The sequence below is a fragment of the Equus caballus genome, chromosome 29 (assembly GCF_041296265.1).
Source record: "Equus caballus isolate H_3958 breed thoroughbred chromosome 29, TB-T2T, whole genome shotgun sequence".
Lineage (NCBI taxonomy): Eukaryota > Metazoa > Chordata > Mammalia > Perissodactyla > Equidae > Equus > Equus caballus.
This window is the reverse complement of record NC_091712.1, coordinates 31138771-31394988: the sequence shown is the minus strand read 5'-3', so window position 1 is coordinate 31394988 and position 256218 is coordinate 31138771. Positions and strand designations below refer to the sequence as shown.

At 44.2% G+C, this 256218-nt stretch overlaps 3 protein-coding genes and 2 long non-coding RNA genes across 22 annotated transcripts; 2 read left to right on the top strand and 3 right to left on the bottom strand.

Moving 5' to 3' along the window:
• The first annotated feature begins 3755 nt into the window (after nt 1-3755).
• On the top strand, nt 3756-18767 carry RPP38 (ribonuclease P/MRP subunit p38). 14 transcript variants are annotated; one of them, XM_001498333.5, is made up of 3 exons: nt 3756-4226; nt 15845-15901; nt 17824-18767. In XM_001498333.5, the coding sequence occupies exon 3, from the start codon at nt 17834-17836 to the stop codon at nt 18677-18679; it is 846 nt and encodes a 281-aa protein (XP_001498383.3). In that variant the 5' UTR covers nt 3756-4226; nt 15845-15901; nt 17824-17833; the 3' UTR covers nt 18680-18767. The 14 variants fall into 14 exon arrangements, with proteins under 14 accessions (XP_001498383.3, XP_070111351.1, XP_070111354.1 ...); XM_070255250.1 differs by having other exon boundaries at nt 15842-15901; XM_070255253.1 differs by having other exon boundaries at nt 3761-4166.
• A 1696-nt stretch (nt 18768-20463) lies between these two features.
• NMT2 (N-myristoyltransferase 2) lies at nt 20464-79494 on the bottom strand. Of its 4 annotated transcripts, XM_023632251.2 has the most exons (14): nt 79249-79461; nt 49903-50038; nt 49480-49522; nt 45728-45889; nt 45299-45443; nt 40949-41067; nt 40762-40853; nt 40537-40653; nt 39220-39390; nt 37931-38039; nt 30717-30887; nt 23384-23551; nt 22106-22243; nt 20464-21930 (listed from the first exon to the last, which is right to left on the bottom strand). In XM_023632251.2, exons 1-14 carry the CDS (start codon nt 79274-79276, stop codon nt 21910-21912), a joined length of 1620 nt encoding a protein of 539 aa, XP_023488019.2. In that variant the 5' UTR covers nt 79277-79461; the 3' UTR covers nt 20464-21909. The 4 variants fall into 4 exon arrangements, with proteins under 4 accessions (XP_023488019.2, XP_023488020.2, XP_023488022.1 ...); XM_023632252.2 differs by lacking the exon at nt 45728-45889 and having other exon boundaries at nt 79249-79494; XM_023632254.2 differs by lacking the exons at nt 45728-45889; nt 49480-49522 and adding an exon at nt 65240-65488 and having other exon boundaries at nt 79249-79442.
• A 38503-nt stretch (nt 79495-117997) lies between these two features.
• Nucleotides 117998-119940, bottom strand: LOC138921443 (uncharacterized). Its single transcript, XR_011434014.1, has 2 exons — nt 118828-119940; nt 117998-118343 (listed from the first exon to the last, which is right to left on the bottom strand). It is a non-coding gene; the product is annotated as an uncharacterized lncRNA (long non-coding RNA).
• Nucleotides 119941-121018: 1078 nt separating this feature from the next.
• On the bottom strand, nt 121019-250665 carry FAM171A1 (family with sequence similarity 171 member A1). Its single transcript, XM_023632231.2, has 8 exons — nt 250356-250665; nt 179028-179255; nt 170892-170984; nt 154716-154874; nt 149918-150094; nt 127733-127849; nt 124721-124835; nt 121019-123980 (listed from the first exon to the last, which is right to left on the bottom strand). Exons 1-8 carry the CDS (start codon nt 250450-250452, stop codon nt 122276-122278), a joined length of 2691 nt encoding a protein of 896 aa, XP_023487999.2. The 5' UTR covers nt 250453-250665; the 3' UTR covers nt 121019-122275.
• LOC138921442 (uncharacterized) lies at nt 140711-148825 on the top strand. 2 transcript variants are annotated; one of them, XR_011434013.1, is made up of 5 exons: nt 140743-141017; nt 141137-141211; nt 142182-142409; nt 143014-143179; nt 147947-148825. It is a non-coding gene; the product is annotated as an uncharacterized lncRNA (long non-coding RNA). The 2 variants fall into 2 exon arrangements; XR_011434012.1 differs by lacking the exon at nt 147947-148825 and having other exon boundaries at nt 140711-141017; nt 143014-143271.
• Nucleotides 250666-256218: the final 5553 nt, after the last annotated feature.

The following is a 256218-nucleotide window of genomic DNA, read 5'->3' as shown; positions in this document are numbered from 1 at the left end:
CACATTGGCTGGTCATATGAGGGGTTAATTTCCGATTCTTCATTTAAATAGAAGCATTCCTGGGGCAAGGTGACTGGAGGAAACCACAAACTCAGTATTAAGAAAGTTACTCATTTGAAAGGTCTAAGAAGGCGACAAGGTACTAACAATGCAAGAGACAGGTGAAGAAAGGCCTGAAAACATTTTAGCTTGTTTTTGCATAAAACTACATTTAAAAGGTAGTTGCTACTTTGTCATGTAAATCTCTTCGTTTTTGTTTTTTTCCTCCTCGAATATCTTTTCATGGTAAAATCAATGAATTTCCAAGTAACAGACAAAAAGCAAACGTTAGGAAAAAAAAGGTTTTGTTTTTTATTTTTTAAATTCCTGGATGATGGGACGTGCACCGTGAGGTACAGAGGCAAAAGGCAGCTCAGAGCGGAGTGTTTTCTCTGCTGGGTCTTATCAGTGTCTCAGCAGGGAACACTGCAGTGAGCTCCAAGATCCGTGTGTATCTGCAGTGGAGACATTTTGGCATTATAGTCATTGTAAGAAATCAGGAGAAGGGAAGGGAAAAGGTATACTGTGCTCTGTTTTATTCTAGAAGTCTAGAATGTTCTTTTAAGGAGTCTTTTCAAAGCATGTTCTTGTCTTGGGTTGTCTTCCCCTGACTGGATGCCAGACACATGGGTGTCTTGTCTCCGGAGCAAAAAGAAAGAAGAGACAATGGAAACAATGATATCCTCTGTCCAGTGATGATAACATCCTAGGTACAGTGGAAACACAGCTTTCTGGAACCGTTCGGGAGTAAGTCAATTTGGATACACAATCAAATTCTTTTTTTTACCATTTTATTAAATATTAATCATAAGCCAATATACATACATACATATAGGTATCTGTAAAATTTAAAAAATAAAGGGCACCTTTATGAACCTATCACTAGTTTAAGAAATTCAACATTACCTTTCCATCTGTGACACTCCTGATTCCATTCCACCCTATCCTCTACCTTCCTGCGTGCTTTTTTTCATTCAAATAATTGCTGAGTGCCTAATATGAGCCAGGCACTGTTCTTTGTTCTTAAGAAACATCAGTCAACAAAACAAACAAACATCCCTATTCTTGTGTTACATCTGGTAGGGGATGACAGATAATAAATATGCATAATAAGCAAATAATATAGTCTATTAAAAGATGTTAGGTGCTAAGTGCTATTTTTTCAACAGAGCAGAGTAAAAGGGGTGGAGAGTCTTGGGTATGTGGGGTGGAGGAGGGGACGTGCCATTGTAAATAGGATGGGGAGGGTAGGTCTCTTTAGAAGATGCCATCAGAGTAAAAACTTGGAGGAGGTGAGGGAGCAGGCCAGGAAGGTCCCTGGGGAAAAGTGTCCCCTACAAAGGCAGCATCCAGGACAAAGGCCCTAAGGAATGAGCTTCCCTGGCAGCCGTGAGGAACAGCCAGCAGCCCGTGTGGCTGGAGCAGGGTAGTAAGAAAAGAGGTCAGAGAACAGGAGGTGGAGACCAGATCAGACAAGGCCTTGCACAAAGGCATTTGGCTTTCAGGGGGAAGGAAACAGAACCCTTGAAGGGTTTTGAGCGAGGACTGACATGATCTGACTTACTTTTTAAAGGGATCACTCTTGTTGCTGTGTTGAAAATAGACTATAGGGGAACAAGGTTGGAAGCAAGATCCTTATTGTAATAATAATCCAGAGAAGAACGGATGGGGGTCTCAAACTCGGGTGGCAGTAGTGGAGGTAGTGAGAAACAGTTCACATTCTGGGTCTATTTTGAAAGTGGAGTCCACAGGAGTCCCGGATAGATTCTACACGGGGTGTGAAAGAAAGCCAGGAGTCAGGATCACCGCAAGACATTTGGTCTGAGTGACTGGAAGGACCCTGGGTGGAACAGGTTTGGTGGGGTGGCAAAGATCAGAAGTTCAGTTTGGACATGGTACTTTCGAGATATTGGACATCCAAGTGAAGATGTCAAATGGGCAGTTGGACGTCCAAGTCTAGTCTGGTGGGGTGTTTAACATTTGGGACTCAAGAATGTAGAGATAGTATTTAGCGCCTTGAGACCAGAGGACCCTAGAAACTGAATGTGTATAGAGAAGAAGATTGAAGATGGGGCCATGGGAAATCCCAACACTAATAAAAGTTTGGGGAGAAGAGGAAGAACGAGCAAAGGAGATGGAGAAGAGGTGATCACTGAGGTAAGAGAAAAACCAAGAGAGTGTGGGATTGGGAAAGCACATGATTTGAGAAAGTATGTCAGGTCAGTTGAGGACTGCGAATTAACGATTGAATCTAGGTCACTGTCAAGATCACTGATGACGTTAAGAGAAGCTTTGATGCAGTGGGGAGGGGCAAAGCCTCATTAGAGCGGGTTTAAGAGAAAAATGGGAGGTGCAACTGCAGAATAGTTTTAGGGGCTCTCCATTTGTTTATCCCTCCATGTGGGTCACCATGTCTTAATCGATAAATCCTCCCTATTTGGTTCTTCTTCGGGAAGTGCTGTTTGGTGCACTTGGCTCTTCTATATACATTTTAACACCCATGAGTCAAGTTCCATAAAAGAAACTCCTTGAATTGATCTGGACTTGCTTTGAAACTCTACACCAATTGGGTGGGGGCGGAGAGGCTGATATCTTTATGACACAGTTTTACTATTCATGACGCCCAAACATCTTTTCAAATAGTTGTCTTATATTTAGTGTTTTCAAAGAAAGTTCTTAAATTTTTCCCATAGGACTTGCACATCTCTTGTAGATTTATTTCAAGGTAACTTCATAACTTTTGATGATGTAGATGGCATCTTTTAAAAAATTTAATTGTTTATGTTTATAACTGATACAGGGAAAGGAAATTGATTTTTGTAGATTGGCTATCTAGCAGCCTTGATAAAACTTTTCAATTTTAAATATTTTTCAGTAAATGATTTTGGGTTTTCTGCATAGCGAACTACAGTCTATGGATAATGACAGCTTCATGTCTTCCTTTCCAGCCCTCACACGTTTCTTTCTTTTCCTTCCATTTCTGCACTCGCTGGGACCTGCAGTATGGAAACTACGTAGAATTTCTACAAAAGCTTTGTTTGATGTCTCTATTGGGATGATTATATGATGTTTCTCCTTTAATCTTTTAAAGAGATGGCTTACATTAATTGATTTTCAAGTGATAAACCAACCTTGAGTTCCTTATTAATCTCAGTTTGGTCTTGATATAGTGTCCCTACACACACACACTGCTGGATTGTTTGCTATGCTTTGAGGGGTGTTTGGTTTTTGTTGTGGTTGTGATGCATCCATGTGTTAACTTCCCTTTCTCAGAATGTCCTGTTTTGATTTTTAGTGTCACCATTGTGTCAGTACATAGAACAAGTGGGGAAAGCATCCTCCTGTTTCTGTGTCCTGGAATAAATTGTGGGGAAAATGACAAGCCAGAGAAGGTCACACAGCAGCCAAGGACACTTGAGCTGATTCTCCTCTTGCTGCCTCCCTCCTTCCAATCCCTGGGTTAAAGCCACTTTGAAGGACAAGGGAAGCTCAGCTGTTGATCCCATTCATTTTCCAACCTGCAGTCGCAGTGAGTGTCTTGGAATACCGGCGGCACCCAACTCTCTTAGGATAAACTCTAAACCCGTTTTCACATTGGTGGGCGATCAATGCTAGTGAGGCCCCTCAGTGAAAGTCCCTTATGAGGCTTTTCCCGGAAGAATCCGTTAAGGTTCTGAGACGTTAGCAAACTGCCATTTGAAAACCCCAACTGCCGTGGCCCGCGAGCGTGGAGGCACAGCGGGCACAAGGCTGCGAGGCCCGGGCGGCCCCAGCACAAACACAGATAGCCACACCCCCGAGGTGTCCACAGGCTGCCCAGGTGGGGACGCAGTGGTCCCTCTCCTCCTGTCTCCCTGGAAGCTCCTGGCAGCCTTTGAACGTTAGGCTGCAGGGATCTTAGAGGGCCGCGGGGGCGCGTTCTCCACTGCCTGAAACTCCGTGGAGAGAGGGCGCCACTCTTGGGCTGCTCCATCCTCAAGGCACTGCGGCCAGGCCTCTGCGGACACAGCAGCGAGGCTTTCCCGCTCCCCTCGCGCTGGCCGCCGTTTGCGTCGGCTCCTGGCCCACCTCCTGCGCCTTCTCCTTGGGCTCCCGGAAGTTCATGATCTTCATACTCCATGTCGAGTGTAAGGAGCGCTACTGGGCGTCCCCACAGTTTTTCGCTGCCTCTGCTCCCAAGACATGAGGTTTGAGCTTCTCCCATTGGTCTCTGCTTTCATGCCCTTTTGGCAAACCTGAAACACAGGTGTCTTAAGTCACAGATGAAGCTGCTCAAGAAATTCCCACTGGCTCCCTGCCGGCCCTGGCTGTTGTCACAAGGAGGGGCTGAGGCTGCCCATCTGTCTGAGGTTGCCCATGTGGATGGAGTTGCCTTTGGACACACCCCCTGGGGAATTGGTTCCTTCTGTGGCTCTGCCACTGCCTCTGATGTGTGAGTGGAGGAAGGGGCCAAGGGGACACACTGGGAGACTGTGCTGGGCTGGGGCAGCTCCCAGGTCCCCTCTGTGGGGTCCAGCCCCAAGCATTGGTTGGGCTGCATGGAGGCGCACTTGGACCCCTGGTGCAGGTGGGGCCTTGCCAGGGAGCTGGGTGGGGGAGGAGCCGAGGCTGTGGAGGCCCTGGACCCTGGCACCATGAAGCTGTCTTTGCCCTTCTGTGTGGAGTTCTGGCCAAGATGGCCCACTGAAAAAGGGGGATTCCTGCATGAATTCGTGCTGGTGGAGACATGGCTGTTCCTGGAGGTGAGGTGGGCTCTTCCTCTCCAGGCAGGGAAGGGGCTGGCAGCCCTGTTCACTTTGCTGCTGCCCTTCCATCCTGACACCTGGCCCTCCTCAGGCAACTTACGTCCTGCATTGCTCTTTTGAATGTTCTTTGAATAGGAATTCAAGGTGGGATTAGCCAGCTTGCTGAATCTCCACAGCTGTGTGTTGGCAGAGACTTCACGCTGTACCTTGTGAGATGAGGAAAGTGTGCTGCTGCTGCTGGTTAGATCAGCTGAAGCCTGGGGTTCGGGGCAATGACAGGGCCCTCCAGCTTGGCTGGCTTGTATCTCAGGGGTAAATACATGGCCATCACTTTGTTGTGCTTCTGGCCCATCAGCGAGTCTTGGATCTCTTCCCTTGTGTGACAAAAGGACATCATCAAGTCGGTTGGCCAAGATTCCTTGGCGTCAGGGAGTGGCTCCACATAAGGACTTAGTTCATCTTCATGACCTTTACTCATCTGTGGATCTTTCTTGATGGGCTCTAAAGTTATTTTCTTGCTGGGATTGAGAAGGAGAAATTTCTTGAGCAGTTTTCCACATTTCCTGCACACGGAAATGGGAATATAGTATACTGCTTTGAGTACCTGCAGCTCCTGGAAGCCCGGGGTCCATCAAAAGGCAGGGATCCACTGACCATCATACAGAGCATCACATCCAGATTCCACACATTTACCACGGGTCCATCATATTTGGTCCTTGAAGAGTCCCTGGGCAGCATAAAGGAGGACTGCCCAAGGAGGTATTCAGCTTGTACATTGCTTATGCCAAAGTCTTCAAAGTTGATTTTCATGTCAGCCTCCAAGAGCAGAGGATTCTGCCTTTAACTCTATGAACAAAGCACTTGTAGTGTCGCGGTGCCACAGACACTAACTGTTGGAGTTCGTCTAGGGTGTCTTTATCTGTAGACTGCCGTGAGCCACTAGGAACTCAAACAGCTCTCTTCCATTAGATTTCTCCATGACAAGGGAGAGTGTTTCCTCAGTCGGGATCACTTCAAATCATTATTTTGGGACAGTTCAACGCCTTCATGATTCTTGTTTGGGGGACAGTCTCTGGAGTTTGGAGGAGTTCTGCTAATCTTGTTAATGACCTTCACAGCTACCTCTTTCTCAAGCCGGGATGTTCTGAGCCAACTTCAACTTGGTCAAGTTACCCTTGGTGATGGTCTTCAGAGTTGGTCTTTGCCAGTTTGGCTCTCCTCCTCAGCAGAGCTGGCTGAGAGGCCCTGAAACGTGTTGGACTTACTGCTGACCTTGGAGTCAAGATGTCCCAAGGTCAACTTAAAATTGGGAAAAGCTGATGAAAAGCTTTGCATAAATCACCACAAAAGGAAATGACTTCCAGAGTCGACCTGATGAACTGATTTTTATAATGGCATCAAAACCCAACGCCAGGCAAACATGCCGCTAAACAAGAACAGATAGTAACAAAGCGAATACAAGAAAAAATGAGGAAGAAAAAAAAGAATTTGAAAAAAGGGAATGATGAAAAGAAGGCACAGTAAAGAGTAAACAAAAAATGAAAACGAGAGAGAAAAAAAGAATCATAAAGAAAAAGGGGGAAAAGAAGAAAGAAAAAATGGGGGGGAATGGTAAAACTTAATAACAAACAGAATAGACGAAACTCCACGATGTCAAGGAGGAGACTTGGTCAGGGTTCTTCAGGTCACTGAAAATGAGCTTCCTGAGCTAGAAGAATGAAACACAGCCCCCAGCCTGGGACTAAACAGAAGCTTGAAATTGCATAACAATGGCTCTTTGTGAGGCCAAAGCAAGAAATGGACCCAACAAAGCTGGGGATAATCAACAGTGGTTTGCTGATTTTTGGGACTCTAGAACACTTCACTCTTGTAAGCAAGCTCTTGAGGACACCAAATAGCTTATTGCTTAGATGGGTGATAGCTATCAACCTTTACCTTATTAGAAATGAAAACGTCTAGGAAGCTTCCAGGGCCTTTTCATTTCTAGTTTGAAAAGCTGTAGTAAGTTTTGGCTTTGAAGTACTCATAATGTCTACACTTAAAGTTAAACCTGACACAAACTGCATTTTCCAAGATACTTTTTAAGGACATAGATAAAAATTTTCTGCCCATGTTATATTCTTTCCTGCTTTGTGACATCTTCTGGGATGAGGCTAACCTTACTATTGTATGAGTCACTAATCAGAGATTTAGCTTTTTCATAAATCTAAGTGTTTTAAAATGCTATATTTAGTATTATATGTTATGCATTTCTGATATATGGTTTTGTGTGATTGGTTGGATTTGTTTGTGGTGATTGGTCTAAACATGTGTCAGTGATGAATATTCACAAGTGTGCAAGGATGGTAGTGTGAGAGAAAAGACTCCTATTCTGTTGTTACATGAAACGAGTCTATAAGTGCTACCAGATTGAGTATAAACAGGTCTATAGGGAGAAAATCAAAACAGGGTTCTTCATACTTTCTGACTAAGCAATGACCTCAAGTCACTTCATTACTAGTAAAGTTATAAACCAAACTCAGTGATGTCCTAAAATTGAGTTAGTGATTACAGTGCTGGTGATTATATTACAACATTAGATGAATAAATAATTTTGTACAACAAACATTGTAATATAATTTTCTGAAACAACAATTAATATAATTTCCCAAAAGAGACCAGGTTACATTTCACATCATTTTAGTGTGAGGATGTCTCCAGAGGACTCTTTGCAGCAAAACTAGCCAGGACCATTTCCTTGTAACAAGCTTCAGAGAAAGAATAAATCTGACAGGAGGCACTGTTACCTTAATTTGGTTTAATATTTATATTTTTTGAGTCTTCAAAGTAAAGGTTCATAAATATCTTTCACCTTTTACCCAAACTAACGAGATATAATGGCTACCTCAGGGCTTTATCTTCTCAAAACATCACTGGCAACAATCTCCCATTTGTCTAATGTTCCTCATTAAACTCGTGAAGTTCGTAGCCTTTGGTTTGAGTGATAATACGTAGCCAGGGCTGATTGAAAGTACACGGGCCTTATAATTTTGTTTCTATTCTGCTTTTGTGGTTATAATATTGCATGTGTATTAATGTGTATATTAATGTCCAGTTAACATATTCTGCAAGTGAACTCCATCAAACAAAATGTCTCCTTACTGGGGATACCACTTACTCCCCACTTAGCACCCTTTTCCCCCGTTTTTGTCAACAATCTTGCTTTTGTTTAGTTATGGAGCCATAATATGCTCAGGGAAGGTGCGCCCATCTCCGGGAGAAGAATCATCATTGGGCTAAGCCAGTCTTGTTTGACTCATTCCCCTCTGCTGGTGATTGGTTCAAGTGTGGGCATGTGAGCAATTCTGGCCAATGAGCCACGAAGGGAAGTCTGTTGGGACTTCTTAGAAAGATTCTTCTTTCTGATAAAATAAAAGAAATGCACGAGGGAAAACTTACTGCCTTATACCACGAGATTTTGTAGGATGTGATGATCAGAGCTGTGACAGCTAAATTGTGACCTTGAGAGGATAAGCCTAAGGGCAAATGCCAACATTCTGAGGATGGCCAAAGGGAAATATGGAAAGCCCTTGGGACTTTGATGGAATGTTGTGGAGCCCAGTGAGGCAATCCTGGGAAACCTCCAGACTCAATGACAGACAATAACCCCTACTGAACAACCATTGTCAGTAAGATTCAGTGACCTGCAGACTGAAAGGGTCAGCATCCCTGAAACTGGAGGAAAATACATGCGCCTTTAGACCATAGTGAATGCAAATGGCATCTGTGGGTGCAAAGACGAAGCATATCCTTGTGCAACGGTGTCCCCGCCTTCCTTTTAGGCCAGTTTGCTCTTTGCGGCGCTCTAGCCCAAGGCTTCTTGTCGAGTGAGGGACCACAGACAAGTACTTTTTTGTGTGTATAGTAAAATATACATAGCATGAAGTTTACTATTTTAACCGTTTTCAAGTGTACAATTCAGTGGCATGAAGTACATTCACAATGCTGTGTAACCACCCCTACTGTCTCCAAAATGTTTTCATTCTCCCAAACAAAGCCTCCATACCCATTGAACAATAACTTCCCATCCCCTCCTCCTCCAGCCCTGCTAAGCTCTACTCTACTTTCTGTCTCTATGAATTTGCCTATTCAAGGTACCTCAGGTAAATGTAATAATCACACAGTATTTCTCCTTTGGTGACTGGCTCATTTCACTTAGCATAATGTTTTTCAAAGTTCATCCATGTTGTAGCATCTATCAGCACTTCATTCCTTTAATGGCTGAGTAACATTCCATTGCATGTATAGATCACATTTTATCCATTCATCTGTTGATGGGCATTTGGATTGTTTCCACCTTTTGGCTATTATGGAAAATGCTGCTATGAACATTGGCGTAAAAGTATCTGTCAAGTCCCTGTTTTCAGCTCTTTTGAGTATATTCCTGGGAGTGGAATTGCTGGGTCATATTGTCCTTCTGTGTTTCATTTATTTTGAGGAACTGCCAAACTGTTTTCCACAGCAGCACTACCATTTTACATTCCTACCTATAATGTCAGAGGGTTCCAGTTTCTCAATATAGTCACGAACACTTGTTCTTTTCCGGTTTTTTAAATAATAGCCATCCTCGTGGGTGTAAAGTAATATTGCAAATCGGGTATGTGTCTTGCAAATATATTTCCTCCTTTCTGTGGGTTGTCTTTTTACTCTCTTGATAGTGTCCTTTGATTCACAGAAGGTTTAATTTTGATGAAGATCCACTTACCGATTTTTGGTTTTGTTGCTTATGCTTTTGCTATCATATCCAAGGAAGCATTGCCAAATTCAGTGCCATGAAAATCTTCCCCTATGTTTTCTTTCAAGAGTTTGATGCTTTTAGCTCTTAAGGTTAGATCTTTGATCCATTTTGAGTTCATTTTTGTAGAAGGGTCCAACTTCATTCTTTCCCATGTGGATACCCAGTTTTCCCAGCACCATTTGATGAAAAGATAGTCCTTTCACCACTGAATGGTCTTGGCCCCTTTCTCAGAACTTAATTGACCACATATGTGAGGGTTTGTTTCAGGGCTCTCTATTCGATCCCATTGGCCTCTGTGTCTGTCTTGATGTCAGTACCGTACTCTTTTGATTACTGTAGCTTTGTAGTACGTTTTTAAAATCAGGAAGTTGGGTCTTCTGATGCTGTTCTTTTCAAGATTATTTTGGCTGCATGAGGCCCCTTGAGATTCTATATGAATTTTAGTATGGGTTTTCTCTATTTCAGCAAAAAAAAGTCCCTTAGGATTTTGATAGGAATGGTACTGAATCTTTAGATTGCTTTGGCTAGTCGTGTCAAGATGAGCACTTCTTAACTCTGCCTGCCCATCCAATCATCTGGAAGGAAAAACACAAACGCAAACCAGATTCCCAGCTCCAGAGATTCTGAGTGCAAGGTTGTGGGCTAGGGAGCAAACATCAGGAATGATGCAGCCAGGGCTGAGATCTAGTATCTGATATGACAGCTTAGCTCTCTTTCTCAGAAGAGTCCCTGCATAACATAAGTGGTGGTCCACAGTCTCATGGCTCTCCTTCCCGCACGCATACACACTCTGCCCCAGGAATACTCAGCTACTTAACTTCCCTGTTTTCCAGGCTTATAGATGGCCGCTGCAGCTCCACTGTCCAGAATGCCCTTCTCCTGCCTTCTTCACCCGCCGAGTCCTCTTTCAAGACTCAGCCTAGATGGCACCTCCTCCAGGAGGCCTTCAAGACAAAAAGTATCTTTAGCCCGGTCTACAAGCTCGTACCCCTCCCTCCCCCCCTCCTCCTATCCTCCCCTTTCTTCAAAGGCTCTGGCTCCATGGGCCTCCCTGGTGTTCCAACAGGCTCAGCGCACTCCTGCCTGAGGGCCCTCACCCCTGAACACCCTTCCCGGGTGTCTGCTCAGCTCACTCCCTCACCTCTTCCAGGTCTTTGTTCCGATGTCACCTCTCAGGTTTTTGTCACCCACCCCATCACCCCTTTCCTCTCTGCTTGGCTTTGTTTTTGTCCACAGCAGTTTTCATCATCTGACATAATATCTTTTACTTTTTCTGTTTGTCTGTCTCCTCCATTAGAACTTTTTTTGGTTGACTGCTTTATCCACAACACTTAGAATTCAATAAATACTGTCATCTGTTGAAAAAATGAAGGAAAAAAGGAAGGAAGAAAGGAAAGAAGGGAAGAAGGAAGGATGGAAGGGATGGAGGGAGAGAGGGAGGGAAGAAAGAAAAACAGTTGCCTCCTCCTTATGTATGGAGCATCTAGCACATAAAAGATGCTCACTAACTATTCAACCAGGGCCAGCCTGGTGGGGTAGTGGTTAAGGTCTTGTGCTCTGCTTCAGTGGCCCAGGGGTCACAGGTTTGGATCCTGGGCACGGACCTACACACTGCTCATCAAGTGATGCTGTGCCAGTGTCCCATATACAAAGTAGAGGGAGATGGCACAGATGTTAGCTCAGGGACCATCTTCCTCAAGCAAAAAGGAGAAGACATTAGCTCAGGGCCAATTTCCCTCAGCAAAACATAAACAAGTAAATAAATAGATACTGAACAAAGTAAAATGTTATTTGTATTTTTTACTTAATACATATACACAGACATATGTACACATTTCTATCTTAAAAGTACTTCTCAATCACTTATTCTCATACTGCTTTAGAAAGTATTCTGTGATAATTTAATTCATAAAAATATCTGTACTTTAATTTTAAAACTATAGGGGTTGTTCAAGTACATCTCTGGCATATTTTGAACAGTTGCTTGCAGTCTATATTTTATATCACATGGATACTTTACTCCCAAAATTGGTGCTGGCTCTTTCGGATCTATGGAAAATCAAAAGGCTAGCATCACATCACGTTAGGCCTTTCCCTTAAGAAAAAAACAACTCTAAAAGTTAGTCTATTAAAAACCTGTTACCATCTGATTTAAGGTCTTTCAAATTCCTCCTTGAAAAGACAGCTCTGCCAAGGCCCCGGCACCCTTTTATGTCCCCCTGTAGCCATGTAGGCAAGGCTTGACTGAATCTGCCCTAGCCTTGGTGGCACGCCCTGCAATTCCTCCTGGAATGAGGCCTCCCTATCGTGTGGGATGTGTTTCTCCTCCCATTTCTCAGTTTCTGCTGAGCACAGGAGGGCTGAGAGGTGGTGGCGGAGATGATGGTGTGTTACGCTGAGTTTCTACAATAAAATAACTAACAGCTGTCATTAAAAAGTGAAACTGATCATTCAGTAAAGGATATGCAGTATACGTGTTAAAGTGATAATTTGAAAACCATGCTTGGAAAACATGGGAAAATGTTATATTGAATGAAAACCAGAACCCCAAATTTAATTTATGTTATTTTAACAATGTCAGTGGACACATAAATGTGAAACAAATTAGAAGCGAACACAGAGAGGAAACGTGTTTTGAGGTAATTGAGTCATGGCAAACGTTTTTTCTTCTCACTTTTTTGTTGGCATGTTTGTGTGATACAAATGGGAGAGAAATGACCTTTGAAGTGCAGTTTTTCATTTTAGCAACATTCTTGTGGAAATTTTATTGCTAGTCTTAAAACAGAACACAAGTGCTAAAATTATAGAGGCTACAGTTAATTTTGATTAACTGAATTCTGTTTTTAATTACTAATTTTTTTTTTTTTGAGGAAGATTGGCTCTGAGCTAACATCTGTGCCCATCTTTGTCTATTTTACATGTGGGACGCCTGCTACAGCATGGCTTGATAAGTGGGATGTAGGTCCATTCCTGGATCCAAACCGGCAAACCCAGGCTGCCAAAGTGGAACGCACAAACTTAACTGCTGCGCCACTGGGTCCTGCCCCTGTTAACTGAATTCTTAATTCAGCGTCTCACTGCATTCAACACAGTTACCGTTATCAAGCACTTTCTGCGGGCCAGGAACTGTGCCAAGCACCTTACACAGATGATCTCTTCTAATCCTCACAACAGGGACCATTATTATCCCTTCCTAGAGAGGGTTAAGTAGCTTGGTTTAGGTCACAAGCCTGGTTAGTGATGAAGTTAGGCTTTCAACCTCAGCAGCCTGGCTCCAGAGCCAGGCAATGTAATGGCAGGCAATCTTCAGAGAACAAATGCAAATTGAGATGATGCTATAAATCTAACTATACAGACTGGAACCATAAATCTGAAACCTTAGGGGACCAAAACCTTATACACATTTCCTTCTCATTATTGTAGTATTTCCATTATACATGTGTGTCTCTCTTCGTCTTACAGCTTAAAAGCTAGCTCTAAGACTAATTTAGAATTATGTGTTTCCAGTTCATCACAATGAAACAACAGGATTCATTTTATGAAATAAAGTCTGTAGTTACACTCAAACTCATTGTAAATTTCTTTCTTTCTTTTTTTAAGTCAGGAAGATTGGCCCTGAGGGAACATCTGTGCCAATCTTCCTCTGTTTTGTATGTGGGATGCCTCCACAGCATGGCTGAGAGTGGAGTAGGTCTGTACCTGGGATCCCAAGCCAAGAACACCAGGCTGAGGAAGTGGAGCAGGGAACTCTTTAACCACTCAGTCACAGGCGGGACCCCTCTAACTTTATTTTTAATCTTTCTAATTGTGATTTTAAAAATCACACTGAACTTTACCCTGTGTAACCTGCAATAATCTTGGACAAAAAGCAACATGGTTTTTTGCTTTATGGTTTTTTACCTTATGGCCAGTTAGCTACTATGTAGTTGATGAAAATTGAAAAGATAGAAACTAGACCAAAAAATGGGAAACAAAACGAGCAGCGAAGTCACTCAGAAAGGGAAGAAGATGATTAGAAGAGGAAAAGGAAGAGCAGCTCAGTCAGACTGGAAAAGAACCGGAAAGGAGGCATGGAGCGAGGCGGCTCCTGAGGTCAGAAGCAATCCACTGTCGTCTAAGTTCTTGCCAAGGGCAAAGCAACAGACTCAGCTGCCTGACCTTGAAAATGGTCTTCAGCTGTCGTGCAATTGTGCGCGAGTTCGCAGCGACTCCGCTGTCACCGCTCGTGTCCACCGGTTGGGGCGGACATGCGGAGTTTCTGAACTGCAGTCGCAGCGCTCAGAGCAGCCTTTACTCTCCTCCTCTTTAGGGGGCTCAAGATCGCCCACACTGTCGCCTGTCAGCTCGTTGTTTCCCCTCAATCCACCCTTCGTCTCCCGTTTGTCTTGCTTTTCCTGCTGCTGGGGATTCGGCGGGGATTCGATGGAGACGGCGGCGCTGGGACAGGGATCTGCGTCCCTGGGGCAAGTCCGACACAGAAGGGGGAGGAGCGAGAGGGCTGAGGCTGCCAGGCGCGGAAAGGGAGAAACTGGGTTGGAAAGGAGAGGATGCCAGGTGACAGGAACGGCCTGCAGGACGTTACGGGCAGTACACAGGCCCCCAGAGCAGGTAGGGGAGACGCGAGCAGACGGTTACCAGGGCAACCGTGCGGTCTCGCGAGACAGACACTGCGCCTGCGCACTGCAGCCCGAAGACACTTTCCCGAGCCTCTGCCTCCACCCCCGCTCCCGAGCTTCAGGGTTTCCAGACGTCCGGCGTCGCTCTGGGGCTCCCGGGCTTGGCGACGCCGTGCGCCGACCTTTTCCATCCGGAGCGACCGTTATAATGCAGAAGGAGGAAATGTGAGGTTCTCTGAGCGCGTGGAGGGCGGAGTCGGGAGGGCGAGGGCTCTGCGCACGCGCGTTGCACGTGGAGCCGGCGCCGCCGCGCTCGGGAGCGGGAGCCCGGCCGGGGCCGCCGGGCTGGAGGGTCGCACGGGTGGGTCCGGTGGGTACTCGCAGAGCCGGCGCGCGGGTCTCCAGGGCCTCCACCCACCCCGCCTGGCCGCCCCCGCCCCGACTCCTGTATTTTCCTGCCTCCGGGCCTTGGCTGGCGCTCCGCACCCCGCCTGTGTTGAATGTGTGTTGGGTCCCAGAATTACTAGGATAAAGCCCCGTCCTGGCCCTTCGGGACTCTAGAACTTTCGGGCGACAACCGAAGAGAACCGCGAACGCTAAAGAGTAAATCGAAGGCTGGAGATACAGCGGCGGCGTCCCGGGGAGGGGTTAACTCAGGGTCAGGACTGCAGCCCCTGGGACCTGGGGCTCCCCTCCCCCCGCAACCGGATCCACAGCCCAGGAGGATTCCCTCAGTCCTCTCTCTGCTTTACCCCTCGTTGATCACTAAGTCCAGGATTTTCTCTCCACTATTTAAACTAGCATGTACTTCTGTCCGTACATTCTGCGGCGACTCTAGTGCGGGCCACCGTCCTGTCTTCCCAGGACGACTCCAGGAGCCGTTTGCTGCTTCCCGTCTCGGCAAAGGACCCTTCCAGGCCCGACTTCGGGAAGATCTTTCCTCGGTGCCTTTCTAATCGTGCCCCTGTGCTTTCAGCGTTACAGTCGCTTGCCACTAAAAGCTTGCAAGGACCTTCCCCGTCTCGTCTTTACCTACCTTGCCTGATGTCTCACCTCTCTCTAGCATCTGTCCTGGCGACGTTCAGCTCTTTTCCTTTTCCTTAATGCTGTTCCCTGGGATACTCTCTTTCTCCTTCGTTCTCCCTTTAGTAGGCATTATTCAGATAAAGGTTCAGAGTCACTTCCTACAGGAGACGCTTCCTGACCCCTCAACTGCTGTACGTTTCCCTAGTGTCCTGTTGTTTCTTGACCTTAATGTGCACCACATCGTATTGTATTATTAATTCCTGATACGTCTTCCTCATAGATTCTAAGCTCGGGGAGTCCACTGACTGTTTTTACTTTAATACTTTATGGCTTGGTGCATTGTGGCTAATCCAGAAATACTTGCTGAAGTAAGAAAGATGGTGTTGGGGCAGAGGGAGTTGTTTGTATGAAGACATGGAGGTGAGAAACCGGTGGCCTCCTTCAGTAGTCTGTGGTTCAGTGGAGGGGTGTAACAGGCATGGTGTGGCAGGTAAGGAGAAGGCTGGTGGGAAGATGGGGGCCAGGGTGTGGAGGGCCTTAGAGAGTTCACTCTTCTTTCTCCTTATCAGTCAGTACTTAGTTTTTGGATTCAGTGACATAAGGTTCTGCTTGTCCAAACTGGCTCTCCTCTCCCCCAGCAGGTTCTGAAGACAGGAGGCGTTAAGGTTGGCCTTGCTCTCCCTCCAGGGCACTTAACTGTAAGTATTTATCTAAGGATTCTGTGTTGTTTGAATGCTCAGACTCATTAACTGACTGGCATTTTGGCAAGAGCTCTGTCGGCTCCTATTTGCCTTGCTCATCTTCCTGGCCACCGTAAACGTGGTGCCAGCCTCTGCCAGTCATCACTGGATTGTGAGCTCCTTCCTGATTCCCTGAGCTTAAGGGGGGCGTGGAGTGGATGGGGGCTGGGAGCGCTGCTCGGTGGGGCTGGTGTGAAGAAAGAGGCTTAGGCCGCAGACCCTGAGTGTCTAGCAGTGGGTGACACTGACATGAACAAGGCCTGACTTCTTTACCCTGAGGGGCTCAATTTTGGTCTTCTGTTAGAAGGTGACTGAGGAGGAACACTGGAGGCCAGTAGAGGTCACGAGACCATTCCCAGTGCTGCCAGTGTGGAAAGGCTGCCTGTCCTCTGCCAGCCGTTCCTAATTCTGCTTCTGCATCAGAGTCACCTGGGCAGCTTTTTACACATACAGATGCTTTGGGCCTATTCCCAGGGATCCCAATTCAGTATTTCTGGGGTAAGGACCAGCCACCTGTATGTTTTAAAAGGCCATGTGTTAGTTTTGAGCTGCAGCCATGATGGAAAGAGCATATAATTTGGATGTGGGAAACCGATTGTGACTTTGGGCCAGGTATTTAACCTGAGTCTGTGCCCTCGTCCACGTGTTGGACAATTATACAGGAATTTTGTGAGTCAATTAATACATGGAGAAGGTGCCTCATAAATTCCAGCACACCCCACAAAGTCGCTTGCTCCTCTCCATCAGCAGCCAGCCTAGTCAGTGGAAGTTTAAAGGGAGAGGACTTGATTCTTAATCCTCGTTGGGGCAGTTCAGGAGAGGCTGGCCTCGGCGGGATAAATGACCTGGAAGGAGAAAGTCTGGTTACCTGGTAGTAGCGACACTTCCAAACTCCAGACTGCTCCAGGGCTGGCTTGTTTCACTTCCTTTAGTTTTGCCACGTGGGTCCCTGTGTTCTTAGTTGAGCCTCAGGAAGAAGGTGAGGAAGAAAAGGGAGGAAAGAGAAATGCAGTTGCCTCTGGGAAGGAGAAACAGCACATGCTCCATAGACCAGTGCTTTATAATATTTCCCAGTAAGGATCCTTCTTACTATTTTTCCTCAATGGATTACTATCTTTAAATTTCAGTACAAAATTTCCCTAGTTTTCATCAAATTGCCAACTGGAGGAGAAGTTTGCTTGGAATAGCCATAGGAAGGGGCATACACTCCTGCCTGTGTATCAGATGTTTTAGGAGAGAGATGCAAAAGGCTAGGGTCTGGGGGGGACGGAGACTTACGGAAGGGCATGGAATGAAAGGATGCTTTGAATTTTAATGATGTGCGTATATTACAGTTCCCATTCAGAGAGTCACACCTGTTTAACCATGAATGGCCCCCGCTCCCCAGCTCCGTGCAGGCGGATACGGGGACTTGGGTGGGTGGACGTGGGGACCGCTCCCTGCTGAACTCCCGGGCCGAGACCACGGCCTGCACATTGGAGGTGTCAGCGAGTATGTATTTATGGATGACTGGAAGCCTAACTGGAAAGCAGTTTCGAAAATGGTGCCAAACCTCTAAGGTTAATACCATCCAGTCATTCAATGGATAAATAATTAATGAACCAGTAGAAACGTGGAACATTTTAAATAAATGAAATAAAGAAATAGAATTTCACTGTGAATGCAGTAAGGCAAAACATTCATATATTGCCTGTATATGAGTAAAGACAGTGTCATGAAAAAATGGAGAAAATAAATTACTTAAAGAAAGGTTATGTGTCTGCTCCGATAATTGGTCCTATATGATCAGGCTTTCGAGAATCAGAGATACCACCCAGGTCGTCTGAAGTGACACGCTGAGAGCTCACAGGGATTCCCTTTGTTGTTCCCTCTCTGTGAAGGGTGTTCAGAATGGCCGCAGCTCCGCGGGCACCAGCGAGGGGCTCTGTTCGGAAGACGAGACCTTTAACGGTAAAGACATCGTTGAACAACCCGTATACTCTCTGCTGGAGCCCTCTGGAGAGAGAGGATATGCTCTTCATATTACAGACACTCGAAGACAGATTTCGGTCTGTTGGACTGCAGAAGATCGAGGATAAGAAGAGAAAGAAAAAGCAGCCTTTTTTAAAAAAACAAAGCAGAGACAAATGTAGCATAGATGTTGATATCAATGAGGAGACGGAGAAGCAGCCAGAAGGCGAGCGCCAAGTGTCAGGGTGGACCCCTGTCCACGTCAGGAAGCAGCTGGCCATCGGTGTTAATGAGGTCACCAGAGCTCTGGAGAGGAGCGAGCTGCTCTTAGTCCTGGTGTGCAAGTCAGTGCAGCCTGCCATCATCACCTCCCACCTGATTCAGTTAAGCGTGAGCAGAACCGTTCCTGCCTGCCAGGTTCCCCGGCTCAGTGAGAGGGTTGCCCCTGTCATCGGCTTAAAATGTGTCCTGGCTTTGGGTTTCAAAAAGAACACCACTGCCTTTGTGGATGAGGTAGAAGCTATAATTCCCAGAGTGCCCAGATTAAATGTAGCGTGGCTTCAAGACAGCCTCAAAGCCTCCAGGGACAACTTAGAGCCTGAATCTTTGGAAAGCCAAGACAAAGAGCTTTTGGAAACTTCCTTTGAAGACGTCTCTAAATGTAAGAGAAAGCCCGTTGAAGGACAGCAGGCTGTGGTGTTACAACCGCTTAAGATAAAGAAACTGATTCCAAACCCCAATAAGATAAGGAAACCCCCCAAGAGTAAAAAAACGACTTCAAAGTAATCCCATTTAAACTTGACATTTCTTACAGTTGTAAAATGAGACCTTGTGAAAGAACCTCGAAACTATTAAAATGAGTTACTTTTACACATATTGTTGGGATATTGTTTGGTAATGTTCTTTTCAGTTGTGTAAGACTTTTTGTACAGCACAGCTATGCTGTAGTTTAAAAACACTAAGTACAAAAATTACTCGGAAGTATGAATATCAAACAGAAGTTGATTGAAACATGTCCATGCTTGCATTAATTCACTTTTTAAAAGGCTGGTACGATGCTTGTAAGCAAGAACATCTGTATCCTACAGCCCTTAACATCTTTCTATCAAACTTGGAAAATGTGCCACACTACACATGGTTCTGGTTAGTGGAGTGGATGAAACCAGATTGTGGATGTATTATCAGTTTTAAAGGAAAGATACTAAACGCCAAGCAATATATTGTCTTCAGAAACAATTCATCCTTTTTACTTCCTGTCAATGTTAGTTTCTCTGTAGGTAGGCATAAGTATGGGCTTGGGAGAACGGCTTGATACTTAGAGAAAAAGCCGTAGATAAATAGATAAGGTATTTTGACTAGTTAGAATTCATCCCTTTACATGGTTAATTTATTTCCTTGGAAATTTAACGTGTATAAGATGGTAATTAGGTGAAATGTGGCAGGAAGAGAAGAAAAAACTGAGGAGCTTGGATGCGCAGAGGTGAGTCTGCAATGACTGGGGTGCTCCATGTTAGGAAATGGAGCATAATCAATGCTCTGTGTTGCTGTGAAAGTGTCTGCTCTTGACAGTGTGTGTTTGGAAAAGTTACTTTCTGTAATTTAGGGGGAAGGTTTTGGATTGCCAGAGTTTATTTTCAGCCTATTTTCTGGTTGACTCATAAATTATACCACTTCCCTTTCATTTAAATCTTAGTGAGTGCTTTCTTGGCAAAAAAAGAAGGGGTGAGAGGCTGCCTCATGGAATAGAGCATTTCCATTATTGACAAAGGATGCAGGACATTCTAGTTTTTTTGAATCTATAAAACACTATTGCGTTGAAATTTAGTTCTAATAGCTACTTTGTAAACAGTTTTACCAATGGTCTATTTTAAAATTTCCATTGGTAATCTTAAATTATAAAGAGGCAAATGTGCTAGTTATTAATAACTATTTTAAAATGACAGTAAAAGAATATGAATTCCATAACAATCAGAATTATGTAAATGGGTAAAGGAACAATGTCACATTTTCATAATGAGGTAATCTTGTGGCAAAGTTTATGACTGGCAATTATTTGAAAACCTACTTCATATAAGACTTTGTGCCATAAAAATGAGTGGAACATAATTCCCAACTACAACCTTGACTCCAGATTATGTTAAAATCTCGTTTACTTACTGCTGGTGTCTCAAAAAATGTTCCGGTGAATTGGTACAGGTTTGCTTCTGAAGCCATTCTCCTTCTGTGAAGAGAGAAGGGTCATGCAACTGGACTTGACCCTCCCCTGTGAGAAGTCTTCCTTTGTGTCTTCAGCAAAGTAAACAGCCCTGTCCCAATTACGCACCACTGTGGGGCCCACGCACACCCTCTAGTGGTGGTCTCAGGGATGCCACAGCTGGGGGTTGGTTTCTGTGACAACGGCAAGCTGCAGAGTGGCTTACAGCTCCTTGGTGTAAACTGGTCAGATTTTTTCTGTAAAGGGCAAGATAGTAAGTAGGTCTTCAGGCCCTACAATCTCCATCGGGACAACTCAACTCTGCCTTTTATAGCATGAAGCAACCACAGGCAATACACAAACAAATGAGTGCAGCTGTGTTCGAATACAACTTTATTTATGGAAGCTGAGATTTGAATTTTGTTTAATTTTCACACATCACAAAATGTTCATCTTTTGTTTTTTCTCCCCCCACCCATTCAAAAATGTAAAAACCATCCTTAGCTGGTGGGCTGTACAAAAACAGGCAATGGGCTGGATTTGGCTTGTGGGCCATAGTTTGCTAGCTCCTGCCTGGGATAAGATATGGTTGATTTCATTTGACACTTGTAACATGAAGGAAAGGCCATCATGTCGTCTGAAATACTTCAGTTTTTCTGGACTGAACAGCTGAGGCCCTGGTACAGTAAAGGCAGGAAGAAGTATCTACTCTGTGGAATTTGAGTCAAGGCCAGCTGATGTGGCCACATCCAGCATCTTTTTCCCCTTGGACTATTGGCAATATATACATCTCTATGTACACTGAGAAACTTAGTTTTTCAAATTCTAGATAAAAACAATCAGTAACAAAATTATGAATACTTATTTACAAATAAGACATCTTCCATTAGCATGACAAGTTTCATGATAAATTAAAGTCAGCATAAAGGAATATGTGCAATTTCGCATAAGTAATAAAAAACATTCGAACTATCAATGTCCTGATAGAACTAATAAATTCCACCGGGCATTTCTTTTGACTTTAGAACTTTTTATTTTCTTTTCCTCACATATCCTTGCTGTTGCCGAGAAGAAATGAGTCTGTGCAGCAGCAGCAAAGTCTGTCACAGGCGTGTACTCTTTGAGAGAGCACACTTGATGTTTGCACAAAAGTTTGCTCTTGAACCAATCCACTGACCTGTTGAAGATCAAAGTACAAATCTGTGTGTTTATTCATTTGGCAACTTTTCTTCGGGAGAAATGAATGTACTAGTCACCAGTACATTTCTACCTTGCTCTGCACTTAAACATCCACCACTCATCACTGAGTGACAGAAGTGCTGATTCCATAAACGTTCTCAATGACATCATGTAAGGTGATTCAAGAAAAGTTTCCAAATGGATGCTTCATTCTGTTACACAGACAAAAGGACCACCACTTAATAAATAAAAATGCAGCAGTTTATCTCCACGCAAGAGTCACGATTCTGTGACGTCTGTTCAGTCCCAAGAAAAACAGTCCCTTTTCTAGAGAGTGGAAAAATACCTTCTCTTCATCAAGGGACAGCGAAAAGTTGAAAATTAGAGGAATGTGCTCCTTGTACCCTTTCGTCCCTCCTACAAATAAGTAAACAGTGAAAAAAAGGATGAATCTTAATGTTCTAGCTAGAAATGTGGACTACTGGTCACATAGCGATGTTTTTTCATCTTTTCTGATTGTTACCAACTACATCGATTTCACTTAAGTTGTGCTTTTTTCTTCTTTGGAATGGCAGTTCCAGGAATCATTAAATGGAATATTAACACATGATGGTTTCAGAGTTCTAGAAATAGAAATATCCATCTATTGTAATACAAGTCCAACCTACAGGGAGGGAAGAAATGGAATAGTAAGAACAGGTAAGCAAGAAAATTAAATTATAGTAGAATAGATCTGTATTTTTAAAAAGCTACTAAAACTTACTAATCCGAAGGGAAGCAAGCATGAGGTTTCTTGGTAAATTTATTCAGTTTACAGAGGGCATATCAACTTCTCTTACCTTTTCAGAGTCTGTTCCTGGACACCGCCAGTTGTACAAGTAATATTGTAAATTGCCATCTCCTATACCAAACTTGAGTTTTTCCAAGAATGTCTTATTTTCCATCAAATCTAGTGCATTGAATACATCAAATCCTTTCTGCCAATGTAAAAAGGATTTAAAATTTAAAATTTCAAAGGACTAGCACATTTTCTCTATCATGTATTTCAGTATAACGTTTAATTCCTCTACTAGTAGTTTGAATATGCATGTATAATAAGGTTTAATGTCTGCCATATATAGCATAGGTTAAGAATTCAGTTCAAAACTGTCTTAGAAAACTAGCAGGGATCTGCTGGAGTCAGCAAGATTAGCCAGAAATGCTGAATCAAAAAATGTAGTATGCTGGCTACCACTGACATAAAATAATCCATAAAGATTTCAGAAAATACTTTGTCCCTGTTTTAGAAGGAGCAGTTGGCTCCATCTCCAGAATTGTTAGTTCTTGGCCTTTCTAAGTTCTGACTTAGCGGAAGCTACAGCTAAAAAGCCAAAGTTTTAAAGACTTTAAGTTGTATATTTCTTTTGGACTGATAACTGTGAAATAAATTAGTAAAATTTTAAAAGTAAAAATTGAATTTCTTTAAAATGTTAGATAATAATATACAAAATGTGATATAGATGAAGCAGCTAAATTTCTATTTCTCAGGGTTTTTACCTTAAATAACTTCTTACTGGCCTTTTTGGGAAGAGTTGAAAATGTTTATTTGTAGCAAGAATTTAACAATTAACTACTACACTGAGGAAATAAATAATGCAGATATAGTAAGGCACAATTTGAATTTAATTCCTTTCATTTTAAACTCCTTTAATAACAATCCCTTTAATTTTAAAAATAAAATTTCTTAGCTTTAGAATTCAGAAACTGTTTTTAGTTGTCAAAAAACTTATTGTTGCTAATTATTCCCTGTTACACACACACTGATGTATTTTCCTTATATCGTGGGATTGTGTATTTTTCTTATATGTATTCTTATATAAGGTTTAAAAACAAGTTTCTAATTTGTGTAAAATGTCTTTTTGGTTACATTGCAATAGAATTAATGATGAAAACAGCCATTAATGTTTTAAAAGAAACTCTTATCAAAATTCTTCCTTTGATTGATGGTTAACAGTCAATCAAAAAAAATATCTCAAATGAATCCCACCTGTGTGGAAGAAAATACAATAAGATGTTTTATATACGTTGACATTCATCTTTGGAGAAACATGTAGGACAAAAAGGAGCGAGTCTCTCACCAGTTTGGCTATAATGAGCGCATCACTCATGAGGTCCAGCAGCGGCGTCTCCGTGTGAATGTTGTAGAAGGAGTAAGCAGCCTTCAGGCTCTTGTGAGCAGGGTGGTGCATGACTGTGGAGGGGAGTGTGTAGAAGCTCAGGAAGTCAGTTAGTTTACCACTGGAGTTCTAAAGAACAAAGGTAATGTCAGGTAAATACTTCCTTAAACAAATTTCATCCATGCGTTTAAGCTAACTCTCTGATCTTCGACTCACACTGTAACTTTCTGTTAGAAGGAAAATCAACAACTCATACTTCTCTCTCGGCAGTCTGATTCGGAGCCCCTCAGAGTACGCAGTGTAGAGCCTGAGGGGAGCATGGAGTTGCACCTTAGCCCAGGTGCAGGTCGGCAGTTCGAGTAAAGTTCTTAAGTAGAATGTTCTAAAAGGAAAGCATCCCTCAGATTGACTAATGAGTCTCTCGAGACTTCGGGAACAGTGATAATAGCAGGTGGTTGTTTCTGTGGAAATAAGCACGCTACAGATTGAAGGCTGCCTTCTCCAACTAAAAGATACTGTGTAATATCTAACATCTCGGCACAAGGCAAGAATTTTATCAAGTTGAAGTGAAGCTGGGTAAAGTTTGGAAGCTGTTTTTGAGAAACTTGTGAAAAGCATTGGTACTGCACTAAAATATACATGTGTGAATGAGAAAATCTGAAGCTTTCAAAAATCAAAAGGGACACAAAAGATGGTATTCATGTCATCGTCACTGGTATACCCTTCAATACAAGAAACTCAGGACTGTTTGGAGTGTTTTAATTAGCTGTGGTGGCCTATGCAGTCTGCATATAATCCAAACTATGACACCTTTGAATTATATAGCTGAGGAGGCTAGACCACATGCATGCCAGTGATAGTATTTCTTTCAGCAGAAAGGAGAATTCCAGAGGGATGGATTATCTGGTTTTTGAGTGTTTCTGATTCATTAAACCTTTTTTCAGACATCAAGGAAGACATTAAGCTGAAGTGATTCTCTATTGCTCTGTATTAGCAGCTCAGTATCAGAAATGAAGTAAAGACCTAAACTTTCAGCTTTAATAAGGATTTTCAACTTGAAAAATACCATAAGAGAAATTACAAACAAAAACGGAAGCCAGCGGATGGGCTCAGTAGTAGAGTGGAGATGACAGAGGGCAGAATCACTGAACTTGAAGAATTCAGTAGAATTTACCCATATAAACAACAGAGAGAAAACTGATTGAAAAAAATAATTAAGTCTCAGGGATCTGTGAGACAGTAACAAAAGATCCAATATTCACATCACTGGAGTCCCAGAAAGAAAGGAGAAAACATGGGGCTGAAAGAACTTGAAGAAACAATGGCTGAAAACTCCCCAAATCTGGCAAAACACATGCAATAGATTCAAGATGCTGAGTGAACCCTAACAGGATAAACCCAAGGAAATCCACACCAAGACATGTCATAATTAAATTTCTGAAAACTAAAGACAAAGAAAAATCTTGACAGTAGCCATAGAGAAACAATGCATTACCTATGGGGTAACAGCAGTGAGAATGACAGCAGACTCCTCATCTGAAAGCACAAGGCCAGAGGGAAGTGGCATAACATTTCTTAAGTGCTGAGAGAAAAGAACATTCAACTGTGAATTCTATATCTGGTGCAACTGTCCTTCAGAAATGAACGGGAAATAAGGACATTCTTAGACCAATGAAAACTACAAGAATTTGTTGTTAGTGGACATACCTTTCAAATTGGCCAAAAGAATTCTCCAAACACAAAGGAAATTTAAAAAAACAGAAGTCTTGGAGCATCAGGAACAAAGAACAGTTAAAAAAGCAGAAATTTTGGCACATACTATAAACTATGCTTCTCATAAGTTTTATAAATCTACTTGGTGATTGAAATAAAAATTATAACACCATCTGATACTTAAGACAAGGATATTTAAAAGTCGAGAAGGAAAAGGGACCTAAATATAAGTGAGGGCACTTGTAGTGGTAAAATGTGGGTACCAGTGGACTGTGATGAATCCCATGTGGATATTGTAGGACCCAGAGCAACCCTTATGAAAACCACACAGCTACACTCAAATGCACTATAAATAAGTCAAGACATAATCCTAAAAAATGGTCAAGTAACCCACATGAAGAGAAGGAAAAAAAAATTGAGGAACAAGAACCAGAGGAAACAAACAGAAAACCAATAATAAAATGGCAGACTTAAGCTCTAACATATCAATAATTATCAGATGTAAATGGTCTAAATACACCAATCAAAAGAAATACTGGCAGAATGGATAAAGAAATGTGGCCCAACTCTATGCTGTTTACAAGAAACTCACTTCAAATTCATTGACACAGATAGGTTGAAAGTAAAAGGATTGAAAAAGATGTATGATGCAAACATTAATTTTAGGAGGGGCTGTATTATAGCTGATAAAGTAGACTTCAGAGCAAAGAAAATTACTAGAGACAAAGATGGGTCTTACATGATGGTAAAGATCAATCCACTAGGAAGACATTAAGGTTAAATGTGGAAGTACTAAAGAAGATCCTCAAAATACACGAAAAACTGATATAGCTAGAAGGAGAAACAGACAAACCCACAATTACAGTTGGGAACTTCCACACCCCTCTCATCAGCTGAGAACTACTAGAAAGAAAACCAGCAAGGATGTAGGAAATCTGAATAATGTAATCAATAGGATCTAATTAGCATAAATAGAACACTCCACACCAAAACAGCAGGATACACATTTCACAAGCACATTGGACATTCACCAAGATAGACCATATAGACCTAAAACAAACCTCAAGAACTAAATTGAAATCATTCAGAGTGTGTTCTCCAAACATAATGAAGTCAAACTACAAATCAATAGGAAATCAGTAAGCACACCAAAATTGAACAACAGAATTCTAAATACTCCCTGGGTCAAAGAAGTCTCAAAGGAAATTAAAAATTGTATAGAACTGAATGAAAATGAAAATACGACTTACCAAATTATGTAGGATGCAGCTAAAGCAGTGTGGAGAAGGACATTTACAGAACTAAATGCTTACACTGTAAAAGGAAAGGTCTTAAATTAATAATCTAAGTTCCTCCCTCAAGGAATGAGAAAAAGAAGAGCAAAATAAGCCCAAAGCAAGCAGAAGGAAGGAATTAATAAAAGTAAGTGCAGAAATCAATGACACTGAAAATAGGAAAACAGAGAAAAATCAATGAAACAAACGCTTTGTTCTTTGGGGAAAAAATCAATAAAATCGATACAATGCTGGCAAAACTGATGAAATACAAGGAGAGAAGATACAAATCATCAACATGAGGAATGAAATAAGAGATAGATCCTGCTGCCATTAAAAGGCAATACTATGAACAGCTTTACTCTTATAAATTTGACAATTAAGAAGTGGACCAATTCCTCAAAACCCACAAACTATTAAAAGTCAATCAAGATGAGACAGATCATCTGAATAGTCCTATAACCATTTAAGAAACTGAATTCATTATTTTAATAATAAAGAATTCTCTAAGGTTAGATGGTTTCAAATGGAGAATTCTAGCAACATTTAAAGAATTAACACCAGTGCTGTATAATTTCTTCTAGAAAATATGAGAGGAAGTAACACTTCCCAAGTCATTTTAAGAGGCCAAAAACCAGATAAAGACAGTACAAAAAAAAAAGAAAGAAACTCTCAAGAACTCAACAAACACTCAACAAACTATTAGCACTCCAAATCCAACAATGTATGAAAAGAATTACACACCCAAGTGGATTTTTTCTATGTATGCAAGATGCAAGGGTGGTCAAACATTCAAAGATCAATGAATAAACCATATCAACAGACTAAAGAAGAAAAATCATATGGTCATATCAATTGAAGCAGAAAAAGCACTAGACAAAATCCAATGCCCATTTATGATAACTCTCAGCAAGTTAGGAATTATCTAAAATTGATAAGACGTATCTACAAGAAACTCACAACTGATATTATGGTGTAAGACTGACCGTGGAAGACTGACTGCTTTCCCCCTAACATCAAGAACAAGGTGAGGATGTTGACCACTCTCATTCAACAGAGTATTGGAAGATCTAGATGTAGCCCCTGCAGTAAGGCAAGACAACGAAATAAAAGGCCTATGGATGGGAAGGAAAGAAACCAAACTGTCCCTGTTTGCACATGACATGATCGTCTATTTAGAAATCCCAAGAAATCTAAAAATAAACTCCTGGAACTGGTAGTGATTTCAGCAAGGTTGCAGGATGTAAGATAAACACGGAAAAAGCAATTGCATTCCTATATACTTAACAGTGAACATGCAGAAACCAAAATTAAACACCATTTCTAATCACTCCAAGGAAAATGCAGTATTTAGGTATACACTTAAGAAGACATGTACAGGATGTGGATGCTGACAATTACAGAATGCTGATAATAGAAATTTTAAAACATCTAAATAATGGAGGCATACCGTGGTCATAGATTGGAAGACTTATCAGTTCTCCCCAAATTAATCTATACATTTAACATAATTCTTATCAAAATCCCAGCAAGGTGTTTTGTAGACAAAGACAAGCTTATTCCAAAATTTCTATGGAGAGGAGAAGGAAATAGATCAGCTAAAACAATCTTGAGAAAGAAAAATGAAGTGGGAGGAATCACTCTACCTGATATCAAGGCATAACATAGAGCTATAATAATCGAGATAGCGTGGTAGTGGTGGAGGAACAGACACAGACATCAGTGGAACAGAATAAAGAACCCAGAAACAGACCACAAGAAAAGGTGTTCATATTCAGCAAACAGAAAACCGTTCACAAATCGAGAAGATTGTCTGTTGTTTTTTTTTACTGTAAAGTACAGGAACAGCAAATTCATCCAAAAGAAATAAAAACGGCTGACAGATCTATGACGTGTTCACATTCACTAATAATAAGAACAAATAAAAAGAAGATACCATTTGATACCATCAGACTGGCCTAAAGTTAAAGTCTGGTAATACCCCAGTGCTAGTGAGGCTGGGAGGAACCAGCCCTCTTAGGCACTGCGAAGAGATACTCTGGCAAGCTAACTGGCAACCTTCAGCAATGTTAAAGATGTGTCTGACCCTCACATTCAGCAGTTCGACTTCTAAAGTCTACACCCTAGGGCAGCAGTTCTCAAAATGTGGTCTGTGAACCCCTGTGGGTCCCTGAGACCCCTTCAGAAGTCTGTGAAGTCAAAAGCATTTCCATAAGAGCACTGAGAAGGTGCCTGCCTCGGCCACCACATGGACATCGCACTGAGAGCGCAGACGCAACGGTGAGTACCACGGCTGGTGCCACAGCACAAAATGCGGCAGTGGCACCCAACTGTACAGTGGCTGTTTTATTCATCACCACACCACCATGGTTCAAACGGGTTTCACTTAGGCACGTCCTTGCTTAAGAATGATTAATTTTAACAACTCTCCACCCTTAAGAACACATCTTTTTAATATTCTGTGTGATGAAACAGGAAGTACACACAATGCACTCCTGCTGCAGCCTGAGACATGAGGGCTGTCTCAAGGAGAAGCTCTCAGGCGACTGAGCTGTGAGCTGAACCAGCCGCTTTCTTCGTGGAACACCACGCTAAAGCAGGAGCGGCACATGACAGTTGCTCAGATTGGGGTATCTGGTGCATTTTCTAGAAAATGAATGATGTGAGCCTGTTGCTACAGAAAAAACTGGCAGGATTTGTTGCCAGTGATGAAATGTGAGCTTTCATGTGCAAGTTAAAGTTTGGAAAAACCTGTGTCCTCCACTCAGAGTTATACTTCTCTGAGGACAGTGCTGGTGATATCGATGAATGTGATTTTTTTGATATTATATAATCGAATATCAATATTTGGAAGATCTTGTAACTCACTGAACCAGTATTTTCTAAATGATCAATGTATGATGTCGCAAACTCATACACTGGTAAAAGATTCATTCCAAGGACCAGAGAGACCAGTGGGTTTTAATCTAACAGAGTATGAAAAGTTCATTAATAAGATTTCAGATAAAGAATATCCACAATTATCCACAACGGCTATTAAAATACTCATTCTTTTCCATATCTTCAATACTTCACGGGATTTTTTTTTCACATACTTCAACCAAAACAACATATCACAGAATGCAGAGGCAGATGTGGGAACCAGTTGTCTCAAGTCAGACATTACAGAGATTCACCAAAATATCAAATAATACTATTCACTAATTTTATTTTGGAAAATAGTTACTTTTCATACAAAATATGTTATTTGGGTAAGATGTAATGGGTTTATTATTGCTATATTATTAAATGAAATAATATTTAAAATTTTTTGTTTTAATTTTGAATACAGTAAATATCTGTAGATATGCTCCAAAAAACTAAAAGCTCTTTGGGGTCCTCAGCAATTCTTAAGAGAGTAAGAGTCCTAAAATCAAAACTTTGAGAACTGCTGCCCTGGAGAAACTTACACACGTGCATAAAAATTTGTGCACAAAGATGTCCCCTCGAGCACTGTGTTAGAAATAAAAGTTTAAAAACAAAGACTGTTCAGTTGTTCTCCAGAAATGTCCTTTCAATCTACCTTGTCCACTCCCACCAGTACTGCCCTAACTCGGCCGTAATCCTACATCCAGACAAGGCCTGACAATGCTGAAAATACACTTCCGGCCCAGTGCTTACAAATGAATGGCGGAAGGACCACTACAGTAGCTTCTAACTGGCCTCCCCACTCTTTTCTCTCCTCCAGGTACTTAGCAGATTAAATCCCAACTTCTCAACCCAATTCCACTCCAACCTAAAATTAAGCCTCTACGTGAGATGTCATTTGAGCAGCAGATTCTAAGCTTTAAAAAAACGTTTACAAAGCACTCTCTCAAATTCATCTAACCAATAATCAGAAGATCCAGACACTTTTCCTTCCTTCCCTTGAACAAGGGTTGAGTGAAGCGGTTGAATTATGCCGTCTCAACCAAAGGCAGTTCAGCTCCAAACAGTTTTGCAAAACTAAAGGAACGTTAAACTTTGATCTATCTCAGATGAGGTCATCAAAATTGGCTTTTTCAAAACTGAGAAAAGCAGTCATCACACAGGTAACAACAGAAAAGTATCCTTATTTCCCATTAATAAGTAGTAAAAGTGTGCTCTTTCCCAGAATGGAAACCATAAGATGCAACTCTGGTTCTATCAAGGTGAGCAGAAATCTGGTATAGAAGCAGTAAGTCACAGAGGAAGGAAAGAAATGGGCACTCTATGAGCTTTCTGGAAAACAGACTCGACTGTACAGTATTTCCATACTTCTCTGTACTGGCTTATCACCTCATCTTTACCTCCACTACAAACGTGTCAATAATGTGCTCCTGGGGGAGGAACCAGTGGGCGACTTCCTCTTCATCCATCACCGGGGCTAGATGAAACTGCTTCAGGTAAGTGTTGGTTAATTCTCGAACTGCTTTGATATCTCGTGGTTCCATCGGTCTCAAGCCTGAAGTCTTTGTAACCTTGTTAGAGTGAAAACAAAACACATTGGAAAGTTTAAATCTAAGAGAAGTAAAAGTACTTTGCACTAGAGTGTGGTCTGCGGACCAGCTGGACCAGCACCACCCGGGAGCTTGTCGGAACTGCAGAAACCTGGCCCCACCCCCGACCTACCATGTCAGAATCTGCAATTTAACAAGAACCCCTGGTGATGTGCATACACGTTAAAGTTTGAGAAGCACTGAGTTAGAATATATGCTGGACAGTGTATCTTCTCATCTCTGTGCCAGGTCTGTGGTTGACATCGCTTGTGACCCAAACAAAATCAAACGGAACAGTCCAAGTTCATCTCTAGACCAATGCCAAGAACTTTAGCAGCCTGCATGACAGGACAGAAGAATCTTAGCATGGTTTCTGGAGTACTGTGCTTTAAAACTGCCCTGCCTGACGTGTTGAAAACACAGTTGAAAACAGTTGAGAAACTTATTTTATTCAATAGCCCGTGAAAAGGATGCAGCTATTTTATTCTTGTCAACAATGAAATAAAAGTGAATCATATTGGTGAGAACGGGAAGGCAGGCATTTTAACAGCTAGAGTATTTTCTAAAGGCCAATGGCTGGCTGCAAAGGACTGGCCCTGGCCTCTCATACTATCTTTCGATTAAAAGGGATCAGAATAGGTATTTGAATCCATCATTCCAGAACATCACAATTTTTACGTTAGGCCCCAGGAATACAAGAACCTTAAGTTCAGGACAGGTCCCCATTTGGACTTGTTCCAGTGCCTGTCTTCAAACGAGCTCCAGACCTCACTCAGCTCTCTAGGAACCGACCAGACACCAGGGCCCTGGAGACCAGAAGTGAGAAAGCCCAGTACATTCACCTGTTTTACAAACAGAAAATGAAAAACTTTGAAATACAACTTCATTTCTCCAGTTAACTGTACCTTTTTTCTTGAAGAAATAAAATAATGTATATAAATATTGCTACTCTACCTTTTCTATCCTCAATTATTTCCAAATGTTCTAAAATAAAAAAACTGCCTCTAAAATTAGCTCATTACAGTTTCCTGCATCCTCAGACCAGCAGTATGGCAGGAGCCCAAGGCAGAAAAGAGGATTTTATCTAAGTGCCGGCTCTGATCGATGTTAGTGGTTGTGCAGAGGTTTCTAAGGTTCTGTGACAAAGCGTGTGACTGATTGTTGATTAGCAGGGGAGAGGGAGATGGGAGGGGCGTTCTTTGTATTTAGAGACCTGACAGCTGAGTATTTACTATGTGCCACTCAGTTATGACTTGTGTAATCTATAAAGACATAGTGATGCAGCTAAAATATAGCTTAAGAGTCTACATTGAGAGAACTTAAGTCTTCAACATCTAATAGAGTCCTACATCTAGTCTTTCTGTGGATCTCAAAGGCAAAGGACCAGAAATCCCCAGGTTGCAGCTTCCATCCAAGGCTTCACTCTTCAGACCAGCATGGCAACAGCAGCCTGGATACTGAATGACTGTGGAATGACTGAATGAGTTCCTATGTTTGGTACCACAGTCATTTACCCAATAAGGCAAGGTGAAGGCTGCAGGCATGGAAACAGTCACTGTCAGCTCTGGAGAGATGACACTTCTACGGCCTGGCATTTATGTGCCAGCCAGGCATGAAACTGTATTTTCCTTCTGTCTCCCCTGAGCCAATTTTAGTATCTGGTAGCATTTCTATGCTGCAATTGATGGGAAAAGGGAACCTATGTGATTTCCAAATACTGGTAAATATAACAAATATGCATTTCTAAATACTAGTAGGAAGACCAGAACCATATAGAATGTATACGAAGTCATTAAAAAAAGATTATTTTCTGCTATGAGGATGATCTTTATAAATTTTAAATAGCCTTTCACAATATTAGACTGTTTTTTCTTTTGTTACTGGTTCAGTAATAATCAATAATACCAAGCAATTAATTGATGAAAGCAACAGAATACATATGTTAATAGAGAATATTCAGAAATGAAGAAAAAGCTTGCCAACTTCTTTCTAGAGCAAGGCATTCCTCTGCAGCACAATTCTCATTCACTGAGTTTCATACTGTGAAATCACCCAAATCAACATCTTTTGCCCAGAAGACAGCCTTAAAGCAGCAGTTCTCAAATATTTTGGTCTGGGATCCCCCATTATGCTCTTAAGAATTATTTCATACTTCCAAAGAGCTTTGCTTATGTGGGTTTTATCTATCCATATTTATCATGATAGAAATTAAGTTAGAAATTTTAAAACAAAAAATATATATGTACACATTCCATAGCCTCTGGAAGACTTCACAGTAGACTCATAAGACAGTGAAAGTAAAAAAATGCAAATTCTGTTTTAGTGTTATTATGAAAATAGCGTTGACTTCACGGATCCCCTGAAAGGGTCTTGGGGACTTCCAGGGGTCCCTGCATCACACTTTGAGAACTGCTTTCTCAAGTCTCTGAAGGTCAGAAAAACGGGTAGTAGAACTCAGATAAGGAAGACCCAGTGAAACAGGCTGTTTGGACAAAGAGGAAGGGAGAAAGTATATAAACCCGGCCATTTATAAGCACTTCAAATAAGTTTTTACAGAAGCATTAAAGCAAAAGAGAGCATCAGACTATATAAGCTATAAAAAATATAAGGTTCCAGAAAACAGGAGGAGAATATTTACTTTTGGTGACTAAAACAGTATCTCAGAGCCTAAACCTGCTTCTTTCTAACATTGTGAAGTCACATACTCTCCCAAAAACCTAGGGAAGCATGACATAAATGTTAAAATGTAAAATAAACACTCAAGTTATAGCTGTTGTCTTCAGGAAGAGGTGGGAAGAATGTGAAGCCAAGATAAAAATGATAAGCTGTGGCAAAGTCCAGAAGGGCAAAGTCTTCTGAGAGTTCAATAAAAAGCTAAAAAGCATTTCCAGTAACTGAGAAAAATCTTAAATTTCCTAAGCAAACTCTGTATCTCATTCAGATACACGTTCCCACGATGCAACTAAAATGCATCACTCGTTGGACTGTGTCTACACTGCAATCTTTGTAAAACCTGCTTATCAGGGCCTACAGAAGTCAAGCTCAGAGCTCTACTGGAAAACAGAGGCAGCGCTGTTCTCTGTCAGACTATGTGGTGTGAACTGTTTTAGAGCCAAGATTCCAGAGTAGAGAGGTAGGCAATGATTATGGCTGTTTATTCAAAAGGAGCAGTAGGGCACTAAACACTAAAAAAATTGGCCACTGCTGCTAAATCTAGAATGTCTCACACGTGTTCGCCTGTCTTGACAAGCATGTTTTTCTTGCAACACAAGAGAAAGATGCTGGGAGATTAACCTGACTGCTGCTTTTCATCTACTTCACATTCTTTCATCTTTAAGAGTATTGACCAAAAAAGAAAATTTCCAACTTGTTTGGAAATGCTCAACACCAAATTAAAAACAAACCAATGTTTGTTTATTTATTTTTTTAGATGGCACCTGAACAACCGTTGCCAATCTTTTTTTTCTTTTTTTCAGCTTTTTCTCCACAAATTCCCCCAGTACATAGTTTTATATTCTAGTTGTGAATACCTCTGGTTGTACTATGTGGGACGCCGCCTCTGCGTGGCCTGATGAGCAGTGCCATGTCAGCGCCCAGGACCCAAACTGGTGAAACCCTGGGCCACCCAAGCAGAGCGCGTGAACTTAACCACTCAGCCACAGGGCTGGCCCCAAACCAATGTTTAAAGGGAGGGAAACGTTATTCTTGGAGAAACCTTAGTATTTGAGATACTAGTGGCTAATGACATGGGCTCTGGGATGGTTCTGTCCGACTAGAAGACTCTGGGCAAATCAATCTCGTCTTTCAATGTCCTCTTCTACAAAATGGGGTCAAAGACCCACCCTCCTATGACTGTTATAAATGATAAACGAGAACACGGATGTTCCAAGGCCAGCATAATTCTGGCCCCAGTATATGTTAACTCTCATCTTCAGAAGTCCGTGAAGAGGAGAGAAAGCAGGCACTGGAAGCAGCAACAGTAATGATGAATCAGGAAATGAGACTGATCCATGGAGCAGAAGTCGTATTCAGTACGGTTCTTCATTTTATGCTGAATGGTATAAACGGTCCTTCAGTGATGTGATGGCCAGTGGTGGCATCATCCATCTGGGCCCTTGTGGGAGGAGGTGCTCTGGTACAGGCTGCCTTGTCCAGCTTCCAACTCAGGAGACAGACACCCAGGAGAGTGCTGTCGGCACCTTCCAATTTCCTGATCTTGGTACTTTCGTCTCCTCTACCCACTCTCTTTTTCATTAATTTGCTCTTCATTTTTCTTTCCCTCCTTATGACTTAAAAGGGGGAAGACGACTGGAACATGCCAACGAGAGCCGTTTGGACCTTGACAATTGTCCTTCCCTGTCTGAACCTACACTCTAATGACTACATAGCGAGACGTCTGTTGGGACTGGCCCACGGTGCCCCCACCAAGGGTGTGTGAGAGGTGATGGCAGAAGCCGAGAGATCTAATGGGGGAACATGGAAGACTGGGGCCTGCATCCCAAGTCCTCCACTTATTAGTGACAGGCCCTTGTCTAAATGGCAGCCTCGGTCTTTTCATCTGTAAAATGGAGATAAGAGTACCAACTTCTTATCTTATCTTAGGTTGTCGTAAGAATATATTGAATATTTTGTGTGAGAGCACTTTATAAATGTCAGTTTATTGGGGAAGAAAAAGGCAGTCACCATAACACCATGGCTGGATAGGACTGCCGTACGCAAGGGACCTAAGTCCACTGTAACTAAGATACCAAAGTGTGGCTTCACAGCCAATGCCTCCCAGTGAATTACTACCAACTCACTGCAACTTCGTTATCTGTGACTTGATTGACTCTTGTACAAAAATAGAAAGGCTGATGGACAAAGTCAAGTTAAAAGTACTTTTAGCCCCTTAAGTTCTAAGCATCCTGAATAAACCAATGATAGGTACTAAAAACGCCTATTCTTCATTTCATTTTAGGCAACCTACATGTAAGTGGGCGCTCTCCTCACACGCGAGCTGTTTTAGGTTCAATAAACTGAAATCTGGCCAGACCAAAGTAGAACAGAATTAGCCCCTAGTGAAAAAAGCAGGCACTCTTGAAGTTTTTATTTCAACGCGCATATAGCAGAGTATTTAACTACTGGCAAGGAGGACACTGAGAACAAAAGGTGCCTGCAGAGGGGGCGTTTCATCTTTGCTGTGTACTGTCCCCTTTTTTCTCACTGCCGTTTGTGCTCTGTGTGACTCTGTCCCTCTCAGTCGCTCTGGGTCTTAGCCATTAGCAGAAATCGTCTCTAGCTTCAAAAGAATACTGATCAGTAACTATTAATTGTCACAATGAGGGTGTGACTTCTCTGAACATCTTCCTGTTTCTCCATTTCAGGGCACACACTGCCATGCTCTTACCTTCATTTCTGTCACCCCAGCTTGGGAGGCCAGCTCCCACTTCCCCAGGTCACCCTCCGTCATGGGGCCTGCGGTTCTTACTTCCTTCTGTTCTGATCTATGTTCCCCCTCCCTCCTTGGCCTCGTGGAGAGGTGGTGAGCTCATCAGTTTGAGCCCCCACTGTCTGCAAGAACATTTAAGACAGACAGAAGAACATGCCTTCCAATCCTTGTGCCAGGCTGTGAAGCCCAAGAAGGATGAGCGTGACGTTTCCCACATTGGTTTCCTCCACCTCCACGTCCCTCGTTATTACATTCTGCCTCAGGTCATAAATTAGTTGAGTCTCGTCTATCATCAGGAAAAAGACATCAGTTATGCAGCCACTGACGACAGGTGTTTAGTAAACACACAACTGGCCAAAAGACAAAAGGAACTGGAGTCGGCTGCCCCTAGAAAGGCCACTACAGTCCTCACCGCTTTTAGAGGAACATGGCTCCATTCCATGTGAATCCTTCAGTCAAGTTACAATATCTAACTAAACCACTCTGTAAGAATCCAAAAGAAAGAACAGCTCTGACAAAATCAAAACTTCAAACCAAAGAGCCCATCTGTGGCTGACAGATTCTAAGATGGCCCCCAACGATGCCTGCCTCCTGGTGTTCATGCTCTTGTGATCCACTCCTCTTGAGGGTAGGTTGGACTTGTGACTTTCTTCTAACCAATGACGTATGGCAATGGTGACTGGATGTCACTTTTGTGATTGATTACATACGGTTCTAACTTCCACCTTGCTAGCCGATTCTCTGTCTTCACTGGCTCTGATGAAGCAAGCCGCCATGTTGTAAGCCACCCTGTGGAGAATCCCATGTGGCAAAGAACTGAGGCAGCCTCTAGCTGACAGCCAGTGAGGAACTGAGGCCCTCGATCCAACTGCCTGCAAGGAACTCATGCCTGCCAACAGTCAGGTGAGCTTGGAAGCAGCTCTATCCCCAGTCCAGTCTTCAGATGAGACCTCAGCCCTGGCTGACACCTTGATGGCAGCTTCATGAGAGGCCCTGAAGCAGAGGCCTCAGCTAAGCTGTGCCTTGATTCCTGACCCACAGAACCTGAGAGATAGTAGATGTGTTGTTTTAAGCCAGTATGTTTGCAGTAACTTGTTACATAGCAATAGATAACTAATATACCAGCCAAGCCCCAAATAAAGCCAAGACTGGTGAGCACGTTAAAATTTTCCCCTATTAAGAGACAACTTTTCGAATTGGGAATTTGCTGGTTTAAAAAGAGGATAATTTAATGAGATATTATTTACTCTCCCAAGATCTCTCCTCTAAACCTCCTTCCTTAGTTCCATTGTGTTAAGATATCATCAGAAACCTGAACTTTTCTTCCCTCTTATTAACAGACTATAAATACTCAAAATTTCAACACTCATATGTCTTGAGTTCAATCCATCCAACCACAAAATGAAGAACTTAAAAACACCTGATATTTCCAAAGGACCCTCCCTATTTCCTAGCCCCTGAGTTCCACGCAGTCTTTAGCTACAGTCATATCTTCAGACACATGGGCCAGTTTTTAGACTCCTGCAAATAATTCTTCTCTACATTAAAAGCTTCAGTTGTTCCAGCTTCAAAAAACTGCAAATCATTTCTTACTTACATCTGGAAGCCTGTATAGCTTCATTGTTCTCTGTAAAGTCATATTTCTACTCAAGTGAGAAAATTTCACTTCGACCAATTTTCTGGGGTTTAGCGATCGATGCCAGTATCTGGAACACAACAAAGGTTTTAAAATCGGATTGATTTCTGACTCTCCACATTTTTACTCTCTGTTTCAGCTCAGCTGTTCGGCGAACGCTTCAGCAGCATTCAGTGAACGCTTATGTTGTGGCTGGCACAGTGCTGGATGCTGGTCTTCCTCGTATGCAATTATTTTATCACTCATTTTTCATCTCTAAAATATGTTCTGTATTCCTAGTTATTACATGCCTCTTTTCATCTCTTTCAGTAAAAAGAAACCTTAAAATTGCAAAAGAAATATTAATAATGCCCAGTTTGCAAGTATTTAATGACCACTGTTGATTCTACAGAAAGCAAAGGAGAAAGTTTAAAAACATGAAAATATTCCCCCTAAATTAGCAGCCTACATGTTTATATAATGCACACCAAAGAAAATGACTTTTTGAGAAACTAGCTTGAATTTCTTATGTGATTCCAGTTTAGGTACTGGGGTGAATGATTTGCACGAAAATATACCTGTGAAGTTTTATTTATTCTGTTTATTTATGAATAATTTAACAGGAGATAGTAATTTTATAGTTTACTCTTTTATACTATGTTTATCTGAAGATTCATCTTATTTGAGTCAATAGAAATAGTGGAGTGAGACCAACTCTTTCTGATGCTTTACAAACAGGCTAGTCAAGTGACAGTCTGATAAACGATTTTCTCGCTGGATTAACCTTTGAAAGCTTGATAAGATCAGATGAGGTCATAAAAACAGAGCTGAAGCCGTCTTACTCTTAGCAAACAAGTACCTCTGGGTTTTTTAACTGATATTTATCAAGCTTTTGGAATAGTTCCTGATAGCGCTGTAGAGCACATATAAAACTGAGCATCAGAGGAGGAAGGAAGATGGTACACACACGACAGTTCACGATCATGATGCCCTGGGCTCCTCCAAGGTAGAGACAGCACTCGTCTTTCCAATGGAAGAGACACAGAAATGGAGATCCCGTGTCAGTAGCATACACGTGGCTGTCTGGTACACTGGAAGGAATCCCGGGCTCCGTGGCTCTAGGTGCTAGTCTCCATCTCTGCTACCGACCAACTGCATAATCACGGGTAAGCCAGAATCCCTGTGAGTTACATGCGAGGAGACTAACACCTCTAGCAACGCGGCAGGGGGGCTCGATGCACGAAGGACAGGTAAGGGTGTGGTGCTATTACCTGCACGTGGCCACTGGCTTGGGAAGAACCACTCCAGCGGTGTAGACGGCCTGGAAAATCCCTTCCAGGTTCACTCTTCTAGTTATTTCTCGAATTAACACTGGAGCTACCCGTTTTGATCTCAACTTCTTATGAACACAAAGAAAGTTGATTTCAACCATCTTCTTCACACTAAGAAAGATGTCAAAAATCAGGACAAACGTTAAGATGAAAACATTTAAAACAATAAGACAACACCCATCAAATTTCAAAGACTAAGAAACTGGAAGACCTCTTTTGACACAATATTTAAGAAAAACATCCCATCATTTAGACATTTCATAAACTCAGCTTGCCACACTCCTCCCCATACTCTTCTGCCAGAATGGTTAAAACTCTAGGCCACGGAGATGCACACCCCCACGTTCTAAATAAATTTTAGGACTTTGGTCTTTTCTAAGTTTTCAGTTTAGAAATGGGATCAGATGTGCTTCTTAAACTTTCTATATCTGTTTTCCTGTCCTGCATATAATGATGGCAATAACTGGGCCACCCAGATGCAGAATCTGGTAAGATGTTGCTTTGTAGTATAATGCAGTTGCCTGGATCCCTGAGAGGTGCCTGGACCAGACCAGCAGGTGCTGTTCTGAGCTAAAATAAACCTTCTAGAGCTTCAAAGCCCACCCCCTGCTCTGGTTCCAGATATGCAGGCTTTTTGTTTGGTGCACAAAACCCATTGGGATCAAATGCTTTTAGCAGTAAATAAGCTAACCTAATACACCAAAAAGTAAACAGACCTATTATGCATTAAATCTTTGACTTTCATAGCTGCATCTTTGACTTTCTGGGCTGGAGACCAGGAGCAAAAATGCTACATACTTATCTTATGGATAGAAAGTTTTTATCCTTCCTAAAATCTTTTCAAGTACTTTTTCTCCCAGAAAGAAACCTGAAATACCTGTTTATGCTTTGTTTATTCTGCTACATATATACGTACATGTATGTGTGTATGTACACAATACATATCTGTGTGCATGCATGTATGAGATTGAAGGAGACTGAGAAAAAGAGAGAGAGAAAAAGAGAGTGGTCCTTTTGTTGTTGTTGTTCACAGTCCAAGACCTTTTTTTTATTAATTAATAAACTGTTTTTTAAAGCAGTTTTAAGTTCACAGCAAAACTAAGCAGAAAATACAGAGAGCTCCCGTATACTCCCGCCCCCACACATATACAAGCTCCTCCACCACCAACAGCCTGCACGAAGCCATTTTAACAGCTCATTATAGCTGCAATTCTTGGAAAAGCAACAAAACTGACCCGGGCAAGCTTGAAGATGTACCTGTCATAAATCCGAATGTTTGCTGGGATGGCACTTATGAACCCGACTAGTTTTTTGTTCGAAGACACTCTGACCCCACAGTGCCACTGAAGGAGCCAGCCTGGAGGACGCAGGGCCCTGAAGTCAACGTGGGCAAGGAAAACAGGCGCCAGTTAGCGTCCAAGAGCACAGGGATACACCACCCCAACCGCGCCACCCACGGCTCACGTGAGCAGCCGGACTCACCATAGCAGGAACTCGGGCGAATAGTCAAAGCGGAACATGTTGTCGTCATCCTCCACGTAGTTCTCATTCAACAACGTGTACAACTCCTTGAGCTGCAAGACCAAACAAGTGCCCCGTCTGTGGTGCTCAGATCAACTCAGAAGCAACGCGTGTGAACGCAGGTGCTGAATGTAAGAGACCTACTCACCACTTCGGCATTACCCAAATCTAACGTGTCCCACATAAAACCCTGCGGCAGGGAATACGGCTCTTGACGCACGTTGTCTTTGTCTGCTTCAATTGCACCGTGAGACGTTATGACCTCATCTGGAGAGGGCCAGAAAGAGAAAGATAAAAAGAGAGAGTATCCAATTACAAGGTATTCTGACCATCCAAAATGGTCCGTTACATAAAACAAAATCATGTTTGGGTGTAACAATCTTTAAAAACGTGCCATCGTTTCAGCCAGCTCGGGAGTGAAATACTGGTGGAGAAGAGCTGCTATTTTGCCAATTAAATAAAAGGAGAAATCCTGTGTCAGCCGACGACAAAGGGTATATAATGAAACGATAGTGATTTCTCCGTCTCAGTCCCTAGGTTAAAGGTTTATGGTGCAGTGCCATTGCAGACAACGTGGCTTTGATGACAGCCTTGGACACGTTCTCTTTGACTCTGCATTTCAACAAACAGGGGAAGGGGCTGCACTGACCTCTGACCTGGCCCAGCAAAATCTAACATGAACTTCAGGACCGTTTACTCCTCCTCCCCAGACTGCTGGCTGTGCGGTTCCAGTCACCAACGTCTCTGGCCATTTCCACAAAGCTGCCCTTTTCCGATTCCTTCTCCACAGCTTCCCAATAGAGTTGGGACAGAACTCAGGCTCCTGACCGAGGTGGCTGCCTGCCTGGCCACCCTCGGCACACCCACCAGCCCTGCTCCCAGGTTTCAGCCACACGACCTGCCTCCGGCTAGCTCCAGCTCAGGCCTATCAGGGCTCTCCTCTGCCCCCAAGGCCCTTCCTGCTCTTTGCATGGCCGGCCACTTGAGTTTTCTCAGATAGAAGCTTACACATCACTTTCTCATAGCATCTTTCCCTGATGAAAGTTTTTTCCTACCTGGAGTATGTCCTCCTGAAAACCCCCATCTGGCCACCATTTATCCTACTTTCCCACCACTGTTTCCCCGGGATGTACCCCAGTGCCTGGCATTTAATAGCAGACACTCAGCAAATATCTGCTAAATATTATTCAGCCATAAGAAAGCAGGAAGTCTTGCTATTTGCAACATGGAGAGTCCTTGAGGGCATTATGCTAAATGAAATAAGTCAGATAGAGAAAACCAAATACCATGTGCTCTCACTTATATGTGGAATCTAAAACAAACTAAACAACAAAAAGAAAGAACTCATGGATACAGAAACAGATCGGTGGGAGTCAGAGGCAGGGGATGGGGAAAATGGGAAGGGGTCAGAAGTTACAGACTTCCAGTTATAAATACGTCCCAGGGATGTAACGTACAGCATGGTGATTACAGTTAAAAATACTGTATTATCGGGGCTGGCCCCGTGGCTGAGTGGTTAAGTTCGCGCGCTCCGCTGCAGGCGGCCCAGTGTTTCGTTGGTTCGAATCCTGGGTGCGGACATGGCACTGCTCATCAAACCACGCTGAGGCAGCGTCCCACATGCCACAACTAGAAGGACCCACAATGAAGAATATACAACTATGTACGGGGGGCTTTGGGGAGAAAAAGGAAAAAATAAAATCTTTAAAAAAAAAAAAAAATACTGTATTATCGGGGCTGGCCCGGTGGTGCACTGGTTAAGTTCACGTGTTCTGCTTTGGTGGCCCGGGATTCCCTGGTTCAGATCCCAGGAGCGGACCTACACACTGCTTATCAAGCCATGTATAAAATAGAGGAAGATGGGCATGGATGTTAGCTCAGGGTCAATCTTCCTGAGCAAAAAGATGAGGATTGGCAGCAAATGTTAGCTCAGGGCTAATCTTCCTCAAAAAAAAAACACACACACACAAAAAGAGAAAAAATACTGTATCACCTATTTGAAAGTTGCTAATAGAGTGGATCTTAAAAGTTCTCATCACGAGAAAAAAAATTCTGTAACTGTGTGGTGACGGATGTTAATCAGACTTATTGTGGTGATCACTTTGCAATGTATGTAATTATCGAATCATTATGTTGTATACTTGAAACCAATATAATGTTATATGTCAATTATGCCATAAAGAAATAAAATAAATAGACAGATAGAACCAGAAGACAGACAGACAAACAAACGAACATCCGTTGAATACGTGACCCTCAGGGACAGGTTTTTACCATCACAGACCTTTTACAGGTGGAGTCACAGGGTCTGTACCAGCGCCAAGGGTTTCATTTTCTCTCCTTTCTACTCCCTGGCTTTGGTACTTTGTCCCATCTCCCCTCCACCAGCTCATCTCCATGTGAACACCGTAGGCTTTCTCAAGTCAGCCCAAGGGGCCAGATTCCCAGCTGCCCCTTTAGAGTCCCTTCAGACCTTTGCTTGGGGCTTGGCTGTCCCACAACATCAGGGGACCCTCCCATTCAAGCAGCTTTCAAAGGCTGGGTGTGTTCAGGCACCAACCACTCCAGAGAGAAATGGAGGAGCAGAGTCCCCCTGACTCTCCAACATTCCCCTCACTTCAGTCTCCCTCTTCCCCGACTAACCTGGACGCTGCCTTAGCGGAGGTGCATACCAGGCGTCCTACGAGCTGGGGAATCCTGCAAGGATTTAGGGGAGGGGCCGAAATGTGCTGAGCACCTGGGCTGTCTTCCAAAAACGTGCACTGGGGTTAGTGCCGGCTGGAGGCGCCTCTCTTCTCCCCGGGGCAGGGACCTGAAAGCCCCGGCAGCTTGGCAAGCAGCATTCAGCTAAACCCGACATACCCAGATCAATAACTCTACATCCCTTCAGCTAAGCATCACTCAATTCACTGTCATTTAAAATCCTGAAGTTCATTCTAGAGAGTCTTCCTTCACCACCAAATATATTTCTAGAGGCTGAAAGAAAACCCAAGTAAGGATAAAGTCTTTCTTCTTTCCCACTCTGAAGCTCATGCTTTTTAAGCTGCTTGGGTCGCGCGTGGGTGGGAGATGAGCAGTAACTTCAAAAAAGTTTGAAAAGCATTATTTGAAGGCAGAGAGAAAGCTTGTTCCCTGACTTCTATGTGATAAAACTGATTACTTGTACACAAGTGGGCTATTAAAGAGTTTTGGAGGGCAATTAATCCTTCATATTATACAGATTCTGGAACTTGGACAATCAAGAAAGAAAAACATAAAAATAACTATATGATCATCTATCTTCATGCAAACATAATACAACCACCAAGTTTAGCCTGTAATACATTTAAAACATTTTATGTTTTTTATATCAGCATCTTTTTTTTGCATAACATGAAAGTGGAACAATTAAATGATGTTTATGGAAAACTTAAGGGGTAAAATTGTTATTGAAATGTGATGGAGCAGGCCAAGCGCTGAGGGAAGAGGCCTATTAGAAAGATTCTAACATGACCCAAAGCCCTTACAAAGTGACCCAATTCCCTTACATACTGGAATGTTATTGCATGGGTAATAATTGACACCATTGGTGAGCGTTCAGAATCCTATTGTTAAACAGTGCAAAATTTTCCATTTCAGTGAGATTTAATAGGGCAAATTTTCTGTGTCTTTTGGAACAACTGAGATGTGAGACAGCTAAACACTTGTGTATAGAAAACAGAACTCTATGAAGCTTGGAACCAAAAAATAGGGGCTAAGGGAGAGTCCCTCTGTTTTTTTTTTGGTGAGGAAGATTGCTGCTGAGCTAACATCTGTGCCAATCTCCGTCTACTTTGCATGCGGAATCCCGCCCCAGCATGGCTTGATGCGCAGTGGGTGGGTCCATGCCTGGGATCTGATCCAGCGAACCCTGGGCCGAGAAAGTGGAGCACAGGAACTTACCCACTACACGACCAGGTGAGCCCCGAGAGTCCCTCTTTTATATATATTTTTAATAGGCTAATGTTTTGAGAGTGGGCAATTGGATTTTTATTTTATTTTTTTAAAGATTGGCACCTAAGCTAACATCTGTTGCCTATCTTCTTTTTTTCTTTTTTCTTCTTCTTCACCCCTTCACCCCCAAGTTATATATTCTAGTTGTAGGTCCTTCTGATTGTGGCATGTGGGACACCGCCTCAGCATGGCTTGATGAGCGGTGCCATGTCCGTGCCCAGGATTCAAACTGGCGAAACCCTGGACCACTGAAGTAGAGTGTGAGACCTTAACCACTCGGCCACGGGGCCAGCCTGAAAAGTGGAATTTTTAATAAGGATAGGAATTAGACTAACATTGTTGTTACCAAAAGCCAAAGTCACTACCCCATATTTATATTTTAAGAAAAAAAATGTTACTTTTGTGTAAATTTCTAATCTGTGGTATGAAACAACTTATACAAGTGAGGAAGAGTGTCCTTTGTGTTTTTCGTTTGTCGTCAATCCAGTTTTGTTTTGGGGGAAAAAAAAAAGGCAGAAAAGCTTACTTAGTTTGGGTACCGGCTGTGTATCCCAAAACTGGTATCTGTGTTTGGCGGCCTCATCGATATTCCTGGCGGGGCCCTGGCATGCGGATAACAGCTCCATTGCTCTCTGGATATCCTGCAACTTCTGCATTGGAAGGCTGGGGTTCTACAACAGCAAAGACACACAGACACAAAATATGAGGAAGCTGCCGCTCCTCCAAAACCTGGGGCAGGTACAGGTGCGTCTGCGTTGGAGACTACAACATCGCAAAACGGGCAATCCTCGTCTAAGCCTGGTCAGGGCCTTGGGCACCAGTATGCTAACAGATGAAAATATTAGCAAACACATGATGTTAAAGATCACAGTAGCTCTGTAGTTGTAATGGGGCTCTGATAGTTGGGGAAATCTAAAGTAAATCGAACCACCCTTTGCTTCAGTCTCCCACCCACCTGCCAATGGTCGTCACCGTTACTCATCCTGCAGACCAGCAAAGAGGAGTGACACAGAATGCATGTATGACTATCACACAGCAGCCAGCCAGCCATTAGCCTTGGTTTCACTGTTATGGTTAATGCTCTGCGGCAGCAATGTGGGGACAAAGGAAATAACTTCTAGAATGGAAACCAGGCAGACAAGGGGAATTTTAGTTCATTAAAAAAAAAGAAAAAAGAAAGAAAAATCTGAATGTAGTGCTGAGCTGGGAAGGAAGTTAATCAAGAAAGGAAACCTCCAAGGATGCCCTCCTCCTGGACCACACGCTGCCCTCTCCTAACGTGGATGCTGATCCAGACACAAACCTTCCAACAACAAGAATGAGCAGCTTCCACTCTGAGTTCAGATCCTTGGCAATCACAGCCTCCCCAACCCAAGTGTTGGAAACTGACCCTCTTTTTAAGTAAAACCTATTCTCAGTTTATAAAATTGACAATACCTTTAAATTCTAAAGTTCCATCCTCAAAGCCAATATTCCTGTCATCTCTGAAGATTCCCCAGCTCTTTTATTTTTTTTTTTGAAAATCTCTCAAATAATGTAATGCTACATGGAAAATGAGACTATACTTGAAATGAGAGAGTGGTACAGTATGTAGGACTGGATGTGGAAACCAGTGAGTTTTTTCAATATGTGAGATAACTGATTCATTTTAGAATTGTGATGCCATATCAAGAATGCTCTTCTCTGTCGTTCAGAAGTGGTTAGAAGGAATTTCAGAGCCCTTGGGTTTCCTGTGTGTCAACACACCATGGGCACCAAGGAAAGGTACCATCGACCCTCGGTGGGTTATACACAGCAGCTCTGAACTTCTGCTCAACTTTGAATCTCAAGTCAGTGGTCTGCGGCAAATCCTTTACCCTGGGAAGCTTACTCATTTCACAGTACAAAACGGGATCTAATTAATACAGCCCAACCTGTGGTTGCATTACTCACCGGCTTTCCTTAAGAATCTTGCCACTAAAATGATTGAAGGAAACCAAGTACCTAACCAGAGGCAGGTGAAAGTCTTACTGTCTCCACCTATAAGTCTAACAGCATTGCCCAGGACTGCCACAATTCCACAATTTTTGTAAGCTGTTGATCTTATATTTTGATTGAGGTCTAAATCATAAGGTCATACCTCAGTCACACATACTAATTTAACAAAATACTTTCGCTGTTCTAATTCATTGCATTTTTAGATTTTTCTTCTTCGGGTCTCTTTTAGACATCCAACATAAAAGTAATTGATTTCCAGCAAAATGAAATTTACATCCATTTGAACCCCCAATGACAGAATCTATGAGGAGACCAACAACTTAAATAGGAACTGAGAGCACAGCATATTTGAACTAATAATGCCTGCAAATGCATCCTTTTATCTTTAAAAAGTCAAAGTAGAACCCAGGCTCATAAAAATATACCTACAGTATCTGCACTGAATTTGTCATGGTAATTCTTCTTTCCTGATATTGGAGTTAAATCCTCTAACACTGAAATATCAAACTCAAATGATTTTGTAACACGCATGAATCAGCATCTTTGTTCCAAAGGAGCTAATGACACCCAGCTCCACTGGAAGCCCTGGTGTGGTTTCCACTTGACCAAATTGGCCTCATCAGGTTGACCAGTAGTCTTCACACGAAATCACCATTGTGAAACAGTTTATCCCAATGCTCCCTATTCCAGTGCTCTCTTACAGTAGATTCAACGAAGCACAATTTTCAAATCCATGGTGACAAAGCAGTAAGGAAAACTCAGCTATGATAAACTCTTAAACCTATCCATTCACCTTCCATAGTAGCACTACCTGGGGAGAAATGAATTAGTGTTAGGAAAGGCGAGCATGTCTATCAACGCCAATTTAGGATCCCACTATTATATGCCAATGGAAGAGTCATGCACACTTCTTTTCCTCCACATCCGCTGCTTGTGAAATACTAAACATCACCTGTACTCTATACCCATTATTTTCCTAATTTAACACCTTGGAAAAACGTCCAAGTCCCCTACCACTAAGAAGTCTACAAGAATCCAAAGAAATATTTTATTTTGTTGAGTATAAAGCGGAATAGTCTCTAAACACAGTCCACTATAATTTACGGTGTCATCTAGACCTGGCATCAGCTTAAGGGAAAGACGCCTCAGTTGTAAAAAACGCAATGCAGAAAAGTCCACATTAAAACAATTTGGACTTATTCTTAATTAAAAAAGAAAAGCATTTTTCTACCGTATAACGCTAACAGTTCCTCCTGCCTGGGCTGGCTCTAGTTTCTTCTAAGTGACCAGAGGTGGGAGAAGGGCTCAAAATGACGAGGGGTACAGAGATGGGTGGAAGCTGATGGAGATGACAGAAGCAATAAGGAGATGTCACAAGTGCACGTAGGTAAGGCCGCATTTACCTGACGGAGCAGCGTTCAGAAATGGAGGAAATATCTGGCAAGCTTATGGTGTACCTTGTCTGAGTCACCTTGGAAAGGCTGTCTGGTGGATACAATATTTAGTACCTGAGAACCAAGCTGAAAAGCTAGGGAAGAAGATTCCACTTTCTTCTCACCCCACAGAGGCAGGCAGGGAAAAATGGGGGCAGGCAATGTTCCTTCTCAGTGACTGCTGGTCCTTACGTATAAACAGGGAACACCAACAAAAACTACTGCAAGACTCACTTCGTGTGATACAAGTAAACTTTGTACAAGAAGAAAACTTAAAACTCTGCAAAACCTGCATCATGCGAATAACCGCCTTGCAGACACTGCCTTGTAATATAAAAACCATTTAATAAAAATGACCTAATTGTAACCTCGTAACAGCCCTGTGAGTTGGGGAGAAGGCATCCTCCCCATTTTGCAGATGAGGAGATGGGCTTCCGAGGGCACAGAACCTTGTGCAAAGGCACACAGCTCCAAAGCCATGGGGCCAGGCCGAGCCCAGGTCCCCACTCCACTTCCTGAGCCCCTTCCACTACATCACCCGCTATCCAGGACCCCAGGACAACTTATTTGGAGCTTTGCTGTTAGTGCTCAGCACTCAGATTCCAACTCAGCTCCCTGTGGACAGCAGAGCAGAACCCTGCCCGGTCTTTCTGCGCCATCCTCTCACCTTTGGGCGCTGTATCAGACAATGCTCCATGGCTATTCACAGGGTTTTCATGGCCAATTTTCTTGGAAGTGGGCAGCCAGGTCCTTCTTCCTACTCTGTCTTAGTCTGAAAGCTCCGCTGAAACCTGTCCCCCCTGGGTGCTGATATGTGAAATCCCAGTGGCAGAGCTTCCAGCATCACGGCAACATGCAGCCGCCACAGTGTGACACCTGACAGATGGAGGGTGGATCTCCTGACCGGGAAACAGACCCAGGACAAGGTGGTGGTGGCTGGCTTATTTAGAGCTACAACCGTCAAAATATGACGTTGTTATACTTCTAATTCTCCCCCTTTCGCTGTGAGTTTCTTGCATCCAGAGGGCTCTATGCTTCCCTGGGCCCAGCACACAAGGCCGTGTTCACAGCCAGGGCGACTGGGGTTGGTCCACAGACAGGGACACCTGCCATCCGCACCACCAGACGCACACGAGACCAGCAACCTGCCAACACAGGGCCCAGCCGGAAAACTCTGGTTTGGTCTAAAATGGGTGTTTCTTCAGAGGGATCCTTGAGAGCTATTTCCCACCCTTGACAATGGAATTAAGATCGGCCCCTGAAGACTGGTCCGATTGAAAGTCAACGAAAGACTTACCTGGGGCTGCTCCAGCCGACATCTGCTGCCAGATGATGTTGTGCTATTCAGGTAATTAGACAGACACCCAGAAAAATTAAAACGTGAATATCTTCTGAACTAAAAGTAATCAAAGATTAAGTGTAACTTCAAAAAAAAAAAAACCTGACAAGCTCACATTGAGACTTTCTTCTAACACTACAATCGACATAGTAATTCACCAAGAAAGGGCAAAAAGGCAGGCGGAATCCACACACACACAGAAGCACAGTGTGTGCCTCTTGGTTACTTGGGTGCCAGTGTCAGTTTTAGGAAGGCCGTAAATACCTCCAGTTAGAGTGGCATCGAGTACACAAACACGACCCTAAGGACATCTCTGAGCCAACAAACCCGCTCTCACACACACGAGAAACCGCAGAGGTAAAAATAAACCGGGCCTCTCACTTTTGAAGGCTGCTGAATTTTAATCTCCTGGGAATCAGATGCTGAGTCTGACTTGGCGCCTCCGGAATTTGGTTTCTCCTTTTTTCTCTTCTGTTTCTTCTTTTTCTTTTTGGCACCCAAATCCCCTCCGGGACTTCTGTTAGGAAATTCACAGAGGGTAAAACAACAACAAAAAAATCAGCATATAAAACTGATGGTTTAGAACAATACACGTTATACACAGGAGAAAAGGCAATGTTAGGATGTGCGATGCTGCGACTTATAAGAAATATATATATATATATATATATTTGATCACTCGGATGACCAAATAGGTATTTCTCATACATATTTCTCATATATTTGCTCTTCATCCATGGTTCCTGGCTTACAGCTCCCCAAACTCTCGGAATTTCCTAAGTGATGAGAGCTTAAAGCTGTCTCATGTTATGGTAATGAGGTGACTTTTGGGAAGATGGGGGCTATTGCCCAGGGAGCCAACCGTGTGATCAGAAGGTTGGAACTTTCAGTCCCAGCCCCCAACCTCCAGGAAAGAGAGAGGGGCAGGAGAATGGCCAATGAGTTAATCAGTCACACCTATGTAATGAAGCCTCCATGGAAACCCAAAAGGACAGGGGTTCGGAGAGCTTCTGTGTTGGTGACCATGAGGAGGTGCTGGGAGAGAGGTGCATCTGCAGGGAAAATGGAAGCCCCGTGCCCTTGCCCCATGCCTTGCCCTCTGCATCTCTTCCACCCGGCTGGTCCTGAGTTATGTCCTTTTATAATAAACTGGTGCTCTAGTAAGTAAAATGTTTCTCTGAGTTCTGTGAGCTGCTTTAGCAAATTAACCGATCCCGAGGCTGGGGTCGTGGGAACCTCTGATCTAAGACAGTCGGTCAGAAGCACAGGTAACAATCTGAGCTTGTGACTGGTGCCTGAAGTGGCGGGGCTGGAAGGGGTGTAGGACTGAGTCCTTAACCTGTGGAATCTGATGCTACCTTCTGGGTAGATAGCGTCAGAAATGAGTTGAATTCCTGGACACCCTGCTGGTGTCTGAGGATTGCTTGGTGTTTTGTGGAAATCCCCCCTCCAAACACACATACGTTGGAATTGGGCCCAGGAACCCAAAACAGGATGTGAAGGGGGAATGAAATTCAGTCAGATTAGGAATTTGGCAGGACAAGTAACTCAGAAGGATATGACTACACTCAGTCACACCACACGGTGCTTAGATGGTATCTAAGCAGAAAAACTGCAGATATAAACCATATCTTATAACGGACATCAGACAGCCTTCAGTTGTCATTGCTCCACGAATCTACTTCTCGGTCAGCCTTCTAAGGGAGAGATACATGTTGCAAAAATTCTATTTTACAGGCCAGCCGGTGGTATAGTGGTTAAGTTCACGTGCTCCGTATCAGCAGCCCAGGGTTTGCAGGTTCAGTTCCCAGAGCAGACCTACACACGGGTGACTCATCAAGCCATGGTGTGGTGGCACCCCACATAGAAAGTAGCGGAAGATTGGCAAGGATGTTAGCTCAGGGACTATCTTCCTCAAGCAAAATGAGGAAGATTTGGCAACAGATGTTAGCTCAGGGCCAATCTTCCTCACCAAAAAAAAATAAAAACTAACCAACCTCCATTATAATCATCTCTTGGGTACAACAAATTACTAATCTTGACACCACAGAAACAAAGAAAATGCCTCTCTGCAGAGGGGGAATTCTTCCCAACAAAGATTTTTACTAGAAGGATTGACAACAAGAACAAAAAACTCTACGTGAAAAAAACATTTACTGGTAAAACATTTCTGTTTGGAACCCTTGTTGTCTTATGACTATCATCTTCTGAAAGAGTGAAAGGCAAAAAAAAAGACATGAGGAGACCTAAATTTTCCATTTATTTGGGCCTACTCTACCACAATATTCCCAGAAGGTCAATTAAAATTTAGAGTTAGAGATTATTATTACGTTATTGCCTGAAGTGGGGGAAAGTGATGGAAACGATCAGTTCCGTTCTATTGTTCTCAATCAGCGCTATCTGTCCTACTTTCTTTCTTGAATTTTTACGTAATTATCAAATACATATTGGTCACACAAGACACAGATGTCATTAATTTATATTAAAAGCCTTACAACATTGTCCCTCAAAGGCAGCCAACAGTTTTCCTTGTTTATATTCTTCCAAAATTGTCTTTTTCTCTAAGCATGCCCTTGTTTTTACTATGAATCAGTTTTAAACAAAAACTGAATCTTAAGCACACCATTTTAAAACTTGCTTCTTTTCTCCTTCCACTTAACAACGTGTCTTGGACTTCTTTCCATGTCAGGATATATTGAGCGATCTCATTTCTTTTTAGCAACCGGATAGCATTCCATTGTGTAAATATATCATATTTTATTGAACCCTTTCTATATTAAAAATGCTGCTGCTGCAAAAAAAAATATTCTGATACATCTTTGTGCACTCATGCTAATAGGTCCAAAGGTGGAAATGTAGGTCAAAAGGCATGCACATTTTTAGTTTTACTAGATAATTAAGACTACTAAATATTGTACCAATTTCCACTCTACCAACAGTAAATCGGTTTCCAGTTCCACGTGGTAAGGAGCTTGGAAGTCGCCACTCCATGCCAACAACAAGTAAAAAGCGGAACAGACTGAAAAGTCAAAAACTCTTCTTGGATCTGTAGAGAGAGGAGGACACGGGGCAACCGCTGCCTCCAGGACTAGAGAGAAAGAGGAGCGAATGCAGAGAGTCCCAGCTTCCCGGAGCAGAGACTCACGAGTGGAAACCTCCACGAGATCCAGTGCCGGGGTAGAAACACCTGGACTGTAACTGATGAATTGCTGCAAGTTGAGGGTGGGCAAGTCTGAGAGGTAAAAACTCCAGGGGCACCTGGTCACAGGGTCTCCCACACTTTTGTGAGTTTTACCTCTGGGAGCTCAACCATGTCCTCAGAGTAAATATTGGAGAAATATCCCTTTGCGCTTCCGGCAGTGGGAGGGGAGGAGGAATGATTTTGAAATACGCCAGAGTATTCAGTTCTTCCTAACAAGGTCTGCTCTCAGGAGAAACTAGTTAACCAGAGCCTAACCTGCTGGGGTATTATCAGAGCCTAACTGACCTGGGGAAGGGAAATACCCAACTCTAGCCAGCTCTAACCATCCTGTCCCATGTATGGGGGAGAAGAAAATTGAGACACTCTTGTGAAGTTCATGGTCCAGAGGCACAGGCTCATTAAAGGCTGGGACCTTATCACAAACTATGGAACACTTCCCCTCCCTCCAACAGCTCCAACACATGACTAAAGGCCTGTTTGCAGAAGTTCCTTTCACCTGGGACATCATGCCTGACTATCAAGAAGAAATTATAAGTCATACAAAAGGCAAAAAACACAGTTGGAAAAGATAGAGCAAGCATCAGAGCCAGACATGGAAGGGACGCTGGAATGATCACACCAGGAATTTAAAAGAACTATGATTATCATGCTAAGGGCTTAAATGGATAAAGTAGACAGCATACAAGAACAGATGGGGAATGTAAGCAGAGAGATGGAAATCCTAAGAAAGAACCAAAAATAAATGCTAGACATAAAAAACATTCTAACAGAGATGAAGACTGCATTTGATGGGCTTATTGGTAGACTGGACATGGCTGAGCAAAGAATTTCTGAGCTTGAGGATACAGCAATGGAAACCTGAATAGAAACCTCCAAAACTGAAAAGCAAAGAGAACAAAGACTGAAGAAACAGAAGAGAATATCCAAGGACTGTGGGATGATGACGAAAGATGTAACATGTGCATAAAAGGAAAACCAGAAGGAGAAAGAACATAAGAAATATTTGAAACAATAATGACTCAGATTTTCCCCCAAATTAATGTCAGACAGCAAACCACAGATCCAAGAAGCTCAGAGAAGACCAAGCAGGATCAATGCCAAAAACACTACACCTAGGCATATCATTCTCAAACTACACAAAATCAAAAATAAAGAAAAGATCCTGAAAGAAGCTGGGGGGGTGGGGAACACCATATCTAAAGAGGAACACAGAACAGTAAACGAGAACATCAATTTCCCTACATCTTTGCCGGCACTGAAATACTACCATTTTTTTCATCTCTGACAGTCTTACAGGTAGAAAAAGTCTCATTGTACGTTTAATTTTTCTTTATTTAATCTGGAGTGGGGCTACACATCTTTTCTTATGTTTATTGACTATTTATATTTTCCCATGAATTGCTCATTCATATCCTTTTTCTATTAGCTGTCTTTAAAAAAATCGATTTGTCAGTGCTCTTTATAAAACCATGGATAGAACTTGTCATTTATTAAGTATTTACTTTGGGCACTTCAATTTCATTTAATCCTCACAACAGCCCTATGACAGAGATTCTACTTTGTGCTTATATTACACTGTCTCATTTGTTGTCTGTTATTTACATTGCAAATACTTTACCCAGTTTATTTTTTAGCTCTCAGCTTTATTTATGGTCTCTTTTCCTGTACAGACATTTAAAATTTTTATGGACTCTAATATTTTAAATTTTTCCCTTGTGGCTTCTTGGCTTTTAAATCTTGCCTAGAAAGGCCTTCCCTATTCCAAAATTACATAAATATCTTTCTATGCTTTTTTTCCTCTACTCATTTTATGGCTTTTGGGAATAAAATATTTAGTCTTCTAATTCATTTAGAATAAAATGTGTACCATGTGAAGTACCATGTCCTAACTTTTCAAAAATACATTATAAATACAAGAAAGCCCCATTATAACATGATGATCACAGGGGTCACACTATTGTCCAAAGACTGACAAGATGATATAAGCAGAGAGGCAGACACACCTGCTTATTAGATGCAATTACATAGTGAGGTCCTCTTTTTGCCAGACACTGCTCCAAAAGCAAGCAGTCCAAAAACTTGTTGATACTTCTCCCATCGAGAAGTGGGGTCTCTTCCCCTCCCCTTGAATCTGAGCAGCTTGTCCCTTGCTTTTAATGCAGCAGAGGTGACACTATGTGACTTCTGAGTCTAGGTCACAAAAGGCCATGTGGTTTCTACCTGGCTCCCTTGGGATTCTCACTTTGGGGGCAGCCAGGAGCCACGGAGGAGGTCTGATTGCCCTGAGACCATGGCTTGCAGGCACTGCAAGAGACAGTGCAGCTGAACCCGAGGCAGCCTCTGGCTGCACTGCATGAGAGACCATGACCCCAAAGCTCCTAATTGCAAGTTTGTGCACCCAATGCACAATCACCAAGACATCAGTGCTTGGAGATGGAGAAAGGTTTATTGGAACTGGCCAAAATGAGAAGGTGGAGGATAGGGTCTCTCAAATCCACCTTAACCAAAGAAGAAAGCAGGGGGTTTTCATACAGCTAAGCGGCTTGCAAAGAGGAGTTTTGAAGAAAGAGGGGAAATCCGTGTTTCTTTCACTGCAGATACGCCCTTGGGCAATCAGACTTCTGGCGTGAAACGCAGCAGCTGGGGGCCATTATCTCGTAGTTGTAACTTGTTAAAGGCATTCTTTTTCTTCTGCAAGACAAGCTCATAAATCCTTGTGACCCTTGAGTTAGCCCTCAGGTTAAACAAGAAAACAGCAAATTAACAACATGAACTTCGTTTCATCTGTGTCTGTATTAGGAACAAGGTCAAAGGTTAATCATGTTCTTATTGAATATTTACAGTAACCCTCAGGTACCCGTCTTCAACCCCAAAGTGAGAAACTGCCTTTTCCAACTTCCCGACCCACAGAATCTGCAAACACAATAGAGTGACTGCTGTTTCATGTCACCAAGTTTGTGATGATTTGTATGCAGGAATAAAGACTGCAACCGAAATTTAGTATCTGAAAATGGAAGGCGGCTGTGACAAACACCTAAAACAGGTGGCTTCAAGACCAGGTGGAAAGACCCTGAGGAGACTTAGCAGAAGGCTGATGGCCCAGAGGAGGCTCTTGGCAAGGGACTCGAAGGAAAATGAATCAAATGATATTGGAAGATCAGAGGAAAGAGACTCTCGTTATGCAACAGAGGAACGGTTTATAGAATGTAGCCAGAGACACTGTGGAAAGGAGAAAATGTACCTAATGAGCTTGATGATCTAATTAAAAAGATTTCTGGGCACAGGGTTGAAAGTGTTGGCTTCTCCCAGCTGTCTGAAATAAAATGAAAGAGAAGAGATTAAGGAATGAGCTATTCAGTTTTTGAGTGGAATTTAGAGAAAATATAAACCCAGGCAGGACTTGCTGGATTCCAAAATAAAAGTGTTCCTCATCCCCAACATCTCCAGAAGGCAAAGGATTTGCATATTAAGAAATGGACTCAAGACAAAAAGTCAAATCTGGGGTGGAGCTGTAAGACCCTTTGTTAGGACCTCAGAAAGATCCAAGGCGGGGCCTCACTGAACATTCCAAACAGACAAAGGCCTTCTAAGTTTCTGAAGGACGTGCCTTCTACATCCGCTCTCTAAACATGGCTTCTAAGGATCCCCAGGGCATTCAGGCTCACAGAGAACCCAAGCTAGAGAAAAGCTTATCTCGAAGACATTTGTGGCTGGGCCTTTTGCCTAATGGAGTGGATTATAAATTGACAAAGTAAACCCATGACATTTTTTTTTAAGAATTAGCTTAAAAGAGACAGCAGAACAAAACAAAAAGAAGCCTGTGGACCCTCAGCCTTTCAGAGGCAGGAAGCAGATGGAGGTGACTCAGGGGCTTAAAAGGTGGAACCAAGAGCCCAAAGGCCAGAGGCAAGAGCCACGGAGAACAGCTCCCAAAGAGAGTGATGAACTCAAGTCAGGGAACTGGCGACACGTTACCGGTTGGATTTCAGAAGTGCCGTGGACCACTGACTGCCGTGCACTGTCTCTTTCCTTCTTTTTGGAAATATCTATAGTGGCTCTGCTACATCTGTCCATCACTCCACAAATGTGTGTGGGGAGCAGATAACATATCTGCTCAGTCCACACATATTCAGGTCAACCTTGAGGGGCGTCATCCATACCTAGACTTGGTTTAGATGATGAGATTCTGGACTTCAAGCCTAAGCCTAAGACATAAGCCAAAACACGAAATGATTTCGGGGAGGGTCTTAGGGCGGGTAAATGTATTCTGCATGTGGGACAATGTAAGTAATTTTTGGCCAGAAGATGGACTGTAGTAGTTTTCAATATGACCTCATTTTCTAAGCCCCCTCCCAATGAAAGACAGAATCTCGCTCTCCTCCTCTTGAATGTGGCCAGGCTTGTGACTCTCTTACAACCAATCATTCACAACAAATGTGTCAATGTGTGACTTCTAAGTCTAGGTGAGAAAAGGCCACACAGCTGCCACCCACTTCTCATAGAATGTTCTCTCTGTCAGATGATCTTGAGACCTGCCATGCTGGTGAGGCCACATGCTGGGTAAGAACCAAGCTGAGCTCCGGCCAATGGCCAGCCCTGTGAGTGAGCCACCTTGGGCATCCACTCCAGCGGAGCCATTGTCTGACTGCAGCCCCAGCCAAAATCTGACCATGACCTCATAAGAGACTCCCAGCGAGAACCCCCTCCAACGGTGCCCTTTCCAAATTCCTAAGCCACAGGATTTGTGAGCAATAAAGTGGTTGGTGGTTTGTTATACAGCATTAATTACTGGAACATACAGATACAACACTGAACAAAGCAAAGTCCCGTCCTGTGGAGCATATGCTCTTAAGGCAACAGATTATAGAAAGATGGGAGGCCGACGGGAAATTAAATGAGACACGGCCTGTAAGTGCATGGCCTAGTGGCTGGCATGGAGCAAGCCACTCAATAAACAACACGTACTGTTATTATTACCCATTTCAGCATGTTGCTTCCTCTGCCAGGACACCTGTCTTCTTCACTCCCTGGTGAATTGCTTGTCATTCAAGATTCAGGCCAAGAATCACCTCCCCTGAGAAACCTTCTTGCTCCTCCTCTAATCTGAATAAGGTGCCCCTAACTCAATGATCCCCCTGCCATCTAAGCATCCTTCCATCTAGCACATTCTAAACTTGGTATTCTTATCTGCTTTTCCCACTGGAGCGTAAGCTTCTTAAGAACAGAATGTGTCTCATTTCTCTATAAAATGTGTGAAATAATATAAAAAATATATATTGGTCTCTGCCCCCCAGTTCCTGGCACAGAGCTCCTAAAACCCTTGGGATTTCCTGGGTGATAGGACTGTCTTTTGTTCTAAAGAGGTGACTCTTTGTGACTTTGAGGTGGCTCCTGGATGGCAGTGAGTCACCAGAAAGACCAAGCCATGATTAGAAGCTTGGAATTTTCAGCCCCAGCCCCCATCCTCCAGAAAGGGGAGAGGGGCTGGAAATGGAGTCAATCATTGATCCTGCCTACGTGAGGAAGCCTCCGTAACAATCCCAAAAGTACAGGGTTCAGAGAGCTTCTGGGCTAGTGAACACATGGAGGTGCTGGGAGGGGGGCACGCCTGGAAAGAGCAGGAAAGCTCTGCGCCTCTTCCCACATAACTTGCCCCATGCATCTCTCCCATCTGGTTGTTTATCTGTATCCTTTATCATACCCTTTTATAATAAACTGGTAAACCGTAAGTAAACTGTTTTCCTGAGTTCTGTGAATTCAGATTAATCGACCTGAGGAGCGGGGCACGGGAACCTCCAATTTATAGCCAGTCGATCAGAAGCACAGGGGACAACCTGGACTTGTGATTGGCATCTGAAGGCGGGGGGGAGGGGGTAGTGTTTTAGGACTGAACACAATCTGTGGATCTGACACTGTCTCCAAGTAGACAGTGTCAGAATCGAGTTAAACTGCAGGACACACAGCTGGTGTCGCAGAATTGCCTGGTGTGACGAAAACCCCCACATCTGGGGTCAGAAGTGCTGGGAATGTGGTAGCCGTGTGAGCGCAGAGGAGAAACACAGGAGGAGACCCGCGTTTTTACTTCTCAGATGTGTGGGAAGCAGTCATGCTCACCAGTATTTCTGAATTTCCTCTCCTTCGGACACTTGAGAGTGGAAGGCATACCCTTCTCTGCCCCCCTGAAGTCAGGCCCGGGCAGGCAGAGTGATGCCCAGCAAGGGGAGACGCATGGAAGGCACAGGTGTTCCTCTCAGGGGAAAGCATTGGCGAGCCCTTACGCTCTCCTCCCTGCTGACCTCCCCTTCCAGCCAAGCCCTGCAGCCTTGCAAGAGGATGGCATTGGGAGGTGAGGGAGCCCCCTTCCGCATGGGCCCAAGTGCCTCTCCACACATGCAGCGTAGGTGGGAGATGAACCTTCGCTGACTTACGCAACACAAGTGTGGGGGTGTTTTCTACCATGTCATAACGTGGAGTATCCTACCACACAAGTGCTGGCCTTAGCATCCCATATCTAGGTCATCAAGTGACTCCTCTTTCTGTCCCTTATTCATATATTGAAATCACAAACTTTCAAATCCAATACGGATCATTCATTTCTCTGGAAAGTCAAAATAGGAAAGGTACGTTCAATAGTGAGAAAAACTGTCTAAGAGGCGCTTGAGGTACAGATTCATAGTTCTCTGTTCCTCATCTGAAAATAGAAAGTCGTGCTCATCTTTAGAGACACGTTAAGACCCCGCCAAATGGTACCCCTGAGGTCTACAAATAGTAAGGCCTTCCCACCCCCCAAAATGAGCAGTTTATATTCACCAAATCTCAGTAGAATCCAGTTTATACTACCGTGGAGCTCATATTTAAAATCATCTGGTGGCCCATAAATATCTGACTGGCAATTGGGCTTCAACAAACATATCACAGCCAGATACTAGAGCTCGAAATATGCCCTGGATAGTATGGTTTGTACACTCTCTGCTTTGGGAGTCTGACTATTTCAGGCTTTCCTCCCTCCATGTTCCCATGGCTGGCACCTTGTAAAGTGGGGCACTTGCTGTACTGTGATCACATGATTTACATAGGCATTTGTGGCGGGGTGTGGGAGGTACGGAAGAAAGCCATTCATACTTGTATCCCTAAGGTCTCTCACTCTTCCATGCCTGCCACCGGTAGATTTCTATAACAAGGCTTGTTGAATGAATGAGTCAATGATTCTGGCTTTTGAGATGGCTCCAATCACGTATTGCCAGGAGGTGAAGTACCTTGGAGAGCTACAATTCTCCCTACCTGAGTGGGAAAGCCTACTGCGGCCTATTATGCATTCAGTGAACATCTGCTAGTGCTCAGCAGAGTGCTGGGAGCAGGGAGGTGGCAGTAACTGACGTCACTCAGGACATGCCTTTGGGTTCGCCACCCAAGGATTTAACCCCCTCCTGCCTCAATCCTTTCACTGCTGCTGGTTGTGGCTTTTCCAGGAACCACTTGACCTCATGGCTTTTGGGTCCCATACATTCAGTTCAAAATATCTCCAAATTCCCAAGAAGCTTCCATCCAGAGGGATACAGACTGAGAGGTCATGACTGGCATGGATGTCTCTCCAGCTGAATGGAAATATCTCCACCAATGAAGAGCCCAGGAATTTTTGTCCTGAGTGTGAATCCATTTTCTCCTAAAACAGACAAACTAAACTCATGGAAACGGGAGTGAATATAGAGGCATAAAAAATAAAAACACCAGACTATCTCACCAAAATTCCTTAAATACGTTTATATCATCTATTCGATAACTTAGAGGACACTCGTGCAATGAAGCTTCTGTTAAGTTACATTTGGGGAGTTAATTGATACTGTGCCCCAATCTCTCCCCCAAACTGTGTTGTTAAAATTACACCATCTTATTTTGGTAAAATGGAGAAACTGCAATCATTTTTGTTAACTCTAATTTGCCAAGGTTTTCACTCTCTCTCTCTCTCTCATCTGAACTTTAAAAATAAACTGACAGAGACCTACAGAAATTGGCACTAAATTACCCATCTCTTCCTTCCAACTCCCAGCGACAGGTGATCATTACATAGTGATGAGAAGCAGAACTCCCCAACCCTTGAACGAGGAAGAGCTACTGGTCCATTTCCCAGAAGCCTAGGAGACTAGAATTTGGGAATGGGAGCTGATAGGGGTCCCACTTCACACTCATGAGGGTAACGACAATCAAGAAAGGTAATGGCAAGGTTGGCCAGGATGTGGGGAAATCAGCACCCTCATCTCATGCTGACGGGAAGGGAAAATGGTTCAGCTGCTTTGAAAACAGTCGGGCAATTCCTCAAAATGCTAGACGTAGAGTTACCACGGGACCCAGCAATTCCACTCCTAGGTATCTACCCACGAGAAAGGAACACAGATATCTACAAAGAAACTTGGACGTGACTGCTGACAGCAGCATTATTCATAATAGGCCCAAAAGTGGGAAAAACCCAGATGTCCATCAACTGATGAATGAATCAAGACAATGTGGTATATCTATACAATGGAATATTATTCAGCAAAGAAAAAGATGAAGTACTGACACACGCTACCACACGGATGAACCAGGAAAACATTATGCTCAATGAAAGCAGCCATCACAAAGGACCACACAGTGTATGATTCCATTTATATAAAATGTCCAGAACAGGCAAAAACCATAGAGACAGAAAATAGATTCGTGGTTGTCAGGGACCGGGAAGGTGAGAAAGGTTGGGAGGGACATGTAAGAAATGCGGGGTTTCTTTTTGGGGTGATGAAAATGTTCTAAAATTGATTGTGGTGATGGCTGTGTAACTCTGTGAATGACTACCTGTACACTTCAAACGGGTGGATGGTAGGGTCTGTGCGTTACATCTCAACGAAGCTGGTAAGAGAACGGACAGGTGAAAATCCTGTCCCTGGGGCTGGTAGGATGACGTTAGCCTGAGTAGATGGAGAGTTGGCTATGGCTGCCTCGTGCAAGTCCCTCTCGAGGACTCTTCTTGGAAATCCAATGAAGAAAAACTGACTCAGACCCTCAGTTGCTGAGGTTGTTTAGTGAATCACAGAACTCTGGCCATGGAAACCACACAGCCCTTTCACAGAGATCTCTCGGATCTCTAACAACAGACGTCCACTTCCTGCTTCCCCAAGAATTCGTACGAAGAGCCTCCCAATTTTGCTACCCCAGGAAGGACAGACACTTCCGTCTGTGTCTAGAGAGAATCTCTGGTGTATTCAAAGGCCAAGTATAAACCAATGAACTCCTTCTCAGCCGTGGAAATGCCAGATATTTAACAAGCACATCCAGCAAATCTCTTTGAAGAAGTACTCAAGGATTTCACAGACAGCACTTGACGGAATGAACGAAGGCCCCCAGCCACGTAAACATTCTACCGGTGCTCCAGGAGAAACAGGCACGGCAGACTCTGCCAGCTCTCAACATCCACCCCCGCTGCCTCCCTAGGCTCGCAGCTGGACTCTATTTCCCAGCTCCTTGCAGTCAGGTATGACCATGTGACTCAGTTCTAGGCAGTGGGACGGGAGCGGAGGTGATGTCTGCCACTTCTGCTGACCCAGAGACCCTCTCGGGGGTCATCCTCCATGCTCTTCCTTCCTCTGTGCCGACTGGACGCAGGTGTAGGGTGAGACACTAGAGGGATGGCAGAGCCATGTGACGGGAGAAGCCTATATGTCTCTGATCGACAGTCCCCTTGCCATCCATCTGAACACCCGCCCAGGACTGTCAAAGGGATAAGAAGGGAACTTCCACTGAATTGAGCAATTACACATTCGAGTCTATTTGTTATAGCAGCTTAGCCTATTATAACTAATACATTAATTTTAAGAGCAACATCAAAAGAGCTCAATTTATGGCATGTGAATCCCAAGATGAGAAACAATTTTAGATTTCATGGGATTCCACCAGAGACATCACTTAGCTCCTCCCCGTAAGAACCATTAGCAGTTTGATATTACAATTATTTTACGATTTTTCCCCTTGAGTTCCAATTTCCTGCACTGAAAATGGTGGGATTATAGGTGATTGTAACTCTCATCGTATTTTCATGCATTTTCTAAATTGTCTACAATAATCACAACACCTTTGCAACTAAAACATTATTAAAATACAACAGACGGGCCAGCCCAGTGGTGCAGTGGTTAAGTATGCACGTTCAGCTGCTCGGCGGCCCCGGGGTTCGCCGGTTTGGATCCCGGCTGCGGACACGGCACTGCTTGGCACGCCATGCTGTGGTAGGCATCCCACATATAAAGTAGAGGAAGATGGGCACAGATGTTAGCTCAGGGCCAGTCTTCCTCAGAAAAAAGAGGAGGATTGCTAGTAGTTAGCTAGGGCTAATCTTCCTCAAAAAAACAACAACAACAATAACAAAAAAACCAGAGCTCAAGAACGGACAAATAGATCAATGAAACAGAACAGACAGACCAGGAACAGCCCATAGTATCCAGGAGCGTGAGACATGATAACAGTGACATCACGAACAGCGGTGAAAAACTGAACTTATTTTAATAAATACAATCAGAAAAACTGACTCCCTGTATGGAGAAAAACAAAATTAGTTTGCTGCTTCCCATAAATGACAAAAACAAAATCCGAATGACTTAAAACCCAAACTTAGAAAATAAAACCTTAAAACAGAAGGCAGTAATTTTTGTCGGTTTCGTTAACGTCTATCCAGAGCCTAGAACAGCATCTGGCATAAGGCAGATGCCGAGTACAATTCTGTTGAATGAATAACTGAAAGAATAAGACAAGGACTCCATAAAGGAAAGAATTCCTTAAACAAGGACCCAAAGGCACAAACCACAAATAAGATGCAATAACTTGAGTACATCAAAATTAACTATTTGTGGCAAAGTGATTATAGACAAAATTTGAAAACTACAGAAACAGACAAGATATTTATAAAACACATGATAAAGTATCATTAATAGCCAGAATATACAAAAAGTTCTTTTTCCCTTCACATTTTATCTCCAGTTTAGTAGAGAAAGAAAACATAATATCCTGGCCAGGAACACAGGCATTAGCTACGGTCTGACCACCTGGCTTTGAATTTCTGGCTCCACTACTTTCTCGCTGTGTGACTTGGAGTATATTACTTAACCTCTCTGTGCTTCAGTTTCCATAGCTGTAAAGGATGACGTTTTCAATAAATAGTATTAGAAAAATTGTGAGGATAAAATGAGTTAATATATATAGGAACTTAGTATAGTACTTGGCACACAGAAATCACTCCGTCAATGTTAGCTATTATGATGACTGTCCTGCTTTACTTTTTTTCATCTAACTTATTGTTAGCTAAAATTGTATTATTTATTTGTTTGTCTTCCTCTAACTAGAACGTAAGATCCATAAAACAGTGTTTTCCTTTGTATTCTTAGCACCTAAAACAGTGTCTGACATATAAAAGGTCCTCAATAAATATTTGCTGGATGAATGAGAAATCAATAAAAAAAAAAATCAATAAGAAAAAGACAAAGGACTGACAGAACAAGGGGCTGAGGATATGAAAAAGGCTTCACAACAGAGGAAACCCTAACGGCCGAAAAAGGAAAAGATGCTCCTCCTCACCGGAAGCAAGGAAAATGGAAATAAAACCACCTCAGATTCAACTTCCATCCATTGATTTGCTGAACATTTTAAAGTCTGATAATACTGGAAGAATGTGAATAAAAGGAATGCTCGTATGCTGCTGGTGAAATGTAAACTGATATGACCACTTTGGAGAACAATCTGGCATTGCCACCACCGCCACCACCACCACCACCACCAGCATCATGGTCATCGCCATCATCACCATCATCATCATAGCAGGTAACACTGCAGCGTACTTCCTACACGTCAGGCACTTCTAGGCACCTTACAGATTTCAACCTTGTGCACTGTCACAACAGCTTTGGGAGGTAAGTCCTACTATTCTTGTTCCCCTTGTACAGAAGAGGACACTGAAATATAGAAAGCTTAAGTAACTTGCTGGAAGTCACATGGCTGATAACGGCAGAGCCAGGTATAGAATCCAGCCAGTCTGGCTCCAGCATCTACGTAACTACTACAGTATATGGCCTCTTGCTGATGCATTTCCCCTGGCTGAACATCTTTTTAGATATTTATTGGCAATATTTAGGTCTTCACTCTAGTCATGATCTTTGAACATTTTTTATTAGCCTATTTTTTAATGAAGTGTAACATATCTTTGGTACTCTGTGTGTGTGTGTGCTGTTTGGGATACAAAACCACTTTCCTAGATGGAATGGCACCTCAAGGGAGAAAATGAGGAGGTTTTGGTGCAGTTTATGAAAAAAAGGAAGGGTAACCCACGGTGCATCACAGTGCCCTGCTGACGGAAGAGAATTCACCCCACAGCTGTGGGAAGTCGGGGAAGGCAGAGTCAGATTCTCCGGGGGTACTGGCCACAAGCCCGTTCTCATGGTGGATCCGGGGCACCCATCGTACATGGCCCATCACGTGGCCACCCAGTTCCATAGTGGATTTTACCTGCAGTTCAGACTCTTGAAGAAGTCACGTGAGTGAGCCTGGTTTCGTCAGTGGCTCAACCATGCAGTTCCAGTAATGACTTCTTCATCCTTTTTCTCCCCAAGTGTGATGCACCATCCAGAGCAAGAAGCCAACCTTCCAGCTGTCATCATCTGGCTTCCTTATGGTCTGATCGAAACGAAGATTCCAGTCGCTTCATCGGTTCAGTAGCTCCATCCCTTTCTCAGCACGTTCCTTCTCCCTTTGGGACTGACGCAGAAAATATCAGAGGTTCTTCAAAGCCACATCATCCTTGGTCAAAGCAGCAAGTCACAGAGAAGCCCTTGAATGGCTCAGAGGTCAAAGCCACTCCTGAAGTTTACGGCCAGCAAGGAGCAGAGATCATTATAAAGGTCAGCCAAGGGGGCAAGTGGCTGCAGCTACTAAGACCCAAGCGCTGGACAGAGGTCACGGTGGGACCAGCCAACAATTTCAATATTTACATGAGTGTCTGCAGCAAATGGTGGCTGGCTCTGGGCAGTGGGTTCGATGAGCCCTGGATTCAGGCCAGGCCAGCTGGAGTGGAAGAACCCGGATGACTCCCTTGGCCAGCTTCTGGTCTCTAGTTTGCTAACCAGCCACCCTTTTTTAGATATTGGGTTGTTTCCAAGCTTTTACTTCTTTCAACTCTTACCATAATCTAAACGTGGGAAAATGTGTCCTATCTAGTTAGGCTTCTCTTTCCACAATTATTTCATTATTATCAAACAATTTTGGTGCCTACTTCCCATAACAACCTAATTCTGATAAGAGTTAATATTAAGTTATGATAAAATTTTATCAATACTCGTTGGCCAGAAACAAGCCTAGTGTGAATTTTAGTTTGTCAAGTAAGACCTGTCATAGCAAATAGCCCAAGATCAGAATCAAGGAGGACATATTTAAAATGCAAAATGAAACTTTTTTTATATATCTTTAAGATCATTACATATAATTGAAAGACTAAATGTAAATTGTTCAGCTATTCAGCAAACAAATTTCTTAAAGACTTATTTCTTTGCATCTTAGGTAAAAACTGTTCCTAAAGATGAAATGATGAACAAAACAAGAAGAAAAATCAAATTTTTAAAAAAGGCTTGAGGGAGCTGGCAAAGTATATCCTTTAAGACTGTGCAAATTAGTGAAAAATTATCCTATTTCCTACAGCCTTTGCTCACCCATGCTCACAAATGATTTTCTGATAAAACAACAGATATACACTAACTCCTACTTATATGATTTTTCTCATTTCTATGTCTTTCAGAGTTTACTAAAGGTAGATAGTTAAGAGGTCAAAAAATCTGTTTTCTGGCTGATTCATTTCAATATTAGCAACTCAGTACTCTACTTAGCATTATTATATTTAAGAATATTAATGTCAGTAAAGTTAATTTGAAGTTTTTATATATATATATTCCTATTTCAAATTACATTCCTATTTCTGAATTCCCTTGCATATCATATTTTCAGGGTTTTTTTTGTTTTTTGTTTTTGCTGGGAAAGTTTCACCCTGAGCTGACATCTCTTGCCAATCTTCCTCTTTTTGCTGAGGAAGAGTCGCCCTGAGCTGACATCTCTTGCCAATCTTCTTCTATTTTGTATGTGAGCCGCTGCCACAGCATGGCTGTTGATAGACAAGTGGTGTAGGTCCGTGCCTGGGAACCAAACCCGGGCCACTGAAGCAGAGTGCACTGAACTTAACCTCTAGGCCACTGAGGCTGGCCCTCAAATTTTCAGGTTTGACTTTCTCTTTTCTATATCCCAATGCTGATCACCGACCTAGTCAAGTCTGTCATCAAAGGAATGTTCCATATTTAGATGAAATCCTTGTAGTTATAGCATGTGGCAAAATATGATGCTTTTTTCTCCCAGAAAAATCTTGTGAAGAAGGGTTGAGATCTCAAGGTGTGGAAGGAAAACTGCCGTCTCAGGTAGTTACATCTGGGAGGAGGGGCAATGAAGCTGCACCAGCAATAAGGGGATCAATCGTCAATTCCTAACCAGGAAAGACCCATGGCGGATGCGGGTTACGGGACTCCAGGAGACGGATGGCTCAGAAGGAGTAGAAAAAGCCTGGACTAGAGAAGACACAACAGCTCAATCCAGAGGAGAAGGGCTGAGAGATGAGTCTGTGACATGCGACCAAGAGCAAAGGCTGGAAGCAAAAGAGAGAGAAAACAGGACTGCAAGGGACAGAGTCAAGGCCAGCACGGGCCAAGGTGAGGCTGTGCTGGGGCACTTGTCACCGGAAACCACCAAGGTGAACCTAGAATTCTCAAACACAAAAGGGTAGGACCTCCTAAATCCAGAAGGGAGCTAAAGGACACGGTCCACTTTGGGATGGTAGAGGAAAGAGAAAGGGACATTTTTAAAAGCACAGAAACACCCCCGAGCTCAGAGAAACTGTCTGAAAGAAAAGGAACACCTGGTGGAACCTAGAAGGAACAGCTTACAGTTGGGATAAGCCAGGAGAGGAGCCAGGACTGGGGTTACTCTTTTGCCAAAATTTCTCCTATCCCCTTCCCCTTGGGCTGGGGACAGCAAAAAATTAATCCAAGGAATGCACTGGGGCCTGCCGGGCGCCTGAGGCACAAGGTCTATGCTCCATTATCCCTGAGGGTAGGGACAGGGCCCAGGACAAAGTGCATCCTTGCTAAATCATAAGACTTCGAGAGCCAAACTCTTCAATTTCCTGATGAAGACACACATCCCGAGAGGTTAACCGACTATTCCAAAATCAAACTGAGGGTTAGTGATGGAAGTTTCTTGATCCCTGGTTTAATACCCATTTTCACACACCACACTGATTCTCTAAAACTTGTTAGCTAAGAAGGATTTTTAAATATTCATTAAGAAATATTCTGGAGAAGTAATATGTATACAAGGATATTAATTTCAGCACTGTTTATTAGCACAAAAGATTGGAAACAACCTCATGATCTACTAACAGAGGACAGATTAAGTGAATAATGGTACATCCATTCAACAATGTGACATACAGCCTTTAACAAATGAGGCTGGTCTTTGTGTTTTGATATATATAATGATTCCCAAGATACACCTGGACAGTAAGCCAAACACTGAGACATCTGCTTGGAGATAGAGAAAGGTTTATTCAAAGTGGCCAAGACGGGAAGGTGGGAGCATGGGTTCTCCCAAATCCACCTTAACAAGAGAAGCAAGCAGGGGGTTTATAGAGCTAAGGGGCTTGGCAGGAGGAATTTTGGAGACACAAAGGGGTCATTCCCCATAAGCCCGGGGCAATCTGACTTCTGGGCAGCAACAGCAGCTGGGGGCTGGTTATCTGGTGATCCTTGAAGGCATTCTCTTTCTTCTGTAAAACAAGCTCACAAATCTGTGAGACCCTTGAGTTACCCCTCAGGTTAAACAAGAAAACAGCAAAGTGACGAGATTAACTTCTTTTCCTAACAAGGTAATCTTATTGAATATTTACAGTAACCCTCAGGTACCCAGCTTCACTACCATTTGTGCTGAATGCATGTACCCAGCACAAGCATGCCCGTGCACACACACGCATCTGTATATGTGTCTGGAACACCACTGGAAGACAACGCCAAGGACGGGCAACAGTAGCTGTTTCTGGGGAGCGAAACTCAGTGTTGGGAGAATGAGACTTACTTTTCACTGGATACCCTTGGGTGCCTTTTGAATTTTGTACCATATGCTCACACCACCTATTCAAAAAATAATAATTAAAAAACAGCAATGTCTACACAGCCAAAGCTACCACACAGGTGTTCTATTAGTTAGCGTACAGGTTGAGCTTGCGGGATAGAGGCCCAAAGTAACGGCAGCGTCAACACAGGAGCTCACCTCTCTCTCATGGCCATCTCAGCTGCCTGCATGCGAGTTCTGCTGGAAGAAGATGGGCCAGCCTCCCTCTGCCTTGTTCTCGGCCATCCCCAGGGTGTCTGCTGGGTTGCTGTGGTCCCAGGTGACTTCCCATCACATGGTCACCCCGGCAGTGGGAGGGAGGAGGAAGACACTTGAGTGTCAAGGAAAAACAGTGTGGCTTTGGCAGAAGGAGCCCACTAGCAGCCTCGACCCAGGGCCCAACAAGAGGGGACTAGATCATGGTGCCAGACACGGAGCCGTGCACTGGACTGGCCAGCCATCTCACAGGACTCAGGGGAGGGCTGTGCAATGCCCTGGAAAGATGCTCCTGGCATATCGAATGACAAACAGGAATTTCCAGGACAACAGGAAAAGTATACTTGCATTCTGATAAATATATACGAATAGGAAAATGTATTTGTGAATATAGCACAGCATTGTCTTTTTGCTTGATGATACATTCTAATGTTCTACATTAAAAATGAAGTGCTTTTGCAAAAAGAATTTTTTAGTTTTTAAACTTTTAATTTATTTTTCTTTTTTGGGGGGGAGGAGAACAGGAGGAAAGACAGAGAAGAAAAAAGAATTTTTTTTTTTATTGAGTTATTGATAGGTTACAATCTTGTGAAATTTCAATTGTACATTAATGTTTGTCAGTCATGTTGTAGGTGCACCACTTCACCCTTTGTGCCCACCCCCCACCCCACCTTTCCCCTGGTATCCACTAAACTGTTCTTAGTCCATAATTTTAAATTCCTCATTATGAGTGGAGTCATACACAGATTATCTTTCTCTCGCTGGTTTATTTCACTTAACATAATTCTCTCAAGGTCCATCCATGTTATTGCAAATGGAATGATTTTGTTCTGTTTTGCAGCTGAGTAGTATTCCATTGTATATATGTACCACATCTTCTTTATCCATCCGTCTGTTGCTGGACACTTAGGTTGCTTCCACGTCTTGGCTATTGTAAACAGTGCTGCAATAAACATTGGGGTGCATAGGACTTTTGGGATTGTTGACTTCAAGTTCTTTAGATAAATACCCAGTAGTGGGATGGCTGGATCGTATGGTAGTTCTATTTTTAATTTTTTGAGGAATCTCCATACTGTTTTCCATAGTGGCTGCACTAGTTTGCAGAAAAAAGAATTTTTTTAAAGACTTCACTTGGAAAAACAAAAAAGAACTCTGCTTCCACTAGTTTTCTGTTCCGTTTCTTTAAAATGTTAATAAGGGGCTGGCCCCGAGGCCGAGTGGTTAAGTTCACGCGTTCTGCTGCAGGCGGCCCAGTGTTTCGTTGGTTCGAATCCCGGGCCCGGACATGGCACTGCTCATCAAACCACGCTGAGGCAGCGTCCCACATGCCACAACTAGAAGGACCCACAATGAAGAATATACAACTATGTACCGGGGGGGCTTTGGGGAGAAAAAGGAAAAAAATAAAATCTTTAAAATGTTAATAAATACCCAAAAGGTAGTGAAGAACAAGTACCCCTTCACTCCAAAAAAAAGAGAAGAAACTTCGGGAAATTATCATATTAACTGAGTCGCCATCTTTCTCCAGGAAAGTACTATATGAACTTGAAACACTCAGTGAACACGGCCGTGGGAATAAAGGAGCCCGTGTTTCCTAGGTGTGTGTGTGCGTGTTTAAGGCAGTAATAGAAGCACAATGTGCTAACAAAACAGAAGCTGTTTAGTTGAAATCCCAGCTCAGTTTTCGACCCCCACCTGGTGACTGAGGCAGAGAGAAAGCACTACTGGCCTCAAGTGCTAAGTAGCAGGGCTGTGGAGCCGAAGTACCAGCACGCTGCAGTGGATTCCTCCAGCAGCCTTCTCATCCAGAGATGCTCAGTACCAGGTTCCTGCGCCCCTTCTGCTTCTTACAGGAAAGTGACTCTGGAGGCCTGAACCACGGCAGTGCTTGGGGGGAGGGCAGGGCAGGGGCACAGGGAAAGGATGCTGATATGATTGAGGCTACAGTGGGGCAGCTATAGAACTTGAACCAGAAAGGAGATGAGACGGCTAAGAAAGAAACATAAAAGAAAAGACTCTTATTGCAAATTATATTGATGCTACAATTAAAAGAAGTCCTTTAAGGGGCCGCCCTGTGGCTGAGCGGTTAAAGTTCTGCGTGCTCCACTTCAGTGGCCCAGGTTCACCAGCTCAGACCCATACTGAGTTCAGAGACATATGCCACTCATCAGCCAAGCTGTGGTGGCGTCCCACATACAAAATAGAGGAAGACTGGCACAGATGTCAGCTCAGGGCTAATCTTCCTCGAGCAAAACTCGAAAGGGTTCTCTATAATCAAATTGCATTATTTTTTTAAACAAGGCAATGTATGGATTTATTTACTTTCTTTAACATGTATCAAAGAATATGATGATTAAGCAAGGAAGAGTCAGAGACTGGGAAAAACATATTTTTTAAAAAATATGGCTATTCAATTATTTCAGGGCTGCTGAGCCTAACAGAACACAAATCCTCTTCCAGATTTCATAGTACATAGCAAGTCAATTTTGGGTCGTCCCATCCATTCTCAATGTATGAAAGAACAATAGAAGACGCACAAGGAAGGCAGAAGGAAAAATATTTTGGAAATATAAACTTTTACTAATAGCAGCAACATCAAACTGAAAATTTCTTAAATACTTAAATGCCAATTCCCACTGTATTTCTTTTTCTCAATTGAGATATAATTGACATATAACATTGTATTAGTTTCAGGTATACAACATCATTATTTGATACATGTATATACTGTGAAATGATCACCACAGTAAGGCTTGGTATCGTCCATCACCACCCATAGTTACAAATTTCTTTTCTTGTGATGAGAATATCTAAGATCTACTCTCTTAGCAACTTTCAAATATACAATATACTATTATTAACTAGAGTCCCCATGCTGTACGTTACATGCCCAGGACACTGGTGAATTTTGGCCCCAGAGGCACTGAAGTTGGTGATCTATGACTTACACGGAGATAAGCTTGAAACATTATCAAACAAATTACTCTTTTTAATTTATCTATGGTCAATGAGATCATACAATTTAATCCAAAGGCAAGAGTTTAGAGTCGGACAGCGAGAGGCCCAAGACCTAAGTCCGAATCTGAGATGTGGCCTGGGCAAGTTACTTAAACTTGGATAAGTCTCAGTGGCCTTCAGAAAATTAACTATTATTCTACCATGTTGGGTCCTAGACGGCAGAGAACGCAACTAAAGATTCTATAATCCAAACTCTTTCAATTACAATTAAAAAAAGAAAATCTTTCACCTATTCCTAATGTACACCGGAAAATTTTTTAAATTAGAAGTTAATTTGTCAATGGAGATTAAGAACCACTGGAATCCACTCAACAAATCTTTATTAAACCACCAACGTGTGCAATGTACCAGATGTTGCAAGGGTCGGAGACCGCAAGTGCTGTCTCTGTGCTCAGTCCACCTGTGGGTAGACAGGCAGACACATGTCCATGTTCTGTAGACATGTCTGGAGGTACCAACCTTGTTCACCATCTCCTCTGAAAACTGCTTCAACCACAGACCGCACTAAAGGTGGGGCCCTGGGTGGCCACGTTGTACACCATGACAATCTTCCCGTTCTACCTTCCCACCCTCTGCCCCAGCTGACTGGACCAGGCTCGCTGGCCAGAAGCCAGTGAGATCCTCTCTGGAGAATCTGAACTAAGAAACAGATTCTCCAGGCAGTTAGTAGTTGACTGACAGAGAGAGAAGAGAGGAAGGAATAGAGAGACAGACTTTGCGCTCCTGGCCTTCTGGTCCCCAAGGCTAATAAAGCTCAGCCATACTTTATTTTGAGAGAATCTACTGTATGTTTAAAATAAAACCTTCTTTTATTTGAGCCAGTCTGTAGAAGACGTTACAAAGACACGTTGAACAACAGACACAAAGAACTCCGTTCCCCACTTGCCAGTCACGTGACTCTAGACAAGCCACTTATCTCTCTGAGCCACAGCTTCCTTCACGGTCAACAAAGGTCTGCCTGAGAAGATGAGAGGGGAGATGGGGAGTGGGGGCGACTGCTGGAAAGGCGCCACATGAAGGATACGTTCAGTAAGGGCCACAGGTCTTTGACAGGGGTTATCACTCTCGGTTATAATGACCACAGGAGGCCTCATGAAAGAAAAGGACATTGGAGCTGGACCTTGAATTTGGAGAAGAGGCAGGGGTGGGACAATGACGTGACCACTCTCAGAGGGAGAGGGGACTCCCAAGAACGATGTGGGCAGCTGAGGCTTATGGAGGGCGTGTACTGTGGTAAATCCCTTTGAACAGTGACGTGTGACGTTGAATTTGAAGTTGTTTTCGGCCCTACGCAATGATCAGAGAGAGGAAAGACAGCTAACTGTATTCCACCCAGTGTCAGACATCTAAGGAGAGACGCTAAAGGACCCAATGCGTTAGGAGCTAGTGATGGGGGAGCTGGCGGCAGCATGGACACACTGGAGCACCATGAAAACCTCAGTCTCCAAGAAACCCCATCAGTGTGTATGAGCTTGGGCTGTTGTGTTTAGATATTAAAGAAAACAGTGATTTTAGAAGGTAAAGGATGTGGAAACCCTTGGATTATAAAAAGACAGGGAGAAAAATCCTATAGGCTTCTAGACTGGAAACAAGTCAAAATAAAGAAAAAGAATCTGGTTACCTATAAAAGAAAGAGAAGCAGACTGGCAGTGAAACAACATCTGACCACTAAATTGCTGGAAGAAATAAAACATTGTTTATAGAGTTTGAAGGAAAATAATTATCATAGAATTACATGCACATCCAGACTATGGTTTGTGCGTGAGGGCAAAAGGAAGACAGCTTCAGACATACAAGAATTAAGAAAATATATCATCCACATGCTCAACTGAAAAAAATTAGGGGGCCAGCCCAAGGTTGTAGTAAAGTTTGCATGCTCCACTTCGGCAGCCCAGGGTTCGCAGGTTTGTAACCCTGGCGCAGACCTAGCACCTCTCGTCAAGCCACACTGGCAGCATCCCACATAAAATAGAGGAAGACTGGCACAGATGTTAGCTCAGTGACAATCTTCCTTAAGCAAAAAGAGGAAGATTGGCAACAGATGTTAGCTCAGGGCCAATCTTCCTCACCAAAAAAGAAAAAAAAATTAAAAGAGAAAGTACTCAAAGAAGAAAGGAGAGCGTGGAGTTTATAAGGAACAGTGGTAAGTAATAAAAACAGTAAAGTGTGAGAAAAGCAAAGTCTAAGAAGTTTGTGATACTATGGATTTGAATATAATGTAATAGTTAAGAAAAAAAGTTTTAACAAGGGCAAAAATAAAAGAAGCCACATGGAATTAAAATTCCAGATTATTTCAACGAAACCTAGGAAATGTAAAGGAAGAAGTCAAAACATCCGACACATTTTATCTTGTTTGGCAGTAGACTATTTTGGACAATGGTTAAGTTTTGACATTGATAGAGAAATACAGAGAAAACCATGTTTATTCAAAACTTAAAGATAATTCCCAGAAGAATAAAAAAGGATATAGAGCTTCTAAACTACTAGGAAAAAAAAAAAAAAGGAAGAATGAAAACTTGACATATTCTGCAAAAAACAAGGAAAGAATAAGGAAATATTCTGAGTACCACGAAAGCTTATAAAATTCAAAGGCAGGATATGACGTGTGCCATCCAATACAACAGCCACGACCGACACCGGGCTATTTAAATTTAAATTAATTAAAAGTAAATAAAATTTACAATTCAATTCTTTAGTCACGCCAGCCACACTTCCAGTGGCTAATGACCTCCGTATTGGACCTTTCCCTCATGGCAGAAAGTTGTACCAGATGACACTAATAGTGAAAAATACAAGGTAATAAATGAGTCTATGTAACAGATGACCCTATTTATGTCAGATACACACACACACACATACACACACACACACACAACTCGACTGAACTGTCAGTGGTGGTATCTCTAAGAAATAAGATGACCAAGGATCTTTCACTCTCTATACACTTTATTGTTTGAATTTTTAATAAGCATATTTTACTCTTATAACGAGTAAAAAGCATTAACATATTTTCAAATGGGATAACAAACCAATCAACCAACGTCCTTCTTGAACTTGGTACGGAACTTGGTTCCAATCCCTGAGGTAACCAACTGACTTTAACTCGTATCTATTTACTATGTACTTCTTGTGTTAATCAACAATTTCAAGATGGCACCGTCAGTGTCCTGTACTTACAACTTTTCTATAGTTTAGCTAAGGTCTGGAAAAAGTTTGTTCTGGGCCCAAGGGTGATATCACCATCTCAGAAGCAAGTCTGAGCAGACATTTGATAATTTCAAACTGTATTTCTCGAATTGAGAAGCTTCCTTGGGCACAAGCTGTTGACACACCATTACGCGGAGATTTATATAGTTGATAAGAGATCAAGTTTCAGAAAGGGCAGCTTTGAATTATCCCTTAAATTTTCCATGACAAGAAAAATCTATTGAGAGTTATGGCGATTTTTTGCATCTTCCCACTGATTCCACACAGTTGACTAAGAAGTTCCCAGAGCCAATCTCAACAATACTCAAAGTCAAAAATAATAACATACTGCACAGAAAATAACTTCAGTTTTTTTCCTAAATTGGGGGTGGGAGAAGAGAGGTTCTGTTCCTTGTTAAAAGAATTCCAAAGTTTTAATTTTTGCCAAATACCAGATCTTTAATTTTTCTAAGAAAAAAATTTATTAAAAATGTCTGGGAATAACCCTCAAATATTAAAACTACTTCATGTCTACCCCAGGGAATAATTCAGTCATTTATCTGCCAACAAAAGCATATTCATATATGCTTATTTTATTCCCTATATAAATATTCTTGGTAGCTGCCTCCTATTCCACCACAGTGAATACTGAGGATAAAGTTTTCTTAGCGGAAAGGAGACGAATAACGTCAATTTGTCTAGGAAATACACATTCTGAAAGTCAGAGCTGGTAAAGCAAGGAGAGAAACTGATTTTGTTGCCAATTTGAAGGGTAATTTTATTCGGGGCCAGCTGTGTGACCCTGTTTCCAACACTGGACAGTAACTATGCTTAAGGTGGGGTGGTAGACTGAATAAGAGCTATGACCACTCTCCCAGGTATTTCACAAACGGAGAAGATGCACCTCAATGGGGCAAGGATAAGAAGATAGTTGAAGTTAATTTTTATCTAGGTAGAAAGTCTTTGCCAAGAATATAACAGTATCAACAAGACTGTCTTAGAACTTTTAGTTTGCTTGAAGTTTTCCAGATGGTTCAAGCTTTTTACAAATATCGACTTACTTCCCCCAATTGTAAATCAGGTGTTAAAACAAGTTATTTAAAGAATATTTCTGGGTAATCCTCTATTAGTCTAGTTCTAATTGCTCCATATTGTTTGAAGATAATAAAACTACACTTCTTTAAATACAGTTTCACTGATTAAAACGGACAATCCCTCCCCTCCTTGATGTTTTTTTGGAATTTATGAAATTTTTACAGTGGTATTCCACTTTCATACTTCGGTGGACCAAAAAGCTAAATAAAGAGCACATCTGCTATGAAAAATAAGATATAAAGATAGTGAGCTGCAAGTATTTTATAATACTTAAGCCACTGCTTTTAATTGAACATAAATATTTCATTCACGGTCTTTTGGTATTATCCACAAAATGAAATACCAAGTCCATAAAGGAAATTCTATGAAAATGAAAGAAAAGCATATAGAGTAATACTTACATTGTGGGGGGAAATAAGCTAATTTGGTATTTTCTTTCTATCCAAGGCTCTGGTTTTAATTTAACAGGTCTAAAACAACTAGTAAATACATTAGACTCAACTGTAGGGGTAAATTAATTCTTTCAGCCCACAAGGGTATATTTAGTAAATTATTGCTGTGTGCACTGATCGATACCTAGTGGCCTCAAAGTGATAATTCACCTTCAAAAGGTAAAGCATTTACCTTCTCATTCTCCAAAGGCTCATTATTCGTCATTCAATTTAAATTAGTGGAGAATGAAGAAGCCGGGCATAGAAAAGAAGAGTCTTTCAAATTTTAACATTTATAAACTTGAGCCACTTATGAGAAGAAATCTAGGTTTCTACTGAGCCACCCCATCAGTACACAAGCCAAAGGAAACACACTCCCCCCATTTGGCACACATCATCTCAATTCGAATCCAAAAAAACGCCATCCAACAATGGCAGCAACTTGCATTTTTACTGATCTCCTTACATTTTGATAGACTACAGGAAATCCATTATATCAGGCTCTTCCCACCAGAAGCTGTTATCATGTTTCTGCTCTTGGTTAAAACATTTCAGTCCACTGGGCTTCTCTAAATGTTGAGTAACCGTGCTAACATATAATTAACGTGCAGAGGCATGAAACCGAAGACCTCTGAAGAGGGGAAGAAGATGCCTTTGCCAATCTTGGAACTTCACACAGCCTACAGCGAGACTCCTGGGGACAGGCCCCGATCAACCGGCCCAGAGATGACTAATTCTTTGTACCATGGACATTCTTGACTGTGTAAGCAAAGAAGTACTAACCAGATCTTCAAAAGAACGAAGAACAATCAACAGAAATTACAGTGAAGAGAGAAGTGCAGGGTCTCGCCAGAAAGATAATGGACAGATGTTGAAGTTATCTGGGTAATCCATCACATTTGCATCTGGGCTCATTTCTGGCACTGGTGCTATTGTTTCAAAAACATATCTATATTTAGCTACCTATCATAGGCAAGTTTTTATCACTGCATAAACAGAACTCAGGCTCCGATTTCTGTAGAATTTCCTTTCCTCTCTTTTAAAAAAATATTCCAGACTTGAATTATAACATTCAGTGCTTGCAGCTGCCACCGAAGTACATATTCACTGCAAAAATAAAAGAAGCAACTCGCAAATGGGAGATACATCTAGTCAGCTTTTTTCTTGATCTCTTTTAATATTTTATAACACGTTAAAGTGCAATAAAAGTTCCTTTCTTAAAGCTTCAAACAGACGTTAAATAGAATGCAAACGCTTTACACTTTAAATCATCAATCATTTAAAGAATCCTCTCCATGAACTGAATAAATAAGCCCTCTGTGACTAAGGCCTCCCTATCATGTTTTTAAGCTGACCCACTTCATCCATCACCATGGTTTGCAAAATCTCACTTCTAAGGGGCAGCATTAAGTGCACAGCGCCAGCGCATAGCTGGAATCCGACCGGGTGAAAACATAATGTAAACACCCGTCTTTATTTAAAATGACCCCCTCGCCTCTAAAAACAGAACTTCAATACCACCCTTAACCGGAAGCAATCTTTTCTCCAACGGGAGAGCAAATCAAGTGTGCGGGGGAGACAGGGAGCCAGTGAAAGGAGTCAGAAACCGGATCAGATGTTAAAACGCATGGTGCATTCGGCTTTGGAGACGAAACACCAGCTTTGCAAGCAGGATCTGGACAGGTCTGCTGGAGCTGCCCCCCACGACTGAGCCTAAATTCAGGGGATCGAATCTGCCCTAGAGAGCTCTGCAGTCACAGTCGGCGGTGGCAACACTGCGCGTCCTCGGGAACGGCCGGCCGGGGAGCCCCTGGGCGCCCCCTGCCCAGCTGGCGCGGGGCGGGGTGGGGGCCGCGGCCCGGGAAGCACAACTTTCCGCAGGTCCGGGCCAGCAGCACCGAAACCAGGACGGACAGATCTCAAACCACCCCCCACCATCAGCTCTTCTTTTTTTCTGGTGGCGGCGGAGGTTGGGGGAGGGGTGGGAGTCTGGAAGGACTTAAGGAGAGGATGACAAGGAGCGGCGAGGAGGACGACTTCCCACCACCGCAGCCGCCACAAAGGGAAGGGCGCCGCGCCCCCGCTCGGCCCCCTGAGTCACACGCGGGCCGGGGCCGGGCGGGCGGCCCCGCGGCAGGTGACAGCGGCGTCGCCAGTCCCCGCGCCTCCCCGCCCACCCCAGGGCCTCGCTGCACCGCACCACGCCGCTCCGTCCGCGAGCCGCGCGACCTGGACCTCCCCACGGTCTCGGGGCCGAGCGAACCCCACGCGGGGGCCACCAGCCCGCGCCCCCTGACCCGGGTCCGAGTGGAGCCCGAGATGCGCGCGGTCCCCGCACCCTGTCGCGCCCTGTGGCGCCCGCGCGCCTACCCTTTGGCGTGCTCCGTCTCCTCCTCATTGTCCCCGTCTATCCCGCACGTGTCCTGGTCGTCCAGCTCCAGGCTCTGCTGGCTGGCCGCAGACTCGCTGTCCTCCGCCATCGCGGCGGCGCGGACCCGGGAGGCGGCGCTCGGGGCCGGGCGTGGGGCCGGGAGGCGGCGGCGGCGGCGCGAGCAGCTCCCTCTAGTGCCGCCCGCCGTCTCCTCCGAGCCCGGAGCCCCGGGCGCCGCGCCGCCCGCCCACCCGGCCCGGCCTGGGCCCGCCCACCGCGATCGGGGCGGGGACGGGGACTGGGACCGGGAGGCGGCCGCGCGTTCGCGATCGCCGGGGGCTGGGGGTGCGGGTGGCAATGGGGGGTGGTCTCGAGCCGCAGCAGAGCGCGGGGGCCGAGCCCTGGACCCCGCAGCCTGCCCTGCGCCTCGGCCGTGGGCTCTGCTCTGAATGCCACAACGTGCGGGCTCCGAATCCCGAGTCTTCAGTTTGGGAACACAGACCACGCGATTTTACATCCTTACATGTTAGGAAGCGCTTTCAACCAGTGCAGAGATTTCTTTTCCAGAAGCCTCCCACACACACAAACACACATATGTACACTTTTGAAAAATTCCATTTCACGTATCTCTATCTTTCCAGTACACGATGAAATCAAAGTCAAAGTCAAAACAGAGTATTTCCAGCCTTCCCATCTCCCCCTGCCAACCGGACTCGCGGCCCCAAAACTCTTGACAGAAAGACGCTGGAGCTGCCCCAGTTTTCGATGGACACCACAGACAGTCGGCTCAGACTAGAACAACCATCTTGAGGGAGATGGGGGCGTTGTCCACGATGCTGGGGGGTTTCACAGGGTCTGGTAGGCCACTCCAGCTTCCGCAAGTGAAAGTCGTGACCTGGACCTCCAGCAGCCGGGTGGCCTTGCAGGCTGGAATCCCGTGTCTTCCGGTGAATGGAGGAGGGGAAGGAGGCACTCTATGGATTGCCAAATAAAAGGCAGGCAGGTTCAGGCTCTTATCGGCTGCCGCAGCCTGTGCACAACAGCACTTCCTTTGCTGTCCTGTAACGGGTGGTGTTCAAAGGTCCCGCCAGGTCCTGGGAAAGTTTTACAAAGGTAGCAGAAGGATAGCTATCAGAAACTGCTCAATGAGGAACATGAGACTTGAAAAATCCACCTAAAATTGTTGGTGTGGGTCCTATTTTTGCAGAACGTTTTGGGAGCATTTTGTGGGGTTTTGTGCCCTTAAAATGCAATGAGATCGAAGTATCTGAAGACAAAAATTGCGGAACGATTTCAAAGTTCACCAGCCTTTATCACTGACTGATGTTGAGCCAGCTAAGTTCCTGTAAGAAGTGCAAAGTGGGGCCAAAACACGAAGGAATTACAATACTTTCAAACTCGCAATGACTTTCCGAGGCAGAAAGTCATGTGTGGCTTCTGGCTTCAGACTTTAGGATAAAGGCAGATAGAGATGAGTGAGTTTCTTGAAATTCATCCCTACGAACATGAAGAGTTGGGTAAATAACCTGGTTGGATGACCAGAAGCAAGTCTATCCGACCAGTCACCATAACCTATTGAAAGAGTTCTCTGAAAGATTTTTAAAACACAAAGCAAAGGAAACTCAGCAGGCATATGTTTATTTGAATTTTCAAGAAGCTTTGACTAAGGTCCTCTCAAAAAAGAATAAGAAAACAAATAATCCTGGAGAAATAAAATGAGGGCTTCAAAAGCCAGTTAAACACAAGAAAATGATGACAAACAGGGAACATCTGTTCCCCAGAATGGAACGAAGTTGCCCAGACGTCTGTTCAAGACTGCAGTGGGGTATTACATAACACAAATGTTTGTCATCATTAATTGTTGGAAGGGGGATCAAGTTCGCAGATGACCCCGGAGACTCCTAAAGCCTTTTGTCATGTATAGAGACTCACTATGTTTCTAAAAATGTTTGCTTTTTTCCCTGGTTTGATCCCAGCATTTGGGGAGTTGGAACCAAGTGGTGTCTTCTCGAATCTCAGATCCAAGATTTATTTGGGGGCAGAAAGTACTGTAGAGTGGCTACCAGTATGTTCAAAGAGGCCTCTGGGAATTTCCTATCTCTGACTCATCTCCTATTACAGACGTAAGACCTTAGTTGTATTATTGGTCTTGTTTGATTTAAATTATTATAACTTTTTTGCTTTCTGAGAAATTATGGTGGGGCCGGCCCCGTGGCCAAGTGGTTACGTTTGCACGCTCTGCTTCGGCAGCCTGGCGTTTCACCCGTTTGGATCCTGGGCACGGGCATACCACTGCTGGTGGGGTGGTGGTCAGGCGGCATTCCACATGCCACAACTAGAAGGACCCACAACTAGAATACACAACTATGTACTGGGGGACTTTGGAGAGTAGAAGGAAAAATTTTTTAAAAATTATGGTAAAATACACATAAGACAAAATTTACCATCTGAACCATTTCTAAGTACAGTTCACAAGTGTTAAGTACATTCACATTGTTGTGCAAGCAATCTCCAGAGCTTTTTTTATCTGGCAAAACTGAAACTGTACCCATTAAACACTAACTCCCGACTTCCCCCTCTCTCCAGCCCCCCAGCAACCACCATCCTATTTTCTGAACCTATGAATGTCACTCCTCTAGGAACTTCATAGAATCATACAGGCTTCTTGTGACTGGCTTATTTCACTTAGCAATTGCTTTTTTTCTCTTTCTGCACTTTAAATTCCCATTCTTGTGTTTTAAGTTAACCAATAAAGAGTGAGCCCCAAACCCTTGGCCCCCCAGTCGTGACTCCAATAAAAGCAGAGCCGCAGGCCTGTGCTAAACCCCTACCTCTGCCGCCCTCGCCCCTGCAACCTTGCTGTGTGGCCCCAGGTGTGCCGTGTAATTTCCAGGTCCTGTAAGTAACCAATCTTTATTTTTTTATTTTTTTGGTTTTTTTTTTTTTTTATTAATGTTATGATAGATTACAACCTTGTGAGATTTCAGTTGTACATTTTTGTTAGTCATGTTGTGGGTACACCACTTCCCCCTCTGTGCCCTCCCCCCACCCCCCCTTTTCCCTGGTAACCACCGATCAGATCTCCATATCAATATAGTAAATTCCACCTATGAGTGGAGTCATATAGAGTTCATCTTTGTCTGACTGGCTTATTTCGCTTAACATAATACCCTCGAGGTCCATCCACGTTGTTGTGAATGGGCCAATTTTGTCTTTTTTTATGGCTGAGTAGTATTCCATTGTGTGTATATACCACATCTTCTTTATCCAATCATCAGTTTCTGGGCATGTAGGGTGGTTCCACATCTTGGCTATTGTAAATAATGCTGCGATGAACATAGGGGTGCAACGGACTCTTGAGATTTCTGATATCAGGTTCTTAGGATAGATACCCAGTAATGGGATGGCTGGGTCATAGGGTATTTCTATTTTTAACTTTTTGAGAAATCTCCATACTGTTTTCCATAGTGGTTGTACCAGTTTGCATTCCCACCAACAGTGTATGAGGGTTCCTCTTTCTCCACAACCTCTCCAACATTTGTCACTCTTGGTTTTGGATGTTTTTGCCAATCTAACGGGTGTAAGGTGATATCTTAGTGTAGTTTTGATTTGCAGTTCCCTGATGATTAGCGATGATGAACATCTTTTCATGTGTCTATTGGCCATATTCATATCTTCTTTTGAGAAATGTCTGTTCATGTCCTCTGCCCATTTTTTGATCGGGTTGTTTGTTTTTTTGCTGTTAAGCCGTGTGAGTTCTTTGTATATTATGGAGATTAACCCTTTGTCGGATAAGTGGCTTGTGAATATTTTTTCCCAATTAGTGAGCTGTTTTTTTGTTTCAATCCTGTTTTCCCTTGCCTTGAAGAAGCTCTTTAGTCTGATGAAGTCCCATTTGTTTATTCTTTCTATTGTTTCCCTCAACTGAGGAGTTACAGTGTCTGAAAAGATTCTTTTGAAACTGATGTCAAAGAGTGTACTGCCTATATTCTCTTCCAAAAGACTTATTGTCTCAGGCCTAATCTTTAGGTCTTTGATCCATTTTGAGTTTATTTTGGTGTGTGGTGAAAAAGACTGGTCAATTTTCAATCTTTTGCATGTGGCTGTCCAGTTTTCCCAACACCATTTGTTGAAGAGACTTTCTTTTCTCCATTGTAGGCCCTCTGCTCCTTTGTCGAAGATTAGCTGTCCATAGATGTGTGGTTTTATCTCTGGGCTTTCAGTTCTGTTCCATTGATCTGTGGACCTGTTTTTGTACCAGTACCATGCTGTTTTGATCACTGTAGCTTTGTAGTATGTTTTGAAATCTGGGATTGTGATTCCGCCGGCTTTGTTTTTCTTGCTCAGGATTGCTTTAGCAATTCGCGGTCTTTTGTTGCCCCATATGAATTTTAGGATTGTTTGTTCAATATCTGTGAAGAATGTTCTTGGGATTCTGATTGGGATAGCATTGAATCTGTATATTGCTTTAGGTAGTATGGACATTTTAATTATGTTTATTCTTCCAATCCATGTGCAAGGAATGTCTTTCCATCTCTTTATGTCATCGTCAATTTCTTTCAAGAAAGTCTTGTAGTTTTCATTGTATAGATCCTTCACTTCCTTGGTTAAGTTTATCCCAAGGTATTTTATTCTTTTCGTTGTGATTGTGAATGGGATTGAGTTCTTGAGTTCTTTTTCTGTTAGTTCATTGTTAGTGTATAGAAATGCTACTGATTTATGCACGTTAATTTTATACCCTGCTACTTTGCTGTAGTTGTTGATTATTTCTAATAGTTTTTCTGTGGATTCTTTGGGGTTTTCTATATATAAGATCATGTCGTCTGCAAACAACGAGAGTTTTACTTCTTCGTTACCTATTTGGATTCCTTTTATTTCTTTTTCCTGCCGAATTGCTCTGGCCAGCACCTCCAGTACTATGTTGAATAGGAGTGGTGAAAGTGGGCACCCTTGTCTTGTTCCTGTCCTCAGAGGGATGGCTTTCAGTTTTTGTCCATTGAGTATGATGTTGGCTGTGGGTCTATCATATATGGCTTTTATTACGTTGAGGTACTTTCCTTCTATACCCATTTTACTGAGGGTTTTTATCATAAATGGGTGTTGGATCTTGTCGAATGCTTTCTCTGCATCTATTGAGATGATCATGTGGTTTTTGTTTTTCATTTTGTTGATGTAGTGTATCACATTGATTGACTTGCGGATGTTGAACCATCCCTGTGTCCCTGGTATAAATCCCACTTGATCATGGTGTATAATCTTTTTGCTGTATTGCTGTAATCAGTTTGCCAAAATTTTGTTGAGGATTTTTGCATCTATGTTCATCAGTGATATCGGCCTGTAGTTCTGCTTCTTTGTGTTGTCCTTGTCAGGTTTGGGGATCAGGGTGATGTTGGCTTCATAGAATGTGTTAGGGAGTTCTCCATCTTTCTCAATTTTCTGGAACAGTTTGAGGAGAATAGGTATTAAGTCTTCTTTGAATGTTTGGTAGAATTCTCCAGAGAAGCCGTCTGGTCCTGGACTCTTATTTTTGGGGAGGTTTTTGATTACTGTTTCTATTTCCTTACTTGTGATCGGCCTATTCAGATTCTCCATTTCTTCCTGATTCAGTTTGGGGAGATTGTAGGAGTCTAGGAATTTGTCCATTTCTTCCAGGTTGTTCAATTTGTTGGCATATAGTTTTTCATAGTATTCTCTTATGATCTCTTGTATTTCATTGGTATCTGTTGTGATTTCTCCTCTGTCATTCCTAATTTTATTAATTTGCGATTTCTCTCTTCTTTTCTTGGTGAGTCTGGCTAGGGGTTTGTCAATTTTGTTAATTCTTTCGAAGAACCAACTCTTTGTTTCATTGATCCTTTCTATTGTCTTTTTTGTTTCAATATCGTTTATTTCTGCTCTTATTTTTATTATTTCCCTCCTTCTACTGACTCTGGGCTTTGTTTGTTCTTCTTTTTCTAGTTCTGTTAGGTGTCGTTTGAGGTTGCTTATGTGAGCTTTTTCTTGTTTAGTGAGGTGGGCCTGTATTGCGATGAATTTCCCTCTTAGGACTGCTTTTGCTGCATCCCAAATGTTTTGGTATGTCGTGTTCTCATTTTCATTAGTCTCCAGATAAAATTTGATTTCTTCTTTAATTTCTTCAATGATCCATTGTTTGTTGAGAAGTGTGTTGTTTAGTCTCCACATTTTTGCACCTTTCTCTGCTTTTTTCTTGTAGTTGATTTCTAGTTTAATAGCATTATGATCAGAAAAGATGCTTGATATTATTTCAACTCTCTTGTATTTATTGATGTTTGCTTTGGTTCCCAAAATATGGTCAATCCTTGAGAATGTTCCATGTGCACTTGAGAAGAATGTGTAACCTGCTGTTTTTGGATGAAGTGTTCTATATATATCTATTAAGTCCATCTGGTCTAATTTTTCATTTAATTCTATTATTTCCTTGTTGATTTTCTGTCTGGATGTTCTGTCCATTGGTGTTAATGGTGTGTTGAGGTCCCCTACTATTATTGTATTGTTGTTGATGTCTTCTTTTAGTTCTATTAAGAGTTGCTTTACAAATTTTGGTGCTCCTGTGTTGGGTGCGTATATATTTATAAGTGTTATGTCTTCTTGGTGGAGAGTCCCTTTTATCATTATATACTGTCCCTCTTTATCTTTCTTTATCTGTTTTGCTTTGAAATCTACCTTGTCTGATATTAGTATAGCGACACCTGCTTTCTTTTGTTCATTATTAGCTTGGAGTATTGTTCTCCATCCCTTCACTCTGAGTCTGTGTTTGTCTTTGGGGCTGAGGTGTGTTTCCTGGAGGCAGCATATTGTTGGATCTTGTTCTTTGATCCATCCTGCCACTCTGTGTCTTTTGATTGGGGAGTTCAATCCGTTTACATTTAGAGTGATTATTGAGATGTGGGGGCCTACCACTACCATTTTGTGTCTTGTTTTCCGCTTTTCTTCAGTTTCCTTTGTTTCTCGTCCCATGGTTTAATCTGTTCTGATGTAGAGCTGCTACTCTCTGTTGTTGTCCTTCTACTTATCTCCTCTGCTCTTGGTTTTGTAGCCCCTTTCCTTTTTTGGATTTTTCAGGAATGAGGGTTTTCCTGAGGATTTCCTGAAGAGGAGGTTTTGTGGCAATGAACTCCCTTAATTTTTGTCTATCTGCGAAAGTTTTTATTTCTCCATCGTATTTGAAGGATATTTTCGCTGGGTAGAGAATTCTCGGCTGTAGATTTTTGTCCTTCAGATTTTTGAATATATCATTCCACTCTCTTCTAGCCTGTAAAGTTTCTGCTGAGAAATCTGCTGATAGCCTGATGGGGGTTCCTTTGTAGGTTAGTTTCTTTTGCCTGGCTGTCCTTAGTATTTTCTCCTTGTAGTTGACTTTTGCTAGCTTCACTACTATATGCCGTGGAGTTGGTCTTCTTGCATTGATAAAGTTTGGAGATCTATTGGCTTCTGTCACCTGAAGATCCATCTCCCTCACCAGATTTGGGAAGTTCTCAGCCATTATTTCTTTGAATAGGCTTTCTGCCCCTTTCTCCTTCTCTTCTCCCTCTGGTATACCTATAATCCTTACGTTGCATCTCCTAATTGTGTCTGATAATTCTCGGAGAGTTTCTTCATTTCTTTTTAGTCTTGCTTCTCTCTCCTCCTCTGCCTGCAGCAATTCTATATTGCCATCTTCCAAATTGCTAATTCTTTCCTCCATGTTATTGGCCCTACTGTTCAGAGCATCTATATTTTTCTTAATCTCCTCTATTGTGTTCTTCATTTCCAATATTTCTGTTTGGTTCTTCTTTATCGTATCAAACTCTTTTGTGACATAGCTCCTGAACTCGTTGAGTTGACGGTCAGAACTCTCTCTTAACTCATTGAGAATTTTAATGATGGCTGTTTTGAAGTCATCATCATTTAGGTTATATATCTCATTTTCTTTGGGATTGTTTTCTGTGTATTTGTTACTTTCTTTCTGTTCTGGAGATTTAATGTATTTTTTCATATTGCTTGATGTTGTTGATTTGTGCCTCCGCATGGAGATAGAGTTTAGTTGCTCCTTTCACTTGTTTCAGCTGCTGCGGTGGGGGAGCAGCTGTTTATACTGCACCAACCAGGAACCCTGTCCGCAGTTGCTAACTGGGCCTGGGCCCCTCCTCGTAGCCACAGTGGCCCTTTGGATTCCCTCCTCTGCTGTGGGGGCCGTCACAGGGGGGCTTCAGGCTGCTGGTGCCTACTGTTGCAGCCCACCTAGATGTGCTCTCTCCTTGGGGTCTGCAACGGTGTTATGGGCTTTTCCAGCGGCCAGGGGTGGGATCACTTATATTTGTCGCTCCGTTGCTGTCGGCACCCACAAAATCTCACTTGTCCTCTATGGGTCGTAGGAGAGCTATTGGCATCTTCTACAGTCTGTGGTTAGTTCCCCTAGCTATGCTGCTTTTGCCCTGGGGTCTTCCAGCCTTGTGGCTGGTGGCTGGGTGCCTTCTACTGGTGCTGTGCAGAGGCTTTCCCTAAGGCTGCTGTGAGCCTGTAGGGTTTCCCCCTAGGCTACGAAGCTGGGTCTCTGGAACTCCCCCCAGCCCCAGTCCTCTCCGAGATCTCCGGCTATCCCTAGACCCACGGGGCGGGCAACGGCAGCTGGGGATCGCCCCGCCCTCTGGGATTCTCTCCGGGCCTCTCCCAGAGCCGTGAATGCTGAGTGTGGCCCCTCTGCTAATGGCAGACAGAGAGTTTTGTCTGCTGCCTGGGCGGAACTCAATCTTTATTTTTTTGAAGTTTCCTGATGGTTATTGCTGAAGGACATCTTGCAATTATAATAAAAACCTCAAAGGGCCTGTCCAACCACAACATTGGTTATTGATAGGCTGAGATGGGCACAAAACAATATTGTATAACAATACAATAATAGCAATAATTATATTTATAATTATTCTATCAATAATTAAATTGTGTATATGCTAATATACAATAATTATATTATTATTGTGCACTTTTTTCAAAACACTTTCCCTCCTTTTGCTTTATTCTTATAGCTCCTCTCTTATGTCACTATATTAAGTTATTAAGGTTTCCCCTAATAGGTGACAATGCAAGGCTTGGGGAAAGTTACATCCCTCACCTAAGATAAACACAGACACATCATTGGTGAGACCCGATCCAGACTCTGGCATCCTGACTCCCAGCGCAGCACTCTCTCCACCAGCCCAGTGTGCTATTTGGAGCCCTCACGTTTATGAACTGGGGTCCACCTATCTGTGTGGGTGGTCTTCCGTGTCCTCATCATCTCTCCTGCCAGCATTTGCTAACAAAGGCAGTGACAGAGAAAATGTGTCCCAAGTTCTATGATTCTCAATCTTGAATACACAACGAATATCATAGTGCTTAGTCTGACTAGCTAGAAGTTCAAATATATTCTAATGATCCTTTCCAGGGACTTGAATAAAAAAGAAAAAAGAAACCCCCCCAGGGAATAAAAATGCACTTGGAACGGAGAAACACGGGTCCCCTTGCAGGTACTGCTGGTGCTGGTTGGAGGTGGGGGGCCCTGGGGACTTGGCACATTGTCAGTTGATGAAGACACAGGACAAGTTTCCATGAATGAGCAGTTATGGAGGCAGGAAGGTGCCCAGGGGCTTAGAGGATGTCACAGATCCATGTCAACCGATTCTGCACACATACTCTGATCAAAGGGTATCTCTCCCTGGGCGGAGAAGAACAGCAGTGCGGAGACAACATTCTGCTCTCTTGTGAATTATATTTGTCAATTATTCCTCAATAAAGTTTTTTTTAAAGGTTGAGAAATACGTAACCGGTGCTGGTGAGGATGTAAGGAAGCAGATGCGCTCCTGCACTACAGGTGGAAGTACCAGTTGGTGCAAAATTTCTGGGGAAAAAGTTGGAAATAGCTATTAAAATACAAAATCTCCTGCTGGAAATTTACTCTATGGACATACTCTCAAAAGCTCACAAAGACATATGTGCAAGGATATGACCCGCAATACTTTTTGAGTGACAGGAGGTTAAAGGGACATCTCATCTTGTCTGAGAAGTGAGGCTACAGCCCCAAAACTGAGAATAAGAGATGATAATCCCTGTATCTAAGAGACCAGCTAAGAGGTGGCAGGGCACATTCAGTGGCCAATGCTGTCCCACCCCCTCCTTCTTATACGAACCGAAGTGCGGGAGTTAGAAGACCACTGGAGTGCAGTGTTCAAGGTGTGAGCTACCCCTTTCCCTCCCCTGAAGCCAAATGAGTGAGGCTCCGGAGAACCTCCAGTGAGATTCCTTGCAAGAAGGGAAGGCTGCCCTCTTGCCCTGGGCTTACTAAGATGCAGAAATGCATGGGCGCGCCCGGGCATTCCCATTGGTGCAGAGCTTGGTGAGAGAGTTCTTGTGAAAGCCAGCGATATTTCCTGGGAGGTTTGGGAACAGACATGAAGATAGAGACCAGTCCTTCTTGCCTGGCTAATTTTGAAATGAAAAACTTGCGGGAGCAATCAGAGTTGTGTGCACGTCCCAAGCGTTCAAGCAGAAACCTGGAACAATAGCTGGGTTTGAGCTGACTTGCTGGCACCCTGCCCCAAAGGACAGCTGTCTAGCTAGAGGGACCTCAGCAATAAGAAGGGCAGGGTGTATGACCAGGTGCAGGGGCTGGGGGAAGAGATTAGAAATCGGCTAGGTAGGAAACTTTCGGGCTGTCCAAAAGGCTTGTGCAAAAGCACCTGGAGAGAACCGACATCTGGACACCTGCCACACGGCGAGCATCGACAACCAAGAGAAGATTATATGGGCAGCAATTAAATAAAACAGGTGACACCATTTTATCCTAATCTCTCTTCCCTACCATCCGGACTCCGGAGGAGCCCCAGGGTGTGGGGAGATCCTGCGAACCTCGGGAAACGGTGGGGGGCGAGGGAGAGCGCTTGGCATTGAACAGGAAATTGAAGATTTAAACAGAACGTGACCAGAGGGTGAGTTTTTTAATACCTAAAGTGCTGAAAGCTCTGGAATCTGCCCAAGATATCACCAAGGGTGGGGGAAGGGAGATTTGAAAGAGCATGATTGAAAGCAGTGATGAAAGAACAAATAACACCATCTTATTTTATAAAAACAAAAACGAAGCCAAAAGACTCTATGTATCATTTTATTTATTTGGAAGTAGTAACTCCAGGCAAAAACAGTATCATTCTTTTGAGAAGAAACTGTAGATTGACTCAGCATCTTGAACGTTCTTATTTGCATTAATAGCCAAGGAAGATTCATGTGTGCTGCATGAAGTAAACCTTAGTATGAAAATTGGTGGCGAGTTATAGGCTGGCTGAATTTGTAAATACTCTGACACGGAGAATGTTTTCACAGAAATTTGTGGAAAGGGATTTGTTTCATATTATTTCATTAGAGACATCCATTCTCCCACAGAGATTTCTGAATGTGATCCTTCTTGCCCACCCAGAAGGACAGGCGCTTCCCTGTTTGCTCGGCACGTGAGGAGTTGCTGCTGAGCCAACCACATCCTCTCAAACTCATTTGCCTCAATCTTCTCCCCTTCCCGTAACAGGAATTGTGCCTATTGGAGGTGTAGCTTATAGCCATCAACAGAGTGAACTGACTTGACCCTTGAAAGAAGCCACTCCGTAATGTTGGAGCTGTTCTGCCTCCATAGCCTGGCTTTTAGAAAAAGAAACAGGGGCTGGTCCAGTGGCATAGTGGTTAAGTTCACATGCTCTGCGTCAGTGGCCCAGAGTTCACAGGCTGGGTCCCAGGCGTGGACCTACACGCCGCCTATCAAGCCATGCTGTGGCGGCATCCCACATACAAAATAGAGGAAGATTGGCACAGATGTCAGCCCAGTGACAATCTTCTTCCAGCAAAAAGAGGAGGATTGGCAACAGATGTTAGCTCAGGGCCAATGTTCCTCATCAAAAAAAAGAGAAAGAAACAAAGAAAGAAGAAAGAAAGAAAGAAGCGAATGAGGAAAAACCTTAAAAGCTTGTTTCCAAAATAAAGTAATACATACTTTCCTCTTCTTGGCTCTTCCTCATCTGCAATATATTTTTTTTCTTGGCAATCCTTTATTGAACAGACAAAGCTTAACATGAGTGGTGTTGGGTCACATTATCATAAATTCCCTATTAGTGGATATATTTTGTAAATGCTGTGTTGTGCACAGGAGAGAGTATGTTTCTCTCTTCTGCAAGGCCCCGTCCAAGGCTCTGGGGCTCGGCACACACGGTTTTACTTCCACTTGATGAGTGAAATGCAATAGTACATGTCGAGGACAGGGAGGGGTCTGAGATGTTACCCGACTCTCAAGCTAACAAGTTAGCTTGTCACAGTTTTACAGCTTCTAGAAGACGAGATTCCCAAGTCAGAGGGAAAAGCCTTTGTGTCACCATACAACAAGCAGCAAGAGCATCAGAGTGTTTGCGTCTATCCCCCTTGTCCCCAAGTCCCACAGAGGTGATGTGGGTACACGGCTGCTCTCTCAGGAGCGCACTGCTCAGGGGAAGAACCCTGAGCTTAGGGAACCAATTCTTTTTTCTGATTTTCTTTTGTTAAAAAATGTTTTAATTATGGTAAAATATACATAACAAAATTTGCCATTTTAGCCACGTTTAAGTGTACAGTTCAATGATGTTAAGCACATTCAAGTCATTGTGCAGCCATCACCACCATCCGTCTCCAGAACTCCTTCCATCTTGCAAAACTGGAACCCTGTCCCCATTAAACATGAACTCTCCATTCTCCCTCCCTTCATCCCCTGGCAACCTCTACTCCACTTTCTGTCTGTGTGATTTTGACCACTCCTGATACCTCACAGAAGAGGGATCATACAGTATTTGTCCTTTTGTGTCTGGCTGATTTCACTCAACATAATGTCTTCCACGTTCCTCTATGCTGTAGCATGTGTCAGAAGTTCATTTCTTTTTAAGGCTGAATAATATTCTGTTTTATGGCTATACCATGTTTTGTTTATCCATTCATCCCTTGATGGACACTTGAGTTTCTTCCACTTTTTGGCTCTTGTGAATAATGCTGCTGTGAAGATGGGTGTACAAAATCTCTCGTATTTCGGATTTCCATTCTTTTGGGCATATACCCAGAAGTGGAATGGCTGGGTCACATGGTAATTCCATTTTCAATTCTTTGAGGAACCTCCGTACCATTTTCCATAGTAGCTGCACTATTTTACAATCTCACCAACAGTGCACGAGGAGGGGACCAAATCTTTTGTGGTGGGAAATAAGCACGTCTGCCCATTGTCCTAACGCGCAGAACCTGTAAATGTGCCCTTATTTGGACAAAGGGTCTTTGCAGATCTAGTTAACTTACTTAAGGATCTCAAGATGAGATCATCCTTGATTACCCAGGTAGGCCCTAAATCCAATGGCAGGTGGTCCTTCTAAGAGTGAAGGAGAGGAGAATAGACAGACAGAAGAGGAGGACACACAGGCACACAGAAAAGGCCGTGCAAGGACGAGGGTGCAGACTGGAGTTACACAGTCGCAAGCCAGGGGTCGCCAAGCCGAGGGAATGGCAGAAGCCGGAAGAGGCTAGGAAGTGTTCTCCCCTAGAAGTTTCAGAAGGAGTGTGGCCCTGATGACACCTTGATTTTGGATTTCTGCCCTCCAGAACTGTGAGAGAATGAATTTCTGTTGTTTTAAGCTACGCAGTTTGAGTAATTTGTCATGGCAGCCCTAGGAAATGAATACAGCATCACACTTCGCAGGGTGCTGTTCAGTAAGTATGTGGGAGGGCAAATCATTATAACGGGCCCTAGAAAAGAAGAGTTAAAGAATGCAAGTGTTGGGGCTGGCCCCATGGCCGAGTGGTTAAGTTCGCACGCTCCGCTGCAGGCGGCCCAGTGTTTCGTCGGTTCGAATCCTGGGCGCGGACATAGCACTGCTCGTCAGACCACGCTGAGGCAGCGTCCCACATGCCACAACTAGAGGAACCCACAACGAAGAATACACAACTATGTACCGGGGGGCTTTGGGGAGAAAAAGGAAAAAATAAAATCTTTAAAAAAAAAAAAAAAAAGAATGCAAGTGTTGCTTCTCATCCCTCCCATGGTTGATAAGCCATTCTCAGGAAAGTAAATAATAAACCCAATGGGATACAATGACTTGGCAGATACTTCCATGGGCCATGTATATACCACAGTGGGCAGCTGGGCTGGATAGAAAGAGTGCTGGACTGCGTGGTGGGAGGTCAAGGGGCATTCAAGGATCAGCCCCTACTAGGTGTGGGACCTTTGCAAGCTTCTTAACCCCAAAGAGTGCCAGTTATTTTAGGTATAAACTGGGGCAATATGATCCACCCTATCTGTACCACATGGTTGTTGTAACATTGTCCAGCTCATACAAGAAGTGGTGCAAGAGTGAGTTCTTTGAGGATTTATCAAGCACAACATAGACGTATAGAATTACTACAGGCAAGGCATCATATTGAGCGTGGCAGAGCTTACATTACAGGCAAAAAGACTGTTGGTTTATTAGAGTCTATTGGTTTTTCCACCTTGTTGAAGACCAAAGATTCAAATGGTCTTGTTCAGGGGGACAGATATGACTTCACAGCATTGCTGGTACCAGTTTCCTGAGAAGTTGGGTTTTGAGATAAATTGCGAATAAAAGGAGGAATGCCTGGATCTTGGATAGAGAACAGGAGCCTCTGATGACACGTCGGAGGAGAAGGAAGGAAACGAAACATCTTTTGCATATTTGGCAGGGAAAGGATCCGTGAGTGAAACTGCAAGGTGATATAATTAGGATAATTTGATAAAGAGTCTCGAAATCAAATGTGAATAAATCGAATGCACTGCAGAAGCATCCACTGATTATGCTGTCAAAGATGCAGGTGGGAGAAATAGATTTAACTCCAGTGTCTTGAATCTCCTGTAAGAAGCAGGATCTGGAGGCAAAATTGCCAGTTAGTGGGATTTATTTCAGATGAGAAATGACCCCAGACTTTCCCAGAGACTCCGCAGTGGAGGAAAAAATCCAAATGTACAACAAATTAAAAAAACAACCAAAATCCCCAGCACTTTAGCAATGAGCCAGTTTCAGGAAGGAATGGAAGATTATTCAGCCTTTCCATGCCTGAGGGAGGGTGACAATGACAATCAGATGATCTAGGGGAAATGTGTTAGGAGCTTACACGTAGTTACTGAGCTTTCTTGTAAATACAATGAGGCATGATTGCATTTGAAATTAATTCATCCCCTGCCAGCCTTTGAATTTTTTATATTTACTTTGACCTTGCATGTCAAATTGATGTTTTTTACAACAAATATCCAACAAAATTCAAGAGGATAATGTTCTAGGTAAGTGATGTTTTATTTGTATTTATTGTATATTGTATTTATAAGCATTTATTGTATATTTCCCCTGTAGGTGATAGAGGATAAAACAAATATGTATTTGCTGTATGTCAGGTATCAAAGCAGAGACTTTCTTATATATTATTTCCTTAATCTCTACAACAGCCGTGTGATGTAGGTATTATTCTTATTTTCCATTTAGGAATCTAAGCCTCAAAGAGGTTATGTAGGGGCCAGCCCGGTGGGGCAGTGGTTAAGTTTGCACGTTCGCCGGTTCAGATCCCAGGTATGGACACGGTAGCACTTGGCAAACCCTGCTGTGGTAGGCGTCCCACATATAAAGTAGAGGAAGATGGGCACGGATGTTAGCTCAGGGCCAGTCTTCCTCAGCAAAAAGAGGAGGATTGGTGGCAGATGTTAGCTCAGGACTAATCTTCCTAAAAAAAAAAAAAAAAAATGAGGTTATATAACTTCTCCACGATAGTGTCTCAGCAAATTCTTACAACTCTTACAGCAATACTTCGCAGTTGCCTGTTTTCTTGTTAGAGCAGAAACTTACCTACACAATGTGCTACCCTCTACCTGTCATCAGCATCCACTTGCCCCTGTTGACATTGTAAATGCCAGCTACTCACTCTTGCTGCCCCTCTCAGAGAGGTGGCACTATGACCCATTTTGTCAATGAGACTGAAAGACACCTCCTGCAGGCTGTTGGGGGAATCTTAACGTGTGATGCATGCATTGAACTGCTGCAACTCTGTCCAGCCACTTGGCAGAGGGGAAAGATGTGAAGAGCCTGGTTCTCAGCAGAGTCACAACTCAAGGACCATCACCTGCAGGCTTCTTGTTAGGGGAGAAAAATATCTCCTAGTGTTCCCTGCATTTGGATATTCTGTTGCTTGCAGCCTAGAGCATTCCACCAAAAGAAGCAGGGCAGGCTTGCCTCAGTATGTGTGAATTCTCACCATCTGCGTGGAGGGAGAGGGCGCTGTCCAAAGGTCACCACCAGGGAGACCAGGGCAGCCTGCGGGGGGCTGGCCGGACTATTACACCGCCCTGCATTAAAGCCCTGAGATCCATTGATGCTGAGGCCAGTGCAACCCAGGCCAGGGACTCAGGAGCGCAGAGCAGGCTACGCCTTCCTCTACAACGTCAGGACCACACTGTCTCCTCGCTGCACCTTTATGACCTCGTTTAACCTTAGTTACTTCCTTACAGCCCCCACCTCCACGTACAGCCAGATTGTACATGAGGGCTTCAATGTATGAATTTGGGGAAAAGGGGGCACAACTCAGGCCAAAGTGCTCTGAAAGTGGGAGCCAAGCCTGATTCAGCTTTTAATCACCTCTCAGAGCACTGGCTTGACATACCATCGTGTCAATAAACGCCAGTTCAGGGAAGTCACAAGTGAAATGACAGAGCTGGCATTTTAACTCAGGTCTGCTAAGCACCAAGTCACATGCTGGGCTTCGTACCTGGACGCCCACGGGGAGTTAAAGGAGGAGTGACACGTGGCTTGCTCTCCAGGAGCTTAGTCTTGTTATGGTAGCAAGCCAGGCAACTGAAATACATGTTACTGTGAAGCGTCACGCCACAGTGAGTGGGCCCGTTGGGAAGTGTGGAAGAGGTTCTAGAAGGCGTGGGACATGAGCTGGCCCTAAGAGGCTGGTTTGCTCTGGGACTTTGGGGAGTACGTGGGAGGGGAAGGAAGGACACTCCAGCCGGAAGACCTTGGGATGTCAGATCTGAGATCAAGGTCTGAGATTCCAGGATGCAGCGAAGAGACCAGCTGGGCTGGAACAGAAGAGCAATGTGGGGTGACAGTTCAAGTACAATTGGGGCAGGAGGGACCCGACAGCAGGACAAAGATCTGGCGAGTTTTGGAGGATTCTGACCAAAAGGATGACATTGAAAGTCTAAAGTTAACCTCTCCCCTCAGAACTATACTTCTGACATTTTGACCAAACATTTAAAAGTTTCTAGAAAATATAATCCTTTCCTCCATAAAAGGAACTATTTCACGGCCATGATAATTAACAGTGAACACCTTGGGAAAGATTTTGTCGGTCATGTGGGTAATTGATGTGGTTGTGCAGAAGGTGCCACCATTTTAAAGTTAGAAGGGCATCCAATATTCACGATGAAATTTAAAGTGAATTCTTTATGCAATGAAGTATATCATTTCATATATTTTTTCAACCAGTGTATCGCACTGTATAACACCTGCAATCATGCTTCGTGCTTTAACTTGCATAACTTTGTTTTTCTAAAATTATTTATTGTTTGGGACAAGCAAACTCATGGAAAGCTTTCAGAGATCAAGTCCAACTCCAGAATGTTCATATATATGTTATTCAGAGTTTCCAAGAGAAAACTCTGATCATACTATATTTTTCAAAACACTATCATGCAAGGTTGCACGTTCAACTACATGCAGCTCCTTATAAAACTATTGGAAACCACACCTACTCTTGGGAAAATATTCAGGCAGTGTGATAAAATGAACTGCTCTCTAAATATTAAGAAATTCCAAGCTTGAAGGCCACTGCGCTCTCCATCTCCACTATTTACAATATACCATCATCTCTGTCCCCCATGGGGCGGCCCGTGGAGACAGTGATGTTTGAAAATTATTGTTGAGACATTTAGAGTCTTTAATAAAGATTTAAATAAGCCAGAAGGTTTTAGGAAGTGTGGGCATTTGAGAAAGCTCCTTCCAAGGTGGGTGTGTGTACATCTGTGACTCTTAACGTTCTAACATGAAGAGAAGTCAGCTTTCTAACTTTTATGTTGCTTTAGGATTATCCTTTTCGCTGCTGTTCATATTTAGTTAATTGATTGGTACATTTATTCTTCTATTTAATCTTTCAACATTCGAATGCATACCATCCCCCTGACTTTGGGCATATTTGGGGTTTAGGAGCATAACTATCGGGACTTTAAGAGTCTCGCTAAATCCCCCGAAGCGTTAAGTTTAGCAGTCAATTGTGGATCGAATGTTCCACATCCCACTATTTTACATCAAGCCCTTTCTGGCTTTCATTCCTCTTCAGATCAGCATATAGTTGCCCTGCCAGTCTCTGCCCTTAGCCTCTTGCTTCTTTCTGTCTCTTCCTTCAGGTAAAGTGAAAAGAAATGACGGCATGTGTCACTCTACTTCTTGGAGATTCTTCAGGAACCAGACCTCCCTGGAGGGCAAACGCAGTCTGAAAGAAAGTAAAGGCCAAGTTGACTGACTGTGAAGCTCAGGCCTTTGTTCAGCTGTCCTATGGGCTTTAGAGCGCCTGAGCCCTGTGGGTTCTACCATGGCCTGAGCCTTTGAATGACACAGTGGTTTTTTTTCTTTTTTTTTTTGGTGAGGAAGAGTGGCCATGAGATAACATCTGTTGACACTCTTCCTCTTTTTGCTTGAGGAAGATTGTTGCTGAGCTAACATCTGTGGCAGTCTTCCTCTAGTTTGTATGTGGGACACCGCCACAGCATGGCTTAATAAGCGCAGCATAGGTCCACAGCCCGGATTCCTGCACACAAACCCTGGGGAAGTGGAGCATGCACACTTAACCCCTACACAGTGGGTGGGCCCCTGACTGCCACAATTTTAGCAGAGGAGGAACAGCCTGGTCCTCACAAGCCTGCTTTGCTTTCAACACAGACTAGCCTGATGGAAGGACAAAGAAGAGCATGTTTCGGTTTCAGAGAAGCTGAATTTCCAGTTGCCTTTCAAACTTCTGCTGAGCCACCCTTTATTCTTAGATGAGTTGAGTATGGATACTGAGAGGCTGAGGGTGGACAGAGATGCCAGCTCCCATTTCCCTCCTGCCTCCTGCCTGAGCGCTCCCTTTCCTGACCAGGCCCTGGCTCTGACCTGACGCCTTGAACCTGGCCTGGTAAGTCGGGTCCGCTTGATTCCCAGCTGTGAACTGCCTGCTTCTGTTTACCCTTGTGTGGCGTCTTGCGTCTGGCTTTGATCCTGGATTTCGGAACTGATGCTACGTCCTCCCTTCTGATCCTCCAGCCTAGGTTTATTCCCCCTTGGTTTCTGACAACACAGCGCTGAGAAACATCACTGGGTCCTCAGGGACGGAGTGGGTCCTTGGCTCTTTGTGCAATCAGCTATTGGGTATAGACAAGCAGATGCTATCTGGCTCTGAGGCTCCAGTCTCCTCAGGTCCTCCAGGTAAGTCGCCCCACAAGTGGCTGTACTTGGTCACAGGCTGTATAAGGTCTCAAATGAGCCCCTGGATGGGAATTTGAAAGTCCAGCATTTCTCTCTGGGAAGAGAGAAAGTGTGAAGCAGGCAGTAGAAAGCCTGAGGCTTGCCTGATGGCATCAGCTACGAAGGCCTTCTTTCTGATTGGGGGTGAGTTGTAAACAGTGGCTCTCCTTGCTTGTGGCCCCCCCTGGCCTTAGGCTTATGGAAAGAAGGGACAGCTTGAACCTGCATTGGCCCCTTCCCACTCCTGGCATCCCAGATTTCCATCTTTGGACTCCATCAGAGACGTCCACCATCCCACCCCGACGTCTCCAGAGTCCCGAAAGGCTTTCATTCAACTCAGCTTTATAAAATCAGACCTCCAGCCCCAGGGCATCCTCATGCTCCGTCTCCACCTCCACGTGACATGATAAGCAGGAGCGGGTCTAACGCTCTATGACCCACTGTAGCGCGGAGTCTCAGGGCCCAGACGTGGCTGCCCCTCCCCATCACACCGAAGAGGTGTTCAGTCATGGAGCTGGAGAAAGTTTCAACATCTCCTGGAAGTTGGTTACTTCAGAACAGGCCTCTCTGCTCCCACACGTGGCCTGAGGGAACTCTGCTGTCCACTCCGCTGTTGACAGGAAGGGTCTCCACTAGGCGTTCTCTCAGACAAGTCCTTCCCTGGGGTGTCAGCCTGCCCCCAGAGGTTCTGCCACTTCATGGACGGAGCTATTCCTGCCTTGATTGCTCCTCCTACTCACTGGTCTCATTTCTTTCAGTCCTCACGCTCATCTTATTTCAGGGAACTTATAGATTTTTATTTATTTTTTTCATAGTTAACGGGTCCCTCCACAGGTTTCCCTGACTTTGAGTCCTGCGGAGAGGGGATTGAGACGTGACTCCCTCCCAAATGGCCCTAAGCACCTGAGGTAAGTGGGCCCACTCCTCAGGAAGAGAATTTTGCCAAACCAAAGATAAAAGGTCCTTCTAGACCTTTCTCTCAGGTCAGGGGAGGCTGCTTGCCTCGCATTTATGCAGCTTAAATGATTCTTCCAAGAATTCAAAAGGTCCAGCTGGGGTTCCACCTCTCATCATTACCAGTAAGCAGGAAACTGAAACAGCAGCTTCCGCCTTTATAAAAATTTGGGTATAGGGGCTGGCCCCATGGCCGAGTGGTTAAGTTCGCGCGCTCTGCTGCAGGTGGCCCAGTGTTTCGTTGGTTTGAATCCTGGGCGCGGACATGGCACTGCTCATCAAACCACGCTGAGGCAGCGTCCCACATGCCACAACTAGAAGGACCCACAACGAAGAATATACAACTATGTACTGAGGGGCTTTGGGGAGAAAAAGGAAAAAATAAAATCTTAAAAAAAAAATTGGGGTATAAAATTTTTATACCCCAAATTTTCTGCTCATTACCAGGGGAGGAATATCAGAGGCTCGCCTCCAGTGTCCGTGAGCTCTCTATGCCTACGTCTTATTTTCAATTCCTCTCTCTTTTACCAGGTAGAGAGTGTTCCTCATGTCTGCCTGTGAGCAGAATAAATCCTTTGTGCTGTGGGTCATTAGAGGTGAGGAAAGAAGGTTTACTTCCAACAAAATTTTCTAAATTCCCCGCTGTCCTGAGACCTCACATCCAACCTCACTTTCTTTTTTAATAACTGTGACGGTGTGAGCTGTCACACAGCACACTCTGCACCCCTCTGCTGCGGCATTTCTCCAAGTTGTCATGCATTACGGGTGACTTCTGCGAGCTCACATGAAGAAGCTACAGACATTCCATTTCCGTTCTCTCTCATAATCCAAGCGACTGAATCTAACGCAGCGTTCTTTAACACTGGGCTTTAGAAAACTAAAAATCCTATTCATGAATAAGCGAACAAAAGGAAAAGATAAAAATTGCCAACGAAGCCTTGGCCCAATTCTAATTTCATAACCCTGGTCCCGTGGTGGAATGTTCTCAAAGGTTAGACATTTCTCCTCAGGAAAGATTTGGTGGGAGAAGGGCGCAATGATGTCAATGACTTCCTCAAGCCAGGACTTGGCTGGCCCTGGGACTCCCCTGTCAGTTACTTTCTTGGTTCTTGTGGAAGGTTGGAAAGGGCCAAGTTGGCTCTCAAGATGTCATCTGAATATGCAAGATGTCTTTGCAGCGGCCCTGCATGGCTCAGCCGTCTTATTGAGCTCTTCCCCAGCCCAAGTGCTTCAAAGCCTCCCACTGTTCTGCCCTGCTAAGGCTGGCACAGCAGACAGAAATGGCTTATCTTGCATTGCCCCATTTATTTTTACATAGGTATGCACTATTTATCGATACCAGACCTCCATGTGTTTCTCTGCACATCTTGTGCTGACCTGGACCTTCTGTGGAACGTCTTAAAACATTCCTATCTGAACCCTGAACATCAGCATGGCCATAACAATTTACAACAGGGAAAGCCCCAACACACAGGAAAACTGCTTTACTTGTCCTGTTTCTAACAAGGTGAGATAATCGCAAACAGAACTTGAAAACGATCCGTTACACTTGACCCAAGGACCGCTTTTCTGAGTGAGCTTTGCGGACAGAATGCTGTCGTATTTATCTCTGGATCCCCAGCACTTCGTTTGGTGCTTGTTGGATGGTTAGTACTGGAGAAATAACTGCTGAATATCGAATGATATCGCATGAACGAAACACACGCTATTATTAGAGAACTCGTCCTCTATTGCTTCAGCCTTCCAGGATGGAGACACGTGCAAGGGGAGTCAACAGAAAAATGGGAAAGATAAAGACGGACTAAATCTCTCATTCAACAGGAATTATTGCTTAACAGAATTGAGCCAGCTTCTCCAATAAAGAAGGGAACAGGGAATAGTTAATGCAATTTCACTTTAAAAATAGCAACGTGTAATTTATGCATAGATATTTTTCAGACATTACTCCCCCAGATATTTCTGGTGTGGAATGCTTTGGATACACTATGCCAGGGAATCCATATGTAGGGCAAATAGCACGGGAAATAACGCGCCAGTTATACCATGTTCCTGATGTGTCGTCTTTGAAGGTCCTCATCTAATTCCGTCTTTAGAGTAGAGGATCCATTTTTAAAGGGCTCACTGTGGGCTCGGTGGCTATGATTGCCTTTCACAGCTGCAGGTCACCTGTACGTGGGCAGGGAAACCAGCCTCGGTCTACCTTTCATTAGATCTGCAAGTGAAGAGACTGGACCAGGTGACCTCTGAGGGCCTTCTGGCTTCTCGTTCTGTGAGGACGCCAAACCATCAGCAAGACCTGGGAGTAGCGACCCTCTCTCTCTGCCTTTCTCGTTATTCCTCTGAGCTACAGCTTTGAGGGCAGCTGCTGAGGTGAGTTTTTTAAAATCCCTTAAATGGCTCCATTTGAGTAACTCCTGCTCGCCCTAATCCTTCCCTTGAGAGCCACTGCAGAAATCTTGCGGCTACCCCAGAGGACGCTGAGTGGACAGGCTCCCCCAACTTCCCTCTTCTTCCTGGGAGCCCCCGCTCCACGTGCGGGGACATACCCTCCATTATGGAGTGCTGCTGTCACCTGCGCTGCCACCTGCTTCTATCCAGCTCTCTCCTTCTCATACTTTTTTTAAAAGCATAACAGCACAATTACTAGCTAAGAACAAATCCTTGTTGCCACTGCCTAGGGCAATGGTTTCTAAAGGTTATTGTTTTTTAAAAATGGAATCCTTTTAGAAAATGTAATTGTACAAGACCTCTACTACATAAATTAATAACGATCAGAAGATCTTGTCTGGCTTGTTTGGCTCCTCCCTCATAGAACCCAGGTACACTTCAGCCTAATTGAGAAACTAATTACTGAGTACTGAAGAAACAGAAATTATGAAAGAAATAAGCATCAGTAACAACTCTTCCTGCTCTCTTAGCTGATACACATGTACAACAAAAGGAAGCAAGACCAACTCAGGCCTACTTTTAAGAGAGCGTTCTTTGGGTTCTTTCATTTTCCCGTTCATATTTATGGAGGCCTGATGACCTGGGTCAACCAAATAAAGAAAAAAAAAAAAAACTGGAGGAGGAAGCCAACGACGGTGAGTCATCCAGAATGATCTCTTTACCAGAACTCGATCCAATTAAAAGAAGGATGGACAGGAAATGTCCAATATCGTAGCATGAGGTTGAAGTTAAGGAAACAAACTCTACTTAAGTATAGGAAGAATATAATCAACTTCATGGGCTTGTAACCAAGCCAGAGAGCAAGCTTAGCACGGCCTTTCCGTCTGGAGCTAGCTTTCTGTTAGCTGTCTCGAGCCATTCCTAGCCCTTGGTTAACAGCCGTGCTTTCTAGGTTTCTGCCCCAGGGAATTCAAAGTAATGACTTAGGATGGGGAAGCACAGTTATTCTGTCCTCTGCTTCCACACGGCAGCCCACCGTCCACGCAACCAGAGGCACCGTCTCTATGTTTAGCAAGGGAGTCATGCCTCCCTCGAACCCTGCTCATCTCTCCTGCAAGATGTTCTTCTGCTGATGTGAAGGAAAGAGTTTGGCTTTTTTAACCATATCAGCCTTCAGATTTTGATACTTTCAGGTATCGTGAATTACAGGCTCTGTTAAGACATTTGCTAACATCATATTTGAGCAGAATAATCTTTTCTGATCTTCGGGAGAGCTGCCATAAGTGGTCAACACACCCCAACGTCTTGAATGTTTCTACCAAATCTGGTGTTAGATCTTGGCAGGCATATCTACTGAGTTCCAATTTATTGCTGCTACATAAAAAGACTGCCCAGCCAGCCCTGACGGCCTAGTGGTTAAAGTTTGGTGCACTCAGCTTTGGTGGCCCAGGTTGGGTTCCTGAGTGTGGAACCACACCACTTGTCTGTCAGTAGCCATGCTGTGGTGGCAGCTCACCTAGAAAAACTAGGAGGACCTACAACTAGAATATCCAACTGTGTTCTGGGGCTTTGGGGAGGGGAGAAAAAAGAGAGAGGAAGATTGGCAACAAATGTTAGCTCAGGGCCAATCTTTAAAAAAAAACAAAGGACTGCCAACTTCCTAGCCCAGTATAGATAGAGTTGTTCTCACTATTTTCCACCCTACTTATTTCACATTTTAGGGTCTGTTACATGTGATTTCCCTCTTCATGGAACAAAATTTTGCATGTTGGATGGAGCAAAAAAACACAATTCAAACAGACAAATAATAAAAGGAATTTATTAGATCACATTCCAAAAGTCCAATGGCATTGGAAGGCTTCAGGTTTGGTTTGATCAGGGCTCCAATTCAGGTTCTCTGTAATTCTTTTGGCTTGCCCTCCTGCTTCAGTTGCATCCTCTGACTTCATAACTGCTAGCAATATGACTCTACGAGTTTCAGTTTTTACTGTACAGAAAGAGAGAGTTTCTTTCGCCTCCAGTGGTTGAACAAAAGTGTCTTTACTTTCATTTTAACTAGACCAACTTAGACCGTGTGCTCATTCCTCAACCAATCACTGGGCGAGGAGGATGTGTTTATATTTATTATCTTTGGCCAAATCAGGGCCCAGCTCTACAGTCAGTCCTGCTTAAGCTGCACAGCTGCTATGTGATATGGTCAAGAAGGAATGGAAGCTGGAAGACCACCAACCATGCACACTTGGAGAATCCATGGCCTGATCAATAGCAGGGAATGGTGTCGTGTTCTACACAAGTGGCTGCCAGCAGCCCACTCCTCTGGCCTAGGGATGAGGTGGGATGGGAGAGCAGTTTCCAGAGAGGGGGGCCTGGTAGGCAATCCCAGGGGTATCTACTACACTAGGAGAAACCCACATTCTCCTGCTTCTTCTCAAGGACACCTTAAAATACCATGTCTGCCAACCCAGTAGGTACTTGTTATTACCGTGGAAACAAACTTGGGAAGAAAAAATGTTTTTAATGGCACAAAAAACTAAATCTTGGAAGTTGGAAATCATAAATTGGTGAAAATCTCAGTCTGTTGCCTGCCTGCAGATCATTTCTTTGATTGACCACCCCATCTTAAGGCCAAAGTTTTTTTTTGCTATTGTGATGGGTATGGCTCTCAATCCACAAACTTAAAGAAGGAATATCTATTTATTTGTTTTTAAGGGCTCCTAGATGTGAATCTGAGACCCAGGCCCCTGGATTAGTGGGAAATTCCATCTTAGTCATTATGGGACCACCCCCCCCCAGGATTGTAGAGACATGCCCAGGGGTCTTAAGTGGCACCAGTGCATTGGGGTGGCAACTGGGGACTCCTGTGGAGTAGTCTTTCCTCATGGGTTTCCGCTGGACCTTTGTGGTCCAGGTCTATACAGCTCCTCTTGGTCCAGCAGCTCTGCTGCCTCTGAGCCATGCTAGGACAGGGGCATCTTGAGAAAGACTGGCCACTCAGAGCCCAGGGCCCAGCATCTCTCCACATACCTCCAGCCATCCTCGTCCTGCCACACGTTTTCAGCCTCTTCCACCTCTTCTCTCTACTGTCAATCTTTTAATCCCTAAAAATAGGATTCCTCTTTCTTATGATTGTCAAAGGCTTTCTTAACACGCTATCCTTAAATTAGCCGATGCTTTTACACAAGATGTGAACCTAGATGCTCCAAAGAAATGGAATAGACCCTGCTACATTCTTGGAGGAGAGTGGAGGAGAAAATATAGGTCACACCAGCATAACCAGGATATCAGAGAAGTCTGACTTATCACAATCAAACACGACTTAAACTTTGTTTTTCTCCTGCTGTCTTTCGATGGAGGTGGGGGAAGTTTCTTCCGTCCATCTATTAACTGTCAGGTCGGTGACATTTCTGGTCACTCACAAGGAATAGCAGTCTTACAGACCATTAGGTGACAAAATGAGTTCCATTAACCAGAATGCTCAGTCCCATGACTAATCTTTTGCTTGTTTTGGTGTTAAATCTTTGCTCTTCTTCCCAGGTGGGGCCGGCAATAATGGAGAACATGTGGTCAGAGACGAGGGTTGTGGTTATGTCTCTCTTCCTGTGACTCCAGCCTCTTTACCCACAGGGCTCTCTGCCCACTCCCCAGGGTCTGGCCCTGGGCCCGGGGGCAGGTGGCTGGAGATCACGGTACTGTTTTGTCTGAAGAAATCCTCCGAAATGCTCCCACCCTCCCTCATGACCCTTTAATAAGTGAGCTAAGAGTTGTGGGACTAGTTGCCAGACATTTCCTCTGTCAGTTCTGCGCACCAATGCTCTGCTATACCAGTATCAACTTCTGGCCAAGTCCTTTCTCTTTCTGATTCATTCAAAGCATTCTTTGCAAGACAAATTCATTCTTAAGGGAATAAAGGCTGAAGTTTATAGATTAATCTGCGCCTGACCTAGCTGACGTCTCTGAACTCTGTGCCACGCGTGCCTGTAAAAGTTATTTAACAAGAGGCAACCCTCCTCTGTGCTTCCACATAGAGGCAGCTGAGGCTCCACTTTAAATAATTCCATGGCATCATTTTCTCTAACGGTCAGAACTTGTCTTTCAGGGATGCTCACTCTGATCACAATTTTAAGATCTCGACCAGTTCTAAGGGAGAAGCGTGTTGACTGTAGCTGTTAATTAACTATTCCCACAATCTTCTGGGGTTTCAGGCTTCAGTCCTGCGTGAAACCTACACTGCTCTTTCCCTTTAGTTTTTCTGGGTGAATTAGCCTAAACTCAGTCATCCTTTGGGTTGTGACAGTTTCCTATACAGACGTCAAAGTCTTACATCCTGTCTACTTGCATTGTTAATTTCTGAAATATGAGTATTTGTTTCCCCAGCAAAACTGTAAGTTTCTTAGGAGAACCAAGGGTGAGGGCCCTGCATCCCATGGGAAGGAGCCCACGCCTCTTGGATCACAGCGGTTTATTGGGGAAAGGGGTTGGAGCACATTCCACAGAAGCAAATGCTGTGGCCACAGGATGTGGGGGACCTTCGACTGGTCAGGAGTTCCACAATTGCAGCAAGAATGTGAATGTCCTATTCCTATCCATTTTAAACAACTTGAAAACTTCTTATACAGGGGCTGACGACCCTTGGAAGGAGGAGCCAGATGGAATCATCTCCCTGCTATTGTCTCAGCTGTCAGCACACTAGCACAGGAACAGATGACAGAAGCACAAGGATAGGATTTTATCGGAAAATTCACATACCGAAAGCATCGGGAGTGACTTTATCAAAGGAAACAGATAAAGGATAATCATCCTTGTGAGTGATCCTACCGAGAATGTGGTGACTTAATCCATCAAGGGTTTCTGGAATCCTGAATTCCTAGGGCAGGTCAATGTTACGGGCCTCAGAGGACAGAGGAAGAAAAAATATTGAGTCATGCTAAGGCATTTTTCTAATTATTCCAAAGGTTATTCTCAAATAAAAAAAATCATGGTTACTATGGTATCCCTAAAAACCAAGAGATTCTGACTCACCACAGATGCCATCATCTGACAGTTAACGTCCCCAAGGATAAAGTTAAATTCTTGTGTGTGTGAAAGGATTCCTACCATTTAATTAGCACATCCGTCATCTCACATATTTACCCTTTTTTGGGTGAGAGCATTTAAATTCTACACTCTTAGCAAATTTCCATTATACAATACAGTGTTAACTAAAGTCACTATATTTTATTAAATCCTCAGACCTTATTCATCTTATACCTGAAAGTTTGTACCCATTTACCAACCTCCCCCATTTCCCCCACCCCCGGCCCCTGGCAACGACTTTTCTGCTCTCTATTTCTATGAATTTGACATTTTAAAAAAATTCCACATATAAGTGATACCATGCAGTATTTGTCTGTCTCTATCTGGCTTATTTCCCTTAGCACAATGCCCTCAAGCTCCATCCATGTTGTCACAAATAGCAGGATTAAAAATTTTTAATTCAATTAAAATAAATAATTAAGGTACAGTTGAGAAGTTGAAGATGTTGCCTGGTGGCAAGTTCAGCCCTACACCTTCTAGGCACATCGATCTAGAGTCTTAGACACAAAGAATAAACGTTCAGAGAAACACAACTGGGGAATCAGATAGCTGAGTCCTGGCAAATCAGACTGGAAGTTGACCTCATCCTACTCTTGGCTCCCATGGCCTCCTCTTCCCCCCTTTCTCTGAAAACGTTCTCACTTGACTTTCTAAACTGAGTGTGAGTCTCACCTCCTCCTCGGATCTTCCCCTCTTATCCTTATCATCTTAGTCCTTACCGATTTTACCTTTGGACTTTGGTTAAGTCTACCAGGCTTTGTCTTGGCAGAAAAGGCACCTATTCCTAAAATGACAGCTGTGATGGACATTGACATAGAAGCCTCGGTCGGGGAGTGGCTCATATGTTTATTTTCTGTCCCATGAGCTTATAATACGGTTAAGGCAACGTGCAATCATAAAGTCAGTCACAAATAGATTTGACCCTAAGCAAGTTCGTAGATGGCCCTGCCAAGGTGGATGGAAACTTTGATGGAGGGCTAAAAGGAACAGAGACGCCGAGTTAGTTAAGAAGAAAAGGAGGAAGAGAAGACTTTTAAAATTAATTATAAACAATTAAGTCAACCCAAACACAGGATTTAAAAGACAAGTAAATTAATTTAAAAACTCACCCACTGTTAATCAGACAATTTCTGCATCCTAGCTCTGATGACGATCTTTGTTCTCACTCCCTCCTTAATGTCAAGGGTGGAGGCTGTGTTTTTGTGAACCGAATTAGAGAATGATTTTGATTACCATTCACAAAACTCATGATTTTTATGTACCTTTGTATCTATCATGGGAAAATACTATAATTCAAAGGCAGGGGAAGTCAAGAATGCTCCTGAGTTCTCATTTATAGAATGGAGAGCATCTGAAATGTAGCAAAATGAGAATCTGTTTTTTTGTCATGGTGATTTATGGATGCAATAATTGGGTGGTATGAGTTATCTAGGATTTTATGATTTTATGATGAAAATTCTGTTTTCTTTTTTTTTTTTTTTGGTGAGGAAGATTGTCAGTGAGCTAACATCTATGTCAATCTTCCTCTATTTTATGTGGGATGCCACCACAGGGGGGCTTGTTGAGGGGTGCTAGGTCAGTGCAAGGGATCCAAGCCCAGGAACCCAACCACTAGGCCACCAGGCCACCCCATGAAAATTTGCATATACTTCCATGGAAGTCAGGTTAAAAACTTCTAGAAGTATATATTCCAGTTTATTTACCTTTTTAAACACAGCATGCCTTCAAACGTGTAAGTTGTAACGTGTTTGCATAACTTAAGGCAAATAGACATCCTATCCTCACTGTTTCAAGAGCTGAGCTGCCAGCTGTGGAGGTGCTCAATTAAGACCACACGCCAAACTGGAAGTAACAGTCAAGGCTTTAATCACTTATCGCTTAGTATGAGCCAGAGGTTACACGGGAAACAGTGCCAGCTCCCCCAACGCTCCGTTTTCCCGGAGCCAGGAATGGCGCCAGGCGAGGATGAGCGCAGACGCCAGGATCAAGCCTGACTGCAGAGCAGGCCTCAACAGGCTCCTGCCATTTCATGGCCCCGGGGCAGGGGACGCCTGCGTCCTGGGCTGCGAGTCCCCTCAGAGACTGCGTCCACAGCCAGGGCACCAAGTCTGGGGCGGGGAGGGCGACTTCCCCCGAGAGGCGTGCCAGGTGAAGCTTTGCAATTGCCTGTGGTTGGACCTGAAAAATCACGCACAGGTTTTTAACCAGGAGCGCGACTCCTCAGTTTATTGGGCTACATCTGGGCTCTAGCATGTTTTATTTTGGGGTTCGGTTAGCTACTAGTGACAAACTTGAACTAGCTGAAAACAAAGGGGAATTTATTGGAAGGTTATTGGAACATTTTAAATAATGGAAGGAAGGGGATGAATAATAAAATGATGGGAATGGCAGTGACACAGCCGAGTTTTGGAAGCAACTAGAACCAGAGTCTCGAACACTGCCAGGATGCTCCTCTCTGCTCTTCTCTGTGTGTAAGTTCAGTCTCTCTTATTGTGGCCTGGCTGTCTTAGGCAAAATGGGAACTTGACTGGAAAGTTAGTGGAGTGGCTCAGATAATTAAAGGGATGTGACTGTTAACGTCAGAGTCTCACATATGCAGCTCAAGCTCCAGCCCTCCCTTTTCCAGCTCTGGGGGGGGGGGGGGGGAAAGAAGACCCAAGAAGAACTCTGATTGGCCCCTATCTGGATCAATCACTGGGGATGTGGACCAATCACTTTACTCCCATAGTAAAGGGGCCACTGGGCTCCACCCTGTCTATTGGCGTCATTCCCAGAGAAAGAGTTATTAGCCAAAAAGAGGCACAGAAAATTCATCTTTGAACACGTGTAAAGAATTGTCATTTTGGTATTATTTCTAGGAATTTAGAGGAAGAAGGATTATTGAGAAAATTTAGCAAATGGCTTTTCGTCTGCCAAATAACTTACGTGTTTTATAAATAGAGGAAAGACCAAAGTTACTACATGATTCAGTAACTTTGTTTTTATCATTTTTTAGTAAATTCATTGATCAGCCAGTGTTTCTTTTTTTTTTTTTAATTGAGGAAGATTAGCTCTGAGCTAAGATCTGCTGCCAATCCTCCTGTTTTTGCTGAGGAAGACTGGCCCTGAGCTAACATCCATGCCCATCTTCCTCTACTTTATATGTGGGACACCTACCACAGCATGGCTTGCTAAGCGTGCCATGTCCGTACCCGGGATCCGAACTAGCGAACCCCAGGCTACTGATGCAGAACGTGCGCACTTAACCACTGTGCCACAGGGCCGGCCCCCTATCAGCCAGTGTTTCTTTTGAGCTCTTACACAGTCTTTCTTCTCTTTTACACACACACACACACACTCACACACCCCCCATTGTGCAAGTCTCAAGATATAAAATGAATGAAAGATGAGATTTCTGTTCTTAGAGGCGATTGCATTTCCTCTTTCCCTCTTGATTTGCACCTTCACTGCGTTAAAATTTTAGTTGAATAAATAGCCCATATCATTAATTCAGTAAATGTGTTTCTGGATGTATACGTGCCTTTTCCAACCATAAGATTTTCCCGAAGGTCCAAATTTTGTTCTGTTAGCTCAATGAAAAAGTTAAGTCTAAAACAGTGTGTTGTATTCTTAATAGACCAGAAGGAACGACTATAGTGCTAGTTCATACTGAGAGACAGCTGATGCTCACGTAACTTCATACTTCATTGCAGTTCACGATGACATCTTTGGCTCTTTACTTTTTGATCCTCTGTCTCATTTCAATACTGATTGGAGAGGAGCTAGCTTCAGTATTGCAGAATAATAATCTCTTATAAAACAGCTGTCTTTCATATGAGCTCTCCAAAGGCTCTCTGGCCAAGGATCATCTCTGCTCTCTGATGCTCCTTCTCTGAAGATGCCTCTCTCCAGCTTTCTTTCACCCTCCAATCCAGGAAAAGGCAAACCTCCTCCCTGAGAAACAGCTGACCTTCCTCTGCTCTCACCCAAGAAAATGAAAATATGTCTTTCCCGCCTCTTTGAAAGGAAAATGGAATTGATCTCCAATGCAGTTTGAGTTCTGTTCTATTTCCAAGTAGTTCTTTTATTTTTATTTATTTACTTTTGGTGAGGAAGATTAGCCCTGAGCCAACATCTGTGCCAGTCTTCCTCTATTTAGTATGTGGGACACTGCCACAGCATGGCTTGATGAGCGGTGTGTAGGTCTGCACCCAGGATCTGAACCCATGAACACTGGGCCACCAAAGCAGAGCACGCAAACTTAACCACTACACCACCAGGCCAGCCCCCAAGTAGTTTTTTTTATATTCATCATCAACACACCCCTTTTGTGTGTCTCCTGATCTGGAACATGACACTTCCCACCATTGGCATTCGATCGTACTTGAACCGACTTTCCTACCTTCTCTGGCCTTGAAGGAGAGACTGATGTCAAAGCACTCCAGAACTTCCCACACTGGGGAGTCAGTACCAAGTTATCTTTCTAAGGCTCACAGGATCAGTCATCACCACCATGTTTCCTGAAGGAATTTATAATTATGTTATACTATTTGTCAAATTGTTAGCATTCTGGGAAACAAAATTTTTAGCGTTCTGTAAGAAAACAACACTGTTTCACAAGCACTGCAGAGAGCATCGGTCCATAAGGTAAGTGACTCTACTTCTCCACTTTCCTTGTCTGTGAAATGACAGAAGCATTGACCTCACAGGCTATGGTAAGATCAAATGATTGAATGAGTTGATCCATGGGAAGTGCTTAGAACCCTGCTTGAGACGTGGGAAATAGTCAGTGTTAGGCTGTTACCAGCTCTGGAATTAATCTCTGTGAGGCAGGTGGGTGCGGTGGGGAGAATATCACACTTCTGGGCAAAGCATCTGAGTTTCTGTTCAAATCCTGGGTCTGTACCACTGCCTGGGCAATACACTTAATTTCACTATCTTTGGATGCAAAAGTGGGTTAACATCACCTTCTTTCGCTATAAGACAGGGAAGTTGTGAGAATCAAAACGAGATAACACGTTATGAAAGCAGTCTATAAACACGAAATGCTTCATGGGGTTATTATTACACCTCTGTCTCTTGTGGTTTGGTTCCCTTGTACTATTCTGACGCCACAGCGGGTGTATGGGGGTTTTCCAACACCACCAAGCAATTCTCCAACACCAGCTGGGTGTCCTACAGTTTAACGCAATTCCACACTGTCTACCTGGACATCACAGGTTAAGGGCTCAGTTCCACAAGACTGTCCCCACTTCAGAAGCCAATCATAAGTCCAGGTTGTCACCTGTGCTTCTGACCAAATGGCTATAAATTGAAGGAACCCTTTCTTTGGGTTCCATTAATTCGCTAGAGTGGCTCACAGAACTCTGAGACACAGTTTACTCACTAGATTCCTGGTTTATTATAAAAGGATATAACTCAGGAACAGCCAGATGGAAGAGATGCATAGGGCAAGCGGCACAGAGCTTCCCTGCCCTCTCCAGGGGCCCCACTCTCCCCAGAGCTTCACATGTTGATCAGCCCGGAAGCTCTCCAAACCCTGCCCTTTTGGGTTTTTTATGGAGGCTTCACTACATAGGCATGATTCATTAAATCATTGGCCATTGGAGATCAATGCAACCTCCAGCCCCCTCCGCTCCCCCCGGAGGTCAGGGGGTGGAACTGAAAGTTCCAATTGTCTAATCACATGGTTGGCTCCCCTGGCAACCAGCCCCCATCCTGGGGTGCTTTCCAAAAGTCACCTCATTAACATCAACTCTGGTGTGGTTCGAAGGGGTTTGTTATGAATATCAAGACCCTTTATCACTCTCATCACTTGGGAAATTTGAAGGCTTTTAGGAGTTCTCTGCCAGGAATGGGGATGAAGACCAATTATATATTTCTTATTATAAATCACAGTATCACACCTTGTTTCACCCACCTGCTGAATCTCCCTTCCCAATGAAGTCCTTCATTTAATTTATGCCACTTGGAGTTTGGTTTCTGCCATTTGCAACCGCAAGAACACTGTCAAACATAAGCAGTGACGTGATCGGATTGTCCATCCCCCTTGCGGCACCATGGGCTTCAATGGTGAGACTGAGGGGGGACAGAGGGGCCCTTACAGCAGGTGTTGCTTAGAAATGGGGGGGGGACAGGATGGACACATCTGGGAGATACTCAGCATATGATAAGTCTTTATACAAGTATTTATTTTATCCTGACAGCAAAAACGAGGTTTCTGGATCAGAGGCAGACTGATTATTTACTTAAAAAATATCTTTACTCTCTGCGCCACTTTACCCCTTGGGGCGATGTGACAAGGGCAGACGTCACACTGCACATTTAAGGGGGTCTGTACTGTAGGAGAGGAACCCCCAAATGAGGAGTTTTGGAGCTTGCAAAGGAACTACTTCACAGCTGCCCCATCTCCTCCAGAGGTAGAGAAGACAACTTTCTAACGGGAGCAAATCCTCTGTGGGAAAAGAAGGGGGTCGCCATGTGTTACAGCGAACGTGAGTGAAGATCCACGAACGGCTCCAGGGGAGATGAGCCTGTACATCTCGGGAGTAATTGCCTCCCTCTGTCTTCCAAGGGCTGGTTACCTTCACTCATCCCTAAACCTGGGATCCAGTGAAGTTTGCTCAGAGAGCCCTGGCCAGCCAGAAACATGAAATATTCACAGTTTCCTGACAGCAGGTGGAACCGAGAGGATGTGGTGCCTGAATCCGGGTGGTGAGGTTGACAGAGGCTGACCCTAGGTTTCTGGCTCGGGAAACTGTGGATGGTGAGGCTATTTACTGGGGTAGGAGGTGTGGGAGGACGCTAGGAGGATTGTTTGTTTTTTAAGAAAAAATTTTATTTGGATAAGAGGAGTATCAAGAGACAAATTTTTATGAAAGCTCTTTATCATTGAAGGAGAGTAAAGGAAATAAATGCATACTAAAATACAGCCAAATCTGTATACCATGTTGAAAGAGAGAATACAGAATTGTGGGGTTTTTAAAAAATTATTTGAGGTCATATTGGCTTATGACATTGTGTAATTTCAGGTGTGCATTATTATATATGTTTCTGTATAGACTGCATCGTGTTCACCAACAATAGTCTAGTTTTTATGCATCACCATACAGATGCGCCCCTTTACCCTTTCCTCCTCCCCCCACCCCCTCCGGTAGCCACTAATCTGTTCTATTTATCCATGGTTTTGTTTATCTTACACATATGAGTGAAATCATACAGTTTTGTCTTTGTCTGGCTTATTTCGCTCAACATAATACCTTCAAGGTCCATCCATGTTGTCTTTTTTATGGCTGGGTAGTATTCCATTGTATATATACACACATCTTAATTCATTCATCCATTGGTGGGCACTTGGGTTGCTTCCACGTCCTGGCTATTGTGAGTAATGCTATAATGGACATAGGGGTGCATAAATCTCTTTGAATTATTGATTTCACGTTCTTTGGATACATACCCAGAAGTGGGATAGCTGGATTGTATGGTACTTGTATTTTTAATTTTTTGAGAAGTCTCCATACTGTTTTCCACAGTAGCTGCACCAGTTTGCACTCCCACCAGCAGTATTAGAGGATTCCCTTTTCTCCACATCCTCTCCAACCTTTGTTATTTCTTGTTTTGTTAATTATAGCCATTCTGACGGGAATTGGGCTTTGTTGAGGGGGGAGCAGGCAGGCTCACAGGATGATGTAGGACGAGGCCATCTTGGGATAAGTTGACACTGAGGTGCTTGGGGGTGATCTGGATGGAGATGCCCAGGCAGCAGTTAGAACTGGAGTCTGAATTCCGATAGCAGGTGTGGGCTGCAGATACAGCCATGGAGTCCTTCACAGGCAGTGCTGGGAAATGGCTGTGGGTGTGATAACCATGAACGGCACAGAGGACAGAAGCCAGGGTTTGCCAGCACACAGGTTTTCAACAGGCAACGTGAACGACGCAGTGCAGAGCCCTGCTCACATCTGTTAGGCACATCCTCTTGGCTTGGGGGATTGCTGTTGGACATGTCTGCCCTCCCAAATGCAAATGTAGGGCAGCCCGGCTAACCTACCCTAGAAATATTCCCTGAGGTACCCAATGGAAGGTGCGAGCACACTGTAAAGTATCTTCAGAATCTCTAAAGCAGTGGTCTGCAAACCTGACTATCATCAGAATCGGCTGGGGAGTGTTTTTTTTTTAATCCCAGTGCCCGTGTTCTGATTCTGATTGGTCTGTGGTGGGGACCAAATATTTCAGTATTTTTTCCAGCTCCCAGGTGATGCTAATGTGCATCCGGGTTTGGGCACCACTGTTCTGAAGTTACAAGCACGTGATCTTCCTCCAAGAGCAACTAAATTGAAGCATGAATAGGCTGCTGTCGTGTATTATCTGTGTGGCCAGCAGCAAATCAATTGTGGTTCTTGGGCAGCTAGCTCAACGTTATTGCTTTGTAAGCAGTGTCTCATACACGTTTCTAGATCAACGTGGAAAGAGGTTGCACCTTCACTGAGTCCCCTGGTCAATGTCAAACACTTGGCAAAGCATTCTAGTGCTGTGTAAAGGGAGAGATCACGCAGCTGAAGCTTCTAGAAAGCAGTGAGCATGGGAAAGAAGAGATCCTGTTGTTTTGCCTACCATTTTCCTAAAAAAGCAGGTGAAAAGCAGCTGGTGTAACAAGAAATGATCATTGCTACACTGTAACAACAAGATTAGGGAACTACAAGATTCAAAGAAGAGTAACAACTTATATTTGTACCATAATTAACAGTTTACAAGGAACTTTAATATTCATTGTCTCGTTTGAACTCAACCCGGTCAGAGAGGTGAGCAGAGCAGATACCACCTGTCTGATCCCGGAGTCAGGTCTGGCACCCAGGTATTCTGAGTCCCAGTTCAGAATTCTTCCCACAGTCCTAGGATTTCACTGATTAGGGTGGCTTACAATGCCTTTACTCAGATTATTGACTATCTACTGTCTCCAGAATGTGAACGGACGGCAGAGGGTGCAGAAGAGCTGGCCAGAAAGCACAGGGGATGGAGAAGTGGCCTGAGGAGGTGGACGCACACAGGGCCAGGTGGCAGGAGATGGGGCCCTGTCCCATGCCATAGCATGACATCCCCCCAAATTCAGATGTTGCAATCCTGATGCTCAAAGTGATGCTCTCAGGAGCTGAAGCTTTTGGGAGGCGGTTAGGTCACGGGGGCTCTGCCCTCAGGAATGGGATTCTTGCCATTATAAGAGAGACCCACAGAGATCCCTCACCTCTTTCACCATTTGAGCACACAGAGAGAAGATGCCAGCTAAGAACCAGAAAAAGGGCCCTCACTGAGTCATGCTGGTGCCCCGATCTCAAACTTCTGGCCTCCATAACTGTGAGAAATAAACACTTGTTGTTTATAAGCCACTGAGTCTACGGTATTTTTGTTACACAGCCCGAACAGACTTAAGATACACTATGTGGTCACTCACTGCCTGCAGTATGGAGGTCTTCACATTTTTGGCTTCAATTTCCTCCCCTTGTGACATTTAAGGCTCTTTCATGTTCCACATTCTCAGGTGCTCTAATTCCTGTTCATCCTGATGGGGTGTAAATGGTCTCCTAGGAATGATTATCAGCATTAAAAAAGTCACCATCACTGTAAAGAACGACAAAAACATTTACCAGGGATTCTGGTGTGTGTTTATACCCACAGCTTTGAAAATACGGTTTTCAGGAAAAAAAAAAAGCTTGCAATTTCTACTTCACCTAAAGAGCTCACTGGATCTCTCCCCCATCTCTTACGTCAACCGCTCCCTCTCCCTCCACTGCCCACCTTCTCCTATTCCGCGGATCTTGACAACCATCACGCCCACTTCAGCAGCTTCTCCATGACATCAAGGGGTGTCATCAAAGTCCCAGAACATATCTGCAACTTGCCTTAATTATAATGTCAAGATAGCAAACGAAAAGTCATGGAAAAGGTATAAACTTCCAGTTGTAAAATAAATAAGTCGTGGGGATGTAACGTACAGCATGGTGACCGTAGTGAATAATATCGTACCGCATGTTTGAAAGTGGCTAAGAGAGCCAATCTTAAAAGTTCTTATCACAAGAAAAAGAATTCTGTAACTATGTATGGTGATGGATGTTGACTAGACTGACTGTGGAGATCATTTTACAATATATACAAATATGGAATCATTATGTTGTACACCTGAAACTAATATAATGTTGTATGTCAATGATACCTCAATTAAAAAAAAATCTAAAGACGAAAAAGAAAAGAAATCATGGAATTTCAAAATAGCTAAAAAATCACCACACATTTCTATCTATAACTGCACTCATTTTTGTCCCCCTGTCCTCCAAATATAGGTCTGCAAAAGTAAAATTTAAGAGAGGATGAACACAAGACATCATAGAGTTTATCATACTTGTGGCCTGATTATTTTTAGGTTTTATGGGGTTTTTTTGGTACTGGTCTCATTCTCTTGGACACTTTGCCTCACTGTTTTAGCATTTATCTCATTAGTTTATACTCAGTAAAGTTCCAAAAGCACAGGGTCTCTGTCATTTAAATGACGTTGCTTATCTCCTGACATGGTTTAGGGAACTCTCCCAACTTCCGCAGCCAGACCTGAACCACGGGAAAGTACACGGTTCTTGCACCCCAAGTGACACTAAAGCCTGGCAAGCTGTTGCACTTAGATTTTTCTATCCTAATTAAGGGTTTCCACGTGAGGCTTCAAAAAGCAAGAGGCCAGGTTTGGAGTCGGGCAGACCTTGTTCCTACGCTGCCTCCTTCTAGCTCGTGGCACCCCAGAGTGGACTTACGAGAGATGACGCAGAATGTCAGGAATTTTGCAAGTCAGTTGCTAGGCAAAACCATTATTAAAAATTATATTTTACAAGTTTACAATTAAATAATTTAGTTTAAAAACATAGTAAATAAATAAATTAGTAACAGTTTAATCTTAAAAAGTACTGTAAAAAACAAAGGTAAGAATTACTGCAAGCTCATCGCTTCCTAATTTTTTATCACGGTCCGTTCTTGTTATTTGCTGGAGTTATGTTCTATAAGGTGGCTTTGAGCAGTGAATTGGCGAATATGATGCTAGAACCGCTGCTTCTAGGAGAAATACAGCCTTGGGTTCCTGCAAGCCTCTGGTCATGGCATTTTCATCAAGCGATCAATGTATCACCTTGTTTTGTGTGTTTCTGTTCAAAGACATTTAATACATATTGTCAATACATTAACAGTGCACTCACACCAACAGCGGAACTCATGACTGCACAAAGCTGATCTAACACACACAGTCCCTCCATTAGGCATGTACAGCTTTCCTGCGCTTCGGAACACTACACAGCACTGCAGCATCACTCTTGGGGGCCATTTTAAACAACAAAAAGCACAAAAATGCAGAAAATGTGCCACTCAAAAGGCAGCAAAAAAGGGACATGTGTGCAGTTTGAGAGCTGAAACAAGAAGGCAGAGCATTGCTGGTTCAGCCCCAGCTGGGAACACGCCTGTTGGGCAACTCAAATTTCACATTGCTCTGCAGGCGTCTGTGAATGACCGCAAAGGCACAGTGATGATTGATTTGGGGTTACAAATTTTAGCAAGTAGGCGGATACACAAATATGGAATCCATAAATAATGAGGATCAACTGTAAGTCTGACAATGCTCTTGAGGTTCCTTACCTTTATTGTATCTGGTGGAAATAGAACTGTGTGCCACTGTGCCTCTCTTCACAACTCTTGTGTGCAATGATGTCACACTGGTTGCTTGAAATTGGCCACGCCAGGAATATTTATACCATGGAAATGGGCACATGCTACAAATTGAGGCTTGATTTGTTGAATGTCTAGATTTAAGAAAGTGACAGAAAATGTTAATCATGTAGATTAAACTTAAAACTATATCATGTCTGGAGCCATTGCATTGCAAATAACACAAAAAATTGAGAAAATATTCTTCCTGTATTCCAAAACTATCGTCTGATTCAGCAAAGAAGTCACTCCGTGATTGACGAACGCCTCCAAGTTCTGACATGTATCTTCGTTGTTTCACCTTAATCATTAATATAAAAAAGATCAATCAATGTTCATGTCAGAACTACACCCTTCTGTCAATTGCAATAACAGGTTGGCTATGACAAAAGCCAACGAAAGAATTCTGTGGGAACCAATTGTCAAATGGAACTTACAGTGGAGTATCATGTATTTTATTATGATTTCTAAGTTGTGTCCTACACATCCCTTATCAGGAACGTTTATAACTTAAATGCACTCATCGCCAGGGAGCTGGTTGTTTAAGCAGAAGAGCACCGCTTCTGAGTGACCTCAATTACTTAACCGCTCAGCCTCAGTTTAGTCAGGTGCAAAACAAAGGAGAATGAATTTTGAGGATTGAATGCACTACTGTTCCTAATAGATCGTTTCCACGGTAGAGACTCAACAAACGTCAGTCCCCGTCTCCTCACTCACCCCACCTGGAGGGCAGAACCAGTTCCGAGTCATCCCTGGGCACCCACCCCCTCTCCCCTGCGCTGGCCCTGAACAGCTTTGGTCCAGATCAGTCTCCTTACTAGGCAGATGGGAGCTCACCACTAGGTGGCATAAGCAAGATGCCTTTGGATTCGGACCACTGTGACATATCTTACCCTCATTAGGCTAGAGAGAAGAGAAATGAAATGTTTAAAATCCGCAGTCACGGTGCTCTCTCCAGACAGTTCTAGCCTGGTGATCAGCGTCGGCACCCTGAGAAAAAATGTTAACCTCTGAACCTCATTTTGGATGAGTGTAAAACGAGTTAAGCTTCGTCTCTGGCAGAACCAATTTCCCTTTGGCAAACCCTTGTCTTCCTAGGCACACAGTGTCTTATGACCACTGCTGGCTACTCGGTCCTTTCCAGGTATGTCCCACTTGATGAGGAGGAGTCAGACTGCCCCCTCCCAATCTTCCTGCCAAATCTCCCATGATCGGTATTGACAGTTAAGTTGTTACCTACTTTTCACCGCTAACGAGCACTGTAACGCAAGCTCTTTTGGACACCGATGCTTTAAGGAGGTGATTGAATTGGCAGCAACCTTAGGCAGGGCTGTAAGGGCTGGGATCTCCCAGCATCCCCCAGTCACCTATGTCTGGCTCTGGATATTCTTGGAGAGGCCACTTACTTTTTCTTTGGAGGGTAACTGACCAATGGCCCTCACCTGGACTCTAGTGAAGTCTGCAAGGGCTCGCCTGCCACCTGTTGGTGATAATGTTCACTCCCAAATGGTCCCGCACTTGTTAAACCAGACTGCCATCCACTGAGATGCCCCAGCACTGTTGGGGTGTCTCGCAACTGTTTTCCTGCTTAAAAGCAGAATACATCAACATTCGAGAAATTAGAATACGAAAAAATCAGCTTGATAGGTTTTCTGCCTGCATGGAATTCACAAATAAAGATTTTGTAAGGAAGCTGTAAACACACCAGCTTAATTTATTTCCACCAATCTGTTCTATGTCCTGACATCTCCATTAAGGACGTCGATGCCCAGTTTTACACCTCTGGGATGATTCTGGTCATTTTAATGAAATTTTTTTGAAGCTGGTCCAAGGTGGATCAATACTGAACATAAAAGAAACATCAGTTTCTTGTAAATGCAGACATTTCTCCCTCTCTGAAACACCACAAAATGCTACCTCGTGTTCTTGAATGAAATTAAACACGAAGGTGGATTTTAACAATTTTAACCCTACTGGAAATTCCTAGGTGTCTAGGTGGCAGTCTTTAAATCTAAGCCCAACAACCAGCATTTCAGACTGCTAAGGAATGAATAAGAACTTCTTACTAACAACTTTGAAACAAAAAATGGCTCAGAATGAATGACAAGGACCACAAAACAGGTTTTTTTCTTCTTCAGAGTTTATTTTGAATTTTCCTTTTTGGATAACCAAGCAGCTCTTTAAGGAGAATGCACAGAAGAGTCATTCTGGCACTTTCGGATAGTACATAGGATTTATTTAATAGTCACATTCGGTGCACTTGCTCACTCCATACTCCATATTTGGTGAGCAAAGGTCAGCCCATAGGATTCCAGAGTTAATAGGTAACCGTATATACAAACAGCCAATGAAACCATAATGGTGGCCAGTGGCCAAAGGGATGGAGTGGGGACGGGCATCTCTAAGTGTCCTCTAGTCTACTCAGCTAAACAGAATCCACGTCACACAGGAGAACTAGAGAGTACACCGCGTCAAAATGAGAATTCTGAGCACAAATGGGCACTTTGCAGCATGCAATATAAAGAAAAAGGGGTATCATCTCATAACTTTATAAAATCCAGGCAGTTCAATTAAAGGAGTTAAGAAAAACAAACAGAGCAAAACAAAGTGAGGGACTGTCTGTTGTCACTGTAAAAAAGGCACTTGGAGTTAATGGGACCAGAATTGAAGGACTCTTAGCTGAGAAAAACTTCAGTACGATTTCATTACAAGGCTTGGATGTGAAGAGATGACACTTAGGAATTCCTGAAAGGAGACACTGAAATAAACCACCGAGAAGCAGGACAGATGAAAAGAAAGGAAGAAAATCTTTACAACCAAACTGTTTTTAAAAAAGCAAACCCCAAACGCAACCTAACCAAAGCGAAAATCGAAGCAAAGACAGACCACGAAGCAGCAATGCATAGCTTTCCGTTGAGATAACGCATACCTCGAGACACTAGGTGCCAAGCTAATTTCTCAATAATAACTTCACAGGAGCATCATCGTGATAAAATCGATTCAAGCAATGCAAAAAGAGTTTCGTCTGTTCCCAGGATCTGAGGGAGAATTGAGGTTATCATCAGAACCTAGCAACATCACTTGTGGTTTTTCAGTGTCCTGGGGGGGTGGGCATGTCAAGTACGTGGAATGACATTCAGACACTAGGTTCACCTACGTTCACCACCTCCCTGGAGGTGAGGCCTCCATGAACACATCCTTTATCTGAGTAATAACTTGAACTCCTTTCTAACATTTACACAGCAAATGGTAATGCAGGAAAAGTCCACTTCCCACGGTCGCCGTTGCTGGACTTCCTCTGCAAACAGGTAAGCGCTTCCTTAAGAAAGAATTTTTGGCAATTTTGTTATATTCCACTGTTGGGTGGCTGTGCGATAGCTCATTTAATGTTAAATGCCATCAGGGGTCTCTCCTCCCGCTTCTGCCAGGGGCTCTTCTTGTCTTCTCCTTGGTCGTCGTCATCGTCTTCGTCCTCCTCGTCCTCGTGAGCAGATCGGCTCTGTTCGGGACTGGCTAATGGTTCCGGGGGGACATCCGCAGTTCGTTTGGTCGTCTCCTCCTGCAGGCTGGGCAGCTGGCCGCCGCTCCTCCGGCTGGAGCTGTCCAACAAGCATCGCAGGGCACTGTCGTCGGGGGTACAGACGGTGGTACCACACTCACTTCCGCTTTGGTCCATGTCGTCCAGGTACACGAGCTGCGTGTAGGCGGTGCCGTCAGTGGCCCTCGGCTCTTTCTGCGGATGCTCCTGGACGGGTGGGTGGTTCTGCGGGAGAGACAAGGGGTCTCCTCTTCCCTTCCGGGCAGATTTTGGTTCATTCATATCCACGCCAGAATCCAAACTGGCATCGTTACTTCCGTTCCTTCCAGCTCTTTGGAGGTCAATGTAGGAATGTCTAACGTGCGCGTTGGACCTGCCGTCCAGGGAGACGAACCAGGCCCGGGGGTGTGGGAGCGGCTTCCCACCCCCAAGTTCCATCAGAGCCTTTTCGGTCAGGAGCTGGACCTCACTGTTCATCTGAGCCAAGGCCGCATCGTTCAGGGATGCTGGGATGGAGAGAGACTCTGACATGGATGCGTTCTGCGGGCTCCACTCCCGTGCCCCTGCATCCTGCAAGTGCTGCTGAGAGATTGCCTGGCAAGATAAGGGCTGGGCTTGGATCTGCGAGGAGGGGTGTGGGAAGATCCCGGCGTGAGGACTGGAGAGCTCAGCCTGCAGTCTCTCTATTTCGAGCTGCTGGTCAGCTGGAACGACCAGGGGCTGGCCCACATAGGAATGGTCCCCTGGGAGTTTCATATAGTGAGCGGGGATGACCAAGGCAGGTAATACTTTCCTGTAAACGCTGTCGTTGACCTGGTCCACGGAACTACAGCAGATCAACTGGCCGGGCCGAGGGAAAGATGTCGGTCTTTCCAGGTGGTCTACTGACCGAGACATCATACATTCGGTAGGTCTGCGGTCCAGCAGCTGTTCTTTTTCAGGAGATGAAGGCGCGGGGTACATATGTTCCTGAATGGTGAGCTTGCTTCCTGTGGAAATGTGGTTGATGGAGGCCTGACCGTCTCTGTCTTGCTTTTCAAACAAAGGCTGTGAGAGCATGGCATTGTAACTCCTCCTGTAGTCACTGTTGCCAGGGGACTCATAGCCTTCTCTTTCCATGGATTTCCTGGACTTTAAGGGAAAGATCTCCACGGACTTACGGTAGTCTTTTCCCAACGTCCCACTCGGTGTCAGGTTATCAAAGGAGATTTGGCTTTTGTCCTCTTCCTTATGAGAGAGAAGTTCCTCCCGAGAGCTGAATTCCTGTGAGGTACTGTAGGAAAGCTTCAGCATCGGGGTGTGCATGTCCACCTCGCCGTTGGAAGACATCATTTCTAAATGGACCCCGCTCATCAGCTCCTTCTTGCCCGGGGCGTCCGGGCGGCCGTGACTGGTGACAGAGAGCGGGCCAGGGAATTCCGACTCCCGACGTGAAAACAGCAAGTTGATGTGCGACATGGAAGTTGACTGATCTCTTTTGGAACTCTCGAGGGCTGTGGGAAGCTGCAGTTTTCTATGGTGTTGACGAGGTTTCAAGCACTTCCGCCTGCGATCAAAGACACAAATCAAACCCAAATGTTAAAGATTCTCATAACAGTAAATTTTCCAGTAAAATCCTAATTTTCAATTTCCATCTGAAGAAACAAGATAAAACAACTCATCGGCAGCCACAAGCCTTCTCACTCCACACCCTCCTCCTCATTTTAATTCCGAGCAGCACCATCGGCAGATTTCACCCCCAGGCTTTCCTAAGTACATCCAAGTTACTCATTCAAAAGCGGTTACCCAAGAGTCTACAATAGAGACGAGGCATCACAAGAAGAATAGTTCTGCTTTGTCCTTGAGAATATCATCTCTCTCTCTCTCTTTTTGTGCTGAGGAAGATTGGCCCTGAGCTAACATCTGTGACAATCTTCCTCTACTTTGTATGTGGGACACTGCCACTGTATGGCTGGACAAGTGGTGTGTAGGTCCAAGCCCGGGACCCGAACCCGAGAACTTAACCACTATGCCACCGGGCCAGCCTTAAAGATATCATTTCTTAATCAGCACTTAGGAATAGTCTGAATGAATCATATAACAACTGTCAAACTGTTTTTTATAACTTCCCTTCTAAGAAAGGTCATACACAGCAGACTTCGACATCCTGCTTGTTTGTTTGCAACCTAGATGACCAATGTTCAGTTCTTAGATACAGTTGCATGAGAAAAAAAGGACCTCCACAGCTGTGCTTGCACAAGAAATTCCTAACTAAAAAAAGATACTGCCAAAACAGTAAAACTTTACCTGCAATAATACAAAAGGAGACACAGCAGAACCAAAAGAATGAAAGCCATTCCTCCTAAAATGGCCAAAAGGAACACCGTGTGGTACGTGGTGATGTCCTGCGTGACAACGGGACCTAGAAGGTCAGAAAAGGACATTTTAGATTCGTGAAAACCTTTAAATCAGAAGAGGGATAATTAACTGAGAACATAACATCTTTTTCTTACTCTTAATGGCCAGGGCGTGGAGCAGGGGCCAGATGAAAACAGCCTTTAGAGATATGCTAGCAGCATCACCATAATTTCACTCAATGAAAAGGGATCACCACGCCCGTTACTGAAGCAGCTGTGGCCAGGAGCACTCTGAAAACTCAAACCCTAAATGCAGGGGGTCAAGGGTCCCTCCTCAGCCAGGACGAGAGCTGCATTCGGTGGCATGTTTAGCATTCTCAATGCGATCTTTTAAAAAGAAAATGGATGCATGATCATATAATGAGTGGGACTCTTAGCAGAGAGATGGACTGAATATCTGGGAATTTCCTATGGCAGGAGGAAAAACAATCGTGACATTTTATTCTCGCTTTCCCTGGGCAGTCAATTACTGCGTGGAGAGGACTCTGTCGAAATCAATCAGCTGAGCTATAGGACAGAAATGTACTATGACTTAACCAAAGTCCACAGCTTACTACAGAAGTGTCAAGTGTTTCTAAAATCCGTTCCGTTTTTATAAATAAAATCTTTCTCTACAATAGCTTTTCAAAATGGCTTATCTTATGTGGCCACAGACCTCTCCAGAACTTACAGACAAGGTGGTCAGAGATAAATTAAAAAAATTTCTTTTTAATTCACATTGTAAAGAATTCCAAGAGGTGGGGTAACAGACTCTTTATGTTGAACAGTAGTGAGCATCTATCTTAATGTCACTGACAACAGGTCTACAGCAACAAAGAAAACCTCACCAAATTATAATTTTGGGGCACTTATTGGTGTCTAGGACAGTGCACTGATAGCTGTGAAGGAAGAAATGTGGTTTTACATTATGTGAGAGTAGCATGGATATGATTATTAAACACTATATATACCCACATACTTATTGATTTTTGATATTCTAAGGGTCTTCAAAAATCTTCTGAAGGAAGATCTCTTAAGAGCTAGATAAATTCGAGGAAGTTTACTAGTTTTTTAAAACAGTGACATTACTTAAGTTCAAAAGATAACACCATTCTTTCCCAAATATAATTCACTTCAAGGAGGTAGGAGGGTGGAAATAATATTTACAAAAGTTGAAAAAATAACAGCCAACTCTATCCTGCCTTAATCGTTCAGAGAAACCATTTTTTATACAAAGAGAACCCTGTCAGACACAGGCAAGGCTTTGGCAGAAGTCACTGAGTCACATAAAAATCATTTCCAAATAACTGAAGTTTGGTCCTTTAAGTACTTAAAATGTTATTATTTCCAACTTCTGCCAACGGAAATCTTTATAAAATTCACAGCCATACTTCATTTCCTTCTTAAACAGGGAATTAAAGAGAAAAACTCTAATTACTTTCTTGTTGTTTTTGGGCCATGAAAGCACAGCATCGCTGTAATTCGTTTGACAAAAGTGACGGCTGTGAGGTTACCAGCAGATCTGTTTCTACGTTAAATGCCATCAGAGCTGGCTATGTATGCTTTTGATAGTTTTTCTCTCTCTTCCCTCACTGCCAGGAAGCTACGGTGAACCTACACCCAGCAATTCTTTCTCTTCTCTTTACAAAAGTATCTATTAATCTGTCACACGATGGGAAAACTGATAGCCATTGTTGTTTGAAACATACCTAAAATCAAAGTTAACTTTAATGTATGGGCTTTGTGGCCTTGACTTTGGAACGTCAGGAATTTCTTTTCCCTCCTTCCTTACTCTTAATCATATTCTAGATATTTCAGATTTGGAGACTGAGGCATTTCTGTACCCGGCTCAGGCCTATGTGGCTTCAGGAACAATATCATAAAGGGCAATAGATGCTCTTAAAACACAGACGTGAAGTGTAAATTTCCTCAGTATGGGAGTATAAAGTAAATGTGACAGATTTTTCAATGCCCCTCTAGGAATGGCCTCCATCAAATTAGTGACTTTGGGAGTCTCAGTGTTCCTTCCAGTGACAATTCTGTTGGTAAAACATTCTGGACTCCCATTTTGGAACTGCCTTCATGGTTGACAAGAGATACCTTTTAATCAGCACATTTTTTGACCTCGCTCAGTCACCTACTTTACTCACCAGACTCAGATGTGCATGACTTTTAGCTGTGTCTATGAAAAATCAAAGATTTTTCTCTGATTATAAAGCTTTGCCACCAACAAAGAGCTCCACTCATGAAGGCAGGCCAGGTGATGCAGATTCTAAGGCATTTTGAGCAACCGAAGCCATCACTAGAAATAAGTCTCCTACGATGACTATTTTGAAAAACAATTCTAGAATAGTCGCTGGGATAAATTAAGGCACATAGGTTAAAAAAAATAAACTTTGAGTTGCCCTTAGGAGAATATGAGCTAATTCACAGATCTTAAATGGAGATGAATACTCTTTTAGACGCAAAGCAACTGGTTTGCTTTTAAGCCTTTCAGAGATGCCAAATCAAGGTTTTTGCCCCAAGAAGCCTCCCACGGTGACTTTCCGCTGGACCCTCTGTGGAGTGCCTTTCCCTACACGTTCTCCTACGCCAGGCCACAGCTGTTTCAGGAATTAGGGAGGAGGTCCGAACCGCCTCTGAGCGCTTTAGATTAAGCATTTCCTAGGGCAGCTGTCTGAGCAAAAGAGAGACATAAGATAAGACTATTTTCTATGCATTATTCTTGTCCTAGATGGGAGAGTTCCAACCAGAACTCCCCCACCCCCAGGAAATACCTTAGTTTCATCATTTGGGTTTTTTAGCCTTTCCACCTTTTTGGAGTAAGATGTGATGGTTTTGAGGAAGTTTTTCTCAAAAGCATCCTTAGCCTGAAGCCTCAAAGACATCAACCCCATCATCACAGGTGCTGGCTTTGTGTTACCTGGGTTGGGAGGAGACATGGCTGCCACCCAGTACCCCAACTGAGGGGCGATGTATGTCCACGTCAGCTGGCTACCTTCCTGGTGCACCAGACCAAGCCCACTCTTCAGCCACGTTCCTGTGGGATGCAAAAAACAACTTCAGCTATGTGCATGCTAAACCCCTATTTAAGGCTTACATGTATTGTACAAGTCACTCTAAATGTCATGTTTATGACCCATTAGATAGGCTAGATGGTCCACCTGTCATCTGAGCCTGCATACAGCTCTCTGTAGGTTCTTTTCAACGCCCTTCAGGAAAGAGCCGAACAACTTTAGTTTTCCTTTGCCTTGGTGATTAAATTACTTCCAACCACTTTTATCAAATGTCCCTGCTTCCAAACACATATAATTTTAGCAGAAGCCTTTGGACTTTAGATGTGGAATACAGATAGCATGATAAGGGCTGGTGGAAGTGGAAAAAAGGGGGGAAATTCAGTGCTGTTTATATTCTTTATCCTTAAGCAAATATATGAATTTCCTATCTGGAATCGGAACCTGGTTACATCAGAATTACTTAGGGAAGTTTTTAAAAAACATATAGATTCTCTGGTCCCACCTTTGCAAATTCTGACCCAATAAGCCTGGCCTAGGTGACTACTTTAAAGAGCTTCCAGTTGGTTCCGATGCTAGGAAACACCGAATAAGTCCAGGTCTGCGCTCTCCTTCAGTTTTACTTTCAACTAGTTTTTAACATCAATGAGAACCTACCCCTGGCTAGCCATAGTAGATGTGTTTATATACATTATCTTTAATTCTCACAACAACGCTAGAAGTCGGACTTATTTTGCCTTTTTGGATGAGGACACTGAAGACTGGGGAGCTACGTAACTCTCCCAAGGCCTCCCAGTGGTAGAGAGCAGAGCAGGAGCAGACCTAGGTCTGTCTGTCTGTCTGTCTGTCCTCAAGGCCCATGCTACTTCTTCCGTTCCACCCTGCCACATTTCCTATCAATCTTCCCAGAGTTTGATCCTTTTACTCTTTGTGACGTTTCCAGGAGCAGAGCCATTGCCCAAGGTTGCTTGGCTGTCACGTGTCTCACCTGCACAGAATCTGCTTTGCGGCCCATGACGGCAGCAGAAGGCCGGGGAGAGCGCCGGCCAGGCCTTCTGGGGCACGGGCACACCTGCCGCGGTCCCCCAGCACAGAGACATTGATCACTTACGCAGGGCTCCGGCTCTGCCCACAGGGCTGCACTGCTCGGCTCCCTGCCTAATCATCCATCCCCTAAGTGGCCACGTGTGTACCCCTGCCCACTGGAGGCCGAAACCCAGCAACAGTGCACCAAATAGTCTACACTCGCCTTTCCCGTACACACACATTGCTGAGGTGGCAACAGTGGATTTCTTTTTTCCCCTAAAGCAAGAAACAATACTTCGTGCTGCTTCTAGGGCCTATGGGTTGCCATAGCAACATTCAAATATAGTGGGTGGAAAGGTGCCCGCGGCAATGCCTCCCATCGCCCACCTCCTCCTCTCCTCAGACAGCCGTGGAACAAAGGAGGAAGCCGGGAGAGGCTGGGCGTCAGCAGGCGCCTTGCATGGTCTGAGCTTCCCATGCAACGGGCTCCAGAGGATCTCACTGTAAGTTAGCCGAGAAGCTGGAAGGCTTCTAGAATGAGTTTGAGAACAAGGATGCCCAACTCAGACTCATCTGCGGAAGAACAACAACCCCGAGAGGATGTAGGCATTCAGAGCATCACTTACTTCTCCCGGGCTACCAAGGAAGCAGGAACAGAGGCCATCTGACACAGGCGGCCGAAGGGTTTCTATGTTTGACAAGAAAGTTTCCCTGAAGGTGGAGAACGGATTGTTTGCGACCGCCTTCCAGTTTTCCCCCGGGGATCCCATCCTGTTGAGCTCACGATTTACGCCACACCCCACGCCCACACACGCTCTCCCAAATAGCAACCCCTATCAGCCAGGAAATGGCCACGCATTCCTTGGTTCACGGTTTTCCCCAGATTAGATTCTTGAGTCACTGCTCTTCAAATGGAGCGGATACTAGGTTAGGCTGACGGGGACCCAGAGAGGAAAAAAAGCCGGTAGGAGTCCTGATTCCTGCTCACTCAAGGGTAAAGCACACTACTCCGATGCCTGAGTTGCCTCTGCCTTCCACAACACAGCACATCAAGTGGAAACAGACTTTGAAAATACCTCCCAGTTACATCTGGGGCAAGCCTAGTGGGGGGTGAACACACACACCACCCAGCTAACAAGTCGCCAGGTCCAGCCTGGAGGGCCCACGGTCAGTCAGTCATGGCGGTGATGCTGGTGGAAGCCACAAAGGCCGGCGGCTCAAGAACACACAGCTGCTTTGGGAGCTGGTGAGGAAGGACTGCCACCTGGGGTGGGCGGAGAAGGCTTCGGGGTGAGTTGAGCTTTGATGAGCAAGCAGGACTGTCAGCCCGGGGTGGGGTGGGGGGGGAGGGTGGGAGGGCAGTGGAGAGCAGAGAGAAAGAGAAGGAGGGCATACGGGAATAGTGTGCACAAAAGCATGCAAAGTGTATCGGGCATGGAAGATGTCTGGGGAAGGGATGGAGGCACAGGGAGGCAGGAGGGAGGGAGCAGCTGGGCAGGGGCTGGAGTGGAGTTTAGCATCTGCCTGGGAAGGGCTCCCAATGCCATTACAATGGGGGCCACTGAAGCCTGCAAATGGAAGCATGGCCTGGTTAGAGCTTTTCAGCACCTACCCCCACCCCCACCCCTCACCCCCATTGGTCCTTCCCAGGTTGGTCCTCATAATGCACACTTTGACCCAACTCTGTGACTCTGCCTGCAACTGATGCTCCAACCTCACATGGTTTTTCTCTCTTCCCAAAATCTACCCATCTTTCAAAATTCAAGTCACATCACGTGTTCATCCCGAGTTCCGCCAGCACTCGGGGATCTTCCTGTCTTGGCGCTCCCAGGGCACGTGTTACTGCATCATCAGAGTTCCAGAAACATACCTTGCTAAGTTGCCACCCTGCTGTCCTATGTCCTACTTCCTCCGTGAGTGTGGGCCCGGGTGTCTTCTCTTTCTTTTGTCTGCTTCTCAGCACCCAGAAATATCCCTGGCGTAGGAACTTAACAGTACTTGAGAAGGAGTGAAAGCCAGACATGCAACCCAAAAAATAATATCAGATGGCCTTGTGTGAAAAACCGGGTGTGGCTGGCAGGAAAGATCTCCTTCCGGAAGCACGGTTAACAGCGGGACGCTACCCTTTCACACTCAAGGGAACAGAGCCAGCTGGGGAAGAGGCATTTATTTTGGCCCAAGTTTTCCGTAAAATGTACACATTTTCAGTGAATAAAGGGTGACACAGTCTTGGGCTTCAACAATCATGCTGTTATTGGCAAAAGTCATTTCCAGGCTTTCTGTGTTTTGTGGGAGGAAATAAGCCACAAGGAATACAAGAATTAATGAATTGTGTACTAGAAACATATGCTTCTCATTACTGACATCCTGATACTGTGGGATGAGGATGTTTCCCCCACCTGAGGAGCTGGCGCGTGTAAGAGATCCTTGGACTCGTGGGTGGGGAACTAGTGCCGAGAATCTTCCCTGGTCATCCAGACAGCACAACAAACAGACCCCTGCAGAGTCTCTTCTGTTGACTAAGGTTCTGTGACCACCAGGCCTGTGACCAGGGTGCCAAGAGGGGGGACCCTCGCAGCCCAGTGGGGGCCTCAGGCACTGCTCAGGCAGAACAGGGGAGGGACCAGCTTGCTCCTGCAGTGTGGACCAAGGAAAGCTCCAACTGCAAGGCCTCTGGCCTCCTCCTGGGTTAGTACAGCTGCCTGGAGGGCTGTCCTGGTAAGCCTGTCTCCTCTGCGCGCAGACACACAGCAGCCCCTAAGGGCAGAGCAGCTGGCACAGCTGCCTCCTCAGACCCACTTCTCTCCTGTGCTTCCCTCCCTCCTTGCTCCACACTACTCCCTCTCGGCCTCTTCCTATCACTTCCTTTGGAGGGCGAGATACTGACTCTCTTGGGGTCCTTTTGACAAGTAGGCAGTCGAGGCAGCTGCTGGGACATGCAGAGTCTCAAGGCGGGTCCCCTGGTGAAGGTGTGCAGGCAGGACCCTGTGCTTCCTCGTGCCCCACCCCACTGGCCCAGCCAGGCTGCCACCTTCTTCACGCACAGCTGCTGCTGCGGCAGGGGGCGGCACCAGCTGTTAAGCTCCATCAGAGGTAGACTGGAGGCTGACCAAGGCCGGTGGTGTGTCTATGCCTGGGACTCTGTGTGTGACGGTTACACAGTGGTTCCTCTGGCATCACGGGGAATGAAATTCCACATTACTGAAATTTTTAGATCATCCATTTTCAAATAGTTTTTAAAGCCTTTGAACCCCAAGGACATTTCCCTAACATCGTTCGGAAGCTCCTCTTCGTCTATATAACTTGGGTCTTATTCGCCAAAGGTTGAAAAGGCAGTATTATAATTCTAAAAAGTATCCTTTACTCCTGCCTTATAAGATTGAGTATAATTTTGATTTTTCATGATGACTCAAGGGCATGATTACGATCAACTACAATGTCAGGTTCTAAAATATTGATGCCCTTAGGTCCTTGCTGGGGAACACAGAGCTGTTTGCTCTTAAACCAAATACTCCCACCGACACCCATGTTTGTTTCTCCCTGCCCCCTTCCTCTGTCTCTTCTCCCTCCCTTCCTTCCTTTCTCTCTTCTTTCTTCTCTCCCTCCCCTGTGCTGTTAGCAGTGTTTCTGTTATCAGCTCTGCTCCCTCAGCGCCACCAACCCCCAGCTCCCCCCCTGGGGCAGTCTGCTGTTGGGAACTAGACAACCTACCTTATTAGAACTGTGTCTGGAATAACGTCCACAGGCAGTGTGAGGGACTGGGGAACAAAAGCAGATATCGAACCGTGGTATTCTGAACCCAAGTTCAGTATGTTTTTTCTGCAACCCTACACCCTCAGATCAGTTTTTCTCTGAATTCTCATTCTCTGGAGTTAAACCTAACACAATGGAAAGATCCAGAGATATTTTCAAGAATAAATACTTTGTTGAAAAATCATCCTCATCTTTTGAAAAGTTATGTATTCAGCTGGCGAGGCTCATTGTGTATGAAGTACCCCGAGTTCTTAACTGGGAAGCCACATTTAACTACCAGGATTGTTACACACAATAACTGACGGGCCGAACGAACAAGCTACGCCTTCTGCTCGCCTATGAGATCTGATGGGGTCTCTTAGCAATCACCAAGGGTGCCATTTTCTTGCTGGTTACCAAGCAGTAAGGAAATCAGCTTTTTATTTGCAAAATATAAAGAAAAGTGAGTTCAAAAATGTAACAAATGAAAGAACTCTAAAATATGGAAACAGGCCCAAAACACATATCTAATTCGCATACGACCTATAGGTTCAGATTCACCTTGCTGTTCCTGCCTGGCACACTTACTCTGCCCGGAATCCCCTATTTCAGCAGCCACGCTAGCTCATCCTGGCATTTGGCACCAAGCAGAAAAACCTGATATCAGGAGCACTACTGATTTTGAAAAGGAAACTGTATGTGAAAACTCACACTTTAACAGATTACAAATTGAAGCTGGCACCTTGCACATTGGCCAGTATACAGGGACATGAGTCATTGCTCTTACATTGAGATCTCTTACCACGTGAGACCTGAGAACAGTGGGCAGATTAAAGCCCCGCATTATAGAGGGCCAACGGACCGCATGAACAACTTCCCCAGCATAAGGCAGCCCTGAACGTGAATTCCAGCTTTGCCATGTTCTAGCTGTGTGAACTGAGGACACGGCCCAGCAGAGGAACTGAAGGTCCTTGGTGATCTCATGGAGCCATGGGAGCAATCCTAGAGCTGGCTGTTTGACATTTCTTATGTCATGTAAACAGTAAACGGCCTCATCGGTTAAGCACTTAAGTTGGGTGTTCTACTTCACTCAGCTAACATCTTCTAACATATATTTTTCCTGAAAGAGGCTGGAGTGAGTTCTCCTGGGTCTGTAAGCTGGGACTCATGAAGAAATTCCATAGCCACTCAGAAAACCCATCTCCAAAAAGTTCTACCGATCAAAAGGTGAATATTGAATATTCACACTGTGAAATACAGCCATTTCTACTCCTGCACCTAAATTTTCACTGTGAAACGTTTGGGAACATTTACAGGGAGAGGTAAGACACATATTTGCATGACGTGGGCATGAATGTGGATGGCAGGAACCGATGACTGTCTTGCTTCTCAGCTGTTGACTATGGAAAACCACCACCTCCTGCCTGGGGCTGGGGTGACCTTGCTGAATAACCACCATGGCGTGGCATTGGCTCGTTTGAGGAACAGTCTTCCTAAGAGGTCTGCACCTCTCAGATCCATAGCAAGTGCTGCTGCTGCTTCTCGCTAGTTTTAATCAGAGGGTCTCTCCCGATCCCTGAATATGCTGGATTTCTCTAGAAACCAGATGACTCACTTTTCAGGGCTTTTGTCTGCATTGTCTTAAGCTGTCACCTCCACCATACTTTTCTACCAGCTGTACATACAGAAGCATCAAGATCCTGGGATGGGGTCACTCCCTAAAATCTGAGTATAAGACCCCATCAGCCCTAAGTCACATTCATCAGTATAGCAGCACCAGTGACAAATTCTACTTTTATGATATTGTGGAGTAGCCTTCTTTTTTCCATGAAATCCATGAGGAGGAAACATTCTTTGTTAATTACATAGCCAAGTATTTACCTGATGGTCAATGATCTAACCATGCTTGTTGAAAGCAATCAAACTGAAGAGCAAGAGTTAGGTGCAGATGGTGGAATTCTTATTGCTTCGGGCAAGTACATTTCAGGGCCGGTTTAAAGAAGAATAAAATGAAGGCAGCTCACTATAACTGACCTCCTGCTGTTCAAAGCATAAAATCACAGATATGTTGAATTATTAGAAATTAAAACAAGAAATGAATCTGTATTCAGCTCCAACATGTTCCCTGGGTATTTTTAGGGTAATTTTGGGGAAATAGATTCTTAAAAATAAATTTATTCTAAGCAACTGATTTTTTTTCTTTCCTTTAAGCTTTAGCTGAGCTATGAAATGCTTACTGAAACAAGTGTCAGGAAAGAGCAATAATGGGAAACCATAAAGATTCCGACAGCGTTTTAAGCTTATGCCTTAAATAAGTAGGCAGAAGTATTAGGATGCATAATAGCATTAATAAAATTTAATGAGAGAATTTTGAATTTCTAAGAGGTATATATAAATTTCCAGAAAGTAGTATCAGAGTTCAGGCTAATTAGGCCCATACGGAGAGAAGTTTTGTTCATTACCCGCTAAATCCAATATCCATCTTGTAATTACATGTCAGAAGGGACTGGGTGGGGGAAGCAGGCCAGGATTGGGGGTGACACAGCCAGTAATCCCCCGCATTAGAAAACTCACTCCAAGTGAAGGATAGCGTAACAGAGAAGTTTATAAACATCTGGACAGATGTGGTAGGATGCTTTAATCCAGGGCTTGTTAGCGAGCCTGTTCCAATGGAGGTATTGTTGAAATGCGGATTCTGATGCATGCAGTTCTGCAGTGCCCACGAACTCCCCAGCTTCGGACCACGCTTCGAGTAGCAAAGCTCTCAATGATTTGCACTGTTGTGGGTGTGGCGATTCTTTCAGAAAACCCTGATGTCATTTCCCACAATGTTGCTGTGGTGTATCCACTGGGCAGCCAGTGCCTGAAACAACTTTGGAAATATTTCTACTATATTTAAGAAATAACCTTGTCACTGGTCAGACTACAGGCCAAGAGTTGGCAAACTCATATGCTTACAGATGCTGTGCGTCCTTGCTTGAAGGGGCAGTGCTGGTTAGTGAACTGGCTGCTGCGGTGTGGCCAAACTGGTTCCAAACCTAAGACTTTTGCCTTGACTGTTATTCTGCCCCCGAAACATTCTCATGTTAGGCTCCTAGGTGACTTTAGGATCTCAGCTCAAATGTCACTTCTCCAAAGGCTCTGACCAGCCAAACATTCTCTCTGACATCACTCTGCTCAATCGCCTTATAGGACTATGCCATTTGAAGTAAACTGACTCGCTGTCTGTCTCCTTCATTTAGAGAAAAGCTTCATAATTACAGTGACCTTCTCTGACTTGTTTTCTCATTGCTTTATCCCAAGAGCCTAGAACAGAGTAAAGTCTGGCACAAAGAAGATGTCCAATAAATATTTGCTGAAACGAATAAACTGTTCAATTTTTAAAAGAGAAGCCAAGACAGAATTCCGTGGGAAATCTTTCAATTTTTAAGTGTTGGCAGTAAATTAAAACACGACAAACAAACAAATGCCCCCAAATCGACTGTATGGGCCAAACCAGTCACATCTGAGAATGAGTTGTTTTGGATTCCCAGATTTAGTCCATTATTCTATTAAGCCACATTAAGTCTTGGCACAGAAGCAGGAATTCACAAAAATCTGAGATCCTCGGACAAGAAGGGGATTTGCGGTCTGAAGGAAATGGTGTTTCGCATCCCCCTTCTACACTCCCTATGATGCCATGTGTGTGCCCCAAGCACTTACCTGTGCTGAGTTTGGGCTTCTTTCTCATTAAGAAAGATGGTAGCCCCCCACCTCCGGGGTTGCTTTGAGAAGAGTGATGAAAAATGCTGGTTTCTAGTAATACCTGCTTTGCTAATGAATAAGCTCAGCTGAGAAGGAGTAGGCAAAAAAATCTTTTCCCAAGTGATCCTATGTTTCTTCACCTGAAATTTAGGTACACTTCAGACTGCGCATCAGAAATGGCTGGGCTGCCAGGTACAGCTACCTCTCTGTGTTGTATTGCAGAGCGAGCAAGGCTGCCTCTGTGGGAACCTCTAACGAACTGCGTTGTGTGTACTGGCTTTGTTGTGTGTGTGTGTTCTGGGTATTTACAAGCACGTGTCTGCATAGAAATAATTTTAAAGGCATGATTCAAGAGAAAGGGCAAAAAGAACAAGACGTGAAGAACTTCATACACGCCTGGCAATGTGCTGGGGCTTTATGTGCATTCTCTCTCTTTAGTCTTACACGGCCTGGAAAGGCAGGTCTCCTGTATCTCATTTTTGAGGCAAGAAACATTAGGTTCAGAGGTCAGTGATTTGCCCAAGGACAGGGCGACCCCTAACATTCTCAGAACCCAAGACCAGAATATAAATGGAGATCCAGATACAATACATCTAAATGTTTAAAAGTTATAAGGCAAGCGATCGCATTGTTAAATAAATGTGCCTATTCTCCCGTCATAGCTTTATAATAACCTAAAGACCAAGGTCGAATATAGAGTTCTTAGATTCCTCAGAGCACTTGCTGGAACACGGAGGCACAAGGATTGTTGGTTTGCGACCCACCCCCTTCTCAACTCATCCTCAGCCTTGTGCACATGGACGTGGACTGCTAACTCACATATCCAAGCTCAGGCCCCAGCCAGCAGCCTCTCCTTGGCCATTTCTATGGCCTGGGGGTGTGCAGGTGGCCTGTGTTATGGGCAGAGAGGTCTGCCCCCAGGACATGGACCTGCAGGAAAGGGCCTGGAAGCCAGCTTAGGCCCATTTGGGCAGGGAATTCCAGGACGGTATTCTAGAGAGGGGAGCTTAGCTTTCAGGGAGCCACATCCCTTTGGGTCAGTGAGGCCTGATCCCATGGGGAAAGTGTACAGCTGGGTGAGCGTCAGAGCGAGGCCCTCTACCTGTGGGGCTTAGGGCAGAGGCCCCTCTTGCTCAGTCTCAGGGTGATACTGGCCAAGAGGCAGAGCTACTAAGAGGCAGAATTTTATTCCAAAAGATAAAATGACCTATCTGAAAGGTTTTCCCAGTGATGGATATTTTTCCAGAAATAAATCTCGAGTATTGATGAGGCTTTGCCTAAAGTAGATACCAGGCCAGGATTATCTTCCATACCAATGATTTCCAGGCCTGATTAATGTATAAAACCACTTTAAAAAGAAAAACAGAGGCCGGCCCCATGGCTGAGTGGTTAAGTTCTTGCGCTCTGCTTCGGCGGCCCAGGGTTTCACCGGTTCAGATCCTGGGCGCGGACACGGCACCGCTCATCAGGCCACATTGAGGCAGCATCCCACATGCCACAACTAGAAGGACCCACAACTGAAATATACAACTATACACTGGGGGGATCTGGGGAGTAAAAAAAAAGCAGAAAAAAAAAAAGATTGGCAACAGTTGTTAGCTCAGGTGCCAATCTTTAAAAAAAAAAAAAAGAAAGAAAGAAAGAAAAAGAAATTCCCACACAATGTGTTAACTTTATAAAACAAAACGAATTTATAAAAGAAACAGGCTGTAAAATTTCAAAATAATATTCAAATTAAAAACATCAATTTAATGCCATACCTGATGACATATTACTGAAGGGAACTTGTCCCTTGCAACATAAACATGACATTGATGGCCAGGCTGAGGTTTCTTTTGAGCTGAGCATGGCTGTGAGTCGGATCTCCTATGACCTTTCTCGAGCTGAACTTATGAAATGTTCCTCTTTCAACATCCTTCAATTTCACTTTTCCTCAATGTGATGAAGTTGTGTCCTTTATGTGCGACCTCTACTGCTGTTCAGTTCCCTTTAGTCCTATTCTATCAAATAGTCTATAAATGCAAATTCAGGCAATAAAAGGATCTGATGGTTTTAAATTCTGTATTGAGAGGGTGGGGGAGGGGAAACTGGAGGAAGGTGATCAAAAGGTACAAACTTCCAGTTATAAGATAACTAAGTCCTGGGATGTGCCGTACAACATGGGGACTATAGTTAACACGGCTGAATGGTATATACGAAAGTTGTTAAGAGAGTAGATGCTAAGAGTTCTCATCACAACGGAAAAAAAATTTTTTCTTCTTTTTCTTTTTTTCTGTATTTATGTGAGATGATGGATATCAACTAAAATCACACTCTAACTAAATCATTTAACTAAATCATTTAACTGATCATTTAACTAAAGTGGCAATCATTTCACAATATATGTAAGTCAAACCATTATGTTGTACACCTTAAACTTGGTATGTCAATTATATTTCAGTAAAACTGGAAAATAATTCTGTATTGAATCCAGACGATGCAGAATATTTTTCATGTTAAGTTTTAGAAGATTATCATCAAAAGCAAAACCCCAGGTTTTAAAATCCTTGCAGACAATTCCCAGAGCCCGAAGAGGCCCTCTGGGTCTACAGACCCTGGTTTGAGAAACATGGGATCTTGCTCAGGAAAGCCTGGACATCTGGGATCTTCGTCCATCCCGAGTTCCAGTGCTTGGTTTATTTGCCTGTGAAGTGAGGACAATATCACAGGTCGCCGTAAAGACCAAGGGCACTGAGTTGCAAGGAAGGAGAAGAGCAGAGCGACACTCAAGTTCAGATGCCAGGCAGCCAGCTGAGCTCACCCCCTGGTCAGCCCTCACTCTGCAGACCAGGGGACTCAGATTCCTACTCTACTCCAGTTAAAAGGCATTACCTATTCTGAACTGTGAGGGTCATCTGGAAATAAGAGAACAGCAATAACATTCAAAATAGGGACAAACCGGTAGGGCACGGAACTGAGCAATCAGATTGGGGACCCGGCACACAGCAGCAATGTGGCAGCCTTGGCTGAGGCTGGGATATTAAATTTAAAGACCCGAGGACTTCACTATACCTGTCCTTCTCTCTTATATCATGCTCCACCAAAAATGCACAAACTAAACATGGGCGGTGATGATTATAATAACGATGGCTAACATTTACAGAGCCCCTTGCACTGCTGCAAGTGCTCTCCATTTACAACAATTCTCTGACGTAGGGACGATGACTATTATTATTCCCATTTTATAGATGAGAAAACTGAGGCCCTGAGAGGCTAAAGGACTTGCTCAAGATCACACAACTAGTAACTTGAGGAGGAGCCAGGATACAAGTCCAAGCTGTCTCAGTTGCTGGGCAACATGCCACCTATATTCCACACACTCCTATTATTGGCTGTATAGCATCCAGTGCAATATTCAAATCTATCAAAAATATTTTTACCTTTTAATTACCTATTTCAGTGGAGGTAACTGAAAACAAGACATTTAAAAAATATAGTTGGCTGTCTGTATCCATGGGTTTGCATCCATGGATTCAAGCAACTGGGGATCAAAAGGCCTGTGATGGTTGGGTCTGTACTGAACATGCACAGATTTTATTTTCTTGTCTTTATTCCCTAAACAGTACAGTGTAACAACTACTTACATAGCATTTACATTGTATTAGGTATTATAAGTCATCTAGAGATGATTTAAAGTATAGGGGAGGATGTGTATAGGTTAGATGCAAATATTACACCATTTTATAGAAAGGGACGTGAGCATCCAAGGATTCTGGTACCCCAGCGGGTCCTGGAACCAACCCCCCGCAGATACAGAGAGACGACTGTATTTGGTTTTGAAATAAATTATGGCAGCTTTATCTTTCTAATTATTTTTCACCCAGGCTGATATTAGAAGGAGCATGTTAGATGCGGTGCTTAAAATCCAGGCCAAGTGGCAGCAAAGCAAGAGGGTACAGAGGCTTCTAGGTGATGGGAGAAGCCAGCAGGAGGATACAAACTTGCCACAGATAATCCGCAAAGTGAATCCTCCAGAAGTGCTTAAGAGTTCACTGTAACATAAGACACATTCTCTTTCGGGAGGAACATATTGATCTATATACTCAAGACCACAAAGTGGGCAGCAGTCATTTGTAAAGCCTGCCAAAAATTGTTTCAGTTAAACTCCAGCATGGGAAGTTCTAGCTCTATATAAAATGACACTTCAGCAAAATTAAGTCTCCAAGAATAGCGTTTCAAAACAAAAGTGGCCCTGAACCACAACTACGATAGAGCGAACGAGATGGTTTTATTCACTGAAAATGCTCATTTTTGGAGGGGGCTACAACACAAAGGGTTTACCAATTCTTAGGAATGGACTGATATTACAAGATTGTTTTTTGAGTTGCTAGGCGACATCGAAAAACAAATGTCCATGTTCTGAGATCACTCTGCCTTCATTCTCCCCATGGGCAACGCGTGTGTTCCGGGCCCTCCTCCACTCCACTCAGACAACAGGAGCGGAACATCGCAACTGTGATGCTAAATGGTCCATAGTGGCAGAAAGACACAGATCTGTGTCGCAAAAACAAATCACAGTCTGTTGGCCACCTGGCAGCCAAGATCTCTGGCAAGATAAAGTTTTCAAGGACTGTCATCATTTACCCAAATTAAGTCTATGCCTTTGGTGTTCTTTTCTTTCTGTTACATCACTTCCATCAGCTTTCTTTGCAGGTAAATTACCTTCTTTTCCTCCTACATAGCTAATAGAAGCCCCATTCACTTTTCTAGGCAATTTTGACATCTGAGAAAGTAGAGACTCTTTTCCTGAGAGTTATTTCTTTGTTTCTCAGAAACAGCTTTCACTGCGAGAAGACCAATTTCAGATAACATCTTTCTTAAGGATATACTGACAGGACACTAGATAGGTAAGTCTGCTTCCTTCCTTGTTGAAGACCCTTAACCACTGAGTCTGTTCTTTTTGAAAAAATTAAAGATGATGCATGTGGTTCTAAAATTAATATCACATATATAAATACATACTTAATTGTTAGAGAAATGAATTCCCTTCTTTTCTTCTAACTTTTCCCCACAGAATGTAATATAGTTCATTCAATCACTCCACCTCAGTATTCCAATATGTCACCTTCCATCTGGACATGTGGCTGATAACGTATAGAGAAAAAGATAGGCTAATAATATTATTATTTTCATTTTCTTAAAGTTACAAACATAATTTAGTGCTTTAAGAACTCCCACCGCTTCCTCCCCACAAAAAACAATGAAATGGAACAAAATCTTAGATCTCTATTTTAAATCAAGCTCCACGTTCAAGGGCAGGCTGGCCATGACTTACCCAAAAAGGACCAGATCAATGAGCACAGCATCAGCAGCAATGTTCAACCTCGGAAGCGGAGACAAATCTACTACGGGCCATTATGAGTGGGTATACATATGCACCATACATGACAAGAAGCTGGTTCAGTAACCACCATTTCTATAGCAACCCACACACACTCTGCAGGCTGTGTTTTAGGAAGGCAGTTAAAACTGGATTCTACAATGTAGCTTCACTCAGAATACGCTTTTATTTCAGTCATCTCATTAGAATGAGAGTATTCAAGTCAAGGAACGATATAAGTTATTGTTCAACAGCAGAAACTTACCAAATACAGAATCTCAAGTCTTGATTTCTTTGCCACTCAATGTCAGTCAGTCACTTTAAATTCAAACCACTGACCTGGTTTCCTTGTTTGCAAGTGACCATTCCCCAGGGCAACAAGTCAGATCGCAGGCTGACAACCCGGAATATCGGCCAGCCATCTGCTGTCCCAGTTACAGGCTAAAGGGAGTAAATGCCTGTAAAAGTGAGCTGACATGATCGTCTCTTATTTCTAGAAAGCCTCAGCTAAGATGCATTCACCAGGACCAACGGAACTTCATTTGCCAGACTAGGGATGGAGAATCGCTTCTTTCAAAGGTCAGCCAGGCCCCCTGCACATGATTGATAGGAAGGTGTGTACATCTACTTAATCTCATCCTCTCAGACACACCTTGACACCTGGGACACAGGCACTGGCACCGTACTACTTTTCAGAAGAGACAGCATCATTAGAAGACCGTAAGGTAAAAAGAAATCTGCTAATTCCTCAAAGGAAAAGGCTTACACTCCCTAAACAGAGTCCTCCCTGGCACCATAAATCAAGTGGGATTTTAACACGATAGTTTCAGCACGACATGTAAACGCAGCACAAGTTTCTATTCTAGTATATGCAAGTTGCGCTTTTAAAAAAAAATCATCTTTACTGAAAGCATACATAACAAGTAGCCAATTCATACTGTTCTAACATACTAAACAAACCCTGCTTTACTCATGTTCTAAGAATGTTACCCTTGTAGGTCATCCTTCTGTGACCATGTGGGTTGAAATACAGAGATGCTAATTTTTATAATGGGAAATTCCTCACCTGTTCCTAAAGAAAAAATGAAGAGACACTTGCAGCCATTAAAAAGAGAGAGAGAGAGAGACAACCGTGGTAAACAGCAGCATCAAATGCTGAGCCCCTTCTAATGGTGTCTGAAACGGAGCACCTCGAAGGCTCTCTCCTGAGAGGAACCTTTCAGTTTCCAGCAGTCATGGATGAAAAGTATTCAAAGTATCATTAAAATGTGGTTTTATCTTTCAAATAGAAGTCCTGGAACTAAAAGAGAGTTTCACCTTTCTTTACAGAGTTTGCAATCCTGCCCTTAACAAGTGCTATCACCTGAGCATCAATTGTGACTCCCGGCCAAGTGCCCGAGGGCTCCCCGGATGACAGCAAGACGGACTGTGACTGATTCGGCCCCTGGCTGGCCCTGCAGAGTGCAGAATACACTTGCCTTCTCACACTAGAATGGTAAGAGCTTCCCCTTTGAAGCCATTTTAGATCAGGATCACAAAATCTTCCTGTAATAGGCCAGATAGTAAATATTTTCAGTTTGGGGCATACAGTCTCTGTTGTAATTTCTCAACTCCGCCGGTGTAGCACAGAAACACTCATCGATGATACAAAACAAATGGGCGTGGGTGTGTTCCAATGTCGTAGTCCGTTCTGGCTGTGATAACAAAATAACCTAGACTGGGTGGCTTATAAACAGCAGAAATTTATTTCTCACAGTTCTGGAGGCTGGAAAATCCAAGATCAAGGTGCGAAGAAATCCAGTGTCCGGTGAGGGCTCACTTCTTGGTTCACGGATGTGGAAGGGGCAAGGGAGCTCTCTGGGGCCCCTTTCATAAGGGCATTAACCCCAGAGCCCTTATGGCCCCGTCACCTCCAAAGGCCACACCTCCTAATACCATGACACTGGCGGGTAGGATTTCCACACGGGAATTTTGGCGGGGGGGGAGGGATACAAACATTCAGTTCATAGCATCCAACAAAACTTTATTTAGGGACACTCCACCTTTGAATTTCGTATAATTTTCATGTGTCGTGAGATACTTTTCTTCTTTTGATTCTTTCTTCAACCATTTAAAAACGTAAAAACCATTCTCAGCGTTCAGGCCGTAGTTTGCCAACCCTGATTTAGGTGAAAAATTCTTAATGGAGTCACAAATTGCTCTTTCCGGCAGTTCAACACTTTGGAATTGCAAGTACTTTGATTTAACCCAAAAGTAGATAATTTAAAGTGTTAAACTGCTTTGAAGTGATTATCATATTCGAATCAATCGTAAATAGCAGCTAATTAGTAAACAGTGTTATATGTTTAACATGTGTTCCTACTTTTGTTTCCCTGCTCTGATGATACTGTCTTAGAGCTTTTCACTTAACTGAAATAATTTAATTTTCTACTTAAATAATAATATTATTGATTAAATATAATAATAGTAAAAAAAAAAGAAACCCTTATGAAGTACGTAGGTTTCCAGTGAGTTTAAGAAATTAAAGAACATACGGTTTCTTTAAAATGTCCATCCAATCTTAAAGATAAAGCTTTCACAAAACATATTTTAAGTCATTTGATTATTTTTGAATGTCTATCCAAATGCTGGCTTTTCTCTGTACACATACAATCTGTTATAACCAGGAATCTGGCAGTTACTTTTTCTTTTTATTTTGAGGAAGATTAGCCCTGAGCTAACATCTGCTGCAATCCTCCTCTTTTTGCTGAGGAAGACTGGCCCTGAGCTAACATCCGTGTCCATCTTCCTCTACTTTATATGTGGGACTCCTACCACAGCATGGTGTGCCAAGCGGTGCCATGTCCCCACCCAGGATCCGAATTGGCCACCAAAGCCAAACGTGCGAAGAAATGTGTGAAGGAACGTGTGAACTTAACGTGTGAACTTAACCGCTGCACCACTGGGCCGGCCCCTGACAGTTACATTTTTGACAGTAGATGCTAAATTAAAAAGACCATTGAAATGGAAGTAGATCCATTCCACAGTGAAGATTCCCAATGGAAAAGGCTCAATGCCCTATGGATTCTTTTCAGAGAGGAAACAGAGAACTGGATAACTTCTGTTGGAGAGGTTTTCTATATTGTATTCATTTCCTATTACTGTAATAAATTGCCACAAACTTCGGGGCTTAAAACAACACAGATTTATTCTCTTACTGTTCTGGAGGTCCAAAGTCCAAAATTAGCGTCAGTGGGCGAAAGTCAAGGTGTCGGCAGGGCCGGTTCCTTCTGGAGGCTCTGGAGGGAGAATCTGTTCTCTTGCCCTTTTCAGCTTTGAGTGGCTGCCTGCAGTCCTTGGCTTGCGGCCTTCCTCCATTTTCTAAGTGCATCACTCCAGTCTCTGCTTCTGACATCACATGGGCATCTCCTCTGCTTCTGACTCCTCCCGCGTCCCTCTTGTAAGGACCACTGTGAATGCAGTGGGCCCATCTGGATAATCCAGGAGAATTTCCTCATCTCTAGATTCTTAACTTCATCACATCTGCAGAGTCCCTTTACCACGTAAGGTAATATTCCCAGGGTCCAGGGCATTAGGATGTGGCGATATTTAGGGGGCCATTACTCAGCCTGCCACATACATCAAAAATTTTTTTTAAATAAATTTTGTTGTTGGTGAGCTGTAGACAAAATAAACGAAGGAGAGCAAGGATGCTGCTTCTGTAGCCCTGCGCCATATTGTGATGACATACATGTGCACGAATCCTGGAGAAAGCTTCATCGTATTAGAAATATAACCTTTCATACTCCCAGCCCTATCCATCCATATTCCAACACACTCCTTCAAAAAAGAGGAGGCGGGAAGAAGGGGAGGAGTGACAGCAGTAGGGACGGAAGCTCCAGGATGGAGAAAATCCAGTATAATTGTTCTCTCCAAACAAGAGCTCAAAGCCTCATCCTCTTATTAAACGTACATATACGCAGATATGTAAAGGGACATTCTATGTATATAGTCACCTTAAGTACAAACGTTATATTATAATATCTTAAACGACCCTGACTGTTAAAACATCTAAATGATCCTTATCTGATTCAGTCATTCAACAAGCATTTCAGCTCGGCATCTAGCCTGTGCCAGGAATTGTTCTTGAGTATTAACTGTTCTTGTTCAATATGCAAAGATATGCACGGCCAAGTCCTCACATCCTTTTAGTACCCCTGCAATATGTACGATGGGCCCAGGAGGGGCTAAATGACTGTTCGGGGGACGGAGAGAGGATTTGAAAGGAGAGGTCCTGCTACACAGTGTGAGAAGCTACGAGGGAGACGTCCAGGGAAGGGTAAACGATGTGGTGTGGCAGCAACAGAGGGTGTGCAGGAGACAGTGGCTGCAAACGAGGCGGAGAGAGAGGCAGGGGCCAGCTCTGAGGAGACCTGTGTGCCGTGCAGAGTGTAGACTGCCTCACGACGCGTGGCCCTGAGGCATTCTCACGTGGGAAAGCGGTCTGTGGTTTTGAAAGACAGTCCAGGCAGCAACACCGAAGACCTAGTGGAGGGAAGGAGAGGCGGCAGGCAGTCAGCTGCTGGAATTGTCCACAAAAGAGGGAAGAGTCTGAACTGAGCCAGAGGGAACACAGGAAAGGAGTGGAGAGGGTGAGTTTGAGAAATGCTGACCTGCCATCAACACAGCTTTGCAGGGGAGCAGAAACGGCTGCGGTGGGGAGGTGAAGCAAAAGAAGAAACTGGGGATAACTGAGTTTCCTGCTTCAGCGGCCCGGTAGACGATACCCTCAGCCACGAGAGGAAACACAGAACTGAACAGGTTGAGAGGTTGGGGTGAGGGCTGTCGAGGAGTCTCGGTTTTAGGCCCGTTGGACTGGAGTTTCCGGGAGAACATCCGGAAGCAGATGTCTAACAGACAGTCAGACATACATCAGAGAATGAGACTCGGGTGCACAGGCAGCTGTGGGAGCGTGGGAGGGGGACAGATGCCCCCGACACTGCACGTAAAGTAAGTCAGGAGCTGGCAGAGGGCAGAGCCAAGGACGGGCAGACAGGAGGACCCAGGGGGACACTGAGTCAGAGAGCCACGGAAGGAGGGCACTCTACAGAGGAAGGAAAACCATCAAAGGCTGCAAAGACACGGAAGAGGATGAGGAGGTCGCCCGTTTCACCATCACGCAGCCGCTGGTGAACTTAGCGACGTTTGTTTCGGGAGAGTGGGAGGCAGAAACAGCACTGCAGTGGGTCGAGAAATAGAAGCAGCACATGGAGAATAACCCTTCAAGAAGTCCAGGCTAAGGGGAAGCTGGGAAAGTGGTTTGGATGGCACAGTCTGGGAAAACCTACAGAAACGGGGAGACCTTTGTTGAATTAATAGACTCTTAGGGTGTACTGGTTTGTGCCAGGCACTGCACTTAGCTTCTGACAAATATTAATTTGTTTACTCCTTGGGGTGGTTAATTTTATGCGTCAACCTGGCTAGGCCGTGGTCCTCAGATATTTGGTCAAACACGTCTGCATGTTGCTGTGAAGATATTTTTAAGATGAGATTAACATTTAAATCAGTAGCCTGAGTAAAGCAGATGACCCTGCCTAATGTGGGTGGGCCTCATCTAATCAGTTGATGGCCTTAAGAAAAAGGCTGACCTCCCCCAAGGAAGAGGAAATTCTGCCAGCAGACTGCCGTTGGACTCAAACTGCAACATCAGCTCTTCTCTGGGTCTCCAGCCTGCTGGCCTGCCCTGTAGACTTTGGACTTGCCAGCCTCCACAACTGCATAAGCCAATTCCTTAAATCTCTCTCTCTCTCTCTTTCTCTACACACACACACACACACACACACACACTATTGGTTCTGTTTCTCCAGAGAAATACACTGTTCAGAACAACAATATCCTCCATTTCACAGCTGAAAAAACTATGGCACAGAGAGGTTATGTAACTTGGCCAAGGCTACACAGCCTCTGGATAGCAGAGCTGGAATTTCAATCCAGTGTGGCCCCAGAGTCCCTGCTCTTAACCACATGCTATGCTGCCATTTCCGGAGCACTGATCCGGGTGTGTTTGGGGCCAGTCAGGAGGGCCAACAGAGAGAGGAAGAATAATGAAAAGAACAGGAGACTCAGCAAGTGCATGTCTTGTACACAAGAGAAAACAGGTACGAGCGATTTGCCCAAGGTGGGACTTACAGTTGTACAAGTTGCAGACCCAGGTTTAAGCTTCTCCCTTCTCCTTTCTACTTTGTCTCCATGCTTCTTTATCCACGTCCTCTCCTCCCTTCAGAATTCCCGCGTTCTTCAGAGACACTCTCAGTCACATGCTCTCAAGCTGCTTTCTCCTGGGAGACCAGGGCTCCCTCTGTCCTGACCAGGACCACAACGTCTCAGGAAACCACCGAGTCGTAGAGAACACACCCAGCAATCAAGTGCCCATCTACTCAGCGTGGGGTATGTTAATGCCACAGCACGAGCCAGCTCGCATCGCCAAGCGCAGTACATCTGATCACATCAGTGAATTCCACACAAATAATTCTGGAGTCTCTTAGAAATTATTTGGAAAATCAAACAAAACAAAAACCTCACAAACCCCGGAAATCCCTACAGGTATTTATTTCCAAATATAAATTCCTAGAACTGTAATTTGACTACTCAAAGAATTAGGTCTCTTTGAAAACACATTTGATATCAAAAATCTCTGAATAATCTTTATGCATGGCCTAACAGTTTAAAATTCTGAATTGGGTCCTTTGAAAACCGGTATTTTCAGACTGGACTTTCACGGAACTCGGAACCAAAGGGATGCAGGACCCAATGTGCCTTCAGAATCCTAAGCACGGGCGTGTGCTCCCATGTTATTATTATGAGTGTCAACTCTAAAATGTCCCAGGGGATGATTTGGAAATACGTGTTAAAAGCTTTAGACTTTTGAACATTTTTAGCTCAGCAATTCCACTTCTAAAATTTTATCCTCAGGAAATAATCATGGCCGTGTATAAAGATTTAGCTACAAAGATATTTATCATAGCATTGGTGAGCACAGTACTGTTTTCCTAATTGTAGGGGACTGACTGAGCAACTGAATCATGACCTATCCAAAGAATGGAATCCTTTGCACTCATTAATATTGACATTGTGGTTAATAAGAGTTAATGCTATGGAAAGACGTTCATGATATATGAATGATTTTTAAAAGCAAGTTATAGAACAGTGCATAGCATATAATCCCATTTCTGTTAAATATATATTTTGTGGAAGGCCCTGATGATTGCCTGGTATTCACACACCTGTGCGATTCCTCCCCACACTGTACCAGTGCTGGGCTCTGTGACCACAGCAAATGGAAAGAAGTGATGGTGTGCCACTTGGACGTTAGGTTATAAAAGACCGTGACTTTCATTTTGCCCACTTGGGCTTTTGTATTTTCAGTTTATTTTTTATTTTCTCTTGGATCACTTGCTCCAGGGGAAACAAGCTGCCAGGTTGTGAGCAGCCCCGTGGAGAGGCCCATGTGGCAAGGAGCTGAGGCCTCTGGCCAACAGCCAGCAGGGAGCTGTGGCCTCCTAGAGCCGTGTGAGTAGGACCGAGGCGTGCTCACCAGCCCCGGCTGAACCTGGAGACGAGCAGAGCCCTGGCCAACAGCCCGACTGCACCCTTGCTGGAGACCCTGAGCCAGACCACCCAGTGAGGCTGTGCCTGGATTCCTGACCCTCCCAAACAGAGAGACAACAGACGTTCCTCGTTGCCTAAAGCTGCTCAGTTTTAGGGCAATTTGTTACACAGCACTAGATAGCTAATACATACTTGCAGAGTAAAATGACCAGAAGGATATAATCCAAAATATTATTAGTGATTTTCTCTAGGTGGTGGGACTATGGGTAATTTTTATTTTCTTTTTTTGTACAATGTTGGCCATGTTGTTCCTTTCTCAGAAAACAGCAAAAGAAAACCACACGCCTAAGAGAGATCATATATTCATTCTAAAGAATAAAAGGATTAAGATTAGGAGAGTCCATTTTAGCTCTAATAACCTTTTAAGATTCTTTTCAAGTAAATTAGCTTAAACGTGCAAGGAAAAAAAAAAGTAACTCCAAAGAGCGTGCCTGAATGGCACAGCGGAGTAAGCTTTACCCACCAGAAACCTCGGCAGCATTTAGTAATTTCACAGAAGACAGACCTGCACAGGCTTCTTGAAAGGAAAATTCAACAGTAAAGAAGTCATCTGTTAGTCGATCGCCAGCACATTAGTCTTGCTTACCCAGCTTCTGGTCAAACCGCCACGCTGCGACATAGGCATTGTGCCTCAGACTGCTCTGTGTGGCCAGGGGCACGGTGACATAAATGGGACCATCCACCAGCACCGGGGTTCCATCACTGCTGAGCAAGTGGACGCTGACAGCTGTGACCGGGGTCAGGTCATACCTGGTGCCGTTTCCTGCAAGCAAGAAGCATTCTCCATCACTTGCACACAAGGGACTTAGGTGGGGCTGGGGAAACCGTTTGCAAGAAAATGGTAACAGTTACCATTGACTGAGTACTGTACCTCTTATATGCCAGGGGCTGGATAAAGCACTTTAAACACACAGTCCTCACCACGACCTTCTAAGCTAGTAAAATCCCCATTTCACACACAAAGAAACTGATGCTCAGAAAGGGCAGTAATGGGAGCTGCCTAAGGGCATACTCCAGTGTGAGGCGGGGTTGGGATCCAAGCTCAGGTTTGCCAATTCTAACTACTGTGCTTTCACAAAGGGCCTCCAAACGGCATGCGGAAATCCTCGAAATGGACTCCTATACAGAGTGAGCCCCGTGCATGTGTTAATTTCTTGGCCCATCACCATAATGAAACAAATGCTTTAAATTAGAGACTGCTTAAAAAAAAAGAAAGGTGAATTTCTTCAAGGAGGGCTTCAAAATATTAACGTACTTCTACTAGAGGTACACGATTGAAAAGTTGGACTTGAAATATTTATGAATTATTTTAGTTGCCACTGTTACTTTGATCTGTTTAAAAGGAATTTAATATACCAATTATTCTACATTAGAGGCCTTTTATCTAAGCCAATGCTTTAATGACTGTCTACTTTACAGATAAATTAGGGAATGCTTAGGAGAGCGATATTATATTTATATGCTTAAGCAATCCATTTTAGAAAGATTTTTCTCCAGTGAAATATAATACCACAAAATGTATTCCATCATAATTTTAAATCCTTGCTTGAACACAACGACGAAAACACAGTGATAAAAAAATTTAAGCTACATTAGAACACAATCTATAGGATTTCTTGTTAAGCTACTTACTTACTCACCCATCAACTACCTGAGCTAATGGAAATCTCCATCTAGGACTAAATTTAAACATTTAAGCAAATCTAGGGAATAAGTTTCAACAAGTTAGAGCTAAACCCTTCAGAGCAAATGCAGCTAATGATAGCACTGCCTTTTATCATTTGTACCCATCTCTGTTTTTCAATGAAAGGAAAGGCATGAAGATTGGAATTTCATCAAAAGGTCCATGTTGAAATCACAGATTCGAGTCCTGAAATCTTTTAGTCCGACTATTTCGTTTTAGGGTAAAGAAAACCAAAACTCAGAATGTAGCATATTTCTGGCCAAAATATCTTGCGGATGGACACCTAAATGTGCCAGTTGCCCAAAGGTGACACGGGAGCAAAGCCAGGTCCACAATGTACCTCTCTAGGTTCTGTTAGACTCTCTTGATGAGATACAACTTAAAACTACAGAGAAATTATTAGACTTGGTATAAACAACTTAGAGGTCATGTTTTCAGTTAGGTAACACTGCTTCTTTCATCAAACCTGAAGCAGGATGTCTGAACAGGGAGGCAGCGGGTGGAACAGAGAAGCACTCCAGACTCATCATCCATCCTTTCCTCCCACTTAACTCTGCCTCTTGATTCCTAGAAACGGCATCTCCATTGTCCCCACTCATCATCTTTCTATTCTCCCTTCCTATTATCTTGCACATCCTGGCCCAGGAAGACGAGATCTGCCACTAACTGCTTACACATACTCGGGCAAGTGACTTCACTCCTCTGGGGTCTGTTTTTCTTGTCTGCAACCTTATCTAGGTTGGACTAGATGCTTTCCTGTAAGTCTCCAGAAAGAAACAGACTCAGATATAAACATCCAGAAGTAAGCACAGCATTGCAGAAAAAAGTATATTAATTTAAAGCAATATGCCTTAGCTTAGAACATGAGATGTAACGTTCTTTTAAAAGTTCTGTCTGAAGACACTGCAGGCAATTATATCTGCTTTCTTGAGGCCTCTTTCCCTTCTCAGTGTTCCACTGAGTGCCTGCTCCTCCTCCATGCTTCCAAATGACTCTCCCTCTACCCTCCCACTTTCTTTATTCTGGAATGAGTCATGCTTGGAAGGGCTAAATCGTTTTCCTTCCAGTCCTTGTTATGAGACTGTACCTCCACACAAAATGCTGAGTTCTAGACAGAAGGAGGCCTCTCCTGCCTGTTCCCTCTTGATGTTACCTGGCTCCCAGGATGTCTGAATAAAGACAGGTGTCAAGCAAAAGCAGCAGGATGAGGGGGCAGCCCCGCTGGACCACGCTAGGAGGCCTCTGACTCGTCCCTCGTAATGGGAGGGTTTTGCTCAGATCGCATCCAGGATTCTGTTCGGCTTTGTATTCTACTACCGACTCTTCTGGACTGCAGGGAAATTTCTCACTTTAGTCATTTTACAGATTCCTCTGTCTTCCTGGAGTTTCTAGGAGAAGTAATTCCTTGAAAACTCCTAGAAAATATCATAGAACCGTTCTCTGCTTCCTTAGCAACCAGAGGGAGAGTGTGACGCTGTGAAGGCACCGCGTCCCTGGCCTGTGTATGTGAGAAGGCTGTCCCACGTGAGGCCAGGAAACCATGGGGTGGACAGGAACGAGCAAGTGAGGAAGCAGCCAATGCTCCACGTGGCCCTCTATTTACAACTCTGGAGGCTCCCTCTAAACCGGACACTACTCCTCTTAGGACACTCCAAGGAAACCAGCCTTCGGAGCACTTTCCAATCACATCTGAGGCCTCTGTTCAGCATCCTTGAACTCCAATTACGACCTGTCATCTCACACAGGTCCATGTGGTCCAGGCTCTCAGCTTAGGGTGCACCTTATAAAACAAGAGGCAAACATCTGTGGGGGGCAGGAGAGAAGCTGTGCACAAAGCGGAACTCGGGACAGATACCTAGCCGATGAGAACTTGGGGTGTGGAACGGAAGCCACGCCCCCACGGCCTCGTGGGTTCCAGCGAACGCACCTCTGGGTGGCCACCTTGCCTGGCAGCACTCAAAGAAGGTCTGATTCTCCCTAGGTCAACTTATCCGTTACTTCAGTGGAAAAGAAGTTGAATGTAACTTTCCAAAGACCTTACCTCTTCCATCTGAAATAAGAGAGTGATTTGAAAATAAAACAAAGTCCTCTAAAATCAATAGTCCTATGTCTTTGTGTTCTCTTCTCCATCGTCTCGGGTTTCATAATTTATTCAAGAGCTCTTGGAAGTGGGGCACAGAAAGATTAACGAGCTCTGAGGAACGAGGTTGTTCCTCCAAGTTAGACTTCCATGGTGGTGCACCATTTTGTTGGGGAGACTAGATGGAGATTTCCTGATGGTCTCAGATTGTCATTTACCATGTTTCCCCACCACAGTGCTTTTCTCCCAGGCTAGTACATATCAACTAAAAGCCAATATTTTTTCCCCAATAATGTTTAATTACGATGTCTCCCATGCATCTGTCCGATGGTCAACGAGTGGCATATTAATCGCATCATCATCACACAAAAACTAAAGGAAGAAGAAACACTTCTGAAAACAGGTACCACAGAGAGAAGAAAAGCAAATGACAGGTCACCAGGTCACCCTGATCCATAACCAGACATGGATCAACATTCTGCAAAACAGATCAGGTGTTTCAGGTTTCAAAGCTTTTTCGGAATGATCAGTTTACGTAAAATACTGGACAATTAGGTGAAATTCAATCAAAGTGTCCCTGGGACATGCAATAACTTACCCACCTAGCAGAAGTGAACCCAGAACAGCCTCTGGATTTCACGTGTATGTTGTGACTAGTCTACAGTGTCAGGGAAAAGAGGAGGGGAGACATGTAAGTGCTTCAGAACTTCAGAATCCCACTGTCCATTCACCAGAGGGACCAGGGGCCACGTTAGCGTGGAGCACCCGGATGAAGTGCGCTGTTGGACGTGAACAGAGGCAGAAGGCGCATGTCTCCAGTCTTTCCTGATAAGGAATTATTATATATCTTCTGGCTGGTGGCTTTTAGTTTCTCTGACCTTTGAGCAATGTGTGTCATGCCAGAATAGGGTGATAATGACCGAGCTGACCCAGAGGTCTGCCAGGAGAGGATTCAAACTCAACTTCAAAGGCTGACCACTCTTTGCTGAGTGGAAGGCAGAGAGAGAGATCAGAGCAAGGAAAAACGTGAGAAAATGCAGGATGGACACAGACGTAGAGAGCAGAAGCCCCCATCCTGCATGCTCCGTGTGCCGGTGGGGTGGGCGGCCCCAGTTTGCTATCTTGGAATCAGACCCAGTGCCACCCCTGCCCTCCCAGCCGTGACACGTGGGTGGGTGGGGCAGCGCATCTCGGCGAGGGCAGCTGGGAAGGCTGCTCCACCAAACACACGTTCTGGGGCAAGTGGGACCAGGCTGAGGACAGAGGCACAGAAACGCTTGAACTCCGATCTTACACTCTTAATACAATTTCACTTATAAGAACTTTTCTGAATTGAATATATGTAGCTCCCCTAAGGAGAGCTCAGAGCAGGTGCTTAAGGCAGTTGGCACTAGCAGAAAGGCTCAAAGAGACAAATTCACTAAAATTCAGCTCAGCAGCGGTGCAGACTGAATTCCTTAAAAAAAAACCCTTTCGAGGCACCTGAACTTGGAGGAAAGAACCCCCTTCTGCAACTTCAGTCCAGCTCTCTCATTTGGTACCAACACATCCAGCCACATGGAAAGATTCAAACACAGAAGCCTCTGCTTCTCTGGGGCACAGGGCAGAGACTCACATTACCTGTTCCATTTCCATCTGAGCCTCGCAGATAAGGAAAGCTGTCCACCTCCGCGGGGGAGCTGGCGGCGGTGAGAAAAGCCGTCAGGTCACTGTAACTCGTGTTCTCGGGCAGCCTCAGGGCTCTCCTCTGGAAATGAACGCGGGGCTGCGGCCGGGCACCTGCAGAAACCAACCTCGGAGTTACCTCCAGCAGGAGCAGTTTCTGTTTTTAGAAAATGCAAAACCAGGAAGTGCTTCTCCAAGGTTTCGGCGTGCCTCCCCCACCCCCACTCCTGCCCCCATCTCCTCCCAGCCCCCATTCCAGCAGGACACAGAGATGTGACAACATGCTATTATGAGGATAGAAATAATAGCCCATTGTCGCCTTTGTTTTGACACAGGATGTTATTTAGGTTTTTAACAAAAAGCTTTCCAAGTTCTATTTGTGAGTGGTCTTTTCACTGCACGGCATTTGCCTATGAAAAAGGGGCAACATTTTGGGAAAGAAAGTCCACGTGAGGGAAACAAGTAGACGACAATTAATGTTTTACACAAACAAGGCAAGAGATACCCTTTGATACTGTAACAAACGCGTCCGTAAGCCCTGGTTTAAGTCCACAGACCACATGGAAGCAGAGCAAGGAGAATAAGGCGCAGGCTGGACAAGAATTACAAACGAGAGCCCGACAGTAATGAACTCTCTTCTTTCTGTGGAAGCTGCCACTGGCACCCAGTCTCTTCTGGCGGGTGCATCCTATTCGTGACATACTATGTCGCCAATTTTCTGTTGAGACCCTGAGGCTGATGTGAAGTGATGCTCTCTTGCCCACCTCAACTCCTCCGTGCAGAGGGACTTCTGAGCTGATGGGCCCCATGGCACAGTTACCGGGTGGCGTCATCCACAGTTTCACTTTGCTCCAGATGTTGCTTTGATTGTAAAACCTGAGCCTGTTTTTACCTAAGGCTGTGGCGACAGTCACAAGACGTGAAGGTGCTAAGTCCTTTTTGCACAAACCCAGCAAAAACAGACAAAAATGAACAGAAATGGGACCAACGAAAGTACACTTTTCTCCCTATTAAACTAAAGTGTTTCCTCTAAAGTGATGGTCTGCCCTGATGTTCTGGTCACGGCATCTCCTAAGCCAGGCTTGAGGCAGACCACGTTTTCCCTGTGGTCCGCTGGGGGCTCCTTCTCCCCATCCATGGCTGTCTGGGCACAACAGCCCTGTGCAGAGTTGATAGTCTTTATACCTACTCCAGGGTTTTTGTTTTGCTTTGTTTTGTTTTTTCAGGAAGATTGGCCCTGAGCTAACATCTGCCACCAATCCTCTTCTTTTTTGCAGAGGAAGACTGGCCCTGAGCTAACATCTGTGCCTGTGTTCCTCTACTTTATATGTGGGACACCTGCCACAGCATGGCCTGACAAGCAGTGCGTAGGTCTGCACCCGGGATCCGAACCAGCAAACCCTGGGCCACTGAAGCGGAACCGTGTGATCTTAACTGCTATACCACCGGGCTGGCTCCAGGGTTTCTTTTAACCCGGGATCAGAAACTTTTAAGGGGGAATACGCCTATCTAGAATTGTTCTGGAATAAGACAGTTTTAGAGCTCAAAGGATCAAGTAGCCCACATCTCTCTTCCTATAGGTGAGGCCATGGAAGCCCAGTGGACTGACCGCCAACACAGAGTTGAGTCTGGGGGAGGCTGGCTTGACCTCATCCAACCGAGGTGGTAGAGAGTCACGATGCCCTACCTCCTAAAAATCACTATTAGAGATCTCAAATGACTGGTTCTCTACTCCACGAAACACAGGCCCAGCTTCAGGGCCCATGGGAGTCAGGTGCCCAAAGTCATGGCCGTCCTCTCTAACTCTGCTCACCTCCACTGAAACTACCTGGCCACTCCCATCCTTCCAGACCATCAGTGTCCTGTGTTTATCCCTAAAACAAGTGGACTAGCATCCACAGATCTGTATCTTTTAACTCCCAGCTCTCCTTAGTCTGGCCTTCTCTTCTTGTGACTGCACAGAATGCTGATGTCTTCCTCCTGCCACCCCCTCAGCCTGCAGAGTTCACACACCCCGTGCTCCCAGGAGCTCCGTGCCTGGCTAGGGGCAGCGTGCTCCCCTAGCCTGATTCCTCCCGCCTCTCCCCACACATGCTGTTTGCTTCTTTTGGTCTCCTTTTCCATTCTACCCTCAAAGATAGAAAGTCAAAGTCAACCTTTTCTTTGTCGTCTCCTCACCCCAACTCCATAACAACATTCATTGCTCCTATTTTTTTCCAACAACAGTGAACTTTCTTTTTTTTTATTTTTATTTTTTTGTGAGGAAGATTGGCCCTGAGCTAACATCTGTGCCAATCGACCTCTATTTTTTATGTGGGATGCCACCACAGTATGGCTGATGAGTGGTGTGTAGGTCCCGACCCAGGATATGAATCCACAAACCCTGGGCCGTAGAAGCAGGACGCGTGAACTTAACCACGACACCACTGGGCCGGCCCAACAGTGAACTTTCTGAGATTTTATTTCCATTTTTCCCGTTCTTCAGTCTAAACAATGCCACTGAAGTTCTTCAGTTACAGGCTCCCGCGTGGGGCCTGGTTTCACATGGTGCGGAAACAACGAACGTGCTAATACGAAGGAAAAGATGGCGTGTCTGAAGGGTGACAGTTGTCCTTGCACATTGAAGGCAGAAAGCAGAGCCCAGGCTGGTTACTCCTGAACAGGGCAGGATACGTGTGCCCTTCCAGGCCTTCGGAGCAGCGCCCTGTGGGATGGGAAAGTTGGGATCTCTGTGATCTTTGGCTCTAAGGAACAGAGACCTACTCAGACTTGACCAAGGGAGAAGGGAGGCTGTGAAAGGTGAAGGGGAACTTGTAGTGAACCCAAGGATAGCAGCCCGGCCAGGCCTCCTGGGGACCGGTCTTGGACCTGGGGATGACAGACCAAGATGGCGCCCCAGCTCTCAGGGGCCACAAGGCATCTCATCCTGCCTCTGTGTCTGCAAATTTGTCTGTCTCTCTCACCTTCTCTTATTTCTAGCACATAGTGCATTTCAGTGGGAGATGCATCTCTTCCCTCCCCGCCCCTGCCCTCTCTCTCCCCCTGCTGCTTCTCTTCCCTTTTTGTGCAGGAGAACTTGGTCCCTGGCCAGACAACTGGGGTCTACCTGCGATGGCTGGTGGGTGGGGGGTGGGGGGCAGCGGGCAATGCCATGGCAGGTTTACTAGAAGGGGATGAGGCCTACCCAACTGATGTGACACACGCTGTGACAGCATGACGAGGATACCTGTCTGCTGAGGGACCAAACATGCACTGAGCACAGGTAACACCTCTGCCTGCTGAGATGACCAAAGAAACATCAGAGGAGTGTAAGGGTCGAAGCTATTCTAAGCCACAGTGTAAATAATATCTAACGTGGGTGTATGTGAGAGTGGGGGAGCGGTCATGTTCTGGGTACATGAAGCCTATCTTCATGTACTAAAGATGCTGAATTGCCACACATTTCAGAAAGGGACGTGATTGGTGGGGATGGGAGGATGGCGTGGACACGTCTGTTGGTCCCCTCTAGATGCCTCTCTCCCACATTCCGCAAAGCAGCTGCTTCAAATTTCTCTGTTCTTTTCAAACTCAGGGCTCCAGCGCCATCCCCAAAATGCTCAGACCCTACTCGACTGAAAACACTGGGGCCACCACTTCCTCTCCCTACACTTTAAACTCTTTCTTCCCTCTTCCGTCTCTTCTATCTCTGCTCTCCTCCAAGGTCAACCCAAGCACCCTAACGTTTGCTTATCTTATTGCAAGACTCGGCTCAAGCAACTCTTCTTGCCTTCGCCAATAATCTTTCTCTACAGGCTTTTCCTCCCCAACCAACAAATAGACTCGTTTTCTTCCTCATCTAGAAAAATAACAAGAAAACATCACTTTAACTCTGTCATTCCCATAAGCGAATGCCTTTCTCTCCTTCCACCCAACCCCCCGAGACGTGGCTTTTTACCCACAACACACGCTGCCCTCGGAAATGTTAACTGGCAAGTGCAGAATCTGCAAATCCCGTGACCACGTCTCAGCCTTCATCCTCGCAGATCTCATCACAATGGTCCACAGTGTTCACCGCCCCCGCCCAGGATGCCCTCCTGCTTGGCATTTGTGGTCTTGCATTCTGCTCTCTCCAGGGTCAGCCCCCTTTCTCCTCTGCAAGTACTCTTTTTTCCTTCCTACCTCTGGATGCGACAGCTCCTGAATGGCTGCCTTCAGGTGCCTCTGCTGTTTCCGGACTCTCCTTATTGACTCCCCTCCACTCAGCTGTGACCTCCCTGTCCAGCCCAGGACTCTCTGCCAAGCTCCATGTCTGCATTTCCTCTGCCTTCTAGACACCTCGACTTGGATGCCCATCAGGCACTCTGACTTTAGACATTATCTCCCTTCTCTCCCACTTAACAAAACCCCATTCTCCCCAACATCCACGTTTGATTCCAGGGTGTCATCATCAGTTTCCCTTCCTCCTATTTTGCACATTCGCTCAGGTGCCAGGACTGGCCAGTCTTCCCTCATCAGCATTTCTAGCAGCATCTTTTCCTCCCTTTCTGCCTCCACCTTGCATTACCTACATCACTCCTTCTCTCAACTATTGCAAAGTCTCCTAACCGGCCGCTGGGCTGCACTTTACTCTTTTTCATCTATCAACACATTGTTCTAAAATTCCACTTTCCCTGCCCAGAAGCCTTCACTGGAGCTCCACCACTTACCAAATTAACAACGGCGGCAACAATTATAGGCCAATATAGCCTCAAACTACTACCCCATCTGTCCTGTGAGAGGTGCAGCTCAGAGCTTTAGAATTGACAAAGTTCTTACATACATATTATTTCACTTAATATTTACAACAATCCTGTGAAGGAAGACCTCTCTCCTCTCTTTATGGGGGAGAAAACTGAGGCCCAGAGAGGTTAAGTGATTTTCCCAAAGTCATTCTGCTTGTAAGAGGCAGAAATGAATTCTTTTAGTTCTAACCTCTGTATCCCTTCTTCGTACACCAAGCCCACCTCAGAAGAGAGGCTGTACTTATTGCCAGTCGGCTCTGAATGTCTGCATGACTCTCTGCTTCTGCGTATGCTCTCCTGCTCTTTTCCACGTCTGAGCATCTCCCCATCATCTCTATTTGCATATCCTACACACCATGCAAGATGCAGCTCAAATGCCCCCTCTTCTAGGTAGCCTTTCTTGATCCCACCTCAAGCTCTCTCTGTATCTCTCTTACAGCACTGATCTTCTGTGCCTGTTACGTTTATCTGTATATCTGCACAACTCCCTAATCAGAGACGCCTTGAGAAGAGAACATGGGTGGTGGAGCCACTTAGCTCGATGTTTAAAGCTTTCCTCTGCTACCTTCTAGTTGACCGACTTTGGGCTTCAGGTTCTTTATCTTTAAAATGGGTACAGATCATGCTTGTCTCATCATGCGGTGATTGTGATGCTAGATCAGAACACACACGCATGATGCCTAACAGTGCCTCCTGTACACAACAGGTGCAGCACAAGCAATAATTTTCCACCTCTTCTCCCTTTTATACGGAAGCTCCTTGAAAGCAGGTATTCTGTGAAACACATCACACCATGTCCTGTAGACAGTTGGTGCTCAACAATATTTATAGAATTAAATGTAAAGATGAGCCATACTGGGCAACTCACTATGTCCCAATAATGGTCTGTCTTAATTCTGACCAGGGTTCCTCAAATCTCAGGAATGTTCCTCTTAACATTTTGGGCCAGGTAATTCTTTGCTGGGGGAGGAGAGCTGTCCTGGGCATGGCATGGCCATGTCTAACAGCATCCCTGGCCTCCACCCACTCGATGCCAGTGGCAGGCCTCAAGTTGTGACAACCAAAAACATCACCAGACATTACCCAATGTCCCTGGGGGGCAGAACTGCCCCTGGCTGAGAACCATTGCCCAAGATACTGTGAGCATCCTCACAATGATCCCAGCGACATGTACCAGAAGTCTCCTTTGTAACAGGTGCAGAGCACGTGGAGAGGAAAAGGACAAAGGCTCTGCATCCTGGAACTCAAGAGTAGAGAAAGTAGTCATGGAAATGGCTTAATTATCACAGTGTTTTAAGTGCCAAAATAAGACAGCTATGCTAAAAAGTACGGGAGGAACTTCAAGAGAGAGCCACCACCTGCCCAGGAGAAAAGTAACTCCAGAGGGGATATCTGTGAACTGTGTCTTGAGGCCATGTGGAGGGAGATGGGAAGAGACAGCACATCTGAAAGCAGGTCAAGCATGTGCGAGAAGCTTGAGGACTTCCCTGTGCATCAGTGCAGCCTGCATGGGCCCTGGGGCCAGAGGAGGAGGCTTGTGAAGGGGATGGTGTGTCCCACTCAGGAGTCTGGACTTGAGGAAGCCGGCAGAGGGGCGTCGACGGGGATTACTGGCATGGAAATGAAATCATCACGTTTGTTTTTACCCAGTTCTGATAGCGGGTGGGTGGGGTGATAGCTGTCGGTGCAGAGAGGCACAGTGATCAGCCCGGAGGCTGTTACGAAAGGTTCAAGCGAGAAATGATAAGCTTCCAAATAGTGACAGTGGCCCAGGGGATCAAAACAAAAGAGGTGGCTGGAGTTGAAAGCCATTTTTGGAATTCAAGAAAGGCAGGGAAGTAAGAACCTGGGAAGGAGACTGAGAAGCAATGAATAAGGGAAGGGAGGCAAGAGTGATGGGGAAGAGAGAGATGTGAGAAGGAGGAAGGGCTAGGTTTGCACGGCTGGGGAGAAGCCAGAGAGGACAAGGATCGGAGACTGGCCGCAGGAGGTGGCGACTTGGTCTCTGTCGAACTCAGCAGGAGAACTGAAGGACACGTGAGGCAATGGAAAAAGGAGTTGAAGGCATGCAAGCTGCGTGCAACATCTCCAGTGTTTGGGAGGGAAAGGAAATGAGAAGACTGGAACTTGAAGGAGAAATAGGGATTAAGAAGGGTTTCTCTTGGAATGGCAAAGATGTCATAATTTTGCGAGCTGAGAAAGAACTAGAAGAGAATGATGGAAGACTTGGCACAAATGGAGGGAGCCAGGAGAGGAAGAGATGAAGAATGGCATGGAGTGTGACTGGAAGGGGCACATGGCCGGGGGGGAGGAACCAGAGGGAGGGACATCACAACATCATCTTAGAAAAGGGGCAGGAAGAAGGCCACTGGAGGCATCCTTCCCTGCTGGCAAGGTCATTACTAAGAGGAGGGCATGAAGGTTGGGTGGGGTGTGAAGGGTGCAGTGGAGAACTTACAGCAGGCGCCCTGGGGAACAGAAAAAGGACCATCTAGGGGACAGGGAAGAAAACAGCAGAGGGGCCCAGCAGAAGATGGAGACTACCGACTTGGCTGGTGCTCGTTAGTCTGACGACAGTGCGGCCATGAGCGGCCTGGAGCATCTTTATGGTACCTTCCTATTTACTGTCACGTTGTTCTTAGTCAATAAAATGCCCCGTTTCTCCAGAGACAGCAAGAAGGTCTGGTAGGTGCTTTGGGAGCCAGGGCCGCAGGCTGGCTGCCACAGTCTAGTCCCCAACATTCCAAGAACTCCAGCATTACCATCCATACCTTATAATTCCTCATCTTGAGATGTAAACTTTGGAATCACCACCAAATTCCTTCCGACAAGGTTTTGGTGTGAATGTAATCTTCAGCAAAGTACAAAACACTCTCAAAGGAATGATTCTTATAAAATAATTGACAAGCGTTCTGTCTTACCATCTTATTGAAAAGTTTAAGAGCAATTTGCGAGCATTCTGGGACAACGAGCACATTTTCAGATACAGCCGATGTCGGGAAGAATCTCAGTAGTTAACCAATGACTAAGCTGGCCCTTCCCCTTTGCCATGCTGTTACCATATGGCTGTTCCAGACTTTCTTTATACAACAATGTCAACAACAGCAACATGATTGCTTTCCTTATTTTAAATGGAAAGGATCGTTGACTGCTAAGGCTGGTTCCATTGGAAACTTGCATTTACTGTACACCTCGTGTGTCTGATGGCACTCTAAATAATCCCACTATCTGATGAGAGAATAGTTTTATGCTGTATGTGGTCAGAATTGAAAATACACACCCTACCCACAGGGAAGAAAACAAGTGGGCAGGATTTGCATTTTTCAAGGAAAATTCTCATTAACCATGAGTCGATTCTATTTTATTTAGTTATAAATATTTCAAAACAAAAACTTCAACTGAGGCCTTAAGCGTCTAACTAACGAGAACAATGGCCTCCTTCCCCTCCTCTCCTGGTCTCCGTCTCCCACCCGTGGCCTTCATTCTTTCAAATCTTTCACTTTAGTGTCACATGAAACCAGTGGCATCACCCAAAACTATGACAACACACATGTTAAGCTTCATCACTGAACTGTCATCATAGGATCTACCTTTTCTCGGGAGAGTTTCATATATTACAACATCTGAACAACACACCAACATTCAAATGGCTTACAGTACTTACATTTCCGATCAGACAAGAATTTATTTATTTTTCTCTTCTGAATCCACTTGAAAAAAATTAATGCACATACACTTGACTGGTTTGAGAATAAAAATTTAATGTATCATTTATAAATGCAGTGTTATATTGGTTTTATTGAACAGAACTGCAAAGACCAAAAATTATCTCCAGATGGCTTTCCTTCCAACTGGTGAGAAAACTCTGAAACAAGATCACCCAGCATTATCAGTGCCATGCCTCAACTCTCCTGAGACAAGGAAGAGTACCACTAACAGTTATTAAACTCATGAAGTAGGAGAAGTTACAAAATTAGCAAGATTTCTGTAATTTTTAAAAGCTGGAATGCAAGTGATTTTTTAGAAAGGGAGAAATGGATCTCAGCTAGTTTCTGGTTATATACAGAAGGGAGTGATATAATAGATTGGATACACTAGCTGTAATAAAAACTACCTGGATGATTTACATCCTTGGGCTTATAATATGACCATGCTTCTTGCTCCTTAGAGGAAGAAAGAGCTATTCAGTTACTCTCTCTGCGTGTATGCATGTGCATTGTGTGTGTGAACTGTTCTCTTCTTAGCAGCCACAACAAAGAAAATAATTGACCATGGCGTGAGTAATCTATATGGGAAGTGCAAAAAGTGGTGGGATTTGGACTGTCTTTTTGTATTAGTTTAGTCAATCATTCAATGAATTGCTCATTGGGTATCTACCATAAGGCAGGTGTGGGACCAGGCCTTGGGTGTGCTAAGGTGAAAATGACATAGTCCTTGCCCTTCAGGTTTTGAAATTTTAGTTGGAGAGAGAAGGTACACTAGCAAATTTCGTAGAAAGGGAGGTATCATAAAAAGATACAGACCCCAGCTGGAGAGCTGTTTTAATGCACCTCTTCTGGTTACTAATAAGGACCCGAGGGGCCATAAGAGAGACAGGGATGTGCTGGAATCCAAAGACAGGAGCCAGGGCGCATGGAAGGCACAGGAGCGCCTGGTTCTGGGTTCAGGGCAGCTCTGGGACGACACGGCAGGAGTTTGTGGATTTCACTTGCATCCTATGCCATCGACATGACTCCACTATTCCCCAGTCTGCTTCTCTCTGACCTGCCATCACTGGCTCCCTTTTCTTACTCATACTTTCTGTTCCCTTCTAACTTGGGCTCCTAGGTGGCCTGGCACAGTCACAGACCCAGCTGTACTTCATGACCATTCAGCTGAGATTCTCACCTCTTTTTCTTAGTTGGATCCTAGTAAAAGGAAGAAAAAGAAGAGCTGACGGGTTCAGCTTTGCTCTTCCAGGTGGGTCCCAGCCCCTGGCCACACTATGGACTGGTCACCCCTGAGTTGAGAGTCACATGATCTAAGCCCCTTGGCAGCTGAGGTTGAAGGGCAAGGCACCAGCATGACTCACATCTCCAGGGAAGACACAGAAAAGACTCCTGGAGGATGTGGCCTTGAAGCTGGTCTTGACGTCCAAGTAGGCCTTGAAGACAGATTGGAAGATGGGGCGGATATCCCAGACGGAAAACAGAAAAAGAAATTCGGTTAGGCTGGAACACAATACCTGAAGGGGAAGAACACTGACAAGGGAAGATGACGCCAGATCACCAGGCCAGTGCGCACTGCATCGTAAGGAGACTGGGTTTTAGTCTACGGGCAAAGGAGAGCCACTGAAGGGAGTGAAGGAACCACAGTTCTGCTCCAGGAAGGCCGCTCGGGCAGTTTAGTGCAACATGTTTTGGAGAGGAGCTACAAGAGGCGGGAAGTCTGATTAATTTCTCAAGTCCAGCTCCAATCCTAACTCCAAGACTGGAGACAAGCGCACCAGTTGGGGGCCACTGCAGTGGTCTGAGTCGAGACTCACCAGGGCTGAGTAAGTGCAGGGGCCATGGCAACACAAATGGGCAGTACGTGGGCAGCAGAAAAGAACGCACGTGTGCACGGTGCATCACTGCCAGATGACCTGGCTAGGAGGGCCAGGCCCACTGTGGCTCGATTGGACCCATGGAGTCTAAGAAGGGGAGATGAAGGTCACACACAATGGCTCCACGGGGAGAAGGTGACCACTTACAGAAGGTGTTTAACACAGATCCTGAGATCCTTCACGAACCCCCTCAGAGCCACCAGAGGAGATAATTAAGGGTCAGCGCTTGTGGGGGGACAGTGAGGAGCAGAGCAGACAGCGAGAAAGAGGTCTGGCAGCTACCATGGGGTAAAGTGTGGCCATAGCAATGGACGCTGTGGGCTGTAGTTTGAGCTCTTGTCACAAACACCTCGTTAAGGTCAGCATCACTCCAAGGGTGAGAGTGACTGGGAAGGGATCCACATGTGGGTGCAACGGATGTCAAAGGCACTGTGAAGGAGAAGGAGGAAGTCGACAATGAGAACTGTGGGGCCTAAAAGTCACGTATGGTAGGGGGTGCAGGGAATCTGCTCTGTGGGAAACTGTGCCTAAAAATACTGCCACCTCCGTCCCTTCTTACCAACAGCTACTTTCCAGATGACTGCGGCTGCCACCAGAGGCTCAGGGCCAGGGGACTGTCCAGCCCTGAGTGTAAGGAGCTGGGCTTTTATTCCAAGGACAATGGGGAAACCACTGAAGAACAGAAACAAGGCAACTCGAAAGCTTTTACTTTGTGAAGTCTCGATGAGGGGTTGGCAAGAGCAGGAATCGGACAACAAGTTAAAACCTCCTGCAGGTCTCTTGGGGGAAATGGCGGCATCCTGGATTCATGAGGAGGCCACATGGATGGACAGAAGAGGCTCTGCCAGAGAACTAGACGCGAGCAGAGAAGAATCAAGGATAACCCCCAGGGTGTTGGCGGGAGCACTCAGGTCTATGTTTTTATATCATTTATTGAGATGGAAGGGCAAAAACATCAAGAGTTCGGTACATATACCGTAAGTCTGAGATGCCCATCAGACATCCAAGTGGAGACATCAAATCAGCAGCCAGCTCTGAGCCTCCATCACAGGTGTAGAGTCTGGGCTGGAGGTAAGAAATTGGGAGTAATCGGCGTCTAGGGAGCATTAAAGCCCTGGGTCCATGAGGTCTTCTAGCGAAAGTACCCGAAAGAAGAACGTAGACTCAGGACAGTCACTGGAGTGTTCAGAGAAGTGACTATGAGACAGGGAGAAAATCAGGACATGCTGCCACAGAAGTGAAAGGAGGGACCAGTGGTCTCATGAAAGCAGTGGTGTCTGCTGAATGCTGTGGAGAGGTCCAGGGAGATGAAGAGAGAAATGTCCTTGGGTTTGGCCACACAGGGTGGTAAGAGCCTCTGACGAGGCAGTCCGGACACAGCGATGAGGAAGGAAACGGGGCTGGAGTTTGTGGGGCAGGGAATGAGAGGCGAGCAAGCAGAGACAGGAGTGCAGACAAGCCCCGACAAGGACAGCAGAGGACAGGGCAGTGGCTGGAGCAAAGTACGGTCACGGAAGCATTTTCTAGAGATGCACGAACTTTTACATTTGCCCCCAGCAGAGTGGGAGGAAATGGTGGTGCAGGAGAGAGGGGGAAAATCATGGAAATGGAGAGATGGGATGCGGAGCACAAATAGAAGGACGGGCATGTAATGAACAGGACCTTCTTGCAATGCAGCAAGGAGTGGAGGGCAGGCTGGGGGCTTGGTGACAAGAAGGTGAAGGTTGTCAGTTTCTCAGTGAAACAGGCAGAAATGTATTAGCTGAGAGAGAGAGAGAATGTGAGTGTGTGCGTGTGCGTGTGCACACAGGAAGTCAGAAGATGGGAGAGTGGGTATGAAGAGTCAGAAAACAAATGACCAGGAAGTATCCTCTCTCCTGCAGGGCTGATGCCCCCTTGAGGTCTGTGGTCATGACCAGATGTACAACCAGTCACTGCAACTGTGAGGTTTCCTCCAGCCACATGCAGCTGTTCTGGTGTGGCCATGAGTGGCTGAGGTCAACCAGGGTCAGAAGTTCTTTAGTCAGGCAAAAATGGCAGAGGGAGAGGGAAGGAGGATTGTTCAGGGTATCTGTGGTGCTCAGGCACGGGAGGGGGGCAATCCTGAAGGCAAGGATGTGGTGGGACAGGGCACTGGAGCCCTCAGAAGTGTGTGTACCGTGGCAGCTGGTGGAATGAGGGAACGTGGTGGCTGCATTTGGAGGGTGCATTTGCTGGGATGATGAGGTCTACGGAGTGACTTGGAAGTGGGTGACTGAGGTGGGGTACAGGGAAAGCACCCCTGGAGTGGAACAGCAGCCAGGGTACCAGCAGGGCATCACCCAGGTAGATGCTATCATTCTCAATAAACAATTACAGGAGCAGCGTGAACCAGGGAAGCAGAAGCTAAAGTCTGAGTCCAGGAGGAAAGTTGACCAAGAGACGGGTGTCAAGTGGTCCGACCACCTTCTAAGGAGCTACAGTGATGGAGGGAGGAAGGAGGCAGAGTAATTTAAATGTTACTGCAGAGCAATGAGAGACCACTGCGTGGAAACCCAGCTCCCTACTTGAGAAGGCTGCAGGGAAGGCCGTGTCCTCAGGGACATTTCAGACCAGGAAGGCGGGCAATGTTCAGGGAAGAGGTGGAAGGGAGTTCGCTGAAGGTGTATCTGAGGCCCAGAGGACACAAGGTCAGGGTCTAGGAAGGTGGGGGTTGGGTTCTACTGGACAATGTCCCTTTCTGGTCTGTACCCTATGGCCTCACTCTTCTCTGTTTTTCAAGGCCCAGCGGCAGGTCCACACCACAGAAGCCCAGCTGCCCAGCTACTTGAGAACTTTCTAACAAAAGGTATGCTGGTGGCCCAACATCTGGAGGAAAGGATGGGCAATTCGGAGAAAGGAGAAGAAAACTAAGACAAAGGATGAGGACGACTAGTAAGACGGCAGATGACGACTAACTCTGAGGAAAAGGCAGGCAGAGGGCAAGGACCAGTTAAAAGAAAGAGAGAAATTTCTAATTCCTGAGCAGGTGATGAAAATTACGGCGGCTGCAGCCCTGACAACAACACGTAACATAGTAGGTGGTCAGTTTTTTAACTAAAAAATCAAAACCCTCAAGGCTGTGAAAAAAAATGGTTCTTAAGGCTTACTGAAAAAGAATACACAATATACAGTGGCTGGAACATGTTTGTGAAACTCCCTGTTTTATATCCACCAGCCCCCTGCCACGTGGGCATGGGCACAGCAACAACAGACGTGAGCAGAACAAGCAGAGTTCCAAGCCGGCCAGGTCTGAGCAGCTGGCAGGCTCCACGTGCTCAGGCCTCAGGAAATGCAAAGCAGGTATCAAACCCAACAAGAAGTCAGCCAGGTGAGTCGTAGTTTCCATCCGATATTTGAAGAGCTGCTGTCAGCTCTAAATTATACTCTGACCATCCTAATCTACACCCTGACACAAACGGGCCAGCATAGTCTGTCGGTATCAGGGACATTCATTACAACTGTTAGTTCCTTGCTATCTATCATTTCAACCAAAGGTCTTTATGAGAATTTAGCCCAGTGGAAACAACAGCAAGAGACTAAAGATTCCTGGCTTAGTGAAGAACATGAGAAGGAAGCATAATCATTCCTTCATTTCAAGAAAATCATCATTGCACCCCCGTGTTGACTGCAGCATTATTTATAACAGCAAAGACATGGAAACAACCTAAGTGTCCATCAATGGATGAATGGATAAAGAAAATGTGGTGTGTATATATATATATATACACACACAATGGAACGTATACATATATACATGTGTGTATATATATATACAATGGAATATTATTCAGCCATAAAAAAGAAGGAGATCCAGCCATTTGTGACAACATGGATGTTGAGGGCATGACATTAAGTGAAATAAGTCAGATAGAGAAAGACAAATACTGTATGATCTCTCTTATATGTGGAATCCAAAAAGAAACTGAACTCAGAAACTGAACAGATTGATGGTTGCCAGAGGCAGGTGGTGAGGGCTGGAGGACATGGGTGGAGGTGATCAAAGATATACACTTCCAGTTAGAAGTCCTGGGGATGTAATGTAGAGAGTATAGTTAACAATACTGTATTGCATATTTGAAAATTGCTAAGAGGTAGATCTTAAAAGTTCTTATCACAAGAAAAAAAATTCATAACTATGTGTGGTGACGGACGTTACCTAGACTTACTGAGATGATCATTTTGCAATAGATACAGATATCAAATCATTATGTTGTACACCTGAAACTAATATTTTGCATGTCAATTATACCTCAATAAAACTGGGGGGGAAATGATTATCATTTAGTCATGAAACAATAATAGCAAAGCTAATCAAAGAAAAATTGGAAAGTACCAAGGCCAACGGGCTTGGGCTGGGGTGTGATTCTAGTATGAAAGGATGCAGAGGACTCACGGCTAGCTCTGCTCTCTCTCGGGGGAGAAAAAAGATGATAGCTTATGGCTTTCACTGTGCGGATGACAGAAAAATCTGGATTTCTATTCCTGCTTTCTGTCCACAACTTGAGTCACACATGTTGCTAGACACTTCTACTTATTTTCTCTTCAAACACATCTTCTAAGAGCAGTGGCCGCATGTACACCTCTGCATGTTCCCGCAGCTACTCAATAAAAAAGGAATGAAGGAGTTCACCTCTTTTGCAGACGGCACATGCAGAGAACAATTAGTGTAAAAAGGCATTAAAATAAAGGAATAGGGGCCAGCCCAGTGGTGTAGCAGTTAAGTGCACTCACTCTACTTTGGCAGCTGGGGGGTTTGCAGGTTTGGATCCCAGGTGCAGACCTAGCACAGCTCATCAAGCCACACTGTGGTGGCATCCCACATAAAATAGGGGAGGTCCCTGAAGCCTTCTGTACTAGTATCTCTGCAAGAGAGGTTAGCGGGTGAAGTCACATTTATACACCTCACTGCACGTGAGATGCGTTGGGATGAGAGAAGAAAAAGCCACATTTGATTGCCATGAACCTTTTTTTTTTAGGGTGGTTTTTTTTTTATTGTAGTAAAAAGCACAAAATATTAAATTTACCATCTTAACCATTTTTTTTTTTTGAGGAAGATTAGCCCTGAGCTAACTACTGCCAATCTTCCTCTTTTTGCTGAGGAAGATTGGCCCTGAGCTAACATCCGTGCCCATGTTCCTCTACTTTATACGTGGGACGCCTACCACAGCATGCCATTGCCAAGCAATGCCATGTCTGCACCTGGGATCCGAACCGGCAAACCCCAGGCTGCTGAGAAGTGGAACGTGAGCAGTTGAACCACTGCGCTACTGGGCCAGCCCCCGATCTTAACCATTTTTAAGTGTACCGTTTGGTCGTGTTAAGTATATTTACGTTATTGTGCAACAGATCTCTGGAATCTTTTTATGTCGCAAAACTGAAATTGTATACCCTCAAATGCTTATGAACCTTGAAGAGCGACCCTGTCCACCGGTCAGTGAGGCCCAGGCAAGGTCCTGGCCCTGAGGCCATGAGGTGAATATTCTCTCCTTTGGAGAGGAGAGAGAAGTGGTACAGACAGAGCAGTGAAGCATCTTCTTCTTTGTCACACACTTAAAGGCTAAGTGGGCCTGTAAGAAACAAGATCACGGCCAATGGAGAGTTTAACCAAAATTCAAATGTGTTGCACATTCACAGGGACAAAAGATGTTATGTTCAGCTCTGGGTAAATTCATTGCCAACACCATCTGACAATAAGTCATCCCTCATAGGATTTTAGTAGCCGGCCCAAAAGTCACTGTTGCTTCTCTTTTTAAATATTCAACATACCTTGGAATCCTGATACTATTTGGACCACATCTTCATACACCATTAGGGTCGCAGATCGTTCTGGAAGCAGACCAAGGCTCAGTGAAGAAAACACTGCAGAAACAAAAATGGATATAAGGGAATTCTGTTAGGTAAATTCAAATACCCACTCTAATTTTGGGAGTACTCTGCCTTCTTTGTTTTCTCTGATTTCAACGCAATCAACAATATCGACTTTTGGTACTGTGACATAAGAAGAAATGTATATTTGGTCTCTGCCCCTGGTTCCTGACACAGAGCTCCTAAATGCCTTGTAATTTCCTGAGTGATGGGGGATCAGAGCATCTTTTGCTCTAATGAGGTGACTCTTGGTAGATTCCTGGATGGCTTCAGGTTGGGGCTTGGTCACCAGAAAGACCAAGCCATGATTAGAAGCTTGGAACTTTCAGCTCCGCCTCCCATCCTCTGGGAAGGAGAGAGGGGCTGGAGATTGAGTTAATGATCGATTGTGCCAACATGATGGAGCCTCCCAAAAGTATGGGGTTCGGGGAGCTTCTGGGTTGGTGAACACATCGACATGCCGGGAGGGTGCACACCCCAACTCCATGGGCACAGAAGCTCCTCCACTCAGGACTCTTCCAGATCTCAACCTGTGTACCTCTTCATCTGGTTGTTCATCTGTGTCATTTACAATATCCTTTATAATAAACTGGAAAATGTAAGTGTTTCCCTGAGTTCTGTGAGCTCTTACAGCAAATTATCAAACCCAAGGAGGGAGTCGTGGGAACACCTGATTTATAGCCAGTCGGTCAGAAGTACAGGTGACAACCTGGGACCTGCGTCTGATGTGGGGGACAGTCTCGTGGGACTGAGCCCTTAACCTGTGGATTCTACACTAACTCTGGGTAGTTAGTATCAGAACTGACTTGAATTGTAGGATGTTCAGCTGGTGTCCAGGGAGTTGGAGAATTGGTTGGTTTGAGGAAAAATCTCCACTTATTTGGTGTCAGAAGCGCTGTGAGTAGAGAAAAGGGAAACAGTTTCTCCTTTTAGTAGGATTAGCAAAAGACTTTCAAAATGCCACCACAGTACTACAGTCTCTCATAACAACGGCTAACCCTACAATGGGCAACCATTTTTCATTTGTTAGAAATTTTTACAAGTATCTGAATCTCTTCATACTAGGAATATATCAAGGTACACACTATATGAGTGTAATACATAAAGTTAGATATTAACATTAAAAAATACTTTAAAAATACGTGCTTAGGTTAACGTGTTCCTCATTATAAAAGAATATTCTGCCCTATTCTGGAAACCAATAAGATGACAGAACTGGTGCTATTTTAAAATTCTCACTTAAGGACCTGAGGATTTTCGACTAAAAAACTCACAAAACCTACAAGTTTCTGGGTAGAACATGGATTTAAGACAAAACAAATAAAAGTAGTATGGAATAATAATCTCTAACATTACTGAACCCTTCCTAACATGTCAGACATTATTCTAAGTGCCTTAATTTGGCAATTTATTTAAATCTCAAAACAACTCTATGAAATAGGTATTATTAACATGCCCACTTGACAGGTAAGGAAACAGGTCTATATATAAGGAATTAACCTGTCTAAGGTCCCACAGCTGGTGAATAAGGAGCCAGGATTTGAACTCTGGGGTCTGCCCTCCACTGCTATGCCCCACAGACTCAAATTCTAAGGCTCCTTAGACTTTATCCAACTCAAGCCTCTAACTTTAAACAGGAGGAAAGTGAGGGCTAGAGAGGTGAAGTGGCGTTCTGGGAAGATATCAGGAACCAGAAATATCAGGTGCTAAGAATATCAATTGCTTAGCGCTGCTGGCTCTTCATAGTGCCAGAGAAGACCAGAGAGCTGGCCTTGGACATGACCCCTCTTTTCACAGACTCCTTACATGGTCAATTTATTGAGCTGCCACTCTATGCACGCTCACTGCTGGATCCTGTGGAAAAGATCAGCGTTGGAGGCAGTCTGTGCCTTCAAGGGTTCCACATTAGAAGGGGACTCGGACACACAACAAATAGTCATATGAGAAGTAGAATGTGGCCAGCACCATGAGGAAGATCACCTTGGTGCTATGGAAAACCATCTGGTGGTTCCTCAAAATATTAAAAATAGTTACCAGATGACCCAGCAATTCCACTCCAAGAGAACTGAAAATCATATTCACACAAAAGCTTGTACACAAATGTCCATAGCAGCAGCAGTCAGAATAGCCAAAAAGTGCAAACAAGTCAATAGACATCAACTGATAACAGATAAATAAAATGTGGTCTATCCATACAGCAGTATATGGTTTACTCATAAAAAGGAATCAAGCATTGATTCATGCTGCCACATGGAGGCACCTTGAAAACATTATGCTAACTGAAAGACACCAGACACAAAGGCCACATTTCGTAGGATTCTCCTTATCTGCAGGGTCCAAAATACGCAAATCCATAAAGAAAGAGAGGAAATGAGTGGATGCCAGGGACTAAGGGGAGTGGGATATAGCGAGTCAAAGCTCATGGGTATGGGGTTTTTTGGGGTGAAGAAAATATTCTGGGATTAGATAGTGGTGATGGTTGTACAACCTTATGAATTACACACTTTAAAATGGTGAATTTTATGGTATACGAATTATATCTCAAATACAAAAAAAAAGGAAAAGAATAAAAAAAGAATTCATCTTGGGGGTTCAAAGTTAGGAGAGAAATCCACAGCAGGTTGGGGAGGGAGCATCAGGTAAGCAGCGTGAGCCAGGATTACAGGGAGGAACTGGAACTCCTGCATGACCATTTCAAAGGTAACCATAACCTTCTTTAACAATGATCCCTTCACCCAACGGCCCTGGGTGCCTCATGGTCAGGAAGAAAGGACCGATTGTTGTAACAATGTTGCCTGCAGGAAACACCTCACCTCCAATCTCAGGCTAGTGTTTCACCCTCTGCCTCTCCGAGTGCAGATGCCTGGACCACCCTGGTCCATTAGAGAGCTCACACAGATCCTGAATGGCATTTCCTGGGCCCTGAAAACTTGCGCTGACTGGTCTGGGGACTCTGAGCTCTGACGTCACCTGTGATCAGTCTCTCGAGATGTGTCTGACCATCGTAGGGTGATTTGTAAACATTTCTCACCTACAACATTTGGGACTTCCATACATAAGGCATCGGCGCTAGCAAACTGTTTCTCAAACCTTATTTTATATAGGAGAAAAAAGGATTTCTTGTAAGAGTATGCTGTGTGGCAGCAGAGGCACCAGGGGGGGCTTCCTGGAGTGAGAGGCACCACAGACCTCAAACCGAGCAGGTCTCCTCACACCAAACAGGTGTTTATTTTTTTTGATAAGTAGAGAGAAAGGAACATCTAACTCCATCTGAGAGAGGCAGGAAGACTTCAGGGAGCAGTAAACAGCCACGCTGGGCATTAAAGGAGAGAGGACAAGCTTGCGAAGAGAACAACGGTAAAGGAAAAATAGTGCGGACACACACAGAGTGGGAGAAATGTCAGATTGCTCCAGAGAATGACCAATTGCCCAGGATGACTAGATCATGAGATACGTAAGGGAGAAGCAGCTAGGGGAGGAGAGTGGTTGTTGTGTTTTGTGTGTGTGTGTGTGTGTGTGTGCGTGTATGTATTTAAGACACTGTGTGTCTTTAAGACACATGGAGGCTGTTCTGAAGGGGCAGACTGATCTGGCCAGGGGCTGCTCCAATAGTCCTGGACCATTGCAAAAGGCCTGGGCTAGGGCAATGGCTAGGAGATGGAAATAATTAAGGTGTGGAACTATAGTCTTCACTGGATGGATTATATTTTCTATAGCTAAATTTGTTCTATCTGTTTGCCAAAGGTAAGGGCGCTCTCCTTATGTGGGGTTCTCCCCTCCCCAATCTATACCTTCTTCCTTGAAAGGGAAAAAGGATGCACATCTTCCAGGAACTATTGTTAGGGATGAAAAAAAGAGATCCATTCCAAAATCTTGTAAGAATGCTTATGCAAACAAAACCATGTATGCATGTGTAGTAAAGAAAAGATTTTTTAGTTTCAAATTTTTAACATATTTTAGAAGAGGCTCTCCACTCTTCTCTCTTCCTTGCCCAATTATCGCCAAAAGACCAAGTGTTCGTCTTGACCGCCAAAAATACGCATAAAAATAATAGTTTACTCTGCTTTTCACAACAGACCAGTCTAAATTTTGGTCACATTTTCTGTTAGAGTCTACTTAAGAGTACCTTTGTTGTGTTGAAAAGGCGAGCAGACAAAAATACTCAAAGACATGGGAGGGTCCCTGAAAATTATTCAGTCTAATTAATTTAGCTTTAGAATTGAGAAAAATGGGCCCAGAAGGGCTTGATGGGCCGACATGTGTCTTCACACCTCATCCAAAACTCTTTCAATTAAACCACATTATTTCCATTTTTCGACTCCTTTAAGAAAACGAACATTATGGAAACGGTTGCTTTTTATCAAATGATCATGTTAACACAGTGAAGTGAATGTAATTAAAGTAAAGTCGATCTTCATTATTTGTGGATTCAGTATTTGCGAATGTGCCTACTCACTAAAATTTATTTGTAACCCCCAAATCAATACTCGTGATGCTTTAAATGCATATGTAAAGAGTGGTCAAAAATTTGAGTTTTCTGATGTACAGGTTCCCAGCTGAGGTTGACCAAGGCGATGCTCTGCCTTCTTGTTTCAGCTCTCATCTTATAAGCGTGCTTTGTGCGATCTATTTAGCTCCAAGTTTCTTGCATTCTTGTGCTTTATGTTGCTGATTTCACTGTGTAAAATGGCCCCCAAGTGGAGAGCTGTCTGGTGTTCCTGAGAGCAGGAAGGCTGGGATGGGCCTTCTGGAGAAAATACATATGCTAGGTCAGCTTCACTCAGGCAGGAGTTACAGTGCTGGTGGCTGTGAGTTCAATGTCAGTGAACCAAAAATACATATTAAATAAAGTGTCTTTAAACAGAAGCACACAGAAAACAAGGTGATCTATTGATCAGTTGACAAAATGTGACCAGAGGCTCACAGGAACACAACCCTACATGTCCCCTAGAAGCATCGACTCAGTATTCACTAATTCAATGTCGCAGTGACTTTATAGAACACAACTACTGTGAATAGTGAGAATCGACTACACTTTGCGCTGCCACTCTCCTAGCAAAGGTGGAGTTATGGTCTCCAGATACCATTTAAACATCTCTGGGTTGTTTCCAGTGATTTCTCAAGGTGAAAAATAGGGGAGGTCAAATATTTTCTTTAGATATAACCTAATAAAGATCACCTTTCCTACTTTGTTGGCCTTCTCAGGGTTCTGTGTCAGGCCCACTTCCCTCCACTCTTTGGATGAGGGCATGGTTTTGATTCTCACCTCAACACTGCTAATGACCCCTGAACTACACCTCTCGAAACCCCCTGAACCCCCAAATCATTTCAAACTAAAGGCCAAATGCACATGGTGTCCCAGAGGCAGTTCAAATCCAGTCTACCCTACCCTAAGCTCGTTATCAACTATGACCCAACACTCATGCCTTTCCTCCCATCTTCTCTACCTCCTCAGCATCTGCATCCATCTCGCCTGAGCCCCAAGCTTGGGAAGAGGGGTGCGCACAGGGAGGAGGAAGGGGGTTTCTTTTAACCTACTGTATCCGTTGGGTCAACTTTAGGGAACCATAGTGTGGCAGGTCTCCCAATTCCATCACCTCTCTGTTCTATTCACTCTATCACCAGCCAGAAACCCAAGATTCAGTTCACATTTCTTCTAACTCATCTTTTCCCTTACCTTGCTCCCATCCACTCCTCAAGACTTTCTGGATTTTGCCTGCTAAACACCTCCCAGGTTTATCCCCCTTTCTCTAAAATTTCTGTAAATGATCTCCTTAGTTGTATCTATATCAACTCCACTTTCCATAGCTCATAAAGCAGTGGTCTCAAACTTTGGTGAACACTTTTGTCCATGAGAAGGTGGAAGTGCTCGTTAATATGCAGATTCCTGAGTCCCCCTAGCCGGATTGAATGGTTGAGTTCTAGAATCTGTATGTTTTTACAAGCACCTCCTGATGCTAACATCTATTCATCCTCAAGACCCAGCTCCCCCCGTCCCCTCCAAGAAGCCTCCATTCACTCACCTAGACTGGTTAACGTTCCTCTCCAGCCTCCCCTGCGTACACAGACACTGAAATCCATCAGAGCATTTATCCCGTTAGATGGAAAAGGCTTCTGTGGCTGACTTCATAACTAAACTGTAAACTCCCTAGGGGCAAGTTCTGTGTCTCTAGAGCTGTATTCTCAGTGCCCAGGGCAGTGACGGCTCATAGTAGATACTTAATAACTATACATTGAAGTAAAGAGAGTTTTGTGAATGAGGGTAGATGCTGGGGCTTCATAAGACACCAGGGACCCTGATGGGGTGTGTCTAGCATGCAGTGGCACAGAGATGAGCACTAACTTTGGGATTTTGACAAATACTGTGCCAGGTGCTACATATCTCTTGAGCACCTACTGTGTTTTAGGCTTCATAAGGCCGTTTACATATGTTAACTACTTTTTAATCAGAACAACTCTACGAGGTGGTATCAGCTCCCTTTTAGAGATTGGCATTGAAGCTAGAGGGACTCAAGAACAGACTGGGAGGCAGAACCTATGTCAGTCGGTTTCTAAAACCCACACTGCCCCCACTCCCCAGGCAGCATCTCCTCCAGCTCTAAGCCTATCCTTGCCACTCACCCAACCTTGGTGCCGACAGATGATGTGGTCCAGGCACCAGATGGTGCGTGAGGTGAGAGGACCATCTGCTGCCCACTTACCTACCCCGTCCCAAGCTGAATCTACGTCAGGCACCATCCTTGCCCCTTGTTGTGGACAGACTGCTTTGTAGCTGTGAATGGTCACGATCATGTGATGTCATTTATAATAAGATATATCTATTTGGTCTTGGTCCCATTCCTGGCTCAGAGTTCCTAAAACCCTTGGAATTTCCTCAGTGATGAGAGGGATAAAGGTGTCTTTTGTTATTCATACCAAGCCCCTTTCAACCACACCAGAGGTTATGTTAATGTAGCGATTTTCAGACAGCATGGAAGGATGGGGGCTGGTCGCCAGGGGAGTCAACCATGTGATCAGAGGGTTAGAACCTTTGGTCCCATCTCCTGACCACTGAGGAGGGAAGAGGGGCTGGAGGTTGAATCAAATGCCGATGGCCAAGGATTTAATCAATCATGCCTATGTAATTAAGCCTCTATAAAAAATCAAAAGGGAGGGGTTCAGAGAGCTTCCAGGTTGGTGAACCCATGGAGGTGCTGGGAGGGTGGCGCACCTGGAGAGGACACAGAAGCTGTGTGTGCCCTTTCCCACATACCACACATCTCTTCCTTTGAATAGCCTTTGTAATAAAGTGGTAATCTAATAAGTAAACTGTTTCTCTGAGTTCTGTGAGCCACTCTAGCAACTTAATCGACCCCAAGGAGGAAGTCATGGACACTTCTGCTCCATAGGTGGTCAGTCAGAAGCACAGGTGCCAACCTGGACTTGTGATTGGCATCTGAATTGGGGTGAGGGAGGCAGTCTTGTGGAATTGAGCCCCTAACCTGTGTGAGCTGACGCTACCTCCAGGTAGATAGGCTCAGAACTGAATTAAACTGTAGGATGCCCAGCTAGTGTTGGACAATCTGAGAATTGCTTGGTGTTTGGAAAAAACCCCATACCTCAGGTGATCAGAGGTGCAGGAAGTGAAGAATTGAGAGGAGGTAAGAAGGGGAAAAGAGGAAGATAGTCTCGCCATCACCTGCCACCTCTTCGGACAGCCCTGATCTCAGGCCCGTGAAGCAGAAGGAGGAAGCTCCATTCCAGAGCACTGCCTGATGCCATGCTGCTACTTACAATCAACAAGATACAAAACGGAACACTGGGGAAGTGAGCAGACACTCTAAGCCTTTGATTCCATTGTGTGTGTAGAATAACGTGCAGCCCCGACCAGCTTCATGCCAGATCCCACCATTCCTTTACATAAGAGGCCCCAAAAGCAGAGACTAAACCTGTATTTTCCTGATTGTCTGACTTCCACTTTCAAAATTGTTTCTGTGTCTGACTCCACCACTAGCCCGACCACGAGCTCTGTTTTGAGAAAGGTTAAGACCACCTTACCAGGTAATCGGATTGGCTTCCATGGGGCAGAGTTTGGCACGTAGGCATGCTTCGTGGCAGTGACGATCAACTGACTGCCCAGCTTATACTGGAACTTGATGAAGGCGACGCCATCTGTCCCTGAGGTACCAGAGGCAATGGAGACCTGATTGGTGAAAATTTCAATGAGCGCATCTGGGACGGGCTGATGGGTGCTGGCGTCACTGATGTGGACCTTCAGCGTGACGTCTGCAAGAAGGAGAAAGCAACACAGAACAACTACTGTTAATTAATTGGGCCACTTCAAGAGCGATTCCGTGTTAACTGTGATAGGAGGTGGAAAGCGGGATGGGCTAAGAAAATCTAATCTACATCCAAAATGGGAATCATTTTAACCAGGGAAAACTTTACACAATTTCCTCTTTTCTTCAGAACCACTGCTGGTCCCAAACTGCTTTCCTCTGGCTCTTCCTTGCTCACACCGACACATAATTGAGAGAAGAATTCTATCCCTTTAAGACATTATGCAACACACACAATACTTTTTTTATTCCTCTGAGCATTACTGGCAAACACAGCCCAAACAAGGCTGGGCTGCCCCAGAAGAGCCTGCAGGCTCTAAGATTTGCAGCCATATTCTTCAACAGTCCTGGCGAACATGGATATGGGCAACCCAGGCTCGCTGTGCTGGTAATTATGAAGACTAGACCGAAAAGTGTCCAAAATACCTTTAAAAGGGAGGACCCAAAGAGTGGGAGATGAGAAGGTGAGAGGAAGAAAAAAATAAAAAGTAGACATTTGAAAAGATTGATGAAGTTGAGTTAGTAATATTGGCAAAAACAGATAATGAATGTAGGAAAGCGACAGATCCAAATTAAAGGTAAAAAATTAAAATGGAATGGATAATTTTCATTTATTCATGAAAGAGATGTTGACTGAGCTGTAACTCTGTGCCTAGAATTGTGAGTAACTGTGTAAACTACAGTGGTGAAGAAAAGTGCGTGGACAGGCAGGTGCCATGCCTGGGGTACATTTGGTGCAGGCAGGAGGGGAGCACTTACGGAACAGCATGTGCAAAGGCTCAGGGGCAAGAAAAAGCCTTGCTTCCTGGAGAAACGGAAACAGGTTCTGAAAGCTGGATGGAGAGTGTGAGGGATATGAGGCTCAGTGAGAGACAAGGCTAGAGGGGCAAGTAGGGGCCAGATCATTCACGGCTTTAGAAGTGACCTAAAGGATCACTCTTTATTCCAAGGGCAATGGGAAGTCAGAGAGGAACAGAAACCCAATTTGCTATAGGAACATTTGGTTCTGGGTGAAGGACCAACCCAGGAGAGGCAAGACTGGAGACTGCACATCCAGTTAAGAGGTCTCTGTAATAACCCAAGAAGAGATGGTGGTGGACCTGGCTCCAGCATCACGGTGGATGTCAATTAAAGGACGCCAACTCCAGAACGATGTTCCAGAACAATCAGAAGTGTATCATGCTCCAATAAACCCCTTTTGCTTAGGTGTGAAGGGAGTGAATGATGCCCAGTGACATAAGTCCACTTGGCCACTCATAGGCTCTCCTTGTCATACATTTTGAGCTGCCTCAGATCTGAAAGCCCTATTGGTGACTTGAGAGAAGGATTTGGGGCAAGGAATAGCAAAGCACTACCAGGTGACAAGGGGGGCTCATGTCTACAGAACCTACAGAGGCTCATGTACAGAAGCTACAGTGGTCTGGCTCAGAGGACAGACCACCAATGAGGCTGGCCAAGGCTGGCTGGGGGAGTGCCCGACAGTGAGGGGAGGAGGTGGCAGAGCTGGCCGTGTGGGAACTGCCCACTAGCTCCTCCTCTAGAGTCCTAAGTTTCAACCTCAGCTCCATCAAGTTCTAGCCATGTGGCCTTGGGCAAGTTACCGGTCCTCTCCAGGTCTCAGTTTCCTCATCTACAAACTGGGGATGACCTCAACAGGTCTCAACATCCAAGTAGAGATTTCTGGTGTAATGCTTGACAGAGGAAACCAAACACAGGCTATGACCATTACACTATTCCAATGACTGTGCTTGAAAGCATTTGGTCATAGGGTCCGAGGTGCCAGGAGGGGCACAGGAAGGGAGCTGGAGGGGAGAAAGGAATAAAACACAGTGGAGGGATGGGACGCCCCTCTCAGCGGGTAATAACTTTATGTCGAAAGCTCTTCCTTCATTGGGGCAACCACATCGAGAAGAACTTCTTCTGGTTCAAGAACCTCCGCCTTGGTAACTTGCCAGCTATCTTATGATACTAAAGCAAAGTTCAGTCGGTCAATCATTTTCTCCCCCATTTTTTCACATACTGACTTAATACATTTCTGGACTAGATGACCATAAAGAACAGCTAAAGAATCTTACAAGTAGGTACTATAGATCTGTACCAAACAAATCTCTCAAAACCCCGTACAGAGAAGAAAGAGAAATGCTACAAAAATGGAACCTGGCTACTCATACTATAGAAGCAAAAACTAACGCCAAAAGAGGGAGAAAATCAACATCCTGAAAACCAAGGATATGACATTACAAAATATATTTAGTCTATTCCCCCAATCTTAGTGTTATCTTAGTGCACATTTGCAGGACGCACGCCACACAGGTGTTTTCTTATTTAACCCGGTCTTCCTCGTCCCCAGGTGGTGTGCAAAGCTCTAACATAAACGAACTCATCTTTCATTATATTCACACAGCTGAAATCCGCTGGGATAGGGCAAGTGGGAAAGCAGCTTTGGAGGGCTGCGTCGATGATTTGTGTCATTTTAAGGTAATGCAACATTTATTAACAGTTGGGATTACAAGGTTTCTGCTCTCACTTCACTGTGTTCTGAGGAGCCAAAAGCAGTTGAGACTGTGAGAAAGCTAAAGAATTTTGGAATAAAAAGAGAAAGAGAGAGTTTTACCATAATCAACATCCTAGATTCTACCGCTTGAATTTCCTCTAATACGGGAAGCCTAGTTTATGGTCTGCAATTGTATACTTTGAAAGAGATAATCAGCTGCTTCTTTGGATAGGATAGGATGGGAGAAGACGACAGTATGGTTAGGTAATTATCACAGACCACTGCGGTATCATCTTTATAGACTAACATCTAGAATTAGGTTATCCATTCAACCAGCAAATTATTCCTACCAGGGGAGTAATCTTATGACTAGGTAAGGCACTCCTTACTAACGCTGCTCTCATTTTGCAGGTAAAAGGAAGACCCTATAAATGGCCCCAGACCTAAACAGGCATGAAGATGCGCCACGTACCTTTGGCCAGCGAGAGCTTAGAGATCCTGCCAGGCTGGGGCATCTGATCACTAAATCGAAACTGGGACCTTGTTCTTTTACTCCTCACCCTGCACATCCATCACCAACTTCTGCTCATTTTGATTCCAGAATATGTATCTCAGAGCAGGCCTTTCTTTCCCGTCCCTGTTAACGCTGCCCTATTTCAGGCCCTTGCCATCTTCCACCCAGACCCCTACTCAGCCTCTTCACAGAAACTGCCAGTCTTCAGGCCTGCCCCGAAATCCCACTGAAGCCAGAGGGAGCCATCTGAAATACCCATCTGACCACCTCCTGTCCCCCTTCGAATCCTTTAGGGTCCCCCACCAAACATGGCCAAGCACACAACATGGCTGACTGCCTGTTATTGGATGGTCCAGGAGCTAAGAATGCTTTTTACACTTTTAAATGATTGAAAAAGAAATGCAAAGAGCAACAGTTCATGTCACAGGAGCATTATCTGGAACTCAAACTTCTGTGTCCATAAATAAAGTTTGATCGGCACACAGCCACACACATTCACATATTGTCTAAGGCAGTTTTTGCGTTACAATGGTGGAATCCAGAAGTTTTGACAGAGAGCATATGGCCTGCAAAGCCTAAACTACTCATTTTTGGCTCTTTAAAGAAAATATCTGCCCACCTCTGACCTGCAGCACACACTTCAAGGCGTCCACGGTCCTCCACCATCAGGCCCCATCTGATCCCCACACACTACCCGCAGGCCCCCAGACACCGTCCCTTTGTTTTCCCATTTCCTTCTTCCTTCCTGCTGCTGCTTCTCATCTTTGTAGGAAATTTCTTTCTCCAACTTGACTGTCACGTTGCTAATTCCTATTCATCTTTTGAAAACCCGAGTTAAGGTTTATTCAAGAAATTATTCCCGACTCACCAACCTCTTGCGACAATGGGTTGGAGGGGCCCTCATCTCCCCAACACGGAAAACTGTATATACTGACACTGCTCCTTCTCCATTTCCATTTCAGTCAGTACTCCTTGTAGGCTGACTATGTGGTAGACAACAGACAACGGTGAGCAGACCCCCGACCTTGAGGAGCTTTCAAGATTCGGTAAGTACCAAGTTTAATTAGGAACTGGGAGAATGCCTCCAAGGAAAACTGGGTACCACAGGACAGCCCAGTGCAGTGGAGACCTACTTTCAACTGGGTGGTCAGGGAAGGCCTTTTGAGGTGGTGTCATTAAGCTCAAGCCTGAGGACACACAGGAACCAGCCAGGCACAGAGGCGCAGGCAGAGGGTCAAATGCCCTGAGGTGGCAACGCCCTGGTTGCTTGACCTGAATGAAACCCAGCGTGGAGGGAGATGTCAGAGCACAGCCAACCATCCCCCAACACTGTGCTGTCCAGTACAGGAGCCGCTAGCCACAGGTGGGAACATACATTTGTGTTTAAATTAACTAAAATTAAATTAAATTAGAAATTGAGCTCCTTGGTTACACTGGGCTCATTTCAAGTACTCAGCAGCCACATGTGGCTAGCAGCTCCTGTACTGGACAGCACAGAGAGAACATTGCCATCATCTCAGAAAGTGCTATTGGACAGTGTGGATAATGTATCACAAACTCTCGTCTCAGAATCTGAGTAAAGAACTCCAGGGTATCCAAATGGTTCCAGGAACCCCTAAGGGAGATACATCCGAGTGCAATGCTAAAGCAGTGTCTCAGCAGCCCTCACGGATGGATCTGACCTTCACGTGAGGTCCTCATAGTGACTTCAAAGGCTCTCTGTGTTCTCCTCCCCTCAACCAAATGACGTCCCTGCCCTCCTTTCCTGCATCTTCCCCCACTCAGGGGCGGCGAGGCCAGCATGCTCTGAACATGCTTTGCACCGACTGTTTCCTTGCTGGGCTCACTCTCCCCTCATACCCATCCCCACAGTTCACTCCCTCACCTCCTTCAGGCTCTGCTTAGACGTCATCGCCTGAATGCGGCCTTACTGAACACGGGCTATTTTAAAAAAATTTTTCTTATGGAAATTTTAGAAAACATAGAAAAGTAGAAAGAACAGTATGAGGAACTCCCTGCACTAATAAACAAGTTTCAAATATCAACTTTCTACCATTCTTTTCTCAATTATTGGCCTACTACCTGATTCCTCCTTCCTTCCTTCCTCCTTCCTTCCTGCTTTCATCCCTTCCTCCCTTCCTTCCTTCCTCCCTCCCTCCCCTTTTTTTGCTGGAACATTCTGAAACAAACCCTAGACATCATATTAGGTCACATTATTTCCCTACAAATATTTCAGCTTACAACAGATAAGGAATTTTAAAAAACATATCCAAAATGCCATCATCATACCCAATTCCTATCACAATCTCTTTATATCATCTCATACCCAGAAAGTATTCAATTTTCTCTGATTATCTAAAAACAATTTTTTTACAATTCTGACCATCCTACCTAAAATGTCCATCGAGACCTCACTCTGCACTTCTGATGTTATCTTGCTCTGCTTTTTCTTTCGCGCATTACACTTATCCATTCTAATATGTTACAATTTACATGTTTATTAACTGTCTGACTCTTCCAGAATGGAAGCTTTGAACGAGCTGTTTTGTCTGTTTCTTTCATCTTCCTTATTCCTGCGTCCCAAGGACAGAGAACAGTGTCTGCCACAGGGCCGCCACTCAATGTATGTTGAATGAATCCCTGAGACTACCAGGCATTTCTGGACATCCTCTGGTACATGGCCTAAACATTCCTGGTTTTTATTGTTGTTCCATTTACTTCTTATTCATTATTGTTTTAAATAGATACCATCCAAATTCATCTGAGAAGCACTCATCAATTCAGATAACTAATCAGTTGTACTTGATCAGGAAATATTTATTGATCAGCTACTGTATAGTGTGACAGTAGGTACTGTGGGAGATTCAAAAAAGAAGAAGAAAAAAAGATATGACTCCAGTTTTTAAGGAGTTTACCGGTTTTTGGGGGAGGGACAGAGTGGGGGAAGGTGAGACCCACCCATATGCCAGAGAACAAAAAGGATGAAACTGGGTAAGACAGAGTAAAAAATATAGCTAAGAAGAGACTTATGAGTTCTGGAGTTTACAAATGAAAACAAAAACAAGCAAAGAAAAAAGATCTGGAAGTATCTATAGACATAGAGGTGATGCAGAGGTGACAGTAAAAGATTTAAAAAGGGGTACCCATACTGTTGAACTGGAATGGGTTGGCTATGTGGGTACGTGCTGCAGGAATACTGGCCTTGATTCCGGTTTATCAAGTTGGAGGAGGCTTCTTGGAAGAGATGAAAATTGAAGCTGAGACTGGAGGGTTGGGTAGCTTGGGAAGACGGGTCTTGTGGCCAACGCAGCATCTTCTGAACAGCCTTCCTCCATGTGAGTATGTTCTCACATCACGTTTGGCCTAAAGCAGTAGCCAGAAACTTGTTTTCTCAGCCTCCCTGGTAGCTAAGATGCAGAAGGGGCCTTGGCTCTGCTAACCTGATGCCTTCATGCTGGATTCTCAATTGGAATACAGCCACAGAAAGCAGCCGGGGCTTTTTCTGACCACTGGGGCCACGGAGGAGGCATCTGGTTTGGGAGGCGGCAGGGCAAGCTGCCCTGTCTCAGGGCGGGGGAGGGGGACGGTGTTCTGGGCTCAGTCTCATCCTGTGGCCCAGTGTTGTTCTGGCTGCCAGCCTCGTCCTCCCAGGAGTGCTGTGAGCTACCTAAAAGCTTGAATAAATGTCTTTTCTGGGTAAACTACCTAGAGTGGGTAGTGGCGTCTGCACTCCTCAGTTTCTCTGCTTCCTGGCATGACACTACATGGCTGAGGACCATCTCCTTAAAATTACACCCACCTGCCTCTCCTCCCACCCCCTGGCCTTCCTTTTCAGTATCTGTGATGGCTAATTTTATGTGTCAACCTCACTGGGCCACGAGATGCCCGGGTATTTGGTCAAACACTATTCTGGGCATTTCTGTGAGAGTGTTTTTGGATAAGATTAACATTTAAATCAGTAGACTTTGGGTAAAGATCACCCTTGCCAATGTGGGTGGGCCTCATCCAATCAGTTGAAGGTGTGAACAGAACAAAAAAGCTATCCTTTCTCTCGGTAAGAGAATTCCTCCTGCCTGACAGCCTTTGAACATCAGCTTTTTCCTGCTTTCACACTTGCACTGAAGCACTGGCCCTTCCTGGGTCTCAAGCTTGCCAGCCTTTGGACTGGAACTACACCATCGGCTCCCCTGGGTCTCCAGCTTGCTGACTCAACCGGCAGATCTTGAGACTTGTCAGCTTCCATAATCGATGAGTCAATTCCTCACAATAACTCTTTCTATATATACATTTGCAGTCATTCACTGCTTAACGATACGGATGCATTCTGAGAAACGTGCCTTTAGGCAATTCCATTATTGTGTGAACATCATAGTATAGTCCACTACACACCTAGGTTATATAGTACTAATCTTATGGGACTATCGTTGTTTATGTGGTTCATTGTTGACTGAAACATTGTTAGGCTGTGCATGACTGTATATCCTCTTGGTTTTGTTTCTCTGGGAAATCCTGATGAACACAGTACCTACCATGGGTTCCAATTCTGCCTGCTCATGGTGAGTAGACCCCGGGAGTGTGCTACACACTCTTACTCAGTGAATTATTTCATGATCAGGAATTCAGCCACGGCCTCTAAAGCATTCTCCTCAAATTTTCATCAGCCAGCGGTAGAGTCAAGAAGGAAGAAACGAGTGCTCAGGCATTCTTCCTCTGCTAGGATTCAGAGCTCCTTTGCTCTTGGCAAACACGAAGAGTTGGTTCTGTGGGCATGAGCTAGCCCATTTTAAGTAGTACAAAGAGAGCTTCTGCTTTGTGGGTAGCAAACTAAACATTATCTTTCAGCCCAGCATTATCTTTTAGTCATTTCCTTTTTATCTGGCACAGATTTAGAACTAAATGCAACAAGGCTGTTTCAAATTGTTGGCTTGAGAAAAGGCACCACTAAGTAGCAAGTTTAGAGCAAGCAAATGGCAGGGACAAGAGGAAGAAGTCACGGTACATCCTTCATGGGGACACCGAGAACCCCAATGAGGATTTAACAAAACTGCCTGTCAACACTGAGAGGCCACGTGGAAAGCATGTCTTGTTCTTTCTTCTCCCCCTTCATCTTCCAGCAATAATTTATACCTTTAGTTATATTTCTACAAATGACAGAACGCATTTATTTTATAACTTCTCATCAAAATTCCAAAACCAACATTCTCCATTTCCCTCTTACACTCACGAGCTGACGTGGATCTCTAGATCGTGGAGTCCTTTGTGGTTTTCACTGGGAACAGAGCTAGAACAGCTCCCACCTGCTCCTGGAACAGCCTCCACCTCTCCGTTTTCACAGCTATTGTGACAAATTCTGGCTTCATCTTGGAAGGGAAAGCAAAGTTTGTGGTCGCCATCTTTTTTTATTTTTCGGTTTGTTCCGGTGAAGTTTTTGGCGTCCTCTGACCGTTTTTCATTCCCTTTTATAATCTCTCAAATTGGCCTTTGTTCTGGGATTTTAATTTTTTTCTTTCCTTTTGGCTTTTAGAGCCGTTGGTTTCCACAGCAACCCACCCAGTTGGGAAACCAGTATTGGCCGAGTTGCCCATAGAGGCCCTGCAGAAAGAAAGTCCATTTCCACCAGCAGATCAAGCAAAGGAACTTATCCCGCGTTGCCAGGAACCCCTGTGGCTGCCCACTGCCAGCGAACACAGCGGACAAGGGACTCAATCTACTCAGCCTCCAGCACTATGATTACCTATATTTACCCCAAATTCAGGAGCATCACAATGGCTTTCCATCTCTTAAATAAAATGCTAAAAAATTACTTGATCATTTAAAAACATTTCCAGATGGGAGGTTATTTTAAAAATGTTACTAGACCCTTGCTCCAAGAGATTTTGCCCCATGGTACTTGGTGCTGACATTTTACAATATCAGTACATTCAGAGAATTCCCACGTCTTTATACAGCAACTGCAGGCACATTCTAGGATGCCCAACGTGCTACAGGGCAGCTTTCTATCCATTTACTTTATTTCTTTTATAAACATGAAAGGTTTATTTTACTTTGCAATATGATGAAATTAGAATGACTTTGTTACACTAGAGTTTTCTTGTAATTTATTTTCTCGAGTCTCACATGGTACATACATATCTTATATTATTCAATTTTATTTTCTCTCAAAATTTAGTGAATCATGTCCTTCAAGCAGATTATACATATATATTTTAAAAGATCTCTCTATATGATACATTGCATAATAGCAGATATCTTATATAATATTATACATTATATAATCTATTAATATGCACTATATTTGTTGGTGGTGCCGTGGAGTGGATTCTGTCTCCTAATAGTTCTGCGTACAGGAAAGCGGAACCCTGCCTGGTCTTTCTGCGCCATCCCCTCATCTTCTGGCACTGTATCAGACAATGCTCCACTGCTATTCCTAGGGGTTTCATAGCCAATTTTTTTGGACGTGGGTGGTCAGGTCCTTCTTCCTAGTCTGTCTTAGTCTGTCCACCATGGGTGACCCTGTTGGTATTGGAAATACCAGTGGCAAAGCTTTCAGCATCACAGCAACACGCAGCCACTGTGGTATGACAGCCGACAGACGGGTGGTGTGGTTCCCTGAGAAACCCGTGAAAACAGTAAAAGTGCAGGATCTTAACCTCTAGACCACCAGGGCTGGTTATATACTATGTTAATTATATATAATTATATTATGTATTAATTAATATAGTATATATAAATATGCAATGTTATACATTAAAATTATATTACATATCATATAACTTTGTTATATACTATAATTATATTACATATAATATATAATATAGCTCAATAAAATCTGCTACAAATTGTACTTTCCAGATCTCCCTTCCATCCAGTTTCTAGCTGCACTAAAGCATTTGGCAATCCTCGTGTGTATTTAATTCTACAAGTAATATTCAGTTTGGTGTTCTTCCACAATGACCAAGATTTCTGTCCTGTCACCAAGAGAAGGGACAATGTAGGCACACTTCAGAGGGACAAGCTGCTGGCCTAGTCCCTCCTGGTTCCACCGATGGTCCCCTTGGCAGCCAGTCTCTACTTAGACCCCTTTTGCTCTCGATTGTACCAAAAGCTGGACTAAAACCTCCCTCTTCCTCTGAGGTCACAATATCTGATAGGGAATTCCCACTCATGCAGGGTTCGGCTTGTAAATGTGTCCCTTCATTTTCAGTGGAGGATTACGATCTCTGTATTTCCACTTGAAATTCTACTCACTTGAAAAGGTACATGAGGTAAGTCTGCTGCTGTAGCTCCTGAGGACTTAGAATCCCATTTTGTGCCTTTTTGTCTTCTACAGTCTCTGGCCACTGACTCACACTCTGAACCTCATGAATAGACAGCTGTGTGGCACGCTCAACAGTTACAGCTTCAGTTTGGAACGAGGAGGAGAAGAGACCTTTGCAGGCAGCCAACGAGCGCTGTTTCCTGGAGCTGCTCCTGCTGACTGTCCACCTTCTGTAGGGATGTGCGATGAGCTTCTTCCCCATCATACCGTCTCGACAGGCTCAGCACACAGAACATTCTCTCACCTCAACTCCCTCATCGATCTGTCCCTCCCATACACAAACTTCTGTCTTGGAAGGGCCACTAGGATATCTCTGGGCCATAAATCACTGGATTCCTCCCTCCTCCATAAGAAATTTGTACGAGGATCACACTCATAATCCTCTATTAACAATACTTTCTAACCAACATCACCAAGTTGCCAAGAATGTTGAAATAGACAATAAACATTCACAGAAGTACCGCAATTAAAGAAGCTATGAGATATACATATATACGTGTATATACATATAGAATACATGATATAGACATGTATCACACTGACTTCCTACTTTTTTTCCAGTAACCACATGCCTTTCCCCGCTACTTGAAACACTCTATAATGGAAACAGAAGATGTTAATAGCCAAATACCAAAACCCCCTACCACTTTTGGATACGGATCCTGTTAAGTCCATCCATTCACCCGTAAGTTAACCGGCAGAAGTCACTCTCTGTTATTGCACTGGGTACAAAATGAGACTTTTGGGGGCTGGTTCCACAGGCTTTAAAAGAAACTATAAAGTGGCTACGTTCCTGTGACTAATCAGGGTCTATTTAGGTAAACATCCCAGGACAATCTGAAAACTATTGCTGGATTTACCTGATGCAACCGTACAATTTGCATACATAATCAAGTGTTCTCAAGCAAAATGAATGGCAGAATGTTCCTATGATCTCATCTAAAAAAGTTACCTGACAGCAAACTAAACTGACCCAATGCCAACCCTCATTATGTGGCAGCACAAGTCGCTTAGATGCAGCTTTAAAGTAATATATGAAAATATGATTACTTATCTTGCGGGTAACTTCCCCCCAAAATTCAACCCAATTTAAAATAAAAGAATGCTTTAACGTTCAAAAGAAATAAGTATTGAAGGAGTTATTGAACACCAAAATGATGCTAAATACAGCTTTAAGGAAACGAAAGCTGTGGTTCCAACTCTTAAGAACTTTTCCATAGAAATCAATGCATATATGTAAATCTAACAATATCATCCTGTTATTCAGATAAAGTATATAATGACTATAACACGGAAATGTAAACACGGTAAATGTGTTTATAAGCTTCACACAGTATCCTTCACAATTAAACAAGAGAATTATGATGATGCAACACTAGCGACGAGAGGACCCACAAGTATTTCTAAGGAAATCACTATAAGAAATCGCTTTAAAAGGCTGATGTAGTTTTTTTTTTTTTTTTTTTGAGGAAGATTAGCCCTGAGCTAACATCTGCCAACCCTCCTCTTTTTGCTGAGGAAGACTGGCCCTGAGCTAACATCTGTGCCCATCTTCCTCTACTTTATATGTGGGACGCCTGCCACAGCGTGGCTTGACAAGCAGTGTGTAGGTCCACACCTTGGATCCGAACCAGAGAACCCCAGCCTGCTGAAGTGGAATGTGCAAACTTAACCGTTGTGCCACTGGGCTGGCCCCATTTTGTTGGTGTTTTAAAATTTTTACAAAGGCGCAAAGTCCCCTTGAGAGAATCTGGAAGAATCTGGGAACTGTGAAGTTAATGAGCAATATTAAGCACGTCTATAAAATTAACATACACACCTTAGCCAAGCTTTAAAGATCTGTTGGAAGATGCTAATGGAATGGTTGCCAAGGGAACCTGATGGAGGAAAAATTCTGTGTGTGTGTGTGTGTTTCTGGATCTCCTCATATCTGCGGATATGCATTTTTAATAGTTTTTTGTCTAGGGCCAGGTCAAGAGCAAAAATACACAACACTTATTTTGAATAAAGAAGCCTTAGATGTTTATTATTTAAAAAAATTTTTTTTAGCAAGTCATTCCTCTCCCTAGGAAGAGACCAGTTGGAAAGTGCTAAGCAGGAGAGGAAGCTGACTCAATGACTTTTAGAATTCAAGAAAGGAGCAGAAAAGGAGAGCTGAAGTGGCTTGCTGGAAGTCTGTGAATGGCCCAAGTGTCTGAGGATCGCTGGCACTTCAAGTTTTATGAAAGAAAGATAAAGCTCCTTGAAGCAGCTGAAGTTTAATGAATGCAGTGATTAAATTACACATATCTGCTTATCTTTTCAGAGAGACAGAGATCTTTAACAAGCTACACGGAATCTATTACTAAATTTTTCTTTTCAGGGCCGGCCCTATGGCCCAGTGGTTAAGTTCGCGTGCTCCGCTTGGGTGGCCCAGGGTTTCGCCGGTTCGGATCCTGGGTGCAGACATGGCACCGCTCATCAAGCCACACTGAGGTGGCGTCCCACATGCCACAACTAGAAGGACCCGCAACTAGAAATACACAACTATGTACTGGGGGGCTTCGGGGAGAAAAAGGAAAAATAAAATCTTTAAAAAAAAACTTTTTTTTTCTTTTCTATTTCAGAAGAAGCTTAAATACCTTAGGGCATTTTAGGGTCTTTGATACGACACCCATGACCACTGGGGAGTGTGTACAGAATGCACTTTTATGGCCAAATAGTCTGGGGTTGGCTTCCAGGCTCCTCACTTATTTGTTGTGTGGTCTCAGTCAAGTCCATCAGTCTCCTTGAGCCTCCATTTCTTCATCCGTCAAAGAGGGACACCAACTGCTTTGAAAACACTGTAAGATTTGCTGGAGGACTGGCAATGACATAAGGGGTCTGCTGGCACAAGGTCTTTCTCGATCTTGCCTCCTTGCCAGCATTCCTCTAAATTTACCTGGTGAAACAAAATCTCAAAACACTCCCCCCTCCAAAAGCCTCTCAATGGAAAGAGAAATTAAAAAGGAAAGACAATATGCTTTTCAGAGCACAAGGCTTTGAGTCTCATTTCTCCACTAACTGCTTAATGCTCTTCACTAGAGTTTCTCGTCGGTAAAAAATGGAGGTGATGACCCCCATAATCATCTCAGACAGCTATCGTGAGATGACCAGTGTAAGTGCTTAGCATAAAGCACAGCACACAGTGAGGTTTAATAACTGTTGCCATTTTTATAATTAGCCTATAGTTTCCCAACATTTGACTCTTAAATGAAGATCACCAAGGGTCTTCAGAAAGTTTACAAAAGACCTCCTGAAAAGGTCCAGCGGAGGAGCTGGCCACACCTGACCACAGGTCATGGAAGAGTCTCGTTTCTCTTTCACATCCACCACTGACAATTCCCAAGGACGTCGGGAACTGGACGAACAGGAGCAGTCACCGTTAGGAGAGAACTGTCCACGAGTCTCCTGTATTTCTGCGCACCTTGTGAGCGAGGCACTGACTACCCTTTGTAGGCGACTATCTCTTCAAGGATGTTTGTTTAGTGAACAGCCATGCAAGACAGATAGTGTCTCCCTCTGAAGCAAAGGGCAGTAAAAGTCTGATCACAATTCCAATGAGTGTGTGCGGGGTGGGGGCGTGGGGGGGTTTCCCATACCACCCAGAAATTCTCAGATATCAGCTGGGTGTCCTACAATTCAACTCAATTGTGACACTCTCTACCTGGAGAGAGTATCAGATGCCACGGGCTAAGGGCTCAGTCTTACAAGACTCCCCCCCTCCCACTGCAAATGCCAGTTGCAAGTCCAGGTTGTCACCTGTGCTTCTGACCAACTCGCTATAGAGAGGAGGTTCCTAGGATCCCCTCTTTGGATTTAATTTGCTAGAGTGGCTCACAGAACTCAGAGAAACATTCTACTTACCAGATTACTGGTTTATTATAAAGGAATGTAACTCAGGAACAGCTAGACGGAAGAGACGCACAGGGCAAGGCATGGGGAAAGGGCACGGAGCTTCCATGCCCTTCCCAGGTGCACCATTCTTTCAGCACCTCCATGTGTTCACCAACCTGGAAGCTCTCCAAACCAGGCCTTTTGGGTTTTTTATGGAAGGGTCATTTCACAGTCATGACTGAGCAAATCATTGGCCATTGGTGATGGATTCAACCTCCAGCCCTTCTCCCTCCCCTCCCTGGAGGTCAGAGGGTAGGACTGAAAGTTTCAACCCTCTCATGAGGCAGCTGGTTCCTCTGGTGACCAGCCCCCACCCAAAAGTCCCCTCATTAACATAACAAGAAAAACTTTTATCACTCTCATTGTTTGGGATCTTCCAAGGGTTTTAGGAGCTCTATGCAAGAAACAGGACAGGACCAAACCATATTATTTCTCCTTATAAATTGCAACATCACAGGCAGGCATGCGTATTGCCCATTATAAAAGATTTGGGCTCCCTAAGTTTAGGGTTTCTCTCCTGTAACTTCCCATTGCATGTGCGGGTATCATCTGGCCCTCTCTGAGTTGCCCTGTGGCAAATGGGGCGCAGGGAACTGGGGCAAGAATGCTGATACTCTGGCTACTGCTACTGCTGTGAGTAATAAACAGTCCTTCATCTCTGACCCAGAAGTATCGTGTCTTCTACTAGCATCTATAAAACCTAGCAGGCTTTTACTAGCTTACAAGTAGGGCAGAATATAAGACCCTTCACAGTTCTTGACAGCCACCAACAAACCCAAGGAAGTCCAGGATTTATGAAGGTACTGAGTCAGGAAAGGAGTGGGCTAGGGTCCTGGGAGAAGGGCCAGGAGAGTCAGAGAAAAAAGCAACAGAGACAAGACAATCTCAAGTTTTGCGTAATGCCTTTTGGTTTATGAAGGTTCTTTTTTACCCCAGATTTTCAAATTCTTAAAGAACCCTTGATCAGAGATGACCAAAGTTGCCCTTTTCCTTTGGCAAATTCTTATCACTCCCATTCTTTACATCCCACCTACCAGCCACTCTGCTTCACTAGTGTCACATGGCCATTCCAGTATGTTCCACATGGGCCTGGCCCTCCCCACAGGACAACAGGGAGAAGCAGAACCCGAGGGTTTTCCACTCCAAGCATTAGTAGGCGTTTTGTTTGTTTTTACAGCACTGATCATTTTAGTTCCCTTTTAAATTAAGAGTTGAAAAGCCATATTTAGTTCATCACATGCAATAACTGATGAGTAGAATTAAAATTATATGCTAATTAGGTTGCTAGTTGCTATTCATTTAACATTTGAAAATGTACATTTGTTTAGTGAAATACCATTTCTGCTTTTTACATCTGTTTGAATTAATTCTGTATTCATGAAACAGCACTATAAACTACGCTCACTCCTACATGTAACAAAGCCTTACATTGTTCTGATTAACACCAATATTTACGAAATCCAATTTATAGGGGTTTTCTAAGAAATTTAAAACTTTTCACAACACAATGTAAATTTCCTGCTTCATCCAAGGGGAAAAAAAATATGACTATTCTGAACAAAAAAGTACTAGTCCTTGTGATTCGCCTCTATAGTGAACACTAACATACAGTATTTTCCACACCGTTTAAGTCTATAGAATGGTTCTTAATTTGTGCCAAATAGATTAACATTTCGCCTTTCAACCTTATAAATAAGCTCATGTACTGGGATCGATGTCAACAAAGGGATTTTATTTTCCTCTCTTGCCTTGAAAAATAACAGTTCCATACTCCTCTTTACTGCCAACTGGATTAATAATTCTGCAACATAAAATGGAAATTTATTTTTCCAAGTTGCAGTACAGAAGGTCTGCCATATTTTGTCTTATACGTAGAAGTCAATCCTATTTTTAGCTCTCCTTCACAAAGGCGTTAGTAAATGTCACCTGTCAAATGGGTCACAGACATATATGCTATACCGAGCGATCATCTGGCTCAGACCAAGAACTCAAGTTACTACAGTGGCAGGGCCAACAATGACATCCCAAAGAGAGTCCACCGGCCAAAGGAGTTGGGAATACAAGTGTGGGCAGAAAAGCCCACATGTGAAAGAGATTAAAGTAAAGTTCCAGGGTGGCCCTCGGCTCACCAGCCTTCCTTGCACACCAGCCAGGAAGAGAGTGCTGGCTTACTCCACACGGACCCGGGCAGCTCCTGGGGCTGAGAGTGCACCTTCCCACTGGGACTATGAACCAAGAGGACCTGGGAATGGGGGGAAAGTAGCAGAATGTGTCAGAGGCTTCATCCCCACAAAGAAGAAACAGTGGGCTCCTGGCTGTGCTGTAATCTCTAATCTTTCTTTACAGTTAAGGAACCTGAGGTTCTCAATCAAGGTTACATAGCTAGTTTGTAACAGAGATGGGACTGGAAGGGTGAGTAGGTGTATGAATCACGGCTTTTTATTCTGTATTTCTGATGCTTTGATATCTTGGGCATTTGCTGACCCTGTAGGCACTGTCGGTCCTAGAGCTAGTTAATTTCTAGAGACAGCAAACTACTATGTGTGAGGGCTCACCTGTGAGCACATCTTCACATGCAAACGAGTTGATCCAGAGCTCACAGCCCCAAACACCTCCTTTCTGGGGCCCTCACATTCCAAGCCACTGTCCACCTGCCCTAATCACCCCAGGACCAGATATCAGACAACCAGGGACAGCCCCTATGCCCCAGAGACCACTGAAATTATTCAAACCAGCCAATCCTAACGTTGCCTAGCTTGCTTACTCTTCCCCACCCATTCCTTCCCAAGAACCGCAACAAAGGCTCTTGCCGACATTTTCCCCTTGCTCCCTCTGCCTCCTAACCGACCCTGGTGCCTCCCCATGTGGCCCCCCATGGCATGCCATGCCCCTTCCTCTTGCGAACTGTGAGTATAACAAATTATCTTTTCAACAGCAATCACCTCTTGACCTGTTGGCCTCACCACACCTGAATAATAATAAAATCTATGTCTTAAAACTGCAGACAACTCAAGGCTTTTCCTGGCTGAGGATAAGCCGTGAGCAGAGTACTGGTACAGAACTAGTTATAGTTATACCTGCTATGAGGAAGAATTCTAAATGTCTCGGCTGCATGAACAAACAGTAGGTTCCACATCACAGAATATACTAAGCAGTGCGAGGGGAAAATGACACATTGGGGAGGCATAACAGAGGACCTCAGTATCGGACCTGATGAACCTGAGTTACCTTCCAGACTCTGTGACAGCTGTAAAAGGACCAAACGGATCAGGGCAGCGAATGAGAAATTGCAGACTTTCAACAATTGAGGATCACTGAAGATTTCTGCGCAGAAGAGTGAATCCTAAAACAATATACAAAATGGACTGCAACAGAGGGAGACCATAGGCAGAAGGAATAATGAAGAGACTCCTTGTGAAGTCCAGTCCCAAGATCACAGAGACAGGCTGGCTGGTGCACGTATGCGTGTGCATGAGGGTGGGGAGAGAAAGAGGAAGAAAGGTAAACCTGAACTTGAACTGACCCCCTCTCAACACAGGTAAAGACAGCGGCCTGGGCAGAGGCTTAGTGGAACGGATACTAAAACATCACAAGGGAAGGGTCTGACAGCATGGACATTACCCTGCAAAGGACCCACCCAAGCAGAGCACAGTCCACGGATAAAATGATGAATACATCATGGGTATCACCTGAGTGTGAAACTTGACTGTACATCTCTTGCTGGGGCTGGCTCCTCTCTTCCTACTCAGAAGCACATTTACCCAAATCATTTGATGCAAAAAGATTTCAATTTAAGGATTTAAGTTTAGGGGTTTCACTGAGGCTACGACAGGTAAAGTATTTTTACTTCTCCTTTGAAAAAGTCGCATTAAAATATTAAAACCATGCAGAGGAAAAAGGTTTAAATCATCCTGTCAGCAAGATGAGTAAATTTAGAGTAACTCATGTAGCTTTTTTAGGATGATATGTTCTTTCCAAGTTGACTGTCAAGACCATCCGATTTGGGGTGAAGACTTTCAAGGATGACCCAGAAAACAGAAATGAGGGCAGCGGCAGCAACCTGCATCCTTAACATAATAAACTGCACATACAGAACCAGCCATTACTTCTGATCCCCACTCTTCTGCTCAATTAGGTCATATCTACTTCTCATGGGAACTAAATTCAGCAAACGTCCATCACGGCTAACACTCTGCCAGGTCAAGCTTCGCAGAACAAGACCTTCCATCAGGTCACAGAAATCCTGGAGTGAGCCTCAGGATCCTTTCAAGGCCTGGGGTGTGACATTCTCTGGGTGCAGACACAAACTCCAATCCAGGGACTGTTGGGGTGGTCTCAGTTGGGGAATCTTGTTTCCTGCTTCCATGTGCGGATCCAGGAGTGTAAGGATGACACCACCCACACATTCTCAACAGGCAAATACTTTGGCCTGTTTTTCAGGAAGTTGTGAATCAGCACAAATTCTTCAACTTCCCACTCGCCTGCCTGGTTTGGTGGGATGCCATAGACACGGGCCATATGGGGGTTGAACCCACGACCTTGGTGGGACACACGTGGGGCTCGAAAAAGCTTTGAGCTAATGGCCCATACACAGGATTAAATAGCTAAGATTTCACCCTAAAAGAGGAAAGGACTTGAGGAAGACCCCAAAACAGTATCATCCACCACCACAAAAATATGAATATATTCCTCCAACACTGTGATGTTTCCTTCCCAATCAGCCAGAGAAGATTTAGTGCTTACTTAGGAGCATGGAGGCAACGTGGGCAAATGAAAACTTGGAATTATTGGAAAGCATTAGACATTTTTGTCTTTCTCACGCTGTCCATACTCACGCATTTATCTTTCAGAATCATTGGTTGTTACCTACACAATCCAAATGCAACACACTGTACTCCACGTTCAAGTACACAATCAGAGTACACAGGATTTACTTAGAAGGGGCATGTACCGTAATTAGCAGAAAGCAAAATGGTCACCTCATTGTGAAAGTTAATAAATGTTAGGGAGACGCTCTAAAGAGAAAGTCTTGTAAATAGCCAAACATCTGCTCAAATTTAGGTTTTTTGTTTGTTTTTTTGGGGGGGGTCTTTTTTTTTTTTTTAAGATTTTATTTTTTCCTTTTTCTCCCCAAAGCCCCCCAGTACATAGTTGTATATTCTTCATTGTGGGTCCTTCTAGCTGTAGCATGTGGGACGCCGTCTCAGCGTGGTTTGACGAGCAGTGCCATGTCCGTGCCCAGGATTCGAACCAACGAAACCCTGGGCCACCTGCAGCGGAGCGCACGGACTTAACCGCTCGGCCACGGGGCCAGCCCCTTGGGGGGGTCTTTTTGTGAGGAACATTGTCCCTGAGCTAACATCTGTGCCCGTCTTCCTCTGGTTCATCTGGGATGCTGCCTCAGTATAGCTTGATGAGCGGTGCGTAGGTCCACCGCCAGGATCCGAACCTGTGGAGCACGTGAACTTTACCACTAAGCCACTGGGCCAGCCCCTGCTAACATTTAGTTTCTAAAAGCAGAAAGTTAGGTTTTAAAGATATAGAACAGCTCAGACATGTAATCGAGACAAAGTCAATTTTGAACAATATTTCCATAAATAACTGCTCTGGTTTTTCAACTTTAAAAAGAACAAATATAATCTTAACATGAACAATTATTTCTTATTGCAAACCTGGTCCTACTTTAAACCTTGAACATTCTGTCTTCTCGCTCACTTTTTATTATTATCTAATTTGTAAACAATAAATTAATGGGCATAGAAATCTTAAACATGAATGTAATACAAATTAAGGGCAAGCAGAAACCCAGTTTATCTTATTTTCTAATGCATATATTTACCAATATTCACGTAAGCTAAACATGTGCTTGCAATTCACGATTTAAAAGCTACCTAAAGCAAATCACAGTATTCCCAGTCATGGCTGACAACAGCCCAAGTTTAAAACGAGACACGTACTCAATAGCGTGTGAATTTAAAGCCACATAAAAAACAAAATATTTAGAGGTGCAGAATCTAATTTCTGAGTGCTTGCTTTAGGATTTAAAGGAAATCTGTATTTCTCTATGCTTTTATTAATTAAAAACACAGGAAAATGCTGCTAACAGTTTAATGTAGAAAACTTTCATTGGTTATTAAATCACCTTTGCTTAACGATAGGGTAAATCTGCAATGAGGAGTAAAGAAAAACATCAAGGTATGTTTACTTTCTAAACTCTGATCTCTAATTTTGGCACGTCTGTGAGGTTTATTCTTAAGCAACAGATATAAGTTGTCTTTGGGTTGAGGACTCACCAGTTTGACGCAAAGAGGGACTTGAACTTCACTAGCCATTGTACTGGATAGTTAAACCTTCTTTCTGGCCTTGAAGGACCAAATATGTAAAAGAATGACCTGTTTCCAATTTCTGTTGCCACGCCTGCATAGGGGTGGATGTGGACTGAGGGAAAGAGTCTGGTGAGGGAGAAATTGGGTAAGAAAGAGTAACACAAAACTGATTTTTTTTAAAAAAATCTTGGGGCCGGCTCTGTGGCTGAGTGGTTAAGTTCGAGCACTCCGCTGCGGTGGCCCAGGGTTCGGATCGTGGGCATGGACATGGCACCGCTCATCAGGCCACGTTGAGGCAGCGTCTCACATCCCACAACCAGAAGGACCTGCAACTAAGATATACAACTGTGTACAGGGGGGGTTTGAGGAGATAAAGCAGAAAAAAAAAAAAAAGATTGGCAACAGTTGTTAGCCCAGGTGCCAATCTTTAAAAAAAAAAAAATCTTACATATGTACTGGGTATTACAGTTTCCAAAACATGACCACATAGGTTCTATTATTTATTATTATTTTTTTTGGGTGAGGAAGATTGGCTCTGAGCTAACATCTGTACCAATCTTCCTCTATTTTGTATGTGGGACACTGCCACAGCACGGCTTGATGAGTGGTGTGTAGATCTGCACCCGGGATCTGAATCCGAAAACGCCAGAGCACCTAAGCAAAGCCTGCAAACTTAACCGCTAAGCCACCAGGCCAGCCCCTCTATTATCTGATCTTAGGAGCAATCTCATGACAAAGAGCAGGCAATGTCCTCAGTTTATAGTAAAGGGAAGTGAGATCTAACAAGCTTACAAATGCCATGAAATGGCAGAGTGGAGGTGCAAACTGGTCTGGTCTTGCGACCCAGCAGTGCAGCACACGGTGACCTGCCTGGGCTGGCTCTGCAGAGAAGAGGCAGCCAGCGCCTTCTCAGCTACAACCCCACACTACAAGTTCTCCCCAACTGGCCTGTTTTTAAAACAAAACTTTCTTCTTATATAAAGATCTGCTATAAAGCATCGACCATCCACAGATTCTCCCTCCCTCTCCACCTGCCTGTGTCTGGAAAGCAGCTTTGTGCAGGATGCACTGTCACCATCGGAACGAGGGAGGGGAGAGTCCCAGAGGAGGGGCAGGGCCCAGGGAGGAGGACGGCAGGAAGGGCTGCCTGGACCCACTTCTGTCCTGAGCCTCCTCTCTGCTCGTCCTGCCATCACATCCCCCAGCCTTCTCCCCACTCCCCCAAACAACACACGTTTCCAGTTATTGCCTGCCTTTTCAAAGACGGGCAACTTATTTTACACTCGGAGTCTAAGCATTTCCGTTGGAAAAGATGGAGCAGGCACTGCATTTTTACAAGCACTATACGGGACACGTGCACGCTTTCTGCCAGTGCAGATAAAATCTCAATGTATCGTTTCCAACATTTCCATTTGCCTTTAACACCACAATGAATTGGAATGGAGGGAGAAGATAGAAAAGAATTAAATTTGCATTCCTTTTTAATTAGTTTTGACCCATTTGCTGGAAAAGTAGGTAATGGCATTTAAAGGCTCCAGTCTGTGTGAAGTCACCTTGGCCTTCTCTGTGCAAATGCTTCTGTTTCCTCCTCGAAATAGATGCCATCTCCCACCTGCCATTAAAAATGAGTAGTAAATACAGCTTAGTCTCCATTCATCCGGGGACTCCTGTTAAACAAGCTCTAAAACGCTGCTCTGGGGGGCTCAGACTGAAACCTTGGCTCGTGTCTGCTAAGTCTGGTACACTTGCTATTACACCAAAGCTGCCTGTGTGTCACGTTCCAGACACTGCCTTTCAAATCTGAGCAGATGAGAAGGTCACCAAAAGAGGAGAGAGTGAGTCCCCTGCTTAGAACAGTGAGCTTGAAAGAAGAATGAAAAAGAGAGTATGCTCCAAGTTCCAAAGCAGCAAGGTTAGGTAAGGAGGCGATGCTCTTAACCACATGTCACCGTCACCCCAAAGTGCCTCACTGCCACCTTGGCACTGAGCTAGGAAATTAGTCTGCTGTAGGGATGTGGGGAGGTTTCCAGTACCTTTTTGGCCTTAGCACCCTCTTTAAAATGCTATGCTAGAGCCAGGTGAACGTGGAGCCTGCTCTGGTCTGGGACAGCAGGGTGGCCTGGAGCTCCATCTCCTCTGAGACTCTCACCTGCCTCTCCACACCTGGAGGGCTGTGCCACTCAGGCCGAGGTTCACAGAAGTGGCCTCTGCAAATTGGACTTTGACTTTTTCTTTTAAATTTGGCACCAGAACGTCCATCAACGCCTGTTCTGAGTTCAGTACTTTTATTATATTCGAACGAGACGTTCTTGATGAGGTAAGCAGAGCACTGATTTCATCCTGGCGTGAGCTCTGCCTCTGCTGGCATGCCAGGAACAGAATACTGGTCTCAGGAACCAGCTCCAGCCTCCTGGAGTCTAGCAGCTCTGGATTAGAACGAGTTTCTTGCTCCGTGGAAACACATTTGGAATTCCTACTCTGAACTGCGGAAGCAGCTCCACCACACTGCTCTGAAGCGGTAGCACCTTCTCTCTGTTCCAGGTCTCAGCAACTGGAGGGAATCGGGGCGATCCCAGCAGCCTCAGGAGGGAGAAGTCCAGCCTCTGCGGCTGAGATGCCTCCAGTGTCCACCACTAGCTTCCCTGTGCGGACAGCAGCTTATTCCATGACTGGACAGCTCTGGATGTTAGATCTCTCCTTCCCTTGACCTAAAATGTCCCTTCTGTAACTTCTCTCTCCTCGCTGTCCTAACTGGGGCCTTGGGAGTCAAAGATTAACACTTAGCATCCTTCCTAAAGACCCAGCCTAGCAAGAATTTGGAGACGACCATATCTGAACCATAGCCTGCCTCTAAAACAACTAGATAACACATTAACAAGTTAACTTTATTATAATAAAGGAACTGACCATTTTTAAAACACAGGAGACCTGGGCGTTTGTCGATTTTAACTTCTGTGCTTTCGTCTATTCCCACGTCTTTTATAATAAAGCATGTCCGAACTTAAAGGAAAATGAAGGGGTGTAAATAAACATTCCAAAGGTAAAGAAAAATACGGCCCTCCCCGGTGCATAACCCCATTCCCTATTCACAAGGCCATCCTTCATTTGGAAAAAATAAAATGCGATGTCTTCATGGGAGGCACTTCAGGACCTGCAGGAGCGTGCGGTCCGAGGAGAGCCAGCCTCCTCATTGCCCAAGAGCTGACGATTCGTTTCCTGCCAGAACAGAGCCGAACTTCGGAGAGTCCACACTCGGAGCAAGTAGGAATTGCTCCCATCCTCTATCTTCAGTCCACAGAGCTGAACACGGCGACACGGCAGGATCTGACCTCTCTTCCCATTGTCTTTCCTGAGTCTTCTCTGTCTCTCTGGCAGATATTTCCTGTTGACAGTGTGCTTCCCTGATCAGACTCAGAGAAGCCGCTGCCAAAATCCAACGATGTGGAGGGGCGGCTGCCAAGAGTCTGATCGTAGGGTGTATGGCAGGACAAACCACCGCCCTGTGATTGCAAAGGATTTCAAAACAGGAGGCCAAATCCAAGGGTATATAAACAAGGCCTGAATGCACACCATCATCATCGCTCAGATCTTGATGCGATTGGCCAAAAAAAAAAAGAGGAGTGAAATCTAGTTGGCATGTTTTAGAATTCTTTAATTGAGCTGATTAACCAAACGCTCGTTTTTAAAAATATAGTCAACCTGGATATTTGCAGACTGTGACTTCTGTAGTTTTGTCTATTTGCAAGGCTTTCTAGGGCCAGTGACGTGGAGAGAACCGAAATTTGTCTGGGTTGTGAATTGTGCTCACTGTGCAAGGAGGACTGATCCTGGGCCCATCCGGCCAACTACCACAGGCTTCACATGGCCGGGAGCTGTCTGTGAGGATCAAGGGATTTCTGGGGAAAGAGTTCAAGGCACCTGGCACCTCTCCTCACCCCTGGGGAAGATCAAGACGCCTCATCCCAACCCCACAGAAGGGGAGCGTGGCCCCGGAATGGCCCGCCTTCCTCACAAGCACCTGTGTGATGCTCCTCTCCTCCCTAATGAGCCCAGGTAGGACAGGACAGGACGGAAGCAGGCTCACTGCTCCCAGCAGCTGCCCCACCGCCCAGCCTGCAAGGCTGCAGCGCAGGAAGAGGCTGCACCAGCTACGTCTGGGCCCCTCTCTCTCTCCCCTCTTCTTCTGGAATCAGCAGATGTGCTGGCGATTGGCCTTGTCTTCCTCACATCACAATGATAAATTCTCAGCTCTACTATGGAATTAGGGAAAGAAGTCACCCACAGGCCCCCCCCTTTTTTTTAATTAATTTTATTGAGGTGTACTTTAGATGAAAAAAGTTCACTCATCACAAGCGTAGTTGGATGAACTGTGACAAACGTATGCACCCATGTAACCACCACCACGGTCATAGAAATAAAGAACATTTCCATCGCCTCCTAAGGTGCCCCTGCCCTTCGGTCTGTTCTGATCCATCAGACCCACTTAACAAAGAAAGGCAGAGTGGTTTCTACTCTGGAGCTATGCGGCTCTGCCATTTACTAGCTGTGTGACCAGGGTGAATTAGTTATCTAATCTCTGTCTCAGTTTCTCCATCTGCAAAATGGGAACAGTAACAATATTTAAAACATGGTACTTCGCATGTGAATTATACGGTGTGCTAAGCACAGAGCGTTTGGATTCGTGCCTGGCACACAGCCTGCCTGCCAATGTGTCAGCTGGTGTTCCCGTCATCATTATACGAAATGGCAGGGCTTCCTTCTCTGTGACTGAATTTCTCCTCTGTAGAGAGCGCTCGTGACAGAGCCCTGGAGAAATCACCTTTTAATACCACATTATCCCATTATCCTAACAGACTTCCTGCAAAGACTATTCACAAAGGTCTCAGGAAACACCCCTCTCAACTAAAAGTGTTTATTCTAACTAATCAGGATTGCTGAGCCCCTGCTCATACTGGCCACCCGTCTCTATTTCCCGGAGACTAACCTGGTGTCCCCCTCAGTCCCAAGCTTAGGCCTTAAGAAGGTCTGATGTCCTTTTTACTGGGGACACGGAGGGGCTGGAGCTAGCTGAAATTTTAACCTTTTTCCCCCTTGACCATCAATGTAAAGTAGGAAACAAATACAGAAAAAATATCAAAAAGCAGAAAGAGAAAAACCCCACACACATACAACTCCACCTCCCAGAGGCAACTAAATCTAACATTTTGGCATAACTCCCTTCAGGTTTTGGTTCTTTTTTTTTTTTGCTACTTTTCTTTATATAGAAAGAAGGTTATATTACATGTACATTTTTTACACTTTTAACTTAAATTTAGCATATAAATATTTTTCCTTGTCACAAAAAACTTATGCTAAAGATTACATAACATTCCATCTTATGGATATGTCATATAATTATTCCTATTTTGGACTTGTAAGCTATATCCAATTTGGTTTTTTTTTTTTTTTTGATGAGGAAGATTCGCCCTATGCTAACATCTGTGCCAATCCTCTTCTATTTTGTACATGGGTTGCTGGCACAGAATGGCTAAACAAGCGGTGTAGATCCACGCCCAGGATCTGAACCCCTCGAGCTGAAGTGGAGCATGCCAAACTTAACCACTGGGCCATGGGGCCTCTGTTTCCAGTTTTTTAAGATTTTTTTATTTTTTTTCCTTTTTCTCCCCAAAGCTCCCCGGTACATAGTTGTGTATTCTTCGTTGTGGGTTCCTCTAGTTGTGGCATATGGGACGCTGCCTCAGCGTGGTCTGACGAGCAGTGCCATGTCCGCGCCCAGGATTCGAACCGACGAAACACTGGGCCGCCTGCAGCGGAGCGCGCGAACTTAACCACTCGGCCACGGGGCCAGCCCCATCCAGTTTTTTATTACTATAAATAATGCTATGAGTATCATTGCACAAGTATTTGCCAGTTTTGAATGACAGGTACTCCTTGGTTTATTGAGAAGCCATATTTTCTGTTTAGACCATCTGGGCTGCCTCTGGAATGCACAGGCACCACCCCAGAGGATGACTTCCTTCCTCACCAGGTCATTTACTCTCCATGCATTGCAAGGACATGCTTTGGGCTCCTTCCGAACTGCAAAGCTAGCATTTGTTAAGTGAATGTCTCCCGGGCCCTGCTCTCATGACAAGAGCATCCTCTACGTGATCCGCTGCCTTTGGCTCCTTCAATTCTAAGCAGCATGTCAGCTCTTAGGACCAGCCTTCTAGGTGCTGACATAGTAGCGGAGGCAGGATGGACATCTCCATCCAAAGGGGCCTTTTCACTTCCTACGACACAAAGACTTTCCTTTCCAATCCCCAACAAGAGGGAAGGTTTAAGCAGAATGACAGAGAAAGCTCTATCTGTGAGATACCACTTGTCACCTATCTGACTGGCAAAAATCGAAATGCTTGATGATACAATGTGTTGACATAACTGTGTCAAAATGGGCCCTCAACATCCATTCCTGGTGGGGGCACAAATTAGCATAACCCCTCCGGAGGGCAATTTGGCAAAATCCATCAAAGTCACAAACGCATATAGGCTTTGACAAGCAATTCGACTTTTAGGAATTTATTCCGCAGACAGACTCATGCATTCTGACACCATGTAAAAGCAAAGATGTTCTGCCCATCAGGGGTCCTGAAGTAGGCCCGGGTGACACAGGGAGGAAACATTCAACCAACCTTTGGGATACTCGGTGTCTAGCAGGAGGGCCGCCTAAAGAGATATCTTCTGGGGGAAGCTGACGAAAAATAAGAAGGTGTCGACAGTTGTGCAGGGACGGAAAACAGGCCCGGAAGATTCAAGGAAGCAGGAGAGAGGAAGGTTATGCCAGAAAGGCACATGGGAAATGGGGAGGCCCAAGGGCAGGCAGGGCTGGGGGAGACCAGAAGAGAGCTGCACGAATTATCTGGAGGAGGAGAGCAGAGCAAAAGCGTAGGGCGAGAGAGCCGGGGTTGTCTGCAGCAGAGGACCCCAAAGCCTTAGATAAGGTCTGCATTTATCCCGCAAGTCTGTGGTCACTAAAGTGAGGCGTGAAAACCACTTATATATGTTTCTATCCAAAACGGAAATCTGGTTGTACTAATATTTTATACGGATACATATGACATAATGTAATTTATAAATAAATATACACATACTAGGGGCATATGCTCCATTTTATTGCTAGAGGTATGCAGTCTAAGACAAATGATCTCCGTGAGGGGGGACACTGAAGCTTTCTTAGCAGGAAAGTGACATGAGTAAATTTGTTTTAGGTAGGACACTGGGAGCTCAAGACTCCCCCTCCTCAATTCCCAGAGCTAATGAATCTGGAGGAGGAAAGGGATGAGGGCGTCCTGCGGGTGAAGCTGAGGTCCAGCTCGGTCCTTCCGGGATGGGAGCAGCTACTCAGATCAGGGACCAGGTCCCACTGCCACACAGAAAAGGGTCATGAAACAGGTTGCCTCTCTGTGGGTAGCAGGTCGAAACACGAAAAAGGGAGTTAACTCTGGCCTCTTGCAGAGAACTCCATTCCCCTTTTTCCAAGCAGTCCGTGTCACCCAAAAAGCTCCCCCAGGACCCTGGGGGACAGGAATCTCAGGCCAAACCCCCATCCAGTACCACAGCTGCCTCCTCTCGGGGGTTTCAGAGTAGCAATGTGGTCAGTTATCTTTTAGGAGTTGTGAGGTGTATGCAGTCTTCTTTTTCCTGTGTTCGAGTGCTTCATTTCCCTTCCTTCACACCCCTGTAGGTGTGCTTAATATTGTAATTCTCTTCCCATCCCTTGAAGACTTTCCAGCGGTCTGCACGTGGCCACCGTGGGAGCACAGCATCCCGCCCACACACTGCAGGTTTCTAGAAACTCTTACCATTTCAGGGTCATGCTCGGACTGTCTCTCGTGCAAAAAGCAAAAGGTGAAGCAGTCCCAGACTGCTCCTGGGAAAGGAGGGGCATTCTGATTTCGACAGTCACAAGAGGAAAAGGCAGAGGCCTCTCGGTGGTTTGAGAGCCATGAAAGGCTTCCGAGGGGATGAAAGGGAGAGAAGAACAAGGAGAGCCACTAAGTCACCAGTGGGATGTCCACTCCCACTCTCACTTCAGCATAAAGGAGACCCTCAGGGGGTTCAGAGAACCACCAGGAAGGCTGATGTGTGAGTCACATGTCCGGAGGGATATAGCCAGACTCAAAAGGATGGTGAAGAGACTTCTGGAAGCACAGCACACATGCCCATTTCTATATTCAAGCCTGTCGATGGGAGGTGTATTTAACTGAGTCACAGAATCTCGGCCTCTCTCTTCCACCTCTTGTTCATTCCAATGCAAAGCCCATGTTCGCCACAAAAGAAATAAGATGCATCTCCCCTACTTAAAAATTAAGGGGCCGGCCCGGTGGCGCAGTGGTTAAGTTTCCATGTTCCGCTCCTCTGCGGCCTGGGTTTCGCCGGTTCAGATCCCAGGTGTGGACATGGCACCGCTTGGCAAAAGCCATGCTGTGATAGGTGTCCTGTGTATAAAGTAGAGGAAGATGGGCACGGATGTTAGCTCAGGGCCAGTATTCCTTAGCAAAAAGGGGAGGATTGGCAGCAGTTAGTTCACGGCTAATCTTCCTCAAAAAAAAAAAATTAAGACATGGCCAGGGATTTGGAACTCATGTGGAGAAGACCCTTTCTCCAAAGGGGAGTGGGAGTGGGAAAACCAATAAAAGCAAAACAATTCCTTAATCCAAGAACTCAAGGAAGGCACAGAACACACATAAGAATTTTTTTTATAACATTCTTCACCATCTGTCGCCCTTTTAATTAAAGAAATGGAAATAGCAGGTAAACATACTCACACTTTTATTTTAGATAGACCATTTTAGGCCATACGGCAATTATGCCCATAAGCAATCATCTCCTCCTTGTTCCACCTAAATACTTAGAATAATATTGTGCAGTGGATGCACTGAAAATTATCAGTGAAAGGTAGGAAAGAGTTTAGGTAATTCAGCCAACTTTTGTCTAAATCCAATGGTTTCTAGATAATGTGTTTAAAAAGAGAGTTTAATGGTGATGGAACGTGGGCAGATATTTGTGTTGATCTTGGCGTCCGAAGTCACGGCCCTGTCACAATCATACTGGTTTATTTTACAATTGATGATTTTGTGGCCTGACTCAAGAAGGCTACCACGTAAAAGCATTTCCTTATCGCTGTAGGTTCCTTTGCCATTTGCTATTTGGCAAAGGTAATGCAGATAATATATACTCTTTCGAATATTCAAAATACAATAGCAAATGCCTTAAATGAGAGATAAAGTAGCTCATATTTTTACCTGTAGGACAATTTATGCTTTAGGGTCATCTGAAACTCTGGCAGAACCCAGGTCGTGATTTAATGAAAATACACAGAAACCTATGTCCAAAGGGCTTAATAAACAAGGTCTTCTCTCCAGGGGGGCTGTCTGCCCTCTCATCTTCCTAAAAGGACACTTGTCACAATGACTTCTTACAAACACTGAACAATGAGAAAGCCACAGTTTCAGCTTTGAGTCTTAGAGGCCACCTAACACGTCTGTTTTACTCTTTTTCCACTAAAACTACGACCCAGTTTCACAAATAGCAGATTTACAATTTTGTACAACTGTTACTAAAATAAAAACCCTCTTGGCAAACATTAAACCACAAAGAAACCCGAAAATGCAAACATTTTGAATTTTTCTAAGTCTAAAATTTCAATATATTCAAATACTAGCGTTCCTAGTCAGAAACCTAAACCAGCTTTTTTCTTTGAGGAAGATCGGCCCTGAGCTAACATCTGTGCCCATCTTCCTCTACTTTATACCTGGGACGCTTGCCACAGCGTGGCTTTATAAGCAGTGCGTAGGTCCGTGCCCGGGATCCGAACATGTGAACCCTGGGCCGCCGAAGCAGAGCCCGTGAACTTAACCACTACACCACCGGGCCAGCCCCATCCTCCCTAAACCCTTTAATGAAAACAGAGAGAAAAAAATTGATGCTTCAATATCAGAAGTTTGTGCGAGTCTAAAAGAAAGACCATGTTGACTGTATTTCAAATCATTATAGGCTCATAAAACAACACAGACCCAGCCCCTCTATAAGATGAAATGGTTAGAATAGAAATTGACCAGATAGTTGTTTCCAGCTCTGTAGTTATGCAAGGAATAAATATAGCTCTGATTTTTATCTTATGTTATTTATTATGAGGTTGCGAAACAAATAGTAGATACTGTTGCTGACTATGAGCCAAGACAGCTACATATGATTATGTGCCATGGTGCAAAATTTTGCAGGAAATAAAACTCTAATGGTTATAATTCTTTTCACATGAACACTAACTGTCTCTCTTTATGCTCCAGCGGTAACCTCAGGCCTGATACAAGCATGGGTTTTTAGATCTTTTAAAACCTTTGCAGAGATTAGAAGGCTGCAGAAAAATACCACTGGGGGTTAAAAACAGCTTTCTGAAATTGTTCTAAATGGACAAATAATGCTTTGCTTTCTTTGACAGCTGTTCAATAACTGAATACAGCTGGAGGGAGAGTCAGCTGCCAAGAGATTTCTATTTGGTTCGCTACCAGGTTTTCTTTTCCAGAATGCTTTCCAACACTCAAACTAGTCTTACTTAGTTTAAGTGCATTAAAAAAGAGGACACTTATTTTAGTTTTCTGCCATCATGTTCCACCCATGTTAGATAAGGTGAACTGTCGATTTAAAGGGGAGAGCCTTAAGATTAAGGCTATTTATTCACCTAAACTTGGAGATATGGCTGATTACCTTTAAGTTATCCAATAGCATACCGTATTCACTCAAATGCACTGATCCCTGGTTCATACTATCAGTCACCATTACCAAAACCGTTTAATAGTAACTACTAATGTTTCAAACGAAAAGCATGAGGATGGTAGAGCCTTCCAGAAGTAGCAAGTAAGCTGTCCACCAAGTCGTCTCCCAGAGGGAGGTCATTCTGGTAGTATATTCATCTCAGTGTCTGGATCTGGTCTTCAGCCCTGATGGAGATCTTGCCTCCAGACAGACTCACCTTTACCAGGCTGATAGAGACTGACGTACGAAAACAAAATGCAAAGTCTTCGTTTGCAATGAAAAATACACCTCTCCTGGGGCTGGCCCGTGGTGCAGCGCTTAAGTTCGCATGTTCTGCTTCGGCGGCCAGGGGTTTGCCAGTTCGGATCCTGGTGCGGACATGGCACCACTTGGCAAGCCATGCTGTGGTAGGTGTCCCACGTATAAAGTAGAGGAAGATGGGCACGGATGCTAGCTCAGGGCCAGTCTTCCTCAGCAAAAAGAGGAGGATTGGCAGCAGATGTTAGCTCAGGGCTAATCTTCCTCAAAAAAAAGAAAAAATACACCTCGCCTTAAGATGGTAATACCCTCATCAGATAACCAGTACGTTCTCTCCTTTGAAAGCAGACCAACCCAAGAAGCTAACTTACAATCAGAAATTTACCTGGTGGGCCATATAGAACTAGAAAAAGGAGAGCTAACTATAGGATTCAAATGCATAACAGTATCAGGCTAAAACAACCCAATGCACACACCTCCATAATCAGAACAGTCTTGTGAAAGGGACCATGATATCTTCTACCCTTTTACTTAAAGTAAGTGGGAACTAATATAGTTGGTAGTAAAAACATGGTACTAAGATTCCAGTGTGATACAGTACCTAGTCTAGTTTCCACAGTTTAAAAAATCCTTAAACAGTGCATTTTAAAACTAACAGCCACCTACTTGCCAGGAAAAGCCCCTACTTTCAATACTACTAAAAATGTAACAATGAAAAAGTCCACGGAGCACAGAAACCATTTCAAAACGGACACCAAAAATGGGAAGGCTGGTGGTTAGTCAATCTTGCAAGAGTGCTACTATGTAACTTTTAGCTAGAATTCTTGAAACTCATAAATGGGTGGCAAGCCCAGCGACTGACAGCAAGATAAATCTGAGTCTTAATCTCCAGATCCAAATGTGTAAGATTTGGGAAGGAAATTGACATGCATAACGTCTGATTCGGATTAACAAGGAATTTAACACCTAGGCATCTACTTGTTACATGCCCAGCTGGGACCCAACTTCCTCTTCTTCTCCATCTTTTTCTCAGAGAAGATCAAGTTATTTAAGCAGAGGCCTCTACCCCAAGCAGGGCGAGAATGGTAAACCATCCCAGTGCAACGCAGAGCCTTCTCCAGTCTGCAAATGACACACTCTATAAGAGATCCATCCTCTTTCTTCTTTGGGGGAAACTTTCTTTATATATTGTAACCAAATATATTTTATTGCGATAGCATAACATACTGTTAATATTCCAAATCTTAATCCTAGTCTCCTGGCGATCAGCAATCTTTGCACTGCACTAAAGCATTTCTGGGGGCATTATCTCTGGTCAACCTCTGGCCTCATGCATTACCCATCTATCATGCACACCCAGTTGAGATTTACGGTTTGTTTTCAGTGGTGGTTTTGCTCACATTACACACAGCTCTACCCAAGGAACGGTTAAGAGGTTTCCTATTGACAATCTTAAAATCTACTTAACCACCACTGGCTATTAAAGCCTTAGATGTGAGGGTGAGGGGAAAAAAAAGGAGTCCACAGAAAAGAACAAAAACCAAAACCAGCCCATCAATATCCTCGCTGTCAGGACAGGAACCACAATTTAGTCATGGATTTAATAACGAATCGCAGGCAGACCAACCCGGACTAAATAAAGGGCTTTACACTTTGAATCACTCTGTGAGTAAAAACACCTGTGCTGATTTCTTCCCTCCAGCACTTGTCCCTGAATCCGGGGACTCAGAACACCACGGGAAGGCAATGGAAGCGATGAGACTTGAGAAAACCTGGAGGCACATCACATAACACATCTGTCTAAGGACCCATAACGAAAAGGAAGAAACTGGTTAAAACTAAGTGACAAGATGTGTTCTCCACTCTTTTCCTCCTTCCCCAACAGCTTTCAGAGTCCCATGTCGCCTCTCTTGCGAAATCTACACGCTTAAAGCACTGGCTATGATTTCTAGCTTCTCTTTAAGCAGAGAGAGAACTTTTAAAGACAGCTGAAAAGCAATCAGGCAGAATCCTTCTAACTTTTAAGGACTGACTCCTTCCAATCTTTTTTACAGTTGTTACACTCAAATCGTTCTTCAGTAGCTGGCCGTTATTGAATCTTTTCAAAACTTCAATTGAGTCTCACAAAGAGATAGCTCTCTTTTCACACTTACATGGCTTATGGAATATTTGATTAAAATCAGCTGATTACAACCAAGTTCAACTGGTGATAACAGTTGGAGAAGGAAATTCTCTAAACCAGCGCTCAGCTCCCAGGGCAGCACCGGGCAGCGGACTAGGGGAGCGTGCCAGCTGTGCATCGGCACCCAGCCTCGGGCACCAACCCGTGTTCTATACAGGACACCGTGAAGCTGGCAAGCTTGGAGCGCTTATGACGCCCAAATCTGCAGCAGGTCAACTAAGGATGCCTGTCTGATTCATAACAGAAACTGCCTTTTATTTCTTTCAAGAGGTCTCACCAGATCACCTCTCTGCTCAAGATCCTGCCTGAGTTAACTGGCCTGCACTGAGTCTCAGCTGCTTCCTTTGGCTTGCAGACCCTGCAGACTCTGACCCAGCCAGCCTCATTCCCTACTCCTCTTGGGGCATTCCCCTCCCTCCATCTCCATTTTAGGGGCCCAGACGCTCCCTGGTATGGCTGTGCATTGGCTCCAGCCTCCTTCTGTCTTTCCCTCTCTGTTCCGCCCATCCAAACCCCACCGCCCTTCCAAGCCTGGCTCAGTTCCATCTTCTCTTTGCCCCATTTCCAGGCCCTTCCACCCTCAACACTGTGTACCCCAAACACTTCTAGCCTATGTCAGGGGTTTTCTATACTCTGCTGGAACTCAGAGTTTCCAAAAGCTTACTGGGTTCTGTGGGAGCCACTGAGCAGAATTAAACTTTAAGACTAGCTAAATCCCTGAATGGGTATCCTGTTTCTTCTTCTCTTCTCCAAACGACATGCTCATCTTCACTCATGGCAGAGCTCTGCTTCTGTGACCAATCAGGCCAGCAAGGGAATGACAGGGGCGGATGCTGAGTGTGAATGCTGTAGGTAAATGCTGTTTCACTCGGACCTGCGTGAAGATGAGTCACAGAAAGTAAGGAGAAATTGCTCCCACAGTCCCATCATTCTATCTTCGCATACTCGTTTTTACACAATTATTATTTACTACACGTAAACCACATTTCTGACTTCAATCTAGTACCAATTAGTCATACCTAGATCAAATCCTATTGTAAATACTCTAAGGAGGCTCAGGATTAGGAAATCTATGATGAACTGTTCAGTAAAAGCATCGTTTTCCTCTGCAGCTAATTACCCTTTCATTTATCTGCTGGGCAGGAGGAGATTCTTCCATTAATAACGCATATGAGTCAACTGGACTTACTTCTGTTCTTCCTGCCTCCTGCGTAACCCGCGGCTTCATTCATAGTTCATTTGTTGAAACAGGCTCTGAAAGTAACTAAAAATAGGTCTCCAACGGCTGCCTCGGGGGGGAGGGAGAGCATCCTACTATTCTTGGTTTTTTCGGTCAGGACACAGCCACACATGGTGGTTTTTTCCACCACTAAAATGTGGCAACAAATGTCTATGAAATGATCAACCATCTCTCTCTTCCCTCGAGTTCCCATCAAAAATCAACACGAGCTCTAAGTTTCAGCATTGCCTTGAAAAAATTAAGTGAGATTAAATCACTATAAAGTAGCAGAGTTGTGCGTCGCTTAACGACGGGGATACGTTCTGAGAAATGCGTCGCTAGGCAATTCCATTATTGTGTGAACATCATAGGGTATCCTTACACAAACCTAGATGGGACAGCCTACTATACACCTAGGCTCTATGGTACTAATCTGAGGGGACCACTGTCATATATGCGGTCCGTCACTGATGCAAATGATGTTATGTAGCACGTGGCTGTATAGTATGGTGGCCAAAAGCTCTGGAACCAGAATACTCAGCTTCAAATCCCAGCTGTGCCCCTTGCCAGCTGAGTAACCTGGAGCAAGTTCCCTCTCCTTCCTAGGCCACTTGCTTCACAGGGTGTTAAGGCAGTAACAAGTCAATGCACACACCATGCTTAGAGCGGTGCCTGGCATACACTAAGTACTCATCAGGTGCTAGCCACTATTATTATTTCTATGAGGATAGCAAGGATGACCTAATTGACCATTCTCTCTATCTCAGTAAGAAAACTTGCCTCAGAACTGCCAGATAGGGATGCCTATGTACACACTGCTTAAATCAACCAATACTTTTGCACCCTTGAAGAAAATCTTTTAGGGACCAGCCCCGTGGCCCAGTGGTTAAGTCCACATGCTCCGCTTCAGCAACCGGGGGTTTTGCCAGATCGGATCCCGGGCGTGGACCCAGCACCGCTCATCAAGCCATGCTGAGGCAGCATCCCACAATAGTACAACTGAAAGGACCCACAACTAGAATATCCAACTATGCACTGGGCGGCTTTGAGGAGAAGAAGGAGAAGAAAAAGAAAATTGGCAACAGACGTTAGCTCAGGGCCAAACTTTAAAGCAAAAAGAAAAAAGAAAAATCTTTTAAAAAACAGATATTAAGTTACTGGTTTCATCAGGAACTGAGCTTTTCTGAACAAGACTAAGCAGATACCCTGGAGTTCAACCCTCTCAGTACAGGAACACGGATGCCCGAGCACGGCTGGAGCCACTTGCTCTTTAAGGACCTTTCCCCTCTCATGGAACAGAATGAGCCTGAGCTGGGCTCTTCTGGCGCAGCGGTAGTGCAGAAGTCTGGCTGCTCCCTCTTGGTTCAGGTCATTACTCTTCCTTCATCAGCTTCCTTGATTTCTCACCAATTTTTGTCTCCAATCGCTATCTAGCCCCGGGGATTTGGCAACCTGGTTTTCCAACAGCTCAGACCTTGGCAAGCATTGCCACCCCAAATTTTAGTTATCTAGCAACTGCAGGTATCCCCCAGGGCACCAGGAGTCTTGGCCTCTATCAGGGTAGAGATCAGAAACCACATGTCTATCACGGAGCTGCTCCTTGTGACAGATACGTTATCTCGGAAAATAGTCAAAACAACCCTGTAAAGAGGGTAAATTACACAAAGAACCAGTGGCTCAGAGGTTAAGTAATTTTGCCCTTGGTCATGTAACAAATAAGGAGCATTGGCAGAACCACTGCTGCCATGAGTCACAGCACCCGAGAGATTCCGACATGGTTCCAGGTGGAAGGAAGCCCTGGAGTGCAGCAATGCAGAAAGAGAGGCTGGGAATCTTGATGCTAGAGGACAGAGCAATGCCGAAAGCCAAGTACAGATTCTATTATTTTTTTAACAGATATTCATTTATGAGTTTAAAATAGGTATACTAATTGGAACTAATAACTGAGAGTTTATCAATGGGCATCCTGACCAACTGGCCATAATGAACAGATGGGGGCTACAGGGAGCCCTCTGTTGACTGAGAGCCCCTGATTTCCAGTGAGGGTTCAATTTGGCTCCAGGGGTGATATCCATGATGTGGATTAACGCAATCAGCACAGCTCATTTGTCTTTGCCACTGTGATTTCTTCCCGGGCACGTGAGCTGAGCAGATCCAGTAAGAACAATGGCAGAGCTTTTTCTGGGGATGCTGGGAACGGGGGTACATACGGCCATATGACCTACTAGAAGCCATCTGAGGATCACAAGGGGAGATCCCTAGGACGGCGTTGGCATCATGGGAAGCCAAGCAGATGCAGAAAAGAAACCAGGACCTTTAGTGGTATTGCTAAGTCAGATCAAGATTTGCCTGATGCCAGCACTGCACCTTTTGGCTTTTTAGTTTCATAAACCAATACTCCCTTTATCTTTTAAGCCAACTTTGAGACGTGTTTCTTTTTACTTGCAATCTAAAGAGTTCTGTCGCAGGATGCATTGAAGACAAGCACTTTCTTTATTGCACAGGATGGCAACGCAACTCGCTAAACATAGTGTCATAGGTTTAATCCGCTTGGTAAACATGTTTCCCATCAGGGATGGTTGGTATAAACAATAAACTTCAGTCTATTCCAAATTGAATTATTTTACTATATTGTCAGAATCACGATTCCCTAATATTTTTAAAGGTACGCAAAGCCCTTTCTTTGGGAGCCATGGAATGGGCAAAGGGAAGTGAAAGAGAAAAAGCAGAAAAGCTTCTACATAATAGTCCAGGGGAGAGAGTTGACAGACATCCAGATTCCACAGATTAGCACAAAAACTTCTTTCAGTCATTATTAATTAGATCACCCTAATAACGAACAAGAGCAGCACACCAATCAAAAGCTTTTTGTTAATTCCTTCTGGCACAAATGTAAATGCCACCCACAGGCAATCTTTTATTAACCTTCTCCACTGATGCCCGAGAAGCCCTCATTAAGAACCCGTGGCGGTGTGTAAAGCCTGTTTCCACACGCACGACCTCCCTGGAACAGAACGATATTCCTGTGGACTAGGAAGCGTTATCAGGCCCGACCTGCAAACAAAGAACCGAGGTCTGCAAAAGGTGAGTACTCGCCTCAAGTTCACAGGACTAGAAAGTTGGAGGAGCCAGAAGTTGGAAGTCTCAGGTCTTCTAACGCAAATCCAGAGGGCCCTTCTACCAAGTCACCTTGTCCCTCCCAGACAGTCCTGGAAGTATCTCCCGCCTATGAAAGGGAGCAGGTAGACACCAAAGAAGTCATCCTCAGATGTCGTATAAGAGCAAAAGACTAAGAAACAGGCACTCCAGACCACCTAAACATGGAACCACCAACATCTGAATATTATAAAACAGCTCTAGAAACACACTCCTCCATCGTCTCCTGCTTCCAGGAGCCATTCCGTATCCCCACGGGGCACGAGGCTTTGGTTGGTACCTGGAATACCCCACACTCAAAAACCAAATATATACTCATTACAGCACTGATTTTATACTTTTAAAAAATACAATTAAGATTCAAGTGCTCAAGTGTTAGTATCCAGAACACCTAAAAACTAGTCCTAGCATTTTTGAGGCATGTGTATTTTTTTTTTAATTTTTATTTTTTTCGGATGTACATCATATTTCAAATTCTGGATACATTATGTCATGTTCACCACCCGAACACTAATTATAGTGCATCCCCTCACATGTGAGCCTAATCACCCCTTTTACCCTCCCCCCTTTCCCCAATGGTAACCACCAGTCCAATCTCCAATGCTATGTGGGTTTTTTTGTTTTTTGCCGTTTTTATCTTCTACTTATGAGTGAGATCATAAGGTATTTGACTTTCTCCCTCTGACTTATTTCACTCAGCATAATACTCTCAAGGTCCATCCATGTTGTCACAAATGGCTGGATTTCATCATCTCTTATGGCTGAGTAGTAGTCCATTGTGTATAAATACGTATTTTAAGCCCAACGTTTTAGAGACATAACCAAGCATTAATCTGGTATTTTCCTTTCCAGGACATGAGAGATAAAAGTTGGTTTACCTGGGATTTCCTCAGTTTCAGGGGTTCCCAACGGTTCCCTTTTATTCTTTTTAAGCCAGAGAGTTTTTATACTTCTCAATGCCAGCTGGGCTCCAGCAGAGACGGGGCGACATTCTCCCACAGAAGGACAGATCCCGATGTGGGGGCTGCTTGCACACAGCTCTCTGTTGTATGATCTATAAATGGTTTCCCAATCTTATCGCATGGAAGTGATGATACAAATACAGTCCTCACGCGTTGCCAAACGATTGCAGACATGTTCTGAGGAATAGGTCAGTAGGCGATTTCCTTGTGCGAACATCAGAGTGTATTTACACAAACCAAATGGCACAGGCTACCACACACCTCGGCTCTACGGTCCTAATCTTAGGGGACCAGCGTTGTACATGCGGTCTGTCATTGACTGAAATGTCATTACGGGGTCCATGGCTGCGTAAAATCTTCCTGTGCTAGACAGAACTTAACCTGAAATAGCTGATGTCATTAACTAACTCATAACTCTAGCCTTTCCAGTACCAACCCAGTCCCAGGGACTCACTGCCCAGGCTTGCAGTGGGTCCTCAGCATCCCAACTGCTCCGTTCAGTCTCCTCTGCGATTTGACTCCATTTGTCCCCTCCCCCTGCTCCCCTTCACAAGGGCTTCTTCAAAGTTCATCTGAGGAACGAGCAGGCTGGGAGCAACGAGTTTCAGCTGACCTGCCTGGGTCTGGGTAGGAAGCAACAGTTGGGAGTCGCTCTGCAACCTTACAGTACTTATGGCTAGAAAAAGTGAACAGAATCTATTAGGGGATATTCCAAGCAACGCATCAAACTCTCCCATGAACATCCTCAACACAGAGCTGACCACAGAGCTACACACCACACATTTGTCATTTTGTCCTCACAACCACCCCATAAGACAAGGAGGGCCAGTCACCATATAAATCTCCTTCCAGCAGTCCCCACCACTCTCCTGACAGCCCCTAAACTCCATCCTCGGCTCCTGGGAGAACTCTGTCCACGAGTGGTAGGCATCACCTTCCTTCTGGGGCTCGTGGCTGGGGTCTGGGACTGGGGGCCACATGCTTTTAAAACTCTCTGCCTTGGCCCCTCATACAGCTTATCAACCTCTCCGGTCACTGTTCTTCTGCTTTCTGGGGTCTCCATCTCAAAGCTCAAGTTTTCATCATCAGCCTTCCTACCAGAGTCCTGAGCCAGGTTTTCAAATCTGCCTCCTGAATATCGAAAGCCCCTTCTCTCAGGGAGTCCCTCCTCCCAGATCTACAGCTCCTGATTTTCCAGTATGTTCCCAGTCCTAAACACAGCCATACAAATTAACTCACCCAGATGTTACAGCTCCATTATTTTGGCCTCAGCAAGACTAAGGTCTCTCTTGGTAGGAACTTTTGAGGAGTGGTTTCACAGCAATAAGATTTTTCTATAGCCCCTCCCCACTTTTTTTTTTTTGGAAGATTAGCCCTGAGCTAACATCTGCTGCCAATCCTCCTCTTTTTGCTGAGGAAGACTGGCCCTGAGCTAACATCCATGCCCATCTTCCTCTACTTTATATGTGGGACACCTACTACAGCATGGCTTGCCAAGTGGTGCCATGGCTGCACCAGAGATCCCCGGGCCACTGAAGCGGAACGTGCGAACTTAACCGCTGCACCACCAGGCCAGCCCCCTCTCCCTACTTTTAATGAGAAATACAGCTCTAGAAAAATGGGAAATAGCCTTTCACCTTGGGTTTTAGAACTTGGTTCTGTGATCAAAGAGGAGACACGATCATTTCCTTGCATGCTATTTACTGGCTGGTAAATACTCCTAGCATCAACATTGCTCTAGAAATCAGATCTGGGGCTAGCATCTAGTAAACCTTAAATAACTGATTTACAAAAACTTCAATGCATGAAACTTTTGGTGGTTAACTATTAAAGTTATTAACCTTACTTTCGTTTATAATCTACTGGAAGAGGGAACTAAGATTAACCAAGTGCAACAGTGCATTTACAGAACACTCAAGATATATTTAAAGAGGCCAAACAAAAGTAAGACTTTAAATCCTCAAAATGGTGTTTCCCAAACTGTGTTCATTGGACATCACAGCTCTTTGGGTTGGGGAAAAGTGGTGCGCAAATACACCTCGGGAACTGGGGGTTAAACACAGGTCATTTTCTTGATGGTGGCACCTAACTGGAGCTGTGAAAACCCAGGCCTTCTAATGCAGGTCTGAAGCCATTTCTACCATGTCATCTTGTGTTTTCAAAACACTTTTTTTTTTATATTGCAGTCACATTGGATTATAATATTATATAACTTTCAGGTGTACATCAAAATATATTTCAAGTTCTTTGTAGATTACATCATGTTCACCACCCAAAGACTAATTACAATCCATCACCACACATTTGTGCCTAATCACCCCTTTTGCCTTCCTCCCTCCCGTCTTACCCTCTGTAACCACTAATCCAATCTCTGTTGCTATGTGTTTGTTTGTCATTGTTTTTATCTTCTACTTATGAGTGAGATCATATATTTGACCTTTCTCCCTCTGACTTATTTCACTCAGCATAATACCCTCAAGGTCCATCCATGTTGTCACAAATGGCTGGATTTCATCATTTCTTATGGCTGAGTAGTAGTGCATCATGTGTAAATACCACAGCTTCTTTATCCATTCGTCCCTTGATGGGCACCTATGTTGCTTCCAAGTCTTGGCTATTTTGAATAATGCTGCAATGAACATAGGGGTGCATGTATCTTTATGCGTTTGTTCAAAACACTTTTGAATGTGCTGTCGGCCTTCCGAAAATGGCTGAATACATTTTATGCCACAGAACCGTTCCTAGAAGCCTGTATAATTCAGAACCCACTGCCCAGGAACATGGCTTACCAAAGTGCCTTCTGTGGCACATCAGGGATTCTGCAAAATCCTGCTTCAGGATACGCATAAAAATAGATTGAAGCTTTCACATGGCGACAACTGTGCTCTCATTTATTTTAAAAGGAGAAAATAATGTAAATTTGAACCAATAATAAACCAGTCTGTTGATTGCCAGGGGGAGGGGGGCAAAATGGGTGAAGGTGGTCAAATGGCACAACTTCCAGTTATAAGATGCGTGAGTCCTGGGGACGTAATGTACACATGGTGACTATAGTTAACAAGACTGCAGTGTATATTCGAAAGCTGCTGAGAGAGTAAATCTTTAAAGTTCTCATCACAAGAAAACAAACTTGTAACTACACGTGATGACGGATGTCAACTAAATTTATTGTGGTAATCATTTTGCAATGTATACATGTATCAAATCATTAGGTTGTACACCTATAACTAATAAAATGTTATATTTCAATTATATATCAATTGAAAAATAAGTTAAAAAATAATAAGCTTACACAATCTAAGTGTCCATCAATGAACGAATGGATAAAAAATTGTGGAGATATACATACATACATACATACACACAACACACACAAATGGAATATTACTCAGCCATATAAAAACAATGAAATCTTGCCATTTGTGACAATGTGGATGGACCCTGAGGGCATTATGCTAAGTGAAATAAGTCAGACAGAAAGACAAATACCATATGATGTCACTTATATGTGGAATCTGAAAAAATAAAACAAAACAAAACAAACCAAGCTCATAGATACAGAGAACAGACTGGTGGTCGCCAGAGGCAGGGGTGAGTGAAACAGGTAAAGAGGGTCAGCAGGTAAAAAGAAAAAATAATAACAAACTTACAGTAAAAAACGCTGCTTTAAAAAAATCTATTTGCTTAACGGAAAGGTTTTGCTGCTGAAAAAATATAAACAAAAAATCATGATCCTAAAATATCTCATCAGGATTTTCAAACAGAAGGAAAACAAAACGTGGACCAAAGGAGATTATTCAACTGTAAACAGCAATTAAATATTTACAAGATGTCTGCTTCTATATGACAATAATGTTGAGATTTGAAAAATAAAATGCTAAACTTGTTTGATTCATAGCCTGAAAGTGACAGGGGATTGTCAACCTTTTTTCATTTGTCTTAGACTCCAGAACACATTCTTTGTGTGTTAATTTTCAACAAAAGCAAACAGTGTATACAACTACACTTGCCTGAACAAAACCAGGGTTCTTCCAGCAGAAAGAGGGGCAGGGTAGACTTTTATTAGTATTTGAAGCAAAAAGCTACACGTAATACGCTTAACACAGTAAATGTCGACTATTAATAAAGTTAATTTTCTTCTTTTCCTAGAATACAGAGTTACCTGATACAGTACATTTCCTTCAGTGAGATTACTTGATGTGGTCTCTACACAAAAAATTCAGGTCTGTGTTTCAGGGAGTCAGAGTAGGAATAATTAGAGGATGAACTCCTAAGGAACAGATGCAAGCAAATGACATTCGAGCTACAGCTTCGTACTAGAATCTTAAACTTTGCCGGTATTTCTAAACGATAGTTCCTATCACCAGCTCCCTTTTTTGGTGGCTTCAACTGAACAGGGTATCCAAAGAGTATCTTTAGTTTAAATACATCAAAGGCCTTTGGAAAATAGGAAAAAAGAAAAACCAAAAAACAGCACTTTAATTAGCAGTAGGGAAAAAAACCAAACAAACGAAAACCCTCTTCCAAGATTGTTATGGCTCACTTATCCTGGCTTTAAATAAACTTCTATTTAAAAAACAAAACACTTTGTTTTAGTAGGCCTATCATATAAACAGTCCAATTAAACAAATTCATTGAAACAGTCACTTTGGAATTGATCCTGAGTTCTGATTCAGAAGAGTAAGTTCTGATCCTGAAAGCATCAGAGCTCCAGAAACTAAGTGCTCACCTAGACGTCACATACTCAAAAAATAAATAGGGGGCCAGTCCGGGGGCATAGTGGTTAAGTTCATGAATTCCACTTTGGCGGCCCAGGGTTCACAGGTTCGGATCCCAGGTGCAGACCTAGCACCGCTCATCGAGCCACGTTGTGGCGGCATCCCACGTAAAATAGAGGAAGATGGGCACAGATGTTAGCTCAGGGACAATCTTCCTCAAGCAAAAAGAGGAAGATTGGGGGGCTGGCCCCATGGCCGAGTGGTTAAGTTCGCGCGCTCCGCTGCAAGCGGCCCAGTGTTTCGTTGGTTCGAATCCTGGGCGCGGACATGGCACTGCTCATCAGACCACGCTGAGGCAGCGTCCCACATGCCACAACTAGAAGGACCCACAACGAAGAATATACAACTATGTACTGGGGGGCTTTGGGGAGAAAAAGGAAAAAATAAAATCTTTAAAAAAAAAAAAAAGAGGAAGATTGGCAACAGATGTTAGCTCAGGGCCAGTCATCCTTAAAATAAATAAATAAACAAACAAATAAACAAACTTAGAACAGGGGAAATGTTAATAGTTCTGTATTCTTAAAACTGGTCTCTCTCCAAACACTAGTATTTTCATCTTGTTCTAATTCAGACCGGGAACAGTTGAGGAGAAAAGGCACTATTTTGTATGCTCTTTCACAATAGACATAAAAATAAAAAGTACTTATGATGTGTGCATCAGACTAAAAAATGAATGCCAATTAATAAACAGCAATTAGCAAAGTCACTAATTATGGTACTGCTTTTGCTTCTGTTGACTAATGATGTTTCAACATTTTTTGCCTTTATTATATTTGTCAATGCCCATAAATGAATAAATTCACAATAGAGACCTAATATTTTATAAACATTTTACCTGAAATCAAAATAAAGGAGACCAATGACATTTGTGGAGAATATACTCTGATAGTATTGAGCCCTCAAATTCAAATATGGCATATATTTTCTCCTATAAAACTTATATTTTTAGCTAATAAGCATCACCTTTTAAAACTGCTTCACTTCCATTCCTGGCACCAACAGGTACCTCCCTCCCTGGGACCGTTTTAACGAAGCTTTAATTTTAGAACAGTTTTAATTTTTTTTTTTTAGGAAGATTAGCCCTGAGCTAAGATCTGCTGCCAATCCTCCTCTTTTTGCTGAGGAAGACTGGCCCTGAGCTAACATCCATGCCCATCTTCCTCTACTTTATATGTGGGACGCCTACCACAGCATGGCGTGCCAAACAGTGCCATGTCCGCACCCAGGATCCAAACCAGGGAACCCTGGGCCACTGAAGCGGAATGTGTGCACTTAACCGCTGCGCCACGGGGCCGGCCCCTAGAACAGTTTTAGATTTACAGAAAAGTTGCAAAGATAGTGCAGGGTTTTCCCATCTACCCTCCACCCAGTTTTCTTAGTATTAACGTCTTATATTAGAATGGTATATTTGTTACAAGTAATGAACCAATATTGATACATCATTAACCAAAGCCCACGCTTTATTTAGATGTCCTTAGTCCTAATGTCCTTTTCTGTCCCAGGATCCCATCCAGGAAACCACGTCACACTTCATTGTCATATCTCCTCAGGCTCCTCTTGGCTGCGATGGTTCCTCAGACTTTCCTTGTTCTTGATGATTTGACAGTTTTGAGGAGTACAGGTCAGGTATTTTGTAGAATGCCCCGCAATTTGGGTTTTTCTGATGTTTTCCTCATGGTTAGACCCGGATGATGGGTTTGGGGAGGAAGACCCCAGAGGTAGAGCGCCATTCTTGTCACGTCTTGTTCTGAGTTAGAACAAGACGAAATGCTGCCAGGACGTACTATCAACGTGGCTTATTATTGTTGATGTTGACCTTGATCCCCTGCCTGTTTGTCAAGTTTCTCCACTGCCAAGTTACTTTTCCCCTCTTTCCACACGAGCCTCTTTGAAAGGAAGTTCACTATGCACAGCCCACACTTAAGGGGTTGGGGTCAAGTTCCCCCTCCTCGAGGGCTGAGTATCCACATCAGTTATTTGGGATTTTTCTGTATAGGAGATTTGTCTCTTCTCCTTTCATTCACTTACTCACTCATTCATTCATATCAGTACGGACTCCTGGATACTCAAGAGTTAATTTTCAGTTAGAGGCAGGAAGGGATACTGTTGCTGCTTGTACATAAGCAAAGGCCAGGAAGGACAGAAGGATGTGGACACAGGAGAGGCACTGGCCTCCCTCAAAGCTAAGAAGGAGGCCTCGCTCAGCTGCCAGGCTCAAGGGTTCTGCCCCAGTAACACCACGAAGTCCGATGTGCTGCAGAACTTGGAACTCGGTCTGGGCAAGCAGAGTGCAAATGCTGAACCCGCCGTACCCAAGGCCCGGCCGCCCACGTTAGTGCCCATCCTTGCCTTCGTCCCCAACCCCCACATGTAGCAACCAGCAAATCACACATGGGATGTACCTCAACACCGTGAGTCAGTACCCTATCAGGAAGATGGCTAGGACCGGCGAGCCTCTCTACAGCCTCTTGCACAGACTCGTGTACACAGTTGTGCACACAATAAACGGGTTTTCAGTCCGGACAGTGAAGTTAGGGTAAACTTTTCCACAAGTCTTAATAGTAAGTATACTTGGATGAGCACCTACCTAAGAAAGCATGGCAGGCGAGACAATGGAGGTTGTCCAAAGTGATAAAGCGAGCCAAGAGAATGCCATTCAGAGGAGATGACAGCTGAGATGGGGCTAAAATAACGAGGAGGATTATGAGTTGGAGAAGGAGGGGGGTGGATCTAATTCATAACCATATCAATATTTTCAGTGTGAAAAAAGGCACTCAAAAATAAAGCCTAATGCTTTCAAATCTGCAAGCTTGCTTATCCTAGTAGAGCACAAACTTCCCAGGTGGCAGAACACCTAGAAGCAATAGTGAAATCTACACTGATATCTAGGTGTATCGAACTTAAAATAAATTTACAATTTGGGGTAAGATAGAACTCATCTTATGAAAGCTTCTAGTAGAGATAAGAAGCATGGACTAGAAAATTTATTGAAGGAAAAATTTTAAACGATAATATTTTCCAGTACCAACTGGGGAAAATCTCCAAATATTCCATTTTTGGTATCAAAACACCTCTGGTTAGCTCAGAAAAAGTCCCAATTGAGAACTGCTGGTTTACCCTGCTACTTCGTGTAATAAATCCTGTTTTCTGCTGACTGGAGGATATATTTTAGAGGCCATTCTCTGCCTAAATCACTACAAAATCCAAATTAGCAAAAAAGAAAGAGGCTTCACAAGATAAATTTTAAAAACTTTCTTCAAGAGTTTCCTTCATTTTTTTCTCTTGCTGGCCCTAGCCACTGTTCTATTTTTAGTTTAGTATACATTAAGGAAGATTTATCGGAAGATCCCTGGAACTACTTATGAGTTAAAGGTGGAAGAGTCTGCTCATGAGAAAAAAGAAAAAAGAAAATGCTTTCAAAGCAATAGGAAGAAAGTATCAAAGAGAGGAAAGTGATACCACTGTAACAGAGCAGAAACGCAAGCTGTGCCCAAGTCATTAGCTACCGCACAGAGCTGGAGATAATCAGACCCAGGAGACACCTGGAACTTGAGGATGCCCGTGGTATCATCCTCAGGCACATCACAGGGGCAGAGGGACCCTTCTGCAAAGGTGACGAGGTCAGACACCACTGCCCCAAACAGAGGGAGGTCTGCACAAATAACAATAACAATAATAAGGGTCGGCTTCTATCCCCATCTGACTTCAGAGTCTGCCACTGTCAAAATGCTGCTTGGACTAACCCCTTGACCCCAGTATCTGTACCACAGGGGTCACTGACTGGATTCGTGGGCCCACCCCTGGAGATCCTGATCCCCTAGTTAGGAGGCAGGGCCCAGGAATCTGCATATTCAACAAGCACCCCAGGATTCAGATGCAGGAGGTCCTCATGACACTTTGAGACACTGACTTGGGGCTACAAACGTAGGTGATCTCCAAGCCACACCAGCCCGCTCTGCCCTGGGAGTCGCGCCTCGAGACTGAGCAACAGGACCAATTTGTTAACCTAATCAGGTGGCACCCTGATTGGAAAAGGGTCTGATCGCTGCCTGGCGCTGCCTTTTGTTGTGCAACTGGGAGCAAGTGTCACTGGGACAGGCTTCTATCAGTCAGTACTTACAGCTAATTATACTCCGTTTCACATTCACCATTTTAACTATTACACTAAAACTACATCAACACGCTGCAAAGCATGAAGGGTGAATGGAAAATAAGCAGGAATACAGCTCCCAAGTTTTAACTCCAATTTGAGGCACTCCAGTATGCCAAGTCTGATCCTCTCCAGTCCCTCTTACCAGTGCTTTTAAAAATGCAATTGGCACATGCATGGGATTCTGATCATTTGGGCCACTACTGAAAGAGCTTAGAAGCCCCCCTTTGAGTCCTGGCCCAGAAGGAAACCTGCCCTGTATTTACTCCATAAGCAAAGGTTCCCTCACTGACCATACCTCCTCCCCAGTGGCACTCAGAATACTTCAAGATAATACACAGTGCTGAAACTCAGCAGGTCTCCATGTTGGCTGCATACCAGAATCAGAGGAAGAGCTTTGGAAAAATGACCCGTGGTCAGGCCCCACCAGACCCGAGTCAGAAACTCTGCCACGCATCCTGACCATCGGTGTTGCTTTAAAATGCTCCCAGGTAATTACAAGGTCCACCCAGGGTTGAGCCCCACTGGGAATGCTTTTGTTCCTCCCAAGACTGTGAGAATCTTGAAGGAGGGCATGGTTCCCCCAACTCTGCCTTACAAATGGAATACTCAATAATTTACCGCTGAATGAAACTGAATATATTTACCTATCAGACAACTTCCATTTCAGGCAAGCAACCTCAGGGATGGAAGGCTGGGCTGCCATTTGTGATCTCATCTTTCCAACTGGACATTTTAACACCTGGTGTCCCACTTCCAGGTTGAAGGAGGTACAAGGAAGAAGCGAGCCTTTTCTTCCCATTTTGCCTCCAGCTTACGGTTGAGGAGCATCCAAAAGTGGGGCTGAGATGAAAGCTGGCAGAGGTAGCGGCTCTCACCATCTACTGGGGTGTCCCTCTGAAACATCACCAGAGGCTCAGTTACGTTTGAATTTCAGATGAACGACAAATAACTATTTAGTGTCATTATGTCCCGTGCGATATTCAGGCATACTTGTACTAAAACTTTATTCATTGTTTATCTGAAATGCCACTTAACTGAGTGTCCTGTATTTTATCTGGTAACTCTACCAGTAATAGCCCCCTGCAAAAATTATCTAGTTCTGTTGCTCTGTGTTGTTTCTTTTCAGGAGAAAGGGATGGTAGTACTACAAGATAAAGACATTTGAAAACCCTGTGTTTGTTTCCCAACAAAGTGCTTTGTATCCATCGGCATAGGGGCTCCTAGAATAAGATATAAGTAGAATATCCCTCTCTCCCAGTGACTTTTCAAAGATCCGCATTCTTGGGCTGTGAACAAAGGACACAGCAGAAGTGCAACTTGTGTCGTTGGGCGCAGCTGAGCAAATTTATCAAACAAAGGAAGCATTCACCTCACACTTTGCAGCACACTCACACACACAAAACTTCAACCAACTCTCTGTAGAAAGCAGAAACAGTGATGAAATTTTATCTGGCTAATCTTGTAATTATGAAGTTCTATTTCCTGGTTTTGCTCCTGCGAGAGAGGGAGGAAAGACGCACAGAAGAAAAGGGAGCAAAGAGAAGGAGGGAAATTGGCATAATCGGATTTGCTCTTTCAGCAAACACTGACTGCGGACCAGAGGTGCGGGAGGCAGCTCGGCCTCAGGGAGAGGCAGATGCATTACGGACGTGTGCACACAACTGCTCCATACAGGACAGGAAGTATTGGGACAGAGTTTTCTGCTGTCCCCTCAGCACCTCGACCAATGCCTGGAATACGGAAGCACTCCATAAATATTTGTTAAATAAATAGCATACACAGACCTGGGGAGGAAGAGGGGGACCAGAGATGAATTCCCAAAGGGGATGACGCCTGCTCCTTTAGAAAGAGTGAAGATGAGTTAGTTCAGCAAAAGTGTTCTAGGCAGGAGGAGTGGCTCGTGCAAAGGCACTGCAAACCCAGAGTGCTAGACTCCACGAGTGAAGACATCAACAAACAGCTCAAGCAGAGGCCAGTGTTCAGGAGACAGGTCTGGACTGGGGATGGAGACCTGGGAGTCCAGAAAGAAGACAGCTGGAAACTGAAGCCCCACTGTAGAGAGGATGCTCGGGGTCGTCCAGAAGTGGAATCTTAGGTCTCATCTTCCTCTCAAGGGGAAGCAAAGGAGGGACCCAAAGGAGACTAAGAAAGGGCAGCCCTAGCAGGAGGAGCCAAGCCAGAAGAGGCTATTGGCCACAGAACCTGGGACAGCATGTCACAGAGATGGGGTGACCGGTGCCAAAGGAGAGAGCCCAGAGAAAAGGGATGAATGGGGGAGTGATCAAGTGGAGAGACTGAGTGTAAAGAGTAGCTTTTTTGGCAATGGAATGGAAGAAATGAATAGTTTGAGGGGGCTATGAGGCCATGGGGGCTATTTCACGGTGTGTTCTTATGGGGGGAGGGGCCTCAAGACCTGCGTAAGATGACGAGGTGAAGCTGCAGGCCAGCAGATGCTGACTACACAGCCCGCGACTGAAAGTTGGATGCTATGTGCCAGGACTAATGGATGCTTTTCCCAACTTCTTCTCCCTCCTTCTCCCTCCATCAGCCCAGATTCCCTACAGCACCAACGAGCCACAGCCCAGGGGGTATGAAGCTGCTCCTGAGCGCCCTGGCTCTTCTCTGGGCGAGTGGTGCTCCTTCTGAAGGCGAGGAAATGAACACTTCAAGACATAAGGTACCAGGGTTCTCAGCTCTATTCATTTAAAGACACAAAACAAAAATAAAAACCTTGTGATCTAGAAAAACAAGCACTCGCACACCTCTCATGCTACTGGCTCCTCTAAGGTCTTCTGGGCCCCTGCAGGCAGCCAAGAATCTCCAGGGAGATAAACTACGGAAAGGTCACTCAGGAATTCTGCAGCCTCAGCAGTGCTGGAACCATCTTCTACACAGGAAAAGGAGGAAAGGCAGCGAGGGGCAGCTGGCAGAGCCTGTGCTGTTATCAGGGTGTGGTGCAAACACCATGGCTTTTGAATAAAGCAACTCAAAGAGCCAGTCATTCTTCACGCCTTAAAAAATTTAAAAATTATGGAAAAAATTCGGAGACTCTACATCTCTGAGTAGCAACAGCCAACTATTATTTCTTTAAACAAGCCCCAAAAGCAGGCAATAAACATTCCATTTGCACAATACTAAAAACCACACTAACACAAAACCGATAAAAATGTGTAAGCTTGGGGCTGGCCCCGTGGCCGAGTGGTTAAGTTCGCGTGCTCCACTGCAGGCGGCCCAGTGTTTCGTTAGTTCAAATTCTGGGCGCGGACATGGCACTGCTCATCAAACCAAGCTGAGGCAGCGTCCCACATGCCACAACTAGAAGAACCCACAACGAAGAATATACAACTATGTACTGGGGGGCTTTGGGGAGAAAGGAAAAAACAAATGTGCAAGCTTTACAGTTTGTCACAGTCACACTCCATTTAAAAAGAAACAGTATAGGGCCAGCCCCGGTGGCCCAGTGGTTAAGTTCACTGTGCACCACTTCGGCGGCCCAGGTTCAGTTCCCAGGCGTGGACATACACCACTCGTCTGTCAGTGGCCATGCTGTGGTGGTGGCTCACATACAAAAGGAGAAAGACTGGCAACAGATGTTAGCTCAGCATGAATCTTCCTCAGCAAAAAAACTGAAACAAAATAAAATAAAAAGAAACAGTATAAAAAGGTGGCTCAATGTCATGTGCAAACTGGAACCAGGACAATATCAGCTGCTCCCTGAAACAGTTCTCATCAGGTCAGAAATACATGCAGTACGACTGGGGCTGGCCTTCAGGCAGATTACAGATAACCAAACCGAAAGCCTACAATTAGGATCCCTGAGGGTAGGGAGAGTTTCTATTATGTACATAATAAACATTTTAAATGTATGAATGAAGCAACCAAGTGAACACTAGAAAAAGACATGCAATTCCTTCCAAGTCATTTGGGTCCCCCCGCAACACTGGAATGCACAAAACTAGCTATGTCCTTTGATGCGAGGCTTTGAATAAGTTGCAGATGAATTTTTTTAGGTAGCTTTCTCAAACTGGGAAGTTCAAAATCTAAGGAAAAAGTGGCAGCATAAGAAGGCATATGAAAGGAGCCAGATTCTGCTTCCTGGGGCTGCCTCCGCCTGTCTCTGAACATGAGGATCCGATGGGCAGGGGAGAGCCTCGCCATTTCCAATGTGGTCCACCGACCGCCTGGTAAGAGCTACAGCATCTGAGGGGCCACACCAGGCCAGCTAAACCAGAATCTGCATTTAACAAGACCTTCAGGGGGTTAATACCCACATTGACGCTTGGGAAGCAGTGGTCAGAACAGCAAGATGGGCTGGCTTTCTGCATGGGTGCCACACACCCAAAGGTAATACAGAGAATGAGCAAGTAGCCTCAGGTGGGTAGTGATCAACTACTACTTTCATTATATTACATTGCATTTTATAACATTTTTTGGTTTTATTTACCTTTTCTCTAAAGTAACAGAGCTGTTTTCCTCTTCTTTATTTACACGCCTTAATTTTTTGAAGTAGTTTGGTTTCATGTACCATCTAAAGGAATGTCAACTTTAAATTAGGTACACTAATAAGGTAGGAGGAAACAGGAAATATTTCTTAAGTTCAATTTTAGATATAATCATAAAATTTTTTGCCTTTTTCTTTTTTTGTGTGACAAGTGTTAATTGACTCGTTAGCAAACCAGTGTTTTCATAGCAAGCTAGGAAGTCACTTAGAGCATTACCTAGAAGAATGACATGTAATTAGAACCAGACAGAAGGGGCCAGGACTGGTGCCGTGTAAACCACAGAACAAGAACTGCATGCACACAGTCCACGCTACGGACAGGTGTTCCACAAGGGGCCAAGTACATCTGTTTCCATCTGGGTCGGCAGTCCTGCTAACTGAATAGCCGCTGCATCTACCACATTGTAAACTCTAGAAGAATAGGGCTCAGGGATTTCATACTGCCTGACAAGTAGTAGGAGGGGTTCAATAAATATCCATGAATGCGTGAGTGCATAAATGAATAGCACTTGAACTCAGGTCTCCCTGCAACACTGCCCCTTCTGATTCCTGCAAGACAAGAGGAGGAAAGGATGCTCCTGATGGCTTAGATGTCACTCCCCACACTGAGATGTCTCTACCGTGGCCTCCACGAGGACCACTGGAGGAGCCTTTTCCCTTAGTTCCTTCAGTGGGGAGCGAACCTGCTCCCCGCTTCCCCCGCCCCGGCCCCATCATGACCAAAGTGAGCATCAGCTTCCTTATCTTGAACATTTCTAGGACTTGGAAAGATAAACACTGCACATTCAATAGCCCTTATATAAACTAAGATGTGGGTGTAAGTGGCTATTTCCAACAATTTCTTTTGCTGCTGAAATTGACTTTAAAGAGGTTGAACTTTCTGTACCCTTTTGGTCGCTGTGATGTGGACACTTTCCATTAACTCAAATGAAAAAGCAAGAATAGGAACGAGGAAAGTAAAGGAGATCAGTAACCGAGACAGCTAATTGTGTCCTATATAAATTACATGAGATTAGCAGAGGAGGTTAAGGAAAGTTACGCTGGAAAAGCCAGACCCTTTGATGTTGGAATAGCTGGTTGAAGATTAAGCTAACAGCAGAATAAATGGGAAAAGAGGATTTATAATGATCTGGGAGACTTAGATGGATCAGACATGGTAACCAGTTCACAGACTTAGACTAATACCCACTACTCATTATGCCCCCGTGGTATGAAACATGAGTTTATTAACAAGCTGAGGAACTCCACTGATAATTTTGCCAAAAAAAAAAAAAAAGAAGAAGTTGTTCTTTCTTTATTGCTTTATAAATAAACTCAGGAAGCTTGGTTGTGGGTGACGTCATTATTCTCTTGTCCCCTAAAAAGCTATGATTCACAGGGATGGTGGTGTGGCTCAGGGAGTGCCTCCCTCCCCTTCACTGCATGATTAATTCTTAGTCTTCAAACCCCAGCTCAAAAGCCACTTCCCTGTGAAGCCTCCTGGCTGCCCCGTCGGTCCTTCCCTCCTCTGCACTCCTGCAGGCTTTGCTCCTACCTACAGTGCTTTCTGTTCATCTGTGATTCTCCCAGAGGAGCTTGAGTTCTTGAAAAGCAGAGACTAGGTCTTAATTATCTTTGGATCCCCAGAGCTTGGAACCCTAAGTGATGATATTGCCTACTTTCATTATAAATATGTGAGCTAGGCTTGGTGGGCAGCACGACGGCTGTCCAGGAACTGGGTGGCTCGGATGGAGAGTTCCTGTGCAGAAATCACGACTGAAACAGTGAGTGTGAGCCCCTAAAGCAACCGAGAGATGTGCTAAGAGCAGAGAGGAGGAGGTGTGTGGGATTACCACCTCCACGCTGTACCAGCAAGTAACTTCAAGCCACTTTTTTCTGTTCTCATGTATAAAAAGGAGTAACATCTCTCCCAAATACCTCTCAGGATTATAAGGAGCAAAAGAGAGAATGGATCTGAAAGCACTTAAAAATCTATGATAGATCATACAAATTTAAGATAACAATATCAACATTTCAGTGGTGAAAGGTAAGGAAAGCAGAGACTCTGTTGAATTGATGGATGCGTGGGTGAGTAGATGGATGGATGGATAGGTGGGTGTGTAGATGGCTTAGATGGGTGGGTGGATGGACAGATGGATGGATGCAAGGATGGGTGGATGGACGGATGCAAGGATGGATGAATGGATAGATGGGAGGGTGGCTGGATGGATGGATGAATGGGTGAATAGATGGATAAAAAGTGGTTCATCAGCCATGAAGCAGCTAACAGGAAAACAAAGTTAAGAAGTGTCTAACTTTGGGACCGGCCCCATGGCCAAGCGGTTAAGTTCCCGCGCTCTGCTTCAATGGCCCAGGGTTTCACTGGTTTGGATCCTGAGTGCGGACATGGCACCGCTCATCATGCCACACTGAGGCGGCATCCCACACGCCACAACTAGAAGGACCCACAACTAAAAGTACACAACTATGTACTGGGGGTCTTTGGGGAGAAAAAGGAAAAATAAAAATCTTTAAAAGAAGCTGCAACCTTTAAAAAAAAAAAGTGTCTAACTTCAAGTCTTGCCAGTCCATTCTTTCATGTAAACATCTAAGGATTCTGAGTTCAGAAATGGGAAGCTATGAACAGGGAATAGCCCCACCTAATTAACAAAATGTTATCTAATGAGTGCACATAAACAATATCTCTGGTCCAAACGCTAGTAACTCCTTTCTCACGTTTACTTAGCATTTACGTAGTACTTTAACATCCATTGATTTAGAATGCATAAGTTTAATATTTAATGTGACATCTAACATCTCCATCAAGACACTGAAACATCATTACAGGCAATGATTTTATTTTTAAATTTGAAAAGGCAAATAACGTTCAAGATAGTTCAGAAAAAAAAGTTTCAAAAAGTAGTGGGGAAAGTACACAGGAGGAGTCTTTTATCAATTTTAACTCTAAGTAAAAACCTAAGTCACAGCACAGGGATCAGTTCTAAAGAAAATACAAAGTGTGCGTTAAAAGTCACTTTAACAGTTGGCTCTGCCAAGAGGTGAGGGAGCTAAAAGGATCACTTTCCGAGTTTAATTTCATTGGCAGTCTCTAGGTTTATAGTAAAGGAAAAAACGTATCCATAAAACTGTGCACTGAGTCTATGCTGTGTGTGCCACGGAAGTCATTTAAGAAGGAGAGACTGAATTTTGCTGCAGCCTCACTAGTAACATTTGGACAATCCGTGGACTGAGGGGCTCTGCCCAGAGAGCCTGGGGAGAAAAGCCACATTTTAAAAGGGCTCCCTGTGCTCCAGCAGATGGGCTGTCAACTTGACCAGACTGCAGACACCGTGTCCTCCACTCTCACCAGTTGAATGCATTAACTTTTCTATCCCTTTCCCATATGCTTTATCACACATTCAAAAACATGCACAGCAGATGGTAGGTAACAAAGAAAGAGCTCGATCAGCCAAGCAAAAAGTGAAAAACCTTGTTCTAAAGGAGGGATCTAATGGCAACCACCTCCAACCTCTGATTAGATGGGAATACTTTAAATAATCAAAGGACACTAAACACAAGAAACTTCTTTCATGCCATCCTTAAGAAGCAGATATCACCCTTCTGTATTACAATATTTAGAATAATAGTCTTGCATTTATCTAATGCTCTTCTGTTTTCCTAAATAGGAATAACCACAGATTTTCTTTTTTCTTTTCTTTTTTCTTTTTTTTTTTGGTAAGGAAGACTGGCCCTCAGCGAACATCTGTTACCAATGTTCTTTTCGCTTGAGAAAGACTGTCACTGAGCTAACATCTGTGCCAATCTTTTGTATGGGGGATGCCACCACAGCATGGCTTGATGAGTGGTGTGTAGGTCCCTGCCCAGGATACAAACCCGTGAACTCCAGGCCGCCAAAGCGGAGTACGCAAACTTAACCCCTACACCACTGGGCTGGCTCTTACATTTCTTTAATATCAAAAAATATCGACACAATAATAGAACGCCCAGTAATTCCCAGAGGAGCACTTTCTGTCACGTTCAACACTGAATATATGTGGGGCTCTGAGGTTCCACATTCAGGAATCAGACTGAACAAACGTATCTCATGGGCATCAAAGCAAGCAAACGTTCTAAGTTCGGGAAAAATCCTCTCCTTTTATAAAATCTCTATTTTAATATAAACAGCAGAAGGACTATTTATGCCACTAATTCTGTCCATGTAGAAGTCCAAAGAAGCCGGACAAGGGGCTTGGAGAAAGCAGTTTCACTAAAATGGTAACATTGTATACAGCAGGGAAACCATACACAGGTGCCATTCTTCTTTGCATGAATACAGTTTCAAAAAGTAGGCGGCTCCAAAATAGAACAAAGTTTAGGAAAGGCCACATGAGAGAAGAAATAGAACGGAGAAAAGAGGACCTGACTCCAACACCCACTTGTTCCCCAATCGTAGACGCCGATCTCTGGAACAGCTCAGTCCCATGAAATTTGCACATGGACACACACATTCATTTGAAATGCTAAATGTATTTTTGTGTAGGTTAATGGCACAAGCAGAGGAAATAAGGAAACAATCATATCTTGTCTAAATTTCCAAACAATATAGTCAGTCTTTAGGGGAGCTTTTTAAATCTCAAGGAATTTCACTGTTTACAGTAGGTCATCTCTTGGTACTCTGACTTCTGTAAATAGACATGTTTAGAACTTTATCTTAACTTCTTTTAAAAAGGCTATTAGAACACTTTGAAGATCTGACTCAACACACTAATGGTTCAAAAGGGTTAATGAAGTGTCCCAAGCAACTTTTAGAAGCAGCTAAGTCATTAAGTGATCCTGGCACGTGTTTGACTGTATCAACTCCTGCACCTTCCAACTGGCATATACATTTAAGTTTCCTTGAAAGAAGAGAATAAGCATGGAAACAGTCTTATACAACCTCTAGCTTTGCACTGGCAGTATGCAAATATTAGACTCTAGAAGGGTTATTTTTATTTTCTTTTTCTCTCCGATTCCTTCTCCACCCCAACATACAATACACATGTGCACACGCACAGAGGCACCACGGTTTATCCAGGAGGTATGTGATAAAGTGGTTCTACATGATGAGATGATATATTCATTGAGGAGATAATCTGATCACGTGATAGATTTTAATAAAATACCAAAGACAAATAGTCTGCATGAAAACATGGTTGAAAATAAACAAAAACATAGTGGTGAAACCTCATTTTTGATTTCTAAAAGTGCTCCAACACTCTCCAAAAACTAAAGCCATTTATAGCTGGAAAATGAAATGTACGCACTATGTTGTCTGTCTGTCTATCTATCTAATATATATAAATCTGCCCATCAAAATGGCTAAAATTAAAAAGACTAGCACCACCAAATGTTGGTGAGAATATGGAACAACAGAAATTCTCATATATGCTTTGGTGGGAGTGTAGAAAGACACAACCAATTTGGAAAAAGGTCTACAAGTTTCTTATGAAACTAAACATTTGCCTATCCTATGACACAGCAATTCTGCTCCTAGGTATCTGCCCAAGAGCAACGAAAACAACAACTGTATAAAAACGTGTACAGTAACTAAATTTACAATAGCCAAAACCAGAAACAACACATGTGTCTATTAACAGGAGAACAGATAAACAAAGTGTAGAATATTCCTCCAGTGGAATACTGTTTAGCAATAAAAATAAGCAATCTACTGATACAAGTAACAACTGGATGGAACTCAAAAAATGCTAGCTTGAATAAAAAAGCTGCAGTACTTACTGTATGATTCCATTTATATGAAGTTCTAGAACAGGCAGAAAAGTAATCTGTGGTGGAAAAAATCAGAACAGCAGTTGCCCCTTAAGGGTAGGGGCAGAGATTTACTGAGAAGAGGCATGAGAGAACTTTCTGGAATCATGGTAATATTCTGTATCCTGATGGGATCTGGGGTTGCACAGGTGTATGCATATGTCAACACTTAAGATTTATGTACTTCCCTGTATGTAAATTTTCCTATGAGAAAAACAATATGCAAATATTGAACACTAATGATATGCATGCTGTAGTATTAGGATAAAAGGGCACTGGTATCTGATACAAACTTTAAAGTGCATCAAAAAATAAGAGGGATTAATGGCTGGCTAGAAGGATGAAAGAACTGATAGATAAGTAATAAAGCAAGTACAGTAAAATAATTATAGAATGTAAGTGGTAAGCATACGCATTCACTGTAGAATTCTTTCAATTTTCTTGTATGATTGAACATCTTCATGAAACAACAGGAAAAAATGTTACAGTCCCACAATAACACCATTTAAAAACTGATTTTTCAGGATCATTGTATAAGCAAAGAGGAATTAAGCAGTTTTGCTTTTTTGCAAGTAAGTTCAAATACCAAATAAATACTGGTATTTCACACTTACTTCAGAGTAAAGGAAGCCCTCCCCTGATGCCATAGGAGAACAAGGGCATCTTATTAGGCTTCACGAATCCAAACAGACCTGCAGGACTGTTTCACAAATAACCACATCCTTCCCTACCCCCAATTCTCCGGGCTGTAACAAGTTTCTCTTGTTACATACACAGTTTGCCAAATACTAATGGGCTTTGAACACAAGCCAGAAGATTCCCCCTAGATCCAGCTGGGCGTAACCCCAGACCCCACCCTGCTTGCCTGGACCTCCTTCTGGAGGGCAGGAGAGTTATTTGTGTGAGCTTCTTATCGCTTCTACACATCTGGATCCCACACAACGCCGAGCGCGGAGCACACAGCTTTGCTCTTTGGAGCCGCTCGGTAAATAACTGTTTAGTGTTGCTTTCCAGGGTTCAAAGGCAAACAGGGACCACACAAGGGAGTATTTTTGTCTTTCTTCATAAAAATGATGAGGCCCATTAAAAGCCCTTTATTGATGCTGGTAAAATGCCACGAGGATGAAAATAGTATGAAATTATAACTTAATCCTCCAAGTCACAAGGCAGCATAGTCTGAGGGTGAGGGCCGGGCTGTCTCCTGTCACACGGTGGACTCTGCCACTTATGATGTGACTGTGACTTTGTGTAAATGGCTTAACTTCTTGGTGCCTCACGTTCCTCTTCTATAAAATGAGACATATTTACACCTCGCGGGATTGATGCGAAGATCCAGTAAGATAATCCATCGAGGTACTTAGCATCATGCCTGGCAGGTACTAAGCACCCAATGCATGTTAGCTAATCATTATGCTTCTTTCTTCACGTCTAAGTGAATGAAGCTGAGTGTGCCTGTCACTATTACACTGATTTAACATAACGTATAACAGGGATATCATAAATACTTACCACTCAAAGAAGTTAGTAAATCACAGGACTTAGTTATGGAAATAATCTTAACTTTCAGGTTCTCGGGGTCCAAATACTAAAACTCAGGACCACTTTAAATATAGCACTTGTTGTCACACAAGCTGCCTTAGGTTTTCCTCGCATGTGAGTCCATGAGGGAGTTCTAAAGTCTCACGGCACGGAAGGGACAGAGAAGTCACTTATCCAGAACACTTCTTGGTACTCACCAAGAGAATACACCCTTAGCATCACCCTCAACGTCCCCCATGGCAGACAGATCTGCCTCCCCATCCTCTCTGCCCACGGGAGACAGTGTGACCCATCCTCTACATTACGGCTGCGGCAGGCAGAATGAGCCCCCCAAAGATGTCCACGCCCTCACCCCTGGAACCTGCAGATACGGTTACATTAAGTGGCAAAAGGGACTGCAGTGGTAATTAAGGTTATGGGCTTTAAGACAGGGAGGTTTTCCCCCAATCTCATCTCATGAGCCCTTAAAAGCAGAGGACTTTGTCTGGTTGTGGTCAGAGAGATGCAGCAGGCGGAGAAACCCAAGATGTGATGTGTGAGAAGGATCCACGTGCTGTTGCTGGTTTAGCAATGGAAGGGGTAAGGTGACAAAGAATATACGTGGCCTTAAGGAGAAAAGAAAGACTCCAGGCAGACAGCCGGCAAAGAAACAGGGACCTCGGCCTTATATCTACACGGAACTGAATTCTGACTACAACTTGAAGGAGTTTGGAAGTGAATTCTTCCCTGGAGCCTCCAAAAAGGAGCATGGCCCTGCAGATGCTTTGATTTGGGCCTCATGAGACCCTAAGCAGAGGATGAGCAGAGCCATGCTGTGCTCAAATACCCCACCCACGGAAACTGTAGGGTAATAATGGGTGCTGCTTCAAGCTGCTATATTTGGGGTATTTTGTGAAGGCAGCGATAGAAAACTAATGCAAGGGCCATTAAAATATTGGAAATTCCCTAACAGGTTTCCCTGTATCTTTTTTTCCTCTAGATTAAATTTTCTCTGGAACTGGACCACCTTTCACAAACAAGACTTTGAAGCTACCCGTTTAGCTGCCTTGCTTTAAGAAACAACAAAGTGCCTGGAGATCCTCCATCTGAGGAACTCAGTTCAGCTACTGTGGGGCTGAGCCTGTGATGACCAGCCAGGATGAGGTTCTGTCCAAGGCTGTGGGAACATAGGAACGTGCAGGTCCAGCCCAGCACTCGCTAAGGTTGTGAATGGATAACCATACGATATGGATAACCACAGAATCTGCAGCCGTGCATTAAGATTTCAAGCTCACCTCGGAATGTGTTCCAGAGAGTCAAGAATAACCTTAAATCTGGTATCTAGAACCAAATACAATCCTCCAGGTACGGTCAGACCAGCACATGACACAGCAGGATTATGTCCTAATCTGCTTTCTAGAAACCACACATTCATCAAGGCAGCCCCAGATCACTCTGGCAGTTTTGATAACCAAGTCACACTTTCTACTCACTTTTTCTTTTTCTTTTTCTTTTTTTTTTTTTAAGATTGGCACCTGAGCTAACAACTGCTGCTAAGCTTTTTTTTTTTCCTTTCTGCTTTTTCTCCCCAAATCCCCCCGGTACATAGTTGTATATTTTAGTTGTGGGTCCTTCTAGTTGCGGCATGTGGGACGCCGCCTCAGTGTGGCCTGATGAGTGATGCCATGTCCGCGCCCAGGATCCAAACCGGTGAAACCCTGGGCCACCGAAGTGGAGTGCACAGATTTAACCACTTGGCCACAGGGCCAACCCCTCTATTCACTCTTCACTTGACTAATCTTATAGTCACCCGAAAGATCTAAGTCTTTTTTCCCATTGATTATAAAAAAGGGGGGGGGGGGGGTCCTTCCCTTCTGTTCTGCAATTTTGTTAACTTTAACTCATAGTTACCACCCACAGATATTTTTTTTAATCTAAAATTTGCAGGTCCCCCTGCTATAGACTGAATGTGCCCCCCCACCCCAAAATTCCTACGTTGAAAACTAATCCCTGATGTGATGGTATTTGACGTGGAACCCTGAGAGGTGATTGGGTCACAAGGGTGGAGCCCTCATGAATGGGATTAGTGCCTTAAGAAGAAGAGACCCAAAAGAGCTCTCCTGCCCTTTCTGCCGTGTGAAGCCACAGCAAAAAGGAGGCCATCTATGACCCAGGAAGCAGCCTCTCACCAGACACCAAATCTGCTGGCACCTTGATCTTGGACTTCCAAGCCTCCAGAACTGTGAGAAATAAATATCTGTTGTTTATAAGCCACCCAGTCTATGGTATTCCCTTATCGCAGCCCAAACGGACTAAGACACCCCCTCTTTTCAGCTTTATTTCATAAGAAAGTATGATCAATATCCCTGAAATGTTTTCACCCAAATCGTTAATAAGATATTAAAAATCAACTATAAACTATAAATAATAATTAATAAATGATCAAACAATTAAGAATAAGCAAATAAAATGTCGTTAATAATCAAACATTAAGACCCAAGTTACATGTGCTTTAATTCTGTTAAGATAAATTTCCATTTGAAAATGCTTCCTGTCTACCCTTCTCTCCGAGAGGAGAGAGAGAAGCTATAATTACGGTGCAAAGGAAACCAACCACTACCAGCTCTAGACCCACCAGCACAAAGAGGAAGAGAGCAAACCTCACCCACTGAGGCTGTGCTACTAACTACTGTTTTGAAATCAGAAGTCTTACTACTATGACTTACCTTATGGATTGAGGATAGCTTTAAGCAAAGTGTTCAGTGTCTTTAGTTCAGCTCTGTCAAAAATTACGTTAAGATCATATTAAAAAATCTTTCCCTGATACGATTCCAATAATTTTTCAATTCAAATTCTGAGCTCAAAAAAGTAAGCAAGCAAATGAAATGGTCATCTGACTTGGAAAGAGTTGTCTTTCCTCACTCAACTTACATTTCTGTATCCCTGTGGGGTACAGCTCAGAACAAAAGGAATAAAATAATCAAACAAACCAATCTTTTATAAACTCAATACTCACTTCCAAGGTGTCTTTTCCTAAGCCAGCTTCCTATGACATTTGCGACTTCCCACAATCCTAAAAGATCTTGCCAGTTCTCATATTTGAGTATGTGTTTATATGTTTTATATAAAATTAAAGGTTCAAAATATTTGCTGAACGTATTAAGTCACTATTTGCTCATCTTCTCTCCCTGTGCTATTTAAGTACTATGAGTTTTACTTAACTGTTTCTGTAGTCATCATTCAGAGCCTCACCTGACACTGGAAATCACTGTAGCACCAATACTGTCCAATCAATGCTGTCACTGCTTAAGTATTTGATGCCCAAAAGGACGTCTCTTACTTAACTTACAACTTTCTAGGAGCGCTGCCCTCTGAAATAAAACCTCCTGTGTCCCACTGTGGATAAATCCTAGAAATATCTAGAAATTAACATCACAGACAACTGACAGCTGGACTTGTAGTCATACAAGTGTTAGTGGGTTTCATCTTACTCCAAGAGACTCTTGCCGAACTACATAAAAAAGTACCTTAGTGATGTCCTTCCTACTTTATTTTTTTCCATTTCATTTCCAATTGAATTGTAAAATATCAGAGGGTAAGGACTTCTAAGTAATCAAGTTTACCCAAACATATATTGTCCCCCTCCACACCAACTGTTTTTGTCTAATAAGTGCTCAGCATACTGTCTTTATACAACTGATGCTCAATATTTAGGATTTCAAGAGCGGAAAAGAGGCACATAGCTGTAGATGAAGGGAAGTGAGGAGGTACAATGGTCATCCAGGGGACGATGGATGGAATGTTCTAGCTGGAGAAAATGATTTAAACTGTTGAAGAATAGGAGATAACGTTGGAACAGGCACATGAGGGAGGCAGGAAGGTTGTAAGGGCCAGACTCAGTAAATTTCGACTCCATACTCGGGGCAACAGGAAAATAGTAAACATTTTTCTGCAGAAGAGAAACATGAATAAAATGGTGTTTGAAGAGGGACATCATAGAAGAGAGCCTGGGTTCAAAGAAAAGACTATAACAGAGAGAGATAAAGACAAGCCACCTTCAGCAAGCACCCTATGAGGGCTAAGGTATGCATGGTAGTGAGAATGAAGAGAAATGAATGAACGGATGTTTACGACATATCATGGGATGATCATTCTGGATTAAGGAGGTGAGCCCACTGTCATAAAAAGGATCCTTATAAGAGGGAGGCAGGAAGCTCAAAGTCAGAGGAGATGTGACAACCAATGATACCTTAACACAAGGCAATGTCTTCAGCCTTAACACAACTGAGTGATTCCCTTCCTTTCTCCATTATTTATCTACCTTTTGGCCAAAGCCTTGAAATCAACAAGGTTCAAGCTTCTCTCCACTTTTTATTTCGGTTCTTTGGGAGGATACCCCTGCCAGAACATTTCATTAACCTTCTTCTTCTCCCAGCCCGTGAGGTTTGAATTCCACGTCACGCCACCAAATCACCAGTGACCCCTTCGGCTCCCATCCTGGGACCTGCCCAAAGGTCACATGCCCTCCCTCCTGGGGCTACAGTGAACTTAATTCTCTTTCTCCCAGTGACATGGAGACTGCAGGAGACCAAGTAGTTTCACTCTGCCTGTATTCCCCAACAGGTGCAGTGTCAAGGATTATCCAGGTGTTTCCAAGCTGTTTCTGCCTTCTGACTGCATGGGGACTTCAATAGTTCACAAGCCCTACCTGGAGATGGTGGGGCTCATTTGCCTAAGAGAGGCAGAGAAATATCAGAGGGCGTGTTGAGCCTCTCACACCTGGGAGGCCATTCCAAGTTGGGGAGTGGGGGGCCCTTATCATTGTATTATATCAAGGCACTGGGGGCTTATGACGACATCCAATCACAACTTTCTTTTACCTCATCTAGTTACAAACAGATACGTGTCTAGCCAGCCCTGGTGGCCTAAAGGTTAGCATCTGGCAATCTCACCCCCACAGCATGGGTTCATTTCCTGGTCAGGGAACCCCACCACCTGTCTGTCAGTTTTCATACTGTGGTGGCTGTGTGTTGCTGTGATGCTGAAAGCTCTGCCACTGGTATTTCAAATACCAGCAGGGTCACCCATGGTGGACAGGTTTCAGCAGAGTGTCCAGACTGATGAGGAAGAAGGACCTGGCCACCCACTTCCAAAAAAATTGGCCATGAAAACCCTATGAACAGCAGCGGAGCATTGTCTGATACAGAGCCCAAAGGTGAAGGGATGGCGCAAAAAGACCGGGCAGGGCTCTGCTCTGCTGTGCACAGGGTCGCTGGGAGTTAGAACCAACTCTGCAGCACTAACAACAACAAAAATTTATGTTTCTACAAAAGTCAGAGCAAAGCTTGAAAGCGAGGTTTCTAAAAGTGGCTTTTGGGAGAGGTTTGGTAGCCTCCACAGGTCCCTGCAGGTGTGAAGAACCCCAGCTCTGGAAGGCACAGAGTTTTATTTTACGAATAAAAGTCACAGCCCACTGGGCTCATCTGGAAAAACAAACAGCTTTTTTGGTGGTGGTAGTGGAGCTCTCTGAGGCCTTCCCCAAGGATCCCCAACATGGCTCCAATTTGCAAAATTTTGTTACACAGATGCAAAAACTCTATGCATTTCTCCAGATGTTAAATTCAGTAGCTTGGTTCCCCAAAGTGGTCCAGACTGTACCATGACCCTGATGGTATGGGAGCATCTCTTTTCACAGTTCTTGGGGGTCAGGGTCTGTGTTCGTTTTCTATTGTTACTATCACATTACCACGACTCTAGCTTAAAACAACATAGATTTACTCTTCTCACAGTTCGGGAGGTCAGAAGCCCAAAATCAGTATCATTGGACTAAAGTCAAGATGTCCACAAGGCAGCATTCCTTCTGGAAGCTCTAGGGATGAATCCGTTTCCTTGTCTTGTCCAGCTTCTAGAGGCTGCTTGCATTCCTTGGCTCACGGCCCTTCTTCCGACTTCACAGCCATCAGTCTAACACCTTCAATCTCTCCGTCTCTGCTTCCATTGTCACATCTCCTCTGACTCCGATCTTCCTGATTCTGTTTTACAAAGATCCTTGTGATTATGTTGGGCCCACCTGGATAATCCAGAATAATCTTCCCATCTGAAGATCCCTAACTTAATTACCTCTGCAAAGTCCCATCTGCCATGTGAAGTAATATATTCATAGATTCAAAGGATTAGGACATGGACATCTTTGGGGGCCATTATTATACTTACCACGGGGCCTGTGTGGCTAGAGAGCACCATGACCTCAGGTCATTTAACTTCTTTCAGCTGGGCTTCCTCTTCTCCAGAACAAGGAGTATAAACTTGACCTCTAAGATCCTTCTGACAGATACAAATGCATCTATTTTGACCTAAAGACATCTATATACATGTGCTCTATCAACGCACCCGTAAGACTTCTGACTGTATGGATTATACAGTAGAGAAAGGACCTAAGCGGATACCCAGATTTTGAGTCCAGTTGACAGAGAACTTGAGGTATGCTGAGTTGGGGAAGGAGTGTGGAAGATGAGGAGCTTGAAACGGAGATGTCCAGTAGCTTGTTGGATACAAAGAAATAGAGCTAAGACACCAGGTCAAGGCAAGAGATGGAAAAGGTGGCGTCCTCCACATAAAAGGGTTTAATTACTGGAATCTGCAGAGATTAATGAATTCTGCAGGGAGTAAATTAAAGAAAAAAGAGCAAATGTTCGCAGACTAACTTGAATCCAAGAGGAAGAGGAGCTGGCAAATAATTTCAGAGGCTCGATCAGAGGAAAGTGGGGTCATCTTAAATATGCTGATGGAACTGTTTGTTTCATGAGAACTTCTTACACAAAGCCCTCTCCAAAGTAGGTAATTGCCTCAAATTCTTCCTATCTACAAGTCTGACTTTACAAAAATAATGCTTTTCTTAATGTAGGGCATACTACTGGGTCACACCGTAGAATTTCTTTAAAAAATAATTATTCCATACAATTAATAGTCTATCTGGAGTGCTGAAGCTTAACGTTTAAAAATACATTTAAAATACATTCAGTTCCATGTTTGCTGGAACTGAATAATTTAGCCAGAACTATGGTCTTTAAAAGGTCTGATGTCATATTTGGTGAAATCAAGTGAAAATGACTTGTTTACAATATTAGTCTATAACTGGATATAAACAAATAATATGTAACTTGATATAGGATATAGACATATAAACTATAATAGCACTAATGAACTATATGATAATTTCCATCAGACATGTTTCATAAAAAGTACAAAAGGTAGGTTTCATCACAGGACAAATTCTTCCATCTAGATTTCTGAAATATTTTTTTATCCAACTTTTCCTTCAATATACAGTATTATACATGTCTGTTGTCTGTCCAACTTATTTCCATGTGCTTTCTCATTAAGCAGTATTTAGTAATGTTACTAAATTAGTATTTACCAACAATAACAAAGATACACAGTTAGATTTAGAGAGGTATCAGTAATTTGTTCAAAATGAAGAGTTGATTAAAATTCAGAAAGCACTCTCATTTGCAAGCCATTAGTTTAGAAATCCATGCAGTATCTTTTTCTTTTGGTTAGGATTTTACGCTAATAAGCTGTAAATTACAAAGTATTATAGGACAAGTACAAATAGGATACAAAAAATAGTTCATAAAGTCATTTCAAAGACTTTGCCAGAAATTCCCCAGGCATTGCTGTTGCTTTTGCATGGAGTTCCCACACCTGGCTTGCAGTGAAGCCCAGCGGCCTCTGGAAGTCCAAGTCTTCTGGTTTCCCAGGATGTGCGCCCATGAGTTTATTTAGATGTTAATGCTCTTAATATTCTGTCAGCATAAGTCATGCTTGTTGGCTGATCCTCCTGATATCTTACATCGCTTCACGGTCTTTCAACTGACCCCGGCGTTCCAATAACTGAAATTTGAGTTTAGCAGAGAACAGACCTCTCAGAGAGAAGGGAGACAGCCAACCATTCACCTCCCATGTTATGACAGATTGCAGCTTTTCTGAGATGAACACAAAGTTAGCACATCGTTGGAAAATACTTTCCTATTAGATAATGAGCAGCAAAGTAAAGATCATACACTAGAAGTCTGAGCACCAAGTCCTTAACCTAGCTCTCACCCTTCTTTTGGCACATAAAGAGAGTGCTGGTCTTCACAAATACATCTCCATAGAATACATCTGCACAGCTTACTGCTCTTCAAGGAGAGCCCCCCCTCCCCATCAGGCTGGCCTCAACGCACAGCTTGTAAGAGGTGGAGAAAGTCAAAATTAGGCAATACTTCTGAATAAAAGTTTCTGTAAAATTCCCAGGAATAAATTAGATCCTATAAGCATTTTAGAGAAACTTAGATTAAAAACACTTGATAAAAGCATGCAATCATCGTAAAAACAAAAAAAAAACATGCAATCATATTCTAGAGCAAGTCCAAATTCATGATTCACAAAGTCAAGCCTCGCTGTGACAACAAACTGTTGCCTTTGAAGTCCCTTTGCTGATTCAAAGCAGCTACAGTAAGAAGAGAGAATCTGAAGCCAAACATTAAATTTTATCTTGAATATATAAAGAGCAAACTAACGCCAAGAAATTTTGCAGATGTTAATTTCCTCAGAAGACATAATCAAGATTCATTTCATAAAGAAGTTGTCATCTAGTCGCAGGAATCCAATTCGATTACTAGACTATATGATTGGTGTGTCTGAGGTCTCCAAGCGGTTTTTCCTAAGTAATTTCTAAACTCTGTTGGCGCACAATGTCTGTGTGTGCACAACGCACATTCAAAGTATGATTCAAGCAACAGTTCCCATAGAAAAGCAAAACTCTTATAAATCGGGTTTCGGAGAAGGTAATCACTGAAGTTTTCTTAAATTAAATTAAATGCATGCTAACAATGAAGACCACATGTTGCACTATAGCATATTATTAGTATTAGCCCACCTGCAGTCCTTAACCCGCTCAGCACTGACTATGTGCAAAATAACGTACAACCTGCTGTGAAAAATGGAAAGTGAAATCAGAGATAGCGTTTGTCTTCATTGTGCATGTGATCCAGGGGGGTAGAGAAGACGTGAATTAAAACGCTACATCACACAGTAAGTGTCAAGACGGTTTAAAGAAATCAGGAAGTGAGGGCGACCGTCGACTGTCAAAAGAGCAATTGTCCATTCCCTTAAAAATGGTACTAGCTCAAAACCCAGAGGCCAGGTAGTGAGACCCGGACTTCTGGTAGCGCTCCTGGGTTGAACTCTTTAAAAAGCCATCCTACCCAATCAAGGAAGTAATCTAGGGGGAACGACTATTTCAAGATATTTGATCTTCCACTCAAGCCATACCATATGCCACAATACTCCTAGCCATGGCCTAAAAATCCTCAGAGGTTGACCACTTCTCAACCACTTCCCAGATTACTCCATTTCTGAGAGTTCAGTTACCCGATCTGATTTTTAGCAGAAAGATCCCTGTAAAGCGTGGTCTTCAACCTAAAGCCAGTAGGTTTTTTCACAACTTTTTTTTTTCAGTTGAGGCCAAGGCGTTCACTGTTTTATAAATGTATGAACTTAATGTTTCCATATATTGCTATTTCAAGTGCCAAACAAAAAATTCAACTGTTCTTCGGAATTAGTGGCTTTGCTGAAACACAAATGTCATATTCATTAAAATAGCTGATTCAAAGAGCAGCCCCGGTATTAATGAAAGGCGCTTCAATCCAACACCGATGATCTAATGTCCTAAACATTTGTTTCCTACATGAAGAGACATATGGGTCTTTTTGTACCTTGTCAATGTCCCCCCTTCCATAACACACATTACTAAATTTATGCACAATTCAGAATAGTCATATTATACCAGAGCTATAAAAAACCAACGCATTAAAGAGATGCCAGCATATGATACAGCAAGCGATGGAGATGAAAACCTTCAATTCAACATGTAGGTAACAAACCAAACCCCGCAGACTGTGGGTAAAACGTCCCTTTCCTGTCACAACATCAGGGGTGGAAGTCCATCCAGGCTTCTCTGCTCCCGGGTACCCCCCGGGGTTCTGAACATTGATGGAAGGGGAGGGGGCTGGCACGAGGAAAGGGCCTAAGTTGGGGCGAGCAAGAAGACGCTGGGATGGAGCGCTCCTGGTTCCTTCCATCGGCAGGGCCGACTTTAAGAGGAGTGGACACGGGTAAGGAGTCTGGGGTCTACAGGGCTGCAGGGAAGCCCTCGCAGGGGACCTGAGAGGCTGGAGGGAGGCCTGGCAGCAGTGTCCCGGGTGGATGCAGATGCTCATCTGTGGCCGCCTCACTCACCCTTTGGAAAAGGCAGGCAATACAGAACCACTGGATTTTGTCTCTACAAACGCGTGCAAAGGAAGGTTCGGGGTTCCCCCCAAATAAATTCTTATTTTAAAAACAAAAGACAGGCTTGAGGCCATTCTCAGTGGCGACCACATTACTCCCAAGGCTGGTAAGCAGATTTGCAGAGGCCAAAGATTAGACAAAAGGCATGAGCTGGAGACATACAGACCTGGAAATGATTTTTTTTTTTTTTTAAGTGATTAGGGCCTCTCAGTTCCAATGCTTTCTCCCCTTCCGGGGTGATTCCTGGGTCGCTGAGCAAATGCCTTAAGGCCTGAAAAAGACGTCGGATGGAGAGGAGGCAGAGACCCCGAAAGTTTCCCAAACTGCGGCAGGCTGGTGGCGGGCAGCGGCCGGGGACCTCGGGGTCCTGGGGCGCAGGGGGCACCCCAGGGGCGGCAGCCACCCGCTCGCCGGCCACAACAAAAGGGCCGAGCGCAGCAGCCTTCGCGCTCGGGCTTCCAGGACCCGAGCCCCGAGGGGACAGCGGGCGGCGGCGACCCCGGGGCGCCCCTCTCGCCGGGGCGAAGGGGGAGATACAGCCGCGTGTCGGTGCCGCGGCATAAAGGAAAGGATCTTCGGGTGCAGCCAAACGCGCCACCGAAGCAGCAACAGCTGGTGCCACCCGCACCCCCTCCGGCCTCGCGGGAGCATCTCCCCGGCCTCTGGGCGCCGCGGGCGGCGCTGCCCCCTCGGGAGCGCGGCGCGTGGGCTGCAGGCCCGGCGACTACGGTCGGGCTCCGGCCGCCGCGACACAATGCGGCCCGGGAGCCTCCCGCCCGCCGCCGCCTCTGCGGCAGGCCCCGGCCGACACAAAGCCCGCCGCCGCCGGCCCCGCGCACCGACCTTGGGCTCCGGCGCCCGGCTCCCGCAGCGTCTTGGTCACCGCCTTCCAGACGTGGCAGCCCAGCAAGCAGAGCAGGAGCGCCGCGGACCTGCTCATCTCCGCGCCGCGGGGCCCCGGGCGGCTCGGGCTGACCGAGCACCGGGACGAGCGGCGCGTCAGGGGCGGCCGGGCGCCGCGCCTCCCTCCATGTCGCCTGGCTCCGCGCGCGCCGGGCCCGCCGCCCGATTGGCCGCGCCCCCGCCCGGCGCGGCGCCGGGCTCCGCAGCCCCCGGCCGCTCCCTCCTCCGCGCGCCCCGGTGGGTTTCCCCGAAGCGCCGCCGCCGCGCCGCCGCCAACTCCTTAACCCCTTCGTGTCCCAGCCCCGCCGCGGGCGGCGCCCAGCCCCGGGCCGTGGTGCCACCTGGCGGCCGCGCGCCCCGAGCCCCTCGTTGCCACCCCGCGCGCCACCCCAAAGAGAGCCGTGAACGCGACCTTTGGCACCGAGACAGCCGCAGCGTCCCCCGATTCCCCGCTGCTTTGGAGGAAAAACACCTGCCATTCAGGACCGTGGCCTTGGCATCTGGCTAATTTGTGTCTCGGGGGGGACCTCCCTGCTTTTCTTCAGTGTAGCGCCACCCTACAGCTATTCCTGTCCCCATCCATCTATGTTCCCCAGGGTCGATTTGACACCCAACGTTGAAGGTCAGCGGGACAGAATCCTAAGCCTGTACAAACTATAGTAGGCCCTCAGTGCCGCACTGTTGACCGACGAACATCTCCAGGGTGAATTGTGCATGGATAGCTCTAGAAGGTTAGGGTGGGGAAGAAGTGTACATTTATACTGAGGCCCTAAGTACTTTTTTTTCCCTTTGGTAATCACGATATATGATCTAAGGGGTGGGTAGTGTTATCCGCATTTGCAGATGGGAACGTAGAGGCCAAAGAGGGTTAAAGAATTTGTCCTTAGCACGCAGCTGGTCAGTGGCAGAGTCAAGGTTTGAATAAAACAATCAATCTGGCCCCAAGGTCGAATCTTTTTGCAAAACCCTCAGGCTGCCCTTAAGCGGAGGTGTACCCATCCCCACCCCAACTTGCCCCTGTATGTGTGCCTTCCTCCGTACAACCCTCACGTCCCTCTGACTCTCTCCACCCCACGTCCCAACCAGCACTGCAGTGACCCTGGGACCTCTGCAGGGGACGCAGAATCCCTGGTATGCCCGGTGCTGCCTCCAGAACATTGGGCCAGAGGAGGGTTATTACTGTAATTTTATTAATTGGGCATTAAAGCATGGCAGGCACTGTACCAAAAAGAGAATGAAGGATGGCTCTTGCCCAGTTGGCTTCTAATAGACAAATTATTGTGAGACACAATAAGAACCAGGAGGTGGAGAAGCCCATATGGGTTTTATTGTTACCCTCCAGACCAATGCTACAATTAGTGCAAATTGTGCACCTGCACAGGGTGGCAGGTAGTCAGGAAGGCAGGAAGAAAACCTACAATTAGGGACTGCCTGATCACTCCTCCTCTTTGACTTCCAGCGTCAAAGCCTTAGGGTGGTTCCAGGGTCCACCTCAGAGCCAGGGGAGGGAAGCAAAAGGGATGTCAGTCTCGCTCAGCCCTCAACTCCAGCCTGGGCATCAGCCCACAGGAGCAGAGTCCAGGCCAGCTAGATTGCTGGGTGGAACATGGCTTCATGGAGCAGTGTGGCCTGAAAGTTTTCAAGTCACTTTCTTGGGGTAGGGAGCTGCTTCTACGAGAAGTAGCGTTAAGACCATCCCCGAGTTGAAACTCCTCACTTCCTAGCATTTGAGGATGTGGCTTTGTCAGGGATGTTGGTTATAAGAGAGAGGACTAGCCCAAGCAAAAAAAAAATAAGCCAGAATTTACCTGGGTAGCATTATTATTCCTATTTTACAGATCAGATCAAACTGAGGGTCGGTGACAAATAATTTGCCCAAAATATCTAGATCTGATGACAGCAAAGTCAAATTCCCTCTACCAAGTTACTTCCAAGAATAAATTTCATGCAAATCATTCAAGTTGCCTCTTATTGTGTCCAAATTGTTTTTTAAAATCTGTTCTAATCCCAGTAAGGTCTGAATCTAGTTAATAGTATCTAGTGAATGGTATCGTGCCAATGTCCGTTTCCTGATTTTGATAATGTACTATAGTTATATAACGTGTTACAAGTGGGGAACGCTGAGGGGAGCTGGGTGTAAGGAGCCTCTCTAGTATTTTTCTAATTTCTTGTGAGTCTATAATTATTTCAAACTGAAAAGCATAAAAAAGCAAAAAGCCCTATTCTATACCATTTTTTCTCAGACAGCTCTCAGTGTCCTAGTAGAGTCCTAGAACTTTTAAGAGAGGGAGAAGTCTTAGTAAACATTAAGTGATTAGTCAGATCAAGTCCGGGTTGCAATCATGACTGTAGATGCTCAGGTATAATGGTTGTTATTGTGTGTGTAACAAAATTTCTGTGGGTGACATAGCATTTTAGACGTTTAGTACCTTTGTAGCAACATTGAGGCTTGTATAAATAGTTTCAGAACCAACCCCCCCCCCCCCACCAGGCCCATTTTGCAGATGCCCCTTTTGCAACATGAAGAGGTTAAATGCTTGCCCAGTACATCCTGCAAGCCAGTCTCAAAGCCAAGACGAGAGCTGGGGCTCCCGCGAGCATTCTCTCATCACGTGGATGTTTTCCAACTGCTTCGGTAGGAGGCTGACAAAGTGTGAATTCTGCTAAATCACCCAAACAAGTTCACCTGCATAACATCTGCCCAGAATTATGTAAGAATTAAATAATCACTTTTCTCCTCTTCTGGAATAAAAGAACGTGGTTTACCTTTTCTCATGTTTCAATAATCAGACTCCCACTTAGTAACTGTGGGGGAAAAAAAATCACTGCTGGAGAGGGAGTGTTTGCAGAACAATGGAAATTAGAAGTGTTCTTTCCTTCTAGAACTTTTCCTGTTGCTCTTATTAAAGTCTCCCATTGTTTGACTGGAGATGAATTATGACTGTACTTATTTGAAATTGCTTAGAAGTTGCCTGGCTGGGCAGCATTTGATTTCAATTTTCCAGCCCTCTGCCAAAAGCAGTGATGCCATCTCCAGAACTTTTCCTGTCTGAATTTTCCAGAGACCTTGATTTCAGAGGCTCTGTGTCAAGGTTTCTTAGCTTAAGATTATTAATTTATTCGATTGAAATCTTTCCTAATGTTGGTGCCCATGTGGGGGAGTTTTAATTGTCTGAATTTACTTCAAGAGGTTTTGTCCTTCTTTCTGCCCTTTCTCCTCCTGTCCTTCCGTCTCCCGCATCCCCCCATCCACTCAGTAAGAAGCTGTCTGTGAACAACAAACTTTTTATGAGGTTTGCATAGAGGAGGAAGTGTCATGGACATTCCTACTTATTTGCTGATGCTTTTATTAAAGTTAGATAAAATGTAGCCATAGGTGGAAATTGCAAGGGCTGAGCATTTCTTCAGAACCCATTTGCCATATCCATTTGAAAAAGAAAAAAAAAAGGTGAAGAAATTACTGAAACAGAACCGATGTGTTTCATTTAACCCTGACACTCCAGCACTTTCTCCTCTACTGTGGCTCAGCACCCATATGCCAAGCCACATGACTTTCCAACAAGATCTTTCAAAAACATTCTTCCTAGGGTTTTTTTCCCCTAGATCCTCCTTTCTCTCATTCAGGTTCTCGGCCAGGAGAGGCATCTTCTTAAGGAAGTAATTCAGAGAGTGGATGTCTGATGTCAGCCTCATGTGGGAAGTTGCAAATGTACGTTAGCCTACAAGAGTGAAGCCCTGGTGGTGTAATTTCACCCTATGACTGTTCTACTTCACGTTCTCCATAGTGACTACAGGAGTCCAGGACACAACAGCTCTTGGCCGTTGGAAAGAATATTCAGAGGCTAGCGACTAACCAAGAATCCGGTTGCCTGGCAATACATCTTAGGTCATTGTTCTCTTTTGGTGAGCCTGTTCCATTAGAACAAGAAGTTTCAGCTCAGCCCTTTGCTGGCCATTGGTCTACAGTCATGCGGTCAAGGAGAGCTCAAGGAGAGTGGGCATCGAAGCTTCTACTCTCTAACTGGAAGAAATGTCTGTCTGTGACTACTGGATCTGCCTTCAGAGACTTAGAAGGGACATCAAGCCAAGCAGAAAATACAAATTTTTGTTTCATAGAAAGCTTAAAGAGTTAGGGAAAAGACAGGAAGATAATGGAGAAAATGGAGAAGGGTATTAGCATTCATTGAACTCTTGCTCTGTGGCTCATTTTGTACCTAAAACAGAGAAGAAAGCTTTGCTGTGCCAGAGGCCCTAAATTCCTCTCATCTACAGTAAATTTCCAGGTGAACTCTTTGAGTGACACTTTCTTATTCTTTTCTTTTCCTTTGTGTTCATTTCCCTTCCATTTAATTTCGAGGCTCTTGACCCAAAGCTACATGATGCTACCACATTTCTCTTAATGTCCTAGTCCTGTATAATTATTAAACAAAGGGTCTTGCCCTCCAAAAGGTCCCTTCATTACAGGCCCCAGAAACATGGAAATGGGGGTGAGGAGGTGATCTGTCTGCGTAAATAATACAGTCAGTTTAGGTGCATTGATTTTGAATGTATATGGTCTTAGGAGATCATTTTCTGTATAAAATGGAAGAGTTGAATGGACTGTATTGCCCCGTACCCTCTGAAGCTTCTCTCTGATGAGCCTTAACAAGAATGCATTTGGCTTCTGGTATTCTCTTCTATTATCACCTTCTAAAGAGATGGAGACTTTTGTGGCCAAAAGAAAATTCATTGGTATATATTTTAAAGTTTCATGAAAATTTTAGTAAATATGTTATGGTTGTATTCTTCTGAAATCTTCAGAAAGTAAATGAGAAAAGAAAAAAGACCAAGTAAACATCAGCCCAAGCTGGGTGAAAACCAATGGTTTTCTTCAAAAAGGGAAGAAGAGGGGAAAAAAATCATTCCTTCATAATCCTTGAAAGGCCTAGTTTTATGTCTAAATATGGGAGTCACTGGTTTCACAAAATGCATTTTGTGTCTCAAATGTTTATTTGTCAGTCAGTGGCATTTCTCAGCTAATGTTATAAATTCTGGTTGTTAACCCCTCTGCCCAGTAATGTGTCTGAATGCAGGGCAAACAGTTCCAATATAAATATGCCTGAACTCTGTTTATGCTTTTGCTAAATGGATATTTATTTCTGAGAGTCATGGGGTGGACAGACAGAAGTTCTTCATGTAGGGAGCGGTAGTTCTTGATGTGATGGCTAATTTTACGTGTCAACTTGACTGGGCTAAGGGATGCCCAGACAGCTGATAAAATGCTGTTTCTGGGTGTGTCTGTGAGGGTGTTTCCAGAAGAGATTAGCATCTGAATTGGTGAACTGAGTAAAGCAGCATCCCTCACCAATGTGGGTGGGCATCATCCAATCCTTTGAGCATGAATAGAACAAAAATGTAGAGGAAGGGTGAATTTGCTCTCTCTGAGCTGAAACATCCCTCTTCTCCCGCCCTCAGACATCAGCGCTTCTGGTGATGGAGGGGACTCTAGATTGGGACTACCCTTGGCTCCCCTGGTCCTCAGGCCTTCAGGTTCGAACCAGAACTACACCACTGGCTTTCCTGGGCCTCCAGCTTCCAGATGGCAGATCATGGGATTTCTCAGCTATCACCCCAGTTCCATAATCATATGAGCCAATTCCTCATAATAAATGTCTATTTATATCTTTCATTCTATATGTTATATATAGATATAAATAGAGTCACACCTCTAAGGTGACCTCCAAGCCCTCAGTGCTATTTCTCTGGAGAACCCTGACTAACACACTTGGGAACTATGGGTCTTCCACTGATTTGGAAATAAAGA

Bases quoted from the DNA above. Each gene is read 5' to 3' on its own strand.
- RPP38 (XM_001498333.5), top strand. From the start codon at position 17,834: ATGGCCGCAGCTCCGCGGGCACCAGCGAGGGGCTCTGTTCGGAAGACG.
- NMT2 (XM_023632251.2), bottom strand. From the start codon at position 79,276: ATGAGGAGGAGACGGAGCACGCCAAAGG. The intron at 41,068-45,298 runs GTAAGCTTTTCT...GGCCCTCTCCAG, and splicing joins ACAGCCGGTACCCAAACTAA to ATGAGGTCATAACGTCTCAC. The intron at 39,391-40,536 runs GTACATCTTCAA...CATCTTTCTTAG, and splicing joins AACATTCGGATTTATGACAG to TGTGAAGAAGATGGTTGAAA.
- FAM171A1 (XM_023632231.2), bottom strand. From the start codon at position 250,452: ATGAGCAGGTCCGCGGCGCTCCTGCTCTGCTTGCTGGGCTGCCACGTC. The intron at 170,985-179,027 runs GTAAGGTGGTCT...TTGTTTCTGCAG, and splicing joins GAAGCCAATCCGATTACCTG to TGTTTTCTTCACTGAGCCTT. The intron at 154,875-170,891 runs GTATGTTGAATA...TGGTTTCTGCAG, and splicing joins AATAGTATCAGGATTCCAAG to GTGCCCGGCCGCAGCCCCGC.